Genomic DNA, 288358 nt, shown 5'->3' with positions numbered 1-288358 from the left:
TACACATACTGGAAGCAGCTAGATTATTGATTGGCCAACATTGGAAATCTGAAGAAATTCCTGTAATATCTCGGAATTTATAAACTTTATACAATTAACAGAAAAACTGGAATATTATGAAGCTAGAAATAAAAACACATTACATAAACATTTTAATGGGCCTTGTGGAATACTTTTACCTTAAAAGAATTAGGATTAGTGTTAAATTTATTTATAGAGAATTTAAAAAGTCATACGAACATATTATTTTCCATACTTTTTTTTTTAGGGATGCACCGAATCCAGGATTCGGTTCGGGATTTGGCCGAATCCTTCTGCCCGGCCAAACCAAACCCGAATTTGCATATGCAAATTAGGGGCAGGAGGGAAGTCATGTGACTTTTTGTCACAAAACAAGTAAGTCAAAAATGTTTTCCCTTCCCACCCCTAATTTGCATATGCAAATTAGGATTCGTATTCGGTTCGGCCAAATCTTTCACGAAGGATTCAGGGGGAAGGCCCAGACTGGCAATCTGTGGGTTCTGGCAAATGCCAGAGGGGCTGCGATAAGGTGCCATATAAAAGTCAGTAATTAGTGGGCGGGTGGGGGCTGTTTATGCCTCTGTGTGGGCTGATTGGGCCTCTATGTATCTGAAATGCCAGGGCCTATTTTAATTCTCAGTCCGGACCTGTTAGGGGGTTTAATCCACAATAATGTATTCGGTGCACCCCTACTTTTTTTCCTTTTACCTTTTCTTCTTTTTGTGTATTTGGTTTTGGCCGTATTTCGGCCTCAGGTATATTTTTATTGTTTACAATGTATGAACATTTTCCATATGTAATTAAGTCTAATATTGTAATTGCAAAAAAAAAAAAATACAAAAAAAAAGAAAGAAATGTGTTATTGCTTTTTAAATGGGATTCAGAGCCCCCTTATGAAAGCCGGAAAGAGACAGAAGAAATCGGCCAATCAATCAAAAACTACAACAAAAAAAATAATAATAAAAAAAGGACCAATGGAAACGTTCATGTAAAGGTGAAACATCCCTTTAAAGAGTTAAATACAAAAGTAACGCTAATAATAATTACTCTATTCATTCCCTTTGTCCATTCAAATAAATCTCTATAAGCTGGAGGCGCATGAAGTGCACCAGCGCGGCTTCTATTCTGTATTAGAATTCCTCATTTCCATGGCTACTAACAAGGCGCCTACCTAGGCTCTCATACCTGAGACAACAACAAAATAGTCATGTGACCCACAGGGACAACAAGCGCTCAACTGCCAACTGCCTAAGGGACTGACTGGCGGGTGCCGAGCTGGTGGCGGCAAATAAGGCCACGCGCGCGCGTCACGTGAACAAGTTAAAGAGACGCTTGAGCTGAGGTAATTAGTCGCGGCGCGCTGCTCGAGTAACGAGAAGTGGCGGGGTTCCCTTTAGTTAGGTTACTCTTTGTTTAGCGGTAGGCTGGCCGGAAAGGGAATACATAGGGATGTAAATGGATGGAATGTAATAATGATTTCTAAGTGACAGTCACTTGATAGGCTGTTGTGTTTTCAGGCATCTGAAAACCCCCTGTCATCATAAGGATGAAAGATAAAAATATTTTTGGCCAATCTGACATCTTAAAGGGATCCTGTCATGGGAAAACATGTTTTTTTCAAAATACATCAGTTAATAGTGCTGCTCCAGCAGAATTCTGGAATCCGTTTATCAAACAGATTTTTTTATATTTAATTTTGAAATCTGACATGGGGCTAGACATATTGTCAGTTTCCCAGCTGCCCCAGTCGTGTGACTTGTGCTCTGCACTTTAGGATGGAATTACTTTCTGGCAGGCTGTTATTTCTCCATCTTAATGTAACTGAATCAGTCTCAGTGGGACTTGGCTTTTACTATTTAAGGTCCCCATAGACGCAAAGATTTTTCTTCCCGAACGACCGATTTTAGGGAAGCCGGACCAATCCTTCGAAATTATCATGCGGTTAGTGGGATTCGAACAATCGAACATCTTATGATTTTTCGGCCGACATCTGTCAGGAAATTGATCGGCCAGGTTAAAAAATCTTTGTCGGTCCCAGTGCAATCTATCTATGTCTGCAGGGCCAAGCAGGCAGCTCCCCTTTGCTTTTCTGGCAAATTGGTATTTTTAGTTGATGGACAATTCGTACGATCGTTCCAAGATAATCGTGGTCTCTTGATGAGGATCGGATCTTTTAAAAATCTCTATTTCTATGGCCAGTTTTAGTGCTGTTCTTAGATCTTCCAGGGAGCTCTTATCTTGTGTTAGGGAGCTGCTATCTCGTTACCTTCCCATTGTTCTGTTGTTTGGCTGCTGGGGGGGGGGAAGCGAGGGGGTGATATCACTGCAACTTGCAGTACAGCAGTAAAGAGTGACTGAAGTTTATCAGAGCACAAGTCACATGACTGGGGCAGCTGGGAAATTGACAATATGTCTAGCCCCATGTCAGATTTCAAAATCTGTTTGCTCTTTTGAAAAAGGGAGTTCAGTGCAGAATTCTGCTGGAGCAGCACTATTAACTGATGCGTTTTGAAAAAAACATGTTTTCCCCATGACAGTATCCCTTTAATATAAATAAAGAATTGATCACTGACTGCGGCAAGACCATTAGGCAGGAACACCTCTAACTTTATTATACAGTCGTTTCTTTTATATTTGATTTGTTATTGTTTGTTCTGTTTTTTTTATTGTATCCTGTTTTATTAATATTTTGTTTAAATGTACAGTTCATCCCAGTTTTTTTCCCCTTTAGCTTTCATGTGTACTCCATCATCCTGCATCTAATTCATGTTATCCACCTTATATAAAGGGGAACTAAACACCAAGAGCACTTTTGAAATTTGCATTCATGTTTTTATTACAGTAATTTGAAAAACATTGGCAGTTTTACACCGTTTTCGAGTTTCTTCTGCCTAAGCAGTGCTAAAAACTACTAATATCTTTAAACGGGTGCGTCACCTTTAGGTTAACTTTTAGGGGGTTATTTATTATGTTCCGAATATATGAAATTCTAATAATTCGTAGTTTTCGGACTAAAAAAAAAAAAATATGATTTTTTTAGAATTTATTAAAGCCTGATGGTCTTAAAAGTCTGGCTCCGAAAATCCCGTATCACAAAGCTCTCGAGGTCCTGTATAAGTCAATGGGGAAGGTCCCCTTGTCTGCGCTGCTGTCCATACTGATATCCAATAATTTCAGGGATTTTGGACCAAAAACTCTGAAAAATTAGTAGTACTTTGCTGGGAAAACTCGGAAGTTATCAGATTTTCAGATTTTTTCTGACTTTTTTTAATGATAGAAGATAAGAAGAAGTGTTCCTATTTTTTTAATGATAAATAAGGTCTATTCGGGCAGTCGGAGTTGACAACATAAACACAGTGACATAACACTACAGCTGACACTAAATAAGACATAACAATCAAGTCCAAGCCTCATATTATAAATGTCGCCTAGCTTCTTATACAAACTTGTCCAAGTGAATGCCTGTGGGTCAGATGTGGAGACCCAACAGATTGATATGGCCCCAGTTTGCTCAATGATTCATACAAACTATTTCCTTTAACTATTTTAATATAACTAAATATAAATATAATTCCGCCTTCAAATAAATGGTATTAAAATACTAAGCCCACTCACTACATGTGAAAAGCTGGATTTGTGGTGTTAATTCAAAGAAAGGTGAAAAATACAGAGGCTAAATGTCCTTGTTTTTTATTATTGCATTCTTTGCAGGGGGTTTCACCTTTTAGTATGATGTAGAGAGTAATATCCTGAGACAATCTGCAGTTGGTTTTTATTTTGAATTATTTGTGGTTTTTCAGTTATTTGGCATTTTTATTTAACATCTCTCTCAGTTTATTTCAGCAGTCTGGTTGATAGCGTCCAAATGACCCCAGCAACCATACATTGACTTGAATAAGAGACTGGAATATGAATAGGAGAGGGCTGAATAGAAAGATGAGTAATAAAAAGTAACAATAACAATAAATTTGTAGTCTTACAGAGCATTTGTTTTTAGATGGGGTCAGTGACCCCCATTTGAAAGCTGGAAAGAGTCGGAACAAAAAGGCAAACAATTAAAAAACTATAAAAAATAAATAATGAAGTCCAATTAAAACGTTTCTTAGAATTGGCCATTCTATTACATACTAAAAGTTAACTTAAAGGTGAACCACCCATGAGTCGTGTGGCTACTTAAAACATAGGTGTGGTTTTTTTTAATCTATTTATCTGTTTAATAATCTGCTGGTGTTATAGCTTTCACTAATAGAAACATTGTTCCTCTAATGTCATGAGCTGCTTTTTAAAACATAGGTATGTGTTTTGGATTTTTGTTTTTTGAAAGAATTATGTTGTAATGGTAAAAACCTTCTACTCTAAAAAATAGCATTTTCTGTTTTCACCCTGTAGAGGGCAGCAGTTCACTTTCTATAGCAGTTCTGTATTACACCATGTACCAGTAAACAGGGAAAACACATGAACCAATGCCTACAAAAATGAAAAAGCAAATAATGATGATTATTAAAGAAATATCATGTTTTGGAAGTAAAAAAGCACATGTGTATCTGTAAACCGAAGTTTAAAAAGAAATATTAACTTAAAGGGCACCTGTTGAGTAAAAATCTTATCCCCAACTAGGGTTGCCACCTTTTAATAAAAGTTCCACCGGCTGGTGGAAGGGGCGGGAATAAAAGGGTGGGTTGTGGCGTCAAAGGGGGCGAGACGTGATGTCAGCACGTGATTGGCTGGGATGGATCATGACATCAAAGGGGCGGAGCCTTGGCACTGCAATTGACAAGAAGCCGGCAAAAAAGGTGAGTTTGGGGGCAGGCCACTGGCTTTTGTTAGGTGTATTACAAATTTCCCAGCAGCTACATTGCCGGCAAATTTGTAACACCGGCCCCAGCCTTGGCAGGTCAGTAAAACACTGGCCGGGTGGCAACTCTATCCCCCCCCCCAACCAAAGGTGCCCGCATTCCGGTTGGGGATAACTATTTTTTTTTTTTTTTAAATGCCCCCCTCCAGCGCTACGCTACCTGCATCAGGAGGGAGCTCCCGATGCGAGCAGCCATGTCCAGTCACTCGCATGCACATAATGCAAATCTGCCCCGAATTTCTTGTTATGCGTATGCGCATGATGTCACATGCGTGTTATGTAACACAACATGGCTGCTCACACCAGGAGCTGCCTCCTGGTGCGGGTAGCGTAGCGCTGGAGGGGGGCATTTAAAAAAAAAAAACGAGTTATCCCCAACTGGAATGCCAACACCTTTGGTTGGGGATAACATTTTTACCCAACAGGTGCCCTTTAAGGAAGATTGCATTTTTAGTTTCAGTTTTATCTTCCTATAATCATAATAAATAAAATAATGTTTATTAAAACAATATTTCGTTTTTATTTGCACAATGAGTCTATGAATGCCCTTACTCCTGTCTTATACAATTCTAATATATAGCCCATTGGACACATCACTAGAACAAATTGAACAGTTGAATGTAAGTACATGGAAAACATTTTTGCTAAAAAAAATATTTGCACCTTGTAAATTCACATGTCTTCAGTTGGGATACAGAGGAATGGATTTTTTTTTTAATTAGCAAGCATCCACACACAAGCCAAGTATCACTGTGAACAATGCAAAGTGTTTGATGTGGTATAAAGGTCACCACTGGAGAATGGAGCAATAAAATGTGTTTAATTAATTGATTTATTGAACTTATCTGGCAGTCTGACAGATGAGTCTGGGATTGGCAGAACCAAGAAGAACATTTCATGGGGGAATTTTTAATGACATCTCCCCCAGCAGGCTAACAACAGCACAATGGGAAGGTAACCAGATAAGAGCTTTATAACACAAGATAACAGATAACAGCTCCCTGGTAGATCTAAGAAAAACATTCAATAGTAAAATCTAAGTCTCACTGAGACACATTCAGTTACATTGAGTAGGAGAAACAACAGCCTGCCAGGAAGCAGTTCCACCCTAAAGTGCTGGCTCTTTCTGAAAGCACATGACCAGGCAAAATGACCTAAGATGGCTGCCTACACACCAATATTACAACTAAAACAAATACATTTGCTGGTTCAGGAATTCAATTGTATATAGTAGAGTGAATTAGTTGCAGTGTAAACTGTAATTTAGAAATAAAAACTACATCATAAAAATCATGACAGAATCCCTTTAAGTGCAATAGTCCTTTACTTTCTGATTTTTAAGGGTTTCTGGCCACTATGGCAACTGTTTTTTGTGACCCTGATTGCACCCATTCCGTTTAGAAGAAAAGAGGCTCCGCCTAAATATTCGGAAGGTGTTTATTACAGTGAGAGCTGTGAAGATGTGGAATTCTCTCCCTGAATCAGTGGTACAGGCTGATACATTAGATAGCTTTAAGAAGGGGTTGGATGGTTTTTATCAAGTGAGGGAATACAGGGTTATGGAAGATAGCTCATAGTACAAGTTGGTCCTGGGACTTCCTCCTCTGAGACAAATTGGAGAGGCTTTAGATGGGGTTTTTTGCCTTCCTCTGGATCAACTGGCAGTTAGACAGGTTAAAATAGAGTTAAAAGGTTAAACTCGATGGTCTTTTTTCAACCTAACTTACTATGTTACTGCCACGGCTGAGGCTGCCATGTCACATCTGTCTCAAGGGCACTGTTCTGTATCTGAGTATGCTATGAGTATGCCCAGAGTGGATTTTGGCACAGAAAGCATACTTTAGCCTTTTTGCCTGAAATCCACTCTGTGTGTGCTTTAATAGACAGATGCAATCCCTATCAGTGCATATAGATAAAGGGGGCAGAAGACAACAGAGAAAATGATCCTTGTGCCATTGGCCTAAGTTAACTGGCAGAGTCTGAAGTCTGAAGATTCATATGCATCACATAGTAACTTAAAGGGATACTGTCATTGGAAAAAATGTTTTTTTCAAAACACATCAGTTAATAGTGTTGCCCCAGCAGAATTCTGCACTGAAATTTGTTTTTCAAAGGAGCAAATAGATTTTTTTATATTTAATTTTGAAATCTGACATGGGGCTAGACATATTGTCAGTTTCCCAGTTGCCTCCAGTCATGCGACTTGTGTTCTGATAAACTTCAGTCACTCTTTACTGCTGTACTGCAAGTTGGAGTGATATCACCTGCTCCCTCCCCCTCCAGCAGCCTAACAACAGCACAATGGGAAGGTAACCAGATAGCAGCTCCTTAACACAAGATAAAAGCTGCCTGGTAATCTAAGAACAGCACTCCATCGTAAAATCCAGGTCCCACTGCGACACATTCAGTTACATTGAGTAGGAGAAAAAATAGCCTGCCATAAAGTAGTTCTTTCCTAATGTGCTGGTTCTTTCTGAAAGCACATGACCAGGCAAAATGACCTGAGATGCAGGGGTGCTTCGCCAATGAGGCGAGTTGAGGCTGTCGCCTCAGGTGGCAGCGCCCAACTAGGTACCAGGAGCAGCAAAAATGCTGCTCCTGGTACTTTAAGAGCGAATTTCCGGGGGGGGGGCAGCAGCAACTGCTGCTGCCTCAGGCGGCGGAGGGGCCAGGATCGCCCCTGCTGAGATGGCGCCTACACACCAATATTACAACTAAAAAAAATACACTTACTGGTTCAGGAATGACATTTTATATTGTAGAGTGAATTATTTGCAGTGTAAACAGTGTTATTTATGTTTCAGCAGGCCCAGATTTGTGGTGAGGATACAAAGGCCTGGGCCTAGGAAGGCAACATTTTAGGGGCGGCATGCCTGCATCCCTGAGGAGCATTGGGGATGTATAGCGTCCCAATGCTCTGGCGCATGCTCGCGGAGGGGCTGATATGCAGGATCCATGACCATACAGCCTAGGGGCCCTGCAGAAGGAAATCCGACTCTGTGTTTCAGAACTGTGCATCATAACTGTCTACTGTAAGTATAAAGTAGAATACCAGTTAATATCACGTTCAGACCGTGTAAAAGGAAAATACACAACTTTTGTCAATTTCCATTTATATTACACAGTTTTTCCAGTTTGTTTCATTTTACACAGCATAATAAATAGGTCCCTATATGTCAATGCTTTTAGGCCACTTTGCTGCAGTTACTTAGCCTCAACTGGTTAGACTAACTAGAAATGTAGTTCAAAGAAAATAATCAGAATTGTTTACTTAGTTATGAAAATGTTTAAATGCTGTTTTCTTGATTTTAAAGGAAAAGCTTTTCTATTATGATGCATGAGTGCCTGTGTATGGGAAACAATACTTTGGGCTTCACATTAGAAGATTCATAGGATGACTCGGCACTTTAAAAACATTAGTTATTCATTATGAACATTAGTCATAGTTTTTCAATTCTGCAAGCAATTAGAAAAATCCATGGCTATTGTTTCATCTACAGAAAAAAATTGTAAGTTCAGTTGAGAATCTACACTGGAAAAATCAGGGGAAGGATTTCACTGACTGGGCATTAGACTGGGCAGAGGCATTTAACTATGCTCCATCCACTGCCCTCCATCGGTCCTATGTCTGTTCCCCACCCCACAGAGTCTATTAAATAGAAAAGTATCCCTATTTCTCTGGATGGGGTTTTTGTGTGTGGGGGAGGGGTGAAGTTCTCCCTTAAGGGCAATGACTAGGGTTGCCACCTGGCCGGTATTATCCCAGCCTGGCCAGTAAAAAAGACGACAGTGCTACGCAATATGTTGGCGCTATATAAATACATGTTAATAATGGTCGATCCCAATGTTAATAATAGGGAAAAAATAAATATATAGGTATTTTTTTCCAGAAAAGGTGGCAACCCTAGCAATGACACGTGGTGCTACTTGTTGCTCACAATTTGTTGCAGCTACAAAACACCAGAAAATACCCTATAAAAAATGCACAGAACATTGATTAGAGAACTGGGACTTCCCGAATCAATAGTGGAAATAACCTCTTTGGTCCCCTACACCTATATATATTTTGAAGCTACTCACATCATTTTCAGAATAAGGTTTTATTTAGAAATGAAAGGGCTCACTCCAAGATTCTTACAATAACTCATTTCAAAAATGTAGTTTTAGTCTTTGAAAACAAATTTGAACCATGTAAATTTATTAAGATGTCACAGTATTTACACTGCCTTCCATGTAGCACTTTTTCAGTAACAATTTCATACATATATTTATTGCTTAGTTATGAGTTCAATATATAAAGAGAAATGAGCAATGGGAGGTAGATAAATGTAGATCATGTGTTTCATTCCAACTCTGTTTGCTTCAATATGAAAATATTGTTTTCTTAAAATTTGGAGCATCGTGAAAAAAATAGGTATATTTTTGCACTAGCAATGTGTTTTTTAGTTTGCTAAAATGTCAATAACATGTTATATTTAAAGGTTAATTAATAACACTGTGAGAGAATAGATGGCTTTACTATAATTAATTGGGAGTTGTAATAGTGACAGACAGAGGTTCACGGTTAAGAGATTTTCAATTACAGCATGTTGATCAATGAGTAACTTTACAATAGATCGTAATGGTCATTACACGCTCATTTAGTACAGACAGCCTGTTTAACGATTACATTCATTAATTGCAGCTGTTTCCAGATACACGTTTATTCAAAGCCTTGCCTGGTTAGAAAAATAATGGAAATGTTACAATATCCAGTTTAACTGCTTTTTACACTAAAAATTGCACAAAGTCATGCAGATTTGTATATAACTAAAAATGTGGGTATTACAGGAGCATAGAAGTCTTGTTTCCAAAGACTTGCATTGAAACTGAGTATTTAAGCTATGGGCATTCACACTTGCACAACGCTACAGTGTTAAACAACTGTAATGAGAGTGGGAACTCGCACTGTTAGAATCCATTCAGCAAGTTTAATGCAAGGGCTTTGTGTCCTTTGAGTATGTCGAGATATATTTAAGTGGCCTGCCAAAAGTAGTCTATAATGACAACAATCTTACTCTACCAGCACAGAGTTATAGAAGTGAACACCATTACTTAATCATGTTGGAGCAGAGGTCCATTTGTTACCACTATGTGTGCTTTAGACATGGGTCCCCCCATAGCTTAATATGGGAAATAGTGACAAATACTATTGGGTATACGCATAGACACATCTAGGGCATCTACAGCAGGGATCCCCAACCTTTTTTTACATGTGAGCCACATTAAAATGATCATAAAGGTTGTGGAGCAACATAAGCAGCATGCAAAAAGATCCTGGAGTGCAAATATGGACTGTTATTGTCTATTGGTCTCCCCTATGTAGACTGTCAGCCCACAGGAGGCTCTGTTTTGCAGTACACATGGGTTTTATATAACTAAAGCTTGCTTTCAAGCCAGTAACTAAAAAAACACATGATTAGGGTCACTGGGAGCAACATCCAAGGGGTTGGAGAGCACCATGTTGCCACTGGTTGGGGATCACTGATTTACAGAATGCCAGTTCTGGCCTGATAGAACTAATCTTACCAGTTCATCATTTAAATGGGAGCATTTATTTAAATGCCAGGGGTTGTATTTAAATAAAGCTAGCGAGGACTTGTATATAGAATTAATGTATTGGGGTTTGGTTCCGAATAGTTATGTTTGAACCCAAAGCTGCAGTAATATTTCACGTGCTTTGTACCAGCAAAGCTATCGCCCAATAACTAGAATTCATCATCCCCTTAACATGAAATTGAAACCTGGGGGATGAATTAACAAATCCCAGACCTTGGTGACAAATTCAGAAAGGTCAGAAAACTACTTAAAATTTTTTATCACCCTGTTCCAACATTTTATTTAAACATCAAAAAGTAATGGTGTTTCAGACAGTTTAACCCTATTTCCTGGGAAAATTATTTATGAAAAAATGAGTTAACACAAAACACATTCATCCTGTCAGAGGCTCCACTGATTTCATAGTAAATAAGATTGCAAACAAAATATTTCATTTCTTTCTGCCCTCTAGTATCTTAAACTCAACCCAGGTCCTATCACTAGGAAAACCAAATATAATTCAGTCTAGCACTTTGACCTGCTGCACTTCAACTACATTTGCCTCTGTATATAGCCCAAGTGCTTTCTCAAAACACAGCACTTAATCTGTGATGTAACGATGTTTTAAAGGATAACTAAACCCACCCCAATAAGAAAAGACCCTGCCTACTACCCTAGGTAGTCCCCCCTCCCTGCTCCCCCCCCACATAGTTTGTTACCCCTGAAAGTGCCCCTACCTAAGAGTTTGCTCATGTATCAGTGCAGAGTAAGCACAGCTGAGTTGATGGGCGCCACCTTCCGAATCTTCATCTTCTTCTTTAAGTGAGCGCTGTATTGGTGCATGCGCATTTGGTTTTCTTGTTCGTAGCAACTGCACATGCTTCAAAAGTGCCGGAAATTGCAGAAGGGAAGAGGACCAGAAGAAGACCGGAGATCCGGAAGATGGCGCCCATGAGCTCCGCTTCGCTTACTCTGCACCGATACGTGAGCAAACAAACTTTGGTGGTCAGGCCCCCCCATAAAACAAAAAAGATTGGTGGTCAGGGCACCCCCAAGTTAAAAAAAACATTGTTGGCCAAGGTCCCCCATTACAGTGAAGGACTCCATTAAAGACCATTGATGTTCAGTGGAAACTTACCTTTAAAATGTTATCACATGTTCCTCTTCCTCCCAGGCAACTGTAGCTTCTTCATTCTTCTCTGCAGTTTCGGCTCCCATTTGGTGGTTTCAGCTGCCATTTGGTGGCTCCAGCTTCAGCTCCCATTCGGCAGCTTCAAGCAACTAAGTACTTAACTAAAAATGAGTGACCCATCAGGCATTTGCCTCAAACAGACAGATTGCCAGTCGGGGCTTGGTTCAGATTAATTCAACTGAATCCAAAAGTATTGAGATTAGGCCAAAGGTTCAGTACATCTCGAATGACTACTATAAATTGTAATGGAAAACAAATTGTGGCAGGTATTTGCATGCCATTGCTTGTCCCTTCCAGTTAGTTCCATTATGATAACCAGTTGATGATCATCTGACGTTTACATTATATTTCCTCTGTAGTGTTTGAAAAGCAGAAAAACATTTAAAAGAAATATTCTTTTACCTAGCAGAAACATGTCCAGTCCAACTGGAGTGATTTTTCTCTTGGATGTTTATATAATGAAACTTACCAACATTTCAAAGTATTCCTTGTGGTTTAATTAATTGCCCACTTAAAAGGCATTTTAAAAACAAAATGAAATATAGTAGCTGACCTAAACAGAGTGTTAATATGATCTGATTAGATTTATAATTAAGTGTATTGACCTGTTTTAATGTTCTAAAACAAACACTGTTGTTTCAGTTAATGTCCAAAATCCTGGTGTTGTTCAAGAGCCATTGGGTAATCCCCATTCACACATTCAACTCTGTTATCATCTTCCTCTGTCTTTAATTGTAATTGTCTACAATATTGCAGGCAACAAACCAGACATAAAATAAAAATGTCGAAAATGTGCTCAATTTCCATAGGTAATTTATATTTGAAGTTAAAAGATAAAGAGTAATTAATATGATAAATGGTTTTGGTTAATCATTTAAAAAATGGGACAGCTATTCATTGGCGACTGTTTATTCTTTACCTTTTCCTTAAAAGGATACTGTCATGGGAAATTACAGTTACATTGAGAAGGAAAAACAGCAGCCTCCCAGAAAGCATTTCTCTCCTAAAGTGCAGGCACAAGTCACATGACCAGGGGCAGCTGGGAAATTGACAAAATGTCTAGCCCCATGTCAGATTTCAAGATTGAATATAAAAATATCTGTTTGCTCTTTTGAGAAATGGATTTCAGTGCAGAATTCTGCTGGAGTAGCATTATTAACTGATGCATTTTTAAAAAAAAAACATGTTTTCCGATGACAGTATCCCTTTAACTTTGAAAAGGATCAGATCCTTTATGGCAACTAAAATATGTAAAAGAGACATTACACTAATATATTGATTGGGGTAATTATAATAAATGAGCTAAAGTTTGCTACTTGTCTATCAACCAATAGCAACCAATCAGTAGGTAACATTTCCTGGTGAGCCGTTTCAAAACACATTTCTGACAGGTTGCTGTTGGTTATCATGAAAAAAATATATGTATAAAATATCTCAGGGTTTTTTCAGCATTGTGTGCTATATTTCTCTCTCAGCAATCTGTCTTGAAGTTTCTTCTGCTGGGCTGTGCATTGGAGCCGATAAGTTGTTAGACTGCTTTTAGCCAGTTGGAGTCTCCTTGTCCCGCCCTTTGATCAAACAGTTAGGCCTTATGATTGATTTATAGAATATTTACACTGAAGTCTCAGCCCAATACCTGCACTTACTTCTTTATGAACATTTTTATACCCTCACCATTTATTATACCCTCTCTCATACATAAACACAGCATAGCAACATGATGATGCCCCCCTGCCTACTCTCACCACCCAAAGAATTCTTTCTCTTTCCTGCAAACCCCCAATGTTTTGCACACATTATCTGGCGAGGCTCCTTGTCCCCTGGTAGTTACACCAGTCTTTAATTATCATTAAAATCAATAGGGGCAAGAAAAGGGCCAATTGTTATTGTGTTAGGGGTCTTAAAAGCTTTACTTAGGCATAAATGAAATTAAAACAGGTTATCCTTAAATCATGACATGGCAAAGGTAGGTCGTACATACAGCGAAATATTCGTGAAGCTATAAAACAGTTAGGATGCTTCACAAGTGTTCTTGATCTGTCAGAGAATTGTTGGAGATGGATACGCACTGCAATTTAGACAATGGGGCTGATTTACTAAGGTGCAAAATAGCTAACGCTATCGACAATTCGCTAGCGTTGCCACCCGCAGGGACATCGCTAGGTCACTACCGAAAGAGACCGGCGCTAATGGTGATTCACACTCTATCGCCTGGCAACTTTTCGCTCTGGTGAACGGTCGTTACTCCACAAGTTCACTAAAATGCAGATTTTACTGAATGTTACCTCTTTCGCCAGAGTTGCCTTCGCCACATCAGGCGAAGTGCAATAAAGTACCTAGATCTTTCTCAGTCTTCTATCACTTACATCATATCGTGTGAGCCAAAAACATATGAAACATTAATGTTACAGTGGGCACATTTTGTAGGTGTAGAGCATTATAATAACTCTATTGTGTTTTAAATAGTGGAATTTGTAAGTAATTGCACCAACATTTAACATAGAGACGTCCATACAACTTTAAATTTCCCTATGCAAATTGACCTGAGCGCGAGATCACTAGCGAATTTTTGCTAGGCAGAAATGAATGCTAGCGCATCTTCATTCTGAAATGCTCGCACTGCTGAAGTAACAATAGTGAAAAGTCGCCAGCGTTCGGCGCCCAGGACAAAACTCTGCATATTAGTGAATTGGCGTAGTATGAGCACATGAGCGAAGAGTTGTGAGGGGTGCGAAACGGACACTGGCAAAAAATCACCGGTTAGTAAATCTGCCCTGATATGTGGAGACTAGGTATGTCCAATATATAGATAGGCTGGAGCTCACCATTAGAAGTGCTTAATGTTGGTTGTCCTGCGGGTATCCTGTGTCAATCCCCCATTAGAGACCGGGGGGGAAATTTACTAAAGGGCGAAGTGGCTAACGCTGGCGAAAATTCGCTAGCGAAGGAGACAGACTCTGGTGCAACTTCGCCCTCTAACGCCAGGCGAATTTTCGCTCTGGCGAAAGAGCGTTACTACACAAATTCATCAAGTTATAGATTTTACTGAACGTTACCTCTAATGCCAGACTTGCCTCCGCCACCTCAGACCAGGCAAAGTGCAATAGAGTAGATAGGAGTTCCCCCCAAAAAAACCCCAAAAAACGCTGGTGTCTTTTACTTTTTACAGGGTGATAGGCTGAAAAAGATCGTAATTTTTTTTTGTAGTACCCTCCTTCCCCCCTACATTTCCTAACATATGGCACCTAAACTATACAGTGGGCACATGTGTAGGGCAATATAAAACCTCTATTTCATTTTGTTAAGGTTCCTTGACCTTGTGTAGTGTAATGTAGGTGCTGCAACATTTACGTCCATTGTACTTTAACTTCACGCCGTATGCTAATTAGGCATCGTTAGCGTAACTTCAAATTGCTTATCGCTATCGCAACTTCGCAAGCGTTCGGTACCCTGGACGCAACTTCGGATTTTTGTGAATTAGCGTTGTCCTGCCGAATCTACGCCTGACGAAGTGTTACAATGTCAGCGATGCCCTCGCTGGCGCAATTTCGGAGGTAAATAAATTTGCCCCTAAGACTACTGCTGTGGATTTGTCCTGCACTTCAAATTTTCTTCTGGAGACCAGGTATGTGTCTGTGCTCAGTACTTAAGATTTAATATTTTAGATTGTTATGTGCAGGGCCCTCTGTACACTCGGTCAATATTTGTGTGTAATCTGTTTCTGTATGTTTCATGTATACACCCTTCTGTTGCACAGCACTGCTGCAGAGCATGTTGGCACTTTATAAATAATTGTTAATAATAATCATAGGGAGGCATCTTCTATGAAAATATATTTTCATAGACAAATAAATAAAAGCAAATGCTGCATTAATATACACACTATGCACCTGGCTCCAACACCCCTTTAAAAATGTTTACAGCATTTAGCTACCATGGATATCTATACGGATATATCATTTGTTTAATTCTGTAATAAAACATCTTGGAAGCCATTATTGGTACTGAATAAATAGTACTCTTATCGTGCTAACACTGTAGTGATAACATGTTTGCCTTAGATGTTTCTTTATTTAAACATCATTAGGTAATCTAATATTACAGATTAATGCACAATTCACAAATATTGTAGCAGTTCATGTGATTTAACCATTGCAACTGGCTTTATAATAACAATATTCTGAAAGTAATTCAGGATATTAATGCATGTGTTAATGTTTTAATCCGAAGGTATTTTCACAGCCATACACAAAAACGTTTTTAAATCTAATTAACTATAATATATATTAGCAAATCAAGTATTTCATCTAAACACAGTTAAAATGGGATAGAGAAGGAAGGTATTTGTACAGAAGGGATCCATGCGGGCTCATCATTATGCTTGTACATGTACTAAAATGGGACACAGACCACATTAAATTTAATCTTCACCACCGCTTGTGAGGCATTGCTGTATTTTTTACCATTTAAGTATCAAATGATCACTTGTGTTAAATGCCTATTTCTAGTTTAAAAACTTAAAAAGAAAATATTTGTCAGTGTAATATCACTTCAGTATGGGGAATTTTTCACTGAGAGCTGTTATAAAAATTCTGAAATTATTTACCTGAAGCAAAAATATCTATCAAAAATAGATCTCCATAAAACGATATTCATTATAATTAATTAAAGCAATTAAAAAATCTTCAGAGGGGCACTGCAAACTACCAACCCACCCCTCTTGCACCCACAGGCAGCCATATTTTTGTGCAGCAAGGGGGCTATATAGGAAGCTAATCCCGTGGTCCAGACCCCTCTGTTCCCTGCCTCCCCTCCCCCCCCCCCGTGCCGCACAACCACAGGGTTTGCTTCCTCTATAGTTACGCCTCTGGGTTTGACAGTTAGGGTTGCCATCCATCTGGTTTTGAACCGTACAGTGCGATAGTTACACAGACTCAAAACTGCCTGTCCTGTTTTCAGAAGTCTGAGACTAGTCAGGCCTGTCCCTTGACTGATATGCAGTTATTAAATTACTCTTTTGTACATGCTGGTCATTACTTTGTACATACATAGTACATAGTAGGGATGCACCGAATCCAGGATTCAGTTCGGGATTCGGCCAGGATTCTGCCTTTTCCAGCAGGATTCGGCCCGCCCAAGCCAAATCCTAATTTGCATATGGGGCGGGGAGGGAAATTGCGTGAGTTTTTCTCAGAAAACAAGGAAGTAAAACAATTTTCCCCTTCCCACCCCTAATTTGCATATGCAAATTAGGGTTCGGTATTCGGCCGAATCTTTCACCAAGGATTCGGGGGTTCAGATGAATCCAAAAAAGTGGATTCTGTGCAAGCCTAGTACATAGTACTTCACACAAAGGCACACATCTATCAAGTCAACTTTTTTGGTCTGACCAAAAGGTGAATAAAGCATGAGATTTTATTTTATGGTCCCCTTATATTTCACTTTAAGCTCTTCTTCTCCAGTGTAAACAATCCCAACTTTGCCTGTCTTTCTTCATAACTGAGACATTCTATACCCTTTACCAGTTTAGTTGCCCTTCTTTAGACTCTCTCTTATTTAATAATATCCTGTTTGAGCACTGGAGACCAAAAGTATCCACAAGTACCCCTAGGTCATTCTCTATCATGGCTTTGCTTAACCTAGTCCTAGTGAAGTAGCCTGCACATCCCTAGTCCTTACATTTATCAGCACTGAGGGGCACATTTACTAAAGGGCGAATTGTTTGGTGTTTTTTTTGGAGAACATTTGCCAAAATGACAGTTCGCAACAACATATTTACTAAAAGAAGAAAATTCACTATAGAACTTATGCGCAGTTTCGCAAGGCAAATTTATTAAAGTGTAAACTTTCCAATACATTACCGTTTTTGGTCTACTTTGCCTGGTTCTACCTGCCAAATTGTTAAGCTGAAGCTACAACATCACTATGTCAGTGACATCATATCCTGTATTCAAAAAGGCCATAAAAAAAAGAAAAAACGCTGGAGTTTTGTTATTTAATGTGGGATTATGTTTAAAAATTGTAACTGTTAAATATATTATTTATACTTTTTTTTTAACCATTTGTGGATCAAGCTAATGAATTTTCTGTCAGGAATGCCTGATGGCGCTCCCATCTCCGGCAGCGTCGCATTCAAGATGGCAGCATCCATGACCCACGTGGACTGATGCCTTGACGTTGGCCTGATGACGTGGCTGGTGCAAAAATTGAAAATAAAAGGACTTCCACATCACGGGTTCAATGCCCGATTATAGGAATTGCTGAATTGTGTTCCTGGGTTTCCTAAATTCCTGAATTGATGTTTCCTGGATTCCTGACCTTCTGCTAGACCCTGATTCTGATTCTTGCTGCCTGCCTACGCTTAAGCCTGACCCCTTTGGATACCGCGAACTTGGACTTTAACCCCTAAGCTTCCTCCTTGGTCCAGACTTCTCTGCTAGGTGCCGATAGTCCCCTGACATTTTCACTAGCAAAAATACACAGCGTTTAATTGCCAAGACAAACTTTCGTATTTTGATGAATACACGTAGTCATATCGAATTAATGTCTAACGTAGTATTGCGAAGCTTCCCAGACCTAACTAAATTAGCCCTCATATACCTGAATGCCAATTTGTCCAGATCCAGGATGTCACATCTTGGATGGAATATATTGGACTGCATAGTTGTCACAAACGGCACCCTAAATCCAGAACCAGTGCTAGGCTCCCTGGTCTCGGCTCTTGCTTCTGCCTTTAACAGCCGACTTTCACCTCGGGAGGAGCCGTCGGCTAATTTGATGCCGCCAGGTCTTACTAAGAGAGGAGCAAAGCGACAGGTTCTGGACGAGCAAAGGGGCACAATCGTCTCACCAAGGATACTGGATGGAAGAACACAACTTGGAAGGCAGAACAGACAACTCAGCGTGGAACAGGCAGGCCGGGCCAGCACAAGCAGAGTAGAATTAGTCAGAAAGGGCGGAATCAGGATTGGAGAGCGCAGAATAGTCAGACAGGCAAGGATCAGCTTGAAGAGGTCAGAATAACCAGGCAGGCAAGGATCAGGATACAGAGTACAGGCAAAGCAAATGGCTGACCCACAATATAGTACAGATGGGGTGTATTTATTAACATTGGAGACAAATATCATTATTGATGTTGCCCATAGTAACCAATCAGCAATTAGATTTGAACAGTCATCTACAAGTTAGACAACAAAAGCAAATATCTGATTGGTTGATATGGTCAACATCACCGGTGCTGTTTGTCTCCAATGTTAATAATACACATTTTGCCAATATTGCATAAGAAACTTGATAGGTTTTCGGCAGTGGTGTTAATATGATCAGACAAGGAGAGAGATGAGTTAAAGATTACCCCCAAACAGCTTGCCAAATTCACAAAATTAATGAAGCATGCAATCAACAAGGGAGGATTAGGACCAGGCTTAGGAGGAAAGATTATTAGTTCTTTTTTTTATTGACCTGTGTAAAATGTTCTCCATTTTAAAACAGACCAGTTTTGAATTCCTAGCCTACGTTCTTACTGTAGAAACCAAAATATAAATGTGTATCAGATCTCCCAAGGACGGGGTGTACAAGTAAAATAACAATGTACCAAGTACAGAGCCTTGCAGCACATTTTACAGTTTAGTGTAAAAATAAAAACTAGGTAAATAGATAGGCTGTACAAAATAAAAAATGTTTCTAATATAGTTAGTTAACCAAAAATGTCATCTATAAAGCCTAGAGTGAGTGGATGTCAAAACAACACAACTTCCTGCTTTTCAGTTCTCTAACACTGAGTTAGTCAGCGACTATAAGGGGGGCCACATAGGACATAATGTTCAGTGAGTTTGCAATTTTAATCCTCAACATGCAGCTCAGATTCAAAAGCAACCGTTATGGCCCATGTGCCCCCCCAGTCACTGAATGGTTACTGCCTGGTAACCAATCAGTGGAAATAGAGAGAGCTGCAGAGCAGGAGGGAGTGTTTTGGCTATTATGTTAGACATCCAGTCACTCCAGCCTTTATAGAAGACATTTTTGGCTAACTAACTATATTGAAAATATTTTTTATATTTACCCAGTTTTTATTTTTATTGCTATTAAAAATCGCTACCCCCTACCCTACATAGCCCCCTCTCTCTGCTCCCTCCCCAGCCTAGGCGTTGCCTCCTGTAATTGCCCCTAATTCTTTACTTATTATTATTATAAACATGTATTATTATAAACATATTGCGTAGCACTGTACTCTCCTTTACTTAACTCTCCTTGCAGAGGCAGCGCAGCGGAGCTCATAGGTGCCATCTTCGCCTCTTCGGGAAGTGAGCAGCGTATCTGCACATGCGCAGTTGGAGCAGTCTTCCGGTTCATGACAACTGAGCATGCGTCATAACCAGTGTCGGACTGGGATGCCAGGGGTCCACCAGAAAACCTTAGAGCATGGGCCGATTAGAAAACCTAAGACTGAGGGCCCACTTTCCAAATTATTATTCCTACTCTCCTAACTAAACCTCTTTATTCTCCTAGTCTTTTATATCTACTTACTATAATCTATTCTTCCATTATTAAGTATTTTTTCCCATGAAGAAATAAGGAATGACTATGAAATAGGCCAAATGTTTAAAAGCAAGGGGGCCCACTGACACCTGGGCCCACCGGGAGTTTTCCTGGTATCCTGGTGGGCCAGTCCGACACTGGCCATAAGTGATGAAAATTGCCGAGGGAGGAAGAAGACCCGAAGAAGAACAAAGAGCCAGAAGATAGCACCCGTGAGCTGTGCTGACTCTGCAAAGGAGGGTTAAGTAACGAATTAGGGGCAATTACAGGAGATAACTCCTAGGCTGGGGGGGGGAGCAGGGGGGGCTATGTAAGGTATGTATTAGCAATTTTTAATAGCAGGGGGGTTTGTTTCCCCTTTAAGTAGAACTGGAGATTTAGTTCTGTTAGCATAAGATAAACATCGATAAGAATGGTAAAAAGAGCCAGGATGCAACCTGATTATGGATAACAACGCAATACAGAATTTGCATTAGGAGGGAGTGCACCTTTGTGATATACATTACTTAAAGTTATTTATTTAAATGTAATTGCATTTGAAAGCAGTATTTGTTGATCCATCCCATTTTATCTAGTTCTGACTCCTAAAAAAATAGCAAAAATCAGTTCTCTTCCAGGTCTTTTAATCAGCTGCCCTGATTTTAATAGCAATTACATTTATACATAACTTTAAAGGAGACCCTCTAGAGGCTTTATTTCTGCACCAAGCTACTGCAGACGGCTTTTTAGAAAAGAAAACCGACTTTTGCAGGGGGGGACAGATACCATCTCACAATACTTAGTCAGGTCCTCAACTTCAACCGCACATGTTTCTGAACGAAATCTGTCAAATGGCCCGATGGTGACTGTCAGCTCCAGTGTGCTATTGTGTAAAGGTGGGAATTAGCTAACAAAGTAGCAGGGTGTACCCTAATACTGCGTGATTTACTGCACAATGTGTCTTTGGGTAGCTTGTTTGCCATGCAAACAAAGGTTTATATTTCACCTATGGTTTATCCACATATTCTCTCTTTTATTCAAAAGTCTTTATTAGCCCAGATCCAAAACAAATTAGGGACTTGCCTGACTCCACAATAAATAACATTATGTGCTAAGTACAGATTGCAGTCTGACAACCTCTTATTGACCCGTGGGTTTGGTTACTACAGTGATTCTTTAGACACGTATGCCATTGGTCTTTCAAGGCACAATTGTATTTATTTTTGAAAATTTCATATAAGATGACATACACTGTCTGTATTGTCTTAAAGAGGACATTTAGTGCAATGTGCCTTTAGTTGTTTTTTTCTGGTTTAATGTTAATTTCTTCAAAAACCTCACTACTGCCAACCAACACTGATTCTGTAGATGCACATGCTTACCTGCATGGCTTTAGAGTGGTGTCCCTGTTAAAAATAAAATATAATCCATACCTACCCGCTTAGTGCATGCAAAAAATGGAAATTGCGGGGGGCGTGGTCTGCATGGAGACCGGATAGGCAGCGCAGGCCGAAAGCTCCGCCGCACGGGAAGCCATACTGCAGATAATCTGCACTACAACTGCTCCCACTCGCCATTACCTGTCGGGTAAAGCACCCGTGCTTGCAGTCGGAGCCTCCGATGGTCAGGAGAAGCCGGCGCAACCACTCAGCGCGCCATTCCGTGTCTCCCCGCATCATGGCGCATCAAAATGGCGCCGAGCGCCATGCGGCGCGCCCGGCTCAGGAAGAACTGCAGGGCCCGGTTGGAGCTGCTGCAGGGAAACTAGCGCGTTTTGCTAGGGACCCTCTGTCACAGCCTATGCCAGCAGGTATGTCCGCCCCTGACAACAGTGCACAGGAGATTACAGTCACAGGGCCTACTGAAACTGCACCCTCCTCCCCTGTACTCATGCAATCCCCCTTAGAGCCAACCTTAACAGAGGTCCTGCAGGCTATCACTTCAAACCATACTACACTGGTTGGAAAAATAGACGAACTCAGGACAGATTTTGCCATACTGAAACATGATGTACAGAAGTTAAGGGAAAGGACAGGGGAGGTGGAAAGGAGGATCAGTGATGTGGAACACCTCTGCCTAACAGGATAATGGCCACTGAAAAGCAGGTCGCACTGTTGGAAAACAAGGCTGATGACTTAGAAAACCGTTTGAGAAGGAATAATATCAGGATACTGGGCCTCCCTGAGAGGGTGGAGGGTACAGCCACAGAGAATTTTGTTGAAAAATGGCTGGCCGATACGTTTACCCGAGCCGTCTTCTCTACAGCCTTCACGGTGGAGAGGGCGCACAGGGTGCCGGGAAGACCGCCGCCACCGGGGGCCCCTCCACGCCCATTAATTGCCCGCCTTCTGAATTATCGTGACAGAGACTCGGCCTTACAAGCGGCTAGAAGGGCTGGAGAAATATTTTTTGAAAATCACAGGATATCACTTTATCCAGACTTCTCTACGGAAATTCGGAAGCAAAGAGCAAAATTTAATGAAGCCAAGCTGCAACTCAGACAAAGGCAAATCCCCTACGCTATGATGTTTCCGGCAAGACTGAGAGTAACAGACAAAGGCAAGGCCAGTTTCTTTACTACACCGGAGGAGGTCATCACTTGGCTAGAGGAGAGACCCAGACAGTCTCCGCGGAGAGAGCACTGAGCTTTTCTACACTACATCTGGCTGGTCTGACGCAAGCCTATCCTTAGGTTTCTTATGCCGCCCTGGAAGTTATGGCCTGGACACTGACACTTTCCCACTGACTCTATCAGAAGAAACTTCTCCGGGCAGGTAATGATGCAGCATATGTTGTTGTGCGGGACAGTTGTTGCCTAACCCTTTTATCCCTGTGCGGAAGCGACAGGCCCATGGACATTTAGTTCTGTCTAGTAAGGACGAAGTGTGCACACTAACCTCCCTTCATAGTTTATTTTACTTTTATTAGGGTAAAAGACGAAACTCACTCTTCTAAGGTTATGGAGTGGGTAGGGTGGGTCTGGGTAGGGGTTAAAGTTATGGGTATTGCTAGTAATGTTAATTTTTCTGGTGTCTTACGATTCATGATCTCTTGTGTTTTCATGTCAATGTGCAGTTTTATTCTTCATATGCCTCCCCCCAAACCCGTCACATTTCCTATCTGTATGTCTGATGGCTACCATTAGTGTAATGTCATGGAATGTTAGAGGTATGGGGGATGGGATAAAACGTAGACTGGTTTTTGACTTTATAAGAAGGTACAAACCCCAGATGATTTTTCTTCAGGAGACCCATCTGGTGGGTACTAAGCTGTTATCCTTAAAAAAGCCCTGGATTGGTTCAATGTATCACTCATCCTTCTCCAGTTACTCTAGGGGAGTGTCTATTTTATTAGCCAAAACTTGCCCTCTAACGGTAGAAAAGGTAATTTCTGATAAATATGGTAGATTTATCCTCTTACATGGTAACGTGTATGGCAAAAAATATAATATAGCGAACATATATGCCCCTCCCCCACCTACGGCTGAATTTTTCAACGAAGTAACTGGGAAACTGCTAAGTCTGCCCATGGCGCCATTTCTCCTTATCGGGGATTTTAATGCAGTGTCCGATGCAGGAATGGATAAACTGCACCCCCCTCGAGTTTCCTCTGCGCATTTCAATAGGTGGGTCTCTGCCGTTAACTTAGTGGATCTGTGGAGAGTGCGCAACCCTAACGTCAGGCAATTTACGTGTTACTCCCCTGGTTGCAACAGCATGTCAAGAATAGATCTCGCACTGGGTTGTTCAGAGATGAATAAATGGGTAAAAACGGTTGAGACGCTTCCTAGAGGCATCTCGGATCATTCCCCCCTGCTACTTACTTTTGTATACTCACAAGCTCCCATAGATAGAGTGTGGAGGCTGAGTCCTTACTGGGCGAAAAATACCCATTTAAACGACATCATTAATGCCAGTATAATAAACTTTTTGGCTGTGAATGGCACCGAAACTCCCTTAAATGTAAAGTGGGATGCACTCAAAGCCTATGTCAGGGGTGAGTTTATCTGTAATATTGCAGCTTTAACCAAATTAACACAAGTGAACATAGCCCAAAAAACTTTAGCAGCTCAGACAGAGGAAGAGGCCTATGTCAAATGCCCCACAAACCAATCATTCCAGAGGTGGCAAGCTAGCCAGAGTGCCTTGAAACTCGCCCAAGTAGAGCTCACCAAAAAACATATTCTCTACCAGAAAGGCAATGTTTTTGAGCATGGGGATAAAAACGGGAAGCTACTGGCAATGCTTGCAAAAGATGAGACAACTACCATGGCAATTCCTGCTGTTAGGTTATCGGATGGCACGGTAGTATCCTCACTAGAAGAAGTAAATCAGAGATTTGCGAATTTCTATTCTGACTTATATAGCCCCAAAATATGCACTACTCCAGAAGAAATAAGAGCATATCTGCGTGACATAAATATCCCAAAACTGGCACCTCACCTCTCTGTGGTACTGGCTGAGAATATCACATTAGCGGAAGTTGAGGCTGCTATAGCTTCATTCCCAACAGGGAAAACTCCAGGTACAGATGGTTTGCCAATGGAGTGGTACAAACAGCATGTTAAGTTACTTGCACCTCTCCTGACGGACCTATATAATGGGGTACAAAAAGGGGCGCTATTGCCAACCTCGATGAGGGAATCTCTAATAATTTTATTATTGAAACCAGGTAAGGACCCGCTAGACTGTACTTCGTACCGGCCCATAGCACTCATTAATGCTGATGCAAAGATTTTAGCCAAAGTCCTGGCAAATCGCCTGGCGCCCTTGCTCTCTCACTTAATCTCTCCGGACCAGACAGGTTTTATGCCTGGCCGCTCCACGGATATAAACATCAGGAGACTGTTCACAAATATCTCCATTACACATGATAACTCAGGTAGTAGACTGATTGCCTCTTTGGATAACGAAAAGGCTTTTGACTCAGTTGAATGGGAATATTTGTGGGCCACATTGAACAGAGTAGGTATACCCACATCATACATTAACTGGATAAGAGCAATATATGAGCTGCCTGTAGCGAAAATCCGTACAAACAACAAATTGTCCACCCCATTTCCAATCCTCCGAGGCACCAGACAGGGTTGCCCCCTCTCCCCATTTTTGTTTGCATTGGCCATGGAACCTATGGCCTGCCGCATCAGGGCCTCCCGGGACATTGAGGGGCTCCGGGTTGGGAGCCTAACCGAGGTCATTTCAATGTATGCTGATGACACTCTGCTATACCTACCTAACTCCCAACTGGCACTAGCACAGGCTCTAAACATTATAAACGATCACACTAACTACTCTGGGCTCAAGATAAACTGGTCCAAGTCAGTTCTCTTTCCTATTGATGCTCTCCCACCGGATAGTCCTCAAAGGACCTTGGGACTTGTTTGGGTGAACACCTTCAAATATCTAGGGATTTGGATTCATGCGGATCTAAATAAATACACTGACCTTAATATTCTGCCTCAAATAAGGTATATGGAACAGAAAAGAAATGCATGGGCTAATCTACCACTATCTCTAATGGGTAGAATAAACCTTTTTAAAATGATGATACTACCAAAATTAACCTATATTTTTAGACAATCCCCCACAATAATTCCTCATACGATCTTCTCTAAACTCAAAAGCCTCACACTCATGATGTACTGGAACAATAGTACTCCTAGACTAGCCCTCACTACTTTACAACTCCCTTCCCAACAGGGAGGATTGGCGGCCCCTAACCTTTTCCTTTATTACTTGGCGTCTCAGTTGGTGGTTGTGAGGAATTGGGCCAAATCTGATGACACCAATGCGTCTGTAATACTTGAGGCTCAACTGGCAGGGTCTTTTGAAGGGCTGAAGAATCTACCTTACCGTGGAGCCACTTATAATGTTAGGGTCTCCTTCCTGATGAAAGAAACACTTAAGGCCTGGCGTTTGGCTAATCAGTATTACCCTAAGCTACAACCTCAATGCTCCAGCTTTGCCCCGCTATGGTGTAACCCCTATCTAAAGCAGTTGGAGTTGATCCCTGACCCTCAGCTCTGGGCAAGGTATAATATAAAATATATATCGGACATTATAGTGGAGGGTAAACTCATTGATTTTCAAGCCCTAAAAGAAGCATATACTTTACCGAATAATATGTTTTTCAGATATTTGCAATTGAGACATGCGTTTGTGACTCAGTTTAAGGGCGACACGGTAGACACCACGCCAAATGGCTTACAAGTAGGGATACATAAACAGGTGTTGGGCAAGCCTCTTTCATATTTTTATACACATTTGCAGACTGTTAGGGGTGCCCCTCTAAATAAATTACGAACAAAGTGGCAGCAGGACATCCCTGAGATCACGCAGGAGTACTGGGAAGAATCACTGACTTCCATCTTCGAAGGAGTAATCAGTAGTAAAGACAGAATGACACAAATTAACTACTTGCATAGAGTTTATTTTACCCCACAACGTCTGCATAAAATGAATCCAGCCATTAGTTCAGAGTGCCCCAGATGTCACCACTCCCCAGCGGACTTTTTTCATATGGTGTGGGATTGCCCTGTAATTAAATCGTATTGGAGGGCGGTTGTACAGCTCATTGATGCTAAAACTGACCTTTTCGTGCCATTAGAGCCTAGAGTACTTTTATTGGGTCAGTTAGAGGAAGTGTCCCCGAGGAGGGCACATCGTACATTACTATCTGTACTCTGTATGTATGCAAAAAAGGCGATTGCGATTAAATGGAAGTCTGGGGAGGGACCTAATGTCACAGACTGGGAACAGTTAGTGGAAAGATCCTTGCCATTGTACAAATTTACATACATGAAAAGGGGCTGCCCTGAGAAATTTAGTAAGATATGGGGCTTATGGCTTGGGGAGGACCCTGACCTAGATCCCCCTTGACTCTCTATCTAAAAACACTGAGTTCCCGTTGTCCTTTATCTGCCCATAATATTCTAGTGAGACGTGGGAGTGTCAAGGGATAATCTATTGGTTTATTACTACTTTGCAGAATTTAACTCTTAACGTGGATAGAGGTCAATAATGTGTGAGAAATAGGTGGGATGAGACTATAACCATATCTTTATACAGTATTAAATTGTGAGTTTATGGCAGTACTATGTAATGTTGTAGATACAATGTGATTTACTGGATGTATCAGGATAGAACTGTTTTGTACTATTTGTTAATAAATATGGCAAAGAAAGCATAGGGAAACTATTAATAATAAAATAATGACAAGACATTGACAAGAATCTGAAGAACGACAAAGACACCATGTTATTGTTATTTGTTTAAGTTTTATTGTTAAACCTGAAATGCTTATATGTAACGAATAGTAAAAGGAACAAACATTGTGTTCACAACAGCTGTGTTAACTGGATATATGTTTGTTTCAATAAAAGGATTGTTAAAAAAAAAAAAATGGAAATTGCTATTAATTTAAAATTAGAAGACTAATAGTTTCCATTAAAGTCCATGACACACAACATTTGTGGTTTGGGACATTGTCATAATTTATTCATTTATATAGTACCAGCACGTTCTGTGGTGCTTTACATTAATTTATAATGAACAGGGGTTCTTACAATAATTTAACAAACAAGGGTTACAGGGTCCTCTGATATATATATATATATCAGAGGACCCTACTTGCGTGAGGTTACAATTTAAAGGCTCAGTGCTCTTCTGGTGGAAATATATTGGCAAAGAGAATGCCATGGATAACATGAGTCTGGAAGTCTTTAAACCCATCTTAACTGGAACTATAAATAAAATAAACAAATATTTAAGCTGAATTGGCTATAAGACTCAATTATTCAAGTATGTGAACAACCCTTCTCATTATTGGAATTGGCTATAAAAACCACAATCATAGCTGGCACAGCATACAGCCATGCAACCTCCAGAACAAACAATGACAGAAGAGTGGGTTGTACCAAAGAACATGGTGAGTGTTGCACCATCATAGGATGCCACATTTCCAACATTTACAGTTTGCCTAATGACTTTCTAGAGCTGTCACAGTCAACTTTAATAAAAGTGATTGCGATGGGAAAATGTCAAAGAAAAACAAGAGTTCGGGAGCAAAGTGTAAGGCCACACAAACTCACAGAAGGCACTTAAGTATTCAGATTGCATGTTCCTTGGTATCCTTAGTGCAGACTGAAAAATCCTCTGAATAGTTTGCTGTAATGGTGTACTTCCTTCTAGTATGAACTAGAACTCAAATATCAGATGGCTACATGGAAAGTAGTTTCATAGAATGCTTGTGCTACTGTGCACCATGGTCAATACAGTGCTTTTCTTGTTTGTTTATTTTTCCTCCTCCCTGCCCTTCCTTTCATTTTAATATAATGCAATACATTGTGGCTAATTCATTCTCCCACCACTTCCTGTACCTATTTCTGTTGTGATTCATAGGCAATTTCCTTAAATCTGGCTTGTCCCTAGCTCTGGAACTCTCTGGCTCAGATTACCCCTTTCTTTTCAAACTCTCCCTAAAGACCCACCTGTTAAGAGAAGCTTATTCAATGCATCTTGACTGATCAGACATCAACTTATGACAAATCACTATCTGTTTTCATCTTATTATGTTTTAGGGCAGGACTCCACGGACATCGGATTGCACCAGAATCGTCCGTGAAGTCCAGCCCTTAAATATACCAATACCCTTTAAATTATTGTCAGACCCCTGTTCATTATAAAGTAATGTAAAGTGATGTGTGACTTGCTGGCACTATATATATAAATTTTGATGATGAAATCATAGCCCTTAATTGTTATCAGTTTTTTTTAATCTTTATAGTGTGTACCCTTAAGACTATATATATATATATATATATATATATATATATATATATATATATATAATAAATGAAAAAAGACCGCACTCACAGGGCTTCTCGTAGAAAAAGAGCCTCAAAGAGCTGTGAATTTATTCCTCAACGCTTCGGCTAACAAACTGTAGCCGTCCCCTACATATATATATATGTAGGGGACTGGTAAATTAGTTCCCCAGTATTATTTAGCAGGCAGTCCCCTAGTGTTATAGACACATAACTGGGTCCTAAAATACAGTTAGGAGGGGGAACTGTTTCTATTCCTGCTTTAAGCTATGCCCCTTGTTGCTTCTCACAGTGACCAGTAGATGGCACTGTGGCAAAGTATAAACCCTTTGAAGCCATGCTTTCAGGGTCAATCTTGTTCTGGCTCTAGTCTGAGCAGGCAGGCAGAGCTCGAGTGGAACCTAGACCAGTCAGGTTTAGTAAGGATAGGCTACTCACCTTCATAGGTCACCCTAGGAGTGACAGATAAACAGGATATTTAGCTGAGCAGTATGAGGCTCGTCCGAGGATTGTGAGTGGGATTAAGATCCCGGGTACTAATTGTACCCGGGATCTGTACACTTAGTCCAGAAGTAGGGACTAAGTGTACAGACCTAGGAATGATAGCTTCTCCTCAGGTTCCACTTAGGGAAAAGGCTGAAAGCTGGGTGTACCTTCTCAAGGCTGCATACATTGTCCTCACAAGGGGACAGATATTGATCAAAGGTGCTGTGAGTATTGCCTATCCACTGTTGATGTATGATCCTGCATGCTCTTCTTTATGTACACTCCATTGAGGATTGTATGTTCAATAAATATGTTCATTGGTTAAGTTATAAGAACCACTGATGCCCAATTATTGCACCCTGAATGCAGTTGCAGTTGCACTACACCCTGCCTCCACACGGTTGCGAGGGCTTACTCCCTAAGATTTTAAGGTCTCATCCGGAGCACAACATTGGGAGTGGAGCTCATAGTCAGAGAAAGGTGCACTCATTTTACTATAGCGCTACATATATATATATATATATATATATATATATATATATATATATATATATATATATATATGGGATCTGTTATCCGGAAACCCGTTATCCAGAAAGCTCTGAATTACGGAAAGACCGTCTCCCATAGACTCTATTATAATCAAATAATCCAAATTTTTAAAGAAGATTTCCTTTTTTTAAGTAATAATAAAACAGTAGCTTGCACTTGATCCAAACTAAGATATAATTAATCCTTATTGAAAACAAAACCAGCCTATTTGGTTTATTTAAGGTTTACATGATTTTATAGTAGACTTAAGGTATGAAGATCCAAATTACGGAAAGATCCCTTATCTGGAAAACCCTAGGTCCCGAGCATTCTGGATAACAGGTCCCACACCTGTGTGTATATATATATATATATATATATATATATATATATATAACAAACAAGGGAAAGCTGTGCTCACCACTATTTTTTAAAACCATTAGGTGGGGGTGCAATGAGGCTGTGACCACAAAATACATATAGTCAAATACAAGAGTCCTCTGCACTCAACCCATTATCAATATATATATATAGATATGGGATGACTTTGACGTAGTTGGCCAGCTTAAATATATTGCAATATATGGACAAACAATCCCTGTTTTGTTTAAAGGGTAAGGCATTTTTCAGTAGCAGTATGCACAAAATATTTGCCCACACCAATATGGGACTTAGCCTCTAAATGCGAATAAACAATACTAGATAACCAAGGCCATACAAATAGTATTAAAAAGCAATATTTATTATCACCATGCCAAAATTTCTAAAACCATTTAAAATAAGCAGCGCTGCTTGGGGGGTGGGGATCCCATTATCCCTATTTTTATCACTATTAGATACAATGCAGTAAGAGAGGCTACGTGCTTGCTGTTAATGGAAGCCTCCAATTTTTTCAGTTGTAACAAACTTTTGATCAAGTGCACGGAACATCAATCTGGATAGATCCGTAATTAAATGTTCATGAGAAGAGGAGAGCGATAAATCATCGCAGCTGTAGTATAAATCGCCAATAGGGTACTCAATTCGGTGGCGGATGAGGTAGTTGATCCAGTAAAGTTAATAAGTAGTATGATATATAGCGGTATGTGAGGGCGGAGCCGGTGTGGGGTAAATATTTAGTGCCCAGAATAGTTCAGGCTATATGATATGAACATAAGGCGCTGGAAAGCGGGGTATCACTTATGTACATCCAATGGACATCCGGATCCCAATGCCTTGGTGGTGTAGCAATCGCTATGCAATCGTATTCGTCCAACCACACTGCAGCAGGCCGCTGTTCAAAACAGAAAAGATACTGACCGTAATAGATCACCTCCCACACCGAGTGCTGAACGCTCCGTACTCACATCCGAATCTCACAACCGCTTGTTCCTCTATTGCGTATCATCCTCAAGAGGAAAGGAGGGAAACGGGATTTCAGAGTTCCCCTTGCAGCGCTGTGCCTCGACAGCTGTTTCGCCGCTACCTGCGGCTTTGTCCTCTTGACACTAACTATATATATATAGTTAGTGTCCAATATGCCAGCATTCTATCCACATGCATTATGCGAGGTGCAAGGTCAATAAGATTATATATCATATAAATGGATCAGCACTTTCTATATAGATATATTACTATGGTTTTGCACTTGTGATTGCTGATTCATAATGTTGTGCATTTTGTGGTGTTTGTAAAAATTCTATAATCATTTGCAACTATTATATTGTGTGGTCTCATAGTTAATAACAATACTGTACATAAAACTTTGTGATCCTTAGGGGCAGATTTTTCAAGGGTCGAATTTCAAGTTGATGGGAGTTTTTTTAAACTCCCATCAACTCGAAATTGGAATAAAAAAAAAGAAATTTATTAAAAAAATCAAAGTTTTTAACTTTGGGTGAATAGGCTGTAATCGAATCGTTCGAATTGAACTTTTACCGCATTCGATCGAATTTGAATCTAAGGATTTGCCCCAAAAAATTTAGATTTTTTCAAAGTCCACCAAATGACAAATGGTTCTAGGAGGTTTCCCGTAGGCTAAAACAGCAATTCGGCAGGTTTTAGATGGTGAATGGTCGAAGTCGACGTTTTAAAGAGACAGTGCATGATAAATTTCGATATTCGAATAGTCACATTTTTTTCAAATTTGAATAGAATTTTGGACTATTCAATAGTCAAAGTACAAAGTTCGAATTTAAAATTTCAAATTTTCACTTTGATCCTTGATAAATCTGCTCCTTAAAGTTGTTCTAATGTAATACAGAATGTTCTGAATTACAGGAAGACGTAAAATTCACCAGACACTCAACAGCAAGTGAAGCGGGGCGGACCCCTGCGTGTTTATTCAAGTCTTGTGATGTAACGTTGCTGAATTACAGGAAGGCCATCTCCCATAGACTCCGTTTTAAGTAAATTAACTTTTTAAAAAATGATTTCCAAACTAAGGTATAATTAATCCTTACAGGAGCCAAAACAATCTTATTATGTTTAATTAATGTGTTTAAATGATTTCTTAGTAGATTTGGTATGGAAGGTATGGAAATCCAAATTACGGAAAGACTCCTTATCCAGGAAACCCCAGGTCCCGAGTACTTGGTACAGGTCCCATATCTGTATTAGACTAAGTACACATTCATTAAAGTAAAGTGTGTGCACCTTTCAGGGTGAGAAATCTTCTTTAGGTGCTGACAAGTTAAAACTTAAAAAAGAACTTACATTTTTTTAGAACATACAAGCGGTAACATTAAACCTCATTGCTAAAAGTAAAAGATTACATTGGCTGTTTTACTCTTCTCCTTTAAAAATTTATGTCAACAATAATGACAGCTATATATTCTGAAATGTTAGTCTAATAACTGTTTCTATTGTTGTTCATTTTGGCAAAATGTTCTCCAATATTTAAACAAGTCTGCCTCTAAATAAATTATATGTAGAAACTCAAACAATTACAAAACGTAGTTTTAAATGCTGAAAGCACTAATGTATTTCCTATGCCAGGCTTCAGTAACGTCACTCAGTGGCCTTTAAATGAACCACTGAATACAGGCTTGCGTGCTTTAATCAGCACTGGCTTCTAGTATACTTCCCTTTAAATGTATGTTTAGTGTAAAATTAGACTTGTTGCACAATGATTTCTTGAACCAACTGTTACCCCACAAATCAAAAATCTGAAAGAAGACAATTTTTTGTATGGTCTCTTTTTCTTAGGAGTAGAGTAGTAGTGTGGTTGAGGACCATAAAAGATTTATTTTTCTTTTATTGCAGATGCAAAACTGTTACTGATTTGTATCTGTCTAGCTAGGTATTAGTGATATGCGGGCCTGTCCGATCCCCGCGAGACCCATGGGCAGGTTCGGGCCAACCCCGCACTCCTCTTCGCGGGTGGTGGGCGGGTGCGGGTTGAGCTCTTCTCCTGCTCTCTCCGCATGCCACCTTCAAATGCCGGTTATCGACTTCCAGGTTCGTCTTTTATAGACACTGCGCCTGCTCGCCCCACCCCTTTTGTGATGTCATTGGCGGGGCGGGTCAGCGCGGGTCTATAAAAGCAACCCGGAAAGTAGGATGTTGGTGGGCGTGGCACAAGATAGGGTGGGTTAGGGTTTGCTTGCGGGTCGGGGAAATCCCGACCAGCACATCACTACTAGGTATTAAGTACAGGGTTACCTAGCGCCTTCTATCCTTTGCTTTTCCCCAGCTTGTTGTTAGGAATAGGTAGAGGGCACTAAAGAGGAAGAGGTAGGGAAGGAGAGTCCTTCAGGCAGGTGATACTGTACGGACAGGAACAGGGTCCTGAGGGCTTAGAGTCATGGTCGGGCCGAATAAGGACAGTGTGGGCGAAGAGGACTGGACTGGATCAGAGACAGGACAGGAGAGGGACAGAGCAGGTGAAGACTAGGAGTAGGCAGAGCAGGTCAGGACAGAGCAGGTGAAGAGTAGGACTGGGCAGGACAAAGCGGGCGAAGGCTAGGAGTAGGAAGAGCAGGACGGGGCAGGCGAAGACTCGGACTAGGCAGAGCAGGACAGGAGAGGGCTAGAACCAGGAGCAGGGAACAGGATAGAAACTAGACAAAGCCAGAGCAGGGAAACGAGCCAGGAACAGTGCCTAGGTGCTCAAGGAAGGCCAATGCTCAGGTACCAATAGGATGCTTGGGGTGAAATAACTTAACCTGAGACACAGCAGAAGATCAAATGAGAAGGTGTAGCTGCTCTCCTGGCCTTGTGGGAAAGGCAAGCAGCCATTAACCAGGAGGTCCCCAGATCAAACCCCAGCACAGCCTGACACTTGTGCTTTGTTGATGATGCACAAACAAAGGATGCCAAATGAAGAAAGCTTGTGGAACTAAATACAAATATGATTGCACCATTTTTGCTTAATTAACCTGTTTGAAGACTACTAGATGAGGAGAGGTACTCCTGTCCAAACTGAAACTAGAGTACTAGATTCAAAAAAGTAACTAATTGCCAAATATTTGGCATAAACAAATTGTATCACAATGTAACACAAAATGCAACCCCTGCACGTTTTACTTTCTTTGTAGAAATATAATTTAAATAAATATCAGCTCACATACGCTGCTTATGCACATTTCATTTAATTGGCTAATCCCACTGGAGTGTGCATGACTTTACTTTTAATCTCTGCTCATGAACAATTGTATAATAAAGCTGTTTAAATAAAGCAATAAAATCAGTGTCCAACCCTTAACTTCCAGCACGTAAAATACATTCAGGTCAGATTAACTTGTTTACAGTACAAGAGACCCACCTACGCTGGATTGTTACACTGTTCTCTGTCGTCAGTTACGACATCAGCCCTGAAACTGTTTCGTTGCCTTTCAGTGGCGTTCCAACAATGCCCTTATAATTAATCAAAGTTCTGAAGTTTAAATTGTGAAGTTCTGGAACGTACATAGTTATTAAATAGGTTGGACGTCATATCGATTACTTACCTTTCTTCCATGATGATATTTAATACTCATAAAACTCCTGGTAAATAGTTGCTTTCCAGATTTGGGTACCAATACTTGTTTAATACTAGAATCCTTTCCGTGTAAATATTCCTAGGAAGCTCCTTCACACAGAGGATCTTCACAAAGCCTAATATTCCGATATTACATGTGCTATTCATATTCTTGCCTCTATTACTTGTCTTATGCAATATTATTACTGCTATTATGCTCTGTTTGTCTATTTACATCACCCAATGTTTAAGGGGGTTATTTACTAAACTCCGAATGCAAAAATCACAAAATAAATCGTGATTTTTTTTTTATAAAATCGGACTTTAAAAAAATCACAAATTTTCCAGAATTTATTAAACCCTGAGGATGGAAAAGTCTGAATCTGGAAATCCGGCATCTCAGACCTGTCGAGGTTGCATATACGTCAATGAGAAAAGTCTGAATGATTTTTTTGATGTGCGCTGGGTTTCGTGCAATACCCCAAAGTTTTTGGAATTTTCTAAAAAAAATCGTGAAAATCAGATGAAAAATCTGAAAAAAATAGAGAAAATCTAATTTTTTTTCCCGCAAAGCAAATTTTAGAGAAAATCTAATAATAAATAATTAAAAAAAAACAAGAGCGGATTTGATCAGAGTTTGTAGCAGAAAATATTGAGATAAATTCAGACTTATAAGTTACCCCCTTAGTGTACCCGCTGAAAATACTGTGTATATATATATATATATATTGTAAAGAAACAATTTAACATTTCAAAACATTTTCTAATTATATAACAGAAATAACGACTTATTTCAAATGGGTCTGTTCTCTGTTTTTTACTGTTTTTGAAGTCTTTAAACATTAATTTCTCTATTTTTCTCCCTCTAAAATAAGCGCTGTAAGCTAGGTCACATGGTGATGCCTCTTTGTAAGACACCTAACAACCCTGACCAATAGAGAAACTACCAGAGAACTTTTACCTGGAAAGGGAAACAGCTACCTCTCCCAACTGTGAACAAGTCCTGCCCTATGTTGGAGTAACCTTTTAGGAGACTCCCTGAATTGTAGGGAACCATAACTATTTGACATCTCTACATTGGTAACTGTACTGTGAAATGTTGGCACCTATGGAAATTAGTACACACAATTCATAGCAAAAGACAAAGAAATAATGCTATGGCATGGCCGTATACTAACAAAACATGTAATACCTAAAAAAAAAGCAAAATATATACAAACCAACTGTTTCTGAAACACGTGTATAAGCCATAACACTTTGGTGAGTATTTATGATAAAGGCAGGATAACAATAACAGACAGACATTTTTAAAACTTTCCTTACTGCGTTTGTGTTGAGCATTGATGTGTTTTGTCCCTTTAATCAATGAACTAGACTCTGCATCTCCTTGTTATTGATAAAATTCCATTTAGACAGATTTATGGACTTTGGAGACGTTGTGAAGATTGAGTGAAAAACAAAGATCAGGCAGGATCAAACAAAAAACACGTTTTAGATAGATATATCTCCAGAAATACTGTTTTATTGTATTTATTCTAATATGAAAATCAATATAAACACATTATTAATTCTAAGGACCCCATGTAAAAACCTTCCTGTGGCTGATAAGTTAAGACTGGCAGAAGCTGAATTTTTCTTTGCTTTATTGACTTCTGCTCACAGCAAAGCAAATGTTTTTGATATAAAGGCCTTCAAGGAAAGTGATCCTTTCATACCAAAACATAGAAGCTATTTTAAACATTTTTATCTCAACTACTACTCTCCCATATTTATGATTTTTTCCTAACATTTTTTCCGCAGGAGGTGGCCTGTCTTTCTACATTTCAACACCAGTGATAAACTTAAGGAAATGTTCCCACATTTATAATTCATTCCTTGTATATGATCTTGAGTGAATGTCCCAATGTGAAAAACTTTGCATGAATTTTCGCCTCAAAATCTAGGGGTTGTGGAAGCACTCTTAAGGCTAAATCAAAGTATGTTTAAGTATAAGGGAAGTGCTACTTACAATGCACTTCCCTGGGCCCCTGTCTCATAAGTAATTCAGTATAAATGCAAGTGCATGTGTTTACAAAACAGGGGTTTTTAGTTACAAAGTTATGATCATAAAGTTGAAAAGCCACCATACCACGTCAAGGTAAACCCCATATGGCGGTCCCTAACTTATTTATCTCAGGTCATAGTATAAAAAGACTTGGTTCTCTGCATAATAGCATTACCTGTATTCACTGTGTGTTGAACATTGGTTTCAGTCTGAAAGCTAAATCCTCCCCCGCCTCAGTCTTTGAAGCTTGGCCCATAAAATAAAATGGATTTGAACACTTTCTGGACAAAAGTCATGAAATGTTTCAGAATGTTGGGTAATGTTTTCAGAATGCTTGGAAAGGCTTTATAACTGCGACTGAAAAAAAGCTTTAAAAATAAAAAATATTACCAGGAAAAATAATTTGCCCCAGGCATGTACATTTTCAGGCAATTAAATTTTTTTCATTGGTGACCAAATGTAAATCTTTTCTGACTTTTTTTCAAAGGATCTTTTATTGCAGATGTTGCAATTTCTTCTGCATTGCTGGCTGTCTGGTTCTCGTTTGCTTCTCTGCTAAACTCTACAAGGGTTATGCAGGGAAGTAGAGCCTCTCTCTTTTGCCTAATTCTCTGCAAATGCAAATATTAGTTATGTTGGGGGGTTGTTAAATGGATAAAGAATTTGCGGACGGCTGTAACATCTACAAAAAATGGCCTTGTCATAAAAATAACATATTGATACATGTGTTTTTGACGACTGTCATAAAGAAATTAACTGAGCAAACATGCTTGAAGCCTTATTTGTCCTGATTGGATTGATTCATAGATCATTCAGTAGTTGTACACTTAAGAATTGCAAAGAGCAAACCTGATTGTAGACCTGTGCATGCATTTTTATTTATTTTAATTTTTAATTTATAGTCACCAATTATAGGAGTCATTTATGACCTCAAGCACAGTTAAGCTTGTGCAAATTTATAGGCAGTCAACCCCGTTCAATAAAGGTATTTGCTTCAAAATGCACTCTTTGCTGTATAGTTGTGCGCAGTGCTGTGCAATACTCCCTTCCTCCCGTTCCAAATTGAGTGCAGTTGCACTTATCAATGCAGGAGAACCGTGGACCTGCCGCCAACTCTGGATCTGGTAGTAGCTCCAGGGATCCTTCAGTGGCCTGCTTCAATAGGTATCAATATTTAGGTGGGAGTCCACATCTGATCTCTATATATTCTCCATTAAAGTGGACCTGTCACCCAGACACAAAAATCTGTATAAGAAAAGTCCTTTTCAAATTAAGCATGAAATCCAATTTCAATTTTTTATTAAAGCATTCATAGCTGTTGTAAGCTCATTTAAAAATCTCAGCTGTCAATCAAATATTGTCTGCCACTCCTCTATGCCATGGGCATAGAGACGGGGCAGACAATTACTTTCACTTTCCATTCAGCACTTACTAGATGTCACTGCTCTCCCCACATTCCCCCAGTTCTCTTCACCATTTAATTGTGTAGCCAGGACATGGGGATGGACATCAGGTCCCCCATTCTGTTGCACAAACAAGATTCTGACATGATGCAACGCTTGCCTTAATAACAGTGTCCGCAAAATGGCTCCTGCCTTCTAGTTATAATTTTGAAATTCCAAACTGAAGGAAGCAAGATTCAAATAATTTATATAGTGTAATTAAAGTTCATTTTGCTTGACTAATGTAATAAAATAGGATTTTGAATCATTTTTTTGGGTGACAGGTCCCCTTTAAGCCAAGGGGATCAGCATACAAAAAATTTATATCAAAAGATATATAAAGATATATAAAATTGCGATACATACTGACCCCACATGGTCCATGTGGACCATGTGGGGTCAGTATGTATCGCAATTTTAATGTAACTTGAATAAATATTTTGTTTTAACTATTGAAAAGCCTTGGGACGTATATCTTCTGCTTCAATAGGTGCAACGCACTTGCGTCTAAAAAATCGCTTGCATATGTCACTCTTGTGCCAAACACCATAAATTGCACCAGCCAGACATCTCTAAATAAAAAATGTCGCTCATAGTAAAATGTGAGTACATGCTTAATGCAATTGCGCCAAGAGCAAGCAACACCTTGCAACCACAATAATATTGTAATTAAGGGAGCGTTCTGGGAACCGTGCATTATGGAAAATAAATGGCCATTGGAATTGCACTTTGCTCACTGCATTGATGGTTGTAAATGACCCCTTATGTTTTTCCTTTCTTCTTGATGTGCCTGCACCTATGGAACATCTGATAATTATGGCATTAGTAGTCACCTGGCTTATTCTGAGTCACCCTGCCTGCAAGGTGCTTAATAATTGCAGTTGAAGCAAACATGAATTTAAAACAATAGTTTATTCAGTTCTGCTTTAGCTGTAAATAAATAATGCATTATTCTGCATGAAAGTCGTTTCCACCCGTAGCATCAGTGAATGACAGCACGTCTTTGGGCTCAGCTCTCGTGCCTCAAATGTTTGCAGACTCTGCACACCGACAACTACTGTGCAGCAGGTGTACGAATACTTCGCACTTGTATTGTTTCTCTGGAGGAGCAAAGTGCAACAATAAAACATTGGGAGGATTAGCAGACTTGAAAAGAGTTTCCTCGTGCCATGGGATGGGCCAAGAGTGAAGGAATCCAGATGATGGATAACATTGACTACAATGTCTTTAAAATCTTAGCAATTTGTTGAACAGACATTATGTGAATAAATATTACCCGTATTTTATATTATTGGTATATTCATTTTTTTTTGTTTAATATATATTCCTTTGAATTTGAGTCCAGCTTTTCCCATTGCAAGGGGCAGATTTACTAAAGGACAAAGTGACTAATGCTGGCAAATCTTCCCGTTTTCAGGGACTTCGCTGATTTAATAACAGGCGCAGGTGATAATAATAATCGCTAGCGGTGATTCGCACTCTATCGCCAGGCGAATTTTTGCTCTGGCGAATGGACGTTACTCTGCAAATTCAATGAAATGGGGATTTTAATAAACATTACCTCTTTCGCCAGACTTGTCTTCACCAGCTCAGACCAGACGAACTGCATTGGAGTCCATAGATCTTCCTCATTCTTCTGTTACTTACATCATATTTTTTAGTGGAAAACGTCCAAAAAATGCTAGTGTCTTTTAATTTTTTCAGAATAATAGCCTGCAAAAGTCCTTTACCATTTTTTTTGTAACCGGGTTCCCCCTACATTTTCTAACATATGGAACATAAACTATACAGTGGGCTCATGTGTAGGGCATTATAACAACTCTATTGTCTTTATTAAGGTTCCCTGGGCTTGTGTAATGTAATGTATTTGCTGCAATAGATACGTCCATTCAATTTTAAATTCCCCGCTGTTTGCAAATTAGCCTGATCGAAGACCTCTAACGAAGTTGCGCTAGGCAGAATTGAACACTAGCGCATCTAAGCTTTGATTTTCTCGAATTGCCAAAGTAATGCAATAAAAAATTTGTCAGCGTTCGGCACCCTGGACGCAACTTCATATTTTAGTAAATTAGCATTGTCTGAGTGAATTTTCGCCTGGCGAAGTGTTGCGATGGCTGCGAAGCCGTCACTGGCGAATTGTCGCCGCTTTGTAAATTTTCCCCCAAGTCTGATATCCTCCATTCTTTTTCAATTTTATATTCCATCTATAGCCTTCCAGTTTTCCTGCTTACCACCTTATATATTTTATTTCTCATATCCCTTTAACCCTTTCTCTTTTTTTTTAGCTAAATTCTGTTCTATGTTTTAATTATATCTTTTGTGTTTTACCAATAGTTATAATCTTGCTTCCTGCTTATTTAATCGATAATTTGCTGCTGTCCACCATTTTTTTTTTAGGATGTGGAATGGACGTCAGGGAACACTGAGTATCTCAGCTATGAAGATGAGGTACCATGTGAGGCTTTTTATTACATTATATAAAGAAAGCTCCGCTATGGAAACACAGTCTGGCATTGGGCCAGATTCATTTCAGTGAGAAATCATGTGAAAATTATGGACAAGATTCAGTTTGAGATGCAATTCAATTCAGAAAAACGTATCTCAAAGTTTATCATGAGAAAACTCTATTGCAGACTATGGGAAGAATTGGATCTGAATTTGGAGAAAAGTTTGTTCTCCTTCAATTGAATCTCGTTCATGACTTTTCACATGATAAATCTCACTGAATTTAATCTGGACCAATTGTCTGCTAAATATTAATTAATTAATTAAGACGGATAATTGAGATTGAATAATTCAGAGGGTATCTTCCTGTAATTAGTGCATGTTTAGTAAGGGCTCTTACACACGGCCGTTCCGACCTGCGCTCCCCTGCGTTCCGTTTTTTGGCGTTCAGCCACAGGGGAGCGCAGGAATAGACGCAAGTCATTATTTGAAATGGGCCTGTACTCACTAAGGCGCGTGTAGGCGCCGAACGCAGGAAAAATGCAGCATGTTGCGTCTGAACCTGCGTTCGGCGCCTACACGCGCCTGAGTGAGTACAGGCCCATTTCAAATAATGACTTGCGTCTATTCCTGCGCTCCCCTGCGGCTGAACGCCAAAAAACGGAACGCAGGGGAGCGCAGGTCGGAACGGCCGTGTGTAAGAGCCCTAAAACTAAAAATAATATAGGTGATTAATGTCCATATGTGCATGGCAAATTTCCTAAAAATATCAGAGGAAAAAAACTGTAGAGCTAGGAACATGGACAGGTCCCATACCTGTAGTAGCATACAGTAGATTATCAGAAATTAGTCAATTAGAGTTGATTATACATTTTATATTTTTGTTGTCATTTTCTAGTGCTTTACATTGTAAAGTAAAGATTAAAAACAAATTCTGCACAAGAATTCAGAACAATTTAGACTAAAGGTAGGTTTGTAGATACTGCGCACGCAAAACTGATAACCTAATGGGTTTGTTTTATTTTTATATGTTTTCTGTCCAGATATTTATTTTCAATTTAAGATACCCTGGTGTATTTGCTGACTACTACAGAAAGATTTGGAGGTTTATTTTTGAGATGGCTTATATGTGTTCTTGAAAGGGAACCAAATAACTATTGTCACCAACTGATCAGTGTGTGAGATAAGGAGTTTATTTTGAACTGAACTGCAGAATGCACATTTATTGAATGCAGAGCTTTGAGAAGCAGAAAGCTTTTCATGCATCCGACTAACTATTGGGTCTCTCCCACATACTGTTTTTTTATGCTCTGTGTGTTTGCTTTCATCTCATGTTAAGCTGAACTGAACTGTAAACTAGGTTACTGTGGAGGATGCTTGCACTTTTAACCTTGTATTTCACATAAATACTTTTCACTGGCATTCACTTGACATGAATAATCCAAAATTCTCTTACTCAAAGGAAGGCTGGAAGGCAGCAGCACTTAAAGGGATACTGTCATGGGGGAAAAAAAAATTCAAAAGGAATCAGTTAATAGTGCTGCTCCAGCAGAATTCTGCACTGAAATCAATTTCTCAAAAGAGCAAACAGATTTTTTTATATTCAATTTTGAAATCTGACATGGGGCTAGACATATTGTCAATTTCCTGCCCTAAGTCATGTGACTTGTGCTCTGATAAACTTCAATCACTCTTTACTGCTGTACTGCAAGTTGGAGTGATATCACCCCCCTCCCTTTTCCCCCCAGCAGCCAAACAAAAGAACAATGGGAAGGTAACCAGATAACAGCTCCCTAACACAAGATACAGCTGCCTGGTAGATCTAAGAACAACACTCAATAGTAAAAACCCATGTCCCACTGAGACACATTCAGTTACATTGAGAAGGAAAAACAGCAGCCTGCCAGAAAGCATTTCTCTCCTAAAGTGCAGGCACATGTCACATGACCAGGGGCAGCTGGGAAATTGACAAAATGTCTAGCCCCATGTCAGATTTCAAAATTGAATATAAAAAAATCTGTTTGCTCTTTTGAGAAATGGATTTTAGTGCAGAATTCTGCTGGAGCAGCACTATTAACCGATGCGTTTTGAAAAAAACATGTTTTCCGATGACAGGATCCCTTTAATGCTGTACAGTTATTGGACCTGTTACCCAGAATGCTCGGGACCTGGGGTTTTCAGGATAACGGATCTTTCGCAATTTGGATCTTCATGCCTTAAGTCTACTAGAAAATCATTTAAGCATCAAATAAATCCAATAGGCTGGTTTTACTTTTAATAGGGATTAATTATATCTTAGCTTGGATCAAGTACAAGGTATTGTTTTATTAATACAGAGAAAAAGGAAATCATTTTTTAAAAGTTGGATTATTTGATTATAATGGAGTCTATTGGAGACGTAATTGACTAAGATCATGGATCATTTTTTTCCAAGGTTCAGAAACCCAAATGCTTGATTTGGGCCATGGATTAGGTCCTATCTCCTAATTGTCCTTATTTAAGATGTACAGTTCTGAAATACGCCATCCAAATAAAAATACTGGAAAATGGCTGAAGACTCTGGTTATTTATGGCATAACTGAGCATCATTGTGGTGTTGCCTAAACTGTGGGTCTGTGCCCGAAAATATCTGGTGACCAGAAGGCAGGAGTTAGTTCATGTGGCCTGGTAACTGATAGTAAGCACCAACTATAACCATAAATTGCAGATGTAATGACATAGAAGGGTCATATGAGATCCACATTATTATGTATGCCTTTTTGGCTGTTCTGTGCTACATCTAAATAGACCATTAGGGGGTTAATTACTGAAAAATTTGTGATTTTTTTTATATAAAAGTCCAAATCAGAAAATCTGGCATCTCAGACCTGTCGAAGTCGCATATAAGTCAATGGGAGAAATCCCAATGATTTTTTTTTTTATGTGCGCTGGGTTTTGTGCAATACACCGAAATTTCGGGTGAAAATTCCAAAGAAAATCGTGGAAATCAGATGAAAAAATCAGAAAAAAGCTAATTTTCGGGAAAATATAATAAATAAGCATAAAAAACCCGAGCAGATTTGATCGTAGTTTGTAGCAGAAAATATTGAGATAAATTTGGACTTTGATAAATAACCCCCTTAATGTTACTTGTAGAACTTGCATGGCTTTTGGATACTATTAAACTATTAAATTACAAGCCAATAACCTGTGATACTCACATTTACACCAGAAGTCATTATCACCTATAAAAGAATACATTTAAAACTTTCTAACATGACCTCTGACCCAAATGGAATCAACTTCCAATTTTTAATCTGGAATATTTCCCCAATAAGAACCAGCTGAATGGTATCAACTTTTGTCTGATCCTTGGAGAAGTATGTAAGCAGAATTAATACTAGCCACTGTAAATAAATCATTTATTATTAACTTTTAGTATGATGTATACAGTGGTTTTCTGAGCCACAAATGGTATTCATTTTTTGTTTTTAGGGAATTTTCAATAATTTAGGCTTTTACTCAGCAGCTCTCCAGTTTGGGATTTCAGAAGGTATCTGGTTGCTAGGGTCCAATTTACGCTACCAACCAGATAGTGGTAGTGACTGCAGGATGAATAGTGGATTACCTGAACAGAATGTAATAACAATAAAATTGTAGGCTGAAAGAACAATAGTTATTTGTAGGGATGCACCGAATCCACTTTTTTGGATTCGACCGAACCCCCGAATCCTTCACGAAGGATTCGGCCGAATACCGAACCGAATCCGAACCCTAATTTGCATATGCAAATTAGGGGTGGGAAGGGGAAAACATTTTTTACTTCCTTGTTTTCTGACAAAAAGTCACGTAATTTCCCTCCCCACCCCTAATTTGCATATGCAAATTAGGATTCGGATTCGGTTCGGCTGGGCAGAAGGATTCAGCCGAATCCGAATCTTGCTGAAAAAGGCTGAATCCTGGCCGAATCCCGAACCGAATCCTGGATTCGGTGCATCCCTAGTTATTTGGCTGCCAGGGTCAGTGACCCCCATTTGAAATCTGGAAAGAGACAAAGGAAGATTCATAAAGTATAAGAAAAATGAATTCAATTGAAAAGTTTTTATGAAAATGACATTCCATAACATATTAACTAACTTAACCCTTTAAGTGCCACAGAACGTAGAATCTACGTTCTGTGGATCAAAGGACCAAAGTGCCACAGATCGTAGATTCTACGTTCTGCAGCACTTCCGGGTTTGCGAGCGGAGGAGCGGCTGTTAGAGCCGCTCGCTCCGCTCCTTCACGATCCCCTGCCCCTAGACAACGAGCAGAGCAGGGGATCGTGTGGCCCCTGGGGCGCGATCGCCCAGGGGCCCCAAAGCAGCAGCAGGGACGCGTTTCCTATGCGTCCTGCTGCTGCCTGCGCTGCACTTCCGCCCAGCTCCGCCCCCACATGGCTGATGACCGTTGGAGCTGCAGATCTGCTGCGTGGAGCCCTCTCTCATCGATCTGAGGCATCTACCCCAGGTAAGTGTAACATTTGCACACACAAAAACACACAAACACACCAACACACACTTATTACAGTAATATACACTTACATTCACACTTACACACACTCACACATAGATTTTTGGGGATTGGGGGGGTCACACACACTCACAGCACCCATGTACACTTGCACACGCGCACACGCGCAAATAACATGCAATTTACCCGTTGTGCACACGCATATGTACATATATGGCTTTGTGGCTTTTTTTTTTTTTTTTTCTTATCGCATCGTCTCTTTTTGGGCTAAAAAAAATGTTTTATTGCCGTTCCGAATAGCGTATTCGCTAACCGTACTGTGCAATAGCATTTGTATGTTATTTTGGTGGTTATATTGCAATTTTGGGTATTTTGGTGCATTTTTAGCCATTTTATTGAATTTTTAGCCATTTTATTGCATTTTCAGCTCTGCATTTGTGTTGTTCACTTGTTTCTGTCCGTATAATCGATTTGGCCCAGCTAAAATATTCAAACGGTAATTCTGGTGGCCGATTACACTAGTGTGAAAAAAAAAAGCATTGATTTTTGTGGTTTTATTAGTTTTTGGTGATTTATTTGCATTTCACACTGTTCTGTGTTATTTTGTTTTGCCTATGTAAATTTTATCTACTATATATCCATTTGTGGGTCTCTGTGCGCCACATAGTTTGGTATATCTATGCATATTGGGCATCAAAGTGTTCAGTAGACCCCTGTCGTTCATATTTAGGATGTTTTATGCTGATACGTTACGAAATGTGGGGCACATAATGGGGTAAAATTCAAGCTTTGTGACGATTTTCAGAAATTTGATAAAAACCGTTATGTTCAGCATTGCTTTGCAGTTTGGCAGTTTGCAGTAGAAACACTTATTTACCCATTTTGGATTCGTCAGAATGTGTACTTTCTGAAAATATATGGTTTTCTGGGGTCTCTGTACTGTTAGGGGGGTCTAATGTCGCATATTACACACACCAGGTGCTTATATTGCAGCAGCCAGAGCGTCAGCTGTGAAAATGTCTATACATATTGTCATTTGGGGGTCTCTGTGCGCCACATACTTTGGTATATCTATGCATATTGGGCATCAAAGTGTTCAGTAGACCCCTGGCGCTCATATTTAGGATGTTTTATGCTGATAAGCTACGAAATGTGGGGCATATAATGGGGTAAAATTCAAGCTTTGTGACGATTTGCAGAAATTTGATAAAAACCGTTATGTTCAGCATTGCTTTGCAGTTTGGCAGTTTGCAGTAGAAACACTTATTTACCCATATTGGATTCGTCAAAATGTGTACTTTCTGAAAATATATGGTTTTCTGGGGTCTCTGTGCTGTTAGGTGGTCTAATGTCGCATAATACACACACCGGGTGGTTATATTGCAGCAGCCAGCGCGTCAGCCGTGAAAATGTCTATACATATTGTCATTTGGGGGTCTCTGTGCGCCACATAGTTTGGTATATCTATGCATATTGGGCATCAAAGTGTTCAGTAGACCCCATGCGCTCATATTTAGGATGTTTTATGCTGATAAGTTACGAAATGTGGGGCATATAATGGGGTAAAATTCAAGCTTTGTGACGATGTTCAGAAATTTGATAAAAACCGTTACGTTCAGCATTGCTTTGCAGTTTGACAGTTTGCAGTAGGAACACATATTTACCCATATTGGATTCGTCAAAATGTGTACTTTCTGAAAATATATGGTTTTCTGGGGTCTCTGTACTGTTAGGGGGGTCTAATGTCGCATATTACACACACCAGGTGCTTGTATTGCAGCAGCCAGCACGCATCAGCCGTGAAAATGTATACACTATTGTCATTTGGGGGTCTCTGTGCGCCACATAGTTTGGTATATCTATGCATATTGGGCATCAAAGTGTTTAGTAGACCCCTGGCGTTCATATTCAGGATGTTTTATGCTGATAAGTTACGAAATGTGGGGCATATAATGGGGTAAAATTCAAGCTTTGTGACGATTTTCAGAAATTTGATAAAAACCGTTACGTTCAGCATTGCTTTGCAGTTTGACAGTTTGCAGTAGGAACACATATTTACCCATATTGGATTCGTCAGAATGTGTACTTTCCGAAAATATATGGTTTTCTGGGGTCTCTGTACTGTTAGGGGGGTCTAATGTCGCATATTACACACACCGGGTGCTTATATTGCAGCAGCCAGCGCGCGTCAGCCGTGAAAATGTATACACTATTGTCATTTGGGGGTCTCTGTGCGCCACATAGTTTGGTATATCTATGCATATTGGGCATCAAAGTGTTTAGTAGACCCCTGGCGTTCATATTCAGGATGTTTTATGCTGATAAGTTACGAAATGTGGGGCATATAATGGGGTAAAATTCAAGCTTTGTGACGATTTTCAGAAATTTGATAAAAACCGTTATGTTCAGCATTGCTTTGCAGTTTGGCAGTTTGCAGTAGAAACACTTATTTACCCATATTGGATTCGTCAGAATGTGTACTTTCTGAAAATATATGGTTTTCTGGGGTCTCTGTACTGTTAGGTGGTCTAATGTCGCATAATACACACACACCGGGTGGTTATATTGCTGCAGCCAGCGTGTCAGCCGTGAAAATGTCTATACATATTGTCATTTGGGGGTCTCTGTGCGCCACATAGTTTGGTATATCTATGCATTTTGGGCATCAAAGTGTTCAGTAGACCCCTGGCGCTCATATTTAGGATGTTTTATGCTGATAAGTTACGAAATGTGGGGCATATAATGGGATAAAATTCAAGCTTTGTGACGATTTTCAGAAATTTGATAAAAACTGTTACGTTCAGCATTGCTTTGCAGTTTGACAGTTTGCAGTAGGAACACATATTTACCCATATTCGATTCGTCAGAATGTATACTTTCTGAAAATATATGGTTTTCTGGGGTCTCTGTACTGTTAGGGGGGTCTAATGTCGCATATTACACACACCGGGTGCTTATATTGCAGCAGCCAGCGTGCGTCAGCCGTGAAAATGTATATACACTATTGTCATTTGGGGGTCTCTGTGCGCCACATAGTTTGGTATATCTATGCATATTGGGCATCAAAGTGTTTAGTAGACCCCTGGCGTTCATATTCAGGATGTTTTATGCTGATAAGTTACGAAATGTGGGGCATATAATGGGGTAAAATTCAAGCTTTGTGACGATTTTCAGAAATTTGATAAAAACCGTTACGTTCAGCATTGCTTTGCAGTTTGACAGTTTGCAGTAGGAACACATATTTACCCATATTGGATTCGTCAGAATGTGTACTTTCCGAAAATATATGGTTTTCTGGGGTCTCTGTACTGTTAGGGGGGTCTAATGTCGCATATTACACACACCGGGTGCTTATATTGCAGCAGCCAGCGCGCGTCAGCCGTGAAAATGTATACACTATTGTCATTTGGGGGTCTCTGTGCGCCACATAGTTTGGTATATCTATGCATATTGGGCATCAAAGTGTTTAGTAGACCCCTGGCGTTCATATTCAGGATGTTTTAGGCTGATAAGTTACGAAATGTGGGGCATATAATGGGGTAAAATTCAAGCTTTGTGACGATTTTCAGAAATTTGATAAAAACCGTTATGTTCAGCATTGCTTTGCAGTTTGGCAGTTTGCAGTAGAAACGCTTATTTACCCATATTGGATTCGTCAGAATGTGTACTTTCTGAAAATATATGGTTTTCTGGGGTCTCTGTACTGTTAGGTGGTCTAATGTCGCATAATACACACACTGGGTGGTTATATTGCAGCAGCCAGCGCGTCAGCCGTGAAAATGTCTATACATATTGTCATTTGGGGGTCTCTGTGCCCCACATAGTTTGGTATATCTATGCACATTGGGCATCAAACTGTTTAGTAGACCCCTATGTTTATATTTAGGATGCTTTATGCTGGTAATGATACATGGACAATACGATGCTGGAAAGTTGAAGCTTTGAGGCAATTTTCAGAATATTTTACCAAAACCGCCAAATTTGGCAAAGCCTTGCGACTCAGTAGTTTGGGGCAGAAAGGCATGGGTACCCATTTTAGATTCTGTATAATGTGTACTTTCCAAAGATATATGGGTTTGGGGGGTAAACATATATTTCTGTGTTTTTACCCCACAAAAATGCAGTCAATGTGTTGATTTTTCATTAGCTGAAGTTACCCACAGGACTATTTGTATGCGCTAACTTCATTTTGGGGCCTCTAACTGCCATATACTTTGGTAAACCTATGCACAGTGGGCACCAAACTGTTTGGAGGACCCCTGGCAATCATATTTAGGGTGTTTTTTTTGGTGCGTAACGATACATGGGTGATATGGTGCTGAGAAGTTGAAGCTTTGAGGCAATTTTCAGATATTTCACCAAAACCGACAATTGTGGGAAAGCCTTGCGACTCAGTAGTTTGGAACAGAAAGGCATGGGTACCCATTTTAGATTCTGTAGAATGTGTACTTTCCAAAAATATATGGGTTTTGGGGGGTAAACATATATTTCTGTGTTTTTACCCCACAAAAATGCAGTCAATGTGTTGATTTTTCATTAGATGAAGTTACCCACAGGACTATTTGTATGCGCTAACTTCATTTTGAGGCCTCTAAATGCCAGATACTTTGGTAAACCTATGAACAATGGCCACCAAACTGTTTGGAGGAACCCTGGCAATCATATTTAGGGTGCTTTTTCTTGGTGCGTAACGATACATGGGTGATATGGGGCTGAGAAGTTGAAGCTTTGAGGCAATTTTCAGATATTTCACCAAAACCGACAATTGTGGGAAAGCCTTGCGACTCAGTAGTTTGGAGCAGAAAGGCATGGGTACCCATTTGAGATCCGGTAGAATGTGTACTTTCCAAAAATATATGGGTTTTGGGGGGTAAACATATATTTCTGTGTTTTTACCCCACAAAAATGCAGTCAATGTGTTGATTTTTCATTAGCTGAAGTTACCCACTGGACTTTTTGTATGCACTAACTTCATTTTGGGGCCTCTAACTGCCATATACTTTGGTAAACCTATGCACAGTGGGCACCAAACTGTTTGGAGGACCCCTGGCAATCATATTTAGGGTGTTTTTTTTTTGGTGCGTAACGATACATGGGTGATATGGTGCTGAGAAGATGAAGCTTTGAGGCAATTTTCAGATATTTCACCAAAACCGACAATTGTGGGAAAGCCTTGCGACTCAGTAGTTTGGAGCAGAAAGGCATGGGTACCCATTTTAGATTCTGTAGAATGTGTACTTTCCAAAAATATATGGGTTTGGGGGGTAAACATATATTTCTGTGTTTTTACCCCACAAAAATGCAGTCAATGTGTTGATTTTTCATTAGATGAAGTTACCCACAGGACTATTTGTATGCGCTAACTTCATTTTGAGGCCTCTAACTGCCAGATACTTTGGTAAACCTATGAACAATGGCCACCAAACTGTTTGGAGGAACCCTGGCAATCATATTTAGGGTGTTTTTTCTTGGTGCGTAACGATACATGGGTGATATGGTGCTGAGAAGTTGAAGCTTTGAGGCAATTTTCAGATATTTCACCAAAACCGACAATTGTGGGAAAGCCTTGCGACTCAGTAGTTTGGAGCAGAAAGGCATGGGTATCCATTTTAGATTCTGTAGAATGTGTACTTTCCAAAAATATATGGGTTTGGGGGGTAAACATATATTTCTGTGTTTTTACCCCACAAAAATGCAGTCAATGTGTTGATTTTTCATTAGATGAAGTTACCCACAGGACTATTTGTATGCGCTAACTTCATTTTGAGGCCTCTAACTGCCAGATACTTTGGTAAACCTATGAACAATGGCCACCAAACTGTTTGGAGGAACCCTGGCAATCATATTTAGGGTGTTTTTTCTTGGTGCGTAACGATACATGGGTGATATGGTGCTGAGAAGTTGAAGCTTTGAGGCAATTTTCAGATATTTCACCAAAACCGACAATTGTGGGAAAGCCTTGCGACTCAGTAGTTTGGAGCAGAAAGGCATGGGTACCCATTTTAGATTCGGTAGAATGTGTACTTTCCAAAAATATATGGGTTTTGGGGGGTAAACATATATTTCTGTGTTTTTACCCCACAAAAATGCAGTCAATGTGTTGATTTTTCATTAGCTGAAGTTACCCACGGGACTGTTTGTATGCGCTAACTTCATTTTGGGGCCTCTAAATGCCAGATACTTTGGTAAACTTATGAACAATGGCCACCAAAATGTTCAGAGGAACCCTGGCAATCATATTTAGGGTGCTTTTTCTTAGTACGTAATGATACATGGGTGATATGGTGCTGGGAAGTTGAAGCTTTGAGGCAATTTTCAGATATTTCACCAAAACCGACAATTGTGGGAAAGCCTTGCGACTCAGTAGTTTGGAGCAGAAAGGCATGGGTACCCATTTTAGATTCTGTAGAATGTGTTCTTTCCAAAAATATATGGGTTTGGGGGGTAAACATATATTTCTGTGTTTTTACCCCACAAAAATGCAGTCAATGTGTTGATTTCTCATTAGATGAAGTTACCCACAGGACTATTTGTATGCGCTAACTTCATTTTGAGGCCTCTAACTGCCAGATACTTTGGTAAACCTATGAACAATGGCTACCAAACTGTTTGGAGGAACCCTGGCAATCATATTTAGGGTGTTTTTTCTTGGTGCGTAACGATACATGGGTGATATGGTGCTGAGAAGTTGAAGCTTTGAGGCAATTTTCAGATATTTCACCAAAACCGACAATTGTGGGAAGGCCTTGCGACCCAGTAGTTTGGAGCAGAAAGGCATGGGTACCCATTTTAGATTCGGTAGAATGTGTACTTTCCAAAAATATATGGGTTTTGGGGGGTAAACATATATTTCTGTGTTTTTACCCCACAAAAATGCAGTCAATGTGTTGATTTTTCATTAGCTGAAGTTACTCACGGGACTGTTTGTATGCGCTAACTTCATTTTGGGGCCTCTAAATGCCAGATACTTTGGTAAACTTATGAACAATGGCCACCAAAATGTTCAGAGGAACCCTGGCAATCATATTTAGGGTGCTTTTTCTTAGTACGTAATGATACATGGGTGATATGGTGCTGGGAAGTTGAAGCTTTGAGGCAATTTTCAGATATTTCACCAAAACCGACAATTTTGGGAAAGCCTTGCGACTCAGTAGTTTGGAGCAGAAAGGCATGGGTACCCATTTTAGATTCTGTAGAATGTGTTCTTTCCAAAAATATATGGGTTTGGGGGGTAAACATATATTTCTGTGTTTTTACCCCACAAAAAATGCAGTCAATGTTTTGATTTCTCAGTAGCTGAAGTAAAGTCCTGAACAATTTGGATGCGCTAACTTCATATTTGTGTCTCTAAATGCCAGATACTTTGGTAAACCTATGCATAATGGGTATCAAACTGTTCAGTGGACCCCTGGCAATCATATTTCAGGTGCTTTTTCTTGGTACGTAATATAGTTTGGGATATGCGGAGCAGCAAAATAAAACCTTTGAAATGATTTTTCAAAATTTTGAATTTTATTTTGAAAAACCGCTATGTTCAGACAAGCTTTTCTGTTTGGTAGTTGGGAGTAGAGAGACATAGTTACCCATTTTGTAATCAGCAGAATGTGTACTTTTCAAAAATGTATGGTTTTCTGGGGTAAACCTATGGTTTCAGGATTTTTTGCCTTGGAATCTAAAGCATGCCATTTTCTGCCTTAGTGCTTTCAAAATTCAGTAATATACTGCCGGGAGTTTTTGCTGTACAGAAATCCTAAATCTCCCTAAAACTATACATATCTGGTATTGGCACGTTCGAGAGACATAAGGCTTTCCAAATACGTTGGATTTTCATCTGTAAAATGAAATATTTTTCTGGTATAAATTGATATACGATGAAAAATGGTAATTTTTCATTTTTTTTTGTTATTTAGCACTATAAATTTTTTTGCACAGGTGGAAATACATGAAAACTCAGGCAGATTTAGAAAGCTCAGTTTCTACCGAAAAAAACAATGTATAATTTTCCTAGGTAAACTATAGGTTTCCCCTCAGAAAATGTCCCTAAAGTGAGAGAGCACAAAATGCTTAAAAACGGCTGGCATTTCGCGTAACCAAAATGTGAAATTCTGCTGGCACTTAAAGGGTTAAAGGTGAACTACCCATTTAAAAACAATTCATTTACACTTTATTTATTTTTTATTATAATTTTTTTTTTAATCAGCCTTTTTGAGAAAAAGCGCCTCTATGTTTTTAAGGATGTGCCCCGCAGCAATCATATCCCCCAGTAGATCAAAATGTCTAGTGGATATGATCATGATGCAATAAAGACTGGTGACGTTTTCATCTGCATTGGTCGTGAGTGCTTTTACTGTATTTATTCTTTGGCTAGCACCCAGCAGTTATACTTCTTGAATAAAATCGTGCAAGTGTAATAACAAAAAGTGTATTCCTCCTTTTATGCTCTAAGAGCAAGTATTGGCATAATATGTGAAACAGAGACCCACCATCAAGTCAGAAATTCACTAATAGGGCTTGAGTTGCTTCAGTGCTCAAAAATAACAAGAATGCCATTTTCATTATACGTGGGAAAAGACTTGCAAGCAGAGCTCTGTTCTGTCAGGAGAAGTTCTGTCGTATCGAGAATGCACCCCTGGAGAACTGACATTTTATCAGAAATCGCTCATGTGAAAGCAGAAAATATGTCTAGAACTAAAGAGCCTGGAATGTCCCTACAGACTCCCAGGAAAAAAACAGTTGTTACACAAATTCCAAGTGATCAGCAGTGAATTTATAGTAAATAAAGTACCCCCTATTGTAATACATTCTAAGCAGTGATGGGTGAATTTCTCCCATTTCACCCACATCAATTCGCATCAATTTTGACGCCGACGTTAAAGTCAATGGGCGTCCAAATAGTGTTGACGCACAACGGTTTTGACGCGATCTACTTTTCCGATTCGCATCCGAATTTTTTTTTGACACGGGTGATTTTTTAGTTAGAGTTTCGCAAATAAACTCACCGTTTATAACTGATGACATCAGAACTCACTGTTTATAAGGATATAATTTACAGGAAATTCATGGCTCTTGTGTATTATATAATATTATATGATGTTCAGCTACAAACATTGTAATTTGCTTAGATAAGTTGAAGATTTATAGTGGCTCATTAATTATTATATTAATTATATAAAAGGCAAAGGTGCGGTGCTCACCTTTTTTTTTGTGCTTTGCTCATTGATGTAAAATCTGGGAAAAACGTAAAATCAGGGTAATGCACCCATTGAAATGCATTATAAATTGGTGGGACCACAAATAAAAAATTAAAAAAATGTGGGAAAACTTAGGGGCCCATTTACTTTGCTCGAGTGAAGGAATAGATTAAAAAAAACTTCGAATTTCGAATGTTTTTTTTGGCGACCATCGAATTGACTACTTCGACGACGAACTATGCGAACTAAAAATCTTTAGAATATTCGACCATTCGATAATCAAAGTACTGTCTCTTTAAAAAAAACTTCGACCCCCTACTTCGCCACCTAAAACCTACCGAGGTGCAATGTTAGCCTATGTCGAAGACCCCCATAGGCTTCCTAGCAATTTTTTGGTCGAAGAAAAATCGTTCGATCGATGGATTAAAATCCTTCGAAACAAACGGTTCAAAGGATTTAATCGTCATTTTTCGTTCGATCGAACTATTTGTGGTAATTCCTTCGACTACGATATTCGAAGTCAAAGGATTTACATTCGGCAGTCGAATATCGAGGGTTAATTAACCCTCGATATTCTACCATATGTAAATCTGCCCCTCGAAATCAGGGTACTTAAAATCGAGGTTTCATTGTATAATTTTTCCAGGTTGTAACGCATCAGAAGCCAAGAGTATGGTAAACACCAATGCTGCATTCTGTAAACAAAGTCCCCCTTTTGTATCTACTGATTGTAACATACATTTTGGCACTGAGCCAAGTCATGTGTGCGGAGCAGTTATGCAGGAGAGTTCATTTGTAAAGAAAGGTTATGTCTTTTCATGCAGGGATTTTATTAGAACGAGGCTAATCTTAGGAAAATATTAGCAGAGACAATGCATGAGCGCACAATCTAAAAGGTAAAGTTTGAACTGAACCACAACATTTTTTCCATTGGAATGTTTTTAAATTCTGCATCATATGTTCGGCGTGATGCTCACCTGCTGTAGAGAAATGTATGTCACATGTTCCACTTTATATGAAATAGCAGCAATCATAGAGTTGTTTGCACCATAATCTTAAACTACTTGACCTGTATGGTTATCTATGATATTGTTATGCTCTGCTGATATAATGCCAATGCATTTCCAAGTACAGGTATAGGACCTTTTATCCAGAAAGCTGGGACCTGGGGCTTTCCGGATAATGGATCTTTCTGTAATTTGGAACTTGATGCCTTAAGTCTACTAGAAAAATCACATAAACATGAAATAAACCCAATAGGTTGGTTTTGCCTTCAATAAGGATTAATTATATCTAAATTGGGATTAAGTACAAGCTACTGTTTTATTATTATAGAGAAAAAGGAAATCATTTTTAAAAATTGGGATTATTTGCATAAATGGAGTCTATGGGAGACGATCATTCCATAATTCAGAGATTTCTGGATGACAGGTTTCCTGACAATGGATCCGATACCTATACCAAGATTCACATCAGTCCTTGCCCTAGTGGAGATTACAATCCAGAAGTATTCCCTGCAGTTCGAATCAAGAAAGTTTTTAACAAATATAGTTAGACATATATAAACCGAAAGATGCTAAAATTTGGTAGAATGTGTTCAACTGATTTGAGAAGAATCTTTAAATCAATTGAAAGTGGGGGATTAAGTTTGAAATTTGAACAGTAATCTGGTTGCAGGGGTCACTGATCCAATAACTAGACAGTAGTTAAAATTACCATCTGAAAGATAAATGGGAAATTGCTTGAATATAATCTGATGTAAAATAAGCAACGTATTTAATTCTAGCCTCAAAATTATGTGGTTTTTCTAGTAAGAGCCCCTTAGCAACCAGAAATAATTCTACATTTCATGTTGGAAACTGCATTATAAAACATAAAGACCAAAAAAGTGCTTAGAAAATTGCAGTCTAAAATAAACTGAAAGTTAATTCTAAATTAACGCAATTTTGGACAGAGGCTTTAACTGATGCAACATCTGGGCCAAGAGAGCTTAGATCATTATGAGGCTCATTTATCAAAGCCCGATTTTATCTCAATATTTTCTGAAAAAAACTCTGACCAAATCTGCACAGGTTTTTTCTCCTTATTTATCAATAAACTTTTATGAAAATCGTGGAAACAACTAATTGTACAGTGATACAATGCCTGAATGAAGAAAAATTAGCAATGGGGGGGTTACTGATAGATGGAAACAGGACATCATTTTATCTAAATATATGCAGAGAGGTTCTGATTTCCATAAAATAAAGCTTACATTATTTTTTTTAACAATTTCCTGATGGTTCCCCTTTAGATTAATTCAAGATTAATCCTGCTGGTAGTGTAAACAAAGACAGTTTTGTTTCCCATGGGATAATCATTGTGCCCTGTCCTAGTATAAAGTGCCGTTTTCACTTGTCCTTGGTGGTGTGAAACAATCAAAAAGAGAGAAGAGAGCACTCCAATAAAATAATAATAAAAATCTATTGGGGGCCCATTTACTTAGCCACTTCGACCATTGAATAGGCTACTTCGACTTCGAATCGAATGATTCAATGTAAAAATCGTTCGACTATTCGACCATTCGATAGTCGAAGTACTGTCTCTTTAAAAAATACTTTTAGGTTCGCCACCTAAAACCTACCGAGGCCAATGTTAGCCTATGGGGAAGGTCCCCATAGGCTTGCTAACAATTTTCTGATCGAAGGAAAATCCTTTCGATCAATGGATTAAAATCCTTCAAATTGTTCGATTCGAAGGATTTAATAGTTTGATCGAACGATTATTCCTTCGATCGTAGGAATAGCGCTAAATCCTTCGACTTCGATATTCGAAGTCGAATATCGAGGGTTAATTAACCCTCGATATTGGACCCTATGTAAATCTGCCCCTTAGTATTGCATAATACAAGACCCAACAGTTTCAACCCCATGGAAGGGGTCTTTGTCGGGGCAAAAAAAACTTTTCTTTTGATTCATGTGCCCCTGACGGGAATGGTGTACATCGTCATATAAATATCCCCATTTTGAATGGATTCTGTTGATTTTAAAATTATTATTTATTATTACTGTAACAATAAAAAGGGGTTGTTTGCCTTAAAATATATATTTTTTGTGTACGAAGTAGTGTTTGATAGTGATGAGAAAAAAATGTTGCCATGTACAGATTTGCTACGACCTTCCGGGTTTTGCTGCTCGCGAATATATTTGCAAAACTGTATCAAAAGACTTGTGACAAATGCATTATATCCTTTCCCTCACCTTCAACATCAACCAAAAGTACAAAGCACCTGGGTATTATCTGTTGGTGGTCAGATCTCTTATTAGTTGTGCCTGTGTTAGTAGGGTGAAGACACACAGAGCTACTAGTAGCAGCTACTTGTCACTGCTAATAAATAGACAGTAGCGATAATTGGATTTAGTAAGAAACTACGAGTGTTTTAGCAGAAGCAAATCTCAGTATTATCCATGGTAGTTCCTAGTTTTTTGGAATTTTGTAGCAACAAGTAGCTGCTACTAGTAGCAGCTATGTTCAAAGGAGAGAAAAGAATGACCCCCAAATTGCACCACCCCATTTATTATTCAGTAAGTCCCATGACAGGAGGTAAAACTTAACCTTTATTTGTATGTGTTAAAATAGACCAAAGGTGAGAAATCCCAAACGATTAAAATTACAAAAAGGAGGAGTGCATTGTTTGCTGCATTCAGTAGTCTACCCCTGATGCTTTGAAGATTGATCGTATTCAACCTGATAGGATCATGTAAAACGCATCATTATCGGGATAAGCTACATAAAGTTCTATAAATGGTAGCAAAAGGCAACCGTGGTGGCACTCGATTCCCCAAAGGGTCAGTACACTAATAAGTGCAAAATTAATTCATCAGATCGAAGCGAACTGTGGGCAACGTTACTATCAATCCCAAACAGTAGCCGAAAACTCCTTTATGCGACAGAGAATATAGAGAACAGAGATCTGTCTTGAAAGGTTAGGTGATCGGCGTTCCGAAATTACAGCCACTAAGGTGCCATTAAGCTACCCACCCTAGGTGCACCCCCAGTGATACTGACGGGTCCGTGGTACGGTAAGTAGCGACGCAAAGAACTTCAATTACAGCAAATGTACTCCCTACCTAATTGAGCTAAAACTACTGAGAGGCGCCTAGCAGCTACTTGTGGCTATAAAATAACCTGCCTAAGGGTAAGGCCAGACGAGGAGATTCGGGGAGATTTTGTCGCCTGGCGCAAAATCGCCTGCGCTAATGCACACGCGGCAATGCGTTTTCAATAGTCGCCCAAAGTTGCCGGCAACTTTGGGCGACTATTGAAAACGCATCGCCGTGTGTGCATTAGCACAGGCGATTTTGTGTTGTAGCCTATGGGGAAAAGACGCTGAGGCAGTTCGGGGAGATAGTCACGTAAAAGACGTGGCGATAAGTCGCCAGGCGACAAAATCTCCCCGAATCTCCTCGTCTGGCCTTAACCTAATAGTGATATAAAATCTATAGATGGTACTTTTTGCTTAACAGCAACATAGTTTAGTAGTAGATACCATTGCCAGTTGACCAGACGTAATGCAAAAAAAAAACACAGACATTTTTTTAAGAAATTAGCAGCATGGGAGCCTAGTGGGTAAAAGGTTGGTTCCCTAACAATGTAGGGGTGTGGAGCAGTGAAAAATGCATGTGCTTTTGCCCTGCCAAATTTTATTGGTAGCCCCAAAGCAGAAACAAGATGCCAAGAAAGAAATCCTTATAGACTCTAATATAGTTTGCAACAAAAAATTTTCTAGCAATAAAATAAAACTGTTTCACGAATATTTAGCCGTTTTGCTACTTTTTCATCAAAGTTAGAAACAGGACAGATTCGCCCATCACTAATTCCAAGACAATTTGCAATTAACCTCCACAGTTTCATTTTTTGTGTTTTTTTTAATTATTTAGCTTTTTGTTCAGCAACTCTCCAGTTTGGAATTTCAGCAGGTATCTATTGCTAGGATCAAAATGTCCCTGGCAATCAGGCAGTGATTTGAATAAGAGAATAAAATATGAATAGGAGAAGGGCTGAACATAGAGATAAGCAAAAGGAATTAGCAATAACAATAAAATTCTAGCCTTTTAGAGCAATAGTTTTTTTTTTTGACTACTAGGCTCAGTGATGGGGAAACCATTCTGTTTCCCTTCAGTGAAAAATTCATGAAACAGAAGTTAGTGGGCTATTTTTTTCAGGGACTTTTCAGAGCACTATACAAACTTTGGGTGTTTTTGTGGCAAAACTTGGAGGAAAATTTTGCCCATCAATAATGTTAAATTAGGCAAATAACCCATCTTATTATATAGCCCCTTAGTGAGTTTTTTTTTTTACATTTAAATGCTGTTATGCTTAATTATTGGTGCCTATAGGATAGGGGTTAAATAGTTATTGCAATAAATTATATTTTCCCTTTCATTTTATTTATTTAATCAGAAACGAAACAGATAAAAACAATATTGTACTTTTAGGGGGTTATTTATCAAAGTCTGAATTTATCTCAATATTTTCAGCTACAAACTCCGATCAAATCCTGTCTGGTTTTTTCCGCTTATTTATTATTACATTTTCCCGAAAATTTGCTTTGCGGGTAAAAATCTGATTTTCACAAATTTTACGGATGTTTTCATCCGATTTTCAAGATTTTTTAAGAATTTTCACCCGAAAACTTTGTGGTATTGCACGAAACCCAGCGCACATCAAAAAATCATTGGGACTTCTCCTATTGACTTATATGCAACCTCGACAGGTCTGAGATGCCGGATTTTCAGATTCGGACTTTTCCATCCTCAGTTTAATAAATCGCCAAAAATTCATTATTTTCGGATTCGAAGTTTAGTAAATAACCCCATTAAAGTAAAAACAAGTTTACCGAAACCACCTACAAATACGCAATAATGTTCACCAAGGGGCAGATTTATCACGGGTTGAATTTCGGGGGTTAATAAACCTTCAAATTTGACCCTCGAAGTAAAATCCTTCGAATTCGAACATCGAATTCGAAGGATTTTAGCGCAAATACTTTATCTAACGAAAATCCTTCGAATCTAACGATTTGAATGGTTTTAATCAATCGATCGAAGGATTTTTATTCGATCATAAAAAACGTAGAAAAGTTAGGGCCGGATTTACATAGAGGGAGCCCCTAGGCCCACTGCCGTTCGCCGCCCCTGTCCCCTCCCCTTTATTCATGCAAATTTTCATCATCAATGTGGAAATTTAAAAAATTATTGTATCTCCAGCGCATCCCCAGTGTTTTTAAACCAATGCGGGTGTGGTTGGGCAGCATGCCGCCCCCCTAAAATGCCGCCACCCTAGGCCTGGGCCTAGGTGGCCTTTCCACAAATCCGGGCCTGAGAAAAGTGCTGGGGAAGGTCCCCATAGGCTAACATTGAACCTCGGTAGGTTTAAACTAGCGAAGTATGTAGTCAAAGTATTTTTTAAAGAGACAGTACTTCAACTATAGAATGGTCGAATAGTCGAACGATTTTTAGTTAGAATCAAAGTCGAAGGTCGTAGTAGCCTATTCGATGGTCGAAGTACCCAAAAAAATACTTCGAAAATCACATTTTTTTTAATTCGAATCCTTCACTCGAGCTTAGTAAATCTGCCCCCAAGTCTTTAAATAGCTCACTGAAATCTGCACTGATATGTGTAATAGATGTTTACAGTTACGCTCTCAATGGTATATCTTATATATAAAATCTGCTCTAATATTTACAATGTTAGCGGCGGCGATATCAATATGATCAACAAGGTAGAAAGTCAAATGGGTATTTATGTCAGAAACATTATCAGAAATGGTCATTCCTGATGTGTTACAGATCAGTGTCAAAAATGGCGTGTAAACATAGAGCAAAGGTGTGTTTTATGGCATTTATCATCACTGATAAATATTGTACGTATACAGTTCCTTGGAAACTATCTCCATCAAATCACGGCAAGCCAAAACCACAAGCAAACACACATCAAAAATAAGTCACTAAAGAATAGCAGAATTTTTTGCTATTCACTAAGTACTTTCAGTTTATCTGATACAAGAACAACGGTATCAGTATTTTAAAGGGCAGAGGTACGAGATAATTCCCTGGGTTCAATTCAATTGCTCTTCGTACACAGAACCATATTGAAACTGCATCATTTGAAAATATTTTTAAAGGGATAACGTGAAATTCCTGGAGAGTTTTGCAAAAAAGTTGAAATTTCATAGACGTGTGTCTCCTGATATATAATCATCATATCGTGATAATATTGTATAAAGTAGTTATTTGATTAAACAAAATTGTTATGATTTCTGGACTTTGTCCGAGAGCAGGTAATGTTCTCATGTCTTGCAGTTCCAAAAAGCATAGAATGACATGATCTATATACAGGTATGGAACCTGTTATCCAGAATGCTCAGGACCTGGGGATTGTGCAAATTTACCTAAAGTGCAGAGGCACACACTGCTATTTCGGAAGATTAGTTGCCCAGAGACAATTCACTTCTTCTTCAGACGACTAATCTCCCCCAACTGCCTTCCCGACAGCTAGAATGTAAATTGGCGGGATGGCACCCGAAATTTCCTCGTGAGGCAACTTCGGGCGATTTCGGAAAACGAACCATTCGGAGTGCCATTCCGCCGGCAATTTACACTGTAGCTGGCTCGGGGAGATTAGTCGCCCGAAGAAGAAGAAATTTGTCGCTGGGCGAATAATCTCCCAAAATAGCAGTGTGTCTCTGCCCTAAAGGTAAATTTGCACAAATTTCAACTTTAAAAATCTCCTATAACCAGGTCCAGAAGGTAAACTCTTTCCCCCAGCTGGTGACCAATTCAAAATCACAGGTAAAAAAAAGAAATCTCTTATTTTAAAAAAAATCTCAAGCATCTAGTTCCATGGATCAATTATTAAAGGGATACTGTCATGGGAAAAAAACTTTTTTTTCAAAATAAATCAGTGAATAGTGCTGCTCCAGCAGAATTCTGCACTGTAATCCATTTCTCAAAAGAGCAAACAGATTTTTTATATTCAATTTTGAAATCTGACATGGGGCTAGACATATTGTCAATTTCCCAGCTGCCCCAAGTCATGTGACTTGTGCTCTGATAAACTTCAATCACTCTTTACTGCTGTACTGCAATTTGGAGTGATATCACCCCCCTCCCTTTTCCCCCCCAGCAGCCAGACAAAAGAACAATGGGAAGGTAACCAGATAACAGCTCCCTAACACAAGATAACAGCTGCCTGGTAGATCTAAGAACAACACTCAATAGTAAAAACCCATGTCTCACTGAGACACATTCAGTTACATTGAGAAGCAAAAACAGCAGCCTGCCAGAAAGCATTTCTCTCCTAAAGTACAGGCACAAGTCACATGACCAGGGCAGCTGGGAAATTGACAAAATATCTAGCCCCATGTCAGATTTCAAAATTGAATATAAAAAAATCTGTTTGCTCTTTTGAGAAATGGATTTCAGTGCAGAATTCTGCTGGAGCAGCACTATTAACTGATTCATTTAAAAAAAAAAAAATTTTCCCCATGACAGTATCACTTTAACAACTGCTTAATAATTATAACTGATGTCCTTATTATAGAACACCCTCATCGGGGAGCTCATGATAAAAAATATATGTCACCTGAAGGGAATGTCATCCAGAAAAAAAATTTTTTGCCTAATAAAAGAATGCATAATTCTAAGTAATTTTGCAATATATATTTATTACAAATTTGTTTTTAAGTTATGTGTCTATGTATTGCTACTGAAAGCAGTGTCTGTCCCTTTCTATTCTTTGCCCTGATGGATCAGACTGTTGCTACAATAAAAAACAAGACAATTGGTTAACAGACCCGTCTTTGTGATGAATCAAGTCTGTTGCAACATTGTTTAAAAAGTAACAACCAGGAGTTAAGCAAATGCTGTTTTCGCTATCAGTTGTTTTTATAAATAACTTTAAAACCACTAAAAATGTTTAATGTATGAACAATATATTGGAACGCTGCTTAGAATTATGTCTTCTTTTATTAGGCAAATTTATTTTGGGGTTGACTTGCTCTTTAAATGTAGTAGATGTAGCTAAGCAATTTTCTAATAATTTTCTGATATAGAGTATTTACAAATTTTCACTGGGTTTAAAGTTATTTGTAAATATTACTGCTATTGAAAGCAGTGCCTGACATTTTCTATTCTCTGCTCTAGTAGTTCTGACTTTTGAAACAATGTAACAGAAGCAAGCTGATTGAAAAGTGGCAGAAGGAAGACAAATAATTCAAAAAGTATCTAAAAAAAGAACATTTACAAAGATATTATAGCAGCTAAGTTACTAAAAGATACATTTAGAGGGTTATTTATCAAAGTCCAAATTTATCTCAATATTTTCTGGCTTTTTTATTAATGCACTTTCCCGAAAATTTTGTTTATGGGAAAAAATCCGAAAAAATAGTGAAAAATACATATTTTTCAGAAAATAAATTCATTGACTTATATGCAACTTTGGCAGGTCTGAGATGGCGGATATTCGAATTCTGACTTTTTTTCCATCCTCAGGGTATTATAAATTCCAACAAAATTGTGATTTTTTTGAATTTTTTTCATGTACAGGAAATTTTTGGGAAAATGTGTTGATAAATAAGGGAAAATAACCATGTGGATTTGGTCGGAGTATATTTCAGAAAATAATGAGATAAATATGAATTTTGATAAATATCCCCCTTAATGAATGCCTATTAGTAAATTGCTTAGAATTAAATTTTCTTTCAATAGGCAAAATGCCTTTACAGCCTGTATTATTTTTTCATACTCTTTATAGCAGTTTTTAGCAAATTAAATCCGATACACGTTTGTTTTTTTATTTTTTTTACCTGATGTTACATTAAAAATCATACTATCAGCAACATGAAACAGCACATGCTTGAAAACATCATGTAATATTGATTAATGCTTGGAAAATTCCAATTTTTCTAACCTTTGTCAGATTTCTGTTTGCATTTAGAAATGTTTCCTGTTAGCCATGTGCCTATATCTGCTTTCTTCTTGCTATTAAATAGCAGTCATGCATCTAGGTGAGCTTCTAGGTACCTTGTAAGGCAGAACAAGGAAATAAAAAGTACCTTAAAGTCATGTAAACTGTAAAAGTAAAATGTAAAACACAGTAATTTTAATACATGTATAAAAGAACAAATGGCATTATAAAAGAGAGAAAATATGTTATGACAATGTGACTTTAACCTCTATTACGCCCAAAGCATACTGTATTTCTGTCTACGGATACTGATATCTCTGTATATGAATATTTACATGAAGTAAGCCCAAATATAACTGAGAAAATGTATTTCTTATGAACTTATACAATACAATATACATTTAAAATGCGCAAGAAGTTATTTGCAAATATAATTGCTATGGAAAGTATTAAATCTGTTTATCTATATCTAAGTACAAGGCAAAAACCAGCATTCATTTAATACACAGAAATTGTATATAAAAAAATCTAACTTTTTTTATGTTCTTGGTTGAAGTCATTTAAAAACAGAAAGGGGGGGGAGTAGCCACATTGCGGACCACTGCTGTGATTTAAATACATGGCTGGGTAAGCTCTTGTGACCATATTCACTATTTGTTATTATCTGTCTATCTATTGCTTTTTTTCTGCACTGCTGCCCATAACTAGATGTATCATTGAAACCAGAGCTGGAAGTAGGTGTAGGCAGAAGAGGCACGTGACTTTGGCTCAACAGTGCAGAGTTGAGGCGCAACATCCAAGGAGATGGTGGGCAACATGTTGAGAAAAATGGAACTCTGTGGGGCAAATTCACTAAAGTGCGAAGTGGCTAACGCTGGTGAAAATTCCCCAGCGTGACGTCATTTTGCCACTTCGCTGATTTACTAAGGGTCCCTGGTGTAAATTCGCTAGCGAAGTAGATAGACTCTAGTAGTGGTACTCCGCTCCCTAACACCAGGCGAAGTTGCACTCTGGCGATGGGACATAACTTCTCCAATTCAAGATGCGGATTTTTCTGAACGTTACCTCTTGTGCCAGAGTTTACTTCGCCAGCTCAGACTAGGCAAAGTGGATTTTGTTCAAAAATAGTTGAAAATTTTTCTAAGTCCCAAAAAACGCTGGCGTCTTTTGCTTTTTACAGGCTGATAGGCTGAAAAAGATCGTAATTTTTTTTTTGGGGTAGCCTTCTTCCCCCTACATTTCCTAACATATGGCACCTAAACTATACAGCGGGCACATGTGTAGGGCAATATAACACCTCAATTTTATTAAGGTTCATTGTACTTTAACTTCACGCCGTATGCTAATTAGGCATCGCTAGCGCAAAGGCTTATCGTTTAGTCACTAGTGCAACTTCACAAGCGTTCGGTACCCTGGACGCAACTTCGGATTTTCTTAAATTAACGTTGTCCTGGTGAATCTACGCCTGGCAAAGTGTTGCAATGTCCGCGAAGCCGTCGCTGGCGCAATTTCGGAGGTAAGTAAATTTGACCCTGTGTGTTTTAGCACCACTAAAAGCAGAGCAGCAATATATAATGTATGTAATTTCAGAACTGGAGTGCAAGAAAATAAACTAAATGCTCAAACCAGCAGTTTGGTTCACATATTTTACTAAGTAGATTGATTAGAGACATTTTCTTTATTCTCTATCAATTAAGCCTTCAATATTGGCCCTGGTAGTGGACAATAATGATCTTTGACTTGGACCTGTAGGTCATTATCTGGATTGGTTTAGGAAATTTTTAGATATCATTGGTCTCTATCGTGTCTGTTTTTCTCTTTTATTCAGAAAGCTGCAAGTTACAGGAAGGCCATCTCCCATCAATTCCATTTTATCCAAATATTACTAATTTTTAAACTTCCTTTTTCTCTGTAATAAAAAAGCAGTATCTGGTACTTGATTTAAACTAAGATAAAATGAAGCCTTATTGCAACCCAAACCAACCTATTGGGTTTATTTAAAGTTTAAATTATGTTCTAGTAGATTTAAGTCATGAAGACCCAAATTACAGAAACTTAAGACCCTTATCCAGAAACCCAAGGTCCCAAGCATTATGGATAACACATACCTGTATATCATATGAGCTCACCAGCCCACATATTACTTTTTAAGTCCATCAACCCTTTTGCTAACATTTTCATTAGGAAAGTCGTCACCATATTGGGTTTAACATTGTACTTCCATGTAGTGTCATAGGCTTGTGTGTGTTTGTGTGCTGGTGTGTTTAAAACATGATAGATATTTAAACCACATCTGTCATAGCTAAGTATAATTAGTAGTGATGTAATTTTGGTGAATGTACTAGACTGCAGGTGCTGTTCATTGCTAGCATTGGTTGCTTGGGGGCCAGATTCAGTAGGGACAACAGCACAATACATACAGTATGTAAACTAAACTTCTGTTGGAAACATCCAACTTGTTTATAAGTCAACCACTAAGAATATCTACTTAGCCTTTGGAATGCATCTTGATTAACTTTATATTGTATTTTCTTGATTCCAATGCTTTTGGACATTTTGTTCTACAAAGAGTCTTGCCATGTACTAAAAAAAGCAGGTTTGGGGGAATGTTTGCACAATCTTCTAAATCAGTGCTGTCCAACTTCTGTGGTACCGAGGGCCAAAATTTTACTGGACTATGTGGTGGAGAGCCGATAATAGAAGTCAATGTTGGCCAAAGCACACCCACTGTAAACCACACCCATGTTACCACAAGAACTTTTAAGATCATATCCACATTAACGGTGGTAACACACCAAAAAACCAAATGGTTGGTGCTCACTGCAGGGAAATCCCTCATCACTCATATGTGAAAAATTGAAGTTATGTTAAAAACATACCCTTAAATCCATATGCCTCATCCGCCCCTGTGGATAATACAACAACCCCCCAACACATGATTAAACACCTTAATCCACACAACAATTAACAACAATTTCCAAATGCTAACAAACCCCAAGAACAAACCCCTAACAGGCTTAAATCCCACAGGTAGCGTAGGGCAAGCAGAGAATGGCACACACAAGCAGCACTGGGCAAGCAGAGAATGGCAGACACAGAGAGGAAAGGCAGAAGAGAGCAGGAGACAGGGAAAGCTCTAATATGTACTACATACAGTGACACAGTGCTGGTGCGCCATTAGCATTTTGAATAAAGTGTGAACAGGTGAACAATGTGGGCAGTTTCAGTCTGGGTCTCAGGTGTGAACAGTACAGGCTTTAGGATATAAACAATAGAGGTGTCACAAGTGTGAACAATACAGGGGGATCAGAGGTGCGAACAATACAGGGGATTACTGTCTGAATTTGATGTTTAAACAATCCAGGGAACAGTTAATCTCTGTAGTGATACCTTTTAAAGATTATATACTGTATGGTAAGAAGACACAGCATGTGGGGGGTCACAGAAGGGGGGGGGGTTGTGGGCCGCCAGTTGGAAAGCCCTGTTCTAAATCATTTAGCATTGCTTAGGGAATTTCAGAGTGTACCAGTTGTGTTTTTGAGCAGAGCTTTGGGATGGAATGACCGTAAGAGATTTATTAGTGTGAATGAATTGGAACATTAAAGGAGAAGGAAAGGCTAAAATTAAGTAAACTTTATTAGAAAGGTCTATATAAATCCAGCAGTAAACCCTCAAAGTAATGCTGCTCTGTGTCCTCTGTCAAAAGAAACACAGCATTTCTTTCCTTCTATTGTGTACTCATGGGCTTCTGTATCAGACTTCCTGTTTTCATCTTAAACCTCCAAGGTTTGGGTTTGAGCATGCTCAGTTTGCTAATCTCCCCCCCCCTCCTCCCCTCCCTGCTGTAATCTGAGCCCAGAGCTATGAGTGAGCAGGGAGAGACTCAGGCAGGAAGTTATGTCACACCAACCTAGACCTAAATAACCCTCGAAGTTAAATCCTTTGACTTTGAATATCAAAGTCGAAGGATTTAGCGCTATTCGTTCGATCGAAAGAATAATCGAAGGATGATTCGAAGGATTTTAATCCATCGATTGAACGATTTTTCTTCATTCAGAAATTGGCTAGAAAGCCTATGGGGACCTTCCCCATAGGCTAACATTGGTGCTCGGTAGGTTTTAGGTGGCGAAGTAGGAGGTCAAAGTTTTTTTTAAAGAGACAGTACTTAGACTATCGAATGGTCGAATAGTCTGAATTTGAGATCCAGGAGTTCCTTGATTCCCGTTTGGTACGTAACAAACTCCAGTACCTCACTAGATGGAAGGGATTCGGTCCTGAGGAGAACTCCTGGGTCTCAGTTGATGACATCAAGGCTGACCGCCTCAGGAGGCAATTTCACATTAAGTTTCCTGGGAAGCCTGGGGGTCCAGTGGCCCCCCCTAGAGAGGGGGGTAATGTAAGAAAATTACCTGGGTCGCGGCGGCGTGGACGGCCGCCACGCCGCCGCGCTCCTTCTCCGTCGGCTTCCGGGTCCTAGTGCGCGCGCAGCGCGCATTATTTAAAGGCGCAGGCGCGCTGGCGTAATGACGTCAGCGCGCAATGGCGCGAATTTCAAACTGTATTTAAGCCCATTCATTGGTACTGCTGGTTGCCCGTGATAGGATTTATCCTGTGGTTTTGCCTGAAGCCTTGTGCTGTTTGTCCGTGTTTATTCTGCTAGTTATCCGGTTTTTGACCTCAGCCTGTTTCCTGACGACGCTCCCATCTGAATCCTGACCTGTGCCTGTTACCCGACTAATCTATTGCCTGTACCCCTTCTGTTTGATACCCGGTTTTGACCCTTGCCTGCCTGACGATCCTTGCTATCTGCCTGCCTCGACCCAGCCTGTCTGACAATCCTCTCTGCCTCATCCTTGCCTGTAACCGTGATCCTCGGCCCAAAAGACTCTAGATACTTGCCGTGCCCCATTGCCTGCCAGAACTCTAGCCTTGCCCACTCATAAGTCCAGGTGGCAACCCAGTAGGCGGAGGGCCTTCCCGAAGCCCAAAAGTGGTCACACATACTGGTGAAGAGAGCTCTGACCATGGTGCTTGGCTCTAGTTCTGGTATTGGGTGCCGGCCGTGACATCACTACTAAAACCAATTGTAAGTTTGCTTCCTTGCCCTTATATACACGCTGTTACTGTGTAGATAATCAGCCATGGACCTTTGTATGTGCATCTTGCAGCTGCTCCCTCCTGTACCCCAAATGAGCAATAATCTCTTATCTGGAATCAAGATGTGCAACAGATGTGCTTTGGGTTCCAATAAGTGACACTGCAGAAGGCCAAACAATCCATCATCACACGTGCCGAGAAACGCCTTCAGCACCCAAAATGTATGTTATGGTCATTGGACAAGCGCAGAGCACACTCTCATGCTCACTCTCTGTTTGTTCTGGGTCAGAGTGTCACCTGCGAACTGCCAAGACTTTTTATTTTTTACACTGTTTGAAGAATTAATGTACTTTTGACTCTTTTCTGAAACCTATGAGGTCTAATGTGTAAACTTGGGCTGTTGACCCATTGAGCTTTTTTCTTGTGCTTGGCTGAACAGTTTAAAGCAAATATTGAAAATAAATAGTCATTAGCCATTGAAGTTTGAACAGGTGTTTAATATAGGGAAGGTTCTGGGGCTCTCGCTGGTACACCTATGAAATAGTTAAGCCAAAACAAACTCCTTGCCTCTTCAAACTTACTTTTCCTTCTTGTAAGGATTATAAATTGCAAAATGCAAATAAAAGCCACTGACCGGCAGTAATTCAATGTTTGGATGGCATAAAAGGCACTTTCAGAAGCTGTCATATAAAATTGTCCTTGGTGTATTATTGTAAAGGGCAGCGCTACTAGGAAATCTATTTTAAGTATGTCGTGGGCAAGGGCTATGGAAGAGTAATGTGGAATTAACATAGTGACCCTGATTTATTTATTTATACTGTAATGTTCTATGAACAGCACCAGATACCTGACATTCATTATATTAAACTAAAAAAAGATATCTGTAGTACCAATGGTCCAATTAAGCCCTTTTTCTTAACCTTGGGCCCCTAGCCTTTTCCTGGTTTTCAGTTTGTCCATCAAACCTGTTTTTCCATACAATCCTACTATCTTCTCGGATACATATATCCCTGCTTTAAAGGGGTTGTTCACCTTCAAAAAACTAGTTGTTTTCAGATAGATCATCAGATTTTTTCCAATTACTTTCTATTTTCTATGTGTCACCGTTTTTCTAATATTTAAGTGTGAAGTGTCATTTTCACCTTCTAAAGTTGCTCTGGGAGGGGGGGTCACCGACCCTGTAAACTGATACATTTAGTTGATACATTTCCTATCTTTGTCCCTCCTGAGCAGAATCTCAAAATTTATACAATAGTTGCTAATACTCCACAGATACTGATGAGAAATGTATCAACTAAATGTTGCAAAATTGTAATAGTTTAGAGTCTGCACCTGAATTACTGAGCTGCCAGACTCAAACACCCGACATGAACATTGAACTTTTTAAACTTCGATTTTGGAAAAACGGTAAAAAATAAATAATGGAAAGTAGTTGAAAAAAATCTTTATTTCTGGGGAACAATCTGAAAACAACTGAAAAAAGTGTGTGGAAGGTGAACAACCCCATTAATTTCTGTGAGATACTTGCCTAGATGCAATTTCCATAACATGTCCTGTAGAATATTTGGCTAGTCTGTTTTTGATTTTTCCTTTCAGAATTGTTTGGATCTCTATAATTTATCTACTGAGATATAATTTAAACATTAAATAAACCCAATAAGCCTCCAATAAGAATTCATTATATCTTAGTTAGGACTGCGCACAATGTACTGTTTCTTATTATAAATTATTGTAGAAAAAAAGAAAACGATTTCTTAAAAAATTGAATTATTTGTTTAAAATAGCATCTATGGGAGATGACCTTTCCATGTTCTGGAGCTTTCTGGATAATGTGTTTCTGGATAACAAGTCCTATACCTGTACTGTGTAAACCTTGATTTTTTGCTATCAAGGGGTGATTCTCTTCCCAAATTATCCACTTTCTGACACTCTTGAAACTTGTGTTGTACAGTATGTATTTCGTTATTGATAATGCTTATGTGCTATGCTTACCATTTTAGTTTAATGTGATATTTTTAATAGACAATTCTTGTTGCATTTGCCACCTCTTCATTCATTATTTCCGTGTGCAAGATCAGTGTGCTTTATTCCTGCTGTCATCCCTCAGTTGACTTGTTTGTGTTGTTGTTTCATTACTTCTGCATGACGTAACTTTTCAGATATAGTAATAGACTGTTAACTATCAAAATCAATTAACTATCAACCTCAGAAGCTCATTATTTCCATGACCCTTTACTCCCTCTCCATATACAATTTACAATATTGTCTCCTACTTCTGGGTCTCATATATGCAATATAAATATAATGTATAATTCTAATACCGCATGTTCTGTTATATTTACCTTTACAGAGTAAGGGTATTCTTATATTGCAAATGTGTTAATTGCTTTAGACAGTTAAAAGTAATAGTCCAACATTATAACATAGATAACTAACTCTAGGGGGTTATTTACTAAAATCAGAATTTTTGTGATTAATTAATAAAAAAAAAAAAACAAACCAAACTAGAATCCAAGATTTACCCTTATTTATCATTAAAAAAAAAACATGAAAAAATCTGATTGACGGAAACCGCCATTTTTCGGGATTCTTGCAGGAAAACATCATCTTTTTCAGATTGTCACTTGAGTTTTTCGGATCTGACGGCTGAAATCTCTGAATTTTTTGGATTACTGTATGAAACCCAGCGCAGACAATAATATCATCAAATTGCAAATAGGACCTCTGTCATTGACTTCTACAGGGCCTCGACAGGTTGAAGATGGAGTATTTTAGAATTTTGACTTTTTGCAGCCTCGGGGTATAATAAATAGGGATACACAGAATCCTGGATTCGGTTCTGGATTTGGCCAGCATTCAGCCTTTTTCAGCAGGATTCAGATTCTGCCGAATCCTTCTGCCCAGGCCAAACTGAATCGAAATCCTAATTTGCATATGCAAATTAGGGTTGGGGAGGGAAATTGTGTGACTTTTTGTCACAAAACAAGGAAGTAAAAACAGTTTTCCCCATCCCACCCCTAATTTGCATATGCAAATAAAGATTCGGTTCGGTATTCGGCCGAATCTTTCTTGAAGGATTTGGGGAGTTCAAATCCAAAATAGTGGATTTGGTGCATCCCTAATAATAAATCTCAAAAAATTTGAGGTTTTTTTCTCCACTAAAATTCAGATTTTATAGTAAAAAAACTAGAATTTTTCGAGATTTTACCATTCGGACTTTAATAAATAACCCCCTAGGAGATAATAAAAAAAATCAGTAAGCATACAAGGAATGCTGGGCCTCTCTTCACAGTTATTGTGGGTATATGAGCACAGAATAGGCGTTTTACATTTGGTCAGCTGCCGATTCTTTTTTCAATAAATCTATGTAATCATGCAGACATTCGGGGATAATTTAAAACCTACTGTAAAATGTAAGGGTATCACAAGTTACCATGGAGTGCGCAGGTAGAGAACACCAAGGTGACTTATTGTATATATTAAAATAGTGGGAAGCTGATTCTTATAACACATAAGTCTAGTATGTTTATTTTGGATTGTACTATTTTGCAGTGTTCCAATAAAAAGATCTATCCAGATACAAGTAAGTTTGATGAATTTAGGAGAATTTTTTACATGTATAAAAATATGTGGAGCATGCATGGAATTCTTTGCATGGACTTTTGAAATATTCTGTATGTTTTAATAGGCATTTTGTATAGTAGGCACTTAGTGGTTACATAAAGGCGTACGTCAAGCGCATGTATTTCCATTTATTTTACAAGAGGGAGTGGCAGTGGAATATTTCAAACAGTTATGACTTGCAGGTCTGACAGTTAACAGATTGCTTTCACCTAGAGCACAGAAACGGACTAATGATCCTAAGAAAATTGGCATCCATGGTAAACAGATTTTCAATCTGGCGATTTTAAATCTCCATGGGCAACAGGCTTCCAGAAAATGCTTTTCTACTGGAAATAAAGTAGATCACTGGTGGGAAAACATATGTGACACTTCATTTTCCGAAGTCACCAGAAGTTGCCTCATAGGGAAAGTGCTTCTTGAATGAGTACTAAGGGGTGCAAATGTGTGCCTCTTAGTGCTTGACTTCGGTAGCTTTTAGATGGCGAACTAGGGGGTCGAAGTTTTTTTTAAAGAGACAGTACTTCGACTATCGAATGGTCGAATAGTCAAACGATTTTTAGTTCGAATCCTTCGATTCAAAGTCGTAGTCGTACTTGAAGGTCGAAGTAGCCCATTCGATGGTCGAAGTAGCCCAAAAAATACTTTGAAATTCGAAGTTTTTTTACTTCGAATCCTTCACTCGAATTTAGTGAATCGGCCCCTAAATGATTAAACACAGAATTTTCTGTGTTGGCTTAATTCCTTCTTTGATTTATGATTGAACAATTAGTTCTTACTTTCATTTTAATGTAAAAAAAAAAGTATACCGGTAGGTTTTCTTCATTTTTTTACATTATAAACAACTAGTGGACCTGTTACCTCCCCCTGGAGCACTTTATAAGACTTTCAAATAAAAAGAGCACATTATATACTGAAGTTTCACTACATTCTTTTCATCCTTAATTGCTCAGAAGAACCAAACACTGTGGTATAAAATCAAATTGCTTCAATTGCTTTTGCATTGCTAACTGCAACAAATCATAAAAGAACTTTACAGAACTGCACAGGAGCAAACTCATTTAGCTGCAGCAGCCTATTCAATTGTTTTAGTGTATTTCAAAGTGATCCCTGTATTTGTAAGTTAATGCACACATCAGATTTGTGAGCTTCCTCTGACAGCAGAATTCTGCTCCATCTGTTGTTTCTGTTTAACTATCATAACTTTGTAAGTCCTGCTTTTGTGCAAAACATTGTTAGATGGGCCTGCCGTTTAGTTTTCTCCACCCCATTGTACAGTAAGTACAGTACGTAGCTCTTAATATGAAGTAAATGTTAAGTAAATGACTAAACCGATGGCTAATAATGATACAATACATTTGAAAAAACGTATGCAGAAAAATGCAGCATTGTTTACAATAGTGGCTACACACTGACGACCAAGCTCCACCCCATATCCCGCCCACTCCACATCGCAGTTAAAAGACCACACAGACATCAGCGCTAAAAAAGTAACCCCCCCCCCACACACAAGTTGTAAAAAGCTATTGATGGTCAGGGCCCCCTTATAAAAAATTGGGGCCCCAACAAAAAAAAATGTAAAAAAAACCTAAAGAAAAACCCAAACATTGGTGGCAGGGGCCCCCTTATAAGTTAAAAACAAATTGGGGCCCCAAAAAAAAATTTGCAAAAAAAATAATTTTTTTTTGAAAAAAAAAAACATTGGTCGGCAGGGGCCCCCTTATAAGTTAAAAACAAATTGGGATCCCAATAAAAAAATGTAAAAAAAAAAACAACAAACATTGGCGGCAGGGGCCCCCTTATAAGTTAAAAACAAATTGGGATCCCCAAAAAAAATGTAAAAAAACTTTTTTGAAAAAAAAAACATTGGCGGCAGGGGCCCCCTTATAAGTTAAAAACAAATTGGGACCCCAAAAAAATGTAAAAAAAAAACATTTTTTTGAAAAAAAAAAAAACTGGTGGCAGGGGCCCCCTTACAAGTTAAAAAAAATTGGGGCCGCCAAAAAAAAATTAAATTTAAAAAAAAAAAAAAAAAAAAAATCAATGGTGGCAAGGGGCCCCTTACGAGTTAAAAAAAAAAATTGGGGCCCCAAAAAAAAATGTTTTAAAAAAAAAATTGGTGGCAGGGGCCTATAGAATATTAAAATAATACATTGGTGGCCAGGGGTGAAATAAAAAAAAACACACAAACTGGTGTTCAGTAGGATTGAACTCATGGCTTCAGTACTTCAACTTTGCCTCCTTTCGTGACTTCGGGTCTTTTCACCGCTTCAGGACTTCAATTTCGGCTGTTTTCGTGACTTCGGGTCTTTTCAGCGCTTCGTGACTTCGGGTCTTTTCGGCACTTCGGCTTTTTCCGTGACTTCGGGTCTTTTCGGTGAATCGGCTTCGGCTTTTCGGCACTTCCGCATTTGGCAACGCAAGAGGCAAGACGTACGGTTTGGGCGCTCGTAAGGGGCGCCCGGATCTTCAAAAAATGCAGCGCTGCCGGGCCCCCTTCATGCCCGGGCCCGATACGCTTCTCCCCCCTGTCCCCCCCTGATGGCGGCCCTGAGTACGTGTGAAGGCCACAAGTAGGGCAAATTAGCAATTGAAGCAGGCACTGAAAGTGGGAAGGAGGATGGCGTCCGGAAGGACATCAAAAGCGGTGGAGCCAGATAGTGAGTTAAAATCGATATTCTTTAATTAAATCCTTAAAACTGACAATACAAGCAGGCAGGGTGAGTGTAGCTTGACGCGTTTCGTGACCAATACGTCACTTCATCAGAAGCTCAAGCACCTCCCCGTGAAACAACAACTTTATAGACAACACCAATAAAAGAATGAATTAACCAATTAAAAGATCACGTTATTGTATATTAGCCATAATATAAATAAAGATATATGTTGTATTGAAGGTGTATAGTAATCATAATAATAATCATGAATAATTATTAGTTACAGGGAATAGTCCAGACATTTGAGTCTTTAAACCAATTAAATTAATATGAAAATAGATATAATTTATTCAAATCTAGATTAATTTTGGATACTTGGGTCCTAAACCATATATTAAATAATTGTAAATTAAATTAAATTACATCAAATAAATTTAAATCAATACAGTTAAAATAGACCCACCAAAACTTATAGGATAATAATCATAATGATAATAATATGTGCAGTGAGAGAGACAGTAGCCAAATTGGGATTATATAATAAATAAGATCCTCATAGAAAATAACAAAGTATACATGTTTGAAAATGTTACAACTCCCAGGGGAATGTAAATATCTTATCTGTTACTGGTGGCAAAATAGATACAAAAATGAAAACCCAAACAGATAAGCTAAAGATAAGGATCAAAGTCGCAACAAAAGAGAAAGCCAAGGAGCAAATGTGTACCACCAATGAAACATATATATAAGAGTGTAGTAGCTTGCACTACAAGATATTCTTAAGAGTGCATAAAAGCGGGGAAAGATCGACACGAGCACAATTGGATAAGAAACTCCAATTGTAATGTTAGCCAAAAATAATAATAATCATAATAATAATTAATTAGTTAAATAAATAATATGAGCAACTAGTTCAGTCCACAAAACAATTTAGTTCCCATTCTCTGTTTAATCCTTTCGGTGCAACCGTACATAGCTTATAGATCCAGAAGGCCTCCATCCTCAGAAGTGAGGTCTCCGTTTCTCCCTTACGGACCCCCGGAACTACTCTATCTATGACTTGAAAATGAAGGCATAGTTTGCCATTATGATGTTCCAATAGGTGTTTGGCAACTGCAGAGCTGTGATCGCAACGTGATACACAACTCAAATGCTCAGAAATACGTTTCCGGATGGGTCTTATAGTTTTTCCTATATATTGCAAGCCACACTGACACGTAATGAGATAGATAACATTTTTAGTTCCACAGTTTGCATAAAAATCTATTTTGAATCTGCGGGGGCCATTGTTGCCTACAAAATCCTTAGATGTTTTCATATATATGCAAGCTCCACAGCGAGTGACCCCACACCTGTAACAGCCCTTAACATCTAGCCAGTGTGTGGGTTTCTGTGACCTTGGATCCACAAATAAACTGGGAGATAAAATAGACCCCAAACTGGAGCCTCTCTTATAGGTAAATTGTGGACGTGAGGGTAGGATATCTTTAAGATTAGGGTCCAATTTCAAAATTTTCCAATGTTTTTCAATTGTTCTGCGAACAAATGAACTATCAAGTGAGTAAGTGGTAATGATACGAGGGAAACTATCAATCACACCCGATGCCTCATCTGGAAGTCTTTCGGGTCTCTGTTTCCTTCGATTATGTCTATTAGATCTTATTGTATTGTTCACAGTCAAAAGGTCCTCGCGGCTTGTGCCCACTGCCCTATCATAAGCTCTCTTGATATCCCAAAAGGGGTAACCCCTCTGGACGAAACGGTCCCACAAGAGCATGGCCTGATCATTAAATGAGTCCCATGAGGTACAGATCCTGCGAAGACGCAGGAACTGTCCTACAGGGACCCCCCGTATCACATTGGAGGGATGACAACTGGCCGCATGCAATAAAGTATTACGTGTGATTGGTTTGCGGTATAGATCAGTAACTACCAAAATTCTGCACACATATCATTTTTGGATATTACCTTTTCGGTTGATAATGGCAGGGTAGTTACTGATCTATACCGCAAACCAATCACACGCAATACTTTATTGCATGCGGCCAGTTGTCATCCCTCCAATGTGATACGGGGGGTCCCTGTAGGACAGTTCCTGCGTCTTCGCAGGATCTGTACCTCATGGGACTCATTTAATGATCAGGCCATGCTCTTGTGGGACCGTTTCGTCCAGAGGGGTTACCCCTTTTGGGATATCAAGAGAGCTTATGATAGGGCAGTGGGCACAAGCCACGAGGACCTTTTGACTGTGAACAATACAATAAGATCTAATAGACATAATCGAAGGAAACAGAGACCCGAAAGACTTCCAGATGAGGCATCGGGTGTGATTGATAGTTTCCCTCGTATCATTACCACTTACTCACTTGATAGTTCATTTGTTCGCAGAACAATTGAAAAACATTGGAAAATTTTGAAATTGGACCCTAATCTTAAAGATATCCTACCCTCACGTCCACAATTTACCTATAAGAGAGGCTCCAGTTTGGGGTCTATTTTATCTCCCAGTTTATTTGTGGATCCAAGGTCACAGAAACCCACACACTGGCTAGATGTTAAGGGCTGTTACAGGTGTGGGGTCACTCGCTGTGGAGCTTGCATATATATGAAAACATCTAAGGATTTTGTAGGCAACAATGGCCCCCGCAGATTCAAAATAGATTTTTATGCAAACTGTGGAACTAAAAATGTTATCTATCTCATTACGTGTCAGTGTGGCTTGCAATATATAGGAAAAACTATAAGACCCATCCGGAAACGTATTTCTGAGCATTTGAGTTGTGTATCACGTTGCGATCACAGCTCTGCAGTTGCCAAACACCTATTGGAACATCATAATGGCAAACTATGCCTTCATTTTCAAGTCATAGATAGAGTAGTTCCGGGGGTCTGTAAGGGAGAAACGGAGACCTCACTTCTGAGATAGGAGGCCTTCTGGATTTATAAGATATGTACGGTTGCACCGAAAGGATTAAACAGAGAATGGGAACTAAATTGTTTTGTGGACTGAACTAGTTGCTCATATTATTTATTTAACTAATTAATTATTATTATGATTATTATTATTTTTGGCTAACATTACAATTGGAGTTTCTTATCCAATTGTGCTCGTGTCGATCTTTCCCCGCTTTTATGCACTCTTAAGCTGGCCATAGATGTTGAGATTTTTAAAAGATCAGATCCTGATCGTGAGACCACGATCTTCTCAGAACGATCGTACGATCGTACGAATTGACCATCAACTAAAAAGACCAATTTGGCAGGAAAACAAAGGGGAGCTGCCTGCTTGGCCCTGCAAACATAGAGAGATTGCACTGGGGCCGACAAAGATTTTTTGACCTGGCCGATCAATTTCCCGACAGATGTCGGCCGAAAAATCGTAAGATGTACGATCGTTCGAATACCACTAACCGCACGATAATTTCGAAGGATCGGTCGGACTTCCCTAAAATCGGTCGTTCGGCAAGAAGAATCGTCGCGTCTATGGGGACCTATAAGAATATCTTGTAGTGCAAGCTACTACACTCTTATATATATGTTTCATTGGTGGTACACATTTGCTCCTTGGCTTTCTCTTTTGTTGCGACTTTGATCCTTATCTTTAGCTTATCTGTTTGGGTTTTCATTTTTGTATCTATTTTGCCACCAGTAACAGATAAGATATTTACATTCCCCTGGGAGTTGTAACATTTTCAAACATGTATACTTTGTTATTTTCTATGAGGATTTTATTTATTATATAATCCCAATTTGGCTACTGTCTCTCTCACTGCACATATTATTATCATTATGATTATTATCCTATAAGTTTTGGTGGGTCTATTTTAACTGTATTGATTTAAATTTATTTGATGTAATTTAATTTAATTTACAATTATTTAATATATGGTTTAGGACCCAAGTATCCAAAATTAATCTAGATTTGAATAAATTATATCTATTTTCATATTAATTTAATTGGTTTAAAGACTCAAATGTCTGGACTATTCCCTGTAACTAATAATTATTTATGATTATTATTATGATTACTATACACCTTCAATACAACATATATCTTTATTTATATTATGGCTAATATGCAATAACGTGATCTTTTAATTGGTTAATTCATTCTTTTATTGGTGTTGTCTATAAAGTTGTTGTTTCACGGGGAGGTGCTTGAGCTTCTGATGAAGTGACGTATTGGTCACGAAACGCGTCAAGCTACACTCACCCTGCCTGCTTGTATTGTCAGTTTTAAGGATTTAATTAAAGATTATCGATTTTAACTCACTATCTGGCTCCACCGCTTTTGATGTCCTTCCGGACGCCACCCTCTTCCCACTTTCAGTGCCTGCTTTGATTGCTATATTGCCGTACCGGACCGGCATGGAGGGCTGCATCAGGAACCGGAAGTTGATTCCCTCTCTCGGTTAGCGGTGATTTCATTTTTTGCTCACCAAATTAGCAATTGACCAACTCCAGTATATATTGCAATACTTTGGGTGTTTTGATCAACTTTGAATATGCATATTGGAGTTCCCCTGCGCAAAAAACCGGGAGCGCAACTTCGAACGCCCGTGAGTAAGGGCCCTAAATGTGAACTCCAATATGAATAGTCAAAGTTGATTAAAACACCCAAAGTATTGCAATATATACTGGAGTTGGTCAATTGTGCTCCCCTGCGTGCCGGTTTTATGCATTCAGCCGCAGGGGAGCACATGAGTAGACGCGCTGAATTCATTTCAATGTGGCTGTACTCACACAGGCACATGTAAGCACTGAACGCAGGTTGGGACACAGCATGTTGCATTTTACCTGCGTTCGATGCATACATGCGTCTGTGTGAGTACAGCCACATTGAAATTAATTCAGGGCATCTACTCCTGCGCTCCCCTGTGGCTGAATGCATAAAACTGGAACGCAGGGGAGCGCAGCTTCAAGCGCCCGTGAGTAAGGGCCCTTAGCATGGTGATGGCCCAAATGTTTTATGGATAATTCAGTATTCCGTTGAATACAAAAATATTCTGTGCATCCTTAGACAAAAATATCAAATGGTACTGTCTCCATTTTGTCCAGCAATAAGCCATATTTTTCATCTTATGTCTGCTGCTTTCCAGGACCCAGGGGAGGCCCACTATACAGAAAGCTTTGTCCATATGTTGAAGGCTGGTTGAAAATTATACAAAGGTCCAGAAACAGAAAGTATTCCCAATTCATGGTACTGAAAGAACTCAACACTGTGATTGCTAAACCACTTTACTTATTTTCCAGGATTCCTTGAGCTCTGGTATGGTGCAGAGAGATTGGTGTATTGCTCTGCTAGTTTGATTGGTGGTAGGAAAACTTAGGAGGGGATAATAAGGTGCAGGATACATGCATGCATTGCAATCACAATACTGTAAGTTTGTGCCAGTTTGGTTTTAAAGGAGAACTAAAGCTTAAGTAAAGAAGTAGCTAGAAATGTTGTACTTTATGTTTTCAGCTTCTATACCAGTCCAAGGCAACCACAGCCCTTTAGCAGTAAAGATCTGTGTCTCCAAAGATGCCCCAGTAGCTCCCCATCTTCTTTTCTGCTGATTCACTGCACATGCTCTGTGCTGCTGTCACTTACTGAGCTTAGGGACCCACTGGGACTGGTGAGTGTGCCTAAAGAGAGGCTGAATGATTTGATGAAAGGGCAGCAGTGAAGCTGACTTGGAACTGTGAGTAACGGGATTCTAATCTTGTAGTGGACCAGAGTCTGGGAGAGGCCCTGGGGTAGTCAGACTATATTTTCATATATGAGAGACTGCTATATTTTGATGCTATATTGCCATATGAAGACAAACACTCTGTGAATGTTTTTTTTAACAATTAAAAGCAAAATCTTTATTTTTCTGCATTTTTGTGTGTCCCTGTCTCTTTCCCTGCATAAGATACTGTACCTGTTTGCCTACCATTACAAAAGCTAATATTCCCACAGTATGTATATAAAATCTGTAAAAAAATGTATCTATTAGGGTAGGACTACACTGACGTTTACGGCGCGATCTGTCGTACTGCGACAAAACGCCTGCGACAAGTCGCATGCTACGGAAATGAGGTAAGAGATAGAAATGTCGGATGAAGTCACAGCATTGATCCGAGCAAAACAACTGTCAGATGCAGACGATGCACGCTGCATCTTCACCCGACAGTCGTGTCGCATCTGATCAATGCGGATCAAGTCGTTTTGTCGCAGCGCGTTGGATCGTGCCGAAAACGTCAGTGTAGTCCTACCCTTACTTTTACTCATCATGAAAATCTGCACTCAACTTCAAAAGCCAAACATAATTATTGCATTGCAGATTTGCAGATTTATGCAAGACTTAATTGGGGGCACTAGTCCCACGATCACTACATAATAAGCACATACGTGCTAGCAGAAAAATTGTCCACGTTTTTTTTAAAGAAATAAATTACATTTTTAGAAGTTGCAATAAGATGCAATAATACATAAAGATTCCAGGCACAGATACAGTATAATGTGCACATTATTTGTTTTGACCCTGTAATGGAATTCACTGTCTCTTATGCAGCCTTTGAAAAATTACCCCCTGGAGATAATGTTCTGCCATCCCTCTGACAGTGAATATATCACTTCTGCCTGGCAGTAATGGGGAAGAATGTTAAAAGGCAGTTGATGTTGAGAAGGTGAGGTCCCAGCCCCTTGTACTGAGCAAACCGTTTATTCTGTGTTTTTGTGTGTTCTAAGTCCCAAAAAACGCTAGCGTCTTTTCCTTTTTCAGGGTGATAGGCTGAAAAAGAGCTTAAGTTTTTTGGGGGGTAACCGGCTTCCCCCTACATTTCCTAACATATGGCACATAAACTATACGCTGGGCTCATGTGTAGGGCAATATAACAACTCTATTTTATTTTATTAAGGTTTCCCTGGGCTTGTGTAGTGTAATGTATTTGCTGCAACATAAATAATCCTTTGAACTTTAACTTCCCGCCATATGCAAATTAGGCAACGCTAGCGCAACTTCGATTCGATTGGTGCAGTAACGCTAGCGCAACTTCAACAGCGTTCGGTGCCCTGGATTTTAGTGAATAAGCTTTGTCCTGGCGAATCTATGCCTGGCGAAGTGTTGCGATGTGAGCGAAGCCGTCGCTGGCGAATTTTCAGAGGTTAGTAAATTTGCCCCTATATCTGTTAGGAATAGCTGGTGATCTGACTGACAGGAGCCTAAGTGCTGAGTAAAGGTCCCCATAGTCGCAAAGATTTTTCTTTGGTGAATGACCGATTTTAGCGAAATCCGACAAATTATCGTGAGGTTAATGGGATTCGAATGATCATACATCTTGCGATTTTTCGTCCGACATCTGTCAGAAAATTGATTGGCCAGGTTAAAAAAAAAATTATCGGCCCCAGTGCAATCTATCTATGTTTGCAGGGCCAAGCAGGCAGCTTCCCTTCAGTTTTGCTGGCAATATCGCCTGAAATGTTTTTTTTAGTTGATGGACACATCGTACATTTAAACGATCATTTGAGATAATCGTGGTCTCACAATAACAAAATGATCTTTACATCTATGGCCAGCTTTACACACTGCTTCCAAGAACTGCAAGTAAGTTATTAAAGGAGAAGGCAAGGTCTTTTAACTTTGGGGTGCCAAAAGTTAGGCATCCTCAAGCGATCGCATGTACTTACCTGAAAGCTGGGGCCCGTTGCTCCTATTAGGAGAAAACTGCAACCGGGATTTTTCCACCGAGCACCATGGAACGACTTCTTCTATCTTTACATTTCCTGGGGCAGACACATGCACAGTAGAATTAAATAGCAGATTATTTTGTTAAAGTTTGGCTTTTTGTGCTACTACCGTGGTGCTCACTGGAAGAATCCCAGGCCAGTGCAATTTTCTCCAAATAGGAGCACCTGTCTGGGGTTTCAGGTAAACGCATGCAATCACTTGGGGGTGCCTAACTTTTGGCACCACCAAGTTAAAAGACCTTTCCTTCTCCTTAAAAGAAAAATTAAAATGCAGGGATAGGCAGAAAAAACAAAGTCCTTCAGGCAGGCGAGGGTCAGGGCTGGCAGCAAATAATCAAGTCCATATAAATAGGCGGAAGGTCATGGGCAGGCGGGAGACAACACAAACCCAGAAAACAGGCCAAAAGGTCAGAACCAGAGGACAGGGCAGGAACAGGACTTGTGGGAACGGGAACAGGACCGGAACAGGCATTGGACTAGGCAGATTGACCAATGATCCAGCACCAGGAAGTTGGGGAAGTGGGTGTAAATAACCTGCAATTAGTGCAATTTCTCACAGCTGAACAGTGGAAGCGGATCATGGAATATTGACAGGAGGAGAAAGAGTCATGTAGGATATTCTGTCAGGCTCAAGACAAACTGCGTCCTGTGGCTCAATCAGGCAGAGCAGCTGCCAATATACAACAGGTCCCTGGTTTGAAACCAGAGAGCTCCTGATAATCCAAGGCTTTAATAAACAACACCTACTGTCAGCTTTCTGTGTTGTTAGCTATTTAATTTCTAGTCACAGAGCAATCCAACCCCCACTTAATATAAAAGGGGAAGTACAAATATGAAATCGTATAATAAAGCATCCATGCAACTCTTTAACATGAACCACATATGAAAGAAAATGAAAAGGCTGTGAAGCATCACTTCATATAAATTATTTTACTTAAAAAACAATTTTAAAAAAAAGTTTCCATACAAAAAAGAACCGCAGTAAAAAAACAAAACAAATATAAAAATCAGTGTGTTTAAATAACAAAGACATTCTTATATTAACAATATAAATGTAGCAAATTAGATTTTTTATAGTAATTTATATGTTATTTTGTAAACCAAAAATGTTACTTATTACATTTATTAGATGGGAATTGGTTAGCTGATAAATGGAATGTTATCTTTTTCAGTGCAGTCATGGCCCTCATGGGCTATCTTGTGTGTCTATTTTTGAATTGAATGGCTTATTGTGGACTTTAAAAAATGCTTTTTAATTAACACTGTGAAGGCAGGTCCTTCCTTTGTTCATTCAAACAAAATGTTCTTTCATTGAATCAAAGTGCAAATGAAAACGTATAGTTTACAAACAACGGACATCTACATTTTTCATAATGCAAGAAAACTCATAGCCACCAGTGGTTTTAATGGATCAGATTATCTCTGATAACCAGCCTTATTGTCCTGAAATGTAAATAGCAGTATTTATCGTCATAGCAATGCAAATATCCTTCATATCCAATAAAGAAATACAAAAAAAGTTTGGAAAGCCTCCCAGTTTTGCTGGTTTCTACTTGAGGATTCATTTGGCAGAAATTTAAAGTACCGGTAGCACAGAAATAAAAGAAAAAAAGAGGTAATTGTGCGCCCTCTAGTGGCAGGTTAGATATGCTGCACAATGGAATGCAAGGTCAAAACAAGGCAAGAATTTCTGAGTACATTAGTGGAAGTGTAGTTAGCTGACCGTTGTCATTCTTAATTGGGAACCCATCTAAATTTGTAGCCCCCACCAGAAGTCCGAATGGTAAAGGCGTTTCCTTGGGGAAATGCCAAGGTCCTGATTGTGCTGTGCTCTTTGATGGAAGTCCTGAAGGAGACATCTTCTAGATCTGTGTCACCCAAGTTGACAGAGTTCAGCCCTGTCGATGTTTTGAGTCCGTGAAATGCCCCGCACATTTTAATTTCCGTTACGCCTTCCTCTTGCCAATCCTTTGAGTCCATAGGCTCCAGCCTGGGGCGCTTGCGTTCACTGAGGTCGCTGCCCATTAAGGCTATATTGCATTTCTTAGAGATTTCCCGCAGTATTTCATCCACCTGAGTAGAGTCCGGCTCATTGCTCTGGGGGTAAAAGTCCTCTAGGCTTCGTTTCACTGGGAGTCTTCCCTGAGTTGCCCCGGAATTTTGCTTTGTTCTTTCTTTCATTAGTTTCTGTAAAGCAGAACAAAAATGCATTTCTATAAGTCAAAGTCAGAGTCAACTTTATTGTCATCTCAGCAGTATACGAATATACAGTGAGACAAGACGACGTGGCTCCAGCTAGTACATATCACAAAAAGGCACTTAAAAATACACAATAAATATGTAAACATGAAATGTGTAATATATACCGTATATACTCGAGTATAAGCCGAGTTTTTCAGCCCCCAAAATATGCTGAAAAACTCTACCTCGGCTTATACTCGGGTCAAGCGCAAAAACGGTCGCCGGCGCCTAAGAATATTCGCCGGCGCCTAAGAATATTCGCCGGCGCCTTAGAATAGTAGCCGGCGCCTAAGTATATTCGCCGTTGCCTAAGAATATTCGCCAGCGCTTAGAATAGTAGCCGCCGCCTAAGAATAGTCATCCAAAAACGAGATTGAAACTTACCAGAAGCTGCTGCATTTCTCACCCTCGGCTTATACTCGAGTCAATAAGCTTTCCCAGTTTTTGGAGGTAAAATTAGGTACCTCGGCTTATACTCGGGACGGCTTATACTCGAGTATATACGGTAGGCAGAAATTGTATATATATATATATATATATATATATATATATATATATATAGGTATATAAGAATGGCGGCAACTCACAGGGTTTTCAGGCAAAGATGAAAGAAAAACTTTTATTAGACTCAGCGTTTCGATCCCTCACAGGGATCTTCATCAGGAGTTTGTTTGTGTACTCCTGATGAAGATCCATGTAAGGGATCGAAACATTGGGTCTAATAAAAGATTTTCTTTCATCTTTGCCTGAAAACCCTGTGAGTGTCGCCATTCTTTACTTTTATGCTTATCCTAACTTGGCTGGCACCCAGGTATTCTACCAAGTAAACGGTGTGCGCTTTTGGACTGTGAGTATATATATATATATATTTTTTTTTTTTTTAATTATTATTATTTATTTATATCAGTGATAAGTCTAAAGCTAATGGATTTGCTAAGTAATTTGGAAAATGTTTCTCCAGCGAGTGGCAAGTCAAGTTGTTGAAAGGGGTGGTTCACCTTTATGTTAACTTTTAGTATGTTATAGAATGGCCACTCCTAAGCAACTTTTCAATTGGTCTTCATTTTTTCTTATTTATAGTTTTTGAATAATTTGCCTTCTTCTTTTGACTTTTTCCAGCTTTCAAATGGGGGTCAATAACCCCATATAAAAAACAAATGTTCTGTACGACTACAAGAGGGTTATTTATCAAAGTCCGGATTTATCTCAACATGTTCTGCCAAAAACTCAGATTACATCTGCACGGGTTTTTTTCCACTTATTTATGATTACATTTTCCTGAAAATGTGGTTACGGTACTGGAAAAAATCAGAATTTCATGATTTTTTTCGGATTTTCCACCTGAAAACTCAGATTTTGTTTGCTTTTTTCCCCAAAAACTACAAAATCTTCTGGGTTATTGCACAAAACCCAGCGCACATCAAAAAATCCTTGGTATTTCTCCCATTGGCTTATATGCAACCTCAACAGGTCTGACATGTTAGATTTTCTGATTCTGACTTTTTCCACCCTCGGGGTATACAAAAAATTGCCTATTTCTGAGATTTTTGTATTCGGAGTAAATAACCCCCCCAAATGTATTGTTATTGCTACTTTTTATTATTCACCTTTCTATTTAGACGCTCTCCTATTCATATTCCAGTCTCTTATTCAAATCAAGCATGGTTGCTAGGGTAATTTGGACCCTAGCAAACAGATTGCTGAAACTGCAAACTGGAGAGCTGCTGAATAAAAAGCTAAATAACAAAAACCATGAATAATAAAAAATGAAAACTAATTGCAAATTGTCTCAGAATATCACTCTCTACATTAAAATATTAACTATAGTTAACTATATTAAAAGTTAACTCAAAGGTGAACAACCTCTTTAAGGGCAATGACTCAGCATTAGCAGAAATGCCAACCAATAAATAATATATCACATTCCTTCGTCATTCACCCCACTGCCTTGTCTGTTACCCTAGCAAACAGCGCACAGAGATCCCATCCACTTGCTGCAGTAAGTTACCCATTTTAATGGAGCAGAATTGTGCAGGGGTGAAATACTGTAGTATGGATGAGGTTCTCACCACCTTTGATGAGGTATAGAGGAAGATGAAAAACTGCCCTGAACTATTTTTCCCCATATTACTGCTTTAATAAATGGGGCAACTGTTATATTCACTGCAGTGAGTGCAGTGGATTTGTCTGGTTTATGCCATGCTAACTTGGTTTTATAACTAGCTAATACTAAGGTTTTGCAGTGCTGCGGAGTTGCAATTTTCATGCAAAACTGTAGTGCAGACTGTAGACTCCAGAACATGGTACTTACATCAAGGACAGAAGACAGATGCTTTGCTTGATTGGCCAGTTCATTTAGCTGGATGTTCTTCTCCTTCAGAGAAACGATCTCCTCCTGTTTCTCAGTCAGACTCACCTGGAGCTGCAGGGAGAAGTCACACATTAATTAGAAACATGCACAGCTTGCATTTGTTTGTGCATTTTAACCACAGCAAAATTGCACGTTAACACATTTACAAAACACATCACAGTGCAGTGTCTTCCCCCTCCCCGGTCTGCCTACCTTGTGTTAGCCACAGAAGTCACACGTTATATCCATATATATGTAATAATAAATGTATTTTTTATTAATATTTTTTAATAATACATTTATTATTTATGTATGCGAGTGTATTAAAAAAAATTATATCTTTTTAATTTTTTTTATTATTATTATTATTCCAAAGGACCTGCACTCAGTGAAACATTATTCTTTATTCATACGCGCGCGCGTGTGTGTGTGTGTGTGTGTGTGTGTGTGTGTGCGCGTGTGTGTGTGTGTGTGTGTGTGTACGTGTGTGTGTGTGTGTGTGTGTGTGTACGTGTGTGTGTGTGTGTGTGTGTGTGTGTGTACGACATTTAGATATCTGGAAATGTAACCAGAAAAATATATATGTATATACACTCCACTATCTATATATCATATCTATATCAAACAAGGGAAAGTTGTGCTCACCACTAATTTTAAAAACCATTAGGCGGGGGTGCAATGAGGTCGTAACCACAAAATTCACATAGACAAATACAAGAATCCTCTGCACTCAACACATTACCAATATATTAAGGACATTGAAACATTTTGTGCCTTAAGCTATATATAGGCTCTTATAAGAGGCGCCTCCTATGCATTGTGTCCCAATACATTATTTTAAATTAGGAAATATATGTTCAATACTATAGAAATAAATGATATAAATACATAAAAGAAAGTGAATTAGACACATGTCTGGGCTACAGCTCCAGGCTCAATGAGAGAACTACTCGCTAGTCCAAAGGGAAGGTGCCAGTCACTCACCTGGTTGTTCTCCACCAAGGCATCCCCGAGTGCTTTCTGGTTGTGATCAGCCACATCTCTCCAGTATTGCTCCGTGGAGGGAATGGTCTGCACATTGATAGGCAGCAGGTGCTCCGGCTGAGCTTGCAGGGGGTTGGTCATACAGGGCTCAAACACTGGCACGTTGCAGGCTGGGAGCTGAAATTCTGGGGGGCCAAGACTGGGCTGCATGAGAGAGGGCTGATCTAGAGAGACAGACATACAGCCATTTAGTCCAGCCGAACTTGCACTGTCTCTTTTGGCTTGTCGCTGATTACATAGCGATATTATGTTAGCGCACAGCACAATGGATAAGTGAAACAAATAGTGGAATTACTAAACTAAATCCCAGCATCGCAATGTATTCAAAGCCCATACAGGTGCAAAAGCTGGGAGCTAGCAATGTGTTTTGTCAGTCTGCTGCTAGCCAACTCCAGTGCCATTAGGTTGCCCAGAAAATACCAATATATTTTACATATTGGTTCAATGAATGTGAATGTTGCCAATGAATAATAATTAAAAAAATGTCAGTCCCCCTTTCTGTTTAGGAAGTCCCACTCACCTGCAATAAACTGATCGACTGCATCTCGGAATTCCTGCAGGTCAAAGTCAGGTTCCCCAGAGAGACAGTGGTCCTGCAATAAACACACAGGAGCACAGCTATAAATAGAGTCCTAAGTTCCCCCATACAGAATCAGTGCAATAAACACACAGGAGCACAGGTATAAATAGAGCCCTAAGTTCCCCCATACAGAATCAGTGCAATAAACACACAGGAGCACTGATATAAATAGAGTCCTAAGTTCCCCCATACAGAATCAGTGCAATAAACACACAGGAGCACAGGTATAAATAGAGCCCTAACTTCCCCCATACAGAATCAGTGCAATAAACACACAGGAGCACTGATATAAATAGAGTCCTAAGTTCCCCCATACAGAATCAGTGCAATAAACACACAGGAGCACAGGTATAAATAGAGCCCTAAGTTCCCCCATACAGAATCAGTGCAATAAACACACAGGAGCACTGATATAAATAGAGTCCTAAGTTCCCCTATACAGAATCAGTGCAATAAACACATAGGAGCACAGCTATAAATAGAGCCCTAAGTTCCCCCATACAGAATCAGTGCAATAAACACATAGGAGCACAGCTATAAATAGAGCCCTAAGTTCCCCCATACAGAATCAGTGCAATAAACACATAGGAGCACAGCTATTAATAGAGTCCTAAGTTCCCCCATACAGAATCAGTGCAGTAAACACACAGGAGCACAGCTATAAATAAAGCCCTAAGTTCCCCCATACAGAACAAATGCAATGCAATAAACACACAGGAGCACAGCTATAAATAGAGCCCTAAATTCCCCTATACAGAATCAGTACAATAAACACATGAGTACAGCTATAAATAGAGTCCTAAATTCCCCTATACAGAATCAGTGCAATAAACACACAGGAGCACAGCTATAAATAGAGTCCTAAGTTCCCCTATACAGAATCAGTGCAATAAACAGTGCCCCCCCACATACCTGCCAATCATATCCATAATTGGGGAAATGAGGGTAGCAAGTCTGTACTGCCATGTCCCACAGTGCAGCTACGTCTCTCCTAATCCCAAGAGCTGATGATCAGTAGGAAACCAACTAAATCCCAATCACTTGATTCCTTTGGCAGAGTTTAGTTATAACTGACTCTGTGCAAGCTGCAGTCACCCTGACACTCTGCCAGCAATACTGCGACTCTCCAAACTGCCTGTCCCCTATACACCCAGTGCCCGCTTCTGATTGGGCGGCGATTATCCAATCAGCATCCTCTCATCACAACATTCCTCAGAAGCTTTCAAGTGACAGATTAACCTGGGGCTGCCTGTCCTTGTGTACTGAGCCTCACCCCAGGGCAGCCGGCAAACAGCCCCTCCCACTGATTACAGTTAATGCAGTCAAGAATGCACCCTGGGATGCACAGGTGTAATGGCTGGGATAGGGATGCACAGGTGTAATGATCGGTATGGGGCTGAAACGGGGATGCACATTTAACAGCAGGTGAGGTCAAGCTCTAGTCGGCCTTCGTCGCAACTAAAAGTCGCTGCATCTACTGGTGCAAGAAAAACAGAAGTTTGGCCATTTCTGACTATAAACCCTCTTTAGCCTTACAAAGCCCTTGCGAAACAATCAACATAATGTTAATATAAACCAAGGGGTCTGTTGCTGGGTTTATTGTTGCTGGAACACATTATACAAATTAAAACATGCACATCAAGGTGTGTAGCGACTGCACTAGGGGCATATGGAACCTTCTCCGACAGCCTCCCAGGGGTTGTGTTTCATTTCATGGCTCTCTGTTCCTCCTATTTTTGTGGGGCTGAGTTATTCTTTATGGGGCCAGGAGAGATCTGATCTGCCAAGCACTAAGTCTTCTTCAAACACACTAAGTGCCAGAGTCATTGGGAAACTGGGCAGTGCAAGTGCCAACTTCTATATTTAGCACAGGGTGCAGTGAGAAGTAACCAGGGGCTACGGGAATCTGGGGAGACAAGTGAATGGAGAGAATCGGAGAACTCAAACTGCCAAGTGTAAGGCACAATAGCGCAGTGTTTGTGGGCAGCTCTGGGTTAATGTAACTGCCACTGCTATTTTAACAATGTAACTGCCTGGCACTGGGCACTGCCCATATAATCACTGCTGGTAAACTCTAAAGCAGGAGTGCCCATACTTTAAAAATGTGAGGTCTACTTTTAGTGATGTTGTCCCATTAGGATCTACATCCATAAAAGCATTGTTAGCATTCTGCTCCATGGAAAATATTACTTAAATATTGATTGATGAGAAAATATATATTGTTATATTTAACAAACAACTATTTATTATGTTACCTTAACATAATTATAAATATCTACATAAAAAGCATGAAACTACCTGCCTTCAACAAAACATAGCCAGGAAGGGGACCTGAACAAACCTTTGACGCAAAAAAGTTTCTATCCAACCTTGGGACAGCAGCTTATAATATACAAGATGTTTATGATTAGGCGCTATAAGATCTATAGGGATATATACCCCAAAAAGGCACTATAATGAATGGAAATATTAATACTGGAATGGGAGTTATAAGTCAGATAGAAATATAGAAACAAAAATGAAAGGTATAATGGATAGGAATTGGGATGCATACACGTACAGGAATATAGCTATATGAATGGGCACAATTAGATATAGAGGAATATAGATATATAAGATGAGTCCAATTATAGACACAGGAGTGGGCACCATAGAATCTGTAGGGTTAAAGACAGGCTGACTTCAAGACAATAAGTGTATTTCCAGATAACAAATGCTCAGTTGCCTTATTTATTATATAATACACAAAAGCCATGAATATCTTGTAAATGATATCCTTATAATACACAAAAGCCATGAATATCTTGTAAAATATATACTTGTAAACGATAGTGTACTATTTCAGGAGCTGCAACTATTTAATATACAAGGTCTTACAATACAGTGCAATGGGCAATCAGTGTCATAAAGAGCAGTACATTATATATATATAATACACAAAAGCCATGAATATCTTGTAAATGATATCCTTATAAACGGTGAGTTCTGATGCCATCAGTTATAAACGGTGAGTTCTGATGTCATTTCTGTCACATGACTCACTGAAACGTGTGTATTATAATAAATAAAGTACCCCCAGTTGCAAAATATGAGGATATTAGAAGTTAACTCAGAGTTCCATGACCTTCGGCCTCATGTTTTTATATGGTCATGAAACTCCTTGGTAACTTATAATATCCTTATAGTTTACAAAATGGGGTACTTTATTCACTATATAATACACAAAAGCCATGAATATCTTGTAAATTATATCCTTATAAACGGTGAGATCTGATGTCATCAGTTATAAACGGTGAGTTCTGAGGTCATTTTTGTCACATGACTCACTTAAACTTGTGTATTATAATAAATATAGTACCCCTTGTTTGAAAATATGAAAAATGATATGGTCAAGGAACTCCTCAGTGACTTAAAATATCCTTATATTTTACAATAGGGGGTACTTTATTCACTATATAAATGGCTCTTAGTCATTGGTTATAAATGGAGCTTAGTGGTGTCATTTTTGTCACATGATTCACTAAAACTTGTGTATTATCATAAATAAAGTACCCCTTGTTGGAAAATATGAAGATATCAGAGGTAACCTTGGAGTTTCATGACCTTTATAAAAGCACTTGGCCTTCAGCCTTGCTTCTAATGGTCATGGAACGCCAGGGGTACTTTATTCACTATATAATCAAGATATATAAACACACACAAAGCAGGCAGCTGTGAAAGGAAAGATACTCAAGAACAGATAGTATATGCAGATATGAGTGCGTGGGGTGTTAGTGCTGTAGTGCTGCGTTATGGGTTAGCAGGCACAAACTGTGCAAGGTATAAGCTTCTAGTCTGCCTTGCCTTGTTCTACATATTAAAAAAAGTCAGGTGTGTTGTACACCAGACACAATGGGATTGTAATGGCATTAACTGGACACAGCTTGGGGCTACAGAGCCCTTTGATATGTCTCTCTTTCTTTGCCAAGTGTAAACAGTTATTACCTGCTGCTGTGTAATCGCGCCCCCAGCGGCGTCCTGCTGAATGACAGAATTGCAATCAACCAGATCTTGCCAATCGATTGTAGCAAGTGCTGTTGGCAGAGAATCATAACAGGTCAGGGATCCCAAGCAACAAGTTATATATGATCCATATAAATGTTACCAATGCAAAGTATAACCAGCTACCTGTATCTCTAGGGTACAATGTCAATCTGCCAGACTTACCTGAGTCTACTGCACTGGAAGGTGGATCAACATAGATGGTCACTGGGCCAGTGTGTGCAAATATATTCTTGTGCAGCTGCCACAACAAAAAAAAGATATATTATGAGTTGCTGCTGAACTATCTGCAGTATCACTACACAGCCATTCTGGTGTTTGCAGTTAGACTGACTGGTCCAGTTGTGGTTACATTGTAACTAATGCCAGGGAGCTTTAGGGCATGATCCTGTACTGCTTGGCTTATAGATTTTGGTAATGAATCCGTTAGCATTAGCTCTATAAAATGCCATTGTCCACCAGGAGCTGCAGGTCCATTGATAGCGCATGTACATGTATCAAATCTGCTACAGAGATACATTAATCTGCCATAATGCTACATATAATATACATGTAATAATCTTACCTTCTTCTCAGTTTTACTCTGCTTTTTACTCAACCGGTTGGACAAATCCGGCATTGCATTAGGACAGAGCTTGTAAAACGCTTTCCTTCTGTTCTGCATTTTTTGGGAGGTTTGGGGAGTGAAACCCTCGTTAGATGTGTTAAAGAAAAGAGAAGATTTCTGTAGCTCGCCTCCCAGGGCTGCAACCTGTCACAGTACCAATGGGCTCCCCTCTTCCCCATAGCAAGAAGCTTTATGTTTATAAATGGGGCGCTGTAACCGGCACTTGGCCGCCGCTCCAATCAGAGTGACAGGGAGTCATGCGTCTCCAAGGCAAAGCGTCCCTGGAAGCTGACAGTTGCGCATGTGCCGCCTCTCCTGTCACTCGCTGAGCGTATCCCGCCAGTGCCCGGGCTGGAGAGGGAGATCAGGCAGGAGAGTGAGAGTTGGGTGGGGTAGAGGTGTGTGGGGTGTAATTAGCCGGGGACAAAAGGATCACAGAAGCACAAGTGACAGTTATTGTGCAGATCAAGCATCACTGGCACCTACACACTCACACTGTGGCACCACATACTGATTACCAACTACACAACCTAATGAATGACTATAATACAACCCAATTAAAGCACAGTCTGTAATTTGCTTCATTTATCTATTGGGAAAGATGTGGTGCAAAACCGTTACACAAAAAACGAACAATAGCGATTTACAGCTTCATCATTTGCGCCGACTTCTTGTTTAGCACTTATTTCTTTCTTTCAGAGGCGAATTCGGCAGAATAGAAATACAAAATCAATTTGGTACGTTTTGTTTCTTTCCTACAACACAGACACAAGGAGTCTAATCAAAACTAGTTTATCAATAGAATTGTTGCTGGAGTACATCCAGAAACATCTTTACTTTAGATATAACTCCTTGAATAGTGCTCCCATTATATATATATACAACAGCTGGGCAAGTCAACAGAGGGGCAGGTAATTGGCATCCACCCACCAAGCTGAAATCACCAGGCTGTAGTGATCCTGCATTACCATTTCTCACCTTACCATTCATATTGCCCCAAAACATCCATCATATTGCTACCCCCAATCTGTACCTATACCAGCAGCAGCCAAAAAGATGCATCATATTGTCCCTAATTTGTACCTGTGCCAGCAGGAGCCCCAAACATCTGTGTACTTGGGCCAGCAGGCACCATATTGCCCCATGTACCTGAGCCAGCAGCAGCCAATCCCTCATATACCCGCCAATCTGTACCTGTGCCAGCAGCAGCCACAAAATCCACAATATTGCCCCCAAACATGTACTTGTGCCAGCAGCAGCCAAAAATCCATCATATTGCCCTTAATCATCTGTTCAACTGTGCTAGCAGCTGCCAAGAGGGAGGTGGGGAGTGCAAAATTGGGTTGAAACAAGCAGTTTACAAAACTGAAAATGATTAAAGGCCAAGCAAACCAGGGTTTAAAAAACAAAAGAAAAAAAATCCCCTTAAAAGTGCGCCCCCCCCCATGATTACGACCTAGGCAGGCCTACCCCTAGTTCTGGCCCTGATAGTTATTCGTGAGTTGACCTGAAACCAGTGGGGACCCATGGGTTGACCACTGCTTGGGCAGGTTTGGGCTGAAATTTGGCCAACCATTGAGGGATAAGGTCCCCATAGACGCAAAGATTTTTTTTCTACTTGTTAGGAGAGTGGGCTTAACATGTATGGCTACCTCAAGAGCTATTAAAAACTGTTAGCGTGCCCAAACGTATATATATTTACAGCTCCAACACATTTATGTAGTTCATTCCAAACACTGTATATCTCTCACACAAGTCCTGCTCCAGTGGAGTTAATAATCTAAGGTTTTAGATTAGGTTTTAGGTTTAAATTTTAGAGTGTGAGACAAAACCCAAACAGATGTGGCGGAACATATAAACACTTCTAGAGAGTTTTAAGGTCATTTTTTTCGTGCCTATGATTACTTATCTCTAGATACGAAACGCTTTAGGACTTTGGTTTTTTTACCTATGGAATAAAGATCGAGATTTTATCCAATCTGGTGTGTGACAGGAGTGCGTGCTCATTTCACAATTTCCTTGCATCTCACCCCAAGCTATGGGTTCAGGGCGATGCACTTGGTGAGTGCCAATAATGCTTATAGCGTTTGATTCAATTTGCCGGGAATGCTAAACCCCTAAAAAACGGACCTGGGGCCACGCAGGTCAAGCTCTATATCGGGTGAGCTTCAGTTTTTCATTAGTAAATTTTGAGTATTTACTGTTTGGATAGAGCCGGCGTTTTCTCTTGTTTGCATTTTTTCAGGGTACCAGCATCTACGTTACACCACTGTGTGGAATTGCAGTTGATGTGGCAGCTAGGGTTGCCACCTTTAGTGGAAAAAATACTGGCCTTCCCAATATATTTACCTTTTTTCCCTATTAGTAACATTGGGATCAGCCATCATTTTTAGCGGCCAGGTGGCAACCCTAGTGGCAGCCCACTCAAATTGGTGCACTAGCAACAGGGATCTTTGTCAGCTCATTATTTTTTACAGAGAAGCCCTATTAAAGAGTGCTTTAGATAGATTATGGTGACATTTTGGGGGCCTACATTGAATTTTCAGTGGAGTCCAGTAGGATCTACCACTGTATCTCCAAATCAGCACTGGATGGCTCTTTAACAGTGGCATAACTACCTATACATCAGGGCCCCCTTGTTGCCCAGGCCCTTCTACTCTGGGGTCTGTTGCTTCATATTCCCCCTCCCCAGCCCCTCTTGTACCTTAAAATAGTAGTGTGAGCCAGGAAGTGCAGTGAGAGCAGGCTGTGAAGGGGCCTTGGTAGAAGCAGGCCCGGATTTGTGGAAAGGCCATAAAGGCCGGGCCTAGGGCGGCAGAATTTTAGGGGGGCGGCATGCTGCTCAATGGCATCCGCATTGGTTCGGAAGCACTGGAGATTCACAGGATATACAATCGTTTTAAAGTGTCCTGTGCAGCAATCCCCTTTACTCCAGACACCAATGCTGAAAATCTGTGCATGTACACAAAGGAAGGGAAGGGGACAGGGGCGATGAACGTTAGCGGGCCTAGGGCTGCCTACTATGTAAATCCGGACCTGAGTAGACCTGGGTAGAAGGGAATGTTCCTGCCAGGCCCCCCTCAGTAGATTTTTTTCTGGAGGGCCAGTTATGCTACTGCTCTTTATATTACCTAGCTTGGTGTGGGAGAATGTAGAAGGACGAAATGAGAGCAGAAGAGTAGCCTAAACTTTGTAAACTTGCCCATCAAGCTGCTCTGAGTTGCCTTTATTTGACACATAAGTCCCATAAGCTTCTGTGTAGATCATGGAATTTACTACAAAATATACAACAGTTTTTACGGTAAATGTAAGTTATGCAGTTTACGGGCTCTGGATAACAGTCCCACCTGTAACCCTAGATAGCAGCCCTGCAATTACCAGACAGTTAACATCCCAGTTTGCCAGTGATACCCACTTAATCCAAATGGAGCATCAATGGGATTATCTGGATAGTGACCTCCACATATCTGACAGCCTTGAACTGATAAGACAGTGGGACCAGTATTTGGTTTCTTAATCACCTAGCTAGTTGCCTTTCATATAGTGTTAGAGCTCCGGGGCCAAATACGCTTGCCCATCTCTCTCATTATGTCCCTTGTAACCTACAGCAACCAATATGCAATGAGCTTTGATGCAGCTAGAGCAGAGCAGTTAGTTGCTATGTACCTGCTATGCACTACAGTGCGACAACCTACCTTCATGTATTTTCATGCTAATGATCCCATATTGAGCCCTCAGGGCCCTCAGTTATCTCTAGCTATAATAAAACAAAAACAGGTAATTGCTATTAACATATGAGGATCTGCTATGTGAATTGTCCCAGAGGTCAGGAAAAAAAAAAAATAAGAAAAAAATATAAATTTTAATGGTTGAATTGAAAAATGTAAAACTATATGAATTTGTAGATGCTCAATGATGGAGTACATACTAGGAAGGACAATTACACATGTAACTTTTATCAACATGTTGTAGGGGAAATTCTCAGAATTGGGAAATTCGAGTCTGATTCTTCTGGTGCAAGTCTGGTGTACCAATTAACAAAGCCCAGAGCAGGAACCATAGAACTACAGCAATGTAATGATGGGTGATTGGGATGGGGTTTAGGCATTTGGGCAGCTATCATATGAACTGAGGAAGGGGGGAGGAGGGTGGTTGTTGGCATTAATTCCCCTCTTGGTTCCACTCTGGTTTGGGGCACATATGTTTTATGTCATCGCCTTATGCGTTTCAGGAAACACTCCCTTAATCATAGGCATGCCCAGGGTCGGACTGGAGCCTTCGGAGCCCAACGAGACTGCAAACGAAGGGCTCTCCTCGCAGTCCCCGGGGCCCCCTCCCAAACTTCGATTCCCTGGTCAGGACACAGCGACATGCGCACTCATGTACGAACGCGGCCCACTCTGCATGCCTGCATGAACACGACGCGCTCTGCGCTCAGGCTTATTTCTTCATGTGACAGCTGGGGGGAGAAGGTCTGAGCTGGTGGAAGCCAACGAGGGCCGGACTGTTTCTACCAGTCCAACACTGATTAAGGGAGTGCTTCCCGAAACGCGTAAGGCGATGCTGTTACCCTAACAGTGCAATAAACTTCTTCAAATATTTCAGGACTGCCGTCTGATTTGCTTATTGGATCTAAGTCACAATCAGGTACATTCCCGCCAACAGGTGTCAAAAAAGCAGGTGTAGCAATAAGCCAATCAAGAATGTTGACTCTGTTCCTATTAAGCACATGTCATTTAAATGGCAAATTCACCTGATCCTACTGCAAGACAACACAGTGTGCTCCTTTGGGCAGTGTGAATGGCTGTCCTTACCCAGCTCACTGATCATCTGGGCCCTTTACAGAGGGAACAAATGATTGGGGCTGATAGCCAATATGCAGAATAAGGTGGACTCTGTTATTTCAGGCAACAGAAGGGCCCAGGCCCCCTCTGACTGCACATTTCCAGGCTCGGATTTGTGGAAAAGCCACCTAGGCCTGGGCCTAGGGCAGCAGGATTTAAGGGGGGCAGCATGCTACCCAACCACACCCACATTGGTTCAAAAACACTGGGGATGCTCTGGAGATACAATAATTTTTTTAATTCCCATGCGCCAATCCCCATTGCTCCAGTCCAGAAGATGAAAAGTTGCACGAATAAAGGGGAGGGGACAGGGGCGACCAAGAGCAGTGGGACTAGGGATGCCCACTATGTAAATCTGGACCTGCACATTTCTATTCTTGGAACTCAACATTCAAAAGGTGGCCATACACGGGCAGATTTTTACTTCCAAATGACGGATTCCAGAACATTCTGATAAAATCGATAACCTATCGGATGGTTGATGGTGTACGAATAATCGTCTCTACATTATCATTCGCAAACTTGATCGGATGAGTTTAAAAATGTTAGTCATTCAGGGAAAAAAAATCCCTCTTTGCGCATGTCAGGATTGTAGTAAAAGCCAACAACCATATACGGAACAACGAACATATAATGAACAATGAATATATATGGAAGGACACGAACGTTCTTTGCTGAAAGCTTCATTTGTAACTATATGAACTATGTAAAGAAATAAATTGGTGCTGACTGCAGGAATATCACCCTATTACCTCATATGTGAAAGAAGTTTATTATGCCATAGCATAAATCCATATGTCTGCATAGAGCAGACAGTGACACAATGCTAGCACCACTCCTCGTTTTGTTGAACAACGTTCGTCCGTACACAAAGCAAACTATACGATTATATCTGTTCATATAATCATTCCCCGTGGATGGCATATCGTATGGTAAAATAATCGTCAGACGATCGTTTAATGATACGATCGTTCATCGGAGAACGATAAGAGTATGACCGTGTATGGCCACCTTTAGTCACAACCAGGTCCTGACTGAGAATTAAAATAGGCCCTGGCATTTCAGGTACACAAAGGCCCAAACAGCCCCCACCAGCCCACTAAATACTGACTTTATATGGCACCTTATAGCAGCCCATCTGGCATTTGCCAGAACCCACAGATTGCCAGTCCGGCATTTGCCAGAACTCACAGATTGCCAGTCCGGGCCTGGTCACAACTCACAGAACAAAGTGTAAATTTGCACAGAGAACAAAAAAAAATCTGTATATTAAATGTTAGTAGCCTGCTGGGGCAAATAGCCATGGGTTTTGTGTCTGCAGCTTAAATGCAGTGGCTTGTTAACATGGCCAATAGAATAGTGGTGGGAATGACCTCAAAAATAGCTCATTATGTGTCCAAACTTATATCATTCTATTCCCTTTGAGATATCATCTCCAGGCATGGATGTGGCCTCTCTGCTATAGTTCCTACATATTAAGGGCAGCAAAGTTTTAAGTCCAAATCTTGACCTAACTGGGGCCCCTGGATTAACTGTGGGAGCAAACAGGTCATCATGTTGCCCCTGCCAGACCTTTAAATCCCATTAAGTGACACTGAAGTCTATGGGGCTGGTTACACAGGCCTGGCTGGTGTTGCATTTGCCTTTCAACTTTTTACATAATCACAGCCCATGAAACTCTGTGTTACTGAGAAATTGGAGGATAAACGATTTAATCCAGTCACATGACACAAAAAATGGAGCAGAAATGAATTCATATTATTCTCCATACAGTCCTGAATTTTAGATCATGGGCCGGATAAATAATCAATCAAATGGTTCTCCAGCGTAATGAACCTCTGCCCCATTACTAATGAGCAGCGCTGGAGGGCTGCATGTAGCACGTGACTTTAGGAGTTTTCACAGGTGTCTCGGCAGTGGAAGGGTTAAGGCTTCAGTCAGGGAACTGGCGGGACACGTGCCTCGCGTTGCTGCTGGTGACACAGGAGGGGCAGACTGAGCACAAAGCGCAGACAGTTGGTCACTGAGCGCCAGAGATGGCGCGGTTCTCTGGTCAGTCTCTGAGCAAATTCCCCCTCGGGGCCCCGCGTCTCCTGGCCCCTCCGCCTTGCGCTATTTCCCCGCACATTGGCGCCCTCAGTGCCACCCGTAGCCATGTGTGTTACATCACTAGGGAAAGTGTAAACAGAAACCAACGGCTGTTCCCATTGCACCCTTTGTCTGCCAGTGATGTGACCCTTCCCCAGTGGCAATGAGTGCAAACAAGGACATTCCAGAAGCACAGACAGGTGAGACAGCCAGAGCATAGCGTGGAGTTCTAGTTCAACTACAGCCTTATGAACAAGAAAATGATAGGGAAATGCATACCCCCCAACATTTTGGAAGTAAAAAGAGGGACATTTTTTTTCCGCAAGTAGCGCAGCAAATTTTTTGACCACACCCCTTTCTGTGGCCATACCACCTAATTACCATGTTCGGTTTACAAAATTTGGCAGGTTAGGAAAGTTTGAGAATATTTCTCCTTATCTAAACTGTGTTTTTTGTGTCTCAAAATTGTTACAAAGTATCTTATTTGCACCTGTTAACTGTTCTGGGCTCTCTGCTAAAAGCGAATTAAGTGAGAAACTTTGTTTATTTTTCTGGCTGTTCATTGCAGAGAAAAGAGGGACTTTCCAGTACAAATGAGGGACTGCGGGTTGAGCTGTCAAAAGAGGGACTGTCCCTCCGAAAAAGGGACAGTTGGGAGGTATGGAAATGCAATATGTATATCTACAAGTAACAGCATCCTAGGGCCCACGATTGGATCAGCCTGATATTCGCCACCTCAATGTGGGCATCACGGTCAGACTGGGGGGCCCATCGGGGCTGCTGTCCAGGGCCCCCCTCCAGATCCCTCTGCTGCGCCGCTGATAGTGTGCGTGCCCCGCCGCACCACCCAGTGTGTGCACTTATGCACCTAGTTTAACAAGCGGCGCAGCAGGAAGCAACTTTAAAAATCAGGGATCTGGTTCGGCAGCGGGGCCCACCGGGTTTTTTTTCCTGGTGTTCTGCCGGCCCAGTCTGACACTGGTGAGCATATTGGGAAGAAGTACGCACACTTGGTCAAATCACCAAACGAGCGGATCTCTACGTGTATGGCCACCTGTAGCCATTTGTAGAAGGCCCTCATGGTGCAAAAACCACAACTAATGGTGGCCATAAACCTAGAGATCCGCTCGTTTGGTGATTTTGCCAAGTGAGCAGATCTCTCCCCAATATATCCATCTTGAGGTGGGCGAAAATAGGCTGATCCAATCGTGGGCCCAAACGATTGGATCATAACATGTGTGTTGACATGATGTTGTACCTGTCAGTGCACAATGATGTCAGTACAGAAGGCAGCGGTTCTGCATTTTCTTTGCCAACATAATTACTGTATACCTTAACACTACAGCACACAATGACAATTTTAATAATTTTGTGTCTCTCTACTTTGTAGCAACAATTTGGGAAAGGCCCTTTCCTGATTTACCACAATAATATCCCCATTACAAAGTGAGGTTGGTACAGAATGAGTTTGCTGAGATGAGAGTGAAAGGACTTGACTGGCCGCTCAGAGCCCTGACCTTAAAGGACAACCAAAACCTTTTTTATTAAAATCTCCTACCCCCCTACCCTACATAGACCCCATCTTTGCTCCCCCCAGCTTAGGTATTACCCTGGGTAAATGCCCCTAACTCTTTACTTACCCCTCGGTGCAGATTCAGGGCATCAGAGTTCACGGGGGCCATCGTCTTCTCTTCGGTAATCTTCGGGTCTTCTTCCGGCGATTCAGCAATTTCCATGGCTTTCGGAGCATGCACAGTTGTTCAAGAGCGGCAGATTGCGCGGCTCTCTTCCCAAAGTTTACCGAAGAGAAGAAGATGGCGCCTGTGAACGCTGATGCCCTGAATCTGCAATGAGGGTTAAGCAAAGAGTTAGGTTCATTTACCCAGGGTAACACCTAGGAAGGGGGGGAGCAGTGAGCGGGGTCTTTGTAGGGTAGGGGATTTTAATAGAAAGGGTTTGGTTCTCCTTTAACCCAACTGAACCCATGTGGGATGAACTGGAACACTAAGGGGGGGTTATTTATCAAACTCTGAAAATGTGTCACTATTTTGTTAAAACCACTCCAACCAAACCCCTGCTGACTTTTTTACCGTATTTTCACAAAAAAAATCTGGTGTGGGAAAAGACTCAATAAAATCTTACATTTTTACACTCAAAAACTTTTTTTTTTTTATCACCTGAATACCACGAAATCTTTGGATTATTGTACGAAATAGATCAGATCAGGATATCTTCCAATTGTAAATGGGACAACTGCCATTGACTTCAAAAAAGTACTTTTTTTTATTCAGACTTTTAACAGTTAAATAAATCACGTAAAAATTCGAGTTCGTTTTTTTTCTCAGAAAAAACAGTGCTTTCCCCTTTAAAAATCCGACCAGAAAAAATGGGACTTTAGTAAATAACCCCCTAACTGTGAGCAAAATGCAATCCTTAACATCAGTGTCCAACCTTAACTAATGTATTTGTGGCTGAATGGAAGAAAACACCATGAACCATGAAAAAAAAAAAGTTTAAAGGCTGTTCAAGCATCAAATGGATCATTTTAATCCCCTTTGGTTTTGGAATGAGATGTTGGGCAGGCAAGTGTCCTGATACTTTTGGCCACATAGTGTATCTTCCACAGTATTTCTCAGCACACCCAATGTCAAGTTTAATATCTCTTCCATACATCTAGTCATCCTCTCTCTCTCTCTTTCTCTCTCTCTCTCTCTCTCTCTCTCTCTCTCTCTCTCTCTCTCTAATGCACCCCCTACTGTAAAATATAAGGATATGAGAAGTCACCAAAAAGTTACATGACCATATAAAGACTAGGGATGCACCGAATACACTATTTTTGATTTGGCCAATCAAAAAGATTCAGCCGAATACCGAACCTAATCCTGCAAATTAGGGTTCTGTCGGGCAGAAGTATTCGGCCGAATATGAATCCTGCTGAATAAGGCCGAATCCCGAACCGAATCCTGGATTCGGTGCATCCAGAATAAAGACACTAGACAGAAGTCGCTTCGCTCTAAGATGACTTCTCATATTATAATTCATCATTTTTCGTATCATTGACAAGATTTAATCAGTCATGTGACACAAATTATACCACAAAGTATCAGTTATAACTGGCGACATCATTAAGCACCATATGGATATTCCTGGTTCTTGTGTATTAAACTGTTTCTTTATAAACAGACCTTAATGCTGTCTCATGTGTCATAGGGTTAACTGAAATGTATGTCAAAAATAGTTTAATGTAAGTATAAGGATATGAGGATATGAGATGTTACCTTGGAGTGTCTCCTGCCTTTAAATCAGTGGTGTGAGGGTGCTAACACCAGCGACCCTGTATGGCAGGAAGCCTAGTTGCAAAATGTTTGCATATAGTTCTGTCGCTGCTTTATATGACCAGCTTTTGCCTGTTTTAAAGGCATTGGTAGTCAGTGAGGAATTCAAATGTTGTGTATTTTACACAGGATACTAAACTCAGCGGTGAATTCTAATGACATTACCATTTATGGCACAAGTGCTAGCGAACTGAATAATGGATAATCAATAAAGGTAGTTTAAGGAATGCAAAAAATATGCTGACTCCCATATTTAGGAAATCTGTGTCTATATCGGTATTTTAGGGCTTAGGGTGTGTGTGCCGCAAACCTGTTTCTGTCTGGTTTTCTTCTGACTTGTCTGTAATCCACTATGTGTGGTCCAGTCCAGATATGCACATTTATATCTGCTCAAAGGTGCGCAAATTGCAATTTGTACGAGCTGCGATATTAAAGTGGACCTGTCATCCAGACATAAAAATCTGTATAATAAATGTAATTTTCATATTAAACATGAAACCCATTTTTTTTATTTAAGCATTCATAGCTGTTGTAAACTCATTTAAAAATCTCAGCTGTCAATCAAATATTGTCTGCTCCTCCTCCAGACAATTACTTTCACTTTCTAAATGTCACTGCTCTCCCCACTTTCCCCCCTCTCTCTTCACAGTTTAATTGTGTAGCCAGGGCATGGGGATGGACATCAGGTCCCCCATTCTGGTGCACAAACAAGATTTTGAGATGATACAAGGCTTGCCTTAATAACAGTGTCCACAAAATGGCTCCTGTCTGCTTGCTATAATTATTAATTCCCAGATGGAAGGAAACAAGATTCAAATAATTTTTACAGTGTAATTAAAGTTAATTTTGCTTGACTAACATGATAAAATAGGATCTGGAATTATTATTTTTATTATTTTTGGGTGACAGGTCCCCTTTAATATGGTTTAAAGGGGTGGTTCACCTTTAAGGTAACTTTTAGTATGTTATAGAATGGCCAATTCTACTAACAACTTTTCAATTGTTTTTATTTATTTATTTATTTTTGATTTTATAATTATTTGCCTTTTTCTTTTGACTCTTTGCAGCTTCCAAATGGGTTACTAATGTATTGTTTTTGCTACTTTTTATTTTTCATCTTTCTATTCAGGCCTCTCCTATTCATATTCCAGTCTCTTATTCAAATCAATGCATGGTTGCTAGGGGAATTTTGGCCCTAGCAACCAGATTGCTTCAAATGCAAATTGAAGAGCTGCTGAATAAAAAGCTAAATAATTCAATAACTACAAATAATAAAAAAAAAAAACAATTGCAAATTGTCTGACAATATCACTCTCTACATCATACTAAAAGTTAACTCAAAGTGAATAACCCCTTTAAGGGCTGTAAATTCATTACTGATCCTATTATTCCCAGCTGCAACGAATACATTGTCCATGGCTTCTGCAACACGTGAGTTAAAAGGGTTGTTCGCATTTAAATTTACGTTTAGCATCAGTATCGGACTGGCCCACCGGGATACCAGGGAAACTCCTGGTGGGCCCAGGTGTCAGTGGGCCTCTTATTTCAAAACATTTGGCCTATTTCATGGTCATTCCCTATTTCTTTATGGGGGAAAATGCTTAATAATGGAAGGATATATAAAAGACTAGGAGAATAAAGAGGTTGAGTGAGTAGAGGAGGAATAATACTTTGTAAAGGTCCACTGTCCACAAGGTTTTCTGGTGGGCTCAAGGTCTAAGCAGGGCCGGATTTCCATAGCAGGTGCCCCTAGGCCCATTTCTGTTCATCGCCCCTATCCCCTCCCCTTTCTTTGTATGTATATATATATATATATATATATATATATATATATATATATATATATATATATGTGCAAATTTTCAAGCATCTGGTCTGAAGGACTTGGGATTGGTACACAGGAAATTTTAAAAACTATTGTATCCAGGGCCAGATTTACATAATGGGCACCTTTGGGCCGACTGCCATTTGTCGCCCCTGTCCCCTCCCATTTATTTGTGCAAATTTTCATCATCGGGACTGGAGCAATAGGGATTGCATCCTCAGTGTTTTTGAACCAATGTTGGTGTGGTTGGGCAGCATGCCGCCCCCCTAAAATCCTGCCGCCCTAGGCCCGAGTGGCCTTTCCACAAATCTGGGTCTAAGGGTTTCTGGTGGGCCCCTGGCATCCCAGTCCGACACTGTTTAGTGGATAACATCAAAAAATTATAGTGTTTTAGAGTAATGAAAATGTACCGTTGCCCTGCACTGGTTAAACTGCTGTGTTTGCTTCAGAAACACTACTATAGTTTATATAAACAAGCTGCTGTGTAGCTTGGTGGAAAATGGTGGAAATTGAAAAAAGGCTATATGGCAAAGGTTAAATAGTGGATAACACCATTATGTTTTACAGAGCTTATCTGCTGTGTAGCCTGAGTATTTTCTCCTTTGAATGGCTGCCCCCAGCAGCTTATTTATATAAACAATAGTAATGTTTTTAAAGCATACACAGCAGTTTTATCAGTGCAGGGCAACACTGCATTATATTTTTATTACTTTAAAAACATTCATTTTTTGATGTTACTGTTCCTTTAAATAGTGAATTCAGCACCGGATGCTTCTTCACTGGTCTGTTAATAATCAGCTGGTTTTTGCTACATTGCTTCAAAAGTCAGAACCACCAGAGTAAAACGATTGTAGAAAAATATAAAGGGACAGATACTATATTTACTAGCAATTATATTTACAAATTAAATTGTGTAATTAGTATATAGCATTTCTATACATTGGGCAGATTTGTTTTTGGGGGGGGGCAGGTTAACACTAACCTTTAAAGCAGATTTTGGCAGAACAAACATAAACCCATTTAATTTAGTGCCTATTTGAAAAAAAAAACCCAAGGATACAAATTCACTTGCTATTTCAATAAAAACACAGATAGGGAATCATGCACATGTTAAACATTTTATTCAAGTAGAACAATCATCAAATCCATATCAGTGCCTCATGAACGCTCATGAACTCAACACACTTACCAGATTATGTACATTATATACAAATAACACAGGGCGGCATAACCAAAGGTTATCAGTGCAAATGAATATGAAACACAACAGCAGTAAAACTTTTAGTTCCTAATAAATGTTTAGAATATAAATATTGCACTAAAAAAAATAAATTAAAACAACTGCATTAAAAATGACAACTTCAAGTCTGGAGTTAAAAGGAAATACTGCTAGACAAGGATATATATATATATTTATATATACTGTATATTAGGGATGCACCAAATCCAGGATTCAGTTCGGGATTTTGCCAAATCCTTGTGCATGGCCGAACCGAATACTAATTTGCATGTCTAAGTTAGGGATGGGAAGGAAAATCGCGTGACTTTTCGTCACAAAATAAAGGAAGTAAAAAAAAATTTCCCCACTTTTTAATTTCCTGACCCTAATTTGCATATGAAAATTAGGATTCCGTTCTCCATTCGGTATTCAGCCGAATTGTTCACAATGGATTCGGGGATTCGGCCCAATCCAAAATAGTGACTTCAGTGCATCCCTAACAGAGCAGCCATCGGGGGGGACAGGGGGGAGAGTTGTAGGGGGCCCCGAGGGTAAGGGGGGCCCAGCCACGCCACACTTACTTGATTAGCCGGGCCCCCACCTTTCTGAGAGCTGCTGACTTCGGGAAGGCATGGACGTTTAAGGGGCCCTGGCCACCAATTTTCTTATAATGTGGGGGGGGGCTGGCCACCAATTTTTTTTTCTCATGTGGGGGTCCTAGCCACCAATATTTTTTAATGGGGGGGCCCTGGCCACAACTGTTTTTTTTATGGGGGGCCCTGTCCACAAATATCTTTTTATTTTTTATTAACATGTGGGAACCCTAGCCACCAATATTTTTTTTGTTTTTTTATTGTGTGGTGGGGGGCGGACCTGTAGGGTGGGGAGGGTGGATCTTTAGGTCGGCTTGGGGTGGGCGCAGCCCAGGGGGCCCAGGAAATTTTGTCGTATGGGGCCCTGTGATTTCTGATGGCGGTTCTGATCCCTAATATATATATATATATTAAGTACTTCATTGTTTTAATGCCCCTAAAATGGTTAGATTTCATTGAGGAAAACATAGCAGCACTATACTGAGAGGCTTGTGTTAGCTTGCTAAGGTTTCAGCTTCACAAAATGAAAATCGTTCTCAGTCCCATCAGTTTAGTTATCCACATTAATGCTCTTGACAGCAAACTGACTTGGCAGAAGACGGTGCAAGGAGTCTTGGTTTAAGGAGACAAGCAAGTCTATCTTTCCCACACACTCCTGTATTAAGCTCTCATGATAGTCGCTGACCCGTGCTCTGATTGGGTTCCTGTGGCACAGCATGCGGTCTGCTATTTCCAGGCAACACACAGCCATGAGGGATGGAGAATAGGAGTTGAAGGCATAATCTGCCAGGCTCAGTTCTGCAATGCCTCTAGCTACGGTCACGGACTTGGTGGTTTCGCTGAGCTCTGTGTCAGATGATTCCTCGTTGGTCACTCTCAGAAGGGAGAAGTGTTGCAGGAAGAAGTTTATAGTGGGGGCTCCGAGGCGGAAGTGCAGTTTAAGGAGGATGATGCACTCCAAATTACACAACTGTTCCCTGGAAAAAGCATCACAGCACAGAGCCAGCAGCTGTTTCACACGCGGAGGCCGGGTCTCTACCTGAAAAGATACATCATAGCATTAATGGATAGAATAGCCTTTGTATGGTCTTTTTATCCAATGTATTACAGCTATACAGTTTAAACACGACTTCACTGTAAATATAATCCGTTGGGGGCCATTGTTTTACGTGTCAGTGTTATACTTTATTTTGCCTATGCAGGACATGATGTATTACCAGTAGGGATGGGCAAATTTGGCCCATTTCTTTACGTCAAAAATTTGCTGCCATCGAAATATCACCGACACCCATTAAAGTCTATCGGCGTCCAAAAAATTTTGACGCGTGGTGAATTTTTTTTGACGCGCATCATTTTTTGTTTTGACGTACAACGCCATACAAGTCTATGGGCGTCATTTCCACGGTGAAACAATTACCAGCCCCGCTCAATAAATAAAAATATGCAGGTAATTAAAATTCACTATGTAAAATAACCAACAGCCATTTGTATAACAGAATATAGAACAATACACTCTATATACTATGCCTTAAAGAAGAACTAAAGCTTAACTAAAGAAGTAGCTAGAAGTGTTGTACATTATGTTTTGGGCTTCTTTACCAGCCCAAGGCAACCACAGCCCTTTAGTAGTAAAGATCTGTGTCTCCAAAGATGCCCCAGTAACTCCCCATCTTCTTTTCTGTTGATTCACTGCACATGCTCTGTGCTGCTGTCACTTACTGAGCTTAGGGACCCACTCACAATATACAGTACACATAGAATAGAAATGTCACAATATAAGGCTGATTAGTAATTAATACAGATAATTACTACATGGCAGTTCAGAAACCAGTGCAATTAGCATCAGAATTTAATAATCAGCCCTGTAGCATGAGCTTATATTACAGACCAACCTCATTTTCTGCTGGATAATTAGTGACGACCCCTAAGCTTAGCTTCTCAACAGCTGCTCAGAGCCCACTGACCATGTGAGTGTCACAGACACTTTCCAAGATGGTGACCCCCTGTGACAAGTTTTAAGTCCTGGATCATTGCTGCTATTGACAAGCTGAAACTTTAGGCTGGTGCAATAAGTTCTGTATATAAAATATGGCATTTTTGGCCATCTTCATTTTTAGGGTTTAATTCTCCTTTAAACAATAAGGAAACCTAAAACTACTAAGGGTTGCCAAGTTGTTAGGCACTCCCTATTGACTCTAGTCGCCCACCTACTACCCTGAGCCAATGCTGCTCTCCTTCAGCACCAACCACGGATACTTTAGAGACATAAACAGACAAAGAAAGGATTAAAAATGCAGGTCACAATGAGCCCTACACTACAAGTAAATCGTGTGGCATCTGCCCCCATGGGGGTGTACAAAATGCAGCACTTTGCTATTATTAAAGAGTCCCCATCAGCACTGAAACAGATTTAGCAGCAGATGGAAAAGCTTCAATTTCGACATGACTAATCTCCCAGGGGATCAACAAAAAGAAAGGCTCTATAGTATAAAGGTTTAGCCAGATGAAAAGTGATAATTACGGCCTCTAGTAAGTTCATACCTGCTTGGAGGCAATAAGGAGAGAAGTGACGCCCACAAGCTGGAAGCAGTCGGAAGCAACTGGTGTGCAGGCCAGGAATCTGTCCAAGATATTAACTGTGAGGCAAAGGGATTCAAAGCCAAGGTTGAGGTGTCTGTGTACAGGGATCAGCCAGCTGATAAGCTTACAGCGAGACTCGGCTTGTATCTGTGAATAAAGCATCAATAACACAATTACAATCAGTAACCACCAACCTACAACTGATACACTAATCTTCATCCTGATTTATGTACATTGTTATGTACAGAGGCAGCCTGCAGCCTTCAACTTCAAATGCCCCTAACAGCCCAATGCGGGTAGCTGCAGTTTAGCATCGGGAAAGCCACAGGTTGCTCATACCTGCTAGCAAGATGTTGCCCCCCCCCCCAGCATGTAAGCATTTAAAGGAGAACTAAACCCTAAGAACGAATAGACCTAAAAATGCCATATTTTATATACTGAACTTATTGTACCAGCCTAAAGTTTCAGCTTGTCAATAGCAGCAATGATCCAGGACTTCAAACTTGTCACAGGGGGTCACCATCTTGGAAAGTGTCTGTGACACTCACATGCTCAGTGGGCTCTGAGCAGCTGTTGAGAAGCTAAGTTTAGGGGTTGTCACTAATTATCAAGCAGAAAATTAGGTTAGTCTGTAATAAAAACTGATGATATGGGGCAGAATATTAAATTCTGATGCTAATTGCACTGGTTTCTGTGCTGCCATGTAGTAATTATCTGTATTAATTATTAATCAGCCTTAAACTGTGACAATTATATTCTATGTGTGCTGTATATTGTGAGTGGTTCCCTAAGCTCAGTAAGTGACAGCAGGACAGAGCATGTGCAGTGAATCAGCAGAAAAGAAGATGGGGAGCTACTGGGGCATCTTTGGAGACACAGATCTTTACTGCTAAAGGGCTGTGGTTGCCTTCAGCTGGTACCTAAACCCAAAACATAATCTACAACATTTCTAGCTACTTCTTTAGTTTAACTTTCTTTGTCCTTTAACAAGAGCTACAGGTTGCAGGGAACAGGATTAGAGATCTACATCTCAGCAATGGTGCAATCTGTCTGAACAACAGCCTGAAATCCCCATTCTAGAATATACTACAATGACCCATCAATCCTGACTGTGCAGAATATAGTGAATATGCTGAATATGGGTCGGAAACCTGCAGCTGTCCATCACTTGCTGACCTATAGCTTGCAGCAGTTTCTGTGTATGCAGGGAATGGCTGGAATAAAGGGGCTATCCACCCAAAAAACATACAGAAAGAAAATGCAATACTAAGCAGCAGAGTCAGACTGGCCCACCGGAATACCAGGAATACTCTCGGGGGTCCCAGGTGTTAGACCAAATGGTTGGAAGCAACAAGTACCACTATTTCATGGTCATTCCCTATTGATGTTCTTTATCATGTTCTTACTACTATCATATCACAATGATACACCCATCATGTCTGACGTTTAGCTTTATTTACTTAACATATTACATGTGCTGAGTGTGCACTGTCTTGTCCTGTCCCTGCACTGTGCTGTCCTGTCTTGCAGGAGTTGCATATTTTTGCACTTGCACTTTTTGTCTATTGTCCGGTACATCTACTGTATGTTGTGTTGTGTAGCACCATGGTCCTAGAGGAACGTTGTTTTGTTTCACTGTGTACTGTACAAACGTATATGGATAAATATGACAATAAACTCACTCTTGACTCTTTATTGGGGTTAAAGTAGAACTATCGCGAAAATGAAAATTTAATATAAGCATCATCATACTGAAATGCGAAACTTTCTAAATACAATCAATTAAATATTCTGCATCGTTTCTGAAATAATCAAGTTTATCTTCACTATTCCTCTCTCAGCATCTGTTTCTCTTCATTCTGTCTTCATGAAGCAGTTGGGTGTCAGATATTCATTGAACTTTAGATCCAATATATCTTATAGGGGGGCTCCTTTTCCTAGCAGATGTATTAGAGCTCATTTCAGTACAAACAAAATCTAACAAAATAACAAATTCAATCAAAATCTAACATTACAAATTCTGCATGTAGAGAGACAGGATTTCTGGTGATTTTAATAGTGAGCTCTAATACATCTTCTAGGCAAAAGGAGCCCCCTATAAGATATATTGGATCATTCATCTGACACCCAACTGCTGCATGAAGACAGAATGAGGAGAAACAGGTGCCGAGAGGGGGATAGTGAAGATAAACTTGATTATTTCAGAAGCTATGCAGAATATTTAATTGATTGTATTTAGAAGTTTGTTATTTCAGTATGATGAAGCTTATATTACATTTTCAGTTTTGCAATAGTTCCCCTTTAATAAGGGAGGAAGAGTATAGTATGAGAGAAAAGACTAGGAGAATAAAGAGTCTGAGAGAGGAGAGGAGGAATAATAGTTTGGAAAGTGGAGCCAAGGTCTAATGTTTTCTGGTGGGCCCCTGGGATCCCAGTCTGACACTGCTAAGCAGCCTTCTGACTCCTGAAGCAATGTAGCAGAATTGATTAAGTGAAGAATAAGTGACTTGTGCAGCAGTGTTTCAGGAGTCAGCAGGACAGAGCAAGGAAGTGCCAGTGACAAGTAGCCTCCTACCTGGGGCTGATTTTTCAAGCAATTCACTGCAAGGAACTTGTCCTCCAGGCTCTTATTAAACGTGTAGCAGTCCTGCCCATAGTCCCTGAAGTTCTGCAGGCCGAGTCCATCGTACATGGGGGTGCAAGTGTCCCAGGGCTCGTGCGTCGGACTGGGGGCCACTGGGGACGGGCTGGGAGTCTCATAGAGATCGGCGACACCAGAATCGCAGCTCCTCAGCTCCAGACTCTGCTTCCTGTGCCGAGAATACTTGGCTCTCTTCTTGGTCCCCACGCTGGGACATTTGGGCTCCCCCTCTCCTCTGTCCCCCGGTGTGGCGTCCCCTGGGGAATATACGCTGTCCCGTTTCCTTTTGCCGGAGCTGAAGGCGAGTGTTGCTCCCAGCAGTCCCTCCTCTGTGCATCTCATGCTGCAGGTCACCATGTTCTTCGGATGGACACGGCAATGTTCGCCTCAGTCTTCCGCTCACTTACACATTCCAAACCCGTCTGCCCGGCTCGCACCCCGTCCTCTCATTCTAATATCCAGCTGTGCTCGCTGCTGATTGGTCGGACACAGGGAACCTCTGTGGCGTGACGTCACGAGGAAACTTTTCCCGGCGAAAGTACCGCTTGGTAAGGACGAAGCTTCTCAGCAACTCCCGCTGAGAGAACAGGAGCGCGCCTGGCGGTTGCCATGGTAACTGGGTCTTTAGGTACAACAGCAGCCGCCGCGCCTGCCCTGGGCTATTGATTGAATAGTGCGCCCCCCTCAGGCTACAGGATTTACTCACCGCCGGGGCCAGGGAACTGGGCTTTTCTTTGGATTGATCCAAAGCAGTAATCTAAAGGGGATAGCAGATATATCCCGCCGCCATATTGACAACATTAAAGACGTTACCACTCTGCTCGTAAATAGGTGTTACTGGTCCCACAGGAAATGTATTTTAGCCCTTACTCCTCAAAACTTTCCTTTATTTGTTTTACCAATATATACCGAATTCCTCATTAGTGAGGCTGCAGCACTCAGCCCCGCCCCTGCACTCAGCCCCGCCCCTGCAGCCACAGGGTCTGCTTCTGTTATATTTGTTTGTGGCCAATGGCACACTTGGCTCTCTGAGCAGGGTCTGCACAGGCCCAGATTTGTGAAAAGGCCACCAAGGCCTAGGGCGGCAGGATTTTAGGGGGCAACATGCTGCCCTACCACACCCACATGGGTTCAGAAACACTGGCGATGCGGAGGAGAAACAATAGTTTCAGTGTCGGACTGGGCCGGCGGGACACTGTGAAAAACCCGGTGGGCCCCGCCGGCCCAGTCATATTCCGACGATCGGGCGCGCCCTTAAAAACTTTCGCTGCTACACTTCCGCGCAGGCATGCGGTGTGAAGAATGCGCAGAGGGAAGTCGTGAGGCGCACAGAGGGAAGCCAGGAGGGGGTCCCCGGTGACTGCCTGGAGGGACCTTTATGTGGCAGTCCCAGTAGTCCCCTATTACTCCAGTGCGACCCTGAATCGTTTTTTAAATTCAGTGTGCTAATCCCGATTGCTCCTGTCTCGATGATGTAAATATGCGCGAATAAATAGCAGGGGACAGGGGCGAAGAACAGCAGCAGGCTTAGTGTTAATCTGACCCTGAGTGGGCATAGGGGGGCACATAGTGCAGACAGTGAGCTTGCACTCTGCACTAGAAAAGCTGAATTTGTGGCTTAATAACCAGGCTCTTCAAGTTACCAGGAGCTGATTTTTCAACTCGCCTCATGGAAGCGGTGCCCCTGTGAACACTCTGTCCATGTGCATCTTGTACACAAGCAGTGAATATATTGGCGCAAAAGTTTGCGTTTACAAACCAAAATCTCCTCAGTGTAGCACTGGCCCATACCTTTCATATCACTGGGGCTACATGAGGGAGCGCATGATAAAAGTACACGGAGTGGATGATCTGCTCTGTCCGTCATGGATTTGTGGCAAGGCCTAGGGCAGCAAGATTTTTGGGGCAGCAAGATTTTTGGGACGGCATGCTGCCCAAGCGCATCCTAATTTTCCGAAGTACTGGGGACGCACAGAGAATGCAAACTGAATACACGGGGCAGGCCTGGATTTTTGATGTGGGCCCCCTAGGCTAGACGGTCTTCCGACTGTTTCTTCGCCCCTGTTTGTGCTTGCACATGTTTCTGTTAGAGAACTGGGGATTTGGCACACCGGAGATATAAAGAGCTGTCAAATCTCCCGTGCATCTTCTAGAATAGCCCAATGCACACCATGGTAGGAAAAAGAGGAAAAAAAACGAATTAAATATGCTTAAAACATGTTTACAGCTATAGCAATACATCTATATTACAAACAATATACTGTACATACCATTAGTGTTCACAGTGCAAATCAACAAATATGTTAAAGGGATACTGTCATGGGAAAAAAAAAATTCTTTTCAAAACGCATCAGTTAATAGTGCTGCTCCAGCAGAATTCTGCACTGAAATCCGTTTCTCAAAACAGAAGATTTTTTTTTATATTTAATTTGGAAATCTGACATGGGGCTAGACATATTGTCAGTTTCCCAGCTGCCCCAGTCATGTGACTTGTGCTCTGATGAACTTCAGTCACTTTTTACTGCTGTACTGCAAGTTGGAGTGATATCATCCCCCTCCCTCTCCCCCCCAGCAGCCTAAGAACAGAACAATGGGAAGGTAACCAGATAGCAGATCCCTAACAGCAGATAACAGCTGCCTGGTAGATCTAAGAACAACACTCAATGGTAAAATCAAGGTCCCACTGAGACACATTCAGTTACATTGAGCAGGAGAAAGCAGTTCCACCCTAAAGTGCTGGCTCTTTCTGAAAGCACATAACCAGGCAAAACGACCTGAGATGCACCTACACACCAATATTACTAAAAAAATACACTTGCTGGTTCAGGAATGACATTTTATATTGTAGAGTGAATTATTTCCTGTGTAAACAGTGTCATTTAGAAATAAAAACTACACCATAAAAATCATGACAGAATCCCTTTACAGGTTAAACCCGACACAATGTGAAAAAATGTGAGAAATCCCGTTTCCGAAACGTTTTTATCTGCAGCCCTTCAGCCTGCATTTATTAGAAATGTCCCTGGTTTTTCGACTCGGTGTTTGGCACAGCAGAAATCAGAACACAATGGGCATGAGCATCTCTTTCAAAATCAGACTAAATGGTGACACAGGGACTGAACACGTCTCAGTTTCACTCACGCCATGGTCATTCTACACATAATAAAGGACAGGAAATGCAGCTGCTGGAGTCCTATTGTAACCCCAATAGTTAGATGTTTGGGGTCATGATGTTTAGCCCAAGGTAAGTACTTGTTTTTTTTTTGCAGATGTGATGTTAACCCAGTGTCACATCACGCTCATCCATTTATTAGAACTTATTTACTTTTTATAGCTGAACAGTCTTTCCTACATATGGTTTCTAGTACGATGTACAGGTATTGGACCTGTTATTCAGAATGCTCGGGACCTGGGATTTTAAGGACAACGGATCTTTCCGAAATTTGGATCTTCATACCTTAAAGGGGAAGGAAAGCACCAAGCATGTTCCCCCTTTCCTTTCTTCACTACATTTCGTTCTACTGCGCGTGCGTCTGCCCTGGAAATTTTGAAGAGTGAAATAGCAGGAAGAGGATCGCACTGGGGTGCTCGCTGGAAGAACCCGGGGCCAGTGCAGATTTCTGCTGATAGGAGCACCGGCCCAGAGTTTCAGGTAAGTAAATACAATTACTTGGGGGTGCCTAATTTTGGCACCCCCAAGTATAAAATTACTTTCCTTCTTCTTTAAGTGTGTTGGAAATCAGTAGTGATGCACCGAATCCACTATTTTGGATTCGGCCGAACCCCCAAATCCTTCGCGAAAGAATCGGCCGCATACTGAACCAAATCCTAATTTGCATATGCAAATTAGGGGTGGGAAGGGGAAAACATTTTTTACTTCCTTGTTTTGAGACAAAAAGTCCCACGACTTCCCTCCCGTCCCTGATTTGAATATGCAAATTAGGATTAGGTTCGGCCTGGCAGAAGGATTTAGCCGAATCCTGCTGAAAAAGGCAGAATCCCGAACCAAATCCTGGATTCGGTGCATCCCTAGAAATCATGTCAACATTAAATAAACCCAATAGACTGGTTTTGCTTCCAATAAGGATTAATTATATCTTAGTCTGGATCAATTACAAGGTACTGTTTTATTATTACAGAGAAAAATTTGGATTATATGGTTAAAATGGAGTCTATGGGAGACAGTCTCTCCGTAACTCAGAGATTTCTGCATAACAGACTGTATGTTTGCTGTCGTATAGAATCAGGATGAGTTATAAATGATCAGGATGAGATATAAATGATTTATACTTTGGACAAGGATTGAAAATCACCTTATAAGACAAAACAGGTTTGGCACTGTGATTTTATTGCAAATCCGATATCATTTAAATCGATTCATGAAAAAAATAACAAGCAAATCTCTTTAATACACCATGCAACACTGAAAAGCTGCCCTTTGCATGCAAAGGAAATGTTTGAGTGCAGCTGAAAGAGTACAATATTTAAAATAGAATCCCCCGCGCTCTTCCCTTGTCCACTGAGCAGCAGTCCTAAGGAATCCCGTGAGGCTTTATCATTCTGTTTTCATTAGTTCTCTGATGATATTCAAAATTGTGTCATCTAGGAAAAGAGGTAAACATACATTAGCAAGTAAAATTACTCGTGAGAAGAGAAAAACAGAATGAGAAATGTGACTCCTTTCTGATGGCATCCCACACAGGCACTTTCCTTAAAGGACCAGTAACATAAATTTTTTTTTTTTAAAAAAAAAAAATACATTTTCTGCTTAGCGAAAAAATACATCAAGGCAGTTTTAACTTTCAATTTGTAAAGTCTTTAATATGAAATTACTTCTTACTGCGGCACTCGATTTCTCCTCCCTAGATATCTCCTATAGAAGGCAGGGATGAGAAATCGAGTGCCGCATGATGGATTATCGCCCTGTTGCCATTTCTGAAGAGGAGCACAAGCAGAGAATCGGTAATTTCTTACTTTGCGAATTGAAAGTTAAAGCTGCCTAGGTTTTTTTTTTTTTTCGTTAAGTAGAAACAATTTTTAAAAAAAAAAAAAAAAATTATGTTACTGGTCTTTTAAGTTCAGTACGAAATGCAACAAAAATGCTGGCATTTAGTAATAGTTTTTTTGGCTACTGGGTTCAGTGAAAGAATGGGGCATTCTATAATATACTTGTCAATATACTTGTTCACCTTTAAATTAACTTTTAACATGATGTAGAGAATGATATTTATTCACTATGTGTGTTTTAATCTGGTTGCTATGGTAAAAATTACCTTAGCAACCATGCACGGATTTGAATTGGAGAATGGAATATGAATAGGAGGGGGTCAGAATAGAAAGAGGAGTAATAAAAAGTAGTAATAGCTATACATTTGTAGCTTTACAGAGCATTTGTTTTTAGATTGGGTGACCCCCATTTGAAAGTTGCAAAGAATCAGAAAAAAAGGCAAATAATTAAAAACCTATACAAAATAAACAATGAAGACAAAACTGAAAAGTTGCTTAGAATTGGCCATTTTGTAACATATTAAAAGTTAACTGAAAGATGTAGATAACACACTGGCCCTTAGGTTGATAGTAAGTACATTAGATTGAGAAGTACCCTATACCTTTCAGTGACATTTTGGGGTTTTCAAATTTATTCTTCAAAACAGATTCAATAAAGACACACAGTTCTTTGAATATGACTGCAATCTTTACCGGAGCCTGTTAACATAAAATAACAGGTTACTAAAGTGTAGATACCTTTTACTTTGCGGACACTTTTTTGAGTAGATAAAGGCTTAATACATGGAGTAACTAGGCAGGGTGAAGTACAGAGTGGCAGATATGTAGGTCTTTGATCATTGATACCTTAGCCAATGAACACTGCCATGTATAACAAAAATATTGGTAAGGTAAAGAAGAATTAAGTTAATTCCAAATTAGTGATGAGGAGACATACGAGATCGGACTACAGTATGCTCCAAAGCACTGGATAGGTTTGAGCCTGATCTGATCTGTCTTACTTAAAGGAGAACTAAACTCTAAAAATGAATATGACTAAAAATGCCATATCGTATATGCCATATTGTGCTGCCATGTAGTAATTATCTGTATTAATTACTAATCAGCCTTATAGTGTGACATTTCTATTCTATGTGTACTGTATATTGTGAGTGGGTCCCTAAGCTCAGTAAGTGACAGAAGCACAGAGCATGTGCAGTGAATCAGCAGAAAAGAAGATGGGGAGCTACTGGGGCATCTTTGGAGACACCGATTTTTACTGCTAAAGGGCTGTGGTTGCCTTGGGCTGGTACAGAAGCACAAAATATAATGTATAAAATTTCTAGCTACTTCTTTGGTTAAAGGGATCCTGTCATTGGAAAACATGTTTTTTTCAAAACGCATCAGTTAATAGTGCTACTCCAGCAGAATTCTGCACTGAAATCCATTAATCTAAAGGGCAAACAGATTTTTTTTTTTTTATATTCAATTTTGAAATCTGACATGGGGCTACACATTTTGTCAATTTCCCAGTTGCCCCTAGTCATGTGACTTGTGCCTGCACTTTAGGAGAGAAATGCTTTCTGGCAGGCTGCTGTTTTTCCTTCTCAATGTAACTGAATGTGTCTCAATGGGACATGGGTTTTTACTATTGAGTGCTGTTCTTAGATCTACCAGGCAGCTGTTTTCTTGTGTTAGGGAGCTGTTATCTGGTTACCTTCCCATTGTTCTTTTGTTTGGCTGCTGGGGGGAAAAGGGAGGGGTTGATATCACTCTAACTTGCAGTCCATCAGTAAAGAGTGATTGAAGTTTATCAGAGCACAAGTCACATGACCAGGGGCAGCTTGGAAATTGACAATATGTCTAGCCCCATGTCAGATTTCAAAATTGAATATAAAAAAATCTGTTTGCTCTTTTTTCAGTGCAGAATTCTGCTGGAGCAGCACTATTAACTGATGAGTTTTGAATTATTATTTTTTTCCCATGACAGTATCCCTTTAAGCTTTAGTTCTCCTTTAAAGGAACAGTAACACCAAAAACTGAAATTGTTTTAAAGGAATGACAGTATAATGTAGTGTTGCCCTGCAGTGGTAAAACTGGTGTTTGCTTCAGAAACACTACTATTCTGAAGAATCCCATTGTAGAGTTTATCTGTTATCAGCTGAGTATCCTGTGCCTTTTCTCCTTTTTCAGCCTCGAATGGCTGCCCCCATGGCTACACAGCAGCTTGTTTATATAAACTATTGTAGAATTTCTGAAGCAAACAACCCCGTTTTATCAATGCAGGGCAACACTACATTATATTGTCATTCAATTTAAAATAAAGCACAAAGATTTTTCGATGTTACTGTTCTTTTAAAGGGGTTGTTCACTTTCCAAACACTTTTTCAGTTCAGTTGTTTTCAGATTGTTCCCCAGAAATAAAGACTTTTTTTGATACATTTCCTCAGCAGTATCTCTGGAATATTAGCAACTATTATAACAATTCTAACAGCTGCCTTTAATGAAACCCAGAGATTCTGCTCAACAGGGACAAAGATAAGAAATGTATCAACTAAATGTATAAGTTTAGAACAGTTTACGACCCCCCGTCCCAGAGTTGCTTTAGGTGAAAAATGACAATTTACACTTCAATATTAGAAAAACGGTGACACATAGAAAATAGAAAGTAATTGGAAAAAGTCGTTATTTCTGGTAATCTATCAGAAAACAACTGGTTGTTTGAAGGTGAACAACCCCTATAAATTATACATTTATGGAATACTTTTGTATTCTGTATTTTTTTTTTGGGGGGGGGGGACTGATGTGCAGTTCCCCTTGCCATTTTGCCTGGCTCACTAAAACCTGTAGGCCATATTCCGTTACTAGATACTGACACCTAACAACATAAAAACATAAATCAATCAGTAGTAGAACAGATATCTAAGCAGCACTTACCTTTCTTGTCCCAGCAGGTGGCAGTATGAATGCTTCAGCCTGGTCTTGGCTGGAAAGGATTGAATGGAGGGCTATTAATTTGTACCTAAAAGGGGGAAAAAACATACATGTTAACTATCACAGTTATAGCTCCACAACAACATTACATTACTAGATTTAGTTAAAAGGAATATTAGAGACTGAAATAATATTTAACCACCTTTAGCTTTATATACCTAAGCTTCTATTAAAGGGAAACTAAAGTCTACAATAGAATAATGCTGTATTTTGTATACTAAATATAAACATGAACTTACTGCACCAGAATCCTAATTTAACAAATGATTTATGCTTTTAAAGTTGGCGCAGGGGGCTGTAATCTTGTAACTTTGTTAAACATCTTTGCAATACCAAGACTACGCACATGCTCAGTGTGGTCTGGGCTTCAGTTGGGAGGTTAAGGTTAAGGATTGTCATAAATGATCAAAACAGCACAAGTCAAATATCTGCCAGAAGCTGATACAGCAAGACTGATTAATAATCACAATATACAGACTGCACTGGGTCTATGGATACAAATCTACACAGTTGTTACAGGGAAACAAACAAAGCTGCTCGAGTTCTGGGAAGTAAGGTGGGGGGCTCCCCCTGTCGTTTGAAAGTATGATCGTTTCCCTGCACAGCAGTTAGGGACCATCTGAAGTTGCCTAAGTTCAGCTGTCAGAGCAAGTAAAATGAAGTTCGATCTAATTTGACCAATTCGATGGTCGAAGTACCCAACAAAATTACTTCAAAATTCAAATATTTTTGGATTCAAACTGTTCACTCGAGCTTAGTAAATCTGCCCCTTGATCTTGTCAGTAGCACTAATTGTAGGTGTTGAAGTATCTACATTATGGGGCGCAGGGATATGACAACAGGGGACTCAGAACCAGTAGCTGCTTGAAATGCCAATGGGGTCATGAATATGCATAGTCTTAATAGTTATGTAAAAGATTTCATATTCACAAGGTCAGTGGTGTAGCTAAGGGCCTGGGTACAAAAACTGCACCCCTGAGTCTGCCTCCCTCCAAGAACCCCAGTGATTATAACTTTCCTTCTCATGGCTAAACACGTGATCTGAATGACCTTACAGTTATTGCAGTGATTCAAGGCAACTTAAAAAGAAGGCAGCAATGTGTGTGTCTATCCCGGAAATGGCTGGTATCACATAGTGAGGAATGAGATAATATGTTCTACCTCTTGAGATATTGGCTTGGCTGTTTATAATACAAGCCTATATGATTCTGTGTATTAAGTTGTGCACTTCCTTAAGGATCAGTGACTGTCTCTAGCTTTCCTCTCTTGTGAACTGGAGAATTCTAGATACAGGGCACTACAGAAAGTTTGTACTAGTGGAACCTTATAACAGAACCATACCTCATTGTCTGAGGTTCCAGTTGCCCATTATTGTCCATGTGCTTGACTTACTTCATCCACAATAATGTGGCTGATGTTCTTTAACAGACTGTCCTCTTGTACAGCTCAGCAGTTTGGTGGCTTCCCCTGTCCGCGACTCCACACAGGGAATTCTACAAAGAATCAACCAAAAAAAATTCTTATGGTCACGGATATAAACCCAAACTTGTAGTATTAGGGCTCTTACACATGGGTTTTTATCCCATGTTTGGAAAGGTAAAAACACACTTAGTTGGGTCAACAAAAGGGTTTAAATGCAGTATATGCATTTTTCGTGCTCAGCGTGCGTTTAATAAACAAAAGAAAAAAATGCCTGTGAGTAAAAGCCAAGTCGGCTGCTTATCGGCCCATGTGTAGAGCCCCGATTGGCTTTCCCGATCGATATCTGGCCGAAAGTTTGGCAGATGCCGATTGGGCAGGTTAGAAAATCCTGTCGGATCTTTTCGTTATTGCGGTCCCGTGATCCGACCTCCCATTTGTCCTCCATTCTGTTTGGATCAGCCCGATATACTCCACTTCAATGTGGGCATATCGGACAGTTGGCCCTGCACTACAGAAGTATCTGAATGTAATACTAAAACTATCCAAACAGGTGGCCCTGCACTATAGAAGTATCTGAGTGTAATACTAAAACTATCCAACAGATGGCCCTGCACTACAGAAGACTCTGAGTGTAATACAAAAACTATCCAACAGGTGGCTCTGCACTACAGAAGTATCTGAATGTAATACTATCCAACAGGTGGCCATGAACTACAGAAGTCGCTGAGTGTAATACTAAAACTATCCAACAGGTGGCCCTGAACTACAGAAGTCGCTGAGTGTAATACTAAACTTATCCAACAGGTGGCCCTGAACTACAGAAATTGCTGAGTGTAATACTTAAACTATCCAACAGGTGGCTCTGCACTACAGAAGTATCTGAGTGTAATACTAAAACTATCCAACAGGTGGCCCTGAACTACAGAAATCGCTGAGTGTAATACTTAAACTATCCAACAGGTGGCTCTGCACTACAGAAGTATCTGAATGTAATACTATCCAACAGGTGGCCCTGAACTACAGAAGTCTGAGTGTAATACTAAAACTAACCAACAGGTGGCCCTGAACTACAGAAGTCTCTGAGTGTAATACTAAAACTATACAACAGATGGCCCTGCATTACAGAAGTCTATTAGTGTAATACTAAAACTATCCAACAGGTGGCCCTGAACTACAGAAGTCTCTGCGTGTAATACTAAAACTATCCAACAGATGGCCCTGCAGTACAGAAGTTTCTGAGTGTAATACAAAAAATATCCAACAGGTGGCCCTGCACTACAGAAGTATCTGAGTGTAATTCTAAACGTATCCAACAGGTGGCCCAGTACTACAGAAGTCTATTAGTGTAATACTAAAACTATCCAACAGATGGCCCTGAACTACAGAAGTCTCTGAGTGTAATACTAAAACTATCCAACAGATGGCCCTGCAGTACAGAAGTTTCTGAGTGTAATACAAAAAATATCCAACAGGTGGCCCTGCACTACAGAAGTATCTGAGTGTAATTCTAAACTTATCCAACAGGTGGCCCAGTACTACAGAAGTCTTTGAGTGTAATACTAAAACTATCCAACAGGTGGCCCGAACTACCGAAGTCTCTGAGTGTAATACTAAAACTATCCAACAGGTGGCCCCAAACTACATAAGTCTCTGAGTGTAATACTAAAACTATCCAACAGATGGCCCTGCACTACAGAAGTATCTGAATGTAATACTAAAACTATCCAACAGGTGGCCCTGCACTACAGAAGTATCTGAGTGTAATACTAAACTTATCCAACAGGTGGCCCAGTACTACAAAGTCTGAGTGTAATACTAAAACTATCCAACAGGTGGCCCCGAACTACAGAAGTCGCTGAGTGTAATACTAAAACTATCCAACAGGTGGCCCCGAACTACAGAAGTCGCTGAGTGTAATACTAAAACTATCCAACAGGTGGCCCTGAACTTCAGAAGTCTCTGAGTGTAATACTAAAACTATCCAACAGGTGGCTCTGCACTACAGAAGTATCTGAGTGTAATATTAAAACTATCCAACAGGTGGCCCTGAACTACAGAAATCACTGAGTGTAATACTAAAACTATCCAACAGATGGCCCTGCACTACAGAAGTCTCTGAGTGTAATACTAAAACTATCCAACAGATGGCCCTGCATTACAGAAGTCTCTGAGTGTAATACTAAAACTATCCAACAGCTGGCCCTGAACTACAGAAGTCTTTGAATGTCATACTAAAGCACATCAAGTGGTACACACTACAAATGCTTACTCTACCAAAAACGAATTACAGAATAATGAACGGAGCCCTGAATTAATCCTTTAATAATTCTGTGCACACCCGCTTTATTGCTTAGTAACACTATATTGTGTTAAGGCCCGTTTTTAATTAAAAGCCCGGGATCATGCTTTTGAAAGTGAACAGCGTAAAAGTGCGGGTGTCCCCAGTGAGTCCTTTTTCTTTTTGAAAGGCGGAGTATTTGCTTTCCCCAGTGAGTCATACCCCAAGGCATGGGCTCCAATACTCAAGTGCCCCATACCAGGCCAAAGAACAACTTGAGTGGGTTCACCTTCGCCAAAGTTAGGGTGAGCCTTGTCTTCCCGGCACACAAGGCACAGGCAGGGGCAAGGGTCTTTAGCCTGGGTTTCTGTCGAAGCTTCTCCTAGGGCACCAATACATGGCCTTGAGTCAAGCCCAAAGTACTGAACACCCATGCAGTGAAAAAAGTGCACAAAAAAACAAGACAAATACAAAGAAGGTGCTAAAGTGCAAAGTACAACGCCAAACGTGCCTGGTAAGGCTCCGGGTGGCGGCCGGATGAAAACATTTTTATTGCAGGCCAGCCAAAAGGCCGGAGCAAAGAAAAGTGCTAAAACAGGTGGTAAAAGCATAACATGCATGTGCAAAGTGCATAATCCCCATAGTGAATCAGGTGACTCCGGCTTCCAACCCGCTTTAGCCCTTTGGCCAGAGGATCAAGTGGTTCTCCGAAGATACTACTCTTGATCTTATGGTTTTCCATAAACTGCATCAGAAAAGAGAGAACAAACATCCAAGAAAAAAGCAATGTGCAATAATACCATATATAACCAACAAATGTTAAAACACAAATTCTGCAATTCCAAGTTTAACAAATAGGTGTCTCAGAATGATATGGACTTTATATTTTATATATAAAGAAAAATGTAACATGTTGCAAAGTAAAGAGCCAGAGCAAACTTATTATTAGAAACAGTCAAACTATTGTTTGTAATAGGAACAGAGGAGACAGTGCCAGTTATATCACTACTGAGACTGATTTCTATCAATGGATCTATTAAAGGGATTGTTCACCTTTCAGATAACTTTTAGTATGACGTAGAAAGTGATGTTCTGAGATAATTTGCAATTGATTTTCATTTTTTATTATTTAAGGTTTTTGAGTTATTTGGTTTTTTTATCCCGCAGCTCTTCAATTTGCATTTTAAGCAATCTGGTAGCTGGGGTCCCAATTACCCTAGCAACCATGCATTGATTTGAATAAGAGACTGGACTATGAATAGGAGAGGACCTGAATAGAAAGATGAATAATAAAAAGTAACAATAACAATACATTTGTAGTCTTACAGAGCATTTGCTTTGTAAAAGGGGTCAGCGACGCCCATTTGAAAGCTACAAAGAGTCAGAAGAAAAAGGCAAAAAACTATAAAACAAAAATAATGAAGACCAATTTAAAAGTTCTGTAGAATTGGCCACTCAGCAGCACCATCTGTTGGTTATAGTGTTGCCTAATACAATAAAGCACCGTCTGTTATTCAATCTTTGTATTGCATAATGCTACAAGAGCACCATCTGTTGATTTTTTTTAAAATTGCATGGCCAACTATGCAGCACCATCCATTGGCTAATACTGGTATTGCGTTTGATGCCTCATTATCGGGGTTGACAGCCCTATAAGAAACATCTCCCCAGGCAGTTTCTGCAGAGATCCCACAATTTGATGGGACTTGCAGCCAACCACTAGAACAAATATAGCAGCAAGCTGCATACATATATAATAGTAGAGGACCGACCAAATGGAACAAAATCCTTTTTTAATAGTGATCTATAGACTATTTATGCACCTGATGAATTTGTGCCTACGCTCCAAATCTCTTTAAATTTACACTTTTGCTGCTTTTTGTGATAGTGACCTTACCTTCCCTCCAGGGCCAGAATCGCATCCGAGCTACTCGCATACTGTGGTGGCCAGGCTCGTGGCGGATGAGTGCACACAATGTTACACTTTCCTGGGCTTCCCCTGTTGAAGAGCAAGTCTTCAAACAGAAATTGGGGGACTTGGGTACTTTTCCCGCTGCTGGTTTCACCAGCAACCTCAATAACCCAGTGTCTTTTAAGGGTAGGGACACACTGGGCGATTTGGGGAGATTTAGTCGCCTGGCGACTAATCGCCGCGACTTTCCACGACCAATCTTCCCCGAATGCCTCCCCTCACTCTTCGCCTGGATAAAATGAAAAATCGCCTGCGCTAATCACACGCGGCGATTTGTTTTCCGAAGTCGCCCGAAGTTTCCTCGTGAGGCAACTTCGGGCGATTTCGGAAAACGAATCGCCGTGTGTGATTAGCGCCGGCGACTTTTCATTTTATCCAGGCGCAGAGTGAGGGGAGGCATTCGGGGAGAAAAGTCGCTGCGATTAGTCGCCAGGCGACTAAATCTCCCCAAATCGCCCAGTGTGTCCCTACCCTTAGTGTCTCCAGGATAAAGTGTCTGTGTGCACTGGAAACTGCCCCTGTCTAAAGTAGCTTCTCAAGTGCACTGTGTCAATTTTTATTTATTCATAACAATAAAGGATGTGAAGATTTTTAACAGGATCCTAAAGAAAGCATGTCCTTAATTGATTTCTGTGTTGTAAGAAAATACAGAAATTATATGTCTGTTGTCCTCCAAGTACAGTCCCAAAATCCCAGGCAACTAAAAGGTATTTTAAAGCATTTTAATCATAATTATGAAGCATCCATCTCTTACTTTTCTTCTTTGGGGTATTTTCTGTCTTCTCAAACAAGTTGAAATTGATAGGTTTCTCTTCTGCAGGAGGCAAGGCTGGCTGTGACCGTTTGCTTTCACTCTTTACTTCTGTGATTTTCACAGCAGGATTAAACAGTGGGTGATCTTCCAGCATTTTCATTTCTATAGTAAGGATTAATATTATCTATACAGACATTTACTTGCATCCGAGCCAGTAGCATGAAAGCCCAAGTGCATTTAGCCCTGGGACTAGTTACCCTAGGGTGCCTTGTTCCTTTTAGCTGGGGAGTTAGAAACAGAGGGAGAAAGGTGGGGTAATTACTTTTTTTGTGGGGCCTTCCTGTTGTGGGAATCAGAATGTAGGAACCTTTCCCTTTTTAGGAAAGGACTACATGGACTTTTTTGGCACGATTCAAAGCGTTGCAACAAAACGCCGGCGTCAAATCACATGCAACTGAAATAAGGTAAGTAATGGAAATATTGGATGAAGTCACAACGTTGATCCGACGCGGCACGACTGTCGGATGCAGACGCAGCGTCTGCATCCGATAGTCATGTCACGAAGGATCAATGCTGCAACACCATCCGACAATGCATTCACTTACCTTATTTTTGTCACATGTGATTTGACGCCAGTGTTTTGTTGCAGCGCGTCGGATCGCGCTGAAAACATCCATGTAGTCCTACCCTTAAGGGAAGGTTTTTTATTTGCACTCTTGTTCAAATAAAGTCAAGTGTGAGTCAAGTGAAGGATTGTCTTCCTTCGGGTTCAGATTAGAATCAGCCGATAATGAGCCTGCCAGGAAAATCAGATGTACGTAATGAGGATCATGTTAAATGCCCCATCTTCCATAGAAAGAAGCTTAAACTGCTGGTAACAGGACACAAAGTTCACTGTAGAACCCTTTAAAGTTTCCTTCCAGGTGGCATGATCTTACCTTGCTGATTTCCCCTTATTCTCTGAGCCTCTTTCTGGCCCTGTTTGTCTTTATCCTGCTTGGTGGCAGCAGCTTGTGCTCTGGAATCAAGGAGTTTAGCAGTCAGCTCCAGGTATCGCTCATTCTATGCCAGTCACAAGAAAACATTTTTTAAAAATGTGTTTTTTTTAAAAGAGTAAAACACATACAGTCTATGGACATAAATATAGGGAAACGAGTATAAGAAAATCTTCATTGTTTCACTTGTCAGAATCGGTATAGAGTTCACTACTGCAAGAACATGGATAGGCAAACGGTAGCCCTCTAGATTACCAACTGAGAACCAGGCACAAACTGGCAATCTGTTGATTCTGGCTGCTGTAAGATGCCATGTTTTAGTGGTCAGGTGGGAGGCTGTTTGGGCCTCTGTGTAGTTTAAATGCCAGGGCCTATTTTGAATCCCAGTCCAGACCTGCCTACAACTGCCAGCCTCAGCAAACAAAAATAGGAACAAAGAGACACTCAATTCAATGCTTCCTATTTAAGGTGAGATCCCGGCAATTAATAAAAGGATAAACCCGGAGTTTTTGCAGAAGCATTGAATTGAGTGTGTCTTTGTTCCTATTTTTGTTCGCTTATTACGAAAGCTCTTATTTGCAACAGAGCCAACACTAAGCACATCTAATCACTTAACATATCTATATTTTGCATACATAGAAGCAGAAAGAAGTTTTGGAATTTATATAAACTGCCAGCATCACACTGATGGCTAAAAGGGGTTGTTCACCTTCAAACACCTAGTTGTTTTCAGATCGATCACCAGAAATAACGACCTTTTCTAATTTCTTTCTATGTGTGACGCTTTTTTAATATTGAAGTGTTAAGTGTCATTTTCCACCTTCTAAAGCAGCTCTGGGAGGGGGGGGGTCACCGACCCTGTAAACTGTTTTACACCGACCCTGTAAACTGTTTTAAATTGAAACATTTAGTCGATACATTTCTCATCTTTGTCCCTGCTGAGCAGAATCTCTGGGTTTCATAACAGGCAGCTGTTAGAATTGATACAATAGTTGCTAATACTCCAGAGATGCTGCTGAGAAGTGTATCAACTAAATGTTGCAAAACTTAACAGTTTAGAGTCTGGACCTGAATTACTGAGCTGCCAGACTCAAACACCAGAGACAGGAACATTCAACTTTAAACTTAGATTTTGAAAAAATGGTAAAAAATGGAAAGTAATTGAAAAAAGTATTTATTTCTGGTGTACAGTCTGAATTACTGAAAAAAAACTGAAAAAAGTTTTTGGAAGGTGAACAACCCCTTTAAGACTTTATTTAAGACCCTCATACATTGCTGTAAGTTGTATTCCAACAAAAGCCAGAAAGCAGCACACATGCCATCCATGACAGCTTTAACTGCAAAGGAGGAAACAACTTCTAGTGTTCAAATTTAGCCTCATTCAGTACATTTTACAAAAACTGAGGTTAGTACTACATTTTGCCAAATATATGTAAGCTCACATGCCACGTCAAGGCTCCTCGTTTAATGTTAGCCTTACACTGCCTACTGTGTACATTGCTGTAAGTTGTATTCCAACAAAAGCCAGAAAGCAGCACACATGCCATCCATGACAGCTTTAACTGCAAAGGAGGAAACAACTTCTAGTGTTCAAATTTAGCCTCATTCAGTACATTTTACAAAAACTGAGGTTAGTACTACATTTTGCCAAATATATGTAAGCTCACATGCCACGTCAAGGCTCCTCGTTTAATGTTAGCCTTACACTGCCTACTGTTTATTAAGTATTAAGGTGCATATACAAACATTTAAAAAACACTAAACCCCTAGCAATAATGTGCATAATGTGTGACTGAGTAGTAGAACTGTTTTCAATTACCCTTTGCACTCAGAAGATACAGGAGCATCCCAGACACATGGTTGTGCAACAAGTGGTGGAACCATGTTCACTTACCCATTGCTCAGACAGAGAACCTCAGTACTTAGTACTCATTAGGCAGTGTAGGACTGATTATGAGTGCTTGCGCCTCGCATGAAATGTGCCAGCAGAAACAGGATTTATAGACACAAATGCAAATGTGTTCTAGCACAGGATTATTTCATGCAAACTCATAGCACCAGCAAAACAATCTGTTGGCACAGAAGAGTCACGCAGCTTTACTCTCATATACACAAGGGGTTGCACAGTCAGCCGTGGATAATGATAATGCAAAGGAACAGGCTTGGTACAGGTTTCTGGGATACGTGTAAAGTGGATACATATGTGTGTGTGTGCATCGCAGCATCAGCAACACTCCTATACAGAAACACAGGGCTCAATCTCTTTAAAGGGGACCCGTCACCCAAAAAAATTATTCAAAATCCTATTTTATCACATTAGTCAAGCAAAATGAACTTTAATTACACTATATAAATTATTTGAATCTTGCTTCCTTCAGTCTGGGATTTCAAAATGATAGCAAGCAGGCAGCAGCCATTTTGTGCACACTGTTATTAAGACAAGCCTTGTATCATCTCAGAATCTTATTTGTGCACCAGAATAGGGGAGCCGATGTCCATCCCGATGCCCTGGTTACACAATTAAATCGTAAAGAGAATGGGGGAATGTGGGGAGAGCAGTGACATCTAGGAAGTGCTGAATTGAAAGTGAAAGTAATTGTCTGCCCCGCCTCTATGCCACTGGCATAGAGGAGTGGCAGACAATATTTGATTGACAGCTGAGATTTTTAAATGAGCTTACAACAGCTATGAATGCTTTAATAAAAAATAGAAATAGGATTTCATGTTTAGTTTGAAAAGGAATTTTATTATACAGATTTTTGTGTCTGGGTGACAGGTCCACTTTAAGTGATACTGAGACTTATGGGGTTATTTATCAAAATGCACATCCACAAGGGGCCTTGACGTGGCATGTGAGCTTAGATATTTTGGCCAAATGTGGTACTAACACCTCAGTTTCTGATTTACACTGTGTTTGAGTGCTGGAAGTTTTTCTTCCTTTGTATGTGCAAATAATGGCTGTATACGGTTTGGAGCAGCTGGTTAAGAGTGTAGGTTAGTCCGAGTGCTTTAAAAAATAGCACCTGGGCAAATGCTAAAGCACAAGTCAGACTGAGTACTAACAATTTCTTTTTGTTTTAAGCTTGAAGGAGTGTTTTTTTACTTGGGGGTGCCAAAAGTTAGGCACCTCCAAGTGATTGTATTTACTTACCTGAAACCCCGGGCCATGCTCCTACCAGCAGAAAACTGCACCAGCCCAGGGTTTGAAGAGCAACAAAATGAAGTGTGGCCAGCTTTTAAAATGAATAGTGCAAAGATATTATTCCTTCTACACTTCCAGCCTAAACCCAGCAAACAGTCAAATTTGCAGCAGGAAGGTAGTGCTTAAACATAAGACAAACTCATGACTCATTAGTGGCCATGACCAAAAGTGTTCAGAACACTGAAATTGGAAAGACCCAGCTTTATAAATGGCCTCCTGTCTTCATTTAGGATTATGGCACACAGGGCTGCAAACCTGAGCTACCCACAAATAACAAATTGATAGAAAAGCTTTTAAACCTTAAAACAAGTGAAGTATGACGCAGATAAAATGCATATTTCAGATAATCATTTAAAGTTTCCTTGAAGGAATCCCCCTGTGGGCCATCACCTTTAGTCCTCCTTCTTAATACCTTTCAGAAAAGTGATGGGAATACAATAAGAAGTGAATACATGTAGGTATTATAAAACGAGGCAGATTGTACAGGCTTCAAAAGAGCCAGGCCACCCTTGACAGCGCCGAAGCTGTGCCGCCTCCTTCCGAAGTCTCGAACAGCCGAAATGCGATGTGACGAAAAGCCAAACAGCCGCAAAAAGAGCTGAAGCCCCAAAGTCTTAGGCGGCGAAAAGACCAGAAGTCATGATAGGAGGTGTTGGTGTCCTGAAGCCACGAGTTCAATTCTACTGAACACCAATGTGTGTTTTTTTATTTCTTCTTAATTCCCTGGCCACCAATGTATTATTTTAATACTCTATAGGCCCCTGCCACCAATTTTTTTAAAAAAGTATTCTCTGCGGCCCAATTTTTTTTTTTACTTGTAAGGAGGACCCTGGCACCAATGTTTTTTTTAAAAAAAATATTCTTTGGGCCCCAATTTTTCTTTTTACTTGTAAGGGGGGCCCTGGCGCCAATGTTTTTTTAAAAAAATATTCTTTGTGCCCCAATTTTTCTTTTTACTTGTAAGGGGGGCCCTGGCACCAATTTTTTTTTAAAAAAAAATATTCTTTGGGGCCCCAATTTTTTCTTTACTTGTAAGGGGGGCCCTGGCGCCAAAGTTTTTTTTAAAAAAATATTCTGTGGGGCCCCAATTTTTTTTTTACTTGTAAGGGGGCCCTGGCTCCAATGTTTTTTTAAAAAAATATTCTGTGGGGCCCCAATTTTTCTTTTTACTTATAAGGGGGGTCCTGGCACCAATGTTTTTTTTTTAAAAAAAAACTTTTATAGGGGGCTCTGGAGCCAATATTTGTTTTTTAACTTATAGAGGGGGGCTGGTCCCCAATAGCTTTTTATAACTTGTGTGTGTGGTTACCTTATTTTAGCATGGATGTCTGTGTGGTCTTTTAACTGTGATGTGGAGTGGGCGGATCTAGGGTGGGGCTTGGGAACCGGGTGGGAGGGGCTTGGGAACCGGGTGGGAGGGGCTTGGGACCAGGGTGGGCGGGGCCAGTGAGTCCTGAAAATTTTGTTGTACAGGGCCCCGTGGTTTGTAATGGTGGCCCTGTGGGAATCACAGCCAGACGTGTAATGGGCCCTCGTGTAACTTTCCTTGAACCTGGGACCAGTCGGTGACCAACAGTAGGGGGCAGGGGGCGGGACATGATGGCACCATATATAATATAATGTATTATATATAATGAATAATAGGGAAACCCAGCAGCGCAGTATAAGTGTCGGCTGGAGCTGTCCGGTGTCGGTATATCTCTATCTGTGTCCCCTGCTGCCCATTACATTCTCTCCTGTGTCCGGTCACTCCCAGCTGCCCATCATCATCATCACTCACAGCCTTGCGCTACACCTACTGACGTCATCGTCTCTGCCTCAAAGCGCCGCCCATAGACCAATCAACGCTACAGAACTCCCACTTGTACCGAACTACGTAATGTGACTGGCGCCGGTGCGTCATTAGTCCGCGACTCGGCAGTACGCGTGATCAAGCCGTGACAGCGAGTCAGTCTATTATCTGGGTATTTTAATTTCGTACCATAGGGTCTCTTACTGGAGCTGTGTTCCGGTAACTAATAGGCAAATTGGTTTATCTCTCAGTTGGTACTGGTTTATTTACTTCCGGCTGTGCACGCTCAGCTTGTGTTTCCAGGGGGCGAAAATGGCTGACGCGTTTGGAGACGAGTTGTTCAGTGTTTTCGAGGAAGAAACCTCCGCGTCCAGCAAAAGTGCCCAACCCGCGGCAGCCGGCAAGAGCAGGTAAGGGGTGGAACTGGCTGTGCTAAATGATTCTATAAGGGGCCTCTCTGTGGGACTTTCCCTGGTGCAACAATCACCTGTAGCTTTATGTATAATGAAAACCCCGGGGCGGAATTCTCTAGATATTCAATGTTTGGCTTATTGGGACATTTTTAGCTGGAACCCATTGTCTTTGTTCGAGCCTGCAGCCCTGTGTGAGTTGTACCAGTGAAAACATCTGCACCTCTCATGAATAACTAGGGGTTTGGGCCATTCCACCAAAGTACATTTAGCAGGGTTGCTGATTTATATTTCAAGACCAGCCAAAGACTATAGAAAAAAAAAAAGTAGCCCAAAAATAGCCCCAATTTGTACAATGAAACAAACTGGGCAGTAGTACACTGAGGAAATGCTCGTGGCATGCCATGCAGCTGCTGTTGGTTAATCATGAATCCAGACCCTCATATAGATCTGGATCTAGTCCTTGGGGGCTCCAGGAAGGTAGGGGGTATGAAATAAGGGGCTGTAGGGGGTGACTAAGACGAGACAGAGGTGAATGACTGAAGGAAGGAGATCTGAAAGCTGTGTTATCCTGCAGCAGAGGGTGCTGTGAAGAAGTGAAGGAGGAGACAGCAGCACTTATGGAAAGCATTTTAGGACATCATCAGGAGAACACATGCTCCTGCGTGCGCTCTCCTAATGAAGAAGTATGCAGGCTCGCCTTTTATTATAATCAGTGATCCCAAGAGGCTGCAGTCACACCTCCATGCTGCCCACATATGCTGTTGCAATCTCCCCCCTCGTGGCTCAGCCCTCCCTCCTCAGTCCTCCGTACAAACGATCTCCGTCCTCAGCCCTCCCTCCTCAGTACAAACACTCTCCATCCTCAGCCCTCCCTCCTCAGCCCCTTCCGCCTAAGCTTCTAAGCCAGGCTGAGGATGGAGAGTGAGTACTGAGGAGGGAGGGCTGATGCCTGAGGGGGGAAGGATTTTGGATTGGTGAGAGAAAAAGCAGGCTATGCTGCATTCATCTGCTTTAGGAAATCGCATGCAGGAGAGTGATTTCCCCTTAGGATGTCCTAAAATGCTTTCCAGCTCCTCTGCTCTCAGTCCCTTCTTCAGCCTGACTTGGATTGAGGAAAACTGGGAAAGGCAAGAGCCCACCTCCCCCCCACTCTCACCGCCCCCCCACTCTCACCGCCCCCAATGGCTGCTGCTGCTGCTTAGAATTCTGTAGCCTGTCTGCTTGAACTGGGCAAAGCCAAGTAAAGAGGCTGGAGTCTGGAGGGGAGGGCTGCACAGAACTGCAGGCAATTGGCACCCCCTCCTAAGTGAAAAGCAGGCAGACTCAGGGGAATGGATGCCTGTTTCTACAGCGAATCTGCCAGGATCGGATGGGACAGAGGAGTTTTTTCATTTAAAATAACAGGCATAGATAATAAGGAAATTGGGCGGGTTTCGAAAGTCTAGTCAAATTCTGTATATTGGTTTGGACTTTTAAAACCCACCATTTAGTTTTAAAAGTAGCCCAATTTGGCTATAAACCCGCCAACCTGGCAACTCTTGAGATTTAGGTAACTTCCTTCCATGCTGTGAGTAAGGCACATACAGAAAGATGCTTGTTTAGTGCGCATGTGCTGTGCCACCTACATCTGTCATTGGATCATAATGAAGACCTGTCAACAAGCTTATTTGCTCCATGGATTTTCTAACCTGCCCAATAGATATCTGGTCCAATGTTGATCGGACAGACTGTCTGAAACGCATCATATGAGCCAATGTGGGATCAGAATCTTTTATCAGTCAGTGTTCGTATATCTTTTCTTTAAGTATTTGCAATTGTGATTTTTCTATAGAGTTAAGCATATTGTTAAGAAACTAGACTGTTGCTAAATTGAAGGATCGTTGTGTCAGACTACAGCTTTAAATCACAAACTACTGTAATGCCTGATAGTTGTATATCATTTCATGTCAACTACAGCAAACGAAATGCCAAATTTAAAGGTGCCGAGGCGGGTCCTGCTCCAAGGCCTAAGCGGGAGGCTGACGTCATTGATGGACCTGATGATGTTGTTTTTGGGAAGAAGCCAAAACTGGAGATATCCTCTGCTGACGACATAAAGTAAGATTTTTTTTTTCTTTTTAAAGAAAATTCAATATTAAATGGGTTATGCAATAGCAATAATAAGCCGGGCTGTATTTGGCACTTTTAGCTTCTATTAGAACAAATAATCTCACATAAACAGACCCTGTAATGTAACTGTTATAAATCAGACACATAATAATTATATAAGGAATGTTGTTAGGCAAGTCTGTTCATATACCTTTTATAATACACAAAAGCCATGAATATCTTGTAAATGATATCCTTATAAACGGTGAGTTCTGATGTCATTTCTGTCACATGACTCACTGAAACTTGTGTATTATAATAAATAAAGTACCCCCAGTTGCAAAATATGAGGATATTAGAAGTTACCTCGGAGTTCCATGACCTGTATAAAAACACTCTGCCTTCGGCCTCGTGTTTTTATATGGTTATGAAACTCCTCGGTAACTTATAATATCCTGATATTTTACAATAGGGGGTACTATATTCACTATATAATACACAAAAGCCATGAATATCTTGTAAATTATATCCTTTATAAATGGTGAGTTCTGATGTAATCCGTTATAAACGATGAGTTCTGATTTCATTTCAGTCACATGACTCATTGAAATTTGTGTATTATAATAAAGAAAGTACCCCCAGTTGTAAAATATGAGGATATTAGAAGTTACCTCGGAGTTCCATGACCTATGTAAAAACTCGTGTTTTAATCTCGGGCCTTCGGTCTTCGGTGTTTTTATATGGTCATGAAACTCCTCTGTAACTTGTAATATCCTTATATTTTACAAAAGGGGGTACTTTGTTCACTTTATAATAATTTATATTTTACCTTCGGGTGTTGTGTGAACATATGCAGCAATGGATTTCTTAAAGGGAAAGTGGTCTGGGCAATGTAAATTCATGGCTGTTCATTCTGATCTCTGACCCTTTTCAGATTGAATTGTGGGTTTTTGCTCAAACTCCTCTGGGCATAGGATCTTTCCAAACTACAACTTGTGGAAATTGCAGCTGACAATAAGAAATGTATTTTTGCATTCCTTTGTGTGGGGGTTAGTGTTTCTTATATGTTTCTTTTTTTATACATGGCCCGATGATCTTAACCCTGAATTTCATCAGTCATCTGTTATAATTTTTGTTGAAAATATATACTTAAATATGTACTTCATTACACTATATATATATATATATATATATATATATATATATATATATATATATATATATATATATATATATATATATATATATATATATATATATATATATATATATATATATATATATATATATATATATATAAAAAACACACTTCCCAAGGTCATATCCTATGTCTGAACCAAGTCAACTGGTAAAAGTGAGTAAAATAGTAAGATAGTCTCCTTGATTGTTTTAAATAATTGTTTTTATTTTATATCTGACACATGTTTCGCATAGATGCTTTATCAATGTGAAAAGTCTTTTTGCCTTGATAAAGCATCTATGCGAAACACGTGTCAACGTTTTCATTGCTTACAATCGGTTTTATCTTGTCACGCTTAATAGCGATTTTTTTCATTAGTATTTGTTTGAATTATATATTTAAAAAAAACACTTCCCAAGATCACATCCTATGTCTGAACCAAGTGAACTGGAAAAAGTTTTCGGAAGGAGAGCCATCCCTCTAACTATTTTAAGTATGTAGATTTCATTTGCATTACGAGGAGGCAATAGTAGCTTCATGGGCCTCATGCTTAAGAGGAAAAAAAAATGTAAGACTACAAAGGACAATTGCTAAATGCTACCAACATTGCAGCTTATCTACTTTAGTAAAGCTATCTTTAAAAGTGGTCCATTCACCTTACTGAGTGCCTCGTCCCCAAGTTTACTGCCCTTCCAATTAAATCTGCTTTATTCTGTGCTGTACCTTTAGACCTGAGTGACATCAAAGCACCTTTCACTCTGTAATCCCTCTTCTTGAGCTCCATCGCTCCACACCACTGGATCTGTATGTGTACTGTGCCAAAGTTAGGCCCCCTCCTGAACTAAATAAATTGTCCTTTTCAAAGCTATTATATTGCACCTCCCATACCAGCTTGAACCACATAGTGCTGCCATCTTAGTCACATGACTCACATGGAGTAAGGTTCTTAGTGGGGTCCCTCAGGGCTCGGTATTGGGTCCACTTTTATTTAACTTGTTCATTAATAACTTAGGGGAGGGTGTTGTAAGTAATGTATCAGTGTTTGCAGATGACACAAAACTATCCAGCCCAATTAATTCCATCCAGGATGTGGCATCCTTGCAACAGGATCTTGACAAACTGGCAATCTGGGCAGCTAAGTGGCAAATGAGATTCAATGTTGATAAATGTAAAGTCATGCACCTGGGATGTAAAAATATCCACTTATACCCTTAATGGGACTGCACTAGGCAAATCCATTATGGAAATTGACTTTGGAGTCCTTGTAGATGATAAACTTGGCTGTAGCAAGCAATGCCAGTCGGCAGCATCAAGGGCAAATAAGGTCTTGAGCTGTATTAAAAGGGGCATAGAGTCAAGGGAGGAGGGGGTCATTCTTCCACTGTATAGAGCACTGGTAAGGCCCCATCTAGAATATGCCGTACAGTTTTGGTCTCCATCACTCAAACAGGACATTATTGTATTAGAGAGGGTACAGAGAAGAGCAACTAAGCTGGTAAAAGGTATTGAAAATCTTAGCTATGAGGAAAGACTGGCCAAATTGGGGATGTTCACTCTGGAGAAGAGGCGCTTAAGGGGAGATATAACTATGTATAAATATATAAGGGGATCATTTAATAATCTCTCTAATGCTTTATTTACCATTAGGTCTTTCCAACTGACACAAGGTCACCCATTCTGATTAGAAGAAAAGAGGTTCCACCTAAATATTCAGAAGGTTTTTTTTTTATAGTGAGAGCTGTGAAGATGTGGAATTCTCTCCCCGAATCAGTTGTACAGGCTGATACATTAGATAGCTTTAAGGAGGGGTTGTATTGCTTTTTAGCAAGTGAGGGAATACAGGGTTATGGGAGATAGCTCATAGTACAAGTTGATCCAGGGACTGGTCCAATTGCCATTTTGGAGTCGGGAAGGAATTTTTTCCCCCTCTGAGGCAAATTCTGATGGGTATATTTTGCCTTCCCCTCGATCAACTGGCAGTTAGGCAGATTAAAAAAAAAACACAAACTAAAATGTTGAACTTGATGGACGTGTGTCCTTTTTCAACCTGACTTACTATGTTACTACTGCCAGATTTTTTTTTTCTGTACAATAACAGCATCTCATTATCTGTTTACTCTGCTTAATGAAGAGACCTTGACATGAAATGCAGAGCTTCTCTTGCATGGTTCAATAGCAGAATAAGAGTAAGAATGTGTTTAGTTTTTTTAAGGAATAATGAACAGACCCATAGCTATTTTAATAACCTCAAGTGCAATAAAAGATGTTTAAAGATGTTTAAAGCTGAAGATTCTGGAACCTGTAGTAGAATCCTTGCTATTACTGCTTGCAACAAGCAGGTTGCGCTCTTCTGCATTAAAAATTTGCAGACTGATGTAAAGCTTTCTAGGCGTAAATACTATTTGCAAGCAACAGCTATTAGCTGTTATAGAATTAGCCATTCTATTACATACTAAAAGTTAACTTAAAAAAAAATTGTTTTTAAAGTTGCACACAGACTGAATGCAAGCAGCTTTTAACACACAAACACTTTGATTTCCCAAATGTGTCCTCAGGCCTGAATGTTAGTGCTTGTATTTTTAATGTTTTTTGTTTTTTTGTTCCCCTGCAGCCTAGCAGATCTAATGCCACGACTAAAAGTTCAAGAAGTAGAAACAGTGGAAGGCTGTAATCATGAGGTGAGTGCCTTTACAAGCGGTTTTAATATTTCCCTAAGCATATCATTTCTCCATACTCTACTTTATTCCATACTCGATCCTGTTTTTGCACTGTGCAGTGCTATTATTCTTATTTGCAGCATTTGTAGATTAGTAATGATCCAAGCCTTTAAAGTTGTGCACATGAGCTCACCATGACCCTGCATATGCTTTGTGTCTTCTGGGCAGCTGTTGAGAAATCAAATTTAGCAGTCTTTTCTGTGAATCTAAATCAATTGCTAATCAGTCTTGTATTGTGACTTTAACATTACATATAATGTTACATATACTGTACTTATACTGTACCCTAAGCTCAGTAAGTGACTGCAGCACAGAGCATGTGTAGTGAATCGGCAGAAAAGAAGATGGGGAGCTATTGGGGAATCTTTGGAGACACAGATCTTAAAGTGGACCTGTCACCTACACATAAAAAGCTGCATAATGAAAGTCCTTTGCAAATTAAATATGAAACCCCAAAAAAATTGTTCATTAAAACATCCATACCTGTTATAAAGGTGTTTAAATATCTAAACTGTCAATCAAATACTACCTGCCCTGCCTCTATGCCCGTGGCATAGAGGAGGGGCAGTCAATTACTTTCACTTTCCATTCAGCACTTCCTACATGTCACTGCTCTCCTCACATTCCCCCTTCCCTCCTCAGGCTTTATAATTGTGTAGGGCACTGCACATGGACATTAGGTCCCCCATTCTGGTGCATACACAAGATTTTGGGGTAATACACAATTTCTCTTAATAACCGTGTCCACAAAATGGCAGCTGCCTGCTTGCTGTGATTGTATAATTCCAAGACAGAAGGAAACAAAATGTAAGTAATAAATAGTGTAAGTAAAGTTTATTTTGCTCAACTAACATGATAGAAAAGAATTTGAAATTATTTCTTAGGGGGACAGGTCCCCTTTAAGGGCTGAGGTTGACTTGGGCTGGTACAGAAATCCAAAATATAATGTACAACATTTCTATCTACTTCTTTAGTTACGCTTCAGTTCTCCTTGAAGATCAGCATTTTCAAACCCACTGCAAGTTGAGTACAATAATAAAATTGATACATTTTCAACCAAACCTAGGGTTGCCACCTTTTATAAAAAAAATTTTATCGGCTGCTGGGGGGGGCCTCAAATGGGCGGGGTGTGACATCAAAAGGGGCGGGGCCACGCGACGGAGACCCGCGGACGCTAGAAGAGGCAAAAAAAGGTAAGTTGCAGGGGATTGGGGGCAGGCCGAGGGCTCCTTTTGATTGTATTACAAATTTACCGGCAGCTACATTGCCGGTAAATTTGTAATACCGGCCTTGGCAGGTATTTTACCGGCTAGGCCGGTAAAATACCAGCCGGGTGGCAACCCTAACCAAACCTGACCTGCTGTGCTGCAGTGTTTTTTTTTTTTTGGTTGGTTTTTTTTTTTTGGGGGGGGTAGCCTCAGACTTGCCCATTTCTGACCTCACCAAAAGCAGGTTGCAAGTTTATAAATACAAGCATCATGATTTTTTACACTGACTGAGTTGGTTGGAAAAAGGGGGAGGGTCTGATCCAGGGAGAGCTTTAGGTATCAGAAAATAGTTTGTTGGGTCCCCTGGGTTTTGGGCTGGTCTGGGCAATGCTACTGCTATGGTCTACTGAAATTAATTGTAATTATGACTGCATCTAAAAGATGATCTTACAAAACCATATATAGGTGTAGTTATGAGTCAGCCCTAAACTGCTCCTGCATTACACCACTTGCTCTGTATATTATAGACTCGGCTCGAATCTGGCATTACAGTGGGTGCCCTGAGACTTACTTTAATTTAATCCAAAATTGACAATGCAGCTATGCATAGTATTAATGGAACCAGAGACATACAAATTTATTTTTCTGTACAATATTGGCATCAATATTTATTCTGCTAAATTAAGAGACCTTGAAGTCAAATGCTGAGCTTCTCTTGCCTTATTCAACAGCAGAATAAGTGTAAGAATACGTTTTTTTAAGGCAAGATGGTAGATCTTAAAACAACACTTAATAGTAAAAGCTAAGTCCCACTGAGACAGATTCAGTTACATTAAAGGGATCCTGTCATCGGAAAATATGTTTTTTCAAAACACATCAGTTAATAGTGCTACTCCTGCAGAATTCTGCACTGAAATCCATTTCTCAAAAGGGCAAACAGATTTTTTTATATTCAATTTTGAAATCTGACATGGGGCTAGACATATTGTCAATTTCCCAGCTGCCCCCAGTCATGTGACTTGTGCCTGCACTTTAGGAGAGAAATGCTTTCTGGCAGGCTGCTGTTTTTCCTTCTCAATGTAACTGAATGTGTCTCAGTGGGACATGGGTTTTTACTATTGAGTGCTGTTCTTAGATCTACCAGGCAGCTGTTATCTTGTGTTAGGGAGCTGATATCTGGTTACCTTCCCATTGTTCTTTTGTTGAGCTGCTGGGGGGTGGGGGGGAAGGGAGGGGGGTGAAATCACTCTAACTTGCAGTAAAGAGTGATTGAAGAGCACAAGTCACATGACTGGGGGCAGCTGGGAAACTGACAATATGTCTAGCCCCATGTTTTCAAAATTGAATATAAAAAATCTGGAGAAATGGCAGCACTATTAACTGATGCGTTTTGAAAAAAACATGTTTCCCATTACAGTATCCCTTTAAGAGTTCTTGCGCGTGTAGTAGATTCATTGCTATTACCGCTTGCAACAGACAGGTGGCGCTCTTCTGCATTAAACATTTGCAGACGGATCTAAAGCTTTCTAGGCGTAATTACTACTTGCAACCAACAGGTGTCGCTGTATTCCAAATGATCATCTGTAATAGTTCTGTAGATGAAAGAAGGTCTATATCTTTTTTTTTTGTTCCTACAGCGCTACTTTTGTATCAGCACCGTTTAAGCAGAACCAGGAATTAATTGGACAAAAGGGTTTGTTAAAATATTACATTGGTTTTGGTACAATAATTTAGCACATAGATAATAGGATGGAGGTTTCTGTCCCATAGAGCTAAGAATGTAATTGGCATATTCTCTGTGAAATAATGACATGCTGTGGCCGGGCACTATTACTTACAGTACCAACGTTTAACCAGCAGGTGGCACTGTTCGTTCCCCAGCCTAAGCCAAATAGATCAATTGTAATTTCCTCATACAACCAACAGGTGGTGCTGTCTCCATTATCATCCGCATATTTTTACCACTGTGTCCTGCTGGCTGCTTCACGCAAACACTGATAAAGTCAAAGAGCAGTTCAGCAACATCCATTTGTATTCCAATTAACTCTTCAACCATTGCACATGAAATGCCATTAAAGTAAGAGCAAGAACTTCTAGTATCTGATCAGTTATCGCGCTTCTAACGGACTGTTCCTCTGTGCATTGTCGCTAGTGGATTAAGAGTACAACCAATAGGTGGCGCTATACGATTACCGGTTCTTTGATGTATTTGCGGCAGTTACTGCTCATAACCAACAGATGTCGCTAGTGGGCAGAGTACAACCAATAGGTGGCGCTATACGATTACCGATTCTTTGATGTATTTGCGGCAGTTACTGCTCATAACCAACAGATGTCGCTAGTGGGCAGAGTACAACCAATAGGTGGCGCTACACAAATAGCGGTTCGTTGATGTACTTACTGCTGATAACCAACAGAGGTCGCTAGCGGACAGAGTACAACCAATAGGTGGCGCTACACGAGTAGCTGTTCTCTAATATACTTACTGCTGTTAACCAACAGAGGTCGCTAGCGGACAGAGTACAACCAATAGGTGGCGCTACACAAATAGCGGTTCTTTGATGTATTTGCGGCAGTTACTGCTCACAACCAACAGATGTCGCTAGCAGATAGAGTACAACCAATAGGTGGTGCTATACGAGAATCGGCTCTCTGTTAGCGACATCTGTTGGTTATCAGCAGTAACTGCAGCAACTACATCAGACAGAGTACAACCAATAGGTGGCGCTATATGATTAGCATTTCCCTGATGTATTTTATTATAGGTCAGTGCTGTCCTCCTTCATTGCAGCCAGAAATATTGATAAGTTAAATGTTTTGCTGTCAAGAATATTGACATGATGTTAGATTTTTATATTTAAGTAAAGCTCGTTGGCGATGTGGGAACTATAAAGTAAGTTTATCCTGTAGATAACAGACTAAATGAAAGGCTCTCATTCTATTGCAGTAAAGGAATACTTTATAATCTCTGTATATTTAATATTCCAGTGTGGAAATTTTCACTCACTCGCAAAATGCATCTTGAAGTGCAAGGGCTTAAGCACACGGGCAGATTCGAGGAGATTTAGTCGCCTCTTCTTCGGTGCGACGATCTCCCGACCTGTGGGCGACTTGGGAAATCGAAATGCCACGAGTGCATTGCCACAGACGATTTTTCATTTTAGCAGGCGAAAGGCAGTTTGGGGAGATCGTCGCCCCGAAGAAAAGGCGATTAGTCGCCAGGCGACTAAATCTGCCCGTGTGCTAAAGCCCTAAAGCAGCTCTTTAATACAGACAGTCGTCGGGTTACGTACAAGATAGGGTCTGTAGGTTTGTTCGTAAGTTGAATTGAAATTGAAACATATACATTTACTAATTAAATGCAACAAAGTATTTCTTTTTACCTTTCTGTGCTCTTCATTAGACAACACACACTAGAGGGGATTGGGGCATTAAAGCTAAATGCTAATAAAGGCCAAGCAAACCACAGCACATTACTGTAATAACCTCTGTTTGTACGTGTGAGTTGTATGTAAGTCGGGTGTATGTAACTCGAGGACTCCCTGTACTTTAAATGCAGAAAATAAAGATGATTCACTATGAAGAAAAATGTATTCATTTGTACGTTTAGGGGCAAATTTATGAAGGGTCGAATTGAAAATTAGAAATCTAATTTTCACGTTTTTTTTTTTTTATAGCCAAAACTGTCAAATTCGACTAGGGAATTGTTAAAATTCGATTTTTTTTTTTTTAATTCGATTTTCGTAAAGTATCATTCACTGGCCCTTTAAGAATTGAAATTCGACTATTCACCACGTTAAACCTGCTGAATTGCTGTTTTAACCTATGGAAGATGTCCTGGGATTATTTTGGAGTTGTTTGCAGCCTTCCTGACATTACAGTTTTTTTTCTTTGAAATTTGAATTTTACAAACTCCAATTTTGCATTCATGGGAGTTTACGGGTGTTTAAAATAACCCGGATGAACTCGAAATTCGACCCTTGATAAATCTGCCCCTTAAAGGAGAATTCACCCCTAAAGTTAAAAAAAAAAACCCTACCTCCCACCCTTCATATAGCCCCCCTCCCTCTTCCCCCCCCCGCCTAAGCATTACCCTGGGCAAATGCTTTACTTTCCCCTCCGTGCAGATTCTGTTTAGGGCAGTTCAAGGACTCCATCTTCGTCTCTTCGGTAAGTAAGTGCTGTATTGTCGCATGCGGAGTAGGAGCAATTTTCTGTGCATGCGACAAAACTCACGGAAATTGCTGAATCACCGGTCTCATTCTGAAGATTACCGAAGCGGCTGAAGATGGCGCCCGTGAACTCCGCTAAAGTAAAAACTTAGGGGCATTTGCCCGGGGCAAAATTTAGGCTGGGGGGAGGAGTTTTTTTACTTTAGGGTTTAGTTCTCCTTTAATGTGATCCGCTGGTTTTTGGCAAAACTATTGGCATATATTTGTATACAAGACACTGTACTCTGGAACAAGGCAAGGGCAAGGCCAGACGTAGCGTTATTTACGTTACGTTTTTAAAAAAGCTCCATCGGGCGTAAATACGCCACTGAAACCACACGCGACTATCAACATGTGTTTTTCAGCACGTAGGTTTCTTTTCCCAACATTGTTCTCATTCCCTATAATTCTGCTGACTAGAAATAGAAAATAGAAAAGCTATTTACATGCAAAATGGAACAGGAATGATCGTCAATATGCAACGTAATCATGTCACTGGCCTAATACACCGTAAAACCGCATATGCGTCATTTATCTCTTAAGAATTTGGACGCCATATTTAAAATACGCTGTGTATTTACGTGAAACTTGCCCATGGAGTCTATTGATTTGGTAGTTTCTTGACGTATTGGCTTTTCTGCTGAAAAATGCCAATCCTGGCATCTGTGGCAGATTTCGGCTTGCAAGCGCCCCCTGTGAGAATTGCCATAGTGTGTTTTCCATTAGTTTCAGTGGTAGTGCAGTTTATGCGTATTAACGCCTGAGTTTTTTTTTTTAAAAACGCCACGTCTGGCCTTGCCCTTAAGGCACATTAATTAAACCGAGCAGGACCGCAAATCAAATTTGTTGGTACAAGATTGTTGGATTCCTGTGCAGCAGCAGCACACGCAAAAAAACCACTGCATGAGATAAAATTTCACTCCCGCATTCCACTTGGCTTCTTCATTTCAACTGTGCAAAAGCAGTGGGTGTAAATGCTTTTCCTGAGGAAAAATGTGGGGATTTAAAAGGAATGTTCACCGGCTGCTCGAGATATTCCTGGAACTGAGTAGAACTATCTGTTAACACAATATTTAAGAAGGCTTACGGCCAAGAAGTATTGAGTCTGTTGCTCTGTGTTAATAGATCCCATTTCCCATTATTAGCACACGCAGCTCATGGTTTTCTTTTATGTTTTTTTTTTTTGCAGGTTGCACTTCCCGCAGATGACGAATACATGCCTTTAAAACCACGAGTTGGAAAAGCAGCAAAGGTTTGTGTTTTGGTTTTTATTTTCCCATGTACTCCCTGTGATGTCTAGGTGAAACAAAAGAAACAGAAAGCCTTAAGTGTTGCCTGCACAGAGTTTCCTTTTGCACATCTGACATCATACAGCTCAGCAGAAGCCTATTGACTTGCCTTGTCCAACGTGTTCTCTGTAGAATATTCAGCATTGAAACAGCAAAGATGATGAACACTCATAATAAAGCTGGGCCTGTATTAAAGGGGTTGTTCACTTTTGAGAAAACAGTTGGTATGATGTAGAGAGTGATATTCTGATATAATTTATAATTGGTTCTCATTTTTTATTATTTGTGTTTTTTGAGTTATTTAGCTTTATTTCAGCAGCTCTTCCTTTTGCATTTTAACAGTCTGGTAGCTAGGGTCCGAATTACTCAATGCAAAACTCAAATGCAAAACCAAGCATTGATTTTAAAGGGATACTGTCATGGGGAAAAAACATTTTTTTCAAAAGGAATCTGTTAATAGTGCTGCCCCAGCAGAATTCTGCACTGAAATCCATTTCTCAAAAGAGCAAACAGATTTTTTTATATTCAATTTTGAAATCTGACATGGGGCTAGACATATTGTCAATTTCCCAGCTGCCCCAAGTCATGTGACTTGTGCTCTGATAAACTTCAATCACTCTTTACTGCTGTACTGCAAGTTGGAGTGATATCACCCCCCTCCCTTTTTCCCCAAGCAGCCAAACAAAAGAACAATGGGAAGGTAACCAGATAGCAGCTCCCTAACACAAGATAACAGCTGCCTGGTAGATCTAAGAACAGCACTCAATAGTAAAAACCCATGTCTCACTGAGAAACATTCAGTTACATTGAGAAGGAAAAACAGCAGCCTGCCAGAAAGCATTTCTCTCCTAAAGTGCAGGCACAAGTCACATGACATGGGGCAGCTGGGAAATTGACAAAATGTCTAGCCCCATGTGAGATTTCAAAAATGAATATAAAAAAATCTGTTTGCTGGTTTGAGAAATGGATTTCAGTGCAGAATTCTGCTGGAGCAGCACTATTAACTGATTCATTTTGAAAAAATTTTTCCCATGACAGTATCCCTTTAATAAGAGACTGTGATGTGAATAGGAGAGACCTGAATAGAAAGATGAGTTATAAAAATTAGCAGTAACAATACATTTGTAGCCTTAGAGTATTTGATTTTAGAAGGGGTCAGCGACACCCATTTGAAAGCTGCAAAAAGTAAAAAAAAAAACAGGCAAATAACTATAAAATTATACAAAATAAATAATGAAAACCAATTCAAAAGTTGCTTAGAAATGGTCATTCTATAACATAATAAAAGTTACTTTAAAGGTGAACCACCCCTTTAAAGGGACCCGTCACCCAAAATAAATATTCAAAATCCTATTTTATCAAATTAGTCAAGCAAAATGGACTTTAATTACAATATGTAAATGATTTGAATCTTGTTTCCATCAGTCTGGGAATTCATAATTATAGCAAGGAGGCAGGAGCCATTTTATGGACACTGTTATTTAGACAAGTCTTGTATCATCTCAGAATCTTGTTTGTGCACCAGAATGGGGTCAGTACCGGACTGGCCAGGCAGGACACCGGGAAAAAACCCAGTGGGCCCCCGCCGGGCCAGACGCCCTCTCCAAATATTTAAATTTTGAAAAAAAATATTGAGTATAACACTTATATATTTTTTTTTTACTTACCTGGTGGAACAGTCACTCTTTGTTGGTAGAAGCAGGATAATTAGAATTGCGGATGGAACCAATTTTATTACCCAAAATTTGTGACCCAAACTTTTTTTTTAAATTGTAGACTTTCTGTTTATAAACGCAAAACTGTCAAACTAATACATTTTTCTTTAGTCCCAAAGCTGGCAATGGGCTAGACCGAGATAGCAATAATGGGGTTGTTCACCTTTAAATTAACTTTTGTTTTGATGTAGAGAGTGATATTCTGAGACAATATGCAATTACTTTTTTTTTATAATTATTTGTGGGTTTTGAGTTATTTAGCTTTTTATTCAGCAGCTCTCCAGTTTTCAGTTTCAGCAATCTGGTTTTTAGGGTCCAAATTACCCCAACAACGCTGCACTGATTTGTATGAGAGACTGGAGTATGAATAGAAGAGGTCTGAATGGAAAGATGAGCAATAAAAAGTAGCAATAACGATACATTTGTAGCCTTAGGGCTCTTACACATGAGCGTTCTGACCTGCGCTCCCCTGCGTTCCATTTTTTGGCGTTCAGCCGCAGGGGAGCGCAGGAATAGACGCAAGTCATTCTTTGAAATGGGGCTGTACTCACTCAGGCACATGTAGGCGCCGAACGCAGGAAAAATGCAGCATGTTGCGTCTGAACCTGCGTTCGGTGCCTACACGCGCCTGAGTGAGTACAGCCCCATTTCAAATAATGACTTGCGTCTATTCCTGCGCTCCCCTGCGGCTGAACGCCAAAAACCGGAACGCAGGGGAGCGCAGGTCAGAACGCTCATGTGTAAGAGCCCTTACAGAGCATTTGTTTTTTTTTAGGTGGGGTCTGTGACCCCCATTTGAATGTTGAAAAGAGTCAGAAAAAGACAATCAATAACTTGCTTAGAAGTGGCCATTCTATAACATTTTTTCATTTTTAAAATTTTATTTAATGAAGGAAGATGACTAACAATATATCTTCTGTTTGCAGGAATATCCATTTATTCTGGATGCTTTCCAGAGAGAAGCAATTCTGTGTATCGACAACAACCAGTCTGTCCTGGTCTCCGCTCACACATCTGCTGGGAAAACTGTTTGTGCGGAGTATGTTATGTGTTTCCATAATTCATTATAATTCAATGTACCTTACTGACTATTCCATTCTCTTACATTTGCCTCTGTTCCTTTGCAATGTGCTTATAGAGTAAATGTTCTAGTGTTGCAGTTGTCGTGTTCCATATGTAATGCAATCTAAATGAACTGGAGCGCACTGACAAGTTTTCTGGAATATAAAATGCCTTTTTTTTTTAGCAATACATTGGCACAGATGTACCAATTTATTGCTAATGAAGGAATTTTTTATTCCATTTAGTTTACAAGTGCTCACATCCTTATCAAATGGGAAATAATAAAAAATAATGGAGTTAACGTGTCAAGACAGCGTAAAAAAAACAATACAGAAAATGCCCTAATCTGTAGAAAATTATCAAGAACCATTTATTCCCTCTTTGCTATAACTGCAGTAAAGCACTGCGTATCTTGACAGCGCTATATAAATAAATGATGATGATGATGAAGAAGAAGAACCCTTTAGTTAATCACCTCATTAATATCTAACTTATCTGCTCCTTTCCAGATATGCAATTGCACTGGCTCTGCGTGAAAAACAGCGGGTTATTTTCACTAGCCCTATCAAAGCCCTTAGCAACCAGAAATACAGAGAAATGTACGAAGAATTCCAGGATGTTGGATTAATGACAGGAGATGTCACCATCAACCCTACAGCCTCCTGCCTTATTATGACAACTGAGGTGCGTTGTTTTTCCTCCCATTGTGCCAGTCTGTTATCCTTTCACACATGCTCAGCCAAGGTCCCAAGCATTCTCTATACTGAAACTCTTGTTATTTTTTTGCCTTTCACCATTGTAGATTTTGCGCAGCATGTTATACAGAGGATCTGAAGTCATGCGTGAAGTGGCCTGGGTTATTTTTGATGAGATTCATTACATGAGAGATGCAGGTATAGATCAGTATTGTGTGCTTCTGACTGACTTTTCACTGCCTATTAGTCCTGGATTTAATTAATCCGAATGCTCAGTACGGTATTACTCATAGCATATTCGCTTGCTAGCGTTATGTAAAATGTTTCATCTTGTGATGATATAAGAGGTTGTATCTCTGGTTCAGGAGTGTGCCGCCTAGTTGCGAGGGTTTAACTCCTCATAGACGTGTGTGATTACCATGCAATTCTCATGTTTTCACAGAAAGAGGAGTAGTCTGGGAGGAGACCATTATACTTCTGCCAGATAATGTGCATTATGTGTTCCTGTCAGCCACCATCCCAAATGCACGTCAGTTTGCTGAATGGATCTGTCATCTTCATAAACAGGTACTTACTTGAGCATATTTAAAGGAGAATTCAATCCTAAAGTTTAAAAAACCTCTACCCCGTACCCCCCTACCTTACATAGATCGCCCCCCAGGGGGGTACGGGGTAAAAAACCTCTACCCCGTACCCCCCTACCCTACATAGATACCCCCCCCAGGGGGGTACGGGGTAAAAAACCTCTACCCCGTATCCCCCTACCCTACATAGATCCCCCCCCCAGCCTAAATGTTATCCCGGGCAAATGCCCCTAACGTTTAACTTCACGGGCGCCATCTTCAGCCGCTTCAGTAATCTTCGGAATAAGACCAGCAATTCGGCAATTTTCATTAGTTTCAGCGCTTGCGCAGTTGTCGAGACACAGAAAATTGCTCCAATTGCGCATGTGCCACTACGCCAGTCTCATTCCGAAGATTTCCGAAGAGAAGAAAATGGCGCCCATGAACTCCGATGCCTGACTCTGCAACGAGGGGTAAGTAAAATGTTTGGGACATTTGTCCAGGGTTTAACTTTAGGGTTGAATTCTCCTTTAAGTAGTTTGCATAATTTTCTGAACACAAATATAGGGGTCTGTGCTCCTTCCAACTGCTCCCTGACAGCCTTTTGTGGCGTCCGTAATTCCACGGCATCTGCTGTGCATTGCCCAACCCTAATTTAGGGTAACCTCCTGTGCATTTAGGACACTGATTTTTAATAAGATATGAGTCTGTGTTTGGTCAGGAGTTTAACCATTATACGACTTACTCATGTCACTGGATGTTGTCTTGCCCCTTGTGCCCAGAATTTTCTTTTTATCTCTTATTTCTTAGAAATATTTATTGCTTGTTCTTATTCTACTCTCAGCCTGTGCTGCTGAAATTTCAAACTAGAAATCTGATTAACAGTATTGGGGGTTATTTATCAAAATCCGAATTTATCTCATTATTTTTTGAAATATACTTTGACCAAATCCGCAAGGGTTATTTCCCCTTATTTATCAATACATTTTCCCAAAAAATTCCAGTGCAGAAAAAAATCATGAAAATCATACAAAAATCTAAATCGTACACATTTTTCAGATTTTACACCTGAAAACTCAGATCTTTTCAGATTTTGACAGAAAACCACTAAATCTTCGGCTTTTTGCACGAAACCCAGTGCAGATCAGGATATCTTTGGGACTTCTCCCATTGACTTATATACCACCTTGTCAGGTCTGAGATGCCGGATTTTCAGATTCAGACCTTTTCCATCCTGGGGTATAATAAATCACAAAAAAATCTTTTTTTGGGTGTTTTTTTTTCACTAAAAATTCAGATTTGAAGTAAAAAAAAAACTCAAATTATTGGCATTCGGACTTTAATAAATAATTCCCTAAGTGAAACATTAAAAAATATTATAAATGAAGCCAAATTGCGAATTTATAAGAAACTTCCTTTATGTCAAGTTAAATTTATTTTAAGTTGAGCTTTAACCTCCAGCTACTGTAACCTTAGCATTTGTTCACTCATTAGTCCATGTTTTTAGGAATAACGAAGTAATATTTCTAAAAGATCACTTTTTTTTTTTTTGGTTTTGTTTTCAGCCTTGTCACGTCATTTACACAGACTATCGACCCACTCCTCTTCAACATTACATCTTTCCAGCAGGGGGAGATGGACTGCATCTTGTTGTGGATGAAAATGTAAGATACTTTTTATAAACCATAAATGATAAAATGTACTGTCCTTTATTGTACATGATATTTGTCTAAAGTTCTGCTTTCTTGATTAGCGGTTTTGACAAATGCAACCATCCAATTAAGATTTGAAATACTGTAAGTCTGTATGCAGGCAATATTGGTTGTCTGTTTTGGTACTTCTTCACTGGAACAAGCAGCCCATTGGCTTATGTATAGGCCAAAACACTTCACAATCAATATCTGATAAGGGTTTGTTCAGCTATTAATTAAACTGGGCCAAAAGTGCAGTTGGAGAAATGCTGTGTTGTCTAAGTATGACATCAATGGCATTTCACTGCTTCCCTCGGTGATCCTAATTTTGGATAGCCTTTTAGAGGGACGGTTCAGTCGGATCTAGTTACCCATATGGGTGAGCCAATAAGACCAGTGATCCCCAACCAGTAGCTCGTGAGCAACATGTTGCTCTCCAACCCCTTGGATGTTGCTCTCAATGTCCTAAAAGCAGGTCCTTATTTTTGAATCCCAGGCTTGGATGCAAGTTTTAATTGTATAATAACCAAGTATAGTGCCAAGTAAAGCCAAATAGCCAATCACAGCCCTTATTTGGCACCCCAGGGGACTTTTTCATGCTTGTGTTGCTTCCCAACTCTTTTTACATTTGAATGTGGCTCACGGGTAAAAAAGGTTGGAAACCCCCTGGCCTAGACAAACAGATTTTCGCTTGCAATTGCTCTTTTAAATCTCATTTAAAGTATCACATATATTTCTGTGAGAGATGCATTGAAATGTCATGTTATGTGCAGTTCTCTGAGCAAAGCTCTACAATATATTTTTCAATTGACCATCACGTTAAATTGATTTGGAATATAGATTGTACATTTGATGTGAATGATGTATACTCTCTGCAGAATATGCTGCCGTTGTGTACATGAACAATAATATAATTCACGCAGTAAGTCCCCTTACCAGACCCCCGGGATACCCAACCTTTTGTACACATGTACCCATGAGCCACATTCAAATGTAAAAAAAAAGTTGGCGAGCATCACACGAATGCAAAAACTTCCTGGAGGTCCCAGTTATTGACTAAAAAAACCTCTGTTTGGCAGTACATTTGGTTTTTATGCAACTAAAGCTTGGCCCCGATCAAGGAATTAAAAATAAGCACCTGTTCCAAGGCCACTGGGAGCAAAATCCAAGGAGTTGGTGAGAAACATGTTGATCACGAGCCACTGGTTGGGGACCACTGGTCTGCATCATTTTAACTGAAACTTGTAAAACTGATTTTTATCTGCATTGATGCTAACGATGCTGGGAGCTGGATACTTCGTATCCCATTTTAAGTGGGCAAAGTTGGCCTATTTCAACTGCTGATCCACCCCACTTTTTAGGGTAAGGGCACACGGGAGATTTGGGTAGATTAGTCGTCCAGGCGACTAATCGCCTCTTCTTCGGGGCTACAAGCTCCTCAAACTGCCTTCCCCTACCTTCTCGCCGGCTATAATGAAAAATGACCAGCTGTATGGCACTCGTTCGCCGGGCCGACTAATCTCCCCGAATCTGCCTTGTACCCATTGCTTGCAGCAGGTTCTCTTCTGATGCCGTGTTTGTGTTCACATGTCTGGCCATATGTTCCTTTCCTTTTGTTTGTGCTGCTCTGCAGGTTAGCTCATATACTTTACAAGTAATATGGGGGGTGCATGTTTTTGCTCTCTGCATGGTTTTTAAAGCCATGATGTAAATTATTGAGGTTTGACAGCTTTAACTGTCCAGCAGAGTTTGCTGTTTATAAGTTTGCAGGTTTATATGATGTAGTAAAAATAACTTGTAAAACTTAATTTACCTTTCAGATGTTGCATAGTGCCTTGTATTTCAATACTGATCCCTTTGGATCCAGTTTTACTTTAAAATTGTATCCTACCCTGTTGGGTCTGTTTGTTTGGTCACTGTTCTTAGTTATTTTTCCTGATGGTTTAGGCAGAAGCAACGCTGGGCAGATTTCCAGCAGCTTGTGGGACATGTTTCTGTCTATGGAACAAGCCATAATATTCATGTGAAGTTAGTGGGTTGGAACTTTTTTGCAGTGCCTGTGTCTCTGGATCTAAGCAACTTAGTATGACTTGCATACGCACTCCTAGTTTTGAGTCAATAGATTATTGCCAGCCATTTGTAATGAGGCTGCCACACAAAATGTGTTTGTTGTCCTATTTATTAAAGGGATAGCAGGGTTTGTCTATACCCCTCAAACAATGCAGGTCTCTAAAAAATCTATTTGCATAAAACTGCTCATGTGTAAAACCCTGCTTCATGTAAATAAACAATTTTCACAATAATATTCGTTTTTAGTAGTATGTGCCATTGGGTAATCCTAAATAGAAAATTGCCTTTTTAAAAAATAAGGGCCGCCCCCTGGAATCCTACGATTCACAGTGCACACAAACAAAGCAAACAAACCATACATGAATTCTTAAATGAATTGGCGCTCTAATTGAATCAAGTCATTATTGTTTATTAATTAAAAGAATTTATTGACATTCTTGTACTGCACCTTAGTTTTTTAAAATTTAATAGCAAGCTCCGGCACTTTATATACCTAAGAGTTGGATTAATCAGTATGACATCCGATAATTGATTTCTTGTTCCTAAGTTATCAGCACTTTCAGCTATTTCCAATGGAGAGGCATTTTCAGGAGATTTGTCACCTTCAGCTGTACATATTTTTCGTGGGCGACAAATCTCCCTGTCGTAATTAACATATAATAAACTGTAAGAGCAGTGGCAGACAGGAGGATTTGTCGCCCGCAGTCACGCATAAATAATCGCTGGCGATCCCTGTTGGCCACTGCCCTTACAGAATAGTATGTATTAAAGGAAAATTATACCCCAAAATGAATACTTAAGAAACAGTTGATATCAAATGAAGTGGCATATTAAAGAATCTCACCAAACTGATATATATATATATATATATATATATATATATATATATATATATATATATATATAGTATTTAAGTAAATATTGCCCTTTTACATATTTTTTTCCCTTGAACCACCATTTGTGATGGTCTGTGTGCTGCCTCGGAGATCACCTGACCAGAAATACTGCAGCTCTAACTGTAACAGGAAGAAGTGTGGAAGCAAAAGACACAACTCTGTTTGTTAATTGGCTCATGTGACCTAACATGTATGGGGGAATATTTATCAAAGAGTGAAGTTAGAGATCACTACAGTCTGCTAGAGTGAAATACCGCCTCTCTTCATTCTTTTCTATGGGATTTCAAAGGTGCATTTAAAAATCCCATAGAAATGAATGGAGAGTGGCTGAATTTCACTCTAGCAGACTGTGGTGATCTCTAACTTCACTCTTTGATAAATATACCCCATGGTTTGTTTGTGTGCACTGTGAATCCTAGAATCCCAAGGGGCTGTCCTTTTTTAAATTGTCAATTTTCTGTTTATGCCAATTACTGTGGTTATTATGAAAATGGTTTATTTACATGAAGCAAGGTTTTACATATGAGACCTACATTGTTCAGCGGGATAGTTTTCCTTTCATTACTTTAAAATGCTTTTATTTTTTGGTGTTACTGTTGCTTTAATATACTAATGTATTTTCCATATTGATTGAAAGAAGTTAAGTCCACAACATAGCGAGGCATATTATCATTGCCAAAATTCAAAAATATAAACCACATGCTTTGGTAATTCTAAACCAAAATCAAAGTTAACCTGCGTAAACTAAAACAATTGGAAATCCTAAAACAACTTCTATTTTTTATTGAACCTATCATATAGCTGTAGAATAGCTGTTAAATACACTCCACAATTAATTAAAGAATTGCTGCCTTATCCTCCTCAATAGAAGCTCTTAAATCTGATTATTTTTAGTGCTTGTATTTAAAGTTTAGGAGTCGGTGTCTGTCAAAAGACACAAATTTCTTTTTTTTTTTAAATTCGGGTAGTTTATTGAGTGTATAAAAGTAGCAGTTCACAAAATAAAGTCAAAACAAGGAAGAACAATGTATCACAAGGTACATGTCATAGACAAAAAATATTGCAGAAAATATAACGTGCTGCCAGCACTACTAGGCACAACAGTTCACATCAGTATTATTACATCTGCCTCCTTCCCTGAGACCTGACAGATTAAACTGCTAGAAGTTGTCTTGGTTGTTGGGGGTAAAGGTCGGTCCAGGGACCCCAAATTTTTTTAAATTTGATGGGGACTCCCCTTTTTAGGTACATTAAGCATTCAGTGTTACAGGTATCCTGCATTATTGCTTTCCAGGAAGAGAAGGTAGGAGGAGCCACCGCTCTCCAATTCTGAGTAATTAACCGTTTAGCTAGTAGTAAGGCCTCAAGAAGGAAAAACGATTGATAATGAGTCAGCTTCAAGTCTTGAATTATGGCCAGGATGCACACCTTTGGTGACCTGGTAATGGTCACCTGTAGCACCGCATCTAATGTGTCGAGAATTTTCCTCCAGTATGTAGAAAGCTTAGTACAGCTCCACAGCATGTGCAACAAAGTCCCCTTTTCCAAAGCACATCTAGTGCAAACATCCGGGGTGCTGGCACTAATATAATGAAGTCTGACAGGGGTGTAGTAAGCCCTATGGAGAATATACAGTTGAATTAGCCGTAATCTATGGTTGGGGGAAACTAACTGAGGGGATTCCTGCGCTTCCTGCCACTCCTCATCCATGATGGTGCCCACATCTACCTCCCATTTTGAACGTAGCCCATCTAGGTTGTTTTTGTGTACTTCTTGTAGCAACTTAGCATATAACACTGTGACAAGACCTTTCGTATGCCCTCTCTTAATGTACAGCAAAAGGGGGTGCGTGGACAGCGATAAGTCATGGTTTTTGTGTGTGGCATTGAGAGCACGGCTGAGCTTGTGAAAGGTCAACCATTGGGTATGTGGGACCTGAAATTGGTCCTTTAATTGCGCAAAAGAAATTGGTTTGCCATCAAGCCACACATCACCCAACGTATTCACGCCACGGTCCGACCAGAGACTCATCGGGCCTAGTTTTAACAGGAGGGGGTAATCACGGTTGTTCCATACCGGTGTAAGTGGGTCAGTGGCAGGAGAATTAAGAAGAGTGTTTGCCATTTTCCACACCCTACGTAGGGATCCAATGGGAGGGGAGAGTAGTGCCTGAGATTTAGTAACAGAATTTCCTAGGATCCAACTTATTGGGTTATCCGGAAAGCCAGTCAAATGAGCCCAAAGCGAGTGCAGCACTCTATGATGCGAACCTTCCACCCAGGTAGCGAGGTGGGACAATTGTGCAGCCAAATAATATAAAAACATATCTGGGACAAACAAATTTCTTTACATACTTGAATACAAGTTTTAACTCTCCCCATTACAACACAGTTATTCTGTCCCCAAATATGCACTCATGTTGACACACACACAATTACTCATATACACTTTAACAAAAACATTTTGTCTCACAAATATTTATTCTTTCTTTGAGGCACAGAATATTGTCATGTATAAACAGACACACTCTGTGGTCTATGTGGGGAACCACAGTATCTTCTGCACTGGCCCAACCGACCAATCAGCCGTGTTGTCCAGTCCTTAAACCTTCTGCTGCCTCCTCTCTCACACACAGGCACACAATGATAATGTGCTTTTTCCCCCCCATTATTCTTTCTTATATAGTCACTTTTGCCTTCAACTTAAAGTGGACCCGTCACCCAGACATAAAAATCTGTATAATAAAAGTCCTTTTTAAATTAAACATGAAATCAATTTCTTTTTTTATTAAAGCATTCATATCTGTTGTAAACTCATTTAAAAATATCAGCTGTCAATCAAATATTGCCTACCCCGCCTCTATGCCTAGGCATAGAGGCGGGGCAAGCAATTACTTTCACTTTCCTTTTAGCACTTCCTAGACATCACTGCTCTCCCCACATTCCCCCAGCTCTCTTAACGATTTAATTGTGTAACCAGGGCATGGGGATGGACATTGGGTCCCTGTCCCCTGGTGCACAAACAAGATTCTGAGATGATACAAGGCTTGCCTTAATAACAGTGTCCATAAAATGCCTCCTTCCTGGTTGCTATAATTATGAATTCCCAGACTGATGGAAACAATATTCAAATTATTTATACAGTGTAATTAAAGTTCATTTTGCTTGACTAACATGATAAAATAGGATTTGGAATAATTTTGTTTGGGTGACGGGTCCCCTTTAAAGGGGAACTATTGCAAAAATGAAAAATTTATATAAGCTTCAACATACTGAAATAAGAAGTTTTCTAAATATAATCAATTAAAAATTCTGTACCATTTCTGAAATAATCAAGTTTCTCTTCATCCTCTATTCATGCCGAGGTTGAGTGTCAGATATTCATTGACAGATCAAATATTTCTTATAGGGGGGCTCCTTTTACAGAGCTCACTCTTAAAATCACCAGAAATCCTGTCTCTCTACATGCAGAATTTGTGCAAAAGGCAGTTATTTTGTTTGTACTGGAATCTGTTATTTGAATGAGCTCTAATTCATCTGCTAGAAAAGGAAGACCCCCCCCCCATAAGAAATATTGAATCTAACTGTCAATGAATAGCTGACACCCAACTGCTGCATGAAGAGAGAATGAAGAGAATCAGATGCTGAGAGAGGAATAGTGAAGATGAACTTGATTATTTCAGAAATGATGCAGAATATTTAATTGATTGTATTTACAAAGTTTCTTGTTTCAGTATGCTGAAACTTGTATTAAATTTTCATTTTTGCAAAAGTTCCCCTTTAATCGATTTGGTGGGACAGAAATTGTTCATAAAAACAAAGCTAGACATAATTTTCTCTTGGGGCAGGTTTCCTGGAACTGGGCCTGTCCCAGAGAAACCGGGACAGATGTTAACCTTACCATGAACAGTTCATGAGTATCAATGGTTTGGTGAATGTTTCTTTGAATGACTTTTATATGTTTTCTTTTTCAGGGAGATTTCAGGGAAGATAATTTTAATACAGCAATGCAGGTCCTCCGAGATGCAGGGGATTCAGCTAAAGGAGACCAGAAAGGTCGCAGAGGAGGGACAAAAGGTAGATGATCATTTTACCATAAAATATCAATTTTACACCCCCTGATTTTATGGTTTCCCTCATTTTACATATTTTTTTTGTGTCCCCACCTTTGTATTATACATAATACATTTCCCTGATTTTAAATTTTCACGGATTAATCTAATCTAATATACAAGTATATATAATATGTGTACAATATATGTATAACAAATACATTCCCAGGGATACAATTTTTTGGTGTGTACAATATTACATGTTTTCTCTTTCTAGGTCCTTCTAATGTTTTCAAGATTGTCAAGATGATCATGGAGAGAAACTTTCAACCCGTTATCATCTTTAGCTTCAGTAAAAAGGACTGTGAGGCCTATGCACTGCAAATGTCTAAACTGGATTTTAATACAGGTATTGCAAAATAAAGCAGCAGGTAAACATTGCCTCTCCCAGCCCCTAGCTTTTCTCATATTTTCATTTGCCCACAGATGAAGAGAAAAAAATGGTTGAGGAAGTATTTAATAATGCAATAGACTGTCTCTCTGATGAGGATAAGAAGCTCCCACAGGTAAGTTTTCCTTTATCTCTGAATATAAATAAGATAAGTGTATTGTGGCTTTGTATGCAATCAAAACCAGTGCCAATTGAAAATCCTAACTGGCCCTGTTAGCTGGAAGAAGAAAGAGAGAAACTGCCCTTTTGTCTCACTTAGTAATAGGAGCTGATTGGATTCACTCAGTGATTGGGGAAGATGGGGTTTCTTTGGGCTGCTGCCTTAGGGTTGTGACACACGGGCAGATTCGGGGAGATTTAGTCGCCTGGCGACTAATCGTCTCTTCGTCTGGGCGACAATCTCCCTGAACTGCCTTTGCGTGTCTTCCCATCCGCTATAATAAAAAATCGCCGTTGTCTCAAAGAAACTTCGGAGAACGAAGCGTCACGTGTGCGTGCGCAGGCAGCTCTTCATTATAGCGGACGGGAAGACACGCAAAGGCAGTTCGGGTAGGTGGTTGCCCAGAACAAGAGGCGATTAGTCGCCAGGTGACTAAATCTCCCCGAATCTGCCCGTGTGTCTCAACCCTTAGGTGGTGGTATGTCCTGGGGCACTCCTGCATTGTGTTAGCATTTTAAAATTATTACATGGAACTGTTTTACTGCTGTGTACAATACATTTATCTTGATCACAATACAGGTTGAACACGTACTGCCCCTTCTTAAGCGAGGTATTGGGATTCATCATGGCGGGCTTCTTCCTATACTGAAGGAGACCATTGAGATCCTATTCTCAGAAGGCTTGCTTAAGGTAACATTAAAGCTGACATCATATGCTGAAATAACCTCCTTATTAAATAGATATGGTTAATTTTTAATCTGGGTTTTTGGCAGAAGTTTAGATTTGAATGTCGGTACCATACAATGTGATCCTATTTGTAAGGGCTTATTCACTTAGGTGCTAGAATTCATAGGGTTAGATTACTCATAGCAACCCATCAGTAATTAGATGTGATCAGTCTGCAATCTGTTACAAAATGAAAGCAAAGATCTTATTGGTGGTATGGCAACTTTCCTGATAAAATTTGAGTCTACGAAAATCTGAGTGTACGAATCGAGGAGGAGAGTCCCGATATTTTTCGTCCGGCAGAGATCGGTCGTTTGGTCGATCAGACAGGTTAAAAGATTTCTGTCGGCTGCCGATAATATCTCTGCGTGTATTGCCGATGGTACGATTTTCAGAGGGAGACTGTCACCAGCTTTGGTCGGACTTAACTTTCATACGATTACTGTCAGGGGCAGTCTCATCTTTTCTTTTACTACTTTATTTGATCGGAAGGGTTAGTGGCAGGTCGGGAGATGGGAAAGCCCGATTGTACGGTGATTCGTACGATCGGATCTTTGCGTCTATGGCCAGCTTAGGATTCCCATGGTTTGGCTCTTGCCTGATTAAAAGAATTGATATTCCACACAGCTGCTGGGTAACATTTGCTCATTCATTCTACAACTTTCCTATATTGCATTGAACCTAATAAAAGTTTGCTTTTCTTGCACATGCTCCTCCATTCCACCCCTCCCTTGAATTGGTAATTGTTCCTGCAAGTTCTGCTATTTACTGTTGTGCCATGTGCAACTGAGATCATTCGGATTGTGGAAGTAAATATTAACATCATCAAAAGCTAATGTATTTATTTTTATGCATGCACCAACCAGCAGGAAAGGAAAGGCTTGCTTCTCTGCCAGCTGGTTTGTGTGCCTTTTTTTTCTGTACCTTGAAGTTTGGTCCAGGCTACAATTAGCTTATAACAAGGTTACAGATCTATAAAAGCAACCATTCTCCTAGGCTATCAAATACATGTTCACCGAGAGTTCATCCTGTCTGGCTATATGCTAACTTTTCATCTTTACCCAGGAAGGAATACAGGGATCTTCCCAAATCATTATAACTGACCTTCAAGCAGGACCCCCTATCCTAGCCATGGCTCCAGGCCCCTATAGGGCCCAGCTACAAAGTTTGAGAGTCACTGCTATTAGGGTCTGGCCACACGGGCAGATTCGGGGAGATTAGTCGCCAGGCAACAAATCTCCTCTTCTTCGTGGCGGCTAATCTCCGTGATCTGCCTTCCGCTGGCTAAAATGAAAATCGCATGGGGGCAGGCACGTGGAGTGTTTCGTTTTCCGAAGTCGCCCATAAAACTACTGGCGACTTCGGAAAACTAAGTGCTCAGTGTGCCTGCCCCCAGGCAATTTACATTTTCCCCCTGAATCTGCCCGTGCGGCCAGACCCTTAGGCACATTAACCTGCCTCAGGGAGTAAGAAGCATGGCTGATTAAAGCTGGCCATAAATGTACTAATATTCTTGCTATAGCTTTGGTGCAGTATTCCTGCTTTTTTTGGACTTAAACTGTTACCAAACTTTTTATTTGTAAATCTTTTTGTTCAGCAATCCCCAAATTCTCAATAGTAGTGAAGTAGCTCATACATAGTTCCAGCTGTGCTGCTGCGTGTATACCTTAATACACATGTACTGTTAGCATGAGCCTGAGTAGAGGTTTGGGAAGAAATGTTTTAGGAGAAAATAAATGGATAAAAGATAATCGCTACAAATTAGGAATGTTTTTCCTTTCCGAGTATAATGTGGAAAATATGAGCTAATAAACAGTTCTTACTTCACCACAAGATCCCACAGTTTAATAGTAAAAATGTCCACTGCTCTTTGTACTTCCAGGCTTTGTTTGCCACGGAGACTTTTGCCATGGGTATCAATATGCCAGCCAGGACTGTTCTATTTACCAGTGCACGGAAATTCGATGGAAAAGATTTCCGTTGGGTGAGCTTATTTATAATGTCTAACAAGAATAAAGCAGCATGACAATATGTATCTGGTTTATTGCTTAAAATACATTCTTTGTATTATAAGAGAATGATGGACAGATGTAGTCATATTTAGTCATATTTGTATATTTATACATATTTACTTTAAATACAACCTCCTTTCCCACTTCAATATTCTATGAATGGCTGCAAGCTGTATATTCCACCCTATATTGCCTTATCTTCCTTGTATGTCATAGGCCTTATGGATCACATTACATTCTGACAAGTAGTGGTTAAAGGAGTTGTTCTCCTTAAAAACTATTTATTTTCAGTTGTTTTCCTATTTGTTCACCAGAAATAAAGACTTTTTTTCAACTGCATTCCATCTTTTGTTTTTTACCGTTTTCCCAAAATTTTAAGTTTAAAGTTCAATCTTCCTGTCTCTAGTGTCTCAGTCTGGCAGCTCCGTGATCCAAGATCATTCTGAACTGTTACAATTTGATACATTTAGTTGATACAATGAGTTTATACATTTTGTAAAATGTTTCAAGAGTCCGGGTTTGCCAACTCTTTAGGGCAGAGACACACGAGCAGATTCAGGGAGATTAGTCGCCCATCGACAAATCTCCACTTCTTCGGGCGACTAATCTCCCTGAACTGCCTTCCCGCCGGCTAGAATGTAAATCGCCAGCAGGATGACACTCGGAGTAATTCGTTTTCCGAAGTCGCCCGAATCTGAGCGTGTGTCTCTGCCCTAGAGTCTGCGACCCTCCCCTCCCAGAGCTGCTATAGAAGGTGAAAAATTTAATTTTACACTTAAATATTAGAAAAACAGTCACAAATAGAAAGAAATCGGACAAAGTCTGGTGAACAATCTGAAACCAACTGAACTGAAAAATGTGTTTGAAGGTGAACAACCCCTTTAATTTAAAAAAAACCTTCTAAATATGAAAAATATATATTTCTCCCTAGATCTCATCAGGTGAATACATTCAGATGTCTGGCCGTGCCGGGAGACGTGGTATGGATGAAAGGGGAATAGTAATTCTCATGGTTGATGAGAAAATGAGCCCAACAGTCGGAAAACAGCTGCTAAAGGTAGAATCTCTCATGTTGGCCATTAAATATATCGGATACCATTTGCCATTTTTTTATTTTAAGTTTAAAGAAAGGTTAATAGTCTTTTTGGTGGGGTCTTGGCGATGCTTATTCTACCCTGCGGCATATTTGCTGTTGTGCTTGATGCTGAATCCTTGTCTTTTGAAAGCCATAAGTATTCAGTTGCAATTTTGGCAGCTGGATCACATTGACAGTCGGGATAGACGAATCCCAGATTTGATCTGCTCCAAATCTTGTGAGTTTATGCAGCGATTTTTTTCTCTGAAAATTACCATCCCGACCCCCAGTCACTTCTGGCTTTTAGCCTCACTGTATACCAAATTTAGAATAATAGTTTTGGGATCTTTTCCCATGCTCATGATATTTGATCTTGGTATTTTCAGCTCTGAGATGCTAAACAGCGCTGCTTGAAGCTTTCTGTGTGTGGAAACAGGAACATATGGTCAACGTATGTTCTCCCAGCCTCCAAGGCTGTTTTTCTGTATCTTATTTGACAGTTTTATTTTGTTAGGTTTTGTTATACTGATACACCAATAGGGCATACACGTGTGTTAAGTATAGTCCCTTTCTGAATTAGAATTGACATCTGTTACCATTTATCTGGATTGCATAAACACATATTGTCACTGAGGAAACTTTGCATGAGTTGTGCACCATCCAGAAAACTGTTGTTGCAAAAGGTTCCGTACTGGCATGTTATAACATCTCACTGCTGCTGAGCTGATGCTTTCCACCTTTTAATCATTACAGCTTTTATGCCACCACCATTAAAAGGAGTAAAGTCCCCTAAAATGGAACAAACAATCAGGAGCTAGCTGATCCATATGTGCATGTTCGCCTTGCAAGCCAGAACCCCACATTTCAGTTAGTTGCACAAGCAGCTAACTGCTGACAATTCAGTTTAGGAGATGACTTTCATTGCTGAAGTTCTACGTAGGCTTAATACAGTCTAGAGCAGTGATCAGTGATCCCCAACCAGTGGCTCTGGAACAGGGGTCCCCAACCTTTTTCACTCGTAAGCCACAATTAAATATAAAAAAGTCAAATAAGGGCTGTTATTGGCTGTTTGGTAGCCCCTATGTGAACTGACAGACTATAGGAGGCTCTGTTTGACAGTGTGCCTAGTTTTTATGCAACTAAAACTTGCCTCCAAACCAGGAATTCCAAAATAAGCACCTGCTTTGAGGCGACTGAGAGCAACATCCAAGGGGTTGGTGAGCAACATGTTGCTAGTGAGCTACTGGTTGGGGATCACTGCAAGTTTGGAGCAACATGTTGCTCTCCAACCCCTTGGATGTTGCTCCCAGTGGCCTCAAAGCAGGTGCTTATTTTGGAATTTGTGCTTTGGAGGCAAGTTTTAGTTGCATAAAAAAACAGATGTCCTGCCAAACAGAACTTCTAGTAGGCTGCCAGTCCACATAGGGGCTACCAAATGGCCAATCTCAGCCCTTATATTGCATCACCCAGGAACATTTTTCATGCTTGCGTTGCTCCCCAACTCTCTCTACATCTGAATGTGGCTCACGGATGAAAAAAGTTTGGGGACCCCATGTCTAGTGGCTTCTTTCAAATCTAGGTGTTATTTTTGTTTTATAATTTTTTTGAGGCATACTTAAGCAAAAGAGGCTCTGAACACTCTGTAGGCATCTTTTACCATTTAACCTTTTTTTTTTTTTTTTTTTTTTGTTTAGCGGGTTAATGGAAAACTAAAGCTTAACTAAAGAAGTAGCTAGAAATGTTGTACATTATGTTTTGGGCTTCTGTACCAGCCCAAGGCAACCACAGCCATTTAGTAGTAAAGATCTGTGTCTCCAAAGATGCCCCAGTAGCTCCCGATCTTCTTTTCTGCTGATTCACTGCACATGCTCTGTGCTGCTTTCACTTACTGAGCTTAGGGGACCCACTCACAATATACAGTACACATAGAATAGAAATGTCACAATATAAGGCTGATTAGTAATTAATACAGATAATTACTACATGGCAGCACAGAAACCAGTGCAATTAGCATCAGAATTTAATAATCAGCCCTGTAGCATCATCTTATATTACAGGGCAAGCTCATTTTCTGCTGGATAATTAGTGACGAGCCCTAAGCTTAGCTTCTCAACAGCTGCTCAGAGCCCACTGAGCATGTGAGTGTCACAGACACTTTCCAAGATGGTGACCCCCTGTGACAAGTTTGAAGTCCTGGATCATTGCTGCTATTGACAAGCTGAAACTTTAGGCTGGTGCAATAAGTTCAGTATATAGAATATGGCATTTTTAGCCAAAAAAATAAAGGCAAACAGATTAGCGTAGTATGAGCTGTACTTTGGGTGTGTTAGATGCTGAATACTACAGTAGAGGGTGCCTGATTTTTGTCCTTTCGTTATTGACCCAATGCATTTCATTGGGTCGGCAGCAAATTTGGACACGGCGGCCCAGTGCGGGAGTGTCCGCGGCCTGCTTCTGGGCCGCGGCCCGGCGGTTGGGGAACCCTGATCTAAAGGAAAAGTACAGCCTCCCAGCCATTGTTTTAGCAGCACTGAGACACTTGACCTAAGATAATAAAACATATTTCTGATACAAATCCCCTATATGCAAAATAGCATTTCTTGTATTTAGACCCTTACATCTTGTTACAGAAGTGGAATTACACAAACGTGTAGGCAGATTTAGAAAGCCCAGGTTATACTGAAAAAAATATGTATCATTTTCCTAGGTAAAATAAACCCCTCCCCAAAAAAATTCAAATTTGATGGCTGACTGACAGGTATAGTAAGAGCTAAAGATAAATTCTGAAAAAATGTCAAGCAAGCGACAAAATCTGAAAACTGTCTGTTTAAAAGACAAATTCACAAAAGCGGAGATAGAGGTTTGTAAATTTGGTGGCAAATCTGACACATTTATCTCCACTTTTATTTTGTCTCAATATCACCACTTTTGTGAATTCCCGCTTAGTCTCTGGACTTGTTTCTGACCTGAGATGCTTAATTTTTTTTTCCACAATCTGTGACATTTATGTTGGCAAACTCCGTGGGCATTAGTAGAAAACATGCCAGCAGGTTCAGACCATGCATGAGTCACTCTTTAAAATGATATTCACACTTGTGAACATGTGCTGAACTGTAGTTCCATAATACCTTCTCACCTCGTAATCCTGTAATCTTCTTTAACATCTAAGCGTGCCTTTATGGCTTCAAACCTTTTCTAGCCTACTTAAACTTGTCACACAACATGGTTCAAAACAAACGTTGGAAATTCTACATTGTATTCAGAGCAGTGTAGCAAGTTTGTGCAGCATTTGGGAACCTCATGAATAGAAGTACTGCCCCACTGCACTGGATTTTTCTCCACGCTTTGATTTCTTTGCATCTCTGCACATTGGAAGAGGAAACAAATACAAATCTTCATGTTACACTGTAAGTAAAGACTTGTTTTGTGTATACAACGTCCAGCCACATACATATGTAACAAATGTTAGCTCCCCCCCCCAGTGATTATAATTGCTTACCTGATAACCCAGGCTGGTCTTCCTGTTTTCTGGAAAATGCTCCAGCCTGGAGTACATGTGTAGGAGCACCATGGAATAAACTTCTTCTGCTTTTTAATTTTTCACACTGGGTGCACATAAACTATATATTTCCTACAGCAGTACATCTAGGCCAGTGCACTTCTCAGCAAACCGGAGCACCCACTGTGGGAATCAGGGAAGCAAATATCACCAGGGGTTGCCTAACATTTAGCTCCAAAAGTTAGGCACCCCCAAGTGATTATATATACAGTACTTAATCACACCCCGGGCTGAAAACTACATTGGCTCGGCTTCCTTCTTCAAATTTCCTGGGGCAGACACGTGCCAACTTCATTAAAGTTCTGCTTTTCCTGCTACTGTACTTGCTAGGGATGCACCAAATCCACTATTTTGGATTCGGCCGAACCCTCAAATTCTTCGCGAAAGATTCTGCCAAATACTGAACCATATCCTAATTTGCATATGCAAATTAGGGGTGGGAAGGAGAAAACATTTTTACTTCCTTGTTTTGTGACAAAAAGTTACGTGGTTTACCTCCCTGCCTGCAAATTAGGATTCTGTTCGGCCAGGCAGAAAGATTCGGCCGAATCCTGCTGAAAAAGGCCGAATCCCGAACCAAATCCTGGATTGTGTGCATCCCTAGAGCATGCGCATTCGCACAAACAAAGAAGAAGAAAGCCGATCGCTCCCTGGTGCTCACTTGAAGAACCCTCGGACCGGTGCAGTTTTATGCTGATTGCAGCACTGGCCCAGGGTTTCAGGTAAGTACATACAATCACTTGAGGTGTCTAACTTTTGGCACCCCTACGTAAATACAGCCTTTGCTTCTCCTTTCAGCTTACAGTACCCTTTTTAGGGGACGCATTATGTTTATGGACAACGATTTTTTTTAAATAAAGCAGCAGATTCTTAATTTGGATGAGATCAGTGCCTCATACTAGATCATTATAGTGGGACATTTACACTTTTCTCCTTGGCCCACTTGCCCCAGCTCCAAAGTTTAACTAAAAAAGAACTTTTTTTGCAGCATCCATACTGCCTTGACAAAATGACCAGCCCCTGCTGATGAAATACAGCCCCAAAGCTAAATGTTACCACCACACTTCACTGTAGCTATAGTGTTTCTTCAGGTGTTGGCACAGTTCAATTTGTGCCACCCACATTGCTTTGAGCTGTGGGACAGAAACCTCATCTTGGACCACACAACCATTTCCTATGTTGCAGGTGGGCCCCTCTCCTGTTTATTGGAATAATCCAGTAATGCTTTTACATGGTGCGTTTGAGTCATGGCTACTTTGTGCCACACTCTCTTACATTCTGGTGTTATTCAGAGCTCTTGATGTGGTACACAGTAGCACCTTCAAACTGACTGTCTCTGACTTCCCTCACGGGTGTGCTTGTTCCTGTGGAGAATTTGGTGAGGCTGTTTCTGGGGTGCTTACTGGGACATCTAAATACTTGGGTGATATTAGGTACCCATTTCCTAATTTATGCATTTCTGTTACTTTGTCTTCTACAATGGAATTCTCTTTAGGCTTCATGTTCACAGCTCTACTTTAGATTCACAGTCTGAATAATGATCCCATAACAGTGGGGTTTGTATCCGGAATATGTAATAATTTACTAGTGAATAACTGCTGAAAGGCAGTTGTGCCCTCATGGGGGCAATGGGAAGCTTGATGCTTGTACAAACACAATGTTTCTGTGTTTAAAACTAATATATAGGTGTATGACTTGTTACAGTGATATATGGTATATAATTAAATACTGAATTAAATGAATACTTTTGCAAGTCGCGGCACGTTTCCTTTAATTGTAAAAACACAAGGGTTTCTGGAAAGGTTCCTAACATTTTTATCAGGCATTGGTCAACAATAATACTTTTTGTTGCTTCCTTTCGCTAATGGAAAGAACACTGATCACGTCAAGCGGTGGGAGATAGTGCTGCTTCTGCGCCAACATCTGGACATCAGTAGACTCCTTATGCAATGTATGAAGGGGGTTACTTTTTGTCTGTTTTTTGCCCTTTTCTGGCGTGGGGTAAGGAAGGTGATAAAATGTTGGCGTGTATATATAAACATGAGAACTCAGGTGGCATGGCTTGCCAAAGAAAGCACAAAAGGATCCCTGGCATGTAGTTCATCTGTGGATATAAATGTATTATTCCTAAATATCAGCATTTCCCTGAAAAAACGTTTTCAAAGGTTTTGAGTCTTTCCTACCCATAGCATAAAAGCTGTGCACAACAGCAGCGGTTTGTGCTTTCATCCCAGCACGGAACAGTGGAAACGACCAAGTCTATGATATACAACATGAAGATGACTCATTACCAGCGATAGTGATTTAGTGGTTTCCTTCAGTTGTAGAGGTCCAGCTATTACAGCCCTCAGTATCCTATGGTCTGATAAATATATAGTGCTAGGAATTATAGAGAACCATAGATGCAGGATATTGTGGTTGCTACTTATCATGGCACCCAATACCAGAACTTTTACATTATTGCCACAAATAGTGGCAAGGCTTCTGTTACACAAGCTGGCAAAGGGAGGCTTCATGGGTTTTCTCTGGGGATTTTTATGTTGGCCAGCACATGAGGAAGAATAAAAATAGCTTATTTTCAATAAAGTTACCAATTGTAAAACTAAGAAAGGGACCTCAAAATACAGAAAGCTTTTATAGAGAGAGAGAGAGAAAATAGATAGATATAGATATATAATAATTAACCTCTTCTTGTGCCTTGGATTGCAGAATGTACAATGCTGCCTCTAATGAACCATAGGGGCTGCACTGTTGATTATTCATCCTTCTTTTTAAGGGATGGTTCACCTTTTAAATGAACTTTTAGTACATTCTAGAATGGCAAATTCTAAGAAACTTTTCAGTTGACCTTCGTTTTTTTTATAGTTTTGAATTATCTTTCCTTCTTCTGACTCTTTCCAGCTTTCAAATGGGGGTCTCTGCCCCTTCTAAAAAACGCTCTGTAAGGCTGCAGATTTATTGTTTTTGCTACTTTTAATTACTCCTTTTTCTCTTCGGGCCCTCTCTTATGCATATTCTAGTCTTATAATTAAATTAGTGCATGTTGCTAAGGTAATGTGGACTCTAGCAACCAGATTGCTGAATTGAAAACTGGAGAGCTACTGAATAAAAAGCTAACCCACAAAAAACCCAAATAATAAAAATTGAAAACGATTGCAAATTTTTATCATTGGAACCTAATTCTAGCAAACTCCTTGTATCTGCTAATGATATGATGTAGTGCAATCTTGGGATATGACAGTTTCAGTTTCAGTAGGCTTTCTACCCTTAAGAGAAGGCAATGAAACCTATATAAAAAGTGAAGCCTAAGAAGGCTTACTGCATAGACCGGTTTAGCGTTTCAAACACCAAACGGTCCCTTCCTGCACCCCCTCCCCAGTTTTCTCCTCCCCCTCCCACAATATAGTTTTTCTCATGTATAAATATGAAAGTACGATTTTTCACTGCTTAGAAAATAAGTAACTAGCATAATCAAGATGTGAATGTATGTCAAGATCCTCTTTATTCATGCCTATATGTTTACGTGTGAGTAATACATTCCATTGTATGTTTTGCTTCTGTCGAGCTTTAATAAATACAAAGTTAAAAAAAAAAAAAAAAGTGAAGCCTATTTCACTGTTATGAAATTTATTTTGCTCCCCTTCCTTTGGGAAGTGGGGACTATCGCGAAAATAAAAAAAATATATATATATAATACATACTGAAATAAGAAATTTTCTAAATATAAACATTTAGAAATTCTGTACCCTATCAACTTTTCCCTTACTTTCCCCTCTCTCTGCATTTGTTTCTCTTTATTCTTCGTGCAGGTGTCCGATTTTGATAGACGATTAGCTCCAGTCTATTTTTTAGGGGGTGGGCTGTTTCCTAGCAGATGTATAAAAGCCAACTCAAATAACTGATTCTAGCACAAATGAATTCTAATAATATAAATGACTTTGGCACAAATCCTGTATGTAGAGAGACAGAATTTCAGTGAGAGCTGGTTATTTTGAAAGTGTCAGCTCTAATATGCCTTTTAAGAAAAGGGTGCCTCATCCCCAGAAAAGCTGTACTAGGCCTGTCAATCAAAATCTCACTCCGACTCCATGAAGAGAGACAGATGCTGAGAAGAAGATAGCGAAGACTAATAGTATTTTAATTTTTTTAATTATATATTCATTTAGAAAATATATTTCAGTATGATAAAGTTTATATTAAGTTTTCTTGATTGTTCCCCTTTAAGGGAATGTCATTCCCAAAAGGATTTCATTTAGAATCTTTGTCAACAGCAGTGAACTGTACTCATCCCTCCTTTTGCCAGTGTGGTCAGGGTAACAGATTTCATCGGAATATATAATTCCTGGTAAAAGCAAAGGTGGAAAGAGCCTTTCATAGCCTGTCAGGAAATTTCCCACGTGGAAACTGTCCAGAGGAGAATTAGTTTAATACGAAAGTGCTATTGCAGCTGTTCAACTCCAGCAGAAAATTATTAAACAAATTTGGGGAGGATTTGCCATATTCCTGACAGTTTGTTTTAAAACTGCAAATGATACAGTAAATGGCCATTATGCACTGGATACAAAAATATTAAAACTTTGTATATGTATCAAAAGGTAAAGACTGGTGTACTCAGGGTTTGTATATTATGCAAAAAAGGAGAGTTTATTTGATGTTTCGGTCTTAAACCAGGACCATTCGTAAGAACAGCAAACATCTTTTGCACAATATACAAAACCTGAGAGTGCCGGTACCTTTACCTTTTGTTTTACATAGTTGGCACCCAGGTCACAGACTCTGTATGTGGAGTGAACCTATAGAATTGTGTATGTGTGTGTATATATATATATATATATATATATATATATATATATATATATATATATATATATATATATATATATATATATATATATATATAAAAAGGTACTATATTCCCCTATCACTTGCATGAATTGTAAAATGGCACAGAGACACCATGTGAGGCCCTACAATCTTGCTTGCAGCCCTTCATGGCAATAGCCTCTGTGCAGATATTGCCTCTAGCCTATGTGCCAGTGTTTTGAGGAACAAGGAGCCGCAATTCACTTGGGGTGGGTGCTAATATTAACACATATTTATAAATAGTGATGCACTGAATCCAGGATTCGGACAGGATTTGGCATTTTTTCAGCAGCATTCGACCGAATCCTTCTGCCAGGTCGAACCAAATCCGAATCTGCATATGCAGTTGGGGCAGGGAGGGAAATTACAAAATTTCTAGCTTAATTGGCTTGTGGCAGAGCGCCCAGAATACATAGCAGGTGCAATTAGATACATTTTGAGTTAAGCAGGTTTCTTGTGGAAACTGAATTGCATCTTAAAGGGATACTGTCATGGGATAAAACATTTTTTTCAAATGAATCAGCAGAATTCTTCACTGAAATCCATTTCTCAAAAGAGCCAACAGATTTTTTTTTATATTCAATTTTGAAATCTGACATGGGGCTAGACATTTTGTCAATTTCCCAGCTGCCCCCAGTCATGTGACTTGGGCCTGCACTTTAGGAGAGAAATGCTTTCTGGCAGGCTGCTGTTTTTCCTTCTCAATGTAACTGAATGTGTCTCAGTGGGACATGGGTTTTTACTATTGAGTGTTGTTCTTAAATCTACCAGGCAGCTGTTATCTTGTGTTAGGGAGCTGTTATCTGGTTACCTTCCCATTGTTCTTTTGTTTGGCTGCTGGGGGGGGGGGAAGGGAGGGCGTGATATTACTCCAACTTGCAGTAAAGTGTGATTGAAGTTTATCAGAACACAAGTCACATGACTCGGGGCAGCTGGGAAATTGACAATATGTCTAGCCCCATGTCAGATTTCAAAATTGAATATAAAAAAAATCTGTTTGCTCTTTTGAGAAATGGATTTCAGTGCAGAATTCTGCTGGAGCAGCACTATTAACTGATTCATTTTGAAAAAAATGTGTTTTCCCATGACAGTATCCCTTTAAAGGGCAGTTCACCTTCATAAGAAAAACTGTAATAACACATAAAAACCACAGAAATGTGTTCAAACTTTCATAAACTGACACATTTTGTAAAATGGTAATTAGGGGGTGTGGCCACAAAAATGGGCATGGTCAAACATTGCCATATTCTGCGTGGCAAATCTTTTTGTCCCTCTTTCTATTTCCAAACTGTTGGGAGGTATGAAGTAGGGATGCACTGAATCCAGGATTCGGTTCGGGATTCGGCATTCGGCCAGGATTTAGTCGAATCCTACTGCCCGGCCGTTCTGAATCCTAATTTGCACATACAAATTAGGGGCGGGGAGGGAAATTGCATGAGTTGCTGACAGCGTTTAGTTCATACAAGGCACATTACGTTTCCCCTGCCTGGTTCTGCTGCTATGGCATCATGCTGTGATGTGTTCTGTTCGGTTTATAAAGTGATAAACCTCTCTTGTAGCACTATACAATGTTACTCATCTTTCTCACCATTAAACCTTTTTGTTTGTCTTTTTATGTATATACTTTGCTGTAGGCTTTTTATTATTCTTGTAAAAACTTTTACAATTCAACGTGAGCAGTTATCTCCATTTTATTTTATGTATGTTTTCTTTAATTGGAGCCATTCGAATTCCTGGAACTGTGCTTCCCATCACTATCTATTTTCATGCTTCTCAGCATGCGTCACGCACTGGAAGGCTTCAAACGCACGCAAAAGCCACAGCTGCTATTTTATATTTCATTTTTATTCTTCGTACATTTTGTACTATCTGCATATCCTGAGAATGTGACTGTATTTATGTTTCCGTTTGATGGTAGCGACTGTCCAGAAGGCATTTTAGGTTGCGCAGTTTCATGACATCATCTTAATGGATCATATGTTCAACTGAAAACCTTATGCAGTAGTTACGATTTGCTCAAAGGGGTGGTTCACCTTTACGTTAACTTTAAGTATATTATAGGATGGCTTATTCTAAGAAACTTTTCATTGGTCTTCATTATTTATTTTGTATAGTTTTTAATTATTTGCCTTTTTACTCTGACTCTGTCCAGTTTTCAAATGGGGGTCACTGACCCCATCTAAAATACAAATGCTCCATAAATCTATACATTTCTTGTTAGTGCTACTTTTAATTATTCACCTTTCTATTTAGGCCTCTCCTATCCACATGCCAGTCTCTTATTCAAATCAAATTTTGGTTACTAGGGTATCTAGCAACCAGATTATCGACATTGCAAACTGCACAGCTGCTGAATAAAAAAAACTAACACAAAAAACACAAATCATAAAAAATGAAAACCAATTGCAAATTAGATTAAAATGTCACTCTCTACATCTTTAAAAGGGTTCTTCACCTTCCAAACATTTTTTCGGTTCAGTTGTTTTCAGACTGTACACCAGAAATAAAGACTTTTTTCAATTAGTTTCTATTATTTATTTTTTTTACCATTTTTTCAAAATGTAAGTTTAAATCCATACCTCCCAACATTTTGAAAGAGGGACAAAAAGATTTGCAACGTGGTGAAAAATGTTTGGCCATGCTCTTTTTGTGGTCACACCCCCTAATTACCTTGTTCATTTTACAAAATTTAGCAGGTTATGAAAGTGTAAAAAAAAAAAAAAAAGTTTTTTTCTTATAGAGTAAAAATATAATTTCAAACCATTTATTAGATTTATACAGGTGAAGGCTTGACTCGTTTCATGCCTATTGGGGCACTTACTCATAGGCTCTATGAGTAAGTGCCCCAATAGGCACAAAACGCCTCAGGCCTAATAAATGGTTTGAACGTTTAATTATATTTTTTGGTCATTACACTTGGAGAAAAACTCACCAACTTTTTTGGTTTTTGTTAAATGTCAATGCACCCATGGACTGGGGTGAACTGTGAGTATATTCCCTTTTCACCATATTGCCCTTAATATTGGACATTTTCTAATAGTGGCGCTGTTATAGGCACTTTGCATCAATTTTGCCATTTTGTTCAGGTTATGAAAGTGTGCACACATTTCTGTGGTTTTTATGTGTAATTACAGTTTTGCTAATAAAGGTGAATTGCCCTTTAACCTGCAAGTCCCAGTTTCCCCAAGAGACTTGCATATCTTACAATCGTTACAATTGTTTCTTTGCTCATCTTAAATTGTTACAAAATTATCTAAGTGCACCTGCCACATATTCTGGGTTCTCTATAAATGAGCCCCACAAAGTTTCTAAAACTTAAAGGGGACCCGTCACCCAAAAAAAATGATTCAAAATCATATTAGTCAAGCAAAATTAACTTTAATTACACAATATAAATTATTTGAATCTTGTTTCCTTCAGTCTGGGGTTTGAAAATGATAGCAAGCAGGCAGGAGCCATTTTGTGGACACTGTTATTAAGACAAGCCTTGTATCATCTCAGAATCTTGTTTGTGCACCAGAATGGGGGGACCTGATGTCCATCCCCATGCCCTGGCTATACAATTAAATGGTAAAGTGAACTGGGGGAATGTGGGGAGAGCAGTGACATCTAGGAAGTGCTGAATGGAAAGTGAAAGTAATTGTCTGCCCCACCTCTATGCCCCGGACATAGAGGAGGGGCAGACAATATTTGATTGACAGCTGAGATTTTTTAATGAGTTTACAACAGCTATGAATGCTTTAATAAAAAACAGAAATTGGATTTCATGTTTAATTTGAAATGGACTTTTATTATACAGATTTTTGTGTCTCGGTGACAGGTCCACTTTAATGGGCTTTTGGCAAACTTTGCGCGGGGCAGATTGGTTCACACAGTGAATATATCTGCCCTGTGCATGGTTACATTTATAAAGCTGAATAAGAGTCTGCAAACAGAATTGGGATTTTTTTTTTTCACAATGCGAATAAGAGCTTTTTAAACATGTCCAAATTCGCAAATTGCGAATATTTATGTGCACACTACTGCGTTTGGATTACGCCACAACTTTGGTGGCGGAGAAAATAATTAGCAAAACAGTTTTGCAAACTGTGCATTTGTTACTTTCAACGCTATTTTCGTGCACAACAACCTCGCACAGTGGACGAACTCACGCAAACACCAGTCTCACTTGCGAGCCATTTGCGGATTTATTCACAATGCGAATTCGCGAAAACCAGAAAGACGGGAAGAGCAGTGCAATATATTAGTGTTCAGGAATAAACGTGGACAATACAACCAACTGCAAATAAATATGCGCTGTGCAAACTTAATAAATGTCCCCCTGTATCTTTTTTTGGCTGTTCAGTTTAACTAGTATAATGACATTGTGTCTTTCCTTTATAGGGCTCTGCTGATCCTCTGAACAGTGCTTTTCATCTAACATACAACATGGTGTTAAATTTGTTGCGTGTAGAGGAAATTAACCCTGAGTACATGTTGGAGAAGTCATTCTACCAGTTCCAGCATTACAGAGCAATCCCTGGAGTAGCAGAAAGTAAGTTTGCAGGATTGGTTTTTACTCTTAAAGCAATAGTAAATTTGTATCAAGCTGTGCCTTTAAACAATTTGTAATTAAAATAACGGTAGTTCTAGCAGGTGATTATGTGTGTGGAAAAGTACTTTTAATGGCAACCCTAGCATACTTTTATACATCTGTTGGGAAGATTGCTCTTTGAGTGCCTGCTTTACAACAATACGGTTTTAATCCTTTCAAACTGTCATGATTTTTGGGTGGGTAACCCCATTAAATGTATGTATTCTCTTTTCTATTCTCTGCATTACTGCTTCTGATTTTCTCTCTCTCTCTCTCTCTCTCTCTCTCTCTCTCTTTTTTTTTTTCTCTGGGTATACCCTTTACGTTTCATCATATTAAAGAAAGAGGCACAAGAGTTTCAGATTTACTGTGCAAGAGCCTGAGGGTTGCATTTGTTAAATAAACTGCTGTGTGGGAGGTTTTGGGATAATACCAGAATATATGCCTGGCTTGTAGTTGCAGGAAAAAAAATTCTCTTGTGTGTAGGATCAAGGGATTGCAATGTACTTTGCAGCCTATAGCAATGAGTCATAACTGCTGACTATAAGCCATAGCACACCAGGCAATTTGGCTGCCACGGTGTTCTTAGGGAACACTGTGATACCTGCAAATAAGATTAATTGCGAGAAAGTTACTGTGGCCTTTGTCATTGCTTCTCATGCCTGTGGCAGACTCTCTAAGTGAGAGGTGAGTGCCACACAAGGAAAGCTTTCTTTAGTCTTACCATGTGGTCCCTGCCTATCACCACCAGCTTCTGCCATGGACAAAGAATTTCTTGTTCAAAAGGATGTCATACGATAACATACCAGAAAAGGGCAGTTTGACCTAAGTCGTTATATCTGAGAGCACTTCAGGGGGCTGAATGCCAGAATTGCTAGGGCAAAGGTATAAACTTTTTGCCATGATTCATGATAGCTGAAACCTACTTAACATACAGAAATATGTATTGGGCCCCAGGGGCGATCCTGGGACTACTGCCCCCCCTCCTGCTCTTTGCTTAAAACTTTAGTGTCTGTACTGCCTGCACTAACAGAGCTGAACTTCTGTTTTAAGGGGCGCCCAAGAGGTATAGCGGCCCCATGAGGCCCTAATTTGTATACAATTTCAATAAATATTGGTAAAACAGGTCAACCTCTAAACATTTTGGGGGCCTGAAAAATTATTTGCTGTGGGGCCCAGTAATATCTAGTTGCACCACTGCATCTGAGACAAGGTTCTCACCTTGCCTCATGGCAGGAGCCCTTCTCTCCACTTACCCAAAACCTGATCCTTCAAGACTTTCAGCATGGAGACGGCTTCCTTCAAATAATGTATAGTACCTACTTCACTAACATCCCATGCATGATTTCCATTCGTTACTCTAAAGGCCCACATACACGGGCCAATAAAAGCTGCAGAGAGACAAGAGTCAGCAGCTTATTTGCCCGTGTGTTGGGCCATCCGACTGGCTTCTCCGATCGATATCTGTCCGAAAGTCGGCCAGATCTCGATCGGGCTGGTTAAAAAATCCCGTCAGATCACGACCGATTCTGTGTGTATGTGGTCCCGCGACATCGCCAAACGAGCAAATCTTTACGTCTATGGCCACCTTAAGGTAAACTTTATTTGGATGGGCTAAAATTTACACAGCTTTATATAAAATCCTGATTTAAGCTTGTAATAATTAGTTACTGCCCAGTTCTCCTTTATAGATAAATATTAAATAAAAAGAGTTAATATACCCAGAACTAACCAAGGTAAACCCTAAAATCGACCAAAGCTCCCTTGTGTTATAGTGTTGGCTTTGCTCCACTTTGTATATGCTCTTCATAAATAAGTAATAAATAAATTTAAATAACATTTTATTTTAATTTGTATTTTTCTTCAGTTTTGACCCCATTCACTGAAATAAATGTAAAATTACATGTTATAATGTCCCATTGCTTTAATTACATTACATTACCTTAAAGGAGATGTAAAAGCAAAAAATAAAATCCAATTTTTACTTTATTGAAAAAGAAATCTATCTCCAATATACCGTTATTTTAAGAAACCTGACTTTGTGCAGTGAAATTCTCCCTTAGTTTTACTTACTCTGACTGCTGTGAATAGGAAACTTCAGATGGTCCCTAACTGATCTGCAGGGAAGGAAACAATCATACTTTTAAATGGCGGGGGGAGCCCCCACCTGACCTCGAGCAGCTTTGTTTTTCCCTGTAGAGCAGCCGGCGACTGTGTAGAGATTTGTATCCGCAGACCCAGTGCAGTCTGTATATTCTGATTATAAATCAGTCTTGCTGTATCGGCTTCTATGGCAGATATTATTTGACTTGTGCTGTTTGATAATTTATGACGATCCCTAAGCTTAACCTCCCAACTGAAGCTCAGATCACACTGAGCATGTGCATGGTCTTGGGCTTACAAAGATGTTTAACAAAGTTACAAGATGACAGCCCCCTGCGGCCAACTTTGAAAACCTAAATCATTTGTTTAATTAGGCTTCTGGTGCAGTAAGTTTATATTTTTAGTAAACAAAATACAGCATTTCTAGCATTATTCTATTTTAGACTTTAGTTCCCCTTTAAGCCTTTCTTCGTGCCCTGTGGCGGCTGCACACATAGAAAAGTATACTGTATACAGAATTGTGGGTTAGTGACTGGCATGAAATCTTGCCAAAGGCTTATTTAACTGAGCAGTTATGTGGCAATATGAGCCTGCTTTTAGCAAGAGCCGTGAAAGCCAATCCATCCTATCCACATGTGATTTTTATTAAATATCAGCAAAGCGCTGGCAGTAAAGAATAAGGAAAAGTTTAAGGCAGATTTATGTGGATATTTTTTAATTTCGCCAATATTAACATGTTCCTTGTCTTTGTGTTCACTGTAAATATGCTGTTTCTTGTCAGTTTCAGGCAATATCTTTGGGGTTTTTGGTTTCTACTTTTTCCTTAAACACCACCTATTAAAGCCTGTCAAAGAAAATATAAATATATGAATATAAATCTGCAAAACGCAACCCCACTGATCAATTCTATTTTAAACTCCAATGCTCTGCCTTCGCTGTTTATTTATTGCTTTTAAATTTCCATACATGGGGTTAGTTAAGCCAATCTGCTTGCATAAATACTATTGTATTATTATATTTTTTGCATTAGTAGTTACAGCTGTCAGATAACTTAGATTTAGTTTATAGCAATATAGCACACCTCCCAGCATGAAATGAAAATGCCAGAAAAATACCTGTTTTTGTTGGCATCAGCTTTAACAAACATCTTGCAGCACACAGCTGACTACCTGGAGCAACTGGTTTCATCAGTTAACCTTTATTGAGGGGCAATATACCACTCATTCATTTCTGTGGTTCAATAGATTCCAGTATGCGTCCAGCAGCTTAAAGGGATACTGTCATGGAAAAAAAATGTTTTTTCAAAATGAATCAGTTAATAGTGCTACTCCAGCAGAATTCTGCACTGAAATCCATTTCTCAAAAGAGTAAACAAATTTTTTTATATTCAATTTTGAAATCTGACATGGGGCTAGACATTTTGTCAATTTCTGCTGTTTCTCAATGTAACTGAATGTGTCTCAGTGAGACATGGTTTTTTTTCTATTGAGTGCTGTTCTTAGATCTACCAGGCAGCTGTTATCTTGTGTTAGGGAGCTGTTATCTGGTTACCTTCCCATTATTCTTTTGTTTGGCTGCTGGGGGGGAAAAGTGAGGGGGGTGAGATCACTCCAACTTGCAGTTAAGAGTGATTTGAAGTTTATCAGAGCACAAGTCACATGACTCGGGGCAGCTGGGAAATTGACAATATGTCTAGCCCCATGTCAGATTTCAAAATTGAATATAAAAAAATCTGTTTTCTCTTTTGAGAAATGGATTTCAGTGCAAAATTCTGCTGGGGCAGCACTATTAACTGATTCATTTTGAAAAAAATTTTTTCCCATGACAGTATCCCTTTAAACTGTAGGCTCGGGGGAAACATGCCAACAAACAAATATCTCTAAAGCAATTAGAAGACATTTATAAAGCCTAACACTAACATAAATGCATTAGAGAACCTCCACTATTGTGGTGCATTGCTTCAAGCAATTACTTTTTCTCTACAGTAATGGACATGACTAATACAGTATTGTTGATGGCTGCTAAGCTTGTTCAATTTGTTTGTTTTTCTCTATTTTACAGAGGTTAAAAAACTAGAGGAACAATATAACAGTATACAGATTCCCAATGAAGAAAATGTTGTTACATACTACAAAATCCGTCAGCAGCTTGCCAAACTTGGAAAAGAGATTGAAGATTATATCCATAAACCCAAGTACTGCCTTCCCTTTCTGCAGCCTGGTAGGGTGGTTAAGGTAAAAACTCATGACTCTTTACTGTACTTTACTTTAGAACCCTTCCACCTGTTATTTTAACCCATTAATATGCAATGTCCAGCCTACAATCTGTTGTACCCAAATTCTCAGCTGTCTAAAGACCTGTTCAACAACAGCAGGTTGGAGTTGTGTTTTGATTGTATTATAGGCAACAAATTGGTAACATTCACAAAATTGTAGTTATGTGACCTGTCTACTCTGCTTTATTAAGTTTATTGAAGGCAAGAATTTGACAGCGTGAGACTGATAATTTCTGAACTTGCTAGGTTTAAATGGTAATTAAATTGCAACATCAAGCTAAGCCTCTTGCAAAGCTGTGTTTGGCCTGCTGCTGCTGCTGAATTCAATACTATGCATTTGGTTTTGATTTTTAAATCAGTTTTGGTAAATATGAGGCAAAAGACTTTATGGAAATGAACATTTGTGATATGGCTGCGCAGTTTAAACTGGACAAGAGCATGGTACTACTCTATAACACTTTTTGTCAGATTGTATTATGGCCATGTGTCCTTGGGACCTCAATAGGAAAGCATTATACTCTAAAATGCCTGAAGAAAAAACAATTATCAGTCATACTTGCTGGATTTTGCATGTTCTCGCTACTGAATATCATTCTGAAACCAAGCGTTTTAGTCCACCCTTTAAGACTTTAAAGGAGAAGGAAAGCCATGATCACTAGCAGTGCCAAATTGTTGGACAAAATCACCTACTTGGCATCCGGGGACGCTGTTCTGTTCGCTGAAACTGCAACGTCTTTGGATACAACTGCAGGAGCACCACAGTTGCACATGCACACCTGGACCAAGCCGTAGAGATAAAAGCCAAACTTAGAGCAAAAACCTGGCATTTCATTCTACTACACATGTGCACCAAGCTGGAGGCTGTGGAGAAGGATCCAAGGACAGGACGAGGTACCGTTATACCCTAGGCTAGTGCAGTTTTCAGTAGGAGCACCAATTGAGGATCTCTGGCAATGTTTTCTCTAAACTATGTGCATGTGTGTGTGCGCACAAATTTTAAGGCCAGTACACACAGCCAGTTGGGATGCGAACACATGCAACACTAAGTAGGTTATTTATCAAAATCTGAAAAGTTCTCACTATTTTATGAAAACTACCCGACCAAATCCGCACTGACTTCCCCCCCCCTCCCTATTTATCAATACATTTTTCCGAAGATTTCTTGAGCTAGAAAACAATTGTGAAAAAATCCGAATCCTGCAACGTTTTTAGATTTGACACTGGAAACCACGAAACCCAGCGCAGATCAGGATATGAACAGGACATCTGCCATTGACTTCTTCATGAACTCGGCAGGTCTGAGATGGAGTACTTTTTTTATTTTGGCTTGTAACACTATCTGGGTTTAATAAATAAATAAAATAAAAAAATTATTTTTTTTCTACAAAAAAAGTTTTTCCCCTTTAAATGTCCGACCAGAAAAAATCTGACTTCAATAAATAATGTTGCATCCACTCTGACCTGCGCACACCATTTTTAAAAATGCAAACGCAAGTTTAGAACATGTACACAAACCTTTTTTTTTTTTGCACGCGTAGCCAGAAGGAATTAGAGAGAACGCTGGTCTCGGGTAAGCGGTAACATTTCTGTACCTCCCTCTGCGATTTACCTTTTGTTCTGCTTTAACTGCATCTACTTTTCCAAGAAGCTTTCCATTTGGTGATGGAATGTTGTTGTTGGTATTTGCTTCCATCAAACTACCAAAGCATTACTGAGCTTATACACTGATGCTGGAACTCGGGTCGCATTCCAGTTCGTCACAGGTTTTAGTTGGGCTATCAGTGAAGTTCTTCAACTTTCATCTCTTTATGAACTTCACGCATGCAGACTGATGCCAAAGTGTAAAAAAGCACATACTTTTTTAAGAATGTCATTGTGTATTGTCACTGGAACCAGGAACCCTAGTCCAAACCATGTAATGCAGCCCCAGAACATAAGTTCCTTTACAGACGTCATTTTGCATTCAGGCAGGTAAAATTGCCGGTCATCTGCCAAACCATATTCATCCATTAAGACTGCCAGCTGGTGAAGCATGAATCCTATAACTCCAATGAATCCAAATTTCAAATGGCTTTAATCTACTCCAGCCTATGCTAGGCACTATGCGTGATGTTTATTGGCTGCTCCCCTGTTAAAATAGAAATTATTATTAGTTGCTGTGCTGATGTTCATTTCAGAGACAGACTGGAATTCTGTGGTAAGCGCGGTATGAGAAATGGTGTGCAGATACATTTAGTTGTATAGTGAATATCTTGGACAGTTAAGGTGAACGGTTTTGTTCAGGACAATGTCGATATTTCACATAGAGCAAACGAATATAACAAAATAGTGGCTGTTTAGTCTTTAGATATATTTAAAGGGATCCTGTCATTGGAAAACATGTTTTTTTCAAAATGAATCAGTTAATAGTGCTACTCCAGCAGACTTCTGCACTGAAATCCATTTCTCAAAAGAGCAAACAGATTTTTTTATATTCAATTTTGAAATCTGACATGGGGCTAGATATTTTGTCAATTTCCCAGCTGCCCTGGTCATGTGACTTGTGCCTGTACTTTAGGAGAGAAATGCTTTCTGGCAGGCTGCTGTTTTTCCTTAATGTAACTGAATGTGTCTCAGTGGGACATGGGTTTTTACTATTGAGTGTTGTTCTTAAATCTACCAGGCAGCTGTTACCTTGTGTTAGGGAGCTGCTATCTGGTTACCTTCCCATTGTTCTTTTGTTTGGCTGCTGGGGGGAAAAGGGAGGGGGGTGATATCACTCTAACTTGCAGTACAGCAGTAAAGAGTGATTGAAGTTTATCAGAGCACAAGTCACATGACTTGGAGCAGCTGGGAAATTGACAATATGTCTAGCCCCATGTCAGATTTCAAAATAGAATATAACAAAATCTGTTTGCTCTATTGAGAAATGGATTTCAGTGCAGAATTCTGCTGGATCAGCACTATTAACTGATTCATTTTGAAAAAATTTTTTTTTCCCATGACAGTATCCCTTTAATGTGAATCCCCAGACTGGTGATCATTCAGCTGATGGTTCCTTGCTATTATGGCAACTGCGAAAAGTGCCATGTTTAATGACAGATGCTGGTGAATAGACCCAGGAGTGACAAGGCCCACAAAAAAGGCAATTCACAATATATATCATTTGAAGACACTCATAACCCTTTGTTGTAATCTGGAGAGTGATGTTTTTTATGCGTGTTTGTTCTGGAGATGCTGAAAAGCTGTAAGGCAAATACGATGCTTGCAGAGATCAGCCTAATGAAGTAGGAGGAACACCTGCGGCAATATGTCAGTCACCGTTACCATATACAATTGTATTTAATACTATGTAGTACATGAATCTAGATTATTACTTTATATTTTATCATTGTGTGATAGGGTTATTTTCATTTTATTAATGGCTGTGTAAGTGAGTAACTTTTGTGCAGTGATCTAATAGCGACCATCATTTCCCAGTGTGCTTAGCTCTTACCGAATGTATCCAGCGTGGCTAAAGAGAAAAGGGATCATGTCTTGCAGCTGTTTCTTGGGCAGATTTTCAGTGAATGCTCTCATGCTTCTGTCGTTCTGCCAGGTGGAATTCAATTTTACAGCTTTTCCATTAGTCATTTATTAATTTAATAGGTTTTGACCGACCAGTTTGTAATGAATTTGGTTTTATTGCATTTTCTCTCGTTTTAATTACAAATGATCCAAAGTGGTTGAAATCAATTTGCTGCCAGTGCAGCCTGTGTTCTTTCTGTGTTTGTATTCATCAGTAGGTTTACTAAGTGCTATGTTTTACTGAGCAGAGATGGCAAGAATTTGAGAGAGAGAAAAGTGGGCCCCAGGCAATCCTGTACGGTTGGGTTCCCGAAAATTTTTGAAATTGTTAAGTGGAAGTTGCATTTAGTGAATACCTAGGGGCAGATTCCCTAAAGGGCGAAGTGACTAACGCTAGTGAAAATTCGCCAGTGTGACGTCATTTTGTAACTTTGCCGATACCCTGACGGGCGCAGGCGTCGCTTTGCTAGCAAAGGAGATAGACGCTAGCGATAATTTGCACTCTGGCGAACGGACTTAACTACGCAAATTCACTAAGATGCGGATTTTACTGAACGTTACCTCTTGCACCAGACTTGCTTTCGCCACCTCAGACCAGGCGAAGTGCAGTGGAGTGGATAGGACTTCCTCAATTTTTTGTTGAAAAATTTTCTATGTCCCAAAAAACGCTGGCATCTTTTCCTTTTTTTAGACTGACAGCCTGCTAAGGTCCGTAAAACTTTTTTTGGGTAACCGGGTTCCCCCCTTCATTAAACTATACAGTGGGCTCATGTGTAGGGAGGGCATTATAACAACTCTTATTTTATTTATTAAGGTTCCCTGGACTTGTGTGTGACATATGCAAATTAGGCAACGCTAGCGCATATTCACTTTGATTGCCAAATTAACGATAGCGAAAACAACAACTTGCACTTTAGGGAATTAGCATTATCCCAGCGAATTTATGCCTGGCGAAGTGTTGCGATGGCTGCAAAGCCGTCTCTTGCGAATTTTCGCCGGTTATGGAATCCCTAGACTCCTACAGAGCTGCATGTTTTATTCTCCTGTTGTGTATATTGCATAAATCTAATAATTGTTGCTCGATATGTGTCCTTTATAAGATTGTTTTTTTTCTGTGGGTTCATTCTGAGTCTCAGGACAATTTTTTCTCTGTCCTATGCCAAGGGTGTTGAACAACCCTCCTTTGGCACCTAGAACCTGACTAATGACATTCTCTTATTGTATAATATTTTTTTTCTTTAATCACCTTGTCATGGGGTATTGTGTACACAACAGAGTTGTATTTTTCTTTATGCTTGTATTTGCTCTTTGTGCTTTGCTCTTTCTTTGCTCCAAAGAAAACCTGCCCTAGTCGCTAGAAAGGGCAAAATGCTCATTTGGAACCACAAAGTAATTCCATTTGAACAGGTTACTCCTAAGATTAGGAGAGTAACCCCTGTCCTTTTAAATAGAAAAACTAGAGTACGTAACTGGTCCATATCATTCTGGTAAATTTACCAAACCATTGGAGTTAGTTTGCGTTTCTTTTCTATTTTTTTTTTTTTTAATTAATTAATTTAATTAATTAACTTCTATCATGAACACACAAGTTTCAATGCATTTTTAAACTTCAATTCAAGTCACTCTGAACTGTTTTTATATGTTGGAGCCGTCTGCTGTGATTGCACAACAGATTGCAGCTTGCATCTACCCCACAAGAAAATAAGGGGGGAAAAAAAATACTTCCCGGACTATAAAAAGTAAAAGTAATTTGCAATAAATACCTAATGTGGAACAATATCTGCATATTGAAACAAACTATTTTAGGAAGAGTTCCTCTTTCCGATTATGCCTGCCATATCTGTGTGTGCTGTATAGTACACAACAGTCTTTAGTCCCTGACAGCTGATCGACATTGAAGTTGAATATTTGGAGGGCAACAGATTTCTTATAATTGAATTACCCTCTCCACCAAGTAACTACAATTCAAAAAACGCATTTTTTTTCCTATTTCCCCCAACAATGAATTCATATTTCTTTTTTTTTCAAAGGTAAAAAATGAAGAGGATGATTTTGGATGGGGCGTAGTGGTCAACTTCTCCAAGAAATCAAATGTGAAGGTAATAAGAATATCTGCACATGCCTTACATATTCTTAATGTAATGTGCCTTCCTCCTGCCCTGAAGGGCCTTCAAGCTATTACTCTGTAGATACATTCAAGCAAATCCAGCATGGGACTGTGCAGTATACAGAGTGGCCACACTTCTACAGTCGGCAAAATGGGACCAATCTGGTCACACTTTCTTTCAAGTTTGCAAGCCAAAAAAAAATCATACGATATGTTCCCTTGTGGAATATGTGCATTAATCTTCCTACAAAGTAAATGTTCTTCTTTCAGCTATATGTGTATGTTGTGGCCGAGGTCCAGGATTAGTTAAATCCCACAATTGCTAGGTTCATTGCTAGCCTTAATAGAATGGCGTCATGCAAGGCAATAGAGAGGGCTACTACAAGTTTGTCATGGTTGCTATCCGCAAAGGAATGTTTAATTATAATGAAGCGGTACAAAATGTATTCAGCTTCATGCACATTAATGCTCCAAAAATTAGCAAATGTGTGAATTGTTCATGGTAAAAGTACGCTAATCCCCCTCCCCCGAATGTTCATTCTTAATTATACCTCGTAAAAAAGATGTGGCCAAATGCATAGTCATCATTTCAGGCTATGTAATCATCATCGGGGCCGAAGCAATAAGGGATTGGTGCACAGGAAATTTAAACAATGTAAAAAAACTTAAAGGGATCCTGTCATCGGAAAACATGTTTTTTTACAGCAGAATTCTGCACTGAAATCCATTTTGCAGATTTTTTTATATTTAATTTTGAAATCTGACATGGGGCTAGACATTTTGTCAATTCCCCAACTGCCCCTAGTCTCTTTTGAGAAATGGATTTCAGTGCAGAATTCTGCTGGAGCAGCACTAATTATGGATTCATTTTGGGATTCATTGTGGGATTGGCGCACAATTTAAAAAAAAAAACAAAACTATCTCCTGTGTATCTCCTGTGCATCCCCATTGTTTCTGGGTGTGGTTGGGCAGCATGCCATCGCCTAAAATCCTGCCGCCCTATACCCGGACCTTGGTGGCCTCTCCACAAATCCGGGCCTGATTGTTGCACTTAAAGTTTTGTGTTCTCTGATTCTTGGGTTCCAACGTTATAGTACTTCTGTGCATGCCCCTTCATTCTGATATTGACTGATTGGTTCCAGCCATTTAGATAAGTTGGTTCAATGGCATGGGTCTGCTGACACAACCCCCCCAGTTAATGAAGAGAGGTATCTATTGGTTTGTTCAACATCGAGATATACCATTAGTGTTTGTCCATAGATGTTTTACTTGTACCATCCATGCAACCTGCAGCAGAAGTGGTTTATCTTGCCAATTGGGCAACTGAAGTGGATCAAACATAAACAATTCTGTTACCTCTTAGCTCTGAACTTTTAGCGAGCAGCGTAAGGCTAAATCAGGGGTCCCCAACCTTTTTCACTCGTGAGCAACATTCAGATGTAAAAAGTGTTGGGGAGCAACACAAGCATGAAAAATGTTCCTGGGTAGTGCCAAATAAGGGCTGCGATTGGCTATTGGTAGCCCCTATGTGGACTGTCAGCCTACATGAGGTTCTGGTTGGCAGTACATCTGGTTTTCATGCAACCAAAACTTGCTTCCAAGCCAGGAATTAAAAAATAATCACCTGCTTTGAGGCCACTGAGAGCAACATCCAAGGGGTTGGGGAGCAACATGTTGCTCGCGAGCTACTGGTTGGGGACCACTGGGCTAAATTGTGGGCAGCCAATGTTACTAAACATTAGAATGTAAAAAGATGATGTAATTTGCACATAATCCTTTCCTGGCTGGAACAGATCTCCTCCCCAGAGCCACAGTTATGGGAAGCAAAGTGGCATTTACTCTCATACCCGCTGGTGAAATGAAAAGTGAACAGAAGCATTCAGCAGAAGTTATAATTTTTTGAGCCACCAATGGCTTAATTTATTAACTGAAGGATCATTTAACTTGTATATAAAAAACTGTGGTTCAACTGCCCTACTGTAATAGATTAAACTAAGCATTGGTAACCTGAGGCCTTCTGAATGACAAAACTGCTGTTGTTAGCTAACCGTCTCCAACTGCAAGGTGCATGTTGGATGTTTTTAGATTATTTAGAAGCGATGACCTGATTTGGCTATGGCTCGGTCTAAGATAAGAGATATATTGGAATACCCATGTTTGTCTGTGTTGACACTGCCTTAAAGGGGTTAATCACCTTTGCGAAAACTTTTAGTATGATGTAGAGAGTGATATTCTGAGACAATTTGCAGTTTGTTTTCATTTTTTATTATTTGTGGTTTTTGAGTTGTTTAGCTTTTTATTCAGCAGCTCTTCAATATGTATCTTAAGCAATCTGGTAAGCAGGGTCCAAATTCCCCTAGCAACCATGCATTGATTTGAATAAGAGACTGGAATATGAATAGGAAAGGGCCTGAATAGAAGGATCAGTAATAAAAAGGAACATAACAAAACATTTATCACTTGATAAAGGGCTTTGCCCGAAACATGTCGTGCAAATAAAAAACACTTTCTGCAGTTAACCTGCGAGTGCCTGGCTCTACTTATATTTCTTGATTATTGAGGCCTTTCTTTGGACAAAGGCAGAGCTGGAGGGCACGGAAGGCATTTATTGGAACCAGTGAAACACGTTGAAAACATTTGTAGCCTTACTGCGCATTTGTTTTTTATAAATGAGTCGGCGACACCCATTTGAATGCTGCACAGAGTCAGAAGAAAAAGGCAAATAACTATAAAAAAAATAACTAATGAAAACCAATTGAAAAATTGCTTAGAATTGGCCGTTCTGTAACATACTTTCATAAGTTATCTTGGAGGTGAACCACCTCTTTAAAGACCCAATTCCATGTCCAGCTTGAAAAAAATAGCTCAGAATGAACGCCACTGATAAACAGTAGAAGTGCAGCATTTGGAAAAAAGTTTAATTTGTTGCCCTAAACACCACAGAACTGGTAAAGCAAAGCCACTTCCATTGTACACTTGATGTACTTGGTTCATTCGAGCAGTTATGGTAGGAGAGGAAGTCATCAAAATAATTCAAACTCTTGTTTCCAGGATTGGATAATGGTAAAAACAAGTTGACTCATCGATAACCAATAGTTCAAAAATAGGGGTGTTTTTTTGATTTGGTGTAAAATATACACACATACTGCAGTTTAGCAAAAACTTTTTGTTTTACACAGTAAATGAATTGACCGCTGTTTCCTTTTTTTTCCTTAAGCCCAATTCAGGTGAACTGGACCCACTCTATGTAGTAGAGGTACTTCTCAATTGCTCAAAAGAGAGTGTAAAAAATGCTGCTACAGAAGCGGCCAAACCAGCAAAACCAGATGAGAAAGGCGAAATGCAGGTGTGTATTATAATTCAACAATTCCAATCACTGTTGTTATATCTGTTTATTCTGCAAGACATTGGTGAAAAAACAAAAATTGGCTATTTGTGATATCATGATGATTTATAACATTCCACTACAAAAATCGCATGCTCTAGTGATGCACAGGTGCCCTGTAATTCTGGACTGCATCCTATGTTCCTGACATCATTGGTAGGGCCTGTTCCCATCTGTGATGTCATCAGCTCATTGGAGGTCCAAGGTTAGCTTTAGGCTGAATGTTTTTTTCCAGCTCATGTACCACTTTCATGCTGTTTGGTTGCAATGGCTAAATTTTTTTAGCAATTTTCAATGCAAAATAGAAAGCTTGAAACGATAATAAATCTGGCAGTGGATCTGTTTGTGTGTTTTTGTTATGTGACCACCAGATAATTTTTTTTTCTGAAAGAGGCTGGAAAGAATTCAGGTGACACTTGTGAGCTGCAATAGCCAGGATCGCCATCAGAAATCGCAGGGCCCCATACGACAAAATTTCCTTGGCCCTCTGGACTGCACCCACCGCAAGCCCCACCTACAGGTCTGCCCTCCCCACTGGTCCGCCCCCCCACCGCACAGTAAAAAATACAAAAAAAATATTGGTGGCTAGGGTTCCCACATGTTAATGAAAAATAAAAAGATATTGGTGGTCATGGCCCCCCACAAAAAAACATTTGTGGCCAGGGCCCCCCATTAAAAAATATTGGTGGCTAGGACCCCACATGAGAAAAAAATAATCGGTGGCCAGGCCCCCCCCCCCTGCCCACATTATGAGAAAATTGGTGGCAAGGGCCCCTTAGACCTCCATCCCTTCCCGAAGTCAGCAGCTCTCAGAAAGATGGGGGGCCCGGCTTATCAAGTAAGTGTGACGTGACCGGGCCCTCCTTACCCTTGGGGGCCCCCTACAACTCTCCCCCCTGTCCCCCCCTGATGGCTGCCCTGGCAATAGCCTAATAGTATGCTTGTTTTGTGTCCCCAACCCTGAGTGTCCTATTAATCTAAAAGGCAACAGGATTAGATTATACAGCCAACTGGAATAGGCACTTTGTACTATTCAGATATACTGGTGATCCCCGACCAATGACTTGTGAGCAACATTTTACTCACCGACCCCTGGATGATGCTCTCAGTGGTCTCAAAGCAGGTTCTTAGTTTTCAATTCCTGGCTTGGAGGCAAGTTCTGGTTGCATAAAAACCAAACAGAGCCTCTTATAGGCTGCCAGTCCACATAAGGACCATCAAATAGCCAACCAGAACCCTTATTTTTGCACCTCCAGGAACTTTCTTTAGCTACTTTTACACTTAGATGTGGCTCATAGGTAAAAAGGTTAGGGATCCCGGCTTCCAAACTTTACAGCTGGTCCTCATTGGTTCAGTTCAGGGTTTTGTTTTTTTGTTTTTTTTAAGTTTTAGCGATGGGTTTTGTTTGTTTTTTGGTGCAACCTAAAAAAAACCTCAACCCAAATTGTTCTTCTGTAAAGCTCTACATCTCCTTACATTTTTAGTATACGTGTGTTGCAATTTGTCTGCGTGCTTTGAGTCCTTCGCTTATTCTAAAATCGAATGAAAATGTAAATCTGTTTACTATCCCCTTTCCCTGTGCTGATAAGGTTTTCCCTTTTTCGCAATACTGTAAGCTGTTAAGGCTCTACGCAAATGTAAAGAGCCCTTTTTGGCTACATCATAAAACAAGAATCCACTAGGAGAACTGCAGTACTTTGATGTGTTCCATTATGTGTCTAGCACACGTGTGGAAGGATAGCGCTCCTGGGCTGTATTTATACGACGTGTCACATAAACTGTTTGCAAGCAGACATTGTAAAATGAAGAGTGAATATAAACACGCCACAATTCATCTTCTGCAACCCAAGCTTTCGGTCTCCAAGTTTGGCAGCTGAATTAATTGCACATTTGGATGCCACATGCTGTTTTCAGTTATTAATAAGCATTGCTGAAATGAGTTGGAGCTGGTCCCAGGTTTGTGTTAAGAAGAAAAAAAGCTATATATATATAGATATAGATATATAGCTTTGGTGGAAGCTCTTACACTCAAGTGTTAATAGTATAAGCTGTGCGCAGCAGCTGGAATGCAGTTTTACGCTCACGGGGAATATTTCCCATTCATTTTGGACGAAACCAATGCGCTTATATGGTTTCACAGATACCACAGATAATATAGTCTCTTCTATGTATCCTCTGGACTGTGTATGTGTATACATTTGTGCCATCTTCTATTATTGCATTTAGGGTTATTTATCAAAATGCGAAATGTTCTCGCTATTTTCTGAAAACCACTCCAACCAAATCCACACAGACTCTTCCCCCTATTTATCAATGCATTTTCATGAAAATTTCTTGTGCTGGAAAAGACCCTATAAAAATGCAAAACCTTCATTCACATTCGTTTCATTAATAACCCCCTTAATGTAAATTTTGTTTTTCTCTTCTTAGCTTAGCAGTTTTTTCCCCCCAATATCTGTTGTGTTGTGCTCTGAGGGTGGGCTCAGGCCAAAATTAGACCTTAAACTGAAAGTCAGAAAACGACTGACCTAATTTGTCAAGTAAAATTGGTCATTGGGCTTGAATATTGGAGCTGGATTGGTCTGTTAATGGAAGAAGGAAGTGAGCGCTAAATGTTCTGTCGAATATAAATAAATTAACTTTTAGTATGATGTAGAGAGTGATATTCTGAGTCACTTTGCAGTTGGTTTTCATTTTTTTATTTGTGGTTTTGAGTGTATTTAGCGTTTTTTATTCAGCAGCTTTCCAATTTGCAATTTCAGCAATCAGGTTGCTAGGGTCCAAATTATTCTAGCAACCTCGCATTGCTTTGAATATGAGACTGGAATATAAATATAACAAAGGAGTAATAGAAAATAGTAATAACAATACATTTTTAGCCTTACAGAGCATTTGTTTTTAGATGGGGTCAGTGTTCCCCATTTGAAAACTGGAAAGAGTCAGATGGCCCCAATAATACAAAAACTATAAAAAAAGAAAAAATGAAGGACAGTTGAAAATCAGTTTGACTTTGCCATTCTGTAACATACTTAAAGTCAACTTAAAGGTGAACCACCCCTGTTAGGAAAGCATTGTTTGCAAGTGTTGGATTTCTGTCTTTCATTTTAATAGAAATCCTCCCATAGCAATGCTAGGTGAGTTTTCATTATAATGAGCGATATGTGGCCTGGTCAGGTTTGGGTGATTCCTCCCATATCAAAACAGCTGCTATGGGTAATATCACATGTAGGATTTCTGCCCAAAAAGTGCAAACTAGCAAATAGATGGCATTCGTATTTTCTCCACTGGTGCTGTGACATTTGCCTAAAAGTGGAGATATAGTCCGTAAAGATCTGTGAATGAATGACTTGGAATGAGAGAAGCGCAATATGAAGTGGTAATATTTGTCTGTATTCAGACTGCTGCCGTTTTGTAATAAAACATAGTGACGTATAGTTTCATAGAAAGCCATTTGTGTAGCTCTAAGAACATGTAAAAGGTGAAGAGGTTCTGTTTATGTTCAGAGCGTTCATGCATCTGTGTGTGTACAGCTTCATGGGAGACTATTCTCCAGGGTTTTATTTTCATGGCATTGCTGGCTTTCTAAACCCAGAGCAAAAACACATTGCTCCCGGTAAAACACATTTGGTTATTGCCAAAGGTATTCTATACATGCCTTATATCCCAGTTAGTAGTTGCAATTCAAGTACTGCATGAAGGGATTGTGATACCGGTACAACACACAATCATTTGGCATCATATTTCCATATTAAACCTTTGCTATATAAACATGAACTTTACTTGCCTGCAGATCTTCTGTTGGACAAAGACAGTGTTGATGTGCCATATAAACATTTGGGGAACACATGTGAGGCTTGCCAGTAAGCCCTGCTCCTATTCCTTTTAATAATTGCCATATGGTAATTGCTTCTCACTGCTTTCCAATAACATCTGTGGCCTGATACTGCAATTTGGTTTGAAACTGCTAACTCTGTAGAATATGATATTCCTCTCTGTGCTTTTCATAAATAATGCATATACCTCTATCTGAGAGTCCAACTGCAACCTCTCAGTGCTTGTTATGCCTGCTGAACAGTATCTGGTCTGGGCTTGTAGTAACTTACATAGCAGTCTAGGGTTAAAGGAGAACTAAAGCCTAAAAATAAATATGGCTAGGCTGGATCAGCAGCCCATAACCGTTATGATCCAGGCCTTGAAAGATGGCCTAACAAGATCCATGATAGGCAACTACTGGAATGAGACTCTCTCAGAATTAGACTCTCTCAGAATGAGACTCTCACGGGTCTTAGAAAAGATAAAGGTGTTTATTTTAATCAAAAACAGCTAATGTTTCGTCTCTCTCTCTCTCTCTCTCTCTCTCTATTAATTTTTTTTTTTTTTAATGAGGGTTTCACATGGCAATATCTGTCTTCAATAATAATTGCTCACAATGACCAGGGCTCCTTTATTAGCACTCGTCACAACATCAGCATCAAAATATACTTGAACTTTGAAGACAGAATAGTGAAAAACATATTTACACCCAACTTTGACAGGTTTTTCCCCTGCCAGCACTAATTTATTTTTATTTTCATTGGCTTTTTGCTTTTGGACAAATGTATTTTTGACCACCTACACGCATAACTGAAAATTTCCACTAGTCTGGGACTAGTAAAGTCAATTCTAAAGAACCGTGTACCCCTCCTCATACAACAACAATATCTTGTGTATGACCTGTAGGTCTTGTGCCCTTATTTATTATAGGAAAAGAAGTGCAAGAACAAGTTTGTTTTTTTAAGGGGGAATGCAATAAAAATCGGCAACTGCAAAAATATTCGCAATGCAAAAAGCTATGCCTTTGTGCAAATTTAATATAGCTTTTGTGAACGTGGAAACTATTTAGCGGCCTCTTCCGAAAGTGGAAGAAGGTTTGCGAGTTTTATAGTTTGCGCCAGTGCGCAGTGAATGTAATAAAACTTCTTACTGAAAAAGTTAAATTGTTTTCTCCAAAAACAGTACTTCTTAAAAGTGGACATTCACAATGCAATAGTTTAAGGAAGAAAATTGTTTTGCTCTTTGCGAATTTTACAGCATTACCCCCACCCCCCATAAGAGTTTTCAACTGCAGGCTTTCCATCAAGTTATAAAATGGATAAGTAATGTTATATCACAGCTCTGGGGACACAGGAATGCAGTACAGGTTATACTGTTTGCATAGAAAATTCTTGCAGATCCTTCTTAGAGAAGGGTAGTTTAAGTGCCAGTGAGTACATTATTTCTAATTATCTCTACTTTATCACCACAGTGCACAATGTCATTGTGTATTCACACAGATTATGACTTAAATTATTAGGGTAGATTGTCAAGGTTTTGGTTGTTTTCTCTGGAAAAAAGGCGCTTGTGAGGGGACATGATTACACTTTACAAGTACATTAGAGGACATTATAGACAAATAGCAGGGGACCTTTTTACCCATAAAGTGGATCACCGTACCAGAGGCCACCCCTTTAGACTAGAAGAAAAGAACTTTCATTTGAAGCAACGTAGGGGGTTCTTCACAGTGAGGTTGGGGAATTCACTGCCGGATGATGATTTGATTGCTGATTCTGTTAATCCTTTTAAGAGGTGTTTGGATGATTTCTTGGACATACATAATATCCAAGGCTATTGTTATACTAACATCTATAGTGTATGAGTATATATAGTTAATGTGAGTGTATAGAGGGGTCAGTGTATGTATGTATGTATGTTTGTATGTGTGTGTATGGATGCTTGGTTTCATTTGGAGCGGTTGAACTTGATGGGCTTTGGTCTTTTTTCAAACTAACTTAACTATGTAGCTATATATTGAGGTAAATATCCCTCTTCAATTTGTTTCTGTAAAAAAAGCTGTAAAGCTGGCTGTACTAGTGAGATCCACTCATTTGGCTACCAATGCTCTGGGTGAGATCAGGACTAATCCGACTCAAGGCCTGCAACCAACAAAAGGATTGTACAACAGCCCTATGAGAGACCTATCAGAGGTGGACCATATCATTACGCTCATACAGGCCTCATCCAACAGGATTATTAAAGCTACAATTGGAGCCCTGTAGTTAACATTTGCAATTGATCATGTTGTAAGAACAGGGCTCCCTTTGTGAATTAAAAATATTGCTAAATTAAGGGTTGAACATTAATGATCCTACCTCTCACTATCAAATTGTCAGTGTAGTCATGTGTGCATTTAAAGTATTCTGGGAAAACCCTGCTTTGAGAAAAAATTGTCAAACTGTATTTTGCTCCCCCACCCCACCCCCTATTTTCCCATTAGTTTGTGAGTGCCCCTACGTTTCCCAATAGCCTGGTCTCTGAGATCTACCCTAATTTCAGTTCAACTGCAAGTATTTCCCTGTACTATGCACAATTCTGCAGGAACGTGTATGTATAGTGAACATTTGGGGAAATTAATTTTACAAGAATGTAAAATGTTGCCTCTACCATTATATTATCTGTTTTGCAGGTTGTCCCAGTAATGCTCCACACTCTCTGTGCCATTAGTAGCGTGCGTCTATACATTCCTAAGGATCTCCGGACCACTGACAACAGACAGAGTGTGCTTAAATCTATCCAGGTACTGCTTTGCGTTTTCTTTTGGAAAGTATTTTGACACCTATTGAACCATAATTTGCACTTTTCAAAGGACACTATACATTCACTTATATTACAGCAGGCATAATATATTTGACAATGACAACTGTTTCAGGAGCATGTGAAATATTCAGATTAGCAAACCAATAAATGAAAAAGTCAGATATACTTGCTATTTTCTGATGCCTGCTGTTTTAAAGGTCCTGGAGTAAATTGACATGTCATTCATAAATATTAGTTAGCAGTTCATAGTATAGCTTAAAAAAAAAAAGTTCTCGGTTGGTTGACTGGATTTAATTTCATACCATCAAAGGTAGGCTACGCTGTGGGAGGAATGGCACCAATACTGCCTTTGGCTCATAATTAGGGTTGAAAACCTGATGTAGTCTAGTTGTGATATTTCCATAGAAAGCCTGCAGAGGTCACAGTTCAGGTTTGAACTTGATCATATTGATACAACATTTGCAAACTCCATCTTGGTTTTTGCCTTTAATAGCTGTCTAGTAGGACACATTACTGTTTCCATTTATTTTCTGTAGCTTATTTCACAGTGGAGTGACCACATTACAAATGTAGGGTTGGACTGGGCCAGTGGGACACCAGGAAAACATGTTGGGAATCTGCATGCCCCTTCTCCTGTTCTCTTAGAAGTGATGTTCATTTTGAGCTGGACGGGGAATATACAAAGTACTTGATGCAGTGGTGCAGGCAGACATGGAGTTAGGGGGGGATAATGAGACTGGGTCTCTGCTGTGAGGTGACTCACGGTTTCAGTGCATAGTTTTTGTGCTATCTGAGCCAGATCTAAAACATCAAACCAAACTCAGTGGTTGCCACAAACCATTTTAGCAGTTTAGTACAGGTAGTAGATAAAACCAAATCCTCCAAAATCTACACTAGAGGTGCTAGAAAGGAAGGTAGATGTCTGTAGATACATATTGGTAATGCTGGTATTAGCCAGAAACCTCTTTCATTAGATCACCCTTTTGGGTAGTTTGCTTTATTCAGATTTTAAATACAGTAGAACCCCATTTTACATTCTTCAGGGGACATGAAAAATAGTGGGGGAAAATGTAGAACCAGGGAAATGTATTATGCATGATATATATGCAGGACCACAAAAATAATTTTGTAGATAAATGCTCATGTAAGTACATTGAAACATTGAAAAAAAAATCATATGTTTCTCCAGTTTCCATGGTGCTTTAACACTGTTGATGGTAGACTGATGGGATAGCTATGCAATTTGGACCTGCAAACTACACATTGTGCAATACTCCTAATACATATGGGAATCTGCTCCGTATCCAAGCAGTTCTCAAAAACTCCTCATAGTTGCCTCATAGTTTATGTAAACGTTACAGATGTTTTGTTTGCTGCATGTACAGGATGTGTGAGGCTTTGATATTATCTATTTCTGTTATTTTAGGAGGTACAAAAGCGCTTTCCTGATGGGGTGCCTTTGTTAGATCCTATTGACGACATGGGAATCAAGGATCCTGGGCTGAAAAAAGTTGTCCAGAAGACAGAAGCTTTTGAGCATAGAATGTATTCCCACCCACTCAACAATGACCCAAACCTGGAGTCCCTATACAAGCTATGTGAAAAGAAAGCACAGGTGTATATAACTGTTATTTAATAGAACGTTTTTTTTTTTTCTGTGTGTTAATAGTAGCTAATGAAGACTGTGAAAGTCCATTCTGGATAATTGCATACTTCAGTGGTACAATTTTCTTTTGCACTTGTATTTAACTGAAATATATACACAGACCAATATGTAATATAAGACACCAAGTTTGCCCCAAGCAACCAATGAAAGGTTTGCCTTTAAATGGGTCACCAGTAAAATCAGTTGATCGGTTGCTATAGGATACTGCACCTTATATTGCATAACACCAATATAGACTTTTTTTTGAAGATTCCTCCCTTAAGGGTTGGGGCAGACGGGCAGATTCAGGGAGATTTTGTCGCCTGGCGACTCTTCTGTGTGGCGACAATCTCCCCCCGAACTGCCTTCCATCTGCTTGCATGCAGGGCCGGATTTACAAAGTGGGCGCCCCTAGGCCCACTGCCGTTCGTCGCCCCTGTCCCCTCCCCTTTAGTGTGCAAATTTTCATCATCAATGGGGATTGGCGCATGGGAAAATTAAAAAAAAAAATTATTGTATCTCTAGAACATCACCAGTGTTTTTGAACCAATGTGGGTGTAGTTGGGCATCATGCCGCCCCCCTAAAATCCTGCTGCCCTAGGCCCGGGCCTAGGCGGCCTTTCCACAAATCCGGGTCTGCTTGCATGAAGAATCGCCTGTGCTAATGCACTCGCGGCACTTCAATTTTCGAAGTTTCCTCGTGAGGCGACTTCGGAAATTAAAGCGCCTCGAGTGCATTAGCGCAGGCGATTCTTCATGCAAGCAGATGGAAGGCAGTTCGGAGAGATTGTCGCCACGCAAAAGAGGTGATTAGTCGCCAGGCGACTAAATCTCCCAGAATCTGCCCTTTTGCCCCAACCCCAAGACACCATTTTTTTTACTACAACTCCCAGTTTACATTAACAAAAGTAAATCTGCTGACCTAGGGTACCACAGCAATGTGGCTGTGATTTTTGTATTAAATTGCAGTGAGTTTGTATGCTAACCTGATTCTTTTATTTCCCAGATTGCCGTAGATATCCGATCAGCAAAAAGGGAGCTAAAGAAAGCACGGACAGTATTACAGATGGATGAGCTGAAGTGTCGGAAGCGAGTGCTGAGAAGACTGGGATTTGCCACTGCTGCTGATGTTATTGAAATGAAAGGCCGCGTGGCCTGTGAAATCAGCAGGTAAGAAAGGAAGGATTAACTAAATTATGTAGTTTTCAGTAGGACCGTTTTCAACTCTTTTTATTTCTTGTGTATTAATCATTCAGCGTGTGGGATCTTTTATAAAAGTAACACTAACGCTATTGGTATGACAATTCCTACAGAAAAAAAATAACCAGCTTTGTGTTGATTTAGCCATTGGGGCACTTTTTTATTTCAAAGACACAAGGTTTCATTGTAGCTCAGCAGAATGAAAGGTGCTCCAGCTCACTCATCAATAAAAAGAGATTTTTAAATAGACAACGTTCAGCTAAATAATCTGTTCATGTTTTCTAAATAATTAAGAGTAAAACGAGCCCTCAAACAGGAATATAATACTGTAAGTAACACTAATGCCTACAGAAATTGACTGTATTTAGAAACCGAACTATGTAGTTAATAAGTTGATATCACATTAATACCCAGACTGGCAGCTGTTTTATCTCCTGCCCACAGTTGCTGTATGTTACAACATGCTTTGCTGGTAACATTTTGTGGGACAGGCAAAAGCCAATGCTTTTAAACAGTATCACATGCTATTTCTTCATTTAAACTGTCTATCATTTTTTGGATTTAGCATTTAAGATTTCCTTTTCCAGTACTTCTTCAAAACTTAAGCCAAAACTGTAAACAACACATGTCCAGTTTCTGCTGTAAACAGATTCCTTTTTGGATCATTATTACCTTATGTCACCCTCCAAGTATTTATCAGATTGCTTTCCCTTTCCCTATAAGGCAATGTTGCTTTGTGAGTGCAACTGAGTTTTTCCAAACACAACTAAAATGTACCATGCACCTTGCAGCTACCAAAAAAGAATAGTTGTGTGTGAGTATGAAAGAGCCAAGCCAACTTTTCTTAGGCATATCATTCCATGTACACTTGCTGTTTGTTTTTGTTTGGAATGTACCATAGTGTTTTGTACCATTATGTTTCATACCACTCCCCTACTTACATTTTGTGTACTGTTTGGCAACACAGATTGCAAGCAAACACTGTTTTCTTTCCATCTTAAGCTGGTAATAGAAATTTAAGATCCACTCTTTAGGACCTTTGTCCAATATTGCAACCTATATGCTGGGCCAAATCAAACTCATCCAATCGTTTTGCTCCCGGGCCAACAATTGGATCATACTGGAGGCCTGTGCTGAAGATGACCACGTCAATGCAATAATACAGTCCTTGCCCAATAGGATTTTTAAACCTTTTCATTAGATATTTGCCGATTTTTGCCCACATATCTGTTGAAGAGGAGCTCAGGGAACGCCTGTAGGACTATGTAACTATGTAACACTGTATGAGAAAAGCAGTCGGCACCTGTAAATCATTAAAAAATATGTGAAGATGTTAACCACACTCAGGTTCTATATTACTTCATAAGTAATAGTCTGAGAAGTAAGCAGTAATGGTTGTAAGCCGGCCACTGCTGTGGTTTTTATTAGGCATGCCTGTTTTTGTTGCTTTTGGTTCATTCATCTATGCATGTTTAATTGGGAGCTGCTCTGGCCTAAAGTTTGTGGTCCATGCTCTCTATTAGAAATAAAATGCACACAGAAAATATATTTTTAGTAAGATTGATCTAATGCAATCTGCTCTTCCTGATCTAATAGTAAATCTTGAGATTGTGGGCAGTACAGTACAAGTGTAATGTTGTCAGTACATGGCATTATTAGATTTCTCATAATGTAGGTTATGTAGTAAAAGGCACGGTTTGCCCAGGGGCTCTAACCCAATCAAATCAAATGACCATTTCTGACAGATCAAATGTGTGTGTCTTAAAAAGCTACTCTTTAAACCCTTAAAAGGCCAGGGAGGGGCTGTAGTGTGAGGATTTCAATCATGCAATATCCTATTTGCCCAAAGCAGACGGCACCAATTCCATCAGCCGAATTTCCTACTCACAAGGTTATACTTTTTCAGATGTGCATCAATAAATTAACTTGCTTCCCACATGGATCCTTAACAGCAATCTATCAATAGATTAAAACATAGATGCATTGCCCATAGCGTAAAAAAAAAAACTTTTATTATTTAAAAATCTTAAAAGTAATGCACTTACACTGTGCTTTAAAACAATCACTTCTCAGTCCTAACGTTTAAGCGGTTTTGATGTTTGAAAAGTGGCAGCATCTTGCATGGAACCTATAGTTCTGCACAATTTTGTATTATCAGCAAAAATAGAAACAGTACTTTCAATGCCCACCTCCAGGTCATTAATAAACAAGTTGAAAAGCAAAGGACCAAGTACAAACCCCTGCGGTACTTCACTAACAACACCAATTGGAAAATGTTCCATTTACCACCACTCTTTGTAATCTATTTTATAGCCAGTTCTCTGTCCAGGTACAAATACTATGTTCCAGGCCACCATTCCTTAATTTAACCCGTAATCCTTCCGTGTGGTACTGTATCAAATGTTTCAGCCAAGTCTAAGTAAATCACATCCACTGCCATCCCAGAATCGAGGTCCCTGCTCACCTTCTCATAAAAGGAAATTAGATTAGTCTGGCAAGATCTATTACGCAGAAAACCATGCTGGCACAAACTCATCGTATTATGATTTGCAATAAAGTACAGTATCTTATCGCTTAATACCCCTTCAAATAGCTTTTCTACCACTGATGTCAGACTAACCAGCCTACAGTTTTGAGGCTGAGAACGGGATCCCCTTTTGAATAGTGGCACTACATTAGCTATACGTCCGTTTCTTGGTACCATGCCAGACCTCAATGAATCCTGAAAATTAAATCGGTTTAGCAATCACTGAGCTAAGCTCTCTAAGTACCCTGGGAGGAGTAGTGTGTGATGGAGTTCAATGGGACACTGCAGCCTAATTTAAACAAACATGAAAATTTTGCTCTGCCAAGCAAGGAAAATTACATTTTTGGGTTGTATAACCAGTCTGTAAAGTTGGCATTCTACATGATTATCAGTGTCAGGAAATATACAAAATCAACAACACAAAGCTATGTTATTATAGATATTCTATGGGTTAAATCTTGGGTATAGTGACCCTTTATATTACTTTGCCTCATCTTTGACATTATTATTATTTTAAAATGCAATATTTGTCATACAAGAACTTCAATTTGAATGTCAGTGTTCTCTTTAATCTAATTTAAGAATTAGAAAGATGCAATGATGTTCTCTGGAACAACAGGTCCTGCCCTGATGCTTCAATGTCCATTTAAATGATCAGTACCATAATGTTTTTTTAATAAAACATTTGTTAGTGTAGAACGAAAAAAAAAAACCACAAAGACATATTAAACTTTTAAATCGGTAAGTCTTTATTAAGAAATAACTTACGGAAACTCCGCTTGTGCTCGTCTTCAGAAAAGGCGACTGGGCGACGATCCATCATGCAGCACTCGATTTCTCCTCCCTGTTTATCTCCTATAAGGAAAGCAGAGAGGAAAAATAGAGTGCCGCACGATGGATCGGTGGACCGCCTTTTTTGAAGAGGAGTGCAAGCGGAGTTTCGGCAAGTTATTTCTTAATAAAGACTTACCGATTTAAAAGTTAAATATGTCTGGGGTTTTTTTCCGTTCTACGCTAACAATTTTTTTATTATGTTACTGATCCTTTAAATGGACATTGAAGCATCAGGGCAGGACCTGTTGTACCACAGAACATCATTGCATCTTTCTAATTCTGCTTGCCCTTACAAAGCCTTTGTCCCTGCAATTTTGAACTGCCAGTTGCCAACACTAACAAAGTATTAAGGCAGTATAAATGAGAACAGAGAGACAGCTGTCCAAATTCACAGCGTTTTAAAGCTTGCTTGGATTTTGCACAGCTCTCAAAAGTAGCAGTTGAAAGTGAGGTTATATGGGTCAAAAGCATTATGGTCGTATAGGCATTGTGCCCTGTTAAGGATGATCGATGTGTTTTCTCTCCCTGTGCTTGCAGTGCTGACGAACTCCTCCTCACCGAGATGATATTTAATGGGCTCTTTAACGATCTGACGGCAGAACAAGCATCCGCACTCCTCAGCTGCTTTGTGTTTCAAGAAAATGTGAGTTCTTGGCATGGCTGAGAATTTTATGCAAAGGCAATTAGTTTAGTTATGTGCTGGGAAACTGACCACTCACACGTTCATGTGCCCTTGTCTGATACAGATCTGTTGCAACAGAGACTTTTGGTACTGTTCTCACCATTATTCAAGTATCTTTCAAATTATCTTTAATTATCTAATGTATACATTGAATTTGTTACATTGCAGTCAAAAATGCAGGTAGGGTTTCTATTGATTATCAAGTTTGAAATAGTCAATGACAATAATAGCCTTAAAATGGACATTCAGTACAGGTATGGCACCTGTTAACCAAAATGCTTGGGACTTGGGGTTAACTTCCGTAATCTTTCCATAATTTGGATCTTCATACTTTAAGTCTACTAGAATATGATGCAAACATTAAAGGGATACTGTCATGGGAAAAAAAAATTCAAAACGCATCAGTTAAATAGGGCTGCTCCAGCAGAATTCTGCACTGAAATCCATTTCTCAAAAGAGCAAACAGATTTTTTTATATTCAATTTTGAAATCTGACATGGGGCTAGACATATTGTCAATTTCCCAGCTGCCCCAAGTCATGTGAAAAAAAAGATGTTTCCTAATTAAAAGAATAGGCAAAAAGTATGTTAAGCATAAGCCCTGTCCATTGAACCAAAGTTTACAAGGGGGGGTATACTGTCCCTTTAATGGGATACTGTCATGGGAATTTTTTTTTTTTTTTTTTAAAACGCATCAGTTAATAGTGCTGCTCCAGCAGAATTCTGCACTGAAATCAATTTCTCAAAAGAGCAAACAGATTTTTTTTATATGTAATGTTTTAAAAAAAATTTAATGGGGCTAGCGCTAGACATATTGTCAGTTTCCCAGCTGCCCCCAGTCATGTGACTCGTGCTCTGATAAACATCAGTCACTCTTTACGGCTTGCAAGTTGGAGTGATATATCAACCCCCTCCCTTTCCCCCAGCAGCCTAGCAACAGAACAACTGGAAGGTAACCAGATAGCAGCTCCCTAACACAAGATAACCGCTGCCTGGTAGATCTAAGAACAACACTCAATAGTAAAATCCAGGTCCCACTGCGACACTTCAGTTACATTTAGTAGGAGAAACAAAAGCCTGCCAGAAAGCAGTTCCATTCTAAACTGCTGGCTCTTTCTGAAAGCACACGACCAAGCAAAATGACCTAAGATGCTTGCCTATATATTACAATATTACAACACAGAAAAATGCACTTGCTGATTCAGGAATGAAATGTTATATTGTAGAGTGAATTATTTGCAGTGTAAACAGTGTAATTTAGCAATAAAAACTACATCTTAAAAATCATGGCAGAATCCCTTTAAGGAGGCCATACATTGCCTCGTCCTGTGTGATAACCAAATGAATGGATATTGTACAAGTGGTTATATACCTAGGGGCAGCAGCCTGAATAAGCAACTGCAGAAAGTAAAGAAGATCTGCAGATTCTTTAATGGTTTTAAATGTAGCATTCATTATAAAATCCCAATACTCGTCCAAGTAAATCAGAAAGATCTGTGTATTTGTTTATGATTGTCTTAAATCATAACCTAATGACTGTGGGATTAAAAACAAATACCCGCTATCTTAAGAGCACTTTAAAGCATTTTAGGACTAATGTTCTAGCTAGTCTAATAGTAATGTATCACTTCATTGATTAGCTCTGTTATGTTAAATATATTATCCATTGCATTATGCATTATCTTCTTCTGCATGGGCTTTAATAAAGCTCAGACAATAGAGGAAGGAATAAAATGATGTTAGTAACAATTCCATCAGAATTCCGCTAACAATACTTACCCTAGGCCCCATTAGTTTAGTAATGTAATTATGTGGTTTGGAGTCATTTGCATGTGTAGTATACAGCAGTGAGCTTTAGTATTTCTACATTATAAGGAATAGACATTGCTTCAGTTCTGCATGCTTTCCTTTTTCCAACCAGTTTTGATAGAGATGATTAAATGTTAACTGTATTTATATATAGTGGGAAAAGGCCTCTCTAATGATTTTCTTTGTTGTGGAATGTTCATGGAGTGATAGGGGGGAGCTGTACATAGGGGGAGGTTTAAACTAATGAAGGGAAGTCATTAAAGATGCCTTTAAAAGCTTCTTTTTTCCATTTAACCAGGAGTAAGACATTAAGTAGGGCTGATTTTAGTAGCTCTCCCTGAGACGTGGGTGAATGTGCAGAGAACAAACATGTTTCCTTTCATACTGTGCTTTGTGCAGCCCATATGTCACAGTGAGTACGGATGGATTCCGGTGGCACTTTCCTATTAAGTGTTTGTTTTCACAGCTGTTCCAGCAGAGGAAGTTTGCCTTTAGCAATCCCAAGCAAAGGGATGTGAGGTGCTGAGACCATTGCTTAGCATGTTGCACTTTGCTGAGAAGAGAGTTGACTTGTGAGATTCCATATTGTGAAGCTGCTTCTATATAGCTTGGGATTTCCTTCAGCTTAGAGTCCTGCAGTGGGTCGGTTACCCGCAAAAATCTGCGGTACCCTGCGGGTTGCAGGTAGAAGCTCCGGGTGCAGGTATAGACGCAGTTCTGTGGGTCCGGCCGTGGCTCTTATCAATAGCAATTTTAACTCCTTTTTTCTGATCACACCTACTTCCACTGATGTCACTTCCAGGTTTTCAATGACAGCACTTCCTGATTCTTGATAGTCAGCGGATAAGGTACTTGCGGGTCGGGTAGCTGGTCCAAGCTGGTAAGAATGCGGGTACGGGTCGGGTACGGGTTCCAAAAAATGGATCCGCGCAGGACTCTACTTCAGGTGATACTGAGCCCGACTGATGCTCAGCTCTTCTGTCTCCTGGTTGATACTGGTGCATCTTTTCATGCTACAAATTGGCTGTTAGCTCATGTTCAGTGTTGTCGTTCAGACTGTAAAGCATCTGAACTTGTATATTAGGAAATGTCTAAAAGCAGGACTATGGGGAGCGGGAGGGGGATTTTCTGCCAGTTCAGAAGTGCTCACCTCAATGTCCCATCCGCTTATAGCTTTTAGCAGTACATATTCTTGTTTGTAAAATCAAGAATGTGCCTTATTTATGTGCTATATACTTATATATAGTGCATTGTGACGGGTAGAGAAGAGGTTGCCGCCCAGCAGATGCTTCATTGTGCACAGCTGGATTTCACATAAAAATTAGCTTACCTTGACACAGCGCCGTTTCTGACAAAGGTGCTGCAAGACAACGTCTCTTAAAGGTGCAGGACCGGCTTTTTGCCGCCCCTGGAATACTCTCTGGCGCTGCCGCCTGAGGCGAGCAGCTCAGCTCGCCTCATTGGCAGAGCGCCCCTGCCTGGACAACAACAGCTAAATGCCCAAAATATTGATGATATGGTTTTGTTGGTTTATCATGGCTCAACGGCTGGGTGTCCGAAGATCCTGAAGGAATGGCTTCGGAGCAAAATATTTATAAGCACCAGGGAAAGCTTTGCTACAAATATTGTTGTAACGAACTAAAGCTTAACTACAGAAGTAGCTAGAAATGTTGTACATTATGTTTTGAGCTTCTGTACAAGCCCAAGGCAACCACAGCCCTTTAGCAGTAAAGATCTGTGTCTCCAAAGATGCCCCAGTAGCTCCCCATCTTCTTTTCTGCTGATTCACTGCACATGCTCTGTGCTGCTGTCACTTACTGAGCTTAGGGACCCACTCACAATATACAGTACACATAGAATAGAAATGTCACAATATAAGGCTGATTAGTAATTAATACAGATAATTACTACATGGCAGAACAGAAACCAGTGCAATTAGCATCAGCATTTAATAATCAGCCCTGTAGCATCAGCTTATATTATAGACCAACCTCATTTTCTGCTGGATAATTAGTGACGACCCCTAAGCTTAGCTTCTCAACAGCTGCTCAGAGCCCACTGAGCATGTGAGTGTCACAGACACTTATAACAAAAACCCCTTTGAGAACTTTGAAGTCCTGGATCATTACTGCTACAGAGAGAGGCTGAACCCTTAGGCTGGTTCAATAAGTTCAATATAAGTTAAATATAGAATTACTAGCCAAGTTTTAGCGTTTATTTCACCATTAATAAGCAGCATTGTACAATATGTCATTTTAAGGGCAACAAACTAAATTGTTTATTTACATTAACAAAATATCTTCTTCTTTTTTTTAGTCCAGTGAAATGCCGAAACTGACAGAGCAACTGGCAGGACCCCTGCGTCAGATGCAGGTACATCGCCTTCCTTCCTATTCAAATGAAATCATTTCCTATTCATTCCAATCGCAAACACACAGACTGGTATTATTGGGAATCTTTGTCATTTTCTTTCACTTAGTGATTGCACGATTAACGGTTTATACCATTTTTAACTAAACCTTGGGGTTTTTTTTTAAGATTAGTTCTTTGGAAGCAGTTAATTTCCTTTCTGCTCAGAAATCTAATATCTTGTCAATCTGTTTTCTCTCGTAAGTGCCCTGGGATTTGTGGTATGGCAGGAAAGTTAGCTTCTTACAATTAGTTAGAAAAGGTAACTTTGAGACCACGGTCCCAGAAGCCCTGACTTCTCCTACTTTGTGGGGTCCCGAAGGTAGCAAAAAATGAGACTGATTTAACGAGACTTCTCCACCCTCTATTATTTAATTTTCCTACTTGCCTATGAAGTCTGCGCAATTGTATAATGCTCACAAGATGAATTAAGATTAATAATATTGATACACAAGCACTTTATAACTTAACTGGTCACTTATTTAACTTCGTATATATAGCACTTTAACTAAGTATAAGGTTCTAATCCAATCATGTATTTGAGGTTATCACAAATAAAGTTCATGGTTTTCTTTATCACACAATTCTCAGGCTGCATCTCGCATCTCCACAGGTGCTCTACAAGAGAAGTGCATTATGTCGCAGCCCATACCTTCCCCTTCACAAACAAAGGAACACACAAAGGACACATTCAGTTTCTGTGTATGAGATCTTGTGCCCCATCCCCTACCATAGGCTTAGGCGTCTGATAAGGGGAAAAAGGCCGGGCAGCCTGGAAAGATGGAAGTGTAGATCTGTCATTGATGGAATGCAGTGACCATGTCTAAACTTTTCTGTGGGAAAGTCGTTTTGAGGAAATACAGGCAGTAAATCTGTATTTTTTCCAAATGCACAACATTTGCTCCTTCCTTCCTTAAATAAGGGCCATTATTGACCCCTGTTTTTTCACAGAATGATTGAGCTCACTAATTGAATTTCACACTGCTATTATTTGGAACAAGCTATTATTTGGAACAAGCCTCAATTAATGATTCAATAACACAGAATCATCAGCATGCATTAGTGATGTGCGGGCCAACCCGATACCGGCGAGTTCGGGCCGACCTTGCACGCTTCTTGCGGGCAGGTGCAGGTTGAGCTCTTCTCCTGTTTTCCCCGCACGCCACTGTCAAATGCCAGCTTCCGACTTCCGGGTTCGTCTTTTATAGACCCTGCGCCTGCTTGCCCCGCCCTTTTGTGACGACATCCGTGGGTTGGCGAGGGTCTATAAAAACAACCCCGAATCGCGGATGCGGGCGGGTTAGGTGCGGGTCAGAGAAATCACTAGAAATCACTAGCATGCATGTCATGACTGTTGGGTCTGATGGGTTTCTGCGACTCTACTAGTAAATTATTTGCCATGTAGAAATATAATTTCTACAAAAAACAGTGATGTTGAACTGAGGTTAGTGATGTTGAACTGCTATTATTCACATCTATGTGTGTGTAATCCTGTTGACAATTTGTATAAATTCTACTTTCAATGACAGGAAACTGCTAGGAGAATCGCCAAAGTTTCATCAGAAGCTAAACTAGAGGTGGATGAAGAGACGTACCTGGGTTCTTTCAAATCCAACCTTATGGATGTCTTGTACACCTGGTCGAATGGGGCAACATTTGCACAGATTTGCAAGATGACTGATGTGTTTGAAGGTGAGTGTTGTAACTTTAGTAGTGATCCATGCCCTACATTCATTTGTTCCTTTCATAGAATTATAGCATGGTATAGGTTACTCTGATTCTAGAGAAACCTCATTTATTATTATTACCTGACTTTTATTTACTGCTTCTTTGCGTTTTACCTTAGAGAGGTTGTCTGGTGAGCCCCATAAGAACAAAACCTATTTCTGGCCAATTACAAGAAGCAACGGCCAAGCTCCCAGTGTGACATAAGCCATAGCGTGAAAATGTTCTGTTGGTTTATAACTGAGCCTTTTTTTATTTTCCAATCATAAGAACATTGGAAATTTAAGTGTACGTTCGGGGAAAGGGAGATGAATTGGTCTTTAATAGGAATTAGGCGGCACTGGAGGTTTACGATATTTCTACAGCAGCCAACTCATGAGGGAATGATTGTTTGTCTGGGACAATGATCCCCATCATGTTGCTCACCAACCCCTTAGCTGTTGCTCCCCGTGGCCTCAAATCAATTGCTTATTTTTAAATTCCAGGCTTGGAGGCAAGTCTTAGTTGCATAAAACTGTATAGAAAAATTGAGCATGCACTTCTAAGGACCGATCTTCCAGGCAGACTTTTTCAATTAAAAAGTATTTTGTTTATTCCAGTGCAACAGGATACCACCTAACGCGTTTCGTATCGAAAGGATACTTGGGGGCACATTTACCAATGGTCGAATATCAAGGGTTAATTAACCCTCGATATTCGACCGTCAAAGTAAAATCCTTCGTATATCGAAGTCGAAGGATTTACCGCATTTCCTGTGATCGAACGATCTAAGGAAAAATCTTTCTTTCGAATCGAAGGATTTTAATCCAGCGATCGAACGATTTTCCTTCGATCAGAAATTTGTTAGAAAGCCTTTCGGGGACCTTCCCCATAGACTTTGATGCTCGGTAGGTTTCAGGTGGCGAAGTAGGGGGTCGAAGTTTTTTTTTTAAAGAGACAGTACTTCGACTATCAAATAGTCAAACGATTTTTAGTTTGAATCATTCGATTTGAAGTAGCCAAAAAAAACGTTCGAAATTCAAAGTGTTTTTTTTCTTCTATTCATTCACTCGAGCTAAGTAAATGTGCCCCTTAATCATAGGCTACATGATTCCCTTCCCACAACATATTTAAAACAGGAGACAGACAATTGGCTTTGTAAATACTAGAGTTACACATATGGTACTATAAGAAGCATAATTATTGGTAACCTTCAGTGTGACTTCACTCTAATCAAAACCAACCCTAAGGGGTTGGTTAACAGCCATCTTGGACTCTCCCTGAAGTCAAATCAAAACAAAGAAAACTTTATACAAAATGAACACAACAAAATACTAATAAAACAATGTACAAAAAATATACCAAAAAACATATACAGCAAGTATGTATATTATAGCCAAATATTAGCCAGCACAATTGGCTAAATATGCATTATACAAATTAAATCTAGGTACAGATATTATATTAAATATTTAATATTCATAGAGACAAGCACAGCAGCAAAAGTGAATGCACGATATAAATATTATTTTTCAATCAATCTATAGAGAAAAAAAGCTGTTGTGCATGTTTCTAGGACAACGGCAAAGAATTGAGAAATAACACGTCAGGTCATATTCGTTATTCATACCTAACGGATATTTTGTGCCTTAGTTGCATAAAAATCAGGTCTATTGCCAAACAGAGCCCTTATTTGGAACCCCTGGGAACTTTTTTCATGCTTGTATTGCTCCCCAACTCTTTTTTACAATTGAATGTGGCTAATGGGTAAAACAAGATTGGGGATCTCTAGTCTAGGAAGATGCTGACATACTTTTGTAGTGTTGTAAATATAATGCATTTAGTCAAAGTAAAGTATATGGGGGTTGAAATATGTCATTAAGAATTAAATCAAGTTCTAATGGCTGATATAATAGGTGAATTTTATATTAACTGCAACTTTGAATAATCACATTTCTTTCCTGATTCCATACCAGGAGGCCCTACACTCAAAAAGATGCAACCCTAGCCCTGCAACTCTTCCTGATAGTACATTTCCCTGTGCTCTTTAAACTGTGCTTGTTTATTTTCTTGAGATATAAGAGCTCTCTGACCCTCCAATCCTTTTTCCACATTCAAAGCCAAGAATGTGTTGCCTGTATGGAATTGTCTGTAAATTCTCATGGTGACACTGACAAAGAGCCCTCTTTAGAATTTTGGCCTGATGCACCTTTCTGCGCGAGGAGTGCAAGTTATTCAGGGACGAATAACAAATAACACACTTTCCTTGCCCCCAGGAGCTTCACTAGGTAAATACCTCTCGGCTACCCTTAAACAGACCATGGATCCAAAGATGCACACTGCCTTCCCAGATATTCTGCTTTGGATTATTGCTTATCTTTCAATTCGTCGAAAATGTTATTTTTTTTTATTTAAAAAAAAAAGGAAATCTATGGAAAACATTCTCATTACCAGTGATTTGATTGAACCAAAATTTTGTTTTTGAGCCGCCAACGCTTTGGTTCACTCGATGATTAACATATATCTCCACAAAAATATTAAACATTGTACAATGAGCCAAGCAAAATCGTACACGAGGAAGGAATACTAATGTAGTCGAATCCAGAAATTTGTCTCACTGTATGGATTGCATGTGGGGGGGGGTGATGTTAAGGATTATTTTTATGCAGCCTTTCACCCAGCCACCCTTAAAGAAGAAGGAAAGGCTAAAATGAAGGTAGCTTATATAGACCTTTCTGATAAAGCTTACTCCTCTGTCAATAGAAATACAGCATTTATTTCCTTCTATTGTGTACACATGTATCAGACTTCCTGTTTTCAGCTTAAACCTCCAGGGCTAGGGCTTGAGTATGCTCAGTTTGCTCCTCTCTCCTTTTTTTTTCCCCTCCCTGCTGTAATTTGAGCTCAGAGCTATGAGGAAACGGGGAGACACTCAGGCAGGAAGTGATGTCACACCAAGCAAATATGGCAGCTGCTATCCTAAACAAACGTAGAGCGCTTCTAGGGCTGTTTACTTAGGTATGGTAAAGCATTCTACAGAATAAAGATAGTGTTGGTGGTATAGCTTGCACTATTGTGGCTAATCTATTGGCAATAAACTGCTTTGGTAGCTTTCCTTCTCCTTTAAGGCGGCCATAAACAGGCCAACGAAAGCTGCTGATTCTCTCTTTCTACACAAAGTTGGCAACTTATTTGCCTGTGTATGGAGCCCACCAACAGGCTGGGCCAACAGATATATGGCAAATAAATGTCCAAAAATCAATCAAGCAGTTTTGAGAATGTCATTGGTTGGGAAGCAAATTAGTGCATTGATGCAGTCCTTGTTTGGCAGGATTCTGTAGGCCTGATGGGTGACCTTATCTGCTAACCCTAGTGCCAAAGACCAGATCTGCCCAATTTATCCAGGAGTGATTCTGTGCCCCAGCCTCCCTGCATCAGAGCAGGTTGAGGGGGGCTGCCCTACGCAGATGGTGCAGTTGTGCTTTCCGCACTTGAGGAGACTGACTCCACTTTTCGCCGCCCCTAGAAACCTGCAGGCACTTCTGCATGAGCTTTGATTCTCACCTTAAGTCAGGTTGCCCCTGGATTTATCCTCGCGTGTGGGAGACCTAATTGTGCCCAGATCCACTTGTTTGGCAACCTGGCTAGACCAACAGATCTGCCCATGTTTGGTCAGAGTTATTCTTAAAGATTAACAATACTCCATTTAGTGTCCCCTTGACAGTTCAGCACCTTCAGTCAGTTTCAGATCATGCAAGGGCAGCCCAAATTATTTATTTTTCCATTTAGAGTTAATTTGATAATTAGCTTTTCCATATCCGAGCTAGTGCAGGCTGCAAGCTGGGCCTTTATGAAGTGCTCTCACTATATAAGTACTCTACACCCATTGCTGTGTTTGAGTTCTACGGTGATTTACAGATGGTTCCTGTGCAAAACCTGCTGTGCCAGTGATGGGAAGAATTTGTTTTGTTTCCAGGGTTAATAGTGCAGCCTTGTTGTTTTGCTCCTTCTACAGAAATCCTACTTTTTGGCATCTCTTCAGAGAGCGCAAGATTGTCTTAAGTATTTGTGCTCTAATGACTTTTACAGTAGGCGTTTGAACAAAAGTGCACAGCGTGGGGGAAACACTAAAGCGAAGTGCTCGGATTTCAAGTGCTAAAAGTTTAGAAATTTATTTGTTTTCTCCACTAATGCAAAACTGTCACGTTTTACGGAATGTTTGGTCCCTGCCGATCATCTTCATGCTAGAGATCCGCTCCATTGTGGAGAATGTGTCGTCCTTAGTTCTCCTCTGATGTACTGTTGTTGTTGGCTTTGAGGCGTTTCCTTACTGGGCATCTCAAGTCCTAGTCTTCTAGATTCAGATCTTAATATATCCTGTGAGTGCTTCTTTATAAGAATTGTTTTTGTTTAATAAATAATCCTTTCAGTTTGGCTTGGGATTCTCACCCTGTGGCCTTCAATATATTTGAGGTACAGCTCCCATACTGACATATTCCCTCAGGACAATGTATTGTTGGCTTCTACAGAGCAGCAAATGATTTCTTTACAGGAAAGATTTTAATAAATAACAGCCCATACAAGAAAATAATCTGTTAACGCTGATACAAGACGGTCTTTCAATTTGAGGAGCTTTTTTAGTCTGAAATTTTGAGCTATACTTTGCAGTAGAGCTTTACTTATTGCTTAGTGTTTGGCTGTTAGATTTCGCTTCCCCTTAGGGCAGTGATCTCCAACCAGTGGCTCATGAGGCTCATTTGATATTGCTCCCAGTGACTCATTATGAAATTCCTGGCTTAAATTCATGTTTTGGAGGCATAAGGACAGAAGCTTAAGCTGGCCATAGACGCAAAGATCTGATCGTATGAATCAAGGATTCGTTTGATTTTCGGACCGTGTGTGGAGAGTCGCGACATTTTTTGTCCCACGGAGATCGGTCGTTTGGTCAATTGGACAGGTTAAAAAGATTTCTTTCAGCTGCCGATAAACTCTCTGCATGTATTGCCAATCGTACAGTTTTCAGTGGGAGACTGTCACCAGCTTTTGTCGGACATAACTTTTGTACAATTGCTGTCAGGGGCAGAACATCGGCTGATCGGTACTTTTACTACTTTGTTTGGAATGGTTAGTGGCGGGTCGGGAGATGGGGAAGTCCGATCGTTCGAGGATTTGTACGATCGGATCTTTGTGTCTATGGCCAACTTTACTCCAATACAGCCTCATGTAGGATATCCGTCCTTATCAGGGCTATCAATTAGCCCGTAACAACCCTTATTTTGCCTCAAGGAATATTTTCTTGCTTGTGTGGCCCTCCCAACAGTTTTTACATTTGTGTGAAAAGGTTAGGGACCTCTGCGTCAGAGCATGGTCAATAAGAATAATCAGCACTAAAATAAGGATAGTAGAAGGGAGAGAATTGAAAGTCGTGTAGAGTCTTAAGTTGTTGCCATGTGCTGTGCAATTTGACCAATGAATTATCTCTATGGAGTTTGTATGTTTTTATTGTCTGACTAGGTTTCTTTCAAATACTTACAGGCAGGGTAATTGTCTACTACAAATACAGACTGCAGTGGTGGGGGAGAATTGCATTACAGATTATTATGGTTTAAATAGCCCTGCGTGGTTGGGCTATGGCCAAAAAGACTTCCATGAGCTGTAATGTCAAAACTGACTGTATGAGATGCATACTGGACTAGGCATGATGGTATCCAAGTGTATTGGTTGTGCTCACTTAAGGCCCCCATATACGGGCCGATAAAAGCTGCCGACAGACCGAGTCAGACAGATGTCCCCGATTGATATCTGGCCGAAAGTCAGCCAAATGCCGATCGGGCAAAGGTAAAAAATCTGTTTGTTGATGCAGTCCCATGACGTTTAAGGGGCCCTGGCCATCAATTTTCTTATAATGTGGGAACCCTAGCCACCAATATTCTTTATGTTTTTTTACTGTGTGGTGGGGGGTGGACCTATGGGGTTGGGAGGGCGGACCTGTAGGTGGGGCTTGCGGTGGGCGCAGCCCAGGGTGCCCAGGAAATTTTGTTGTATGGGGCCCTGCGATTTCTGATGGCGGCCCTGATGGTGGTAGATACACAAAGAGCTTTTGATGAGCTGATCGTTGGACCAAGTATATTATATGCTCTTATCTCCTTTACGCTCTTCAGAAGGCACTATCTGTGGCACTGCAGTGGTATTGCAAATGTTTTGGTGCAGATCCTGAAGGCACTATTTGCTGTGGCCTTTATTCAGTGGCCTCACCATGTTTTCTGCTTGTTGCAGGTAGTATAATCCGCTGCATGAGACGACTTGAGGAATTGCTTAGGCAAATGTGTCAAGCAGCAAAAGCCATTGGGAACACAGAGCTAGAGAACAAATTTGCAGAAGGTAAGTTCCTAAAAATCATTTCTCATTACAGGTCCCATCAGCACCTGAAATATTCACTGATGAGCGTAATGTTCCCTCTCATTTCTTCTGGGCTATGTGCACATAAGTTCTTTTGTATGCATTTTTTTTAAAAACTGCGCTCAGGTGAAAATAATTGCAGAATTTTGTATTTTCACACAAAATTCTTTGTTGCCACCACAATTTGTTGTGTGCACTGGCCTCAAAATGTGTGTGTACAGCTTATAGGAAACATTGAGCACAGTTAACCTACAACTTTCAGTAGACGCTTGTAAAAGGATTATACGTGTTCTTTACCTGTCGTATAGCAATCCACTCAAATTGAGGATAGTGTTTAATTAAACTAAATTCAAACACTAAAATTCAATTGACTTTAAGGGCAGAGACACGCGCTCAGATTCAGAGAGATTAGTCGCCCAGCGCCAAATCTCCTTTGCTTCCCAAAGCTCCCCAAACTGCCTCCCGTCGGCGATTTACATTCTAGCTGGCGGGAGGAAGTTCAGGGAGATTAGTCGTCCTGAAAGAGGCGATTTATCGCTGGGCGACTAAAGCTCACCGAATCTTTGCATCTGCCCTTACCCTAAAGCTCTGGACAACCGACAGGACATTTTTTTTGTTCACAGTTCATGTACTTTTTTTTTTTTTTTTTTATTGTAAAATCTGATTATGCAAATTAAAGTTTGGTTTGACATTTCTGGTTTTGGTGCATCACTCCTTCAAACTGTAAGGTTAAATTTAAGTGAAACCTGCAGCTATCTTAACATCTACCCCACTTATATTTCCACAGGAATTACGAAAATAAAAAGGGATATTGTTTTTGCTGCAAGTCTCTATCTATAGACAAGAAGCCGGTGAATATGCTCCATTTACCTGCCAGCCCCTGTTACTGTTATGTTCCCCCCCGGTCCCAAAAAAAGAGAGGCCGGATCTTTGCTATAAACCATTTTTATTGTTTTGGTGGTATAAATTTGGCTCACAAGCAACCTTTGAGCAAAGCAATATTATACAAGTGTTTTTGTACATAAAATGCGTTAACACTATTTTAATAAAAAATTTACAGTTTGAATACCACATTTCACGTTTTTTGTGTATAGTTGATAAATGCATAAAGAAACTTTTATTTTAAAGCTATAACATATACATAGGGTGTTCTTTAGCATCCAACAATTATAGCAGCAGTCCAATAACCTTTTGGGACCCAGAGAGTTTATCATCATTGATATTGGATCACTCTGCTACCCAAAGGGTTAATATATTTCAGCATGGAGGGCAGGTGCTGGCCGTTCCAAGGCTTTTTTTTTTTTAAAGAGAGTCTTCACTCTTCTAAATACATTTCTCTAAAAGCAGGATAATTTTTTTGCATTAAGTGGCAAGGTGGTGGGAGGAAGTCCCTCCCGCGTTCAGGGCTGATGAGTTCCATAGTGGTTTCCATTTGTTGGTGTCTCATGTAAAGTCGTGTGGGAATCTTCTTCCTTTTGGTTCAAACTGCCCTTCTTCTCTTTAAAAAAGTCTGAGACATACACCACCTGCAGGTCAGAAACCAAATAGAAGGGTGTCAGTGTAAAGAACGGGTTAAAGGGCCTTTCAAGATGCTTTTTGGGTAAAACTCTCAGCACTACTTGAAAGAGTTTCACAGCATTTCCACCACCAACCAATTTGTTTTCAATATCTAAAGGTCTCCATACACAGGCAGATTTAAACTGCCGATTTGGTTCCTTTAGACTAATTCGGCAGCTTATCTGCCCGTTTGTGGGGGCTTCAGACAGGTCCCCCTGATCTATATCATGCCAAAAATCAGCCTGATCTTGACTGGGCAGGTTTGATTTCTCCTGCAATCTAGGACCACATCGGTGGTCCTTCGACCCAGGGGCGCCCATTCTCTTTGTTGTAATGTGATCGTTTGGCCTTAGGACACCATATCGCCCTGTTATTGGTGGGCATGTCGGGGAAAGATCCGCACACTTGGCAAACGAGCGGATCTTATTGTGTATGGCCCCCTTAAAGGACCGACTCGTTGCCCTATCTCCATAACTGTAATCTGCAAGTGCTAAACCACTAAGCATTCCATGAAGCTGGCAAAATTAGGCTATAAAAGCAGCAAAAGGACCTTTATACCTAAAAAGGCAATCATTATTACACGGCTTAATAATTTTAGTGCCTGTGGAAATGAATATGAAGTAACAGACCTGCTTTAAGGTGTAGCTTAGCCTCTCCATAAGATCAGGGCAAGTTAATAAACGAGGCCACAGTCTGGTTACCCTTTCCTTTCTCCCACTTTGTGGTGTCCCAGTTTTAGAAAAATATAAGGTAGTAGATTTTGGGATAACTCCACCATCTATAATTTCTAATTTCTCTTAACTATCTAAAGGATCTGAGCATTTTGGACACACAATTTATCATAATCATTGTTCACATATTTTTTAAAAATCCCTTTGAGTTTATTAATTACACTCCGGATACTTATAAAGTAAATTATTTATTGCACTTAATTAATTGATTTAACTGAACTTGTGATTTTAGTCATTGTACACTTATTAATTGAACGTGCTCTAATTTGCACTGTATATATAATTGATGTTTTTTTAATTAAATTAAATGCACTGCACTTTGGATTGACCCTCTAACCTAACATGTGAGAATCATTGATTTAAAAATCTTTAATATATAGAGAAGTTTTTATCATTTCTCATCCACTGAGTGGGGACTAATTATTTTCTACAGTGCTCAATGCTGTCTGATATGAGTTACAAGCGGGGTACTTTTCTCTTAAAAATACTTTTTTGCTTAGTAATATTGCTGCATATGACTGGGCAATATTATTAAGCACTGACCATATCCCCAGTCTAACCACTAGGTGCCAATTGTCACAACAGAATAACCAGGATCACTTTGGCAGAATAAAAGTCTATGCTGGGCTGTAAAACCAACTGTTTAGTTACACTTACAATAAGTACAGCTACGACTGCACCCTGGATGAGACCAGTCAGAACATCACTCCAGTGGTGCTTGTAGTCAGAAACTCTGGAAAGTCCAACATAGACAGACACTGCGATCAGAGCAAACTGAATCGTAGGACGAAGTAATCTGGCCCAGTCAGCTCTCATTCTCGACTGGAGATAGAGCTGCAGAGAAGAAACAACGTTGATGCAACACTGGCACAACAGGTGGCATGAATAGTAAACATTACCGTATCTAAACCAAAATTGTCTTTGTAAATAAGTTGTATTATATTCTATATACAGTATTACTTAGAGCCATGGCACATACTGTATATAATGCGTGTGCAGTGAATCAGCAGAAAAGAAGATGAGGAGCTACTGGGGCATCTTTGGAGACACAGATCTTTACTGCTAAAGGGCTGTAGTTGTCTTGGGCTGGTACAGAAGCACAAAATATAATGTACAACATTTCTAGCTACTTCTGTAGTTAAGCTTTAGTTCTCCTTTAAATTGTCAGTGCGAATTAATCGATCGTCCAGCTTAAATAAACTTTCCCTTTCATGGTGAGAGGGCAGAAACAGATCATTTCAGTTCCCAGAGTAACGTTACTATAAGCAGATCCAGATCTGAGCAAGTACTCCTGTAACTAGATAATAATCCATTATTCAGACTTGCCTCGATGATCTAACACAGAGTGGGACATTGTTACGTTCACAAACCATTAAGCATCTGATAAACGGTTTAAGTGATGACCTTCCTCTCGTTTTGCCTTTGCACACGTCCCGCCCCATTGCCTGCAAGCCGACCTGACCCATGAATTGGCTTTTACTGTAAGCGCATTCTCTAATACAGCCTGAAGAATGTACTCAGAGCCCTTCCAATAATCTATTTGGCTCACTAGCAGATTCCTGTTTATTTTTATCTTTTTATGAAGTTGATTTAATATTCTCCACATCTGAATTCAATTAATGGGGACCTGATATAAAAATATAACAGCAGTGTTCAAGCACTTACTTTTTCTTATAAACCATTGCACCTTTACTGTGACCTGAATCCTTAAGGCATACTGTCATCGGAAAACTTGTTTTTTTCAAAACACAGCTAATACTGCTACTCCAGAATTCTGCACTAAAATCCAATTCTCAAAAGAGCTTTTTTTATATTCAATTTTGAAATCTGACATGGGGCTAGCAATATTGTCAGTTTCCCAGCTGCTCCCAGTCATGTGACTTGTGCCTGCCTTTAGGATGGAATTACATTCGGACAGGCTGTTGTTTCTCCTACTTAATGTAACTGAATCAGTCTCAGTGGGACTTGGCTTTTACTATTGAGTGTTGTTCTTATATCTACCAGGGAGCTGTTATCTGCCCATTGTTAGGCTGCTGAGGGGGGTGATATCACTCCAACTTGCAGTACAGCAGTAAAAAGTGATGGAAGTTTATCAGAGCACAAGTCACATGACTGGGGGCAGTTGGGAAACTGACAATATGTCTAGCCCCATGTCAGATTTCAAAATTAAATATAAAAAAATCTCTTTGCTCTTTTGGAAATAGATTTCAGTGCAGAATTCTGCTGGAGCAGCACTATTAACTGATTCATTCCTGTGAAAAAACCTCACCAAAACAAAGAAATTTGAGACTTGTTCCCATCAGTTAAAAGTGTCAATTTTGGAAGCCTTCATTTTTTTAGATGTATAGACCCAAAATGATTGCTTATCCTGAAATAAAAATTCCTTGGCTGAGGGCTGCATTAAAGATGTCGGTCAGTCAGAAGCCAATGGCTCGACAAGGAACACTAACATCATCTGAGGGGTCAGATCTGATAAGACGTTCTTTCTATGTATAGGGACCTTGACATTTTGGGAATATATTTGTTTTATTCCTGCCCCAAAGGATATGGTCAGTAGTAACAATGAACCAGATACTAGTGCTGGAGAAACACCTTGTCTGTTTTAGGGAGTATGACATATTAAAGGGGGTCGTTCACATTTAAGAGAACTTTTAGTATGTTCTAGAATGGATAATTGTAAGCAACTTTTCAATTCTCCTTCATTTCTACTTTATCATTGTTTTTGAATTATTTGCCGCCTTCTAAAACTTTTCAGCTCCTCTCCTATTCATATTAGGACCCTAGCAACCAAATTGCTGAAACTGCAAACTTGAGAGCCGCTGAATAAACGGCCAAATAACTCAAAAACCACAAATAAGGAAAAAACGACTGCAAATTGTCTTAGAATATCTCTCAGTACATCATACTTAAAGTTAATTTAAAGGTGACCAATCCCTTTACTAAGCAATAACTCAGCAGTAAAATGCTTAAAGTTAATTGTTCTACTATGCTTCCAGATATATGATCAGAGGTGGAAATGTTTCGTAAAAGTATGGCAACGCCAAATCATTAACTTGTACTTTTTTTTTTTTTTTATTTACAGAACCAGGGGATTGTTCACCTTTATATTAACTTAGTTAGTTGTATAAAGTGATATTCTGAGACAATTTGCAATTGTTTTTCATTTTTTTATTATTTGTGGTTTTTGAGTTATTTAGCTTTTTACTCGGCAGCTCTCCAGTTTGCAATTTGAGCCATCTGGTTGCTAGGGTCTAAATTACTCCAGCAACCATGCACTGATTGGAATTAAAAACTGGAATATGAATAGGAGAGGGACTAAATAGAAAGAGGAGTAATAAAAAGTAACAATACATTTGTAGCCTTACAGAGCATTTGTTTTTTTTAGATGGGGTCAGTGACCCCCATTTGAAAGCTGGAAAGAGCCAGAAGAAGAAAGCAGATCGTTCAGAAACTATAGAAGATAAATAATGAAGACCAACTGAAAAGTTGCTTAGAATTGGCCATTCTCGAACATACTAAAAGCTAAATGAAAGGTGAACCTCCCCTTTAAGCAGAGAAGGACATAGCTAGGCTCTGGTCTCCTGGCATCAGTTCAACCCCCAACCCATTATAGATAACGGACACTGCCTGTGCTCTTTACATGCTCATATCTAGTGCTGAGCAATACACCAAACTATGTCCATTGGTCTCTTCACACAGACATCATGGGGAAGCACAATGAGAAGCTCTGCACTTAGGACTATTGCCAAAAAGTGTTGCATTGATGGATTCCTGTTGATGTTAGTGGGAAGAGAACTGCAGTGTAGCAAACCTTAAAATGCCCCGTGTGTTGTTATAACAAAATAAAATGCTAAACATTAACCGTGCAATTTAAGGTGACCATACACGTAGAGATCCGCTCGTTTGGCGATGTCGCCAAACGAGCGGATCTCTCCCCGATATGCCCACAGAGGTGGCAATATCGGGCTGATCCTAATGATGGGTAACAGGCGGTCGGATGGCGGGACCGCATCAACGAACAGATGCGGCCGCGATCCGACGGGATTTTTAGTCCTCTCTGATCGACATCTGGCTGACTTTTGGCCAGATATCAATCGGGGAAGCCCGTCGGAGGGCCCCATACACGGGCCAATAAGCTGCTGACTCGGTCTGTCGGCAGCTTTTATCGCCCGTGTATGGCCACCTATACAGTTGTGTTCAGAATAATAGCAGTCCGACATCAGCAACCTGATCAATCAGTGTTTTTGGTAGAGCTTTATATTTCTACATGGCAAATAATTTACTATAGAAAACCAATAGACCCAACAGTCATGACATGCTGCTGATTCTGTGTCATGGAATCATTCATTGTTCCAAATAATAGCAGGGTGGAGTTCAAATAGTGAGCTCGTTCATTCTGTGAAAAACATGATTTAAGGAAGGAAGGAGCAAATATTGTGCATGCTGTAAAATGGGCCGTTCCAGAAAAAGTTGTTTAGAGAGGAGAAAATATAAAGAAATGCAGAAAATTAAAGGCTGCTCAGCTAAAATAATCTCAAATGCTGATGTGCTGAAGAGCTTACAATTTTCCAAAGAACACATTGACTTGCCTAAAGAGAAAGTGTGCAACATTTTATAGATTGATGAAAGCAACATTGTTCTTTTGGGTCTAGGGGCCGCAGACAGTTTGTCAGACGACCCCCACATACTGAATTCAAGTCACATTACAGAGTGAAGCCAGTGGCACAAGCAACATGATATGAGGAGGTTTCTCATACTATGGGTTTGGGCCTATTTATCACATACCAGGGATCATTGGATCCGTTTCAATACATCAAAATACTTGAAGAGGTCATGTTGCCTTATGCCGAAGAGGAAATGCCCTTGAAATGGGAGTTTCAACAAGACATGACCCCAAACACACCAGTAAATGAGCAACATCTTGGTTCCAGACCAACAAGATTGACGTTATGGAGTGACCAGCCCAATCCCTGGACCTTAATCCAGTAGAAAACTTTTGGGGTGACATCAAAAATGTTGTTTCTGAGGCAAAACAAGAAATGCAGAAGAATTGTGGAATGTAACAGGTGCCAGAAGTTGGTGGACTCGATACAAGACAGATGTGCAGCAGTTCTCACAAACACTGATTATACAACTAAATATTAGTTCAGTCATTCAAAGGAAAGAAAAATCTTGAAACATGTTTCAGTTTATACAGTGAATGTTTGAGTTTGTAAAGAATAATGGAAGAATGCAGACACTATTTTTTTGGAATAGCCTAATATTCCCTTTTCTTCAATTCAATTCAAAATATTCAAGGAATAACACAAATTTGATAAATGCTTCTTCATGTTTTGATTTGGAATAGAATGTGCAGTGTTCCCAGTGCATTTGTGTGTATGGAAATAAAAGCTTTTATAGGGATTTTGAGCTTTATTCATATTTTAAACACTCTGCTATTGTTCTGAACACAACTGTAAATAAACATTGGTGAATAGCCGGCAATTACAAAGCAAGATCAGTATGTGATATACTTACAGCGAGGAACACCATGCAGTACATGGAGAAGGACGAGTGGCCAGAGTAGAAGGACAATCTAGGATGAAAGAGAAAAAGGACGATTAACTCTATACAGTTTGCTGAGAGGGGAGTTATTGTTTCAGCGACATTCCTGTAATTAGTCAAGGAAATCCCAGTGTAACTTGCTGAGGCCCTGTAGGCTGGTGTTCTGCACCACTTTCATGTATGTGACGTTGTTTGCCATTATTACTCATTTCTTTACTTGTGTGTCTGTGAATGGTACTGGACATTACAGAGCATTATGGAAACAAACACTCATATCCTGTGCTGTGACTGTAGTCTGCTATCAAAGTGCTTAGGGCCAAGTATTCTCGACACTGTTCTTTTACAATCTTTTGGGTGTGCAAACCAGCTAGAAAATTGCCAGCACAGGAATCCAGGGGATCTTTGCAGTTATTTCAACATTTAAATAATGTCGTCATTTTTTTTGAGCTGTCAGGTACCCTAAAAAGAAGTGTGCAGGTCAGAAAAAACTCACCCCGACCCTTACCTGCAAAACCTTAATCCACATCTGACAATAAAAACCTGCAAAATGTTGTCATTGTAGGACACTCGCCTAACCCAGACCAGTGTCTTCTCTCTCTCTCTATAGTCGACTTCTGAGGGCTCCTCTGGTTGCAAAACAGAGAATCTTTGGGAGCAGAGGAGGATCCGAGTGTACTTGCCCAGTCTGACCCGCACCCAACCTGCAATGGTTAGCAAATATAAACCCAAACCCGCCCAACCAGCAGCCAACCCAAGAGTCACCACAGGTTTCGGGTCAACGTGCGCATCACTAGTAGCTGGGCAGGGGGCTTCCTTAAAGGAGATGGAAAGTCGTCTTGCACTTGGGGTGCCAAATATTAGGCACCCCCAAGTGATCATATTTACTTACCTAAAACCCTGGGCTGGTTTTAGGTAAGTAAATACGATCACTGTGAAAGTGCAAGAAGACTTTCCTTCTCCCTTTAAAGGAACAGTAACATCAAAAAATTTGTGTTTTAAAGTAATAAAAATAGAATGCATTGTTGCCCTGCACTAGTAACACTGGTGTGTTTGCTTGTGAAACTCTACTATTGTTTATATAAATAAGCTGCTGTGTAGCAACGGGGGCAGCCATTCAAAGGAGAAAAGGCTCAGGTTACACAGCAAATCGCAGATAATCTCTGTAGAACATAATGGTTTTATCTGTTATCCACTATTTAACCTGTGCCATATAGACTTTTTCAATTTCCGCCATTGCTACACAGCAGCTTATTTATATGAACTATAGTAGTGTTTCTGAAGCAAATACACCAGTTTTAAAAGTGCAGGGTAACAGTACATTATATTTTCATTACTTTAAAACACTTTCATTTTTGGTGTTACAGTTCTTTTAATATTTGAGCACACATCAGACCATCTTAAGCTGTACCTTGTGTGAAATGCCAGCACTGCTATTAATAGAATATTTCATTAAATGTACAGAAAAATACAATTAGCATTAGATTTTATGGTCTTACTGGGGTTGCCTGAACAATGTTAGGGTGACAGCAGTTTGATATATGTTCTTAAAGGAAAACTATACCCCCAAAATAAACACTTAAGCAACAGATAGTTTATATCCAATTAAATGGCATATTAAAGAATCTTATCAAACTGGAATATATATTTAAGTAAATCTTGCCCTTTTACATCTCTTGCCTTGAACCACCATTAAGCGATGGTCTGTGTGCTGCCTCAGAGATCAGCTGACCAGAAATACTACAACTCTAACTGTAACAGGAAGAAGTGTGGAAGCAAAAGGCAGAACTCTGTTAATTGGCTCATGTGACCTTACATGTATGGTTTGTTTGTGTCCATAGTGAATCATACGATTCCAGGGGGCGGCCTTTATTTTTTAAAATGGCAATTTTCTATTTATGATTACCCAATGGCACATTATAAAAAAGTATATTATTATGAAAATGTTTTATTTACATGAAGCAGGGTTTTACATATGAGCTGTTTTATGCAATATCTTTTTATAGAGACTTACACTGTTTGGGGGGTATAGTTTTCCTTTAATGTTTTCAGTGCCTACAGACATGACCATGAATATCCGCAGCACCAAATACAATGTGACAAAAATGCCTCTGGTTCCTAATTCAATTTCATTTAATACTATTTTCACAAAATCCACCCTAATAAGAAGCATTAGATTGCCTTAAATCATGATTTCTATTTTTTGGTCAATGCAGACCAAGATTTACTCTGAGAAGGACTAGACTGCATTAAAGCATGGATGTCCATTGTGCAGAACTGCCCCACCCCTTGTGTGCAATGTGAAGTATTGTGACAATAGTCCATGTTGTATCTGAAGCACCAGAAGCAAAGCCAAAGCACAATGCTCCCATTCTAAGCTATTGGCATCATCACATGAAGCCCGACTGCTGATCCTTTGCGCTGTGCTTGGGTTATTATGTTAAGTTTGGCTTTAGCCTTAACAAAGGCTGCAATCTGTTCCAGTGTGCGCTCACATAAAGGCTCTCACCCTCTCAACCTGTGACCTTTGGGCAGGATTTATTTCTGTTTGTTGCTTGGTTAGTCTTCCTGTATTTGTTCTGCTCCATTAAAAAACCTACTTTAGGGTCGGAACAATTTTCTCTTCTTTCATAAAGAAAAAAAAGATCAACCTGGCCAAAGAAAAAAATGGGGCCAGTTCTCTTCTCCTTAGGACAAAGTTTATTTTGGAAATATTCATATGCACTCACATGAGTGTAAGAGATAAAACAGAGGTTATTTCAATTTAGTCTGATGAACTGTGATTTGTTTGAAATGTATGCTTGGTTCATAGAATATGGGGGGGGGGGGTCATGCTCATATGAGCTCCCAGAAGCTTCATGGACACCTAGAGCTTTATTTTGTAACATCTTGCAGTGCCTTTAATTTGACATAAAAGTTGTGACACAAGCTGAATACCTGTAGGACACCATATGCTGCATTACAATGTGACACTTAACTCTTGGCTTGATAAGGGGGTAAAGTCTGCACAAATAAATGATTCCCTCGGCCAAATAATAACACAAATGATGTGTACTCCCCATAAAGGCCACTGCATTTATACTTGCTGTTTAGGAGCCGCAGTGCCGTACAATATAGAAGACTACAATATAGGAGACTACACACAGAGAAGACAAGTCACATAATAAATATACACAAATTACACAAAAGATATATAAGAACACAGAACTTAAATGCTATGTGGTAAGATACACAGTTGGAAGGCAGTTCCTGTCCCATAGAGCTTACAATCTAAGTGGTTGGGTGGGTGGCTAACACACAGACACAATTTGGAGGGGGAAAGTGCACAATTGTCCAATAGGGGCCAGGACTAGACTAATGTTCTAGACATGCAAAAGGTAGACGCTCAGGGGTGGAATTTCAGAGGAAAGGAACAGCAAGAAAGAAAGGTTTAAGACAAGAGGTGGCAGTGGCTGGTGTGAGAAGAAGGAGACATAAACCTAGTACCTACATTTTAACATTACTACTTGACTGCTAACTGAAAATCATGATTACGTTGAACTTAAACTGAAGTTTTCCCCATTAAACACAGTTAAATCCAAATCCTTGTCACTAAACCTTGCAGAACAGTAACAAGGTCAATAACAATCAACCTACAGTTCTGTTTATGTTGTTACAGCCATTGCTTAGTATATACAGCCCCCAGTTTGGCACAGAAGCGCTCAGCAGCCACATTCAGGAGGTTTCTCATTGACTTGTCTGTCTATGTATGGGACAAACCAAAGGCCTGCCCAACTAATATCTACCCAATTATCAGCCAGAAGGAGCCAAGTGATCACAACAGTACGATTCTTTGCAGTCACTGCTGCTTTAAAGACAAATGCATTACAGCTGCACAACAGAGGGAGAAACTGCAATATGCTCCATCAAGCGAAGTAACGTGGATGAGTCAAAAGGGAAACAGAATTAAATTTATTCCAGACATGGTCATTTATCACTTTTACAGCTTTGCCAGTCTCTGCTCTGAATTCCCAAACATTGCATTAACCCATGGCCTCTCTGGCAGCAACAAGCAGAAACCGACCCTGGAGAACAACCTTATAACCAAAGTAGGGCAGGAGCAAGAGAAACCGCCATTCATCTGTCATGAAACAGAAACAATCTGTCTACAAATGAATCGCCGGCTCAGGAAAGTTACGCACACAGACACCAAGCAAATTCCTTCAGTGGGATTAATCAACTTGTGAAATGTGGAACTTTTGTTTCTGTAGCAAAATGGATTTTTATGGCAGGATACTACTAATATAGGTCTCAAAATATCCTTCAGACTATTTGACAGACTTTCTCTCCATGGCTCTGCCAAGTAGAACTTTCCTTATGTGAGCAGCACCACTCGCACGTGGGAAAGTGAATACTTGGAACAGGCCAGAGGGCCAACGCCACCAGCAGTTATAAATAGTGAGCTGGAAACACTGCAAGTCCTTACTGGAAATCCAGGCACTGTAGCAGGTGGATTTCAGGAACGCCAAAGATTAATTCACCAAGCTCGAGTGAAGGATAAAAAAACTTTGAATTTCGAAGGGTTTTTTTTTGGGGCTACTTCGACCATCGAATGGGCTACTTCGACCTTCGACTTCCAATCGAAGGATTCAAACTAAAAATCGTTCGACTATTCGATAGTCGAAGTACAGTCTGTCTTTAAGAAAAAAATTCGACCCCCTAGTTCGCCATCTAAAACATACCGAACTCAATGTTAGCCTATAGGGACCTCCTTCGAAGGATTTAATCGTTCGATCGAACTATTTGCGCTAAAATCCTTCGACTTCGATATTCGAAGTCGAAGGATTTTAATTCACAGTCGAATATCGAGGGTTCATTAACCCTCGATATTTGACCCATGATGAATTTGCCCCTAAGTATGTGAACAATTCTATAGCATATAAACACACACATACACAGGGCCGCCATTAGATATCACAGGCCTGCGTACAACAAAATTTTCTGGGCCCCGCCCACTCCAAATCCCACATACCCCACAGTAAAAAGGCCACACAGACATCAGTGTTAAAAACTGTAAACCCCACACACAAGTTATAAAAAGCCATTAAAAAAAAAAACATTGGTGACAGGGCACCCCTATCAGTTAAAAAAAAACGAAAACACCATACCTCCCAACATTTTGGAAGTAAAAAGAGGGACAAAAATGTTTTTTTTCCGCACGTAGCGCAGCAATTTTTTGACCACACCCTTTCTGTGGCCACACCCCCTAATTACCATGTTCGTTTTACAAAATTTGGCAGGTTATGAAAGTTTGAAAATATTTCTCCTTATCTAAACTGTGTTTTTGTGTCTCAAAATTATTACAAAGTATTTTATTTGCACCTGTTAGCTGTTCTGGGCTCTCTGCTAAAAGCCAATTAAGTGAGAAACTTTGTATCTTTTTCTGGCTGTTCAGTGCAGAGAAAAGAGGGACTTTCCAGTACAAATGAGGGACTGCGGGTTGAGCTGTCAAAAGAGGGACTGTCCCTCCGAAAAAGGGACAGTTGGGAGGTATGAAACACATGGCCCCCAATTACATGTTAAAAAGAAACATTGGGGCCCAAGAAAATACTTTTGGTGGCAGGGGTCTATAGAGTATTAAAATAATACATTGGTGGCCAGGGGTTTAATACAATTTAAAAAAACACACACACACATTAGTGTTCAGTTTAACTGAACTTGTGGCTTTGGGTCTTCAGCTTTGGCTCCTTTTTCGGCTTTGGGACTTCTACTAATCAGAATTTTGCTTTCATAGTTTTACTGCAGTTGCCTGAATACAATTTCTGACTGGTTGCTCTATGTTACTACTAGTCCTGAGTAAAATGAAATCAGAAAAGTAAACTATTGGGTTAGTATAGATAGACTTTCTGCACCTGCTAGTGTAATTACATTAACGTGTGTGAATACAGTCCGGCGGCACGGAGTTAGATCAATTAACACATATGTTGCTCTGCAGTGGAACATGTAAAACCCACTTTTTTGGAGATGGACAAATTAATAAAAGGAGGGCCACGAAGTGCTGGTGGAATTTTTATTTTATCTGTAATGCTTTTACATAAGGTTTAGCGAATTTCACCTTGACAGTCTGCTACTGACCTTGTGTTACACAAAATGCCATGTTACGGGTAAACACAAGCTGGTAACCATCATTAACTTGTTCCGGGACAGCAGCTGTACATACAAATTCTTTATAAATTCCCATCAGCAGGAAAGGCCTGAGTACAAGCCATGCCGCCAAGCATTCCAGGCACCTGCCTCTGTTTCCAGGGTAATAACTGTCCTCTTGCCCCTTCCTGAGCTCAACTGAACTGGAAAATGTTCATTGTGGATGTTTTAAGGAGGAGGGGAAATAATTCAAATTGATTTTGTTTTCAACACTTGAAACTCTTCATCCTCCTCTTTGTGAAATGGTGCAGTGGCACATGGGGTTGGGGAAATTCCCAGCAAATTAAGACAATGTTGCTTTGACACCATGGGGTATATTTATCAAAAAGTGAAGTTACAGATCACCATAGTCCTCTAAAGTGAAATACTCTCCATTCATTTCTATGGGATTTTGAAAGGTGCATTTATCAATGGATGAACTCTCACTTTCACCCAATGAAAAATACTCTTTTAAAGGAGAACTAAACCAACTTGCTTATAAAAACCCCTACCTCCTACCCTCCATAGTTCCCCTTCCCTGCTACCCCCCCCCCCGCAGACATATTAACATCAGTAAATGCCCCTAAGCCTGTAGTCAGCGCAGCAGAGCTCACGGGCGCCATCTGCCAGCGCTTCGGTAAACTTCGGGTCTTCTTACGGCACTTATTTTCGTCACTTTCGCAGCATGCGCAGTTATCACGAAGCGGAAGGCTGCTCCAACTGCACATGCGCCAATACAGCACTTACTTAACAAAGATTACTGAACTGCTAAAGATGGCCCCCCCGTGAGCTCCACTGCGATGACTCTGCAAAGAGTGGTAATTACAGGCTTTGGGGCATTTACTGATGTTAACACCTCTGCAGGGGGGGAGCAGGGAGGGGGGACTATGGAGGGTAAGGGGGTAGGAGTTTTTATTAGCAATGGGGTTTAGTTCTCCTTTAAAAATAACAGAAATTAAGAGAGTGCAGGTGAATTTCACTCTGTGGCGATTTCTCTAACTTCACTTTTTGATAGATATACCCCCATGTATTTAGGTTGGGGAGAGTAGCAGCCCCAAGCCAGCACAGACTGCTGAATTTCGGGGATCTGTCTATGGCATGCCTCCCAAAATTTTGGAAATCAAAAGAAGGACAAAAAAGTTGCCGTGCAATGCGATTAATTTTTTTGACCACACCCATTTTGTGGCCACACACCCTACTTACCATGTTCATTTTACAAAATTTCGCAGGTTATTAAAGTTTGAACATATTTCTGCTTTGGTTTTTTTCCAGTTATTACAGTTTTGCTAATGAAGGTGAATTGCCCTTTAAGCTGTGAGTCTAACTTCTCCCAAGAGACCCGTTATCTTATATTGTTACAAATATACTTTTGTAACAATTTTGAGATAAGCAAATAAGTAATCTTACCTGCAGCTGTGGCTGTTCTGGGCTCTCTGCCAAAAGGCAATTAAGTTAGAAACTTTGTTTCTTTTTCTGCCTGTTCAGTGCAGAGAAAAACATGACTTTCCAGTACAAACGAGGGACTGCGGGTTGAGCTGTCAAAAGGGGGACAGTCCCTCTAAAACCGGGAGAGTTGGGAGGTTGGCTTTGGTAAAACTACACGGAGAAATGTTTGGTGCCACATTTTATACGGTGCTTGTCAAGGCATGCAGCAGTCGTCACGCTCGCTTCATGAGATTGCAAAGTGCTAACACACCTATAGATTGTCATTATGAAGCCTGTCGTGGGCTTGTGCAGATTACAGAGCCCCTGGGGGGTTCTGATGACATCACCCGGCTGAGCCCTTGGAGAGACACAGCTTCAGATGCCCCCCAATATCAATATATTCTCTTGTGTGGGACCGTGGTCCTGTACTTCATTGTTACTAAGATATAATCATCATTTATTTATATAGCGCCAACAAGATACGCAGTGCTTAATAATGTTAATAATTGTAACTTGCCTTATCTCTGTGGCTAAAGGATATTATTTCTGGTTTCTCAACCAGGACACACATATACATAAACACAGAAATATGATGTTCTGGGAAAATAGACCTGCCACTTGTGAACCCATACAAATACAATGTGCTTCCCTCAGAAGCCTTTCCAAGTCCCTTTTCTAAAGGCTGACTCGGCTATTTGTACAAAGAACAGAAGTGCTGTCGGCGTGTCTGTATTTGCTCTGCTGCTGCTGCTAAAGATGTGGAAGACAATTTTGTGCTGATTCACACCAAAAAGGGAATATCTCTAATAACCAACAGCTGAAAAATGGCTAAATAAAGAGAGGGAGGGCGTGAAAGTGAAACCAGATGGGGAATCAACCAAAACGTTTATATTTTATTTAGGTGGGGCAACTAAGTCAGTGGGTTATACCAAGGAGCACCTCACAAACTTCTGTCTCATCCCAGCAGTGTCTTCAGTGTCCTGGAAACTGGACTTACATCCTCCTAAATGTCTCAGAAGACACAGAGCACGATCAATTAACCTCTATTTATAAAGCAACTAAGATATAATTAATCCTTATTGGAGGCAAAAAAAAATCATATGGGGTTTAAATAGTAACACAAAAAAAATGAAAGTGCTTTAAAGTAATTAAAATATAACAAAGGTGCCATTCAATGCAAAGGTTACATAGCAGATAGCAGATGCATTCTGCAGAATAACATTGTATTATACTGTATTACAGAGCTTGTCTGATATCTGCTTAGTAACCTGTGCCTTTTCTCCTTTTTCAGTCTAAATGACTGCCCCATGACTACACAGCAGCCTAATATATACACTATAGTAGTCTTTCTAAAGCAAACTTTAACCAATGCAGAGCAACAGTACATTATATTTTAACTACTTTAAAATGCTTTTATTTTTTTGTTACCGTTCCTTTAATGTTTTAAACTATTCTGTAGTAGACTTAAAGGAGAATTAAAAATGAATGTGGCTAAAAATGCCATATTCTATATATGGAACTTGTTGCACCAGCCTAAAGTTTCAGCTTGTCAATAGCAGCAATGATCCAGGACTTCAAACTTGTCACAGGGGGTCACCATCTTGGAAAGTGTCTGTGACACTCACATGCTCAGTGGGCTCTGAGCAGCTGTTGAGAAGCTGAACTTAGGGGTTGTAGCAAATTGTTAAAAAGATTGACATGTAATAAAGCTGATGCTACAGGGCTGATTATTGAATTCTGATGCTAATTGCACGGGTTTCTGTGCTGCCATGTAGTAATTATCTGTATTAATTACTAATCAGCCTTATATGGTGACATTTCTATTCTATGTGTACTGTATATTGTGAGTGGGTCCCTAAGCTCAGTTAGTGACAGCAGCACAGAGCATGTGCAGTGAATCAGCAGAAAAGAAGATGGGGAGCTACTGGGGCACCTTTGGAGACTGTGGTTGCCTTGGGCTGGTACAGAAGCACAAAACATAATGTACAACATTTCTAGGAAACCTTGAGCATTCTGGATAACAGGTCCTGTACCTGTACTATTAAAGCTTGTATAAAGTATTACATGGTTTTAAGAAAAAGGTAATTAAGTGTCAATATTATCACTTTAATCTGTATAAAATTAAGGTTTATTTTGTTTTGTAAATGCCTGGCGTGGAGTAACCGCACAGGGAGGGGGTCCTTAGGTAACAATAACATTTAGATAAGCAGTTAATTATGGAAGCGCCTAACACTGGGCTGTTACTATTCCAAGCAGCAGAGGGGAACACAAGGATTTCCTCTGATTAGGCATCCTCCCTTCCTTATACTGTGGCCGAGTTCAGACTAGTGCCTCCAGTCTTCCAGAAAATGCTAATGTATATGAACGCACGTCCTTCATTCCAGTACTTGGAGCAGATGTCATTCTGCCAGAACCCCAACAGCTGATGGTTAGTTTTAAAGTCAGGAGGTTGCAATAAAAAAACATTTTGGCTGCAATATTTTACAAATAGGAGGGGAAAAAAAGAGGGTAGCCAAAAGCCACTGTTGAAATGTCTGTGTCAATAGGTAGCACATGTTCATCTGTAGAATGTACATTGTTTGGGGGTTATAGTTTTTCCTAGAGGATTCCTCCACGTCTCTGCACCACTGGCAAATTAACTCCCATTGTGTTTTAAACATTCATTTGAGCACAGGGTCCTGGTTAAAGGAGACAATATAAAGCTGCATCCTCCACTGCACTCGTCTGTTATAGACTTCTTGGAGGGTATTTAATAAAGCAGTTGCTGTTTTACACAACCCATCAACACAGTCACCAACAGAAAACAGCTGCTTGTCAAGTGGTTTGTTTCAGGAAAGCAGGACCTGCGAGGCGCCATAAACCAAATTTCTCCATCTAAAAATAGAGGAAGTCCTCATGGAGCCGCAAAGATTGAAAACATACATAAATGTGCCACTGAGCACCCCATAAATGTTCCACTGGAGCCTGCAAGGGTCAGATTTGACACTTTTAATGCCAGCTGCACTTTCATATCCCACTGTGAATCTCATACATAAAATGTGCAACCTGTGTTTTGGGAAAGGGTTTGTACACACAGAAATATATACACTTACACATACTTGTGTATATATATATATATATATATATATATATATATATATATATATATATATACACACACACACATACATACATACATACATACAAAGAAGATCAGCACTCTCAGGGCTTAAAAATATGAAAAAGGTTTTATTGAAAATAACACAGCATAGGAGCATCATTCGCTGGATATATATATATATATTATATATATTTCCTTTGAGAAAGGTCCCAAGAGGGACCGAAACGTTGGAGCACTGTGATGTGTGAAATTAAATAATAAAAAGACACTTGTTTTACAAAGGGAAGTGCTGGCCCAGGAATGCTTTATTCCAGATTTTGATTATATGATTGAGAATTGGCCGTGCACCCCTGAGATTGCTTGATTGGAGTGCGGATACTGAAGATATATAACTATATATATATATATATATATATATATATATATATATATATATATATATATATATATATATATTATTTTTTTTGTTTAAATCTAGCCTGGATGAAACTTGACTATGAACACTATGAGTGGCTGCTAAATGTGCCTGGCTTTGGAAAGAGCCTGCTAAATGACATGCCGATTAAATTACATTTAATAATAGTAACAGGCGCACAGCTCTGATGGACTTCAAAGAGCAGGAGCCACAGCCTCTACATTTTCCAAAGAAGAATATGAAGATGTGTGTATACAGCTGACAAGGGCACTGGTTCAATGTTGTGTGTGTAAAATTAACCCAGGGAAAAAAAAAAGTGTTAGGCACACACTCGGTTCCATACACTCTGCTATTAGTTCCTTCTGCAGTTTTCTTTCCTAGTAAAATGTAATTTAAAGGAACCGTGACATCTAAAAATGAAAGTATTTTAGAGAAATGGCAGTTTAATATAGTGTTGCACTGCACTGGTACAACTGGTGTGTTTGCTTCAGAAACACTAGTATAGTTTATATAAACAAGCTGCTGTGTAGCCATGGGGGCAGCCATTCAAGCACAGGATACACAGTAGATAACAGATAAGTACTACTGTAGTTTATATAAACAAGCTGCTGTGTAGCCATGGGGGCAGCCATTCAAGCACAGGATACACAGTAGATAACAGATAAGTACTACTATAGTTTATATAAACAAGCTGCTGCGTAGACATGGGGGCAGCCATTCAAGCACAGGATACACAGTAGATAATAGATAAGTACTACTGTAGTTTATATAAACTAGCTGTTGTGTAGACATGGGGGCAGCCATTCAAGCACAGGATACACAGTAGATAACAGATTAGTTCTGTATACTACAGACCTTCTGTTTTATCTGATGTGTATCTCAAGTCTTTTATCCTTTTTCAGCTTTGAACACACTTCAATTTATTGGATTCCAGATAAGGAATCTTTCTGTAATTTGGATCATCATACCTTAAATCATCTAGAAAATCATGTAAACCTTAAATACACCAAATAAGCTGATTTTGCTTTCAATAAGGATTAATTATATCTCAGTTTGGATCAAGTACAATCTACTGTTTCATTATTACAGAGAGGAGGGAAAACAATTTGAATTATTTGGATACATTGGAGTCTTTGGGAGATGACCTTCAAAGCTTTCTGGATAACAGATTTCCTGATAATGGATGCAATACCTGTACTGTGTCATTTCCCAGTTGCCAGTAGCTGTTTATTAGCCCTCTATACACTCAAAAGGAATACATTGGGGTTTATGTAATAAAGGGCACTAAATTTGCCCAGGAGCAGTAACCCATAGAAACCAATCAGCAGTTAGGATTTACTGGTCACCTGTTTAAAAGCAAACATCTTATTGGTTGCTATGGGTTACTGCTCCTGGGCAAACTTAGTGCCATTTATTACATATGGGGGAAAGAGTTGTGTTGACAAGCAGCAAGCAAGTTATTAGAGATTAGAACAGGGGTTTCCCCTAACGCTATGTTGAAGCAAAGCAACAATTTATGCTCAAGCGCTTGGTGTATACTTTAGATTGTTATTTTAACGTTAAATGAGAAGTGACTGGTTTAAAAGATGGTTGGGGTCATTATCCTTCTTTTATTTCCCAGATGTGACTCTGGGCAACATACTGTAACAGGATATTCACTCCAGCATTGTATATCCTTTAACTGTAACATTGCAGCTCTAGTGTTCTACATATGAATTCCCCAATACAAACATAAAATCCTCATAAACTTGCAATGGCCTTTCTGTGCTGTACAGAGCTGCAGAATATGTTGAAGTTTTATAAATGCTTGTTATTAATAATAATAATAATAATAATAATAATTGCAGTGGCAAACATCTCATTGATATACAGTAAGACATGTTTGATTCCACCAGCTTACTGTGTGTTTCATGGGGTCAGTGCTTAGCAGTGTGTAACTACCATACAGCAGACCCCATCGTCGTGGGGGGCCTGGGCTACAAGTGGGTCCAGACTGCAGGGTCTGTATGTGGCCTGCTTTCTGACAGAATTTCAGTTGCCTAAATGTTTGATTAAAGCCTTTCTATGGTAATCATTTTGAATAACATGCACTCTGCGTTGCTGAGCTTGTATTCTCCATGTTTGTGTGGGGTTTCCTATAGGTGCTCCAGTTTCCTCCCACACTTCAAAAATCTCCTTATAAAATTGCCCATAGGGTGTGTGAATGTGATATGAACCTTAAACTGTAAGCTCCACTGGGGCAGAGACTGAAGTGAATGATATATAAACTCTGTAAAGAGCAGAGAAATATGTTGGCATATGGTCTACCGGGCAGAGCTGGTTTGTAGCATCACAGGCAAATAGGAGACCCAATGCCAAGACAGAATAATGCTGTCCCTTAGTCCCTTGACAGAGTAACAGTAAGCAATTTACTATATTTGCAATTAATCCTCTTCATCAACAACTTCTGCCATTGGCCAGAACAAGCAATGCTTGGATAAAAGGCTCTGTGCAGCAGAGTATTCAGGTCCAGTGCTGCCCTAGGCTACGGACCTGTAAGCACCCACTGTGTGATGTCAGCGGATGTGACATCACAGCTCTATGTGCATGCATGTAAAATCACTCCCACCCACACCACTAGAGGGGACCCCCAAACCACCACCTCTGATGCTGGATTTAATAGGAAAGCATCTGGCAGCAGGGGAATTGTTTTTTTATTTTATTTTTAACCATCATTAAAGCATTGTTAGCAGTCTGGGCTGCATAGGTGTGCCCTTATAGTCAATGCTTTATTGCCATGATTAAGACTTACCTTCCTTCACTGGATTTAGTAGGGTCCCCCTCGCAGACAAAGGTCTCAATGTAGCCCAGGCTGCAGTTGATTTTGGACCAGTTGGGTTTGCACACGTCCAGGAAATGTGGCCTCAGTCGACCTATGGTGTACTTAGCAATGTCTGTCAGCGACTGACTCGCAGCCGCCCCAAAAATGAACGTCCCAATGGCTTTATAAATAGTGGCTACATAATTGTTCCTGATAAAGGCACTGGAACGTAAGTCATTATAAACGACCGATAAGGTCTCTCCTAATATCATCTGGAAAAGAAATACAAACAGGAGTTAGGAAAAGTCATATCCAGTAAAACAACGACAGGGCAAAGCAGACAGGTATTCTTACATAGCTAGAGGCATCCAAACAGCTGCATTACTCTCCTAACTGCTCGGGGTTTTAATCCAACATCAGTATAAAAAGTTAATGTTTACTGTTTAACTCACTTTTTATAAGTAATGCAAATAAACCTGTTCTAAGCAACTTTTCAGGTTGTCCTTACGAGACTGATAGTCTGGTAGTATACCTTTGAATGAATATACCTTTAGTTCTCCTAAAAGTAAATATATCATATAAATAAATATGATTGCAAAGGTTTATGTGACACTGGCTTTTTCTAGTCTAGGGAGGAGCTGTCACACTGCTCAGCTAATGTTTTCTCCATAAAAAAATCAAAATGCCCCATATATTGGCTACAGTAATATATGCGCATAACTGTTAAAGTACTTCTATGCAGGCAATCAATATGGGTTATAATAAAACAGCAGAACCAGTGGCAGCCAGGGTTGTCCGTAGTATAGAAAACTTGCTGGGAGTCTTCATTTATGAGCAATTTCAGCGAAAGTTAATAGAGTCCTAAAATGAATTTGCTGTGGGGCCCAATGAAGTAATGTTACATCAGTGACCATCATTTTATATTTAGGTAGATCATAGGTCAACTCAAGCCGCCTCACTCTGTACCCCAAAAGATGCAGGAACGCATTCCAGCCTCACATTATACCCACATAATAACTGTTTTTAAAAGTTCATTTTCTCTTTATGTTCAGACTTTGAATATTGAGGTGCATAAAAGTTCTGTTTCCAAAGTAAATTTGGACCAACACAAAGTCTAATGCCACAAATGGCTGATACTCGGCCTATGGATAAATGCAGGCCCCTATGCTGCGACTAGTCTTGCCTGTGCCTGCATCCATTACATAGACCAGTGGTCCCCAACCTTTTTTACCCATGAGCCACATTCAATTGAAAAAGTCCCTTGAGGTGCCAAATAAGGGCTGTGATTGACTATATGGTAGCCCCTATGTGGACTGGCAGCTTACAGGAGGTTCTACTTGGCACTATACTTAGTTTTTATGCAATAAAACTTGCCTCCAAGCACGGAATTCAAAAATAAACCCCAGCTTTGAGGACACTGAGAGCAACATCCAAGGGGTTGGAGGGCAACATGTTGCTCACGAGCTACTGCTTGGGGATCACTGGCATAGACCATGAGGCTGGTAATAGGAGAAGAGTTAGCTCAGAAACACCTGTGTATCCATTTTGGCATCAAAAACCACTCAATGTGTCTGCATCCGGGTTGACACAATGGATCCTGGAAAGAGGGAAAGGCTCTTAGCATAGGCAGGGTCAGACTGGGCCAGCGGGACACTGGGAAAAAACCTGGTGGGTGCCACTGGCCCAGACCCACTCACTACAGTCAGCAGCCCCTGTCCTCCTGAACTCCTTTCTGAACTCCCCCCTCCCGCCCGTCGCAGTTAGAAATGGAGCAAGAAGGGAGGTTTAAAGGAAAACTATAACCCCAAAATGAATACTTAAGCAACAGATAGTTAATATCAAATGAAGTGGCATATTAAAGAATCTAACATCTTATATATTTAAGTAAATATTTCCCTTTTACATTTCTTGCCTTGAACCACCATTTTGTGATGGTCTGTGTGCTGCCTCAGAGATCACCTGACCAGAAATACTGCAGCTCTAACTGTAACAGGAAGAAGTGTGGAAGCAAAAGACACAACTCTGTCTGTTAATTGGCTCATGTGACCTAACATGTATGGTTTGTTTGTGTGTACCGTGAATTGTAGGATCCCAGGGGTAGCCCTTATTTTTTAAAATGGCAATTTTCTATTTATGATTACCCAATGGCACATACTACTTAAAAAGTATATCATTATGAAATTAATTTATTTAGATGAAGCAGGGTTTTACATATGAACTATTTTATGCAATATATTATTATAGAGACCTACATTGTTCGGGGGTATAGGGGTATTTGCTGGGGGCCTGTGGGGATTTGCAGCTGGGCAGGGGGCCCTGATGTGGCAGCCACAGTGGGCTCGTTCCCCCTGCTAATTCTAGGCCAGTGAATTTAGAGTGCCCTACTGTTTAATGCACATGGAGTAGTGGCAAATGGTGCCCCTTATTGAGCATCCAGCTGTGAAACACCCAGCATCTACACACTTTCCCACTGCCTCTACCCTAGAAGGAGATAAATGAGTGGGGTACAAGAAAATTTTACATGTACTGTGCTGCTGGCAGTCACCCCTACTACGATCCCCACAGTCAGGCTGGTTATGTGCAGCTTATACCCAGTACAATAACATAGGGCCTTGATGGAAGAGATCAGTGGCACGTGTGAGGCACTGGGATGGGCTCTAAAGTGTTTTGATAAAACCTTTTAATTGCGGTATTTGTTTCTGAAACCTTTTGTCACTGTGTGTATCAGATTCTCAGCTCAGAATGAGAGACGGCAAAGTGATTTGCAAGCAAATTTAATGGTGCCAACAGTGGGAAAGACCAAGGCACCACTTTCTACAGTTGCACACGGGAGCACACAGTATACTTTTTCCTTATTCATTAAAATAAAGAATTGCCCATGCACAAGCTAGTCAAAGCTGAGGCGAGAGAATGGAACTCACCCAAACCCTGGAGAATGACTGGCCCCAAGAGACTGTTACTGGGCAGAACATTCTGCAATACTTAATATTCCACATTTTCCCAGATGCAGTCATCCAGTTTTAATTTATGGGGAAAAAAAACACATCATGATAAACCCAATGTAAAAAGGTTAGAGTGCCTTAAAAAGGGATAGGGGTGGAGGAACTGCAGGCTCACTCAAATCAGCAACATCCAGGCTGTGGCCCTCCAGCTATTACATAACTGAACCCCAACCAGTAGCCAGCAGCCTTTGCCTTCTGGGAAGTAGTTTGGGCAACCCCACCTGATTCATTGTGTTACTCTGGACATACTAAGAATTTGACTGCTAATCTAGACTAAAGTTGGTCACACATGGTAAGGTCACCAAACGAGCAAATCTTTTCTCAAATATGCCCAAACTGATATTGTTAATGCTATTGTTTGGCCCTGGGGCCAACTGCAATGCAAAGGGTATACAAAAAGTCAGAACGAGGACCACATCAATGAGCCAATGAAGTGTTTGATCCAACAGAAAAATCAAGCCTGCCCAATAGACATCTGGATGATTTTCAGCGAGATATTGATCATGGAGGCCTGTTGGGGGTCCAATACTCGGCCAGATAAGATGCCAAATTGGTCTAAAGGACCTGAATCATCAGATGAAATCTGTCCATTGTATGGCCACCTTAAATCAGAAGCCTACTGGCCTGTCCATGGGACCAAACGGATGACCTCCCATATTGTTTTCTGATCCCTTCAGATATTTATTAGGAACACTGAAACTCAAAATAGGTCCTGGCATTTCAAGTACACAGAGGCCCAATAAACAGTGACTGTGGCATCTTTCAAGCAGCCCCAGAATCTACAGTTTGCCAGTCCAGGCTTGATGTCAATGCTGATCACCACTTGGGCGGCCAACCTGGGCAAAGATATACTCATTTGTCAACCTCACCAAACAATTGGATCCTACCATGTACAGTCAGCAATACACAGTAAGAAATTCTATAAACTTGGTTTATTCCTGAAATCCATAACTGACTAATATAATATCCTTTTAATTACTTTGGCCCAAATAATTTATTTAAATAAAATAAAAAAGCATCCCACATGAAAGTGTTACAATAAATCAGCAAGAGACCATTATTGCTAAAGAGCCCTTGGTGGGTTGCCATTAGACAATTCCGCCATTGTCATTCCAAGACATTTTTTTTTTCTTTTTACTCTTGGCTGGTGCCTATTGCTACATAAACATGCCAAGAGAAAGGCCAAATTTCCACTTGAAATGAGGTGAGATTAAAGCCTGTGCCTCACTCAGCGTTGGGGTGTTAAGTCCTTGATGCCAGTGGTTGGCATACTATCAACAGAAGCTGTAAAGCACACATTGGGTTTCAATTTATCCCTTGAATATGATTTCCAATATTATAAAAGGTACATTATAGGCAATGGAAGTATTGTGAGACAGAGCCTAGTGTTTCAATGTGGAGAATAAAATCAGTATTTGGGCAATTTTGACCCAACGCCTAGCTTTCATAGTTTGCACATGCAACTGGCTTTTGATTGGTTAGTCAGGTTCATATTGAGGTTGTCAAATGAGGTGGTGAAGCCGACTGATCAGCTGTGGGGGCACCTAAAATGATTTTGTTTTAAAGCATGCAAATGTGTATAGATATATATTGAACTTACAAGAATAATACAGAATGGGATCATGATTCCCCCCAATAAGCCATATGAAATGGTGTCTTCTTTGTATGGATACCGGAGTGAATCATCGTTACAGAAAAATCCTCTTTGGAAGGGGGTATGCTTCAAATTGAGAATTGCAAAAGGCAATCCGGCTACAGTAAAAGAGAAATAGACATTAAACAACAAGCAATGTAACAAGTCATTGGGGTGCAGCAGCTGGATGCATAGGGGAGATGGGAAGGGTAAGCAGAGAAGGCAGAGAAGCAGGCAACAGAGGCAGCTCACTGTATATGGGGGATATGCGGCCAAGATAATACTGTACTACAGGGCTTTAAAATGCTGTGAGTTGTAATGAAATGCCGTGAGTTGTCATGAAATATAATGAAATGAAAGATCCGCAGGGTTAAGGTGTTCCTTACTAAAATTTCCTATTACATAAATATTCAGTGCCCACAGCCTTAGGTCATAAAAGGCATCTCTTATAAGGAGGGTCATGCAATATTGAAGGGAAAAAATAATTCATGCCCATTGCAGGCATGCGACTCCCCAGATATTTATTTATATTTACTAAATCAGCAATGTGCAACACAAAGGCCTCCAGATGTTGCTCTACAGCTTGTACAATCCCATCAACTGTATCAAAGTGTATTTAAGCTGCATCTGGATGGACTGTAATGCTGGGAGTTCTAGTTCATCATCATTTGAAGGCTGCCAATTACTCTTCATTGCAGTAGTATTTTTTGAAAGCAAGAAGGTTAAATCCATTTTATGCAATTTCATATTTGCTTTGTCCAACAAAATTACTTTGTACTACATTAGATACTAGAATGAAGGGGTGCGGTTTGGTGCAGTCTATGAGAAGGGAACCTGTACTGCCTGAATCGCCTGGTGTCAGATCACATACACACATTAACAAGTGTCAATCACAGACTTCTGTGTGTGTTATGCTGGTTATTAATATTATAATATATTAAATACTATTTTATATTAAAATTATATTATACTTTGTTAAAAATAAAAATTACAATATTATAATCAGCTCTACAGGCAGAATAAGTTCAGCATTTTCACAAACCATGGAGAGAGTAAAGGAAATTCAATTGCTATATCAAAGCACATTTATCTACTAAAATTCTGAGTAATAAAACACCCAACACAAAACCCTACAAATTATGTCAAATACAGCGGTTTCAGGTGTGTTGTCCATAAGAAAAAGGCACTGCTGCTTATGGTAATGACGTAGAAATACAAACATGATATTTTTGGTTATCAATAGGGTACAGAGGTTACACAGGTGAAACGTGTTTTACAGATACATTTTTAGAGTGAGTTTCATCCATTTATTGATACAATCATCAATAGAACCAGAGCACATGTATCAATGAAACAGTTGCTCTGTTAAAGCTACAGAGTCTCTGAAGCTTCTGCTGAGAAATGTATCAATTAAATGTATCGAACTGTAACAGAATAGAAAGGTAGCTGGTTAATTGAGTTGTTACTGGGAAACATGAAAGTGTTATTATTTGTGGTATTATTTGTGATCATAGACGGAGAGCATGGCACAATGACAAATATTAGGTTTAAAATAGTGTAACCCAATAACCCACATATACAGGGATATTGACAAGACTCATATGCAAATACCAGCAGACAAGTAGCACTTTCCTCATACAACGGATACCAAAACTGTGACTGATCCATCTCATGTCACAAACAGCCAGTTTCATAGGTGTGACATCCTATACATACAATAATTCACAGAGATGTTAGCTTTCATTTGAATGCTACTTTTCATAGGAGGATGGAGAATATAAATTTGTTACAGAGCTACAACATTATGGGGTTATCAAAATTGGAAATTTTCTCACTATTTTCTGAAAACCACTCCAACCAAATCCGCACGGACTTTCCTCCTCCTATTTATTAATATATTTTCACGGAAATTTCTTGTGCGGCAAATGACTTGATAAAATCGTGATTAGTTGCCGAAACCTGGGGCTTTTTTTAGATTTGACACCCAATACCACAAAATTATTATTATTGAATGAAGCCCAGAAGATCAGGATATCTTTGAAATGTCAACGGGAGTTCCAAGCTTTAGCTGCCCATACATTGGCAAATCAAACTGCCAACTTGGTCCCTTCAGGGCTTATCAGCCCATGCATAGGGTCCTTGAGAAGGCCTGCCCAAAATTATATGTGTCAGGTATGAAAATGGCATCGGGCGAGGGCTGCATCATGTGTTCTCCAAGATATTGGCCTCCAAGAATTTTCCAGTATCATTGGTGTGATTTATCACAATGTACTGCATCTCATTTCAGGCTCAATGATGGCATTGGTAAAGTAGCCTCTACCCAAAATGCCCAACTATTTAGGAATGGTTGATTTGACTGGAGAGGGAACAGTTCTTGGGATGTTACAATTGGCAAAACACAGAAATTCTCCTAGACAACAGCACAACATGTACTTCATCACAATTTCTATAACACCCACCGTCTGAATGTATATTAAATAGGTGGAGTTGGGTATTTTTGGAGTTGCTGTTTGCATCTTTAATTGTTGCCAGACTGTTTAGTAATCCAGGCACAAACATGCAATTAAGGAATAATTATACAGAAACAACCTATTTAATTATACAGTATTTATAGCCGCAGTTAGACTACAATCTCAGTGTTTCAGTGACATGAAATTCATGATATCTGCCCTACATTTACAGAAGTGGCAGAGTTTGAAGTAATTGGGTAATTTTCCAGCGGAATGGTTTATAATTTTTTTTTACTGTTTGTATAAATATGTGGCAATGCCTTTGCAACAGAATAACTCCACTGAGTAATGAAAACTCAACAATGCCTGTGTGGAACTGACAAGACATAAAGAAATGGCTTCTTATACATAGTATTAGTAACACTAAGGGGCAAATTTACTTAAGGTCGAATATCGCGGGTTAATTAACCCTCGATATTCGACTGTCGAGGTTAAATCCTTCGACTTCGAATATCGAAGTTGAAGGATTTAGCGATATTCGTTTGATCGAGCGAAAAATGGTTTGATCGAACGATTAAATCTTTAGAATCGTTCGATTCCAAGGATTTTAATCCATCGATTTTTCTTCGATAAAAAAAAGCTAGCTAAGCCTATGGGGACCTTCCCCATAGGCTAACATTGACTTCGGTAGCTTTTAGGTGGCGAACTAGGGGGTCGAAGTTTTTTCTTAAAGAGACAGTACTTCGACTATCGAATATTCGAACGATTTTTAGTTAGAATCGTTCAATGTCGAAGGTCGAAGTAGCCCATTCGATGGTCGAAGTAGCCAAAAAAAAAACCATTCGAAATTCAAAGTTTTTTTTATTCATTCCTTAACTCGAGCTAAGTAAATGGGCCCCTTAGAGTTATCAAAGAGGAACAAAAACACAGGAAGAAAACTTACAGGGTACCGATTGGTAGAACCTTTACGCATAGCCAATTCAACTGGTCTGCAGACAAAGGCGAACAGTAAAAATTATTTAATTTATAAAAATGACGCACACTTTTTCTCCAGTTTTTATTTTTCTCTATTCTGTCACTACTCAGACACAGTGAAAATCCATAGCTACATTACGGACTGATTTATAGAACTCACACCATTCAGATTCCAGACAAATTCCTTAATGAGCATGTAAATTACATATACAGTTACAACTGTACTGGACTTCACGTCTATCTGCCAGGTTGTTTACTTTCATTTGGCTTCCAAAATAAACAGTACAGGTTTAGCATTCGCCTGCTGGTATTATATAAACATCAACAATGCCAACAAAATGTACTCAGGGCTCCTCCCGTCAACATCCAAATCCAAGGAGAGTGCAATCCTAGAACAGGTTTCCTTCTGACTTCCTAGCCAAACGAGAACATTCATAACAGGAAAGCTGCTGCTATATGTAAGTCTGCATTCAACTGGATGGACTCCTGCACTGGTTGTAGAAATACTCAACATTAGCATTACTGATACCAAAGCATTTATTATTTTTCAGTATGGATCCACCAAATGTATAATTTTTGGATTCAACAAATACCCTCTCTTCAACAAATGTTCTGGTAGAGTAAAGAATGATAACATTAGGATTAAATATGAAAGTTAATGTTATAGGTTACATAGTTACATAGATAAATTGGGTTGAAAAAAGACAAAGTCCATCAAGTTCAACCCCCTCCAAATGAAAACCCAGTATCCATACACACACCCCTCCCTACTTTTAATTAAATTCTATATACCCATACCTATACTAACTATAGAGCTTAGTATCACAATAGCCTTTGATATTATGTCTGTCCAAAAAATCATCCAAGCAATTCTTATAGTCATTAACTGAATCAGCATCACAACATCACCCGGCAGTGCATTCCACAACCTCACTGTCCTGACTGTGAAGAACCCCCTACGTTGCTTCAAATGAAAGTTCTTTTCTTCTAGTCTAAAGGGGAGGCCTCTGGTACGGTGATCCTCTTTATGGGTAAAAAGGTCCCCTGCCATTTGTCTATAATGTCCTCTAATGTACTTGTAAAGTGTAATCGTCCCCTCGCAAGCGCCTTTTTTCCAGAGAAAACAACCCCAACCGTCATAATTTAAGTCTTCCATCCCTCTAACCGATTTAGTTGCAAGTCTCTGCACTCTCTCCAGCTCATTTATATCCCTCTTAATGACTGGAGTCCAAAACTGCACTGCATACTCCAGATGAGGCCCTACCAGGGACCTATAAAGAGGCATAATTATATTTTCATCCCTTGAGTTAATGCCCTTTTTTATGCAAGACAGAACTTTATTTGCTTTAGTAGCCACAGAATGACACTGCCCAGAATTAGACAACGTGTTATCTACAAAGACCCCTAGATCCTTCTCATTTAAGGACACTCCCAACACACTGCCATTTAGTGTATAACTTGCATTTATATTATTTTTGCCAAAGTGCATAACCTGCATTTATCAACATTGAACCTCATTTTCCAGTTTGCTGCCCAGTTTTCCAGTTTAGACAAATCACTCTGCAAAGTGGCAGCATCCTGTATGGAACCTATAGTTCTGCACAATTTAGTATCATCTGCAAAAATAGAAACAGTACTTTCAATGCCCACCTCCAGGTCATTAATAAACAAGTTGAAAAGCAAGGGACCTATTCCACTAACAACACTGGTCCAATTAGAAAATGTTCCATTTACCACCACTCTTTGTAGTCTATCTTTTAGCCAGTTCTCTATCCAGGTACAAATACTATGTTCCAGGCCCACATTCCTTAATTTAACCAGTAACATTTTGTGTGGCACTGTATCAAATGCTTTAGCAAAGTCTAAGTAAATCACATCCACTGCCATCCCAGAATCGAGGTCTCTACTTACCTTCTCATAAAAAGAAATTAAGTTAGTCTGGCAAGATCTATTACGCATAAAACCATGCTGGCACAAACTCATAGTATTATGATTTGCTATGAAGTCCAGTATCTTAGCCTTTATTAACCCTTCGAAAAGCTTTCCTACCACTGACGTCAGACTAACTGGCCTATAGTTTTGAGACTGAGAACGGGATCCTTTTTTGAATAGAGGCACCACATTAGCAATTCGCCAGTCTCTCGGCACTATGCCAGATCTCAATGAATCCTGAAAAATTAAGTAAAGAGGTTTGGCAATCACAGAGCTAAGCTCGCTAATTACCCTGGGATGAATACCATCTGGCCCCGGACCTTTGTTAATCTTAACATGTTCTAGTATCTTTTGAATTTCTTCATGTGTGAACCATACATCATTAGTTGTATTACTAGAATTGGTACTGTTAAGAAGGAAACCTTCACTTACTGGTTCCTCATTTGTGTAGACAGATGAAAAATTTGAGTTCAGAATCTGCGCTTTTATTTTGTTTTCATTAACCAGCTGACCCCCCTCTGATAGTAAGGGTCCCACCCCTTCCTGCTTAATTTTTTTACTATTAACATATTTAAAAAATAATTTTGGATTTTTTTTACTGCTTGACTCAAGGTATAATCAATGTGGAGGGAGGTGCCAAAATGTTAGGCACCCCCAGTGATTATCTAGCAAATAAAGTACCATCTATTGTAAAACATAAAGATATTATAAGTTACAGAGGACTTCAAACAACACATAAAAGCACAAGGCTGAGTCCAACAGGGGGTACTATTTGTTCTACCTTAGACATCAGACCCCAGTGCACCCATCCCTAAGCCCCAATGTGTATGCGCAGGAAAGTGATGCAATGTGCATGGGTGATGGGAAGCAATGCAATATGCACATGCATTACGTTAACTTCCTGTCTCACATGCACATCATATCTCTCTCCTGTCCATCAAAACACAACAAAATCTACAAAAGTGTTACCAGGCCATTACACAAGGCAGGAGGTGACAAAACACAATACGTGTTTATGGGTTGTAGGCTATGTGCAGTAATGGAACTAAGTGGGGGTGGGCCCTGGTGCGGGCCGTGCAGCCGGGCCCACCCCCACCCTCGTCAGTGTGATTCTTCAATGCAGCTGCAGCCGAATCCAGCCAACTGCAGCCCGCACGATCTGCCGGGAGGGTCCTGCGGGGGTGCGGGCCCTGGCCCAGTTGCAGCCCCTGCTCCCCTGGTAGTTACGCCCCTGGCTATGTGCTGCATCACCGCCCTTAGTTTTGAGATAATTCCGGATCATTTGCATACACAGAAACGCCCCATCTTGAAAGGAATCATTAAAAGAAGGGTGGTGCAGAAGAGCAAGAATTATTTTGGGTTTAATGCTAAGTTAATGCTCCAGGAGTGCTGTCAAACAACCACAGTCCTGTCACCTCCATTAATATTTAGCATGACTTGCAGGGCACTCCTATACCATACAATACAGCATTTTATCGAGTATGTCTTTCTTAGCAGAGATGCCCAAGCAATCATAAGAAAATGAGGTCCAACACCCTTTTTTTGATCTCATAGGAAAGCATGAATAAAGCGCCAGCCAGGATTTTAATATCAGGTATGCATATATCCCAACTGTCCTGTTTTTTATGGGACAGTCTCGATTTTGACAGCTCAACACGAGGTTCCACAGGAGTGGAAGTGGAGTTTCGCTAAGTTATTTCTTAATAAAGGCTTTGCAATTATAAAGTTTTTTTTGTGTTGGTGTTTATTTTTTGATGTATACGAACAAATTTAAAACATTTTTTTATGATGTTACTGTTCCTTTAAAGGGCAATTCAACTTCATTAGTAAAACTGTAATAACACATAAAAAAACAGAAATGTGTTCAAACTTTCATAACCTGCCAAGTTTTGTAATTAGGGGGTGTGGCCACAAAAAATATAGGCACGGTCAAAAAAAGGGTTTCTTTTTGTCCCTCTTTCTATTTCTAAAATGTTGGGTTATATGGGTATGGGCATCATCTTCTAGAACAACAAATAAGCCTAAATGGCCTCAAGCCATACAATAACTGTAATCTCTTAATCGGGATGACTGGATAGCACACCAGCAGCTATATACATATATGGCCAACTATCGATTGGTTTGTTGGTCCAGACTGAAAGCCCCAATGATTGGAACTGCAAGAACTGGGGCTTTTACTTATCATCAATTACTTATCTGCCAATCAACTTTTTGTCACTGACATGCAAGATAAAATTGAATGAGACAATTTCAAATCTGTCTAATCACCTGTGATCTGATAGGAATGCAGGATGATCATTAAAACTCACAATCCCAACCTGGCATACATGTCCAGATGACTGGGCAGTTGGTTAATATTGACCAACCACATCTGGGAATGTATGGGGAATGCATGGCCAGTGCCACATGGTGTACTGCTGTATTTAGAATATTTACAAATACACTGATAGGATGGCAATCTGCCATTGCACCGAAATTCAGGCAGGTGGAAGGTAGTGGATTGTATATTGTCACTGTTAGAGACAACAGCCTTAAGGTGGCCATAGACATATTATTATTAATTACAATCTTTCTTGGAAAATATCTTTCCAAGAAAGATCGTTTGTTTCAATACACACGTGTAGAGCCGAATCGTCAGATATACAAGTAGAAACAACAGAATTCTACCTGTATCTGACGATTCAGCACTAACAATTGCCGATGTTTGGGTTGCTTCAAAGGCACCCGATGCCAATATCGGTCGGCTCTTTTCCCACCATACACTCACCGAATATTGTACGAAAACTTGTTTCCTACATTATTATCGGTGCATCTATGGCCACCTTAAGCAGAGCCCCAAGCCAGCACAACAGTTTGGTAACCAAGCAAATACAAAAAGCAGACAACAGTAACACTCTCATTGTTTATGAAACTCCCATGCAGATAAACTTAATGAACTTTGTTCCGCTTGTGAATATGAAGACAATTACATGCAGTTATTAGTGCATGACAGCACATGTAAAGACACAAAACTATCTTTCCAGCTGTGCTGTGCAAAGGGCGTCTGTCCTGTGACCACATTAAACATTTCTGTGTGTAAGTACTTGGGGTGTTCCATGTCATTCCACTTTTAATAGTTCACATGGTAAAAGTGAACCGGTGAAACTACAGGGGAACATGATTTTAATGCGACAACCCATTTGTGACATGATGTGGTAAGCCAGCATCTCTTTTGTATCACAAAGGGGCATGTGTGTGACTTCACTTGGAAATTTATCATTGCGCTCCATTATGCAATAAGATGTCAGGGGCCCCTCTGTCTCATGCTACTCATGCACTGGGCAATGCAGACCTGTATAGCAAATTAAACAGTACAGTTCTGTGATAACATTATCCCTATAGTCTATAGGTTATGGAAAACGAGAGGTATGCGCCACATGCCCTTAAAAGTCAACAAAATGTAATAAGTTAATATTTGACTGCTTGCTGGGTGATTATAAAACTATATATATATAGTTATAAAATACATTTACAGCATTTTATTTTCAAAAACAAGGGGATAAGTCCAACAACAAGTTTTCTGTCAAAAATAACATATTTTTTGTTTTTGCCTTTTAATGGACAACTATTTTGGTGGGTGGTTCAATACGGAGCTTAAAAGGTCAAAAGTAAATTTAGTTGGGAAAAACAGAGAACTATGAAATACAGCCTTGTCTATCGATCAATAATGGTAAAAAATAAACAACCCCCCCCGCCCACTAACACTGAACCACAGCCAACTTTAGTCAGATTATGCAATGGGAGAGGCATGGCAGCTTTCACTTCAGGGTTCAGCTACAGTTGTCTCCGGCATTTGTCATAAACAACATAAAAAATGCAAAAATCATCATTTGTTTAACGGGTGCAAGAAGTGTTTTTTATGAAGATGCATCACCAGCTGCAAGCAATACAGCAGCTCCCATTTCTCTGAATAGTAGAACGGAGCACCCCTTGGAGTCAAACATTTAAAAATTCCATGTTTATTTCATCCATTAAGATCAATGTCCAAAATATAAAGGCAGAGTAATATCTGTTATGCTCGTAGCCATTAGCACATTTTGCACAGATAACATAAACTAATAGTAAACTACAAAGAATAGATAATTACTTCTTATGAAGCACAAATACCCATCATACATTCCTGCTATATGAACTCTAAGGGCAGAGACACACGGTCAGATTCGGGGAGATTAGTCACCTGACAACAAATCTCTTCTTTGGGGCGACTAATCTCCCCGAACTGCCTCCCTGCCGGCTAGAATGTAAATCGATGGCGGGATGGCAATCGTAGCATTTCGTTTTTCGAAGCTGCCTCATGAGGAAACTTCGGGCGACTTCGGAAAAAGAAGCTCTCTCCGGAAGGCAGTTCGGGGAAATTAGTTGCCCCGAAGAAGAGGAGATTTGTCACCGGGCGACTTTATCTCCCCGAATCTGAGCGTGTGTCTCTGCCTTTAATGTCAGCAGAGGATTCTAACTGGCAGATAAAGTTATTGTGTCATTGCAGTATCCATTTTTATTCAATCTGTGCTGCTTTTTCTCACTCACACAAACAGCACACACTCATTATAGTCTGTGGTGATGTCACAGATCATTTCCAACAATGAAACAAGTATGGTAACTGCGCTTACGGCTCTCAAGTGCCATGAGAACAATAAACGGATACATTACTTGGAATGGAAACATTCTGCTTGGAAATATGCACCTGAGGAAGGGGTTCTCCCCGAAAGCTTGTGTTACTTTTCCACTGTAATAAAATGCTTTAAAGGCAAAGCCGGAGGATGTTGTGCTTCATATCACGTTATTTAAGAAAGTAATTTGGTTGGCTTGGGAGTGGATGCACCCAAAAAGAAGTAAGTGGTGTGCTAAAGAAAAAAAAGAGTATTGGGCTTGGAAATATCAAACATGATATAAAACTATTTGCAAATAGCAGTGGGCAAAAATTAATTCAGATTGTTCGACCCATGCCCCTTTAATTGTTATTGTTGAACTGCATCTGTTGATTGCCCCAATAACTCCTGAAAGTTCTACTGCGGCCTCCAACTTGCCCTACCATTCCTCTCACTTGTCCTAGAACTGCTGCCCCATTAGGTGTCAATGAGTGGGGCTTTGGACACTTTTCCCTGTTTGCAACCCCAAATGTAGCAACTGGTATAAGATAACAAAAAGTAAGCCACTGTTATTTAACACATTTGAACATAGTGCCCATTAGGGGATGCACCGAACCTTGCTTTTCAGGGATGGCCAAATTCCCTGATCCCAGGGTACAGATTCAGCCGAATACCAAATTTAAACACACCTGCCCTGCGGAAATTGGCGCCACGAGGACACAAATGGCAGGTTCACGTGCGCTGCAAATGTTTTCAATTCAGTTTGGATTCAGTTCAGCCAGGCTTTTGGATTTGGCCAAATTGAAATTCTGCTTATAAAATTGCTCAAATTCAGACAAATCCAGAACTGAATCCGGGATTTGATGCATTCCTATTGCCCATACAGTGGCGTAACTAGATATTGGCTAGGCCCCGCAGCAATTCATTTTAGTGCCCCAACATATCGAGAGGTTGCATTGTGTTACCAATATATGTTGAAATTGCTCATTAATTAGGGCCTTAAGGTGGCCATAGACGTAACAATTACGATCTTTCTTGGAAAAGATCTTTCCAAGAAAGATTGTTCGTTTCAATACACACGTGTAGAGCTGAATCGTCAGATATACGGGAAGAAACAATAGAATTCTACCTGTATCTGACGATTCAGCACTAACAATGGCCGATGTTTGGGTCCCTTCAAAGGCACCCGATCAAAATTTTCCGTCCAGTCCGATCGATGAGCTGACCGATATCCAAGTCTTCTGCCGATATCGGTCGGATCTTTTTCCACCATACACGCACCGAATATCGGACGAAAATTCCTTTCGTACCATATTATCTGTGCATCTATGGCCACCTTTATGGGGCCCCCTATACCTCCTGGGCCCCCCTGCAGCTGCAAGGGTCTGCTTCCTCTGTAGTTACGCCCCTGTGGCCCATACACTGAATGGACCACTGTTGTTTATTATGTAAATATTTTGTAAACAATGTTGAATCAGGACTAGAGAAAAAGCTAGAAAACTAGTGAATATCGGGCCCCACAGCAAAGACATTTTAGGACTCTAAAGACTTTTTCTAAAAATATATATATTTATTTTTTAAAATAAAAAATTGCTCATCAGTCAGGGCCCCACTGGGCCCTCTACACTTTGCTGTTTAAAAAAGAACGGACAAAAGTATTGAGTGTGCCAGACAGCCTACAGATGGTTACTTACAGAGCAAATGGGCACAGTGAATCCCACTGTGTAGAGAACAGTGGATGTGACGGTGCTGTCATGGAAAGGGTACTTGATGCTGTCGTCATCACAGAAAAACCCTCTCTGATACGGCTTTTTTGTGATCAACTTTAAAACACCCAATGGCAAGGCAGCTGTTGGGAGAATGGGGGAAAAAATTAAAAAGATTAAGAAATCGGGTTCGTTACGAACTGGTGCAGAAAAGGGGCTGTGATGCAAAATGTGTTCTGCGGTTTTGTGCAAGCCATGCAAAGGAACGCTACATAAAAATATCAAGGTAATTATATGAAAAAATGCAACCAATGCCTGGTGGCAGTGTTTTGCTTTGCTCTTTTACATTTAATTAAATGCAAAGATGGCAAAGATGTAGGACATGGGATTCTAATTTGGAACAAATAAGTAGTTAAGCTCTCACACTCAGTATGGGGAAAAATGCAGAAATCTTTTGCAGTTTGAGTACAAGGCTATGTTTGGTTACTTTGCAGCTGGCTGTGCTTCAGAATTAATTCCTTGATATTTTTTTTATTACACAAAGCATTGCGCAGTTGTTGCAACTTTTCTCACCTACTAATATATTTAGAACACACCACAGGATATGATTTGGTATTATTTGTGATACAGCCCACCAAAAGTATTCACGAATATAAAATAGATCATATCCAGTACAGTGGGATACTATAAAATTATAAGATATTCTCTAGTAATATGCCCAGAGTGCTGCTAGTATATATTCATATAACCCTTTTAAAGGGCCAGTATACCATGACATTTCCATGAAAATGGTGCTTGGTATAGTGGAATACCTATTCTAGCAAAGATTTATAGAAATTCTCAGTACAGCTTATCAGAAACCTCAAGACTTTGTCAGACTTTTTGAGACAAAATTGCATGTTGTACGTGATAGGATCCGTTAACCAGAACGCTGTTATCCAGAAAGATCCAAGTCATGGAGAGAAACATCGAAGAAAGAACAGGGCTGCCCGGCACTCAAACGGATCCATGATTAAGTGCCCTGGTGGGCAGATGGAGATGCAAGTATACATTTTTAACTTTGTAAAATAAAGATATATTTTTTAACTTGAAAAATTTCCTGTGGATCCGTTTGAGTGCCGGGCAGCCCTGTTCTTTCTTAGATTTTTCTGGAGTGCCGCTCCCTAAAGCTGGGGGTCTGGGGCTGGTGCACCTTGACCACATCTACTACTAGGTGAGATATTTACAATATATTCTGGGGCACCTTGTCTCTCTATACATTGGAATCTCCATGAGACCTCCATTTTATTCAAATAATAATAAATTTTTAAAAAAAGGTTTCTCTGTAATAATAAAACAGTACCTTGTTCTTGATCCGAAGAAAGATGTAATTAATACTTATTGGAAGCAAAATTGCGCTGATTTAATATTTACATGATTTTCTAGTAGACAAAGTACGAAGATCCAAATGACGGAAACTTCAGATTCCGAGCATTCTGGATAACAGGTCCATACCTGTACATGTATTGTTATTATTCTTTGCATAAGATCTTTTTGCACAAGGAAAGCTCATTGTAATCCTATTGTAATAATGTGTTATTTTATATGTAGATAGCACTTTTGTATTACAGGAATAAAGGGAATGGCAAACTGTGCATTAGATCATTTCTGTGCAAATACTATACATAGCAATGGTCTTGTAGGCAAACCATAGTTAATAGCAGCATGTTTACAAAATGTTAGCAGACACCTAGGACTGTATTTATAGGACCAGAGTCTTTATTAAGGAACAGCAAAGGATGTTGCTAGATAAAGCAAAATGTGTTCTGTACTTTCTGAGGCAGGAAACCATTAAAACACGTCAGGTCTCCACACATTCGTGGTAAGTACAATAATCTGAAAAAGCTTTTCAACACAGCATTTTAGCAAACAGAAATGCAGTTTTGCCTTTATGGTGACCCTGCACTATATACATCACACAAGCACAAGTCTGGCATTGCAGATGTTGTTAAACTACAACTGACATATGGTGGGCCGCTGTTTCTTCAGCCCTTTTCTAGCTGATCCAAAAAGAAGAGGGTAAAGCAATCTCCATTTCGTTTTAGAAGGCAAAACAAATTCTTCCTCATTACAAAATAGCATCATAGCATTGCAATGTTTACACCATATAACTGCGGTCTACAAGTATCCACATGTGAAGTTTTATTACTGTGGGAGTGGGAGGCTCAAAGTCTTTCTGTGTTCTATAGATGGAAAGCAGGTAAATCTCCTTGCAGTGCCATTACACCTCACCTTTTAATGGTCTAATTATCCATCCCACGCTTGCCCTGGTTTAATATCTCATTAAAGAGGGAAGGGCAAGCAATGACCTCATACACTTGCACAGTAACGAAGCTTTCCGTCTCCAACAGAATGGAGCAGAACATTATGAATTCAGGAGAATTTACAGTAATTCTGTCACCTAAGGGCATAGGTGTCGGTACAAGATACTATGAGATATCTGGCAAGGATTCCAAACATTTCTATTCCACCTTCATCATACTCTTCTCCAGCCTAAGGGCCTATTCTAATTCTCTCCATCTTCGCATAACCTTCGCAGAAATAAGTAAGACAATGGGAAGTCTATGAAAGATCCTGGTCTTGTGACCCGAAAGCTGTTCCTGATAATCCCGAACTATCATCAAGCCAATATATATATATTTTTTTTAAATCAACTGGATATAAGAAAAAGTATCAATGGCACCACCTTAAAGGCAGGATATACAGTGAAACCTTGATTTTAAGTACCCCGATTAAGTTTTTCCGCATTTTACATTTTTTATTTGTGGTCCCATCAATTTATAATGCATTTCAATGGGTGCATTTCTCTGATTTTAATTAATGTTTTCCCGGATTTTACATGAAAATTTTGTCCTGATGTACCCAAAAACTGCTTTTTTTCCCTCTATGAATGTTATTATTTGTGAAATAAAGAGGTTTAAAATACTAAACAGATGTTTATTTTGCCATGGTTTTGCCTGTAAATGGCCAATTCCAATATATCTGCCCCTTATACAGTCCTGCACAATCACTCGTTGTTTTAGGTTGTGTATGTGACTGACAGAGAGACCTTACACATGTCCCCCATAGTGTAACATTAAGGCTGCAATGTTTAATCCTTGTTATTTTCGTAAGTCCAGTGAGTGTGGTCTCTACTTTGGAGGATTATATATATATATATAGATTTTACTTGTTCCCAAAAAGATATAATTCCTTCATTGCTATGATATTGGCAACAGTGTGCCCCACCAATACAGACATAGTAACATAGTAAGTAACATAGTAAGTTACACACATCCATCAAGTTCATCCTTTAAACTTGTTTTAACCTGCCTGCCAGTTTATCCAGAGGTAGGCAAAAAACCCCAGCTAAAACCTCTCTAATTTCCTCAGAGGGGAAAAAAATCCTTCCTGACTACAAAATGGCAATCGGACTAGTCCCTGGATCAACTTGTACTATGAGCTATCTCCCATAACCCTTTATTCCCTCACTTGCTAAACACCATCCAGCCCCTTCTTAAAGCTATCTAATGTATCAGCCTGTACCACTGATTCAGGGAGAGAAATCCACATCTTCACAGCTCTCACTGTAAAAAACCCCTTCCGAATATTAAGCCGGAAGTTATAGTCATCATATCACCCCTTAAGCTCCTCTTCTCCAGCATGAACATCCCCAACTTGGCCAGCCTTTCCTCATAGCTACGTTTTTCCATACCTTTTACCAGCTTAGTTGCCCTTCTCTGTACCCTCTCTAATACAATAATGTCCTGTTTGAGTGATGGAGACCAAAACTGTACCGCATATTCTAGATGGGGCCTTACAAGTGCTCTATACAGTGGAAGAATGACCCCCTCCTCCCTTGACTCTATGCCCCTTTTAATACAGCTCAAGACCTTATTTGCCCTTGATGCTGCTGACTGGCATTGCTTGCTACAGCCAAGTTTATCATCTACAAGGACTCCAAGGTCCTTTTCCATAATGGATTTGCCTAGTGCAGTCCCATTAAGGGTATAAGTGGATATTTTTACATCCCAGGTGCATGACTTCACATTTATAAACATTGAATCTCATTTGCTACTTAGCTGCCCGGACTGCCAGTTTGTCAAGATCGTGTTGCAAGTGCCACATTCTGGATGGAATTAATTGGGCTGGATAATTTTGTGTCATCTGCAAACACTGATACATTACTTACAATGACCTCCCCTAACTCATTAATGAACAAGTTAAATAAAAGTGGACCCAATACCGAGCCCTGGGGGACCCCACTAAGAACCTTACTAAAAGTAGAGAATGTCCCATTAACAACCACCCTCTGTACGTGATCCTGTAGCCAGTTTCCTATCCATGTGCAAACGACTTCATTAAGCCCAACAGACCTTAGTTTAGAAAGCAGACATGGCAGCACAAATAAACTAGTGAACATTGCAGCACTGCAAGTCACCTGTAACTTCACAGAGGCTCACTTGCTGGCACACACCCTGCCCATTCCAGAAGCCATTTGGTTACACATGATCTGCTTATGTAACTTGCCAGTCAACCAAGCATCATTGAGATGTTCAAAAAATACATGGTGGATAGTGGTTACAGGCCATAAAGCTCATGTAACCAAAATATTGTGTGTGTATATATAAAGCTTGTGTAACCAAAATATTGTGTGTGTGTATGTATATATATATATATATATATATATATATATATATATATATATATATATATATATATATATATATATACACACAGTATATATATACATATATATATATATACACACACAGTATATATATATATATATATATATATATATATATATATATATATATACACACACACACACAGTATATATATATACATATATATATATATATATACACACACACACACAGTATATATATATATATATATATATATATATATATATATATATATATATATATATATATATATATATATATATATATATATATATATATATATATACACACACACACACATACACAGGTAAGGGATGATCATTATCCAGAAACTCATTATCCAGAAAGTTCCATATTTGGGAATGGCAGTCTCCCATACACTCTTTTTTATCCAAGTAATCCAAATTTTTAAACCAGTATATTTTCATATTACCTTTGCAGGCTTTTTAAGGTCCAGTAAAATAAATGTATTTTAGCCTTGTCCAGGGAACTCCTTTGTCAACTAGGGCTGTGTCACCTGTCTAGTATTGAACAGGACAGTCCAATTTGCAAAACATTCCCCCCATCGTGTGGCCTCATAGTATCCCTAAACTCACCCTTAAAGTCACGGGTTCACTCCTTTACCTGGATCTTGCAGCTGACAAAGGTGGCATACCCATTCTCAACTCATGGCAAATTATGATGTTTATTTTTATTTTTTTTAAACAAAGCTCATAAAGGATGGGATGTCAAAAGTTAAATAAATTCATATGAAACAAAGTTTTATATAATTTGTGAGAACAGTATGATCATGGCCAATATCCATGTACTATCAGTTTGTCAAATAGGTCCGTAAAGCAATAGTCAAAATATTAAACATCAGACTGGGGTGCTAGGGGTCTTCAAGAAAACCTTAGACTATGGTCAAAATTATTTCTACTCCTCTCTGCACTCAACCTCCTTATTTTCCTATTTTCTTCACATACTCTAATCTATCCTTCCTTTTTTTCCCCTCTTTGGCTTATTTCTTGATAATTCCCTATTTCAGTATGGAAACAAATGTTTAGGAACAGGAAAACTCACTGACAAGTGGGCCCACTGGGAGCCTGGAATTTTCCTTGTATCCTGGTGGGCCAATTCAACACAGAGACTATGTCGCTGTAAACAACTGTCAAACATATTGCTCACGGTGTGGCCACCAATATTTCAAGTGTCCAAACAACCTTTCATTGTGACTTAGAGACAAATATTCCAAAGGAACAGCTGTTTAGTGGGCACTTTGGGATACCCATACCAAGTTGACAAAATCATTTTTCACTAATTTTCCATATGAAACCTAATAGCAGATGACAGCTGTCTCCTCTGAGCTGTTCATGCTGAGTCAACACCCAGGATGGTCAGTCCTCCAGCTAAGAGCATTCATTACTAGAGTCAGTCCGACTTTGTCCAGTTGCCCAATGGTAGCACAAAAACTCAGACCAGACTTTTCCTGTGACTATGCTTAGTCCACAATAGTGATACAGTTTAATACCTCCATTGGGGGGTACAGCTGTCGGAGGCCCCGATGATTTGGGGTGTTAAGGGGGGCCCAGCCATGCTGCACTTATTTGGATAGCTGGGCCCCCACTGCCAGTGAGCTGCAGACTTCAGAAGGGAGGGCAGGCGGGAGCTTCTGTGAGGTGTAAGTACCATTGGATGGGTAACGTTTGAACCATCTGATCCAATCCCCATGCAAATTAGAGCACACAAAGCAAGATGGTGGCACCTGAGCTCCCTGACTGAAGTAAATGCAATTTTTTTTTACTTGTAGGGGCCCTGACCAGTATTTTCTTTTCTATAACTTGTAGGGGGTCTGTGGCCACCAATGTTCTTAAGGGAGGCCCTTAATGTTTTAGTGCTTGTGTCTTGTATGGCCTTCATACTGATGTGGGTAGGGGTGGCAGAATATTTTGTTGTGCAGGGAATAATAACTAATAATCACTTATTATTCGGTCACTCCGAAAAGTCAGGTTTGTAAATTAAATAAAAAAACCTTATTTTTGTTTGTACAAGACCTGAGTGCTGTACTTCACTGGCGTATATATATATATATATATATATATATATATATATATATATATATATATATATATATATATATATATATATATATATATATATATATTGTATATAGTCAATTAATAAAAAAGGATCAGAATGTGAAAGAATTATACAGTGCACATTGTGTTAGTGCCGGGGGACTTGTGGTTTCCATATATGCAGAATCAGTTCACATTTATGTGTGTGTGTGTGGGGGGGGGGGGGGAGATTAAAATCTTAAAGCTCCAGGCTGTTATTTGACGAGCCTTGTCAATGGTTCCTGTATTGTGGCTTGCTACACAAGTGTTGTTGCATATATGAATTAACTAGGAGTTCTATCCAGCAGCTGCCTGTACCTGCTGTGCAAGACAGCAACCAAACATTTGCACATCGTGACGGCAAAAGCTAAATTTGTCATTTACATGCTGAGCTGACATGCAAAGTGGTTTTATTGAGTGCCAACAGGCTGAGTAATGATGTGCTCTGATACCACAGGCAGATCCTGAAGCCTCTGCCACCCAAACAGCAGTAACAAAGTAGCTGAAGTTGAAATAATACACACTTCAAAAATAAAAAAGTGCTCAGAAGTCAGTAATACAAAATAAAAATATTGCAGGGCTGCATAAGAAACAATGTAGCTCTACAGAATGTTGGCTGGTGTTTCCATGAATAAAATAATGACTTCTGTATATCAAAGGGATATTAGAAATATGTGTGGGTGTATAGGTAAATTTTTAACAGATTCACGGCAAGGTCTGTATGAGAAATAAGAAAAGGTTACAGAAAAGACATATTAATGGCCTCAGCAGTTTCTAACCTCAGCCCCACTCGTGAGAGCTCTGCAGCTGTGGGGTTAGTGTGTACTATGGGTCAAGATGAAATCAGCGAAAAGGGCTGTGGCTTGGGTGTCCAGAACTCTAACATGGATGTTCAACATTAGTTGTTGTGTGATAGGCCAATACAAATTTTTTTTATAGATGAGAACAGAATGGCTACACACAACCTCCAAATTGCACTTTGAAAAGGAACAAACACCTTGAAGTTTATGAAAGAATAGTTGCCTCACATATCAGATCAGAAGATCTTGCATAAGATATGTCACAAACACCCGAAGAGGAGTTTTCCTTTACTGTACTAATTACGGTACTACTTTTAATTACTGTACCCAGTGTCCTGTCTCTAATTGCTGGCTGGGAGGTCCCAGAGGAAAGGATGTGCCCTTTACAATTTTAAATAGAAAACTATGACACTAACCTCAACCTGTGTAATTTTCTTTAAAAAATAGAAAACTGGGTTTTATTTATAAACATCAAGTCACAATTTCACCACCAGCTGCACCTGGCAAACATTGAATTAGCATCTCCAAAGGGGGGGGGCATCAAAGTCTAAATTATCTCTTGCTTCTGTGACTAAAACGGTTTATAAAAAGAAGGAAAATCAGAATATAACACATGGATTTAAAAACATGATGAATTCCCTCGTTGCTGTAAAGGAGATGAGCTGCAGGATGAACTGGTGTATAATGATGCTGTCAAAAACTCCACTGGAAGGGGCAGCACAGATTCTCGAAGTGGGAAAAAGTCTTAACATCTCCGAAATGAAGTAAACACAGAATGTGAGCAGACTGTCAGGTTTTTTAAAGGGGTTGTTCACCTTTCAAACGTTTTTTTTTCAGTTCAGTTATTTTCAGATTGTTCACCATAAACAAAGACTTATTTCAATTGCTGTCTATCTTTTATTTATTTTACCGTTTTCACAAAATGTAAGCTTAAATTTCAATGTTCCTGTTTCTAGTGTTTCAGTCTGGCAGCTGAACTGTTACAATTTGCTACATTTAGTTGATACTAATTCTCAGCAGTATCTATGGAGTATAAGCAACTATTGTATCAATTCAAACAGCTGCCTTTAATGAAATTCAGGGATTCTGCTCGGCAGGGACAAACATGACACGTATCAACTAAATGTAGCAATTTAAAACAGTTAAAGAGTCTGCGACACCCCTTCCCAGAGCGGCTTTAGAAAGTAGAAAAAACTTTACATTTCAATATTAGAAAAACAGTCACAAATAGAAAAGAGAAAGTCATTGGAAAAAATCTTTATTTCTGGTAAACAATCTGAAACCAACTGAACTGAAAAGGTAACCCCTTTAAGCAAAACATTCAGTGCTACCCTCTAAAATTAGAGCTTGGTTTTATTAATGGTAAGACTGTTACAACGGACTCTGGCCTCTCCTAATTACATCTAAATGAGAGATGTTCACATTAGTCCCTATCGCATTCACACAAACAAGCGTAATTTTTATCAAGAACCAGTAAAAACAGCATGCATGTTTTTGGCTTGTGGGTGAAAAAACTGGAGAACCAGAAGGGAATCCAAACAACCACACGGTGAACATTTAAATGCCTAGCAGATAATGCTGGAATTGAACCTATAGAATATAGTTTATGTGCCATATGTTAAGAAATGTAGGGGGGAAGCCGGGTACCCCAGAAAAATGTACTATCTTTTGCAGCCAATCACCCTGAAAAATCGCCAGCGTTATTTGGAACTTAGAAAAATGTTCAACTATTTTTTAAGGAAGTCCTATCTACTCTATTGCACTTCGCCTGGTCTGCGGTGGCGAAGGCATGTCTGGTGCAAGAGGTAACGTTCAGAAACGGTATCAGAAACCCATAGCAACCTATAAGCAGTTGAGGAAGTGGCAGGTAGCCACAAAACGCGTTAAGCGTGCAGCCCACTGGATGTTTGTGACTTTTAAAGGTTATGCAATAAATTTCCCCTTTGAATCTACGAAAATATTGGCTTCCCCGGTGCTCCGTTTTTATTGAATTCTTCGCTTATCAGCAGTTAGCTGGTCTACTACAAAACTAAAGACAGTGTAACAGACACTCTTAGGGGGTTCAGGACTAGCTAGCTAGGTCACAGTGAACTAGAACAAGGCATCAACTTTCTAGTTGCCAGTAAAATCAACCATAGCAACTGGAGCATTTAAAAATGTTGGGAGAGGCAGGGTAAAAAAAAAAAAGCAAACATTTGAAAAAAAGTTCCAAAAATATTGTGTACTGCAGATGAAAGTTATAAGGAAAACACTAGGGCAAAGAATTACATCAGGCAAATCAATTGCACTGCCTGTAACCGGATTCATCTCAGCACAAATTTATAGTTCAACCAGTCTGTTTATGGCAATGTTGAAGCCAGCGACTGCCAGAGAAGCTAATTCTGCAAGCCCTGCGTCTTCTTCCATACACGACAGTCTCCAACACAGCAACCAGAAACCATTTCAAACCTGATGTCAGTTTAATTGAGAACCATTCATTTATCTGTTTAAACAACACTGAGGACAATGTAAAGTGGCAAGCGGATGACTAGTTCTGTAATTAGCGACAGAATGAAAACTCTAAACACTGCTGCATAATAGCACTGAGCAAATATCCGTGAGAAGAGCATGGGTGTGCCTAGGAGAAAATATATAGGTTATACGTATACATTATATATGTGCGTACATAGTTACTGTACAGTGAGGTGAGCTCATAATTAAATACAGGCAATAGATACTTTAAAAATTATAATTGTTACATTAGTGAGAATGTGAATGTTGCCGCATTCCACATCAAACAAATACTGTATAAGTATATTTGCAGAGCTAAAATAAATAGAAAGAAAACTCCAGAACACACATACACGCAAGTCTTAAAAGAAAGGGCACAGCTTGCAGTTTAACATACACTTGTTTCTTTGATGGATGGGAGAGTTAAACGGCCTCCTGTGAAAAGGGGCTACACATAGAACCTTCCGATTTAAATCTGTACCTTGCCCTGGTTTAGATACATAGATAAAAACACCCCAGGGTGTGAGACAGTTTCTATTCTTAGTTGTGTCCTCAATGGATGCAGAATTTGGGAATGAATTGTACAGGTCTGACCCTGAATGACCTGGTGCAGTGTCTATTTCCAGCACCCCAGGATTATGGATAAATACACTTTTGCTCTTCCCAGTACTTAGCACCTCAAGTAGTTTTTAGAAAGTGTGTTCTTTTTCTGAGCATAATGAAGGCTCTCATTTAACTCCCCCACTCTGCAGCTCAGAATACCTTTTCTAAAGTTATATATCTAAAGTTATATATATTTTGGCTCTCTGGTGTCCTGCTACACAGTCAGATAGATCTTCACACACATACACAATTATAAGTATTTTTGATTTTTTTTTTACCAATACAGGGAAGTATAAGTTTCCGATTAAGCTAATACACTCCAGAGTAAACTATGTTCCTTAAGCCACACACCTGGCATGGCAATTAACTAACCCTAACCCTTTGTCTTCAATCTGCAAGTTCCATACAGAGAGATACAGACTGAACTGCTTTTTTATTAATCACTATGGGAGACACCCAACTGATGGGTTTTAGGGGGCTTGATGATGAAAGCAACTGCCATAATAAGTGGTGGGAAATACAATGAATGCTCTACGTCTCCTGGACAGACAAAGAGCAAGAGGAGCAAGGCTTTTGTTCCATTCACATGGACATGAAAAACTAGTGGCTACCAGATTAAAGAGTTCACTCGCTAGAGTGCAATAAATATTGGTAAAAGTTTATGGCCTAGAATGGGCTATTGAACCTTTTCTGCTTAGTGTAGATTAGACAGATCTCTCTCTGCACTACACCACGGCATCAAATGTGCTGACCCAAAAATTGGTTTCTGTCCTGTTTAGGGTGAATCCAAATCAAAAAAAATCTTTAATATCTAGGCATCAGCAGATAAAGCACCAATTCCAAACTACATTTTGGGTTCCAAATTTCTAGTGAGAATTCCCAGAACTTGTGTTCTGATACCTCTTCTTTTTTTTTTTAGATTGTAAGCTCCATTCAGCATCACTCTCTTTACCTCTTGAATCAGTTATCATCTGTAATCTTAATAGAAGAGGGGGATGGTGGTCAGCACAGCTTCTCCAAATGGTATGCGTCCAATTCCTTAATAATTGCTCTGTGCTGCAAGGAAGAGGAACTCCAGCAGTATTACTGCAAACAACTTTTTATTCCAGGCAGTGGAAAACACAACATGTTTCGGGTTCAATACCCTTTATCATCTGTAATCTTGTATGTATTCTGTATGTTCAATACAGCTATACAGCACTGAAGAATACACGGACGCTTTATTAAAAAAAAGTGCTTAGAATGACTGTTGTGAAATGTCTCTGGAAATTCAACCATGTTCCTAGCAACATTAGTGTGTGAATCGCTTGAGCACACTCAATGCAAAGAAAATCTTTATGCTAACTGAAACATTAAGAAGTTCGGTAGAATACATTAAATCACTCATAGTAAGCTATTTTAACAATGTCATGAACTATACTGGGAGGCAGGTGGAATGCTAAGTGCAGCAATTAACCATGGTCTTCAGGGAAAACCATAGAAGTCTGATGCAGAGACAGTGAGTCATTAGATGAGCCAAGCAGAGAAGCCCTAGAGCTGAGACGTAACCAAACAGATATGCTAAAAAGCAACGTCAGTTGAATTCCCTTTAAATTCTACTCCCCCACAAACACACACTAAGATTAATAACTTTTAATACTAATCCTTAGCCACACACAGGGGGATCTACTATTAAATCTGCCGGAAATCAGAAGCTAAAATTACAAATAAAAATAACACACATACCGACTTTGTGGCTTACAGGGGCACTTTAGTCCAAGCTGAAATTTTAATGGATCTGGCAGGGCACCCAACAGCACCATTCCCAAGTTCTTTCCTTACTCTATGTTGTGCTCAATAGTAAAAGCTGACATGAGAATGTACAGTTTTTATAACTAAAATAGATCTATCAATAATTGTCATGTGCTTAAATATCACTGCAACGTTTTCTGTTCTACAATAGCAATGTATACTATCCTGACAATGTTTAGAAGCAAAGCAAGAGGAATTGTAATTTGCTTCCGGTTATTATAAATGCGAGATGAGTGTAAGTATAGTACATCAGAGATTACCAATCAAGGAAACAAATCTGAACATTTTTAGAGGGATAGGGCATTGTAAATAGCTTAATACTCATCATCCTGTAATTACAGTAAAAAAGCCCTTGACTTCCTTGTGTTATTAGGACACAATAAATTATCTTATCTTTGTTCCAATTTGGCATACAGCACAAAGTCCTTAGTGAACCCAGTCCCTGCAACATTTAAAACAAACATTCAAACATTCATTAACTAAAACTGATCACTGCTGTATCAAGACCACTCCTGTAATAATAGTGGCACTGGGTGAGTTTACTATTAATAGGCCTCTTGTTGCCAAGAGTTCACTATACTTTGGGGCCGATTCACTAACTTCAAGTGAAGGATTCGAAGTAAAAAAAACTTCGAATTTCGAAGTTTTTTTTGGGCTACTTCGACCATCAAATGGGCTACTTCGACCTTCGACTACGAATCAAAGGATTCGAAGTAAAAATCGTTCGACTATTCGACCATTCGATAGTCGAAGTACTGTCTCTTTAAAAAAAACTTCGACCCCCTAGTTCGCCATCTAAAAGCTACCGAAGTCAATGTTAGCCTATGGGGAAGGTCCCCATAGGCTTGCCTAACTTTTTTTGATCGAAGGATATTCCTTAGATCGTTGGATTTTAATCCTCCGAATCGTTCGATTCAAAGGATTTTATCGTTCGTTCGCAGGAATAATCCTTCGATCGTACTATCTGCGCTAAATCCTTCGACTTCGATATTCGAAGTCGAAGGATTTCAATTCCCAGTCGAATATCGAGGGTTAATTAACCCTCGATATTCGACCCTTAGTGAATCAGCCCCTTTATGTGGATCTACTTGGAATATTTCACAAAAGCAGAACTGGTCACTGGACAATAAGCTTATCTAATTCTTACCATGGGATCACATGAGAATGTTGCTTGTCACAGAATAAACAGAAATTAGACTTCCGCCCAACAACCAGATCCATGGGTTCCAATAACCAGCCTCAGAGATAACAGTGACCTGTAACTATTGGACAATCTAATCTTATCCTTATTATCAGCAAACATATTCATCTTATCACTGCCTATGTGGTTAAATAATTAATGCTGCAACAACAGAATAACTGTCTTTACTGTATTTAATTGGTGGGTTCCTAGCCCCATAGTAGGAGTGCCCCAGGGTCAGGGTGTGCCCTTCATCATAGCACACTACTAACCCTCAGCCCCTTGCTTCTCCAGACCCAGGCTGCAGCTACTGGTGATCTCCAAGAGTCTAAGGGCTAGTCCACACGGGGAGATAGCCCTGCGTTTGCGGTCGCGGCGACAAAGCGCCGCGCCAGTCGCCGCGACCGGCGCAGGCGACAGTTTTGTATGGGCGCCTATGTAAAAACGCCTGTGCTAACCACACGAGGCGATGCGCTTTTCAACAGTCGCCTGAAAAAGCCTGGCGAGGCATTTTCAGGCGACTGTTGAAAAGCGCATCGCCTCGTGTGGTTAGCACAGGCGTTTTTACATAGGCGCCCATACAAAACTGTCGCCTGCGCCGGTCGCGGCGACTGGCGCGGCGCTTTGTCGCCGCGACCGCAAACGCAAGGCTATCTCCCCGTGTGGAATAGCCCTAAGTCTACCTTTCAGTGTCTGGGAATTCTGGGAGCTGTGCTCTAAAGTAAAGACAACATTGTATTAATATTTGTGCCACATCATTTAAAAGAAAATACTTATGCTTTGTATTTTTTTTAAAGTACAGTGGAAGCAAAATTCACATCTCCTACAGGTATGGGGAAGCAGTGAATAATAGTCCTGGGCACAGAGACATCTAAAGTCAGAGGATAAATTTCAGCTCTAAATAATAGAATGAGTCTTGCAACATTCTGGAGCCAGCAGCCAAGTATGAGCTGTCTGCCCATTGCACACTTAGTCCCAGGGGATGTGGAGGGCTATTGTTTCCTGGGTGCTGTGTAATACACGCTGGGGATGTTTGTAGCCTGAGTAATGAAATGGTACAAGATTGGGCATCTTCTCTATGGCTCCCTTGCAAGATTAAATGTTCACAGGCGTCAAGGTATCTATTAATGAATGAGAGACACAAAATTAGCCCTCTCACAAATGAAAGAGGCCCTGAAAAAGTAGAATCAATTTATAATTAATCCCTGGCATTTATTTGCTTTTAAATAAAGGATAAAGGCAAATCGGACCTACAGCAGGATGTCCCAGTCAGTAAAGATGCACTCACATGCTTAGTGGATGTTTACAATTATTTCAAGCTTAGTCTACACTGTTTTCTTGTCTTCTTAGGCAAAACAAGGGATTTGATCCCTTCTCTGCTGAATTTAAGCTTAAACAAGGCTGAAGGTTGAGACCATGAGAGACCAGCAGAGGGATCATCCATGAGAGACCAGCAGAAAAAACAATGTTAAACACCTTCAGTCAGAGGAAGAACAGGGCTATCGAGCGGTCGAGGACCCCTTGGGTACGAAATGCATAGGGCCTATGGAGATGTGACATTTTTAAATTCAACTAATTAAAAATAGTTTTTTTACTTAATTTTTTTGTCCCTGTGGATTCCTTGAGTGCCGGATAACCCTGTTCTTTACTGGTTTTTCTGTTCCTTGAAGCTGGAGCATTGGGCAGATGCACCTGGACCACCGTATTTACTTGGTGAGCAATTTACTTTTACATCTATATTGATGTTCTGGAGCACCCTCTTTTTATTGTTTCATAAATACAGAGGAAACCACCAGGTATTCTAAGGAATAAGAAAAGAATGCGGAATACTTAGATGAGGATTTATAGAACATCTTATCTAAGCAGGGAGATCAGAATGAGGAACATCTCATTAAAGGGTATATATAGGTAGTAGAACATTTTAAATAACTATATTAATAGAATATATTCTCATACTGCAAAATAACCCCATTAAGCTACAAGCAGCAAGATAAACTATTAAGTAAGTGATAGTGCTTCAAAAAGAGCAATAAGCATAAAAAATGTTCCAAACCTCCAGTTAGAGACAGAACACCCAACAAATTAAGACTGGACTGCCTAGGACTCACCAAAGAATCAGACATATATGGTCAACTCTCAAAACAAGATAGAGGCAGTGTCAAAAGACATTTAGTGGAAATAAGAAAGGCCTGGTGGGATTTGACAGAGACTGAGCACCCTAGCAGATCCTGTGATCCTCCAGCAGGCAAGTCTAACCCTGCACCCCAGTGTTACACAGAATCACTGTTTTTTCTTCCACTACATTACACTTGGCCCTTGCCATTGAAAAGGCACATAAATAGCTCTATCAGCACTTTGTTTACTGAACAAGCAAGTGCATTTTCCACTGCCTGACCTTTACATGCTTTTTCAAGATATTCAACAAGGCACAAGTGATACAATGCATTCCATCCATACCCAAGGATTTGACAAAATGGAAAAATACACAGAAAATACACATGAAAATGTGGAAGCGGTCGTTCCATGCTGAGCTTTGGACCTTATGGAGAAAAAAAATGTTCATTGTAAGCTCAAAGAGTTTCCTTAATCTGGCTTTATGATAGGTTGTTTAGGTGGTCAGTGGCTGATCACTTTCAATAGTAGGCTCTGAGATTTTGGGGATAATAATGTTCAACAGCCTAGCCAAATCATTGTGGTCAGGAGGCCTGTAGCACTCAAAGCAGATTTTTTTTTTGGCCCACATTCTGTTGAAGGGCTCCCATGACTTCTTTAAATGATCTAGCCGTGGAACCTGTGGTAGAATATATTCAAACCATTACAAGTAAAAAGTTGAACGTGACTGAATCAGAACATACTGGGAATTAGGGAGAAGACTGCATCTAGCTGTGAGTGTAGAGAAATATTTTCTATAGCTGCTCAGGCAGATCAGCATGTTGATCTGAAAAACTTTATCCAATCACCAGTTGCTGGCTACATGCTAGCGCTATGAAGATCCATATAAGCACAACAAACTGGTCAGTGGTAGATAATATCAAATAGATTTTAATTCATGCAGCCATGTGGAAAGAACTGTGACATATTGGAGTAAAGGTGGCCATGAGCAGAGAGATCCGCTTGTTTGGAGATGTCGCCAAGCAAGCAGATCCCTCCCCGATATGGCCACCTTGAGGTGGGCAAATATTGGGTTGATCCAATCATGGGCCCAACGGCCCAACGATTGGATCATAATGAAAGGTATATGGTCGGATCGCAGGACCGTATCAACAAACAGATCCAACGGTATTTTGACCCTTGCCCAATCGTCATCTGGCCTACCAGATATCGATCGGGGAAGCCCGTCGGAGGGCCACATACACTGCCAATAAGCTGCCGATTCCGTCTGTTGGTGGTTTTCTTCGGCTCCTGTATGACCATTAACAACAGTTATAGACTAGTGGAAAGGATGCATGGGTTTGGGTTTTAGTGAAAGGATAACAGTGCACTAAACAAGTAGTTGTTGTTCTACTTTTTAAGTAAATGAAAATGAAGCAAGGGAATCACAAGCCCATAATGTATTAGGGTTGACTTTCCATCAAAACTACAATACAAATACAAATCCTGTATGGAGACAGACTCCTAAAACGAGGTTAGTGAAGAGGCACTTGATCAGAAATAATATGGAATTTATAAATGGCTACATTTAGGAAGTTCATACAATAAAGTTTATACTCCATTTTTGTTTTCCATGGTGGGTAGCTTCAGAACAGATTGCCTAGAGAAGCATTAATACTGGCCCGACCATAGTAGGTGTTTTACTGGATACTAAAAATACTCATTTGTCTACTCATTTGTTAACCGTTAACTCTCCTTTAAGGCTAAAGGTAAATGGGGCATTTCTCCACCAATCAATTTCTGTCTGTATAACTATAAGAAACAGTTGCCAATTCTGTGGATATGCACCTCATCTGTAGATAAAATCTGTAAGAGAAGCCTTCAAACTAAACTGTACAAAAAACTGCTGTTGATACTCGATATCTCCTAATCCCCGAAGGTTTCCATTCGATGCATGCATTTACTACCCCTGTATACATTCTATGGCAGCACTCTGTGGGAGAGGGTTTCAGCACATGTACATTGTGTTTTAATTGAAAAAATATGTTCTTGTATTCTTGACTGAACAAGTTACACAATCGGCAGATTACAACAGCCTGTAAGCATTTTAGGGGATTTTTATTGGACTGTTTGCATTTTTTTTTACTATCTAGTCTGGCAACAGTTAGCTTAATTGTTAGATGTATTTATTGACCCAATCAAGAAATCATGTTTACATGTAGTTTGAGGTAATCAGAGTTTGCAAGTTTAAAACAGGGATTTTACACAGATACAAATACCTGCCAGCTGAACACATATATTATTACAATAAGGTTTCAATGAACTTTCCATGTGCAGGAAGATATTGGTGCTATGCAAAGAATAATAACAATACATGTACAGGTATGGACCTGTTATTCAGAATGCTCAGGACCTGTGATTTTCCAGATAAAGGAGCTTTCAATAATATGGATCTTGATTTTTATACCTTAAGTCTACTAGAAAATCAGGTAAACATTAAATAAATAGGTTGGTTTTGTTTCCAATAAGGATTAATTTTATCATAGTTTGGATCAAGTACAAGGTACAGTTTTATTATGACCGAGAAAAAGGAAATCCCTTTATAAAAATGTAGATTATCAGGATAAAACGGGAGTCTATGGGAGACGGCCTTTCCGTAAACCCGAGCTTTTCTGGGTTTCCTGATAATGGATCCCATACCTGTTGAACATAGTGGTAGAAATGGTCTTCAATTTGAGTGTTGTTATATTTAAGTTCTCTGTTCTGCTCATCTTTACCTTGGGATTCAAACAGTAGAAATCCTGATGTGGTTTCACCATATAGTCTCACTTCCCTGCAACAGCCAATCTGATAAAATGACTCTACATCTGGACTAGCCCACACCAAAACTTGGTAGTTCAATAGATAAAAAAAACCTAACAATGAAATATGTACATTTATCACTGAAAATTACACACTGCTGTGTGCAAAGCAAATTGGCTGTATTAGAAATAACCTTTTACTATTGCTTTTTGTTTATTTGTTCAGTTCCAATTATGCTCATTTTTCTCTACATGAACAAGAATATGTCATAGTTACTTGACCAGTATCTACAAAGGTTTGTCAGGCTCTCCAAAAGGCCCCATATATGGGCCAATAAGCTAATGACACAGCTTGGAAAGGGACGTTTTGTTGCCTGTGATAGTAAAGATTTATCACAGAAACAAGACATCCTGGCTGTGCCATTGCCCTTAACAGCTAGACAAACAGTATATGTTAATCCAATTTTATCCAACCACCCAGGTCCAGCAGGGTATAATTAAGTGCAAGTGTGATAAAAGTGGGCAGATTGAGTTTTAGCTGTATATACCAAAGACTGATCCCAGACGATCTCATTTATAAAACATGGATCTGCAGCAGTACATTCACAAAACAATATGCAACTGCAGAACTGCCAGCACTAGGGTGTTTCCTATATTGTCTGACCCTGTAAAAACCTCATAAATTCATAAACACACCTGTCCATTAAACTACTTGCGTACTCATATTATCCCTATGCATGCAGTATATACCAAGTCAGGTTATAGAAGTCTGCACAAAATCTGGATTATTATAATGTTAAAGTGCAACAACACTAATATAGTTATCTTCAGAGCAGCACTGTCCAGGTATTATGTGAAGTGGGATTATTATCGGACATATATGTTCAGTGGACAGATTAATATTAAAACAATGTTTCCATGCAAATAAGCCTGTGGATGGGTGTCAATACATATACAATGGAGGGATCTCTAGTGGGACAGCCCTACTTTTTTAGCTGTAGAAATTATAGAACACATCAAAGGCAGAAAGATACAATAGAAACATGCTGCAGAAACATGTTTCCGCTGAAACAGGTTTTTTTTTTGTTCCAAAGAGGGAAGACTGAAGGTTAAACATGGCCAACACAAAAACCATGCATTCCATGTCCTGCAGGATGATGCATGAAAAAAAACTAATACACAATTTTCCATTGTGACACTCATTTAACCTGCATCTTTGCCTTCCACTGTATTGGAACATTTTGGCCCTATATACGTCATCCATTCACAACACAGAACAAAATACATGCAAACAGGAAAATAAAGACAAATATAAAGCCTGCAACAGACTAATATTATTACCCAACAGTGCAATTTTACTGCATTGTAGCATGCAGAAAGCCAGAATTTAGCTTTGACCAGCCATGTGCTGTAAATGCAAAAAAAAAAAAAGAAAAATCCTATGATCTGATTTGGGTTACTACTACTTAGATAAAATGCACCATAGTCTTCCTCCTGCTATGCAGCATCTAATTCAGATGCTACCAGGTTACCATGTAGCTGGCACTGCATCCTATGCACAAAGTAGTCCCTGTGTCTACTGCCTGTTGACAATATATTAGGACTTCAAGGCATAAGTAGATAAGATTATAATATTTTTACTGTAATTTGGGTGTTTCAGTTTTCCCTATAGAAGGATAATGGTGATTACAGAGCTCAAACATCCAAAAGACTCATCATGATTGGAATAATTGGGCTTCTATTGTTAATAAGGTTTCAGTTAAAACAATCTTAACTATAACCGCTTTGCTTATTTTTGTTGGACATAGATGTATAGGTTGTTTAACCTTCTTTGCTGCCAAAAAAAAAAGACAATGCTCGTGAGACCTCCTGGGAAATATCTAAGCTAAAATATGTATTGATGGGATTTTCTCAAGCGCAGCAACAAGGGAAAATGAAGCGCAGCAAATTTGCAAGCCAGAATAAATATCTGCAGTAAGTTCATGCAAAGCAAAATTAAAAAAAAAAGGGGGAGGTGTAAGGGAATTTTACAGCAGTGACTTGACTGAATCCAGGTATGACACAGCAGGGATCTTCAAACTCTGACTATCAACTGTTGCTTTATTACAGTTCCCAGTCACCTATCCCTGAACAAGGATTCTGGGAGTTGTATTTCAACAACGGTGTGAAGAGTCACGTGTTTAAGATCAATAGCAAAGAAAAGAATGCCTACAGTGCATGGGCAGGCTGGGCTGCAGACCACCAGGGTGTGATGGATGAACTGTCCCTTTAATTGTATAATCCAACGGGAAGAGGGGGAAGAAGCACCCTGCCTGCTGCATCCCAGACAACAAGGGTCTGCACTTCAAAGGCTGTATGCAGCAGTTCTCTGCAATTGGATTGTAAACTCTAAAGCTGGCCATAGACGCAAAGATCCGATAGTACGAATCATTGGACTTTCCCATCTCCCGACCTGCCACTAACCATTCCGATCAAATAAAGTAGTAAAAGAACAGATCAGCCGATGTTCTGCCCCCGACAGCAATCGTACGATAGACAAACCTAGTGACAGTCTCCCACTGAAAATCGTACAATCGGCAATACACGCAGAGATATTATCGGCAGCCGACAGAAATCTTTAAACCTGTCGATCGACAGACGAAAAATGACGGAACTCTCCACACATGATCCGAAAACCATACGAATCCTCGATTCGTATGATCAGATCTTTGCGTCTATGGCCAGCTATATATGCCTCCTATTTTGTTCCATTTCAGTTTCAATTCCACATACCTTTGCCCTCAGTGTTCTAATCAATGCTGCAAAGAAATGTTTGGCTGTCAGTATTCTGGACTTGGGTACCAGCATTTCCCAGGAGCAGATTAGGGGCAGGGAAACAACATTTGTAGATGGTGACAGTAATAAAGAGAATGTACTAATGGGTAGATGAGTTGGCTGCAGGTTGGACACCATCTCTCCCTGGTTAATCATTATCTTGCAGGAAGACACATACCCAACTCTGCTTTTGTAAAAATCCAGATAAATTGTTTCCCCATGTGCAAAGTATAGGAATTGCACCCCCTCCCCTCAGGAGAACTGCCCCAGATTAAAGAACATGTGCTGCCCTGTGAGAATCCTGCCAGCCTGCCCATGCCTGTGACTTAGAATAGAGAGGAAGAGGCGCAACGTTAGTACATACCTAGTATCAGGCAGACTATATCCAGGATTACAAAGGGGATCCGGCCCTTGTCAAACATCCTCTTGCCGTGGAGGGGTACGTTGTACTGAGACACGAGATATCAGGCGCACACACAGGAGATCAGTCACTGACAAGGGAAGCAGGCAGGAAAGTCCACAAGCCAATCATGGGACCAATGTGTCCCTCCGCAGAAATGTGTAAATCCTAAAGGAAGCGGCTAGACACCAGCTCCGAGCATTGGGAAATCCTCCTCCAGTGGGAATGTGGAGCAGCCGATGTATCTGCCTCTCAGCTGCCAGTGGCTCACGCAGGGAACACAGCCCGTGTTTTGTTAGTGGGCTGGGAGGGGTGGAATTAAAGGGACTTGAGGGAGGAACTGCGCGTCTGAGAGACTGGAAGCCTTCGGGACTGCGGAACTACAGTTCCCAGCAGCAGCACCATAGAGTGACAGGGAATGGCATTCTGGGACTTGTAGTTCTGCGGGGAGCACCTTTTAACTCTGGTGCAGAGCTCATTGATTTGCGGACAGAAGATACCTATTGGGTGTGCTGTTTACGGATGTTATCTGCAGAGGGAAGTGTATACGGGCTGCACATCCGCACTGGAATCCCCGGTGAAGCCGGTTGAAAAGCAAGGGGGGTGTAGATCTGTCAGGAGGTGCCGGAGCCGATTTAGGAAGTGGAAGTTGAAGATTTTGCTGCTTTGGTCGCTCCTGTGCCAGGCTCTGAGCGACGCATTTGTGACGCCATGAGAGGTGTGTCAGCTTTCCACCCGAGGGCGAAGATCCAAGCGAGTTTTTTACTTTTTACTTTCCCACCTTTCACCACAGAGACGCCGCTTATTTACACCAGTCAGTAATAATAGATAATAGTCTCTGGGAAGGGACTGTGACTGTGGGATAGCAGGTATAGTAGGGAGAGATGGTGCCTATAGTAACAGTGGATAATAGTCTCTGGGAAGGGACTGTGACTGTGGGATAGCAGGTATAGTAGGGAGAGATGGTGCCTATAGTAACAGTGGATAATAGTCTCTGGGAAGGGAGTGTGACTGTGGGATAGCAGGTATAGTAGGGAGAGATGGTGCCTATAGTAACAGTGGGATAATAGTCTCTGGGAAGGGAGTGTGACTGTGGGATAGCAGGTATAGTAGGGAGAGATGGTGCCTATAGTAACAGTGGGATAATAGTCTCTGGGAAGGGAGTGTGACTGTGGGATAGCAGGTATAGTAGGGAGAGATGGTGCGTATAGTAACAGTGGATAATAATCTCTGGGAAGGGAGTGTGACTGTGGGATAGCAGGTATAGTAGGGAGAGATGGTGCCTATAGTAACACTGGGATAATAGTCTCTGGGAAGGGAGTGTGACTGTGGGATAGCAGGTATAGTAGGGAGAGATGGTGCGTATAGTAACAGTGGATAATAATCTCTGGGAAGGGAGTGTGACTGTGGGATAGCAGGTATAGTAGGGAGAGATGGTGTCTATAGTAACAGTGGATAATAATCTCTGGGAAGGGAGTGTGACTGTGGGATAGCAGGTATAGTAGGGAGAGATGGTGCCTATAGTAACAGTGGGATAATAGTCTCTGGGAAGGGAGTGTGACTGTGGGATAGCAGGTATAGTAGGGAGAGATGGTGCCTATAGTAACAGTGGATAATAGTCTCTGGGAAGGGAGTGTGACTGTGGGATAGCAGGTATAGTAGGGAGAGATGGTGCCTATAGTAACAGTGGGATAATAGTCTCTGGGAAGGGAATGTGACTGTGGGATAGCAGGTATAGTAGGGAGAGATGGTGTCTATAGTAACAGTGGGATAATAGTCTCTGGGAAGGGAGTGTGACTGTGGGATAGCAGGTATAGTAGGGAGAGATGGTGTCTATAGTAACAGTGGGATAATAGTCTCTGGGAAGGGAGTGTGACTGTGGGATAGCAGGTATAGTAGGGAGAGATGGTGTCTATAGTAACAGTGGGATAATAGTCTCTGGGAAGGGAGTGTGACTGTGGGATAGCAGGTATAGTAGGGAGAGATGGTGCCTATAGTAACAGTGGATAATAGTCTCTGGGAAGGGAGTGTGACTGTGGGATAGCAGGTATAGTAGGGAGAGATGGTGCCTATAGTAACAGTGGATAATAGTCTCTGGGAAGGGAGTGTGACTGTGGGATAGCAGGTATAGTAGGGAGAGATGGTGCCTATAGTAACAGTGGATAATATTCTCTGGGAAGGGAGTGTGACTGTGGGATAGCAGGTATAGTAGGGAGAGATGGTGCCTATAGTAACAGTGGATAATAGTCTCTGGGAAGGGAGTGTGACTGTGGGATAGCAGGTATAGTAGGGAGAGATGGTGCCTATAGTAACAGTGGATAATAGTCTCTGGGAAGGGAGTGTGACTGTGGGATAGCAGGTATAGTAGGGAGAGATGGTGTCTATAGTAACAGTGGGATAATAGTCTCTGGGAAGGGAGTGTGACTGTGGGATAGCAGGTATAGTAGGGAGAGATGGTGCCTATAGTAACAGTGGATAATAGTCTCTGGGAAGGGAGTGTGACTGTGGGATAGCAGGTATAGTAGGGAGAGATGGTGCCTATAGTAACAGTGGGATAATAGTCTCTGGGAAGGGAGTGTGACTGTGGGATAGCAGGTATAGTAGGGAGAGATGGTGCCTATAGTAACAGTGGGATAATAGTCTCTGGGAAGGGAGTGTGACTGTGGGATAGCAGGTATAGTAGGGAGAGATGGTGCCTATAGTGCAGAGGGAAAGAGATTGTGGCTGTAGGATAGCAGAATAAGGTAGTACCAATGCAATGGGATAGAAGCTGTATTTATTTTGTTGGGCAGCATTGGTTTAATCTGACAGTATGATTTAGGAGTATGTTATGCTTCCAGATTGGAAAAGTATTTTGTTGCAACAGTGTTTGTCCAAAATAGAGCCCCTTTAGATAAGCAAAACAATGTATCACAAGGAAATTTCAGCACTTTAAAGCAGACTTTAAAAAAGACACAAAAATCTGTATAATAAAAGTCCTTTTCAAATTAAACATGGAATCCAATTTCTATTTTTTATTAAAGCATCCATAGCTGTTGTAAGCTCATTTAAACATCTTAGCTGTCAATCAAATATTGTCTGCCCCTCCTCTCTGCCCTGGGCATAGAGACGGGGCAGACAATTACTTTCACTTTCCATTCAGCACTTCCTAGATGTCACTGCTCTCCCCACATTCCCCCGTTTTCTTCACCATTTAATTGTGTAGCCAGGGCATGGGGATGGGCATCAGGCAGGTCCAGATTGAGAATTAAAATAGGCCCTGGCATTTCAGGTACACAGAGGCCCAAACAGCTCCCACCAGCCCACTAAATACTGACTTATTATGGCACCTTATAGCAGCCCCTCTGGCATTTGCCAGAGCCCACAGATTGCCAGTCCGGGCCTGGCATCAGGTCCCCCATTCTGGTCAGAGCCAGGCCAACCCGGCCAGACGCCCTAGGCAACCTGGCCGACCACGGCACCGGCTTAGTGTGTGCTCAATCACGCATGCACGAAAGTACGCGCACGCACAAAATTACGCCCATGCGCGCAACGCAAATTACCAGCGGCAGCCAGGGAGACACAGGACCGGACATGGGGTAGGCGAAAGAGCAGGTACGTGCCTGGCGCCCCCTCAGCTTTGCGCCCTAGGCACGTGCCTACTCTGCCTACCCCATGTTCCAGCCCTGATTCTGATGCACAAACAAGATTCTGAGATGATACAAGACTTGCCTTAATAACAGTGTCCACAAAATGGCTCCTGCCTGCTTGCTATAATTATGAATTCCCAGACTGAAGGAAACAAGATTCAAATAATTTATATAGTGTAATTAAAGTTCATTTTGCTTGACTGATGTGAAGTCACGTAGAAGTCAATGGCAGATATACTTTTTACAACTGGAAGATGTTTCTTGCCTTTATGATGTTCGAGGGTTTCGGACATTTTGACACTGGCTTTTGTGTGACAAGCCGAAAAAGTCATGGTGTCGATTACAGAACCCAAGCTAAGCTCCCTGGTCTCGGCTCTCACTTCTGCCTCTAACCGCCGCCTTTCACCTCGGGAGGAGCCCTCAGCTAAGGTCGGATTGGAGAGGTCAGAGTAATCATAGGCAGGGTAGGATCAGGATTAGAGATATCAGAGTAGTCAGGCAAAGCAAGGATCAATACACAGAAGAACAATACAGGATTCAAGTAGAAAACACACCAGTAACTTACTAATAGAACCTAACAATGGACCACTTGCTTAACACTGAATTCCATCGCCAATGCGCGATGATGTCATCACGTCCGCGCATAAACCCGGAAGCACGCCGGCATGCGCTCCATAGGGCAACAAGACACGGAAGGAAAAGGATCAACGCAGCAGGCGTCCACTCCGCTGCCCACTAGACCACCAGGGTGAGTCCTTACACGTGGTTTTCGAGAAATTAATTTAAAAAAGTTGCACCATTCGAATTGTCACACAATTTTGTTGCGACTTTTCCCACAAGTGCTTTTTTCATTTGGATTTTCATTAATTAAAGGGTATTTGTGGCATTTATTTTTATAAAAACGAGAAAAATTGAGTTTTAATAAATACCTCTCAAAGTCTGATGGTGTCTGACTGACTTTGTTTATTTATGTTCATCTGACATTGAATGCATTTCAATAGAAAAACAAACGAAAAAAAGACACTGTCCGACTTTGGGTAGGACTACATGGACTTTTCGCCGCGATCCGAAGCACTACAACAAAACGCCAGCGTCAAATTGAATGCAACGGAAATAAGGTAAGTGAATGCATTGTTGGATGGTGTTGCAGCATTGATCCGATGTGACACGACTGTCGACAGCACCAGGGCCGGATTTATGTAAGCTGCACCCCGAGGCGAGGCCAGCTCCTTAGGATGTTGCAGGGCGGCATGCCGCTCCTAAAATTTTGCCGCCCGGGCCTTTGTGGCCTCGCCACAAATCCGGGCCCCAGCACAGTAAATACTGACTTTCTATGGCACCTTATAGCAGCCCATCTGGCATTTTCCAGAACCCACAGATTGCTAAGGACACTGGCACTTTATGCAGGACTGCATGTATATAACGGACATACATTATTATTATTATTATTATTATTATTATTACTTTAAACTTGCTAAAGGCTGGTAGAATGATGGACACATCAGCCTGTATGTAGTATAAGGCACTTAAAGGACCAGTAACATGAATTTAAAAAAATAAATAAAAATCTGTTAGTATAGAATGAAAAAAAAACCCACAAAGACAATTTAAACTTTTAAATCACTAAGTCTTTATTGGGAAATAATTTACCGAAACTCCGCTTGCGCTCCTCTTTAGAAAAGGTGACGCACCGTTGATCCATCATGCGGCGCTCGATTTCTCCTCCCTGGCTATATCCTATAAGGAACGCAGGAAGGAGAAATCGAGCGATGCATGATGGATCGCCGTATTGCCTTTTCTGAAGAGGAGTGCAAGCGGAGTTTCGGTAAGTTATTTCTTAATAAAGACTTATAGATTTAAAAGTTTAATTCGTCTTTGTGGGTTTTTTTTCGTTCTATACTAATGAATTTTTTTTTTAAAAAAAGTTGATCTTTGGTCCTTTAATAAACATCACTTCTGCAATGCAACTCGCCTATTCTGTGCTCCCTCCACGTATTCCTTTTGATCTAGCTCTGACCAGTAGTTTGTACAAGTTCCAATGACCATGAGGTGCCCTTCCCCAAAGGTGGTCAAACCCCATTTGGTGCCCTATTCTTTAAGATGACTTTCTAGTTCCCTTTGCTATGTAGGTGACACTTCCACAGGTCAAAGGTAACTCAGTATTATAAAATTAATATATAGAAGATGGATGGGGAGGCACATTTATCAAGGGTCGAAATTCGGATTCATGTGAGTTTTTCAAAACTCCCATAAACTCCAAATTCGACTAATCGAAAATGTATTATTAAAATCACATTTTCTCAGCTCGGACTAATTAAATCGACCCGAAAACTAGAATTCGATTTGAATTATAATAACTTGATTCAAGTTTTTTTCGGAGGCTACGTACCACCAACTTGATCCCTGGACCTCTCCCATTGACTTATACAGTAATTTGGCAGGTTTTAGGTGGTTTTAGGTCAAGAGTATGGGCAAGAGTATGATAAATTTCAAAATTTGAATTTCGAATTTAAACTCGAATTGAGTTTGGATGATTCACAATTCGAATTTGAGTTTTGACCCAACAAAAAAAAAATTTGGAAATTCTAATTTTCACATCAATCATTAAAAAATCTACCCCTAAAACTGGGATGGGAGCTATAGTATGCATAATATGGAATACTGTTATAGTCCACTACTGTGGAGACACATTAAGAAACCAAGTCTGATTCACCACCTTGAATGATGACACGCAGAGCAAACCACTTTGTATGTAAATATGTGGGGATATTAACCTCAGATCTTGCAGATTAGAGAACAAGGCATCAGTAGCTGTTCAAATCCCACACATGACTCATATCATTTATACTCAAAGTGCAAAAAGAATCCCACAGTCTGCAACAGATAACCACATGGATGTGCAACTGAAAGGATGTACAATCATAGTTCCCTAATTGAAAAGTAAATTGATCAGCGCAGGACAATTTAGAGGTAGCTGCATCTGCACACTGGGTGCACTTAGTGGGGGTCATTTATAAAGTTCGCGCAGCGCATATTTTTCGCAAATGGTTGTATTGCGCATGTTTTTTGCTGAGCGCTAATATATTGCACTGCTCTGCCCGTCTTTACCGAATTCGCAGTGTGAATAAATTTTCGCAAATGAGACAGGAGTTTGCGCGAGCGCACCCAATGTGCGAGGTTGTTGTGCGTGAAAATAGCATTAAATTCGCAGTTTGCAAAACTGTTTTGCGAATATTTTATCCGCCACCAAAGTTGTGGCGTAATTGAGTCGCAGAGTGTGCGCATAAAGATTCGCAATTTGCGAATTGTGACATATTTATAAAGGCCCTTTAGATATTCGCATTGTGAATAAAAAATTCGCAATTCTGTATGCACCCTCTTATTCAGCTTTATAAATATAACCATGCGCAGGGCAAATATATTCACTTTGCGAACCAATCTGCCCTGCGCAAAGTTTATAAATGACCCCCAGTGTGTTTTTATAGATTCTAGTAAAATTCTAGAATAATACTGGAATTATAATTTCTGGGAAGGGGATAATTATTCCTGAGTTAGAATGATGTAAAAGAAGGTGAACCAAGTGCTAAAAGGAACAGTAACAAACTGATGTCTTCAGAAACACTACTATAGTTTTATAAAGAAGCTGCTGTGTAGCCATGGGGGCAGCCATTCATGCACAGCAGATATCAGATAAACTCTGTAGTATACAATGGGATTCTTCAGAACTCATCTGTTATCTACTGTGTATCCTGTGCTTAAATGGCTGCCCCCATGGCTACAGAGCAGCTAAATTATAAACTATAGTTTTGTTTATAAATCAAACACACCAGTTTTACTAGTTCAGTGCAACAGAACATTATATTGTCATTATTTTGAAACACTTTAATTTTTTGGTGTTACTGTTCCTTTCAAAGTAAACTGCTACCAAAAGTAACAAACGGACTAAGTTCCAGACAGTAAGGTGCAAAGTAAAGAGACAGCTGTAAGCAGACATGGTTTTTGCACTTTGCACCCTGACAGAGGCATACGCCTAAACCATTACATAAAAGGGGTCATTTATGACTGGGTAGTGTGCAAAGTGCAAAAGAATCAGTGATTGGCTTTTTTTCCGCTAGCTGCATCAAAAATCTCATTGGTTTATGCACAGGTTTAAATTTGCCTAGTGTTTTTAAATGATAACCAATGTGCCTGTTTTTTGGACTTTGATATTGCAGTTCTGATATTGCAGAATTACTGAAGTTCTCTGCACTCCATTTTGGAGCACAGTAATCAGCGGCTTCCCCCTTAAATAGAGTTCTCTCTGCATGCACACAGGTAAGGGAGCTGGATAGGATGCAGGTTACAATTGGGAACCTGATTTTACAGAGCTCAACTGCGCCCTCTGATGCTGAGCTCTTTACCTGCCTTCTCCAGGCTGAAGTGCTGCTAAAAGAGAATATGCATTAAAGGAGAAATCACAAACACTGTAGCAGACAGCACCAACAGAAATATCTGTTTCTTCGGCTTAATGATCAGGACAGTTACAGTTAAAGGAGAAATCAACCTGTTGTGAAAAAAAAAACCCTGTACCCACCCCACCCCCCGGGGAGATACTCCATACTTGACCCTCACCGCAAATTCTTCCAGCAAAGTTCCACGCGTCCATCTTCTGCATCCTTAGTAAGTTGGCTGAGAGATCGGTATTTTTGCGCTTGCCGGTTTGCGCAACTGCGCATGCGCAGAATTGCACGGAAATTGCTGATCTCCCAGTCAGCTTACTGAGGACACAGAAGATGGATGAGTGGAACTTCGCTGGAAGAATCTGCGGCGAGGGGTAAATATGGAGTATGGGGCATCTCCCCGGGGGGGGGGTCTACCTGGGGTAGCGGGTACGGGTTTATTTCAGAACAGGTTCAATTCTCCTTTAAGAGCTGTTTTGTGCCTTTTAATACTCTTGCACTTTTGCCCGTAGGAATCATAAATGACCCCTATTAACACCAGACACAACATCAGTAATACATAAACAGACTATAAAGAGCCTATACATTCGCTAGATGGGCATATATCTCTGCTTGACACTTTGGGACAAATTCACTAAAGGGTGAAGTGAACAGGCGAGGACAATTTGCTACTGAAAGAGTTCATTGCTAGCGAAGTTTCGCGTCCTTTCGCCAGGCGATGTTTCACACCAGAGTTTCCTTCGCCAGCTTAGACCTGGCGAACTGATAAGATGAAGCTACATCCTCCTCAATCTAATGTCAGTGACATCATATCCTGTATGCTAAAAAGTTATAAAAATTTATAACCCTGGTGTTTATATTTTAAAACGTTTTCATTTTTTTTAAAATTCTTGTTTTAATATTTTATTTTAACCATGTGAGGGTCACATTTGTTTTAGGGTGGGCTCATGTCTAGGGCATTAGAGGATCTCTTTTGTCTTTATTTTGCTTCTTTGGACATGTGTTATAATAAATGGTCACATCAAGCATTTGCACCAACATCTCTAATAAAGACATATATATGACCTATATGTACCCGCCCTATTCAAATTGACCTAAGCATAAGTGCACTGTGTACTAACGAAGTTTCCCTAGGCAGAAATGAGCATTATCGAAAGTTCACTATGAAATGCCTGCGCTGATGAATTTATACTAGCGAAGCTTCGTCGGCATTTGGCTGCCGAGATGTAACTTCGCGTTTTGATGAATTTGTGTATGAGTTGCGAATTAACGTCTGACAAAGTGGCGTGAAGTGTGTCAAATTGTTCCAAGGCGAAAATTCAGCCTTTAATGAATTTGCCCTTATAATTTGTATTCCCCCTTTTTGATTATATGGAATTTAATTTCCATATCCAATGTGATTTTCTTTTAACACTTTCATTATATCCATATACACATCAATTCACTCATGTGGTCTCACGCAGCAGGATTTTTATAACCTGTTCAATAGAAATCTGGACAGTTTTCAGCCAAATATTTGTCAGACATGCCCTTCCGAGGACCTTATACACTGGGGCAATAGATTGCGAGCTCAAGCTGGCCACACACTACCCTTCAGAACAAATACACATTATACTGGCAACTAAAGCCGAATTAAACTAAAGCCTTCAAACATCTTTAAAAAATCTCTTTCCATCTCCTGTTGTGCCTGGCTGTTAAAATTTTTGTTGTTCAAAATTTTGAGTACAAATTCAAGTATTAAAGTTACCTTTTACAATTTTCCCATTTAAATATTATATATTTAGATTAATCAACAAACATTCAAATTTAAAAAAAACAACTATTTAAAGCAGAAAAAAACTTTTAACTTTACACAAATTAAAATTTTGATAAATAGGTCCTCCAGTCATTAACACATCTTAAGAAATAACATTTTATTTATAATTCACCTTCTCTTGGTCTCTTTCTCACCTCAGTACAAGAGTGGGGCTGCTACAGAATTGATATATTCTTGGACGGCAACATTTGTAACTCATTTCTCTCGTGTGTGAGAGAGAAGAGGGAATGGGTTTTTGGCACAGAAACAAACACGTTATTATAGTGAAGGATCCAAGAAAACAATTACATGCTCAGGGCAATTATCGAAATGATGGTAAATGCTTTTGCCTTATTTGTCCATCTTGGCTATTCTTGATTGTGAGTTATTGAAATATTTTGGAGCTAATGACCATATTTTCCTCCCTGTTCGGAATCTGTTCTGTGCAGACACGGCCAATGCTTCTATTCCAGATGTGAAACATGACAATTACACACTACACTGGTATTTAGAAAACACATTCCATTTAATACACAATACATCCCTTACATAATATATTGGTCCCTTAAACACTGCTTTCTTACCAGCTGTGGTTTTATCTTTGACCATGTACATCACATCTGTACTTTCCAAATGATGCCAACAGAGACGGCTCTGCTATCCCCAGTGCTCTCAATCTTGTTGGATTACATCATAAAACTCTCCATGACCTCAAACTTTCCTCTTTGTAAAGCTTTGAATGTACCACCATCTCATAAACTTGCTAACATTGTCTTGTACTTAACAGTGTTAGACTTTCCAATTGGGTTACCAGGAAAACTCCTGTGGGCCATTTCATATTTCTATAAGAACAAAGAGGCTTAATAGATGGAGTAATAGATAGATTATAGTATGTAAGGAAAAGAGACTAGGAGAATAGAGTTTGAGTGAAGAGAGGAAGCATAATAATAGTACTGAGAGAGGTTTTGACCCTGTTTTTTGAAGGGCTACACTGGTCAAAACTGCCTGCCCGGTTTTCCCGGGCAGGATTTCCTGTGATTGACGCTACAATGGGCCAATCAGCGATCGCCCTGATGAACCACCCCTGCAACGTCACAGTCCCACCCCCAGTTCGGAGTTTAACCGGAAGAAAGGTGGTAACCCTACCCTAAGGTTTTTTGGTGGGCCCCTTGTGTCACAGTCCGTCACTGCTTATTAATCTGGGCCAGAACAGATTTAGATGCTTCAGCACTTTGGCAGACTGAGTTTGATTTTATTTAAGCAGCGCATGGAGTGTATGTGTGTTCTTTCAGTGGCAATGTTGTTTTCCTCTGCATGATCTCATTACCTCCCACTGTCCAAAAACGAATTGATAAAGACGTTTCTAATGTGTGTGTTGGGTATCTGTTGCAAAAGTCTCTCTAATTTATTGCACACAAATGATTGGAATATATGTGCATACACATTATTTGTATGCTCCACAATTTGTTTTACAACTGTGCACAGTTTAGAAGGAACATTGTGTTTGTTGGGAATATAAAATGTAAACTGCATTGAGGCAGGAGATGACTCTATAATTAAATCTCCTAATTGTATTATCTGTGCTGTGCTTTGGCAACGCAGTTCGTAGTACATTCATGTGCATATTAGAAATTATATTTTCCAGGGTAAATAAGTTGGTCTTTGGTGTAATTCCAATAACAGAACCTTTTATATGGCTCTCTTGCCAAGGCATACAGACTGTAGGTCTTGGAAAACAGGATGTGAAAAGCAATATCAGTTTATTAGATCATATAAAATGTTTTCATATTTCTATAAGCTACTTTTCTGCAACCAAATAAATATATATTTAAAGATATCAGAAATCAACCTGTCCCTATTGAAGTGAACTCCTTGGTTGGTGCTCTCTATTAAATAGAAGAAAAAGAGGGTAAGCTTGGGGTAGCTCCACTGTGTTAACAGATAATGTATGGTAACATTTAAATGTTCTATGTCCCCACAACCAAGTGTATATAAAGCAGGAGAGACAGTCAAGACTTCTTTAATGGGTTGGATATGTATGTCCAGAGACACAGGTAGGAGGCTCCAGTTAAATAAAAGCCCGAAAAAGGGGACCTCATGGGCTACAAATAATCAGCATTCTGTGTGCTAGATTGCTAAAATGGAGTTCTTATTATGCAGAGTGACATAGGTGAGCAGCAAATAGAA

At 39.9% G+C, this 288358-nt stretch overlaps 4 protein-coding genes and 1 long non-coding RNA gene across 8 annotated transcripts; 1 reads left to right on the top strand and 4 right to left on the bottom strand.

Annotated features, from left to right (window-relative positions):
* Positions 1-84507: 84507 nt before the first annotated feature.
* On the bottom strand, positions 84508-94615 carry mcidas.S (multiciliate differentiation and DNA synthesis associated cell cycle protein S homeolog). Of its 2 annotated transcripts, NM_001127804.1 has the most exon segments (7): positions 84508-85779; positions 88145-88255; positions 89168-89391; positions 89748-89820; positions 93792-93880; positions 94014-94089; positions 94414-94615. In NM_001127804.1, coding segments are annotated over 7 exon segments (1080 nt in total). In that variant the 5' UTR covers positions 94468-94615; the 3' UTR covers positions 84508-85326.
* Positions 94616-107651: 13036 nt separating this feature from the next.
* Positions 107652-114180, bottom strand: ccno.S (cyclin O S homeolog). Of its 2 annotated transcripts, NM_001096396.1 has the most exon segments (3): positions 107652-109398; positions 110901-111086; positions 113515-113996. In NM_001096396.1, coding segments are annotated over 3 exon segments (1098 nt in total). In that variant the 5' UTR covers positions 113938-113996; the 3' UTR covers positions 107652-108909.
* Positions 114181-117745: 3565 nt separating this feature from the next.
* LOC108707289 lies at positions 117746-129133 on the bottom strand. The gene is made up of 4 exons (XR_001934262.2): positions 128925-129133; positions 122953-123053; positions 121504-121588; positions 117746-118182 (listed from the first exon to the last, which is right to left on the bottom strand). It is a non-coding gene; the product is annotated as an uncharacterized LOC108707289 (long non-coding RNA).
* Positions 129134-134056: 4923 nt separating this feature from the next.
* mtrex.S (Mtr4 exosome RNA helicase S homeolog) lies at positions 134057-217545 on the top strand. The gene is made up of 27 exons (XM_018244486.2): positions 134057-134385; positions 136345-136485; positions 140268-140334; positions 146982-147044; positions 149723-149835; positions 150368-150542; positions 150661-150751; positions 150996-151120; positions 152682-152780; positions 159747-159849; positions 160102-160233; positions 160311-160390; positions 161015-161125; positions 163044-163145; positions 164105-164230; positions 177054-177204; positions 181408-181580; positions 187198-187266; positions 190492-190620; positions 197141-197251; positions 198698-198886; positions 199923-200086; positions 204015-204120; positions 208284-208340; positions 209906-210068; positions 216357-216461; positions 217267-217545. Exons 1-27 carry the CDS (start codon positions 134288-134290, stop codon positions 217317-217319), a joined length of 3096 nt encoding a protein of 1031 aa, XP_018099975.1. The 5' UTR covers positions 134057-134287; the 3' UTR covers positions 217320-217545.
* Positions 217409-276928, bottom strand: MGC80748 (protein). Of its 2 annotated transcripts, none has more exons than XM_018237003.2 (6): positions 276273-276928; positions 242813-242964; positions 238202-238482; positions 224285-224342; positions 219425-219601; positions 217409-218005 (listed from the first exon to the last, which is right to left on the bottom strand). In XM_018237003.2, exons 1-6 carry the CDS (start codon positions 276328-276330, stop codon positions 217880-217882), a joined length of 852 nt encoding a protein of 283 aa, XP_018092492.1. In that variant the 5' UTR covers positions 276331-276928; the 3' UTR covers positions 217409-217879.
* Positions 276929-288358: the final 11430 nt, after the last annotated feature.

The sequence above is a fragment of the Xenopus laevis genome, chromosome 1S, assembly GCF_017654675.1.
Source record: "Xenopus laevis strain J_2021 chromosome 1S, Xenopus_laevis_v10.1, whole genome shotgun sequence".
Lineage (NCBI taxonomy): Eukaryota > Metazoa > Chordata > Amphibia > Anura > Pipidae > Xenopus > Xenopus laevis.
This window is presented reverse-complemented; position numbering and strand designations above follow the sequence as displayed.

Excerpts from the sequence above, each read along its gene's own strand:
- mcidas.S (XM_041572284.1), bottom strand. The coding sequence starts at position 90,773 with ATGGCAGTACAGACTTGCTACCCTCATTTCCCCAATTATGGATATGAT. Across the intron at positions 89,392-89,747 it reads AGTCGATCAGTTTATTGCAG|ATCAGCCCTCTCTCATGCAG; the intron begins GTGAGTGGGACT and ends CTGTCTCTCTAG. Across the intron at positions 88,256-89,167 it reads CCTTGGTGGAGAACAACCAG|CTCCAGGTGAGTCTGACTGA; the intron begins GTGAGTGACTGG and ends TTCTCCCTGCAG.
- ccno.S (XM_018239670.2), bottom strand. The coding sequence starts at position 113,937 with ATGGTGACCTGCAGCATGAGATGCACAGAGGAGGGACTGCTGGGAGCA. Across the intron at positions 109,399-113,514 it reads GCTTGAAAAATCAGCCCCAG|GTAGAGACCCGGCCTCCGCG; the intron begins GTAGGAGGCTAC and ends GTATCTTTTCAG.
- mtrex.S (XM_018244486.2), top strand. The coding sequence starts at position 134,288 with ATGGCTGACGCGTTTGGAGACGAGTTGTTCAGTGTTTTCGAGGAAGAA. Across the intron at positions 134,386-136,344 it reads GCGGCAGCCGGCAAGAGCAG|CAAACGAAATGCCAAATTTA; the intron begins GTAAGGGGTGGA and ends TGTCAACTACAG. Across the intron at positions 210,069-216,356 it reads GATGACTGATGTGTTTGAAG|GTAGTATAATCCGCTGCATG; the intron begins GTGAGTGTTGTA and ends TGCTTGTTGCAG.
- MGC80748 (XM_018237003.2), bottom strand. The coding sequence starts at position 276,330 with ATGTTTGACAAGGGCCGGATCCCCTTTGTAATCCTGGATATAGTCTGC. Across the intron at positions 242,965-276,272 it reads TATAGTCTGCCTGATACTAG|CCGGATTGCCTTTTGCAATT; the intron begins GTATGTACTAAC and ends CTTTTACTGTAG. Across the intron at positions 218,006-219,424 it reads CAGTCGTAGCTGTACTTATT|GTGGTGTATGTCTCAGACTT; the intron begins GTAAGTGTAACT and ends TCTGACCTGCAG.